The sequence below is a fragment of the Seriola aureovittata genome, chromosome 8, assembly GCF_021018895.1.
Source record: "Seriola aureovittata isolate HTS-2021-v1 ecotype China chromosome 8, ASM2101889v1, whole genome shotgun sequence".
NCBI classification, from domain to species: Eukaryota; Metazoa; Chordata; class Actinopteri; order Carangiformes; family Carangidae; genus Seriola; species Seriola aureovittata.
This window is the reverse complement of record NC_079371.1, coordinates 13,736,216-14,024,573: the sequence shown is the minus strand read 5'-3', so window position 1 is coordinate 14,024,573 and position 288,358 is coordinate 13,736,216. Positions and strand designations below refer to the sequence as shown.

General features: G+C 39.6%; 1 protein-coding gene across 3 annotated transcripts; it reads right to left on the bottom strand.

Annotated features, from left to right (window-relative positions):
* Positions 1-47,264: 47,264 nt before the first annotated feature.
* On the bottom strand, positions 47,265-173,222 carry pcdh11 (protocadherin 11). Of its 3 annotated transcripts, XM_056382675.1 has the most exons (7): positions 172,260-173,222; positions 165,967-166,547; positions 157,076-159,583; positions 119,929-119,988; positions 99,032-99,067; positions 93,491-93,689; positions 47,265-51,774 (listed from the first exon to the last, which is right to left on the bottom strand). In XM_056382675.1, exons 2-7 carry the CDS (start codon positions 166,504-166,506, stop codon positions 51,311-51,313), a joined length of 3,807 nt encoding a protein of 1,268 aa, XP_056238650.1. In that variant the 5' UTR covers positions 166,507-166,547; positions 172,260-173,222; the 3' UTR covers positions 47,265-51,310. The 3 variants fall into 3 exon arrangements, with proteins under 3 accessions (XP_056238650.1, XP_056238651.1, XP_056238652.1); XM_056382676.1 differs by lacking the exon at positions 119,929-119,988 and having other exon boundaries at positions 172,260-173,217; XM_056382677.1 differs by lacking the exons at positions 47,265-51,774; positions 93,491-93,689; positions 99,032-99,067; positions 119,929-119,988 and adding an exon at positions 150,298-152,429 and having other exon boundaries at positions 172,260-173,203.
* Between the last annotated feature and the right edge of the window lie 115,136 nt (positions 173,223-288,358).

Sequence of the window (288,358 nt, the reverse complement as noted above, 5' to 3'; positions counted from 1 at the left end):
CCTATATTTTAATGACAGAACTTTTAACCCAGAAGACACACACTTGTTCCAAAAAGAGAACTAACACAGCCTTTTCTCAAATCACGTGATACATTTCATGTTTAAGAGATGAATCACTCCAATTGACAGAAACATATTCACAGCTAATTAAAAACGTAATTGCGTGCACTTTAGCCATTTAGAGGAAGATGAATGTGAAATCATTAGGCATCCTCTGAAAACCAGATGTTCATTAAATTATGTCTATACAAATGCCATTGTTCAATAGATTGCCAGAATATATGCTTACAGTAAAATGCTGGCTAATTCATCCCTTAAAGCGCTGTAATTGATTTAAGCTTGCAAAAATAGCCCATCACTGCATTAAAAACCAGAACCGGAATGACAGTTAACGGTTATTTTCTCCCTTTCTTTCTGTTGTTCTACAGCTCATCTATTATTAAGATCCATTTTATAATCTGAAATGAATTCTGAATGAATAAGGAGTCTGATTAATCTTAAGAGAGTAATTCAGTTGCCAGGCAATGTTGCTTTTTAATAAATAATATCTATAACCTAGTAATACTTATGAGTGTAATCTGCTTTTGACGCACATGGTAATCACAGCAGAGATAAGGCGACATTCCCCTTCGCCTGGCCTCAGACAAAAGCATCTCTAGAGAATTCAACAATCGTGCCTCTTTCTCTCTCTCTCAATTAGCCCCTGCTGTGCAATTTATTGGGTTTGCTGTAACAGTCCCTTAACAATACTTACCCAGGCTAGTCATTACTCAGTTCTACAAGACAGGGACCTCCATCTGCATATTTGGGGGACATAATGTACAGTTTGATAAAAATTGATCCAAATCTGATGGCTCCTGATGATGAATAAGAGACACGAAATCATCCAAACTCCTCAAAACTAACTGCAAATGGGTTTTCGTTTCTTGTTAAAGCCACCTACATATTATTTCTTTCTTTCAGTCCTCGTCAAGTTAAGCTCAAATGTTGGCCACAAAATCTATGCTTGGACTGCCAAGTGGCAGTGACAAGCTGGAAACAAAAATCCTCACAATGTCTCGCTCATATTTCCTTTGCTTTTTGATTTCCTGGCTTTTGCAGATACAAAAAAGTTAACTAACTATCCAAGTTTGTACAAACTGTATATGTATTTTCTGCTCTGAGACATGATCAAAAGGCTGCGCTTCAGTGGAGAGGTAACAGTTGATTTACTGGTAGACAAAGGGTCCTTGACCTTTCTGTTATTATTCCTCTGTCCTGCTACTGTTCGTTTGCTTCTTTTCTATACCCAGTGAATCCCTCCTTTTTATGTTATGACAATTATTATGAGTCTCTGTCAGACACACCAGGAAGCCAACTCACTGTGGTTTATGTACCTAATAAAAGCTATGCTGAGTAATTTCAATTTCTCTGAAGGCTTAACAACAGCCACTGCCTCTGCTTTTTACATTAGACAGCTCTTCCACTGGCTGTGGATTGGACTAATGGAAAGTGTGCTTTTGCCTTTTCCTTGAAAGGATGAAGAAAGAGTAAAAAAGGAAGAGAGGGTTGAGGATGACAGATGGGTAGACTGCAGTTGTAACTGCTGTTGATACAGCATCCTGTTTATTTAATACACATTTCTGCATCTTTAGTTTATGTTTTGATGAGTTAGACAGATCCACTTTATCAGTTTCCAGTATTAAATTTCCCGTTTTTTTTTTTTTTTTTGCCTCATAAAAATCTGAAATGCTTAACAGAGCAGCCAAATTAAACCTTTTTGGATTCCTTAGTGAATTTTACAAACTTACAATTCATTCTCTGTGTTACTGCTGGCAAGAGCATGAATATGTTGCCATCAAAAATGTCTGAGCGAGACGAGCTCAGACACCTTGCTCAAAGCAGCTGTATCTATCTATCAGTCGTTTCTCATGTGGAAACCAGATGGGGATCTTTTATAAGCATTCACTAGGTGGCAGTCTAGTAACATAAAACCTGTCGGCTGATATAAGCCCGCATGCATACATCAAGATGTTGAGAGATGAGCCGATAATATGGATTAAGAAGATTTGGGTGTTTTACAGCTGTATCAGAATACATAATTTGATGTTGGGTTTGAAAAATAAACTTAAAAAAAGAAGTGTATATACATTCAGGTGCTACAGACTATGGTAATTACTCTTTTTTCCCCTCTATCAGTAGATCACTGTGTTTGTCAATGCAATTGAAACCGATGGAGTCTGGGCTGTGCTGGGTGGTGGGGGGATGAGGTGGTCTTTTTACTTTAAGGATCTGTAAATTGTCCAAGCTGTGTTCTTTCCTCTGATACCTACCCACCTGAAACTGCTGTTCCTACACTTCACTGAAGCAATTATAGAGAAGGACTTTGGCAGATCAATGAAATCCCCTTTAGATGAGAGAGCCGTACGAGCGTTTTGATCAATTTCAGATCAATTCCTCTGTTTTGCCCAAACCTTGGCCAAATAAAAGTGGGACTTCTAGTTGAGAAGTAGCACTCGCCAATAATGACAGCAACGTCTCCGTCGATGGCTGCCTGTATCCGTGTTCTGGCTTGTGTCTGGCTACAGTATATTGTCTCCACTGCTAGGCTTAGCACACACCTGCTGGTCTCTCTCTCTGTATGTCTCCCCATCTCCCCTCTTTCGAATGAGGAAAAGTGACAGGTGCTTGAATGCAATCTGAGTTGGCAACTCACATCAAAGCTCTCAGTAAATTCTAAAGAGGAGCTGAAAGTCGTCATTAAAGAGACTCTGCATGGCTAAATCTGACAAGACTAAGTACTGAGTGTAATTGAGATGGCAGGAGATTGAGTGATAGAATAGCTGTAATTTCTCCTAAAATTGACTGTCATTGTACAGTATGTTCATTGTCAGGAATACTGCCAGTATAATTTTTTTATGGATTGCTGTGATGCATCCCATTGGTCTTGATTTATAGTCACATATTTCCATTTTAAGAGTAGAAGCTACACTGTGTTTCAAGGTGGCTCCTACTTGCAGCGAGACATAAATGTTAAAATTATAACTTAATTTAGAAAATAGTCAGATGATGTTTTTTTCAGGGAGTGAGGGTAGGATTGCAGCATTACTTTGCGATGAGTCTGATAAAATGGGTGTCTTTTTACATAAAAATACCTTATGCAGCTTAAAAAATATCGACTATTACTGCAGGACATTTTTTTCTGCTTTGTTAGCTGATGAAATGTATTTATTGAATTCTCATTTTACTACTCCAGTTAGATGAAGATTTCCTTTCCCTTACATTTTAACCCTCTGGTCATATGAAGCGCCGTACTCTTAACAGAGCTAACATAACAAGTGAGAATGACGATTTCATACACTTGAAATATAAACTCTGCTCTTATCACCACACTGACACATAAGCTCTGCCTCTTCTCCTGTACACACGTGGAGCACAGGCAATATTTGTAGAGTCAAGCATACTCATCCTGTACTTTGCACCAGAGCAAGTCAGGAAGTGTTAATACATTTCTGTGCTGCTACAACTCTCCACAGCTTCATGATAATATATTTCCATCAGTTGAAAACAAGAAAAACACATCTGAGGCCTTTAATAATGTAGACAAGGGAGCCACTTTGCCCCACCCGCACAATGGATCCAAAAATTAGTGTCAACTGCATGCATCTTCTGAAACAGCTTGGCCGCCAAAGCAGACTGAAAAATAAATATGTCAAACGTATTGGCATTCTGTATGAATAATGGATGTTTTAATACATCAGCGTGTTGTATTGTATTGCAAAAGAGCCATATGAAATATACATCATCTAATTAGATGTCATTCTCGGACGTGGCGCAGCCCGTTTTTGATCAATATGTAATAAGATCTAGTATCAATTAGTGATGGTTTGGGGTACAGATTTAGCAGCAGCAAATGGCAACTCTAAAAGTAAGTAAAATAGCAGTAAAATAACTGCAGCCCCAGGAATAAACAAATCACACTATAAAGATTTAGAAGGACCATTTTGAAAGTAGAATATTGAAATCTGTAGCTTTACTGCATCATTATGCTGCGGCTCAGCTATAACCACTGTATTGATCAAAGGAATTATGTCTGCTTGGTTTTCTGTTCACATCTACAGAACATGAAGACTTCCATCTGCAAAAAACATAACTACTGAAAAGGTGACACAGAAATAACAAAGTGATTGCTAGCATAGCTGTAAATCCAGTAATTAAAATAACTGAGTTTAATCACAATCACAGGGGTTTTGTATCCACAATGATTATTCTTTTTTATACTAAATCCAAATACTAAATCTACAGACCAAACTTTCTTTCAACAGCAAAAACAGCAAGAATATATATAATATAATAATAATAATAATAATATAATATATAAATATATATATATTTTTTTTTTATTTCTAAGAAAACAACACAGTGTTAAACACAGGATGATGTAGAATTTGGATGATACTAAATGCACAGTGTTATTGTATGGGCTATAAATACAATCCATACACTGAAGTCAATACTCTGCCTTGTTAATCAAACTAGGAGATTAATCCTGATTTATATGCACATCTATCAACTTACTCATAACTACAGGTTGGCCCATCACAAGCATCTCAAACAGTGAAGGACAGTAAAGGAAGATTGTGATCTGACCCGTTCTGCCGCTGGTGGTGGCGGCAAGCAGCCTATCTGTAACACACGAGTAGTGTGTGTGGCTGCGGGTGCCTGCGAGTGTGTGTTGAAGGAAGTCACTGAAGCAAAGACAGAGCGTGCACTTGAATGATTGAGGTTACCCGGGTGACCTCATAAACCAAAACTCGTGGCAGTCTCCCAAGGTGAACGCTGAATTATGCCGTCATTAAAGGACAGGCCCAGTTGCCAAGGTTAGTATGTAAAGTATAATCATCTTCCTCCCCCTTCTTCCAGTCACTCATTAGTCCCCCTCATGGGCCAACAGAGATTATACCTTGAACTTGCTTGACTATCGCTATCTGCCCGCTGGGAATGGTTCCGCCATGGGCCATTTATATCCCCTCCCACTATCTGCAGCAAGCTATGCCTACAAGTCTGCAGGTGTAGAGTCTGTATGTGCCCGCGAGAGTCTGAGTGTACTTGTGTGTGTTTGTGTTTTCTAGCCCACACTCGGCACACAGATCATCGAGTTTGTCCCATAAAAAAATGAGGGATGCTATGACTTACCGCCGCATTATGTCCCAATTTATAAAAGAACCACTGGGAAGAAGCCCACTGGCGTTGCAACAATTTGTTAGATTTAGGACCATTTGTTTTGTTTCCCTGGGCACTCTGTGCTGATTCAAATCCTTTGCTTCCAAAATGGTCTCAGTACCGTTTTAAGTGCAACATTACGACCAAACACCACATAAATATGTGTCAAACGTAACTTCACCCTTCAATTGTAAAAGATTATCTTTTGAAAGTAATGGCAATCAAAGTACATATTGCAATCAAGCACGGACACTTTGGGGCAATTCATCACATTAGCATGCATACAGTGCAGCCAAGTTTAATCAAACCCTGGAGAGCGACTGAAGGTTTTGTTTTTAAAGGAAATCATGTGCTGCTAAAATCAACCTGACCATTCATCACATTCATTTCCCTTCGTTTACCCGTTGTTGGAGCCTATTGACTTAACTTAAATATTGGTTTAACATGATAATTGTTTTTGGATTATTTGTAAATTAAGTTGAAAATTAATTTCTATGGATAAAATAAGAAAAGGAATTAAGAAAGAATTAATATTTATTATTATTATTGTAATGGATTGTTGATTAGGATCCTCCTCCTCCTGGCCGCCCGTGATTACAGAGGGACCATAGCTGGTTTCTTTGTGGTTTTTTTTGCTTCATGGATTGAGTGAGGCATGGGAGGAACTGATACAGTTTTTCGACCGCTAAATATGCTAACAATAACAGTAAAGACTCTAAACTCTAAGTCAACCTTAGTTTCTTTATCTGTTTATTTATTTATTTGTTTATATACTGAAAGTTAACCGGAGATCGTTTTTTGTTTATGGAAATAAAAACCAAGTTTTTAGTTGAAGCCATCTCCGTGCGTGCTTATTTTGTTTTAGTGAGTCGTAGCCCTCCTCCTCACAGACTGCTCCTTTATTTTTTGAACTTTTTGAATCATTTTTGGGGTTTGTTGGAATACAAGAGCAGCCATTACACCCATCATTGACCATTCAGAAACAAATGCCATTCATAGCCACAGCAATAGGTGAAATTAATACTTAGATTTCAATTATGAAATGCTGTTTTGTCTAGTGTTGCCTCTTTTGAATATTCAAGGTATTATTATGAGGTGAGTCGTAATCTTGTTAAATATTGTAGCAGTAATGTGAACTGAGTGTTTATGTTTGCATAACGTGATAGATAATGTTTATCCACATTCCCATTTACTCCAGCCAATTGCCTGCTAATGCTGGTTTCGGACGCTAAGCGAGGGTATTCATTTCAAAATTGGCAGCAACACCAAGCACACTTCAAGCTATGAGTGCTTCTGGTCGGATGTACAGCTGCTAAAAAGTAACACGTTCTGACTCAATTGATGTGTCTCTTTTGAGTTAGTCAAATATTGCCATTTCATTTAGTAAGTATCATTTTCCCTGCTTTGTGGGAATGGTTTTATAACAATAGATAGTTTGTGTGTCAGGTAACTATTATAATGTATGTTTATAATATTGGTGTGTCTGACAGCACATCTTAATCCCCTTAAGAGAATAAAGAACTGCTTTGTTCCTGTAAAGTCAAGAAATAGAGAGTATGATCAAGATAACAGAGGTTTTGCTGGACAATGAGTGAGAACTAAAGGAAAGAACTGGAAAGGTCTGCCACACACTCTAAAGTTACAAAGCTATTATAAGTAGACTTTGTATTGGCAACTAAAGCTTTCTTAATGTCTTTTTGAAAATACTGTCTTGTGATGTACCATTCTTTCAAATGGATTAAAGTCAGCTGACATGTGCTGTAAAGCAAAGACATCCTTTTTATGGTTCCAACAGGCTCTGATGCAGGGGTGTTTGAATTTAATGCACAGTGATTGACAATATATAGGGCATTACAATATGTGGTACTGAAGAGTGACCCTCAAATTGCAAAACCTAACTTATGCTTTATCAGCTTCCCCACTTTTATTTAACCACAGAAGCACAACACATTTGTGGTTCCATGATCACTGGCGGGGTCCTCCCCCTGCAAAAAGGACTGCTGACAATTTCAGGGTATGTTTACATTAAATTGTAGCTGGTCCTGTGTGTGTGTCTTTTTGCAACAGCTCAACCGTAGACTGATATCAAACCTTAGCAGAAACTGCAGATCTTTGTTATTGTTCTCCAAGAAAATTTTATTAGCTTCCTATCTACATACATTTATGAACTAGAGTCATAAAACCTTGAAACAAGTGTTATTTTTCACCAATGTTAAAACTTTACCCAGTGCACCCATTTGTGTTCTTTTGCATCAACTTTATATCAAAATGTGCTCTAAAATTCACTTTGAGCTCTGTCTGAACACATCTTCAGAACTGCAGTTATAGTTTATAATAGCCTATTTTTTTTCAGTTTTGCACAGGCTTCAGCCTCTAATGGAACCATACTTGTTTAAGAGACCTTGTTCAAAGACCATTGGCTCCATACCATACTGCCTTTATACTGTACAAAGTCTGAGATTTATCTATCAATTCCTGCTATTCCTATGGGGTTTGCCCAACACAAAATCCTGTTTGACACAGTACAACAGGTCAGACAGTAATGATCTGCCACACCTCTCCCATTCTTAGCAGATGGCCTAGAACAAGTTGTGCTGAACGTACAAGCCCCATTGTACTGGCTGGCACTTTGAGTGCATTAGCACTGTAAGACTCTCACACTACAAGTTTCTCACTCACAGTCTTTAATGCTAAGCACAGCCCTGAAGAAAAACCCAGACACATCCAGCAGGTAAAGCTGCTGATGAATGGACAGGGGAATCAACCACAAATCTCCACGCAAGCTGTACTGAACAGGGCTTGATAACCGAACATTTTTCGAGGAATGCGCACAAACAGCTGTAGCAGGATCCCATTTTGATATGCCATCTTCTCAGGAGAAATTATGCAACCTCTCAGTCACTGTCCCTGTCATCCTTATGGGCGGGAGGATTGAGTGCATTGTGCTGATGTGTTTGAGCTAAATGCTCTTAGGCGAGAGGGATGGATTATGTTTGAGGCACTACTGAGACCCATTCTTTTAAATATGCAGCTCAGGTTTACTGAAAGGTAAACAAATCACTCACTCTCTTTGTTGGGGTCAAAGCAAGTAGTTACACCATCTTAATTGCCAGTGACTTGAGAAATGTGCCAAATGTGCTTGAAAGGCTCTTTTGAAAGGACCTCAAGAACCAAAGGCAATTCCCACTGAGGGACAGAGAAACTGATCAGTGGACAATTCCTCAACACCCAGTATCAAATGCTTCAAGACAGACTGCCCTTTCTCCCAGCTCCTCATGCCAACAGAGGATCACTGAAGCATACATTTTCACTTGAACAGGAATGCAATAATCTGGTTAGAATGTATCAGTCCATCTCCCAGCAGGGGCCGCATAGAGACAGTACAGCAACACAGAGTACTGGACTACTTGCAGTAGTTTAGCCATTTTGTGGACTTTATGTAGTCAAATAAAAAAAAATGCTACCTACTAAAAAGCATGCAATACACAGTTTAATGTGCCAAACATTGGGTGAGCATTCCTAAGGAAGTCCAGCCAGGCCCGCTCAACCACATCAACAACCATCACTGTATAATTCCATTAATCCCACCAACAGTCACTACTTAGCAACCTCTCTGAATCATTTATGGCCATTGACCTGTCGTACCAAATAAAGTGACATGGTGTCGGAACTAATCTGCGTTTCAGTGTTTCACTGAGTAATATGCTAAATTGACTCCGCAGCATCACCAGTCACCAGCATGATTATCATCTACAACCAGCTAATTTCATGTCAAGCTAGACAGCATGCTTCTTCCATTGGCAGCCTGCTGCTCAACCCACCGAGCAACTGATTAGCATGCTAACCGTGTGCTAAGCTAACCAGCGTGCTGCCTAAGCCACCATTTAAACCAAACAATATTCACCAAATCTTGGTAATCCACCAAACAAAGCACCCTATAGCCTCTTCAGCTACCAACACAATATACACTTTAGTTAAGGCATCATAAATTCTCACAAGTCCTGCACTTACCTCTATTTGCCCCAGTCACTCACCTTTCCTCTAACCCACAGCCATTCACTGGAACTGGCTGCAGTGTCTGCCATGTTTTTCACTGCCTGCTTTAGACTCTGCCCTCTCACACCCAGTTCACTTAACAGGGACAAGACTGATCTGCCAACAAAATGCCTACAGCCAACCACCACTGGGTGGACCTTAGGTTTCCAACCACACTCCCCTGCCTCTGCCAACTCTTTATATCTAAGTGTTTTCCTCTGATAGGCGATTTCTGCTGCATCCTCCCATGGTACTGTCAACACCACAAAGTACATAACCCGCTGTGGTCCTGACCACAGCACGAGATCTGGTCTTAGATTAGTAGTAGCTATCTCCAGAATGACTATGGACTGTTTTCTTAAATCTACTCTCATTTTCCAGTCACTGCTTGCCCTCAGCTGACAGGCATCATACCTGTATCGTACCATAACTTTTTCACCCTCACAAACAAACAAATCTTGTTTCTTGTCTCTGTCATGCATTCAGTGAGTTTACCTCTAAGCACGTACTCTTATTGGCTGCTGCTAGACACTAAGTGACATAAATTTATACCTCTTTATCTATCCAAAGACACCAACCAGTCTTTGTCAGCACAGTAAAAACCATCTATACAACCAAAATGTTAATCCACACCAGCCAGGTTTCTAGAGGCATTTTCATCTCTTGTTCTTCTCAGTTAAACACTTGTAAATGTTACAATCAATCTGTGAACCCCATTGTGTTTTTTTTTTATCTCTCTGGCTCTGTTCTGTTTTTTATAGTGGTACCAAGCAGTGAATCCAGACACCTCTGCACTCCCAGTACAACCCAGTGGCATCTTACATTGACATGGTTCTGGACATGACCATAAGAACTGTGACAGTTCTTCCCTGTTGCACGCTTAAAAAATTCCCTTGCTTATGCACAAAGAAGAACAGTTGGCCTTATTGATAAGGTCAGTGTAGACAGAGGTCTCTGCCTCTGCCATCCTTGTCAAGATCCTAACCCCCTCTGCACGGGCACTCTGTGACCAAGGTAAAGGTTCCTATCTCGACTAATCTATATGCCTGTTTTGATACTGTATCAATGAGCCAATGAACAATTTGTGGAACTTACTGTGAATCAGAGAAAGCAGATTAAATGCACATAACTGCCATTGCCCTCAGAAGATCGTAGGCAGTCAGTCAGCTGAAAAGAAGGGGCTTCATACAGCCTACAAACAGCTGTGGTTGACAGATATTGCAGCCATCATTAGATAAAAGTTGTATTTTCTCTGTGGACTGCATCTGGATATGTCTGTTGGATATGTCTGAAGTATAAAATATGAAACATGATGAAAGATGAACAAAAGTTAAATAATAAATAATGACACCCACTACTGTACTCTTCTTTCACTTTAGCACAATAATACTCTGTAATGGTATTTACAGAAGTGGGTGATTAGCTTCACGCTAATGTTCTACATTTACATTATACATAAAACAAACAGGTTTATTTCAGTTCAATCACAACACCAAATTAACAACAGGTGAACGTCTTGAGTGCCTTTGCCCATAATATCAATAAGTAGCAACTGACAGTAAGTCATTTGACAATTTGGATTTCTTCATTGCAAACAATAAAATTATCTTTTGTAATAAGAAGTGCTGCTAACACTCCAGGGTGCAAAAAATGCATTGCAAGCCATGGTTCAGTACAGCTGGGTCTGAATTTTCTTGAGAAGCAGCGCAGCTAGCCGGGCCAAGGGCCAAGCCTAGTAGCCTGCTCTTTCCCGTTCAGCAGCTTAACCATAAGAGCAAAGAGAATAGATTTATTGTGAAAGGTCACTGCACTGTATGCCAATGGAGCGGAAGCTCAGAAGGGCAGTTAACCCACTGCACATAATTGGACACAAGAAACAGGTAACATGTGCTAAATTCTCAGTGTTATTGTAGCTGCAGCCCTGAAAGTGTCCGAGTGTTTCCAGTGATATGATCGTCTCACCATCAACACGATCTGGCATTCAGTGTAATGCCATAGCTGAACTTGTGCTCATCTGATGAAGTTTGGCTGCGAACACCGAGGTGTGGAATATGCTGAGAGTAAGAGAAGTGGCTAAAGAGCCATGTCACTACTGGAGCAGCCCCTACAGGTTCCTCCCAACTGGCTCAGCACTGATATTTAAGCATGTAGAGATGAGAGGATATGTCTATCAAAGCCTTGTCAGAAGGTGAAGTCAGGAGCATACTTTACATTAATTGGTGGTCCCAAACATTTTTTATAAATGGTGATGACACACCTTCCAATAACACGTTTAACAACAAAGCTAAACATATGCATGTAATACTGACAGAGGAAAAAGGTGAAGAAAAGCATGAATTCTAAATTCTAAAGGTTACATAAAAAAAACTTTCAACTTCTCAAATTTTCAGCATGAAATTTTGGGCATGTTCGTGTGTGCAGTTTTGAGGCTGTGCTGATGTTCTTTATGCAGTTGATGTGTGGTTGAAAACATATTCTATGCAGCAGAATTGTAGCCCTGTGAAAGGCTCATTTTCTGATGCAATGCATGCATTAGTCAATACGCTGTAGTTTCATGTTAAGAGGGTTAGGGTTAACCCTAAAGATAAAAAGCATCATATGCTGTCTACCCCTGTCAGATACTGACTCATCCAAACATCTAATGGCAATGTTTGTTGACATATACATTCTTTAATTAATCTGCTCTAATGAGCTGTTTTAATTACACCTTTACTAAAGGTGGGCGGTCTTTCTTTGTGGTTATTAAAGTACAGTATATTATACGTATAAATAATTACGTATATTTAATTCAAGTTATGTAAGTCTTGTTTTTAACTGTGTATCAGAATACATGCTTTTGTAAACTGAATTGACACGTCCCTCTCTCTCCACACTGCTGTGTCCCAGAGTTCAAGCACTGACCACAAAAGGTATTAGAACATTTTACGTTGACTGTTGGCTGACTGATGGCATTATTTTATTAATGATTTAGCACTGAACTTTGCATTGTGCTGACACCAGAGATGGGGTAGCTAAGCTGTGAATTAAGCCCCAAATCCCTTCGATTCCCCCTGGCTGGCAGTCTGCTCATCACCATTACTTATTCACCAGAAATAAAAAAGGGACTTCCAGTGTGGTAGCGGCCGTCTATATACATACACTGTATCCTCCAAGTCCTACCTACCTGCTATAATCCTGCATAATGGAAAAGTGGAATGTCACCTTGTGTGAGAGGCAGCTGATATCTCTCAGCGAGCAGAAAAAAGTCATTTAGCACAAGTGCAGATCACATTTAATTAGACGAGAGGATTTAAATTGCCATGCATCAAACACTGCAGATGACCAAAACGGATAGAACTTGGGCCACGGGCCAGATTCCTTGAGCTCTTCCATAACCCATCAAAATCCCTTGAGCTACGGGGGTCAATAAGTCAGAACACAGCCGCCTTAATTAACGATGACCATAGCTGGGAGGTGCCCAGAATTTCAATGCCTGCCACCTGCATTCCAATGAAATATGGAGGAAATTTACAAATGAGCAACTTCTGTAACAAAATCGCCATTATTGTTTTATTCAGTGCAGGGTTTAATTTGGAATGTCTGTCCAGGAATGTGCCATTAAAAATCCTTCTGCATGGCCAAGACCATCAGAGGATTATACAGCAGTAACTCATTACATGTACAAGATAGATATCTCCATAAGGCGTCTCAGATAAAATGAGTTTGATGTTTCTAGTTCACTAATGACTGCGGTCTAGGTATGACGGGGTAATTTTTTGATACATGTTAACCTGTCAGAGTGGGCGAATATTTTCACCATTTAGCTGCCACCTATTGTTGAGGAGTGATTTCACTTTCATTATGCTTTGCAGAGACATCGATAATAGCCACACAGCTGTCAGAGTCCATTAAGACACATCTACATAAGGATGGGAGAAAATATTCAGAGGCATATCAGCTTTCTGGGAGCCGTTCGGTGAGATGGATTGGAATGACACAAAGATGAACTCCCTTTTGAATGCATTGTGAGACAGGAGCTGCCACATTGGCTCATGGTAAAATATCATCCAAACGTGTACACACATATTGAACAGCACACACACATGTAGGCACACACCACACACATAGAAACTTATTTATATATTTCTCAGTCATGTGACAGCTTTTCTTCGACAGAGGTGGTATTGTCTGAGAGCTTTCACATCTTTCAAATGTGCCATTGTGGGGAAGCTGTAGAGGCTGGACATACAGTATGGAATCACTGATTCTCTGGATATTTTTCTGTGGCTGACTAACTAACTTTTGCAATATTTAAAGAAAAGCACATCTTGCTGATACTGTACACCTATATAAGTCCAAACCGATTACAAAATAATTAATTATATGAATAATTTCAGAAAGCTCTTTTTCAAAAAGTATTTTTCACAAGGGAGTTTCTTTTTGCTAGAACTTTTATGTCAAGCAGTTTATTTTTAACCTTTATTTTATTTCATGGTAACGTTGCTGTAACCAGTCCCAGCTTCATCACCCTTCAACCAATTGTATGCCAGCAACAGCTAGCTAGCCAGGTAGGTTGTCTGTGCACTTGAGCACCACAACAGAGGGACATACCAATATTTTTTCTCAGGTAAGTTGATAAACTGTTTTGTTTCCTTGGTGAACACCTTTCAGAATCTCAACACCAATGTAATTCTGAATTAACAGAACACAACTAGTTGTGACGATTAGCCACAATCTGATACAAAAAGTAGCTAAGTAATACCTTCGTGAGCTAAATAAAATGTTTGACTTCATTAGCTTGACAAATTTTGTTTGTGCAATACTGACATCACCGCTGTTTAGACATAAATTATGACATAAACTAAAACTGTCACGGGGAACAATACCAATATACCAATATATATGAAAACAACAACGATAACAAAACAAAACCAATATACTGCACAGAAATAGTAATGGTAAAATAAATAAGCAAACAAACTCTCATGCAAGTGTACCTCAAGCACAAAGCAAGGCTTTTCCATTAGAAACATAATGCTTTGTACAATTAACAAGCACTCGCCTCATTGTTCTTGATTCACATCTGTAACATACAGAGCAAAGTGGCCAAACTGAGCTAGCATGCACTGACATTATTGCCTTGATACCTCCGTAGCCCCCAGCAGTCTCTGCATAATGAGAACAATGTGTGCTTGATGGTCTCATGATTGCTGCATTGTGCTGTGCACACAGAAGGCCTCAATTGCACTGTAAGCCTAAGTGTAGGTTTACATGCACTGTACTTACATTAATATTCAAAGGCCTATTGCCTTTACTGTCTTAGCTCAGCAAAAAGGAAAAAAAAAAAAAGAAGAAAAATAAGGAGAGGAAGAAATGAATACCCTGCTCACGGATTACGCTGGATCAAATCCCTGATGGAGTAGTATCGTTACAATGACCGAATATCCCAGCTCACATCCAGGTGTCCCTGGAAGCACCGGTATTGACCATCACAACAGTGCCGGAGTGAGAACAAGCTTCCCTGTGGGGCCAAGATGAGTAAGGAGCTGTCAAGCTTGGCTCCCCTAAGCGTTAATAGACCCCCTGCCTCCAAATATCTCCAGGTCTGCATCTAGCCTCCAGCTGGGTTCTCCAAAGTTTTAGCTGTAGCACCTTGTTTCTATATTCATCCTCAACTCATTCCATCTCCTAGATGAAGAAACAGATACTTTACAGAAGATTTCGGTAGAGACAACAGAGGCACTTTATTGTTATTAAAACAGTTATGGCCATTAAGTTATGAAAAAAAATCATATTATGTAATTTTATGAAGCATACAGTATGTCTACATTGGCAATGCATATGCAAACAATGATTTGGTTCATGTATGTTATTTAACACTGTTACTGTTACTTTTGTGACTCAATATTACATGATCCGCAAAATCTTTCACATGGTATTATATAGTTTTTGGTGTTAACTCTATTAAATTGAAAAATCTTTTTGATTGAAGATCATTTTGGCCTTCAACACTGCATAATAAAGAACTTGTGTTGAAGGAGATTTGTTTTGAATCTGCAGAGTGAAAAGTCTGAAGTTGCAATAACTGAATACAAAGTGTCTGCCAACGGTCACAGACCCATGGTTACACAGGCACAAACTTTGCTTTAAACCTGCTGCTTTGTTCAAAATGAATCATCTGTCTAGAGATATAACTAGGCAAGGTCAGACAAATCTCAAAATGTTTTTAAATTACATAAAAAATTAAGTATTCAATTTTATTTCAAGAGATGCCTGGAATAAAAGTACTAAACAAGGAAGCATGGTGATAAAAAAGTATTACATGAGTATAGTTATAGTTAAGTATTCAACTGAAGCTTTCTGTTAACCATCGTGAACAAAATAGAATTAAATCTTATTTGTTATTGCTCACTTATTTTCTTATTTAAATATTTATATATTTGTTCTGGCTTTAAATAAGTATGCATACGGATTTCCAAGAAACGATGCATGTAATCCAGTCTGTACTTTTAAAGGTTCTCTAAAAGATCGTCACTGCCACTAGATGTCGCACTAGACCAACTGCATCTCAGACCTAAACAAACGCTCCACCGACCACACAACCCCCCTGGTTGTGGCCGAATGGAGGCCGGAGGTGTGGTCATTGTTCTCACTCAACAAGGTGTTAAGAAACCCAGTGAATGGGCCACTAAACACACAACAAGAAGCACAAGTGAATAAAGTTACCCTGTGTACACAAGAGTAAAAAAAAACAAAAAAACAATCAAGCCACAAAGATTAGCCCATGCTAGCATTGCCGTGATATGCTCCACAGCAATGCTGACGGCTAGCCAGGTAACAGCAAGTTAGGTAATGTTATCATGCCTTCTGTAACCTGTCAGTAATGAAAACAGACACGTAACATTATCCATCTTGATAAAGCCAAACCAGTAATGGCTCCATGGTAAGACTGGGAAGGAAATTCCGCCTTGGACTTTTCTGCTGGGACTGGCAGAACGAATGACACTGATGAAGCTGGTAAAAACTTTATATCAACTTTATGGATGTTTTGACGGTCCATTGGAAAACCAGGATTTGATCCAGCAGTTTTCCTTGCCAGTCCGCCTCTGCTCTGGTCTCATCTTTTTCAGAGGCCTTTTTAGACAAACATAGTTTCTTCAGTGGAGGAAATTCAGGAAGGTCCCTTTCATCTGAAAGCTGGTCACTGTGTTTTAATAAACATGGGGAGGGCCAATGGTTTAAGAGGAGGGACTCACATGCACTAACATGCATGCGCTGCCAGACTAGCTACTAAGAACAGAGAAGCTCAGATTACAACATGTACATGGAGCATATGACTTCCTTCTCTGCTCAGGATGCCATTATTCCACTATATTTGTACATAGAAAATAGTTGTTTGCTGCTATTTTAATGTTTAAAATCTGGTTTACAGAGCCTTTAAATTATTGCTAATTATTATATTGAGTATTGAATTACTGCTACTCAAACAAGGCGGTTCTGAAATGTTTGTAGCTTGGTCCTGTAGCTGTAGTCAGCTTTAAAACCACTCCTGAAGTATGACTCTCTTCTCTGCTGTCCATTTATATGGTCAGACACAATTTGACTTAAACAGTCATTTGCACTAGCAGCAAATGAAAGCTGTCAATTTTAGAATACTTTCGGCCGTTTCATCAGTCCATTGCAACCACCTGTTAACAGCAGGTGTCTCTTTTGCAGGGACCATGTATAAATCAGCATAGTTGAGAGAGAGCAAAGAGTCCCTCATATGGTTTGTCTTGCACTGCTGTTCTGAGGAAGCTACAATGATGATACCTCTTTTGCTGCCAGCAGTGCAGTACCAGGTGTTTTTGTGTAGAAACCCATGTAAGCATTGTTGGCATTTACGAAATAAAAATACTTCATAAATGATTTGCTGGTAATGTTTACAGGCTCTGTATCCTCCTAATAAAAGTCCACAGATTTCAATTTGAAGTCCATCTGATTTTTTTGGTCTTTAAAGAAAAAAGTGACATTTTGACTATGGTTTTGTTGTTACACAGCAATAGATAATTTCCTCGAATTAAATTTGTGAACAGCAGAATAGCTAAACAGAAAAAAAATCCTAAAAAAAAGGAAAAAGGAAAGAAAAGAATAATAACTACAAAAACAACTGTTATGTCCTGGAGACAGCACATACACAACTATTAGAGATTGTGTGCTGCTTAAGATTTTGCCAAAAAATGCACCGAAGCAATTATTTACACATTCATTTATTCAACTTAATTACTTTTATTAGTTTCATAAAACATTTATCAAAGCCTTTGAAAGAGTTTTTGAAAGAAAAGCTTTAAAAAGAGTTCAGTTGTGGGGGAAATTTATATAGAGCTACTGTGACTGGACAAAGGAGTACTTTGTAAAATATGGTCGATGTCCAGGTGAGGGTAAGCATTTTAACTTTTAAGTGAGTCTGGAGAGTCTTGGTTTCTCATCCAGAGACTTAGATCCTTCATTATTTAATTCTTGGCTTTAACTTGAACCAAATTCTCTTCCTGCCATATCTTCATTAAAGCCGTCTTATTTTCCATTTCTCTCACCTAAATCCAGATACTGATTTAAACAAGGGATTGTACCTCTAATTGGAAGAACAGTGATTGTGGGGGCTTCAAGACTGTGGGCATCTTACAGTTCCACTGAATATATTTCAGCAAACATCCACATTTGACATCCACATATAAGGGCACACCGAAATGACGGGGGCACACCGAGATTAGGTGACGGGTCCGACAAAGTCTGTATGGAACATTGATGAGCTATATAGCTGCATTGACCAGCAATAGAAGCAAATACACAGGCTGCATGCATGGGTCTTTAGCTTCTCAGGTTATCTTTCTGGCTATCTGTCAGTGTAAGTCCGGTATCACAGTCACTGGTCTGACAATTGAGGAGAAGAATCTTTGACTTGCCATTTTTTATTTTTAAATATATATATATATATATAAATATACATATATAGCTCTTCTATAGCATACAGCAGTACCTGTGTGAGCGTTTAGGCTTGTGTCACTGCTGATTGTTTTATATTAGATGCCAAACAATGAGTTGAAAGGTGCCACGTCCAAATGTAGTGTTGATTCTCAATGGAATAAGCAGTAGTTACAACTCTTTCACATTACTGCCAGTAATTTGATTCAGTGTTCAGTGACATGTTGTCTCAATGCAGCTTAAAATCAAAATGGAATGATAGATGTGATCACTGGAACCTTTGGCAAAATAAATTCATGACCAGCAAGTGTGTAGATATTAGCTGGATGTAGCAGACTTCCAAATGCCTGACTCTGCCAACAGGGTATATCAGGACCACTCTGTCTGTCATTGTGTCATTTCTCAATCAAAGTCAACAAAGTTGATGATGTCTGTGGTTTACACAGTTGTATTTGGTTTTTATTTAATCTGTGATTTACCAAACTAGTAAAGTAGCACCATCCAATCAGCATGAGACTTGCCTCAGGACATGTCATAAATTTGGATATTAGCTTCTGACTAAAGGCAAAAAAAATATTTCATCATTGTTATATTTAACTGTGGGTCATGTTGTTGTGATTATTTTTCCAAATGTGATCTACGGGATATTTATATTTTAGCTTAATTCAATCATTTTTTCAGCTGTGAAAGTTTGCAGTAACATATTGTTAAACTGAAAATATATCAGCTCCAGGTTTTTTTTTTACTTAGAAAGATAGACAAATACATATAGACACATACACAGATGTGATACACACTCTGATGGCCAATTTTCAACAAAATGATGAGTCACTCAGTAACAACAAGAAATCAACAAGAAAAGCTCTGCCGAATGGGGCCAAATGATACCCTTCCCTTCTAGGAGCCTTTTTGATTGAAAGTTATGTCACCATGATGTTATATTCACAAAGGCTGTCATTTAACAGCCAGAAAAATAGATAAATAGATGGAGAGATACATGTATTTCTTAACAGTATTGTATCCTTTATTTTACACATTATTCATGACAACATTTAACCAACATGCTCTGATTTCCATCTAAATGTACTGTATATTTCTTTATCACATTATTTCCCTTTGAATTGAGATTTAGTTCCCAAAGCCAAGGTCCAAGAATGGTCTATTTGACACATGCCTTCCAGTTCATCAGCTCTTAAAACCATGTTGTAAGTGTCTCATCTTGGATATCATCAAAACTCTGCCTTATTGAGATAGACAAGCACCAGAAAAAAAAAAAAAAAAACACAAGTGAAAATAGGAAATGTAAAGGGTAAAATGTTTCCATGGCAACAAAGAGAAAGGCTTTGATACCTCTGGGCATGGAATGATGAAGATAGAGAAAGACTGCACGGATTTGCGTCTCAGTCCTGCAGTGTGTGAAGAGGCCATCCATTAGAATACTTGTCGTCCATGATGAAACCTTCAAACCTATCGGAACTTAAACATTCCTTTTTTTTTTCATCTGCTCAGTTATGTCTATGTTTATGTTGGAGAATGGAGTGGCATTGAGGTATAATCACATTTCACAAAGAGTTGTGTATTTACTGTAATAACACAATGCCACACCAAGGCCTTTGCCACTGGCTTTATCTGTTAGTGTAACCAATGAACCTTTGTAGTACGGCAAATAATCACAAATAATTCAAATTCTTATATATTGGATGACTTGAGTGTCTGGCAACATTTCTTTACTTTCCTATACCTCACACTAAATACCTATTGATATCTTCTTTCTTTGACAAAAATGACAATTATTACCTGACAATTATTGATTTAAAATGCATGTCTTGTCTAACTCATGTCATCTGAAGTCATGTCAACTGCTGAATTGATGTTTCTTTCTTGGAAAACCCTTTGCTATGCCATGCTGAGATGTAAGAGTGTCTGCCCTGTTTTATAGCCAGCCTGTCAGAGTATATTATTACAAGCCTTATTGGTTCCCTGATTTTCATTTAATCTGCCTCTGAGATGCATTATTGCTCACCCTTTATGATCTCATATTGTTTTACTGAACATGCATTGTGCTTCTCTGCTAGTGCTTGCTTTTATGGCAATGCAGTAAATTCCACTCTTTTAAGATGAAATCTCGAATTACTTTGAAAAGTTGGTGCTGAGCAGCACAGGGGGCACAGGCTAAATTTGGAAGATGTGTTGAGGTGTGGTTTAATGACAGGTTCACACAATGTAACAGCCAACTCTGGAGGAGTGGGATTTATCTAACTGATATCTGCTGCACAGCAAACCAGTTGAGCTTCACAACAAGATTCAGGTGTTTTCACCACGGCAGTTTAATAATGACACTGATAAAACTTTAGCACTTGGTTGTCTTGCTCTGGCTTGAAACATCCAATAGCACATACATATAAAATATGTATATATACTGTATATACTATAATGTGCCTTATATTTAATTGACTGATGAGGGCTGATGACATTTCATCTTCTCATTAATGGACAAATTCAAAATCCGATGATACTAATAAAGGACAGCAGTTATTAAGGGGGCATTCTTGACACTGATTATGGGTTTCTATTGGCTGCATCCCATGCCTACGGCATCATCAAAGTACACATAATTATGAGTTTTATATTATTCATTAGACACGTAAGATCAGAACAGAAATATTACCACCTCTGTCGCCTCTGCAAGGGTCCATACAGAAGAGTTTAGCAGACTGAATTTATTAACAGCAGAGAAATATATATTTTATAAATTAGATTATTTGAATGAAAGCATTGGCTCTGATCAGATGTCATTGGGAAAGTGTTCCCAAAAACTGGTTTTATAGTAATACTATTGCACTGAAAACCCTGGCTGTTTTGGACCATTATTATTCTGGAGATGTTGTACAACAGAAACAGACATTCTAGGAAGCAAATGTGCTCATTTGAAAATCAAACAAAAAAAAAAATTACTGTTGTTTAATTTGTAGCGTGCCTCTAATTCTTTATTTTGTTGTATTTTGGTATGCTCTTGGATCTAATTGTCCCTGTAAGTGTCAGCCAGGCACTGTGCATCCAAAAATGTATGTTATTATGTCTGGACCTACAAACTAACAATTGTTGCCTGTGAGGTCCAGATATCAAATTTAACAAGATAGCTGATTAGTCATGAGCTAATTAATTTCCCAACTTCGCACTGGGTCCCACAACTCCCATGTCAATTTACACTATAGCCTGCTGTCTTATAATCATTACTGTTTTATTGTTTTATTGGGTTTATTTCTGTTTGCACATATGCACACGTTCTTTCTTTCTTTCTTTCTTTCTTTCTTTCTTTCTGAACTACTAACTGTGGCTTTTTCTTGCCTGCAGCTCTACTGTAACCATCAATGTTATTGCTTGCAATGGCAAGATCAAGGCTGCCTCTCATGAATAACTGACAGCTAGCAAAATTAAAGACTCACCGTATATTTAAGAAGTCATGAACTATAGGAAGTTTCTTATTAAATGTGTGATCATTATTGCATTACAGAGTCTTATGTGCACTGAACTACACTGACACAGCTCGGGTTAGAATTCATATGCATTTTATTGAATCTGCCGTCCAATTTGAAAGACTGTGGCATTTTCACCAGTTTCCAAAATGAAAGCAGCTATAAAAACCCACCTCTACATACAGCCATAGGCAACACCAGAGTGATACAAGTCCAGAAAGGATTGTCCTTCCCTGGAAATGCAAGCATATTGACTTTAAATATATAGGAAGTGACTATTCTTCAATCAATAATTGTATAGCTTTGATGCAGTGGTACCAAACACACGTTCTGAGTGGAAGGTGTTCTTTGATGTAACATATAAGCAGTGGGGTCCAAAAGTCTGAGACCACAAGATACTTCTATTTTGCATTGGTTTTGAATGTAATATTATTTTTTTCAATACACATCTTTGAAAGATGTACGTGAATTTCAGAATAACTTAGTATTTGGTGTGTGTCCCTTTTGCTTTAATGACAGCGTGTGCTCGAGCTGGCATGGACTCTACAAGTTTGTGCAAAACCTGATGACCCATGTTCAACCCAGTATGATTTGACTATGTTCCAAAGAGCTTCTTGTAATGTCATAGAATGCTCGCCTTTCTCCGTCTTCAAGTGCCCCCATAAATGTTCAATGGGGTTGAGGTCAGGTTACTGTGGAGGAACGTCCACAACACTCAGGACTGCTTGCTCCTTTTTTCGGTCTTCAAGTAGTTCTTGCAAAGGTTTGAGGTGTGTTTGGGGTCGTCATCCTGTTGCAGCATGAATGAATCTCCACAAAAATGCAAACCAGAGGGTACAGCATGTCTCTGAAGAATGGAGTGGTACTTTTGGTTGCGGTGTCAATGTAGTCAAATTTGCTGCAGGTGTCCATCTCCAGAGTAGGCAAAGCACCGCCAGACTTGAATATTCCCATCAATATGTTTCACTTTTGGTCTGATACATTGTGGTCTGTATCTTTACATACATCCTTTTGTTACTGCCATATATCTTAAACTAGGATTAAGCAGTAGACAGGACTTCCTCAGAAGTGGCTTAGAAACTGCTTTTCGCCCTCTGAGACCACTACAATATAGCTTTCTTTTGACAGTACTTTTTCTGATTAGAGTCTTGCGTTCTTTATTTTGCAAATGATGTAACTGTGATTAAGCTGCTTTTCTATCTCTCTGGGAACTCAGTTTGATGTATTGATCTTCTGATGGTGTGGTCACTTTTGGCCTGCCTGATCGTGCTTTGGATGCTACAGATCCAGTTTCTGCAAAGCGTTTTCGAGTTCCATGCACTGTCCCCTTGGACACCTTTAGTTTAGCCATGATTTGACGATGAGAAAGCCCCTCTTTGCTTAGAATAACAATTCTTTGACTTCTGACACTTTCTCTTGCTTTTGGTGCCATTTTCCCATTGTTACTTAGTAATCAATGATCTGCTGGAAACTTGAGGTATCGCCTTATTTATACTAGGTCAACACTAGGGAAATCTGAATCTGACCTTTTGTACAAAGGAGTTAAGTTTGTCAGTGCCCTACATTTGTTTAAATTTAATTGCTGACCAAGAAATAGTGCAGAATCTTAAACATTTCTTCTTCATTTTACATGAAATAACTTCTTGCGTTTTTAAATGATTCAGAATCTTCAAATTTTCTGATGACTTCCAGGTTCATGTGAAAATATGAGAGATTTTCAATGTGGCCCCAGACTTTTGGACCCCATTGTACATAATATAAAAAGGGGGCACACAACAAAAAAAAAAAAATTACTAACAAACTCCCTGGTTTCCACAAGAATTGTCATGGCACCCAATAAAACATGGCTAGTTGTGCTTTATGGGAATTATCGGCTCAGTTGGAGCACATCTTTGACCAAATTGCTTGGCTGAAGCTACACATTATATAACAGTGTATTAACCACGAATTGTGAGTCAGCAGAATTTGGGATGCATTAATATCTCTTTTATTATATCAGTGGTGAAAGGTATTGCTTTATTTAACTGAGTGTGCAGTGAAATGAGTAAAGATGCTGTGGTGCATTCAGGCAAACAGGATATTCACACAATTTTGCGGAGTAAAACTAGGACTTATAATCTTAAACATCTTGGAGTGCATCCACATTACACCTACAACTAGTATGTGGTTCTGAAACTCATTTACTACTAGTACTGTGTACTATTATGGTGCTATACTGCAAACCTCTCCTGACCTTGAAATACCTTGTCTAAATGCAAATCTAAGTTATATGTATATGTTTCAATTTCAGAGCATATAAAACACCTTATTTTTTCACAGAATACAATCATCCATATCTTAATCACTTGTGGTAAAGTCTGGAAGAACTGCTGAGGTGATGCTATTTACATGTGTTTTGCAGAGACCTCCTGTTGATATTTACTCGATGTCAGTAAGACATATTCATTGCAACTATTTCTCATGCTCAGGAGCTCTGGCCCCTGCGCTGCATGTAGGGGAATTCTTCACAGTGAGAAGAATCGTATGGACGTATAAATCAAAAAGTGCATTCTCAACTGATAAAGAGGAAGATAAATAGGCTCAATCCAATAGTGCCTCTGGAAGGAGCTGTGGGCTTGAGGCATTCAAAAGCAACCCACCCTCTTCAATAAGCCATGAGCAGATGAATGGACTGTTCTCCCATTCCAGGGCTGATTGGCGCTGACAAACTATAGATCACCTGTGTGAGGGAGCAGCACCCTATTTCACCAGGACTTGTCTCACTCTATTCCTCAGCTACTGAAATCACTCTACCCAAGACAAAACGACAACTCAGGCTTTTTGTGTGACTTTTGTGTGATTTCTTTTCACTCTCACGTCCACTTTAGTTCTAATAAAAGCCACTTTTTTTAAGGGTGCACTACATGTATTGTCATCATGAGTTTGTAAAATCTTTCCCCCTTCTATTTATTTTCTGGGCATGCAGTTATACTATTTTTTTTTTAAGAAACAATTGCAATGTTTTCCTTTGTGTTCACTTGTAAAGTTCTGCTCTATCCTTACATGTGCACTTTCTTGGGAAGGCAAATTTGGATTTGTCGATGCTTCTGTGTTGGTATGAGCGTGTGCTAATTGGAGAGAAGACTTGTTACAAAAGTGAGAAATTCACCATTGAGCTCAGCTGGTTTATGTCTGACATCACTCTTTGTCTGCGTAGGTGATGAAAGCCCTCAGATTAAAAAATCACCACATGCAGAGACTGTAGCCAAATTATGCTGATATAGTTTATATATGTATCCTGCACATATCATCAAGTTGAGAACATGTGACGGATGATGAAATGAGCCCACGCCCACAGTGACTCTTACTTTGAAAAACAGCTCATTAGAGACAGAGAAAAGTGTGTGTTCCTAGCCATAACGAAGAACAGTTGGTTCAGTAGTTATGGGAGCAGTTTTATTTGTGAATGATGAAAATTGCCTGTGAACTACAGGCAATGCCGAACTTATCAATTGAATAAATTGCGTGATTTTTATCCTGTTAATATATCCTTCAAACTCATTTTTAATACATCTTTTATTGCCGGGGGCAAAACTCTGTTTCTTTGATCCTCTGCAAGTCTGTGCATAAAGGATCATAAGGAATTGTGCCATTAGGATTAGGGGGAATAGCTTCTTTTATCAATTACATCAAAGTTTCAGCTGGTGCCCATTAAATACACGCTCACACAGACACACAAACATACAAAATACACATGCACACCATTTATTTCTCTGGACATCCAAAAGATTGTTGGTAAAAATAAGGCGCACATTTTTGTACTCGACTTGACTCAGTGTCTGCATAGTAATCAGCTTGTAAATTTGGGTTGAATCACAAGTCAATCCTCAAAGCATCATGCTTGTTAGACCCATAGGCTTGAGGCTAGGAGCTTGGAAGAAAGCCAGGGGCATTTAAAAACAGTCTTCTATCCAAAGAAGGGATGAAAGCTTACTTTTAACTCCTGCTATGCTGCCAGTGTTGAAAGTGCACTGCTGACACTGAAACTGTGTTCTGTGCAAACATGCTGACATGTACATCAACTGTAGATGACACTAATGATAATAAGCAGCGGGGAATATTTCGTTGTTACCAAATACTGCTGAAACTCTCTTATTAGCAAAAGAAAATGTAGTTACTGTTCACTGTTGTAAAACCTTACAACAAGAGAAGTGACATGTTTCTGACAGAAACAGACAGAAAATATACTTTGTTATTTACAGTAATTACTGGAAATTAACCAATTAAATTAATACTCTGCCGTAGGAAATAAAAAGAACAACCTCCACAATGCCCTTGTGAGATGGTAAATTTTATGATGGAGCCCTCTGTGCTGGGCATTCATTGAACAAAATCCCTCATGACTTGTTATATGGCAGCTAAGAGGAGACGGATCACCCGCTCAAAGCAGATGTTGCCGCCACACACAGGGCCCTCTGAAAACAATGCGATCCTCCAGGACCAACTAAAGCACACACATAGGCAGACACAAACAAAACACACACTGATCTTAATATATTACATGGACATGCCCCCTGCTTGTAGGCTATACTGACACACACAGAGGAATATACTCCTTTTATATACGTTTACAGTACACAGATTCACAAATGCAGCCGCAGACAGATGCACAAAGGGATTTTGCTGGCACACAAAATGCACATCACCCAAGCTTTATTTGTTTGTGTTTTATCCTCAGAGCCGCTATGGCAGAGAGGACATCACGCAGCGAAGAGCTGTCGATAAAACCTGCTCAGCGTGCCCTGTAGTGTTTATTTTCGTATGAAAGGTAAGGTCACACCATGTTACAGACAGCAACTTCCTATAGAGAAAATACATCCTGAACACTGATGTCATATGTAATCTTCGAGGATAAATTCTCAACTCATATTCCCGGAGAGGTAATGTTTAATAGCTGGTGCTGCTCTCCACTTTTGTCTGTGCTGTTGCTTTTCAAAGTAAGAACACCAGATAGAGCCAGAAATTTACCACCAGGCATCCTCTAAAACATATTTACTTTTGATTGATGAAGAGGCAGCTCATGGGGTACCCTTTTTTATTCCTTTTTCATATCCCTTTTTACTTTAGAAATTCAGATGCATGCATGTTTTGTAAAATCACCATTGTCATGGGAATAGAGCTAAATGTCAACCTGCTTCCCCTGGGTAAATGACTCATACAGCGTTTGGGGACTGGAGGAGAAAGGTGTGGTATAACTGGCCTATTAAAGAAGAATCACACCTACATTTTGTCCAAGTGTTATTTTCATAATTCATCCAGTATCCTTGGTGTCTTCGCTGCAGTGTAGACTATTAAACTGGGATCAAGTGAGAGGTGTTGATTCAGTACAAAGACAGATGCAACATGAGCGCACATGATGTAAGCCTACAGACAACTTTAATCCTGCGATCTTGGGTGAAAGTCCATCTCTCCTCAGCAGGAAGGACAGTACTGCAAGCTCTGTGTGCAAACTTCCCTCATTGTCTCTTTTGTGTGATCTGTAAATGAGAGACAATTTGCATTACGTGGCATTGGTAAAGGGATTAGGAGACATGATTTATGCTCGAAAGACATTTATCGTTCAAAGCAAATGAGTTTCTTTTCTCAGAGGAACAATGGAGGGCTGCCTGACTCCTCCCTTAATCTTTGTGAACAAAAAGGGCTCACTAAACTGGAACTGAGGGTCCATGTAATTCAGACCCTGATTAAGGCACTTCTCCTAATTTTACATTAGCCTGGCTCTCCATTCCCCCAGTTATGAGCATTATTCACAGTTACACAAGCCAGTCAGAGGTCAAAACAATCTGATGGGTTACTTTTTTATTGGTTATTGTGGAGACGGAAAACCAAAGGTTTAAATCAAAGGTTTTCTTCATCTTTGAAATAGGAAGAAAATTTGGAGAAGCCAAAGTAAAGAGAAAAATGGGTTTGTTTCTTTTGTTCTTTCTTTTCCTTTTTGTCCAGTGAGCCATTTGTAGACGATGAGCTGAAGGTGCCTTTCATTTCTCTGAAATAGGCAGTAGCAAAAAAAAAAAAAAAAAACCTTCTACTGTTTACTACTGTCCCTTTTGAAAATGATTTGTTGGAATTGGTCCCTGACACAGCTCCAGGATATTTTGTCGTTAACATCCGAGATCGGAAAATGTTTTTGACCTCCTCCTCCTCCTCCTCCTCCTCCAATCCCTTCCCCAGCACAGCACACCTGCACCACGGTAAAAACACACACTGTAACTCCTGTTTGAACCTCGGTCTTGAAATACCAGGCTGACAGTGTTGAAAAGAGTGTTTCCTGTACACTGTACATTATGTATTCTCCACAGTCATCAGAGGTTTGTCCACAATTGCAGTGAACCCAAGGGGACATCAGAGTCAAAGGAGTCAATATGATTGGCACGACTTTCAACCTCAATGGTGGGGTTTGGCGGTTAAGGCGGGGGTCTTGGCTGTTAACACATGGCATAGTACTCAGCCAGGGAGATTAATGGTTCTGACTGCATCAGCCCAGTGACTGGGGATCAGAGGATGTAATTGGGTTAGGCATTCTAGACAGCTGCTCATAGCAGGAGCCAATCACACGCTCACATCCCTGCCATGCTTCCAGTTGTTCACCACCTCAGGTAAAGACATTTGAATCTCTTGTGTACTAGAGTAGTTGCTTTGAGATTTTGTTCTTGATTGCTTGTCTTTTGTTTGAAGAGATTCTTTCCAAATCAAACATGCATCATTTCAGATACTTAACAACTCTGCAAATAAAAGAAAAATCACTGCTGGGTTTATTAGCTCTCTGAAGAACTACTTGCAATAATAGTACAATTTTAGAGAATAGCTTTTATTTTAACATTGATTGACATTTTTTGAAAATGAATTACAATTTCAAGTACATCTACACATAGCACAGCCGCCTAATATTCAATACAGAGACTTTATAAGATAGATAAATAGATAGATAGATAGAAGGTAGTGTAGGATATTATTTGAAATGTATCAAAAAGTTTGAGTACGGGTGATCGAGTGGTATAAGATGGATGCAATGTAACAGCAATCTTCCGGGTTTGTTGCACATCATCTCCTCTTTTCCTCCCAATGTATTTTCTATCCTTCCATATTGTAGTACTGTAAAATAAATACCTTCAAAAAAGCTCTGTAAATGCATTTTTCAGTAGAGAGGTATGTACAAACAGACATATGGCATTCTTATGTTAACACATTGATGATTAGAGGATTTTTTTTGATGTGGAAAAATTCTACGTAACTGTACCTAAATGAAGTAATAATCTTTATCTGAAAACTGGCCAACTTGAAATGGGCTGGTCTTGCTCTTTTGACATTGTCAAACTCTCCTAATTCCAGCAAAGTCTCTGCTCTGATCCCAGCTGTAGCAGGAAAGAAATCATGTAAATTTATTGGTGACATTGAGATGGTTCTTTGCTATTCAAATGAGGCCTGCCTCGTCAGACGCTAAACGGTACCGCGTATTGGCTCGTAGCAGTAACCTCCCCGCAAACAGCTGTGACCCCATGCAGGAAGTCAGACATCCCACTTCCTGTGGCAAGCTGTGCCGCTGGCTCTCTTGGCCGAGGATGGCTTTCTAATTGGTGTCCTCTCACCCCTTTACTCTGAGATGCTCCTGCCTGACAGGTCTTGGCAGCGGGAGGAGATGTCCTTGGGGGGAAGAAAAAGTCAGATCTGAGAAAATGCCAGAGTACAACATTTTAGAAAACGTCCCTCAAAGTCCTCTCAGAAAGTAAACTAAGGGTGAGGTCTAATAGATATAAAGAATAGCAAAGAAAAGAATCCACGTGAGCCTTTCATGGGCTACCTGATATTGATGCAAGCAAGATGCTTTGAGAGCAAACAGAACTTCTTCATTGTATCAGCCAAGAGAGAGTATTCAGTCAATCAAATTTATCTTTGTATCATATCTTTGTCGAGACAGGCTGAATAGCTGCGTATATACTGTGAAGTGTTGATTGATAAAACTCATCCAAGGTTTTACCAAGGTGCACTGTATATTTAATAGAACTGTGGAAATTTTTTTATTTTCTTTCATCCTGTTTTTGTTTGAAAGTACAGCATTCAGTGGTGTCTAAGTAATGTATTTTTTTCCTAACAAATGCAAAGTTGAATGTGGAACAAATTGTGTGAAAAAGAAATTAAAAGGTAAATAGTGCAAAAAGATAAACAGGTGATGCTCTTTGATTAGTGGTGATTCTGTGCTTGCAGTGCAATATAATGACTTACAGTATGCTAACAATATAAAATGTTTGTAATTTGGCTGTCAGTAAGTGCATTTAGCTGTACGGACCATCAAAGAAACAAATACTACCCACTTAAATAAACAAGGGTCACTTTCCTTCATGATTCCCTCACTGCATTTTTGACTACAAGTTCAGTTCTGGATCATGCACCCTCCAGCAGTTCTTTGATGATTTCGTTATAGTGGGTGTCTGGTGGAGTAAAGGAGAACCATCTGCAGCTAAATGTCAGTAAGATCAAGGGGCCGTTGGTGGATTTCCGACAGAGCGAGCAGCTACTGACACCTGTCATCATTCAGGGTGAAGAGGTGGAGATGGTGCAGACCTACAAGTACCTGTGCGTGTACATCAACAAACTGGCAAGACGAACTGACAAAAGAGAGACACTGTATGAGAGACGCTACTATTCTTGAGGAGGCTCAGGTCTATGAACCAGACTACTTTTCATGTTTAATCCAACAGCTGAGCCCAGGGCACTGTGCTCCATGTCTATATATTAGGGGCGAAGGTTTAAAGACAGGATATATGAAAGACTTCTACAGCACCTCCTTCCCTCACTCAGCTCTGTTGCAACTACTGCTGCTATTTTGCTCTTATCACTGTATTTTATATATTATAATTCACATTCATGTAATTTACAGATACCACAGTGGAGCTCAACCTGCTCTAGAGGTGAAACTCTCTATTTTGTGTATGTTTATGTGACTTTCTTTTTCCCCGTTTTCATTTTTGTTAATATTCTTCTCTGATGTATCCTGTTGCTATTTTCCCCTGTAACAGTGTCCCCATGGTGATTATTAAATTCCCATCTTATCTTATCTCTCTATTGACAGAACACAATATTTTCAAATCAAATATCTACAACCTATATAAAATACAATTGTATGGGTAGAGATTCTGCAGTAAGAGTTAATAGAATAGAGGAATCCGATCTGTGGAACATACAGCATCCCTGATATCCATGGTTTTGATATCGAGTGCACTAGCTGTGCTTTCAGACTTTATCTGATGATGCACAGAGGAAAGGAGCACTATCTATATTGTTAAAGCCAAAGCCTGTGGGCATCAAACATCGAAATGTCAGGGTTGGGCTAAATTCAAAGGATAAATTATTCATATGGGCCCGGTAAAGGCTGTGCATGAGGTCACCAGCAGGCCTCACAAGCAAAGGAGAGCTTGACAGGGAGCAGCACACAAGTAGTCTTCCAACCCCTGTTAGGGAGAGGGGGGTCATCACTGAAGCAGCTGTTCAAGCAAGCAGGGGAAGTGACCTGCTCAGTAAACCATAAACAAGTGTGAAGAATATGCAAAAAAGGCTTCTGCACTGTACACTGAGTTGGATTTGGCAAGATAGCGTGCTCACCTTGGGGATGTGATGAATTGAGATGAGGCACGCCAAGTCAACACAATGATGTAACTGCAGACTTAAGAAAGCATTTGATCCAGCTGATGGACCTAAAATCACGACAGGAATCTGTGCCACCACCTATCAGATGACTCTTGGGTCCACTGTAACATGATGTTGTTGATTTGATTGCATTGTGGATATGAACTTTCGCTTGTTGCACACCAGAGATTTTCAGATCTTTACTGATTTTAAAAAACGTGGGAGATCACAGACTTAATGACAGATGTAAAAGAATTTTAATATTTATTTATAAGGACGTACACACCAGGTGATTCAGCCAAGATGCAGGAACAAGGAACTTGGGACGTCACAGAAACATGCCTGATCAAACGTGACTTCAGAGCAAAACAAACATTTGAGTTAAATTGTGTCATAATTAGTGGATGAATTCCTGAGTTATGGCCAAAAACATGTTGTATGAGGTCACAGTGACCTTGACCTTTGATCTTTGACCACCAAATTCTAATCAGTTCATCCTCGAGTCCAAATGAATGTTTGTCCCCGATGCAATAACATTTCCCCTTCAGCTGAGACTATGAAGTCACCATGAAATTGACCTTTGATCCCCAAAATCTAACCAGTTCATCCTTGAGTCCATATGGACATTTGTGCCAAATTTGAAGAAATTCCCTCAATGTGTTTCTGAGATTTCGCTAAAGGCTAAAGCCGTGTTTAGTGAGGTCATCATCAACATGACCTTTGACCTTTGACCACAAAAATCAATCAGTTCATCCTTGAGTCTAAAGGAATGTTTGTGCCAAATTTGAAGAAGTTTCCTCAAGGCGTTACTGAGATATCACGTTCACAAGAAGGGGACATACATACGTAAGTAGGTACGTTGTACATACGTGCGAACGAAAACATTATGCCTCCAGCCCTGGCTGTCGCCGGCGCAGAGGCATAAAAACTAGACGAAGTCATGGATTAGGAGACAGAATCAGCATAGCTTTTACATTTTGAGGTGCGAACTGGAGGTGAGTTGGAAATAGTTTTATTTTTTGTCTCAAACGGGCGTAGTGCAAGCTCCTGCTACAAACTAACGTTATTGTCATTTGTGCACAGGTGAATAGGAAAGAGTGAGCTGTATTGAGTTAATATTACTGTGGTCTGAGCTTGAACGAAGGTTTCTGTCAATTGCTGTGTAGAAAAACATATGCTCTGACGTTTCCCGGTCGGTTCACTCCCATTGCATGTTTCTGTTCAATATTCCATCACTGTTGCTTTCACACTACAGAATTTCAAGTCGCAAATATAAATCATAATTGATGTTTATGATATGAAATCGGGGAGAGTCCGATCCAGTCTGCAAAATCAAGATTATGTCTGTAAACCCCTCACACAACAGGATCATTTGTCCAGATAATGGGTTCAGAACTGGGAATGCCCCTGCGATTGTTGGGAGCAGTGAATCGGATCCGAAATCTCCCCAATTCTCCTCTAGAGTGGCAAGAAAGCTCATGAGATTAGAGGCACACTGGGGAAAAAGACTTATACAGGTAACAAACAAACAAACTTACAATCTAATGTAAATGTAGAGGCTTATCCTAAGGGGAAAGTCAGAGTTTCAGCTCTTATCTTACAACATTTCAGTTTCTCACAGAGCTAGAGAGAGGACAGAAAAGCTCCTAATCTGTGAAGTAGTAGAGCATGAGTTGACCGTTTGATCATACTGAACTTACCTGGTTTTAAAACAAGAAGTTGCCAAAATCAATGCCACTTTCATTGCTATAGGCATAGGTCAATGCTCTGTATATCTTTGTTTTCAAACATTAGTTTAGATCCCTTTTCTTTTCGTCTAAAGAAACATGACAATACTCCATTAAGTGTCAAAAATCAAACCAAAATTGTGTTATCGACTTGTGTTTTTCTTTTCTATACAACAAATTATTTTTCTCAGTGTATGTGTGTACATGTGTTGCTCATGTTCTCATACAATGTGTGTGCTCATCCAACACATTGAACTGAACTGTGTTGCTTTAGAGAGAAAAGTTTTATTGAGCCAATTAATCCCTTAAGACAAAAGCAACCTCTCTCTGTCTTGCAAGACCTTTTCTTTCAAAAACACAGATTGCTATATTTCTACTGTGAATCTCTGTGGCAGTGACAAGGAAACCAATGCTGACCTTCATTTAGACTATGGAATGACAATACCAGAGGGGAATAAGAAAGTGAGGGGGAAAAAGAAAAACGGAAAATCAATAGCTCATTTTCTGCTTTTTTGTATAGGGATTCTGATGTTTGCTGAGATAAAGGTCGACAAGCCTGAGAGATCTCTTGCACCGTCTCAACTTGAACAACCCTGAAATTGCTATTGTGTCCACAGCAATTTAAAACTGAGAAATCAGATTTTGCCCTGTAGCCTTTTATGTGACTTATGGAAAGTTGCACAGATTTGTTTGTATTAAGGTGCATTGTCTTAATTCCCCTTCAAAATATATAATTGCTAAACTTTATTTTTGTTCATATGTGAGAAAAAACAGCCTTACTCCATAATCCAATCAAGAAATCTAAGACCTGCAGTGTATACTACTTTATATAAACATTAAATAATTACACTAACTAAAATCTAAATTAAAACATTAATTGGAACAAAATGTGTTTACACCATTCAATTGTATTATGTTACCAAATATGAATCACAGCAGAAAAGAAAATAATGCATGGATTCCCAGAAAAGCATCCACACAGATGGTCAGGTGTGTCTATGATGTATGGCAAACATTAGATACATGATACAAGATACTTAGAGCGAAACATCAAAGACGATGTAAACAGCTTGGACGGGACGACCAGCCAGATGTTTAATTCTGATACCACACATTACGATTGATGAGGGGGATTTCCATGATGTAGAGGTATGGACTATAAAGTGAAACAATTTGCTTCTTGACTGACATGGGTTAACAATTATAAACAAATACAAATCAAATTAAGATTGCATAAAACTAAGTGCATCTGATTGAACAACATGAAAGTGAAGCAAAGAATGCCACACACACAAAAAACAAAAAAACAAACAGACGTTTATCATCACATTAAAAAAAAATGAAGTGAGCAGATTATTCCAAAATTACATGTAAGGAAAAGTAAACTTTATTTTCTGATTTTTTTTTTTAATTTTTTTAATTGAACCAATTTCAGAAGTTACAAAGAAATGCCTTCCTTTGTCTAATTCATCTGAGAAAATAGCTAAAAGTCTGTAATGTGGGTCATCCACCTAATGTCAAAATGGGTTCCCGCCTCCCTGATGGGAGCCCTGTTGGAGCTGGACAGCAGGGAGAATGGCAGATGCCCCCTGTTGTGTGTTCTCACAATAATTTGTAGGATTGTAGGATTTGAGGATGGATGTGGAAGTCTCCTGTGGACATAATCACACCATCCTCACTTCCATCATTTCCCCCATTCAAAGAAGTGTCAAGTTCACAGCCTCTGGTAATTATGATGTCTTTCTCAGCAGGAGGGGTGTGTCGAGATGGGTCAGAAACCCTCCAACTCTGAGTTGGAGGGTTACTTTAGAGAGGGAAGAAAGTGGACAGCATCTCTCACAGGATGACACCGTAGGCGATAAATTTTCAGCAGACAGTTGAAAAATAAAAATCTGTATGTGTGACAGCTTCATTTCTACCTTGTGACCAAACTTTCCAATCCTTTAAACATACCATCAGTACTGCTGAATCATAAGTGTTTGTAATGAAGAATGAACAGCAGTGATGGGAAAGATCTTATATGATCAGCCAACCCACATAAACGTTAAATAAATAACATCATATACTGCTCTGCTAGGTCAGATGGGTATTCAATGTATTGTGCCATGAGGTTGTGCCGTGCAGAATTAAACATTACACCATCAATAAACACAACCAAGAGTGGCCACTGAATAATGCTGTCTAGTGAGTGTTATATCCTGTGTTCCATGTTTTTGAGGCCATGTTGGTGTGGTGTTTTACTACATAAAAAAAAAAAAAAAAAATGAATGAACATATGAACATTACCTGTTTCATTGAGGTAGGCTACTATTTGCCAACCCTTGTATTATGTGGTATTTATGAAGATTTTGTCTTCAAAGAATACGGTAGGAAATATTTTTCATATCGTTGTTCTTGTCAAGAAACCCTATGAAAAGAGCAAAACCAACAACAGTTTGGCTGTCTCCCAGCACTTCTTCCTGACTCACCACCAATCCAACTGCGTTCTACTCTGAAGGTCACAAATATAGTTCTGTATAAAAAAAAAACGCTAGGCACCATAGGTTTTAGTAGATGTTACTCAAACAGGGATAAATAGTATATTTTTTGGGAACTATGTTCAGCTGCGGATTAATACACGTTTCTGCAGTGAGTATTTTGGGAAGCAAAATGCTGTCAGTGACTGATTCAAAATAAATTACAGTATCTATGTTGATTGTAATGAAGAAATGTCATTCAAAACAGCACTGCAGCTCATTGATATGTTTTTAAAAGGTGTCGCTTTGCCATCAATCAGGAACGTCCGTGTTGTGGCACTCGCCTTCATCCCCCTAAGTGCAGATGAATTAAGTATCATCAGTTTGTTGTCGTTTTTTTTCTTTTCATGTGTCATATTGAGAAGAAAAATAGTGAAAATCACACGGTTTCTATTTTTGAGGCCTCAAGTGTAGCTATAGCACATGATGGATTGTCATATTCTCCTATAATGATACATCAGTCACTTGTTTGCACAACTGATGACAAAAACTTTGTCTGTCAATAAAGTTCTGGTTGCAAGCTGCAGGAAAAATGCAAGCAAAAAACTATATATTCGATCAGAAGACAAATTCATCTCAAATGATAAAGCTAAACTATTATAAAATAATACACTGATAATAAAAGGTAGAAGGAATCTCAATGATCTCAAAAAAAGACACCAACTTTATGAACAAACAGTGCAGAATAATGGCAGGTATAATGGAGCAGAGTGGATGTTAAAGTACCTGTAGCTGTAAAACCACCTGTTGTATGTGATTATTTGTGACATTGATGGCATAAGGACTGAAACCAGAAAACAGATGCTTCCATCTAACCAGTCTGCTAGGTTACTAATGAATCACGAAGCCCTTGAATGCTAAGTGACATTTGAGAACTCTCAGGGTGTGCTTGTTTTTTTTAGTCAGAATGGTTTTCCCTGTGCACCTGCACTGTGACAGCTAAATGCCTCACTCGCAGCGCCTCATATGGGCAGCCTGTCGAGAGCCTGGTAAGGTATTTTAAGCCCTAATGGGAAGATGGAATTTTTAACCAGACGGAAATAAGTTTAAGTTTTAGCAATCTACCGTATGCACGGTCATATTTGACCAACATGTTAATGTATTTCCTAAGAGGTAACCTCCTGCTAGGTTGATTTCAAGTTAAGTATGGTGCCAACGTATCAATGAAAGTGACTGGAGGGATGCAAGAGATCTTTTATCTGAATAAGCAGCATCCCTTTGCCCCCTACAATTGACTTGCACACATCAGCTGTTGTCTGCTGTGATCAATTACCTCAGATGAAAGTGACAAGGCTACTGCACCTTTACAGTGTAGCGTTTCCTGTGCGAGCCTCAGTCCAAGGAGTGATGGGATGTCTCTGTCAGCAAATCTATCTCTTGAAATTCAGGCCTCTCAGCTGTGACACATGCTCAAACAGCAACAGAGATGTGACTACGGTATGGAAGAGAGGTGTCAGTTATTGAATGACCCCCCTCATATATTGGTGGAAAAGAATGAGGTGTCAGAACAAAAGTGGTAATAGACTGGAATACATTAAATGATGTGGAGTGTCCACCGGACTGGAACCAATTCTGCCTGTGTCTTTAAAGCTCAGTTGCCCGAGAATCACTAGTGGCGAGCTCGTACCCGCGTGTGGTTTTAGGGGATTAAAAAGGGATGAAAAGGGAAATGTAAACAAAGCTGTGTGTGCTCAAAATCATCTTTGATTTCATCTGTATTTGGGAGTCAAATTGAAGGAAGTTTCAAATTCAGTGCTTTTGTTTTTTTTTTTGTTTTTTTTTCGTATTAAAGTTTAGTTTTCACAGAGTATATGTATATACAGCATTTTCCTTTCTTATGGAATTAGAATTCAGGAAATTACCAGAGCAAACAATTTCAATTATTACATCAAAAAAAGGCCTTTTAAACCAAATAAATGTAGACATGAATTAATTAAATCAAATGCGTTCAAAATATTTACATGGTTATTTACCTTTTGAACTTTATTTTAAAATATTAGCTGTTTGCTTTGAGTAAAAAAGTGTCAGTAATTTGCAACAACTGATTAGCTTGACACTCCAAAGTGCTCATGGTAAAGGGGAAAAAAAGGCTTTCATCCGTTTCCTAAGCCTTTTAAAAGAAAGGCTTAAGCTTCAGCGCATCATCATTATGGAAACATAATGCCTCTTGTGACTCTTGTTTGTCTGACATTTCAAAAGATTTCAAAGTACATCTATGCCCCTCCCAGTCTTACACACGCACACACACACACACACACACACACACACACACACACACACACACACACACATGCACACACACACACACTTCCACACCCTTCTCTCTAGTCTAGTAAATCTCATAGCATTGGCTGTGAAAGCTGCTGGGATCTGCTATTTTGTTCTCTTTGGGATTGCTGCCTCTTCCCACTTGATCCAAACAGTCAGCTTAGGGAGCTTGTGGCACACAGGCGTACAAGTTGCCAAGGAGCTGTCACAGAGATGTCCGCACAAAGGATTTCTGCTGCAGACTAGTGGAGTTTGATATACAGAACAGCACTTTCCCTCGGTATTTGAATGTACATAGTGGTAGGGGGTGATCCAATTGCAGTCTCAGGAAATGCTGAATTTTATACCACAAACCCAGTTTAGTAACAAAATGACAGCTTGAGGAATACATGGGTGTCGATGAGGTACAAGATACAGCTTGACAACACTGGCAACAGGGTTTATTTAGAAGAAAACAGTCAATACCTGATACCATGCAAATGAAAATCAGGAAAGACTAGGAGAAGTAATTTGGGGACGGTAATGTGGTTATCACGTATGTGTCAAACCCAGCACTCTAGACAGGGTGATAAAAAGTATATAAAAGCAAAAAGACAACAACACAGTAGCTTTGAAATACACAGAGGTACATAATATTGTGGCGAATTCTGAACTACAGCCACATCTGTACTCTTATCTAATCCCATTTTAAAAACAACCCCCCCCCCATCACTGATTATCAATGAAAACACAGTCTTGATGATTGTTGTTTATATTGTTTCCGTCACTATACCGCGATGATTACTGACACACCAATGTCATTCAGTTTGGACAGGTTTGGTTCAAGTGTTGAAAAACTCCAGAGTGAATCTTCAGCCGCTGTCCATCTAATGGCATCAGAGACTCGAGCGAGCCCCCGACCACAGACAGCACTCAATCAGTCTGAGCCTTCAAACTGACCTTGCTCTGCAATCATCTAGCTACAGGGGATTAGGCAATCACTCAAACCACCTGGAAAGGACTGTTTGTTCACATCCCACAGCCTCCATCGTATCACAGATATACATCAAACCTCTTTTTTTTTTTTTTTCTTAAGCTCCTGGATTCATCAATAACTCTCTGATTAGGGAGCAGCCCCAGTGTTTCATGCAAACAAATTTGCAGTGTCAATTGTTCATTTATCCCTTTTTATTTAAGCAAGAGGCATGCATATGCACTCCTAATTGGACATTGTTGCTTGATTATATCTATTATACAATCAGGATAATGAGAGACTTCACAAGAGACATTCAGCATCGCCTTTTAGTGATACAACATACAGAATATCAAATTTGCTCATTACTGTACATCTCCCTTTTCTCTTAGTTTTTCATAATTGTTTGTCTTTGTAATTGCTCCAGTCTTCAAAAAGCAGCTCTGCTTTTTGACACTTACCCCCACCAGTGGGATGATGACATGCAAGTGCCCCCCCCCCCCCCCCCCCCCCCCCCGACAGCATCACCAGGTCGCTTTATGACAGTCAACCCCCCTTCTCCTCCTCCCAGTGGATTTCATAGTTTACAGTTTGCTCTTTAATTACAAACGAAACAATCACAGACAAATCATCACTAAAGATAACACTCATATTGTTCTGTCTTTTCTTGCATTTATGCTTTTGTGGGTGTCTTTTTTTTTTTTTTTGCTGAACAGCATTTGAATAATAAAGCCTCTCAGAATGTTGTTAACACAGACTTTAGAACGGACACAATGTGAGATGTCTGACAAATGGACTCCTTGAATTTTTTTGAAAACCTCAATTCTAGGCTTTTTTTTTTCTAAATGTAAATGTTATTTGGAGAGTGAAACAACATCCATAATCATACTCAGCGTCAGAATGGTCATTTGTCTTTCAGTGGAAGCCTTCGAAGCGATCAGCATTAAATGACAAATGTGGCTTTCAGTTCAGTCCTTTCATTAAAGCACTTGCTCATTTGATGTACCATTCAGCGAGGCATCGCTAAATGGAACCATACAAGGGCAAAGGGAATAGCAACACTGCAGCTACCAAAGCAGCTAGAACAACTGTCATGTTTTAGCACTGAGGGATGTTGAAAATATATTCTGCGCTTCCGTAGAAACCAAATATAGTAAATAGTAAGATTATAGTCATGCTAAACTTTCTTTTGTCTAGCAAAGCCATTGCTTCGAGACTCAGTGCCCTTGAGAAGATTAAGTGAACTTCCAGTTCCAGTCAAAACACGCAATGACAAATGTCAGTGCATGATATCCGCTATGCATATTCATTAAAATCTGATGCCAGCTGTTTGCAAGGAGCACCTAGAGCACCTACTCAATGTCAAGCTTAATAAATCAGGTACATGTAGAGTTAATATTCAAAATGTATTGACACGGCTGCCCTCGCTGTGGTACAATGCGTGGTGTAAAACTGCTGCCCCAACTCGGTAACATTTGACCAAACAGCAAAATAAAAAATGATTAGTGCATGAAGTGAGGCAGCCAGCCAAGGAGTGACTTTTCAACTCAAGACGCCAAACATCAACTCTTCTCATCCCTGGACTCGCTGCTAAATGTCAGTGTGTTGCTACAAATGAGAAGGATTTGCTGGCGGTCATTTTCAATCATGCTGCGGCATCTCTCTCATCATCTCTGTAGTGTTCTCTATAATAAAGCCTTGTTTCAGGAACAAGAAGCCCCATTGCGTTCTTGCTTTACGTGATACTTCCTGCATCCAATTACGGGCCACATTAGGGTAATTTTCTCCCAGCGCAGCATTTGCATTCTGTATGAGACAGGCGACAGGGATGTCAGTCATTAATCATGGCCCAATGAGGGCTGTCAGAGCATTGTCATGCTTGTCAAATGTCTGCTCTCTAAACTCCCTCCAGTTATCAAATCCAGATCTCTGACCCACCTGCAAAGCTCGACAGAGCTGGAGGTGACCTCTTTGAGCAGGTAAAAGCATGGAGGGGGGTGAGGGGAGGAATGTGTGCGTGCGTGTGCATTTATCTGTCCTTCTTCCTCTTGCACTTGCCCCATGTCTCTCTCTCTCTTTGTGTGTGTGCCTCTGTGTGTGTGTGTGTGTGTGTGTGTGTGTGTGTGTGTGTGTGTTGAAGGGGATTTTGTTGTCTAAGATCTCAATTAGCTAATCGCTGTTTGTTGCCTCTGTTTTCTGGGTTTCTACCGATAAAGACATAATAGCAAACTGAATTTTAACAGAGGCTGGTGATTGTGTGCAAACATAAAGAAGAGCTCAATGATTAGATTGTGCTAAACAATGCTAATTCAGCTGTGGCAATGCAGGAAAACAACAAAAAACACAGTTGGTTTTCTAGAGCCTGGTGACACTAAATCCATGCCAGAAGCGCCAGATGTGAGACAATGAAATGTTTGCACTATTTGAATTGGCTTTATGTCACCTCTTCTTTTCGGTCCCTCCAAAATAACACCTTGGTGTCCATTATCTGCACACATAATTGCTATATTGATTTTCCCTGTTGCTTCTTTCTTTTCATCCCACCATGCTTTCGCTTGCCATTGTTCAATGGATGTTCTTGAAAGTAAAGGTTGATTGCCTTGAATAATACTACTTTTGAAAGTGATTAAATGACCATACCAGTGCTTTCACATATTTTGGGCAAGTTACAAAAGTATATGTGTACACACACACACACACACACACAAACACACACACATATGTATATATATATATACATATTTATATATATTTATATATATACACTTTTCCCATTTTGGGTTGCTCTTTCAAAATGATTTGGGTGCAAACATTTTCTAGTACGTCATCAGGGGGCATTTGCAGCGGATCCATAACAGTTTTCAACAACTGTATTTCCTCAGATAATAACTGGCGCCTTTATTTAGCTCAACTGCTGTAGGTAACAGGCCTTTACTTAAGGCAGGCTTGTATTATAGGCAGACCTTGGGGGAAGGGGCAGTGGCTCTGGTCACATCGCTGAGGGATTGCGAGCCCAGTCCCGGAGCACAGAGAGGGCCGGCAAAAACTTTATGGATTTTTTGACCAGCCCACCAATGTGGCGGCCTACAGGGATTGCTAAAGTGTTCCCCATCGCCAGTCCTACTATAACAGTGCAAACAACAATTTATTTTTATGATGATAGATAGATAGATAGTTAATCAAAGTCAACATATAGTGTAGTAGGGTATATTACCACATTCATTATCCATTTAGTAATTTAGCAACAATACAACAACAAATAAAAACCTCTAACCATGGAAATTGATTATATATTCAAACCACAAACACAACACACCCTGCGTCAACACTGTTGTTTTGTTTGATCTTCCGGATTTCAAAGAGGAGGGAGAGGCGTCCTACCATCGGAGAGACTCTGACAATAAACTCCACGGAGGAAGAGCTTCGGGGACTTGCTGCCTTAACTGCAGGAAAGCTGTGTGTGTGCTGAACGTGAACAGGCTTGTCAGGCACAGTGGCTGCCCTGTGATACTGTCTTTAGATACGCACAAAGAACTCGCAGTAAAAGCAGTTTCTCTGATGTACTTCCTTACTGCGAAAGGGGCATGATTTGAACTTGGTTTCTCTTTATTACCTATCAGGCAAGCCAACATGTATCATCTTTTTTTTATTTAGGCAGGAAAACCCTGGGAGAATTAAACAACAAAAGTGGTCCTTGTTATTAATGATTAGAACGACACAGAAACATTTTTGTATATTTTCTTCTCCTTTAGCCCTCTTAGCAGCAACTATAACAATGATGGTCTGTCTGTCAGTCCACCACTTAGATAGATTGATGTTCATGGTCAACAGGAAATGAATCCTACAGACTTTGTTGATTCCTGACATCAAGCACAACCATGAGGTTGACATCTTTGGTTTTAAGTGACATATCTTAAATGTCTAAACATCAGCATGTTAAAAGTGTCATTATCAGACTATGAGCATGCTGTTGTTAGCTCGAAGCAGAGTTGTGCCCTACTGTAGCAGCTAGCGTGTAGACTCAGGTTATGAAAGTTGTTCTCAGTAAGAAAAATCGTCACAGGCTCATATGAGTTGTGGTGTTTTTCTGTATAACAAGTTTTTTTTGTGAAAAAACAAAACAAACAAAAAGAAAAAACTCCATTTAAAAAAGGCCAAGGACAGGCCAATCAATTACAGCACAAAACTGTTGTGACTGGGAACGACAGTGTAGGAACTTTATGACTACCCACTTAGCAACAACAATATCACTAGACGAAAAAAAAATCTTTCATTAATGTCTTTCAAGTACATGATACATAAATGAGATCTATCTTTTGTATACTGAACATCTTTTCAGTGCAAAAAACATTTGAATGAAATAAAGACACACAGCTGCATAGAACTAATTTTGCTGTATGGTCTCCTATCAGTAATTGCTCTCTAATGGCAGAGGGAGATTTTCTGGCATGGCTTGGGTTCTCTAATGTCCAAGAGGACAAGGTCAAAGTTAATTACTACCAATTACCCCAAATTTTGACTAATCATTTGGGTCCTCTATGATGGCAGTGAAGAGCGTTGTGTCTGACCCTCTTTTGAAACCTTCCCATAAATACTCAATTGAGATCATACTGAATGTGGTTATTCAGACGGCCTGGCCATATGGTTAACATCATTGTCATGGTGCTCAGCCTACTGGGTCACCACTTATGTGTACTTCAGTAATAGAGACAGTGTCAACCTGGAAGAAGCCAGCGTAGGCAAAAAAAACAAAACAAAAAAAAAACTTTTATGTTTTACTCCTAAATTGTTATTGATTTAGCCACCCATCACCCAGATTTTTCATTCACTTAGATTCATCTGCTGTCAACAGAGTTCCACGCGTTGGTGTAGATTTGAGGACTAGTTTTCCAACTCTATATGTATTTATGTCGCGCAGTGATGTGGAGGACAGTTTTGTGCATTGTCCCGGGAGCAATTTCTGCAAAGTGTCCCTAAAGGTTAAGCAGTGATGGAAAAAAAAAAAAAAAAAAAAACTCTTCAGGACCTTTACCCTCTCTGTGCAGAACACTCCACAGAAACATTTAAAGCGTGAGGGAATAGATGCTGTTAGTGGATTTGAAAGTCACTGCAGGATGACGAGTCTGTTGTCTTTAATATTATAGCCTCTTTTTTAAGTAACACTATGCATTTCTTTCACTTTCATTATCTGTCTTATATTCTCCTGTTTTTTTTCTTCATTGGGCTATGAAATAAATAAAACAGGTTTATCTAGTCAGCTGTTTTCAGCGTTTTTAACATCCTCATGCATGCCATGAGGTCTATCTTGAATTAAAATAGTGTTTATTTTTTTGTTTAATCATGATTTAAGAACCATCATTTACAAGGTTTTATTTGACAGCCAGCTGAGTCCATACACATGTGTCAACTTGCACAGCAGGATAATGTTGGTTCTTAAGCCACCCTGAGACAGGCTGTCTCCTCTCTCCAAAATCTTTTACATTAACTTTACATGAGTCAGTCTGTATTTTTGGTCCACGACATTTCTCTTTGTGGAGGAAAAATTTTCATTTTGTCTTCCAGAGCTTATCGCAACCATCTCATTTTCCCGTTGAAAAAAAGGAGCTACAGTTTCATCCATCTGCTGACCTCATTTTCATGGCCGGGCTGAAATCTTTGAGTGGAATTTTCTTTGTGTGTACACTCAGCCGTCCCTTGGATGTCGTTGGCATGTCTCCGAAGCAATTTTCTCAACTATGAATTATTCACCAGATATTATTCCAAAGGTCATCTTATAGTAATTAGTACCCTGCTGTTGACTAAACAGCCTCAAGGTACCTGATGGCCAGTTTAATTACAATTTGAAATGAGTGTACTGTTTGACAATCTCTATATGTTCTCCTGACACTTGAACAGATGACACCTTGAGAACTAAGTAGGCTTACAATAAGTTGGCTTGTTAGCAGATGGGGAGGGAGGGTGTGGGGCTGTGTAAGAAGGGGGGGGTTCTGTGTGTGCCCTGTTAAGATCACAAAATCCTTACTGTTCAAATATGCAGTAATTACTGAAAATGCAGATTGGTGTAGTTGGATATGCATGTGTTTTGACAGTGCGGACATCCTCGGCACTGTCACCGTCTCATTATTAGCCAATTACCATGGAAAACTAATGGGGCAGGTCACAGCCGGCTCTCTTAAGGAGACTGGGGACTGAACATATGCTGAAGATGTGGCAAGATGACAGAGTCCAGCAAACCTTTGGCGCTTTACGAGGTACATGACGTGGCTCTTTGTGTCGTGCAAATTAGGAGTCAGTGCCGAGAGATCCTGTCATGTCCTGTTGTTGTGAACATGAACCCCTGCACTATATTGTATGCTTTAGGTTTCCTCTCAGAGGGGCTGTATGTATTCATAAGAGAAGGGTGAGTAAAGCATGAAGTCAAAAGGGCCTCAGGTTGGATACATAGCCCAGGGGGATTGTCAAGGCTGTTGCAGAGTTTGTCTTCGAGGCATCATAGTTCTCATAGATGGATGGATGGGTGAATAGATATATAGATACACAGTCCAGATGTATTACAAGCAATGGGCAAAAAAGCTCAAAATAAAATAAAATACATTTTTTTTAATATATTTACAATATTTCTTCTCTGTATCTTCACTGCCTATGAGGCCAAATGGCCACAGGTATTGTAGACAGCCTGAGGGTATCACTGAAGATGCTGGGAGATGATGATGCGCAGTGAGTCTAAAGTAAATCAAGGCTGTCATTCTGAGCAGCCACAGTAGGCTACAAGAAGGAACAAATATTCTTTTTTTCTACTCCTGGCTTAAACTTAGATTTACTTCTTGGCCCTAGAACCAAAAGGCTAAAATTAAAGGTTTATTGTGTTCTATTGATTTTCCTCTGAAATTTATAGGCATCTTCCTAGAGTCTATGGCCTATGCTGATATGATAATGGCTGGACAGTCTAATGAGTGGAGGAGCGACCTGGTGACGGGAAGCACATTGATTTGTATTGTTGGAACAAATCAAAATTGTAGGAATTGATCGGGGAGCGTTCTGCCCTTCCTAAACAGAGAACATAAAAGTGCCCTTTAGACTCGCGTGCTACATTCAATCAGTAGTTTAATTGACCACATAAACTTTAGGTATAGCCTTCTGACATACATAATTTAAGAGTTTGACTTACTATGCAGATGACAAATCAGCAGTTTGTTTCTCTCTACTACTACTACATCTGATACAATGTTTAAAACACCACTGATTTGTCTGAGTTAATAACTTTCCTCAATGAAACATGGATCACCCGGAAATCCAGTGAATGATTTAAGGCTTGATTTATATCATTTATATTGTATGTTCTGCACTTTACCCTGCAAAGTCATAGCCAGATGCTATATTCAAAATATGTGGGATGGAAGGAAGCATTAGGAACAGTTTCGGTGGTTAAATTTGAAAAGTTGAAATTAAATAAAATTTTATGAAGCATAAATCAATATTTTTATGTCAGCAATGGATCACGTGACTAATGTCAGGTGACAGGGATCACTCTAAGAGCCTGAGGAAATTATTATTTCCCATCGGCTCTACTGAGCTTAAGAGCGTCTTTCAGCGCTCACTGTTTTAGTTTTCCAGCCCACAATTGTTTTGGTTCAGTCTCAATTCGCTCTCACCTTTATCAGCATCATTTTTGGCTGTATGTTTTTAGTGAAACACTATCTGTCAAAATTAGTGACTAACTAATGATCCGATGATTTTGATCAGGTGATCATAAACACAACACAACTCCAAATAAATGCTAATGTTGCTGGATGTGTAAACCATTTTCCATAGTACGCCATTATATTATTATTTAGATTTGTTTGCTAATGACGGACTTTAAGCATCCACGTTTCTTTGCATTTCAGCCCCTTACATTTGTACTCACTATTAAGTGCAAAGTGGGGGAAATTTTAGTTTTCAGGAAAATTTGAAAGACCTATTTATTTTAATATAAATGTAACAATATCCAGAGCCTAATCATTAAATATAAAGAAAAACAATGGGGTATTTCCTATGTATGACATAGTGGCTATCTGCTTTAATGTTTAGTATTACATGTGATTTGTCAATTAATGTGTTGGTGTTAAAAATAGAAAATAAAACAAATACAAAGCATCTTTAACCTTTAGCATGCTTCTGAGGAGACATGCAGTGATGGTGTGCAAAACAGCTTATAATTCTTTGTTCCCTTCCGTGCTTAATAATGGTTACGTTTTTTCTTTTGCCATAAATATACACATATATGTCATAGGCTGAATCGTATCCCCGGCGGCATTAATTTCCTGAATTTATGAAGGTGAAATGCCATGTCCAGTTAGATGGGTCTTATATCATTAGCATGTAATTGCAATAATTGGAATACAGTGACAGTATGCTCTCATGTCACATCTATCACTGACATGACAATACTCTCAGAAAAATCTAATCAAACAGCAGTGTAAAGTGAAGGACAAGCATGATCCAAATATACTTTGAGGACTCAATATTTAATGGCTCAAGTAAAATTCAATGACAAGAAAAATCATTTCACCATATGGAAGTTCATTTTTTTTCATAGATTTAAATGGAATATCTTACAAAGGCATGACAACACAGACTGTATAGCTTTAACTGACCAATACAGATTCGCTGGCAAGCATTGAAGCCTTCTATCAAAGCAAACTTGACCTGACTCACTGATGACTAATTTACAAGCATATACTTAAGTCTTATATCATATTTTGATATAGTTTTTTTGTACAAGATACATTTGTGTACATAAAATATTCTGGCAAGGTGCATGCCAGTATACACATATGTGCACACACGCACACACACACACATTCATACATGCAAGGAGACGCACATATTCCCCCTCACACACATACAACATCACCTATAAACACATTCAAACACACTCTCATCAATATTATGCATATGTATCCATTTACATTACAACAGAGATTGTCATCTCATCACTTCTTATGCTTTCCTTTTTTCCTTTTTTATCAACATAGTGAATTCCAGTATTCAACCTGTAGCTTTCAGTCTTCACTGTATGTGTCTTTCCAGTTTGTAACCATTATTACTGGTTCTTAGGGGTACTGCTATGTACAGTTTAAAATCCAGGTTACCTGACAGTATAGATATTTGTGTGTACGTGGAGGCATAAATGGTACGCACATTTCACAAAGTTTGAATGTGTACACTGTGTAACATTTACTTTGTTCCATAAGACAGACAAACAGGTAGAGCAGTAAACATCAATACTGACACTGAATGTGATGATGGATGCATGACCTACATAGGCAAGTGTCAAAAACGCCTCGTGGAAGTCCGAACAGTTCATGCAAAACATGACACAGGTTGGCAATGGTAATCATGACACACATTTGAATAGAAAAATTCAGAAAATTAAAAAAAAGCAAATTGTCAGTGTTGAGTATAGGATTTTTACTATATCTATCATCAGGGCAGAGGGAATTAGAAAACTATGAAAATAGCAGTGAGAGCAGAATCATGCAAAGTGATAACCTGTGATCACTCTTAACATTTTGTCTTTTTCACTCTGTGTTTTGTAAAAGATGAAAACCTTTGATACAGAACTTACTCAGAGCAGCCTTGTCCAAAAAAAAAAAAAGCCCAAAACAAATGAACATTCATATGATATGCTCTTTGTTTTTTTAAGATGAATAATAATTAAAACACCACTACTTTTACCTCTAAAAGGGCATATGGTAAAACACAATGGTACTGCAGTAGACGAAAAATAACTTGTGTTAGTATCAAAAGCAACATCGTACAGATGTACATTCATGCAGTTATTATACTGTTCCCTCTAGATTTTCTCTTTCGATTATGCTGCTGCAACATTACAGTACGTATGGGTTATGTAGGCAGAGTAAGCTAAAACACAGTGTGAGTTACAGATACGTAATATTGTGCTTCCTGTACACATGTGATTGGGTAAATTATTTCAAACAATCACATTTTTGTTACAGTGTGACAGTGTATTATCCCTTACTTAGTCCATGGATATTCTCTCCCTCTGTGATATGAGGAAGGGCACAATTTCCTTTGTCATATTTATAAATACTCCAACAGCAGATAGTGTCTGTATTTCTCATTGTTAATGAATAGGGCGGGGGGTGGGGGGGTGGGGGGGTGGGGGGGGGGGGTGGGGGGGCGGGTGGGTGTTCTTAAAAAGCTAACAATTATTTGTCAGTTTTAGTTTTGTTGAAAAGATCCAACCAGGAACGTATTTGCCCTACTTATTCACATGATTGTAAACAGAGACTGAAAAGATTTGCGAGGATTTTGACGCAACTTTTTGATCAAATATCACAAGTGCTGGATTTGCATTTGTCAGTGATAAAATTCCAATTTTCTGTGACATCATGATGTATGTTCCCTTTGATATGTGCTCCTTTTGATTAAATATGCATTGTTTATACCATTTGGCGATACATGTCTGTCCTAAGACATGAGATGAAAAGTGATGGAGAAAAAAAAAAAAAATTCTGAGTATTAGTAAATGAGCTGGAATTGGATTCCAAAACAGGGACATTTTCATCAACGAATGTTTGTAGGAGGATTTATTTAAGTTGCTTGTTTTGTATTAGATTCATTTTCGTAATTGACTCGGGTGAAATTGAATTGCCCCTTCCTGTGTCCTTGACACACTGTTCCTTTAAGTGATCATTTCACTGAGTCTCAGATATATCCTCTTTATAATGATAAGAGTCCTGACCCCAAGTATCTGAGAGAATAGGTGTGGTAGCTAAGAGCATGCAAACACAATTTGCTTTGCACCCTCCCTCAAGAATGCCACATTGCATTATAGATTTAGGCCTGTTCCCAATTTGCAAGATGGTACAACAAAATGAATCGCATGAATCATATACCTGATGATGTAGACACCTGGCTTGGATGTTACTGGAAAGAAAAATGGATATCAGCAAAGTCACTTATTGCTGTAGCAATAGATTATGCTGCACCCAATCTGTTACAGCAGAGTTAGTCTGAAGTACTTATCATCATCAGTAAAATTCACACACATAGGCAGTGATGCAGTGTGTGTATGATGAGACCATGGTGAGGGGCAGCCTGCAGGAAGGTCTTTTCAAATAGTGCCAATGCCTATTCTTATGATAACTACAAAAATAACATTAACATCAATAATTCAGTTAGACTCAGGACCCTGAAGAAATTCATGCACCCTGGTCTATTATTCCGGTGTCAACACAGTAAAAACTGATAATACAGCCAAACAGAGCTGTATGAAAACACCAAATACTAATTAATAGCAAGAACATAGATGTTATTAATGATATGATGGGAAGAGAGGGAGTGTGTAAAGCTGCTTATTCAGAGCACTTGTCACCTTTTCATTACCTCTACACATGCAAAGTACATGTTTCTGGTTAGCCAAGAGAGCCATTCCAGACCTTCTAACCACAATGAGGGTCGCCACTGAGATCACACATCAAAGTAATTAGACTGAGAATTTCATAATTGGCTCCATAGCTGTTATTATGTGAGAGTTTCTAAGCAGCAAAATGTGAGAAATAGAAACAAAGGGAAGGAAACAAAGAGTACGTCTCCGAAGCGCATCTGTCTGCGCTTTCCAAGGCTAAGCTACTGAGATAATGCTAGGAGTGAACATTGTCTTAATAGAGTTGGCAGAGATGGACCCACCACCATATTATGGAAAACATCCTGGGCACATGTGCGTGTATGTGCAAGAGTTTGTGTGGCTTCCTCTGTTATATTTTGTGTACTGGTCCACGGTGAAAATGTAGAATGCAAAAGATTACCGGTGCTGTCTACCATTGGCCTAGTTATGTTTTGTAGACTTCTTTTTTTTTTTATTATCCTTCTGCAGTCCCCTGACCAAAATAGACTTCTGAAACACGTTCAGGCAAGACAAAAGAAACATCTTCCACCACCAAAGGAGTTTGTGCTGCGTGTTATACAGAGCAATACTTCACTAGAACTTGAACAGAAACACCATCCACCCAGAGCTCATAATTAACATTTAGCCAAATTTAGCTCACTCCACACAAAGTACTGTATTTGCATTTGTTTCTGTGCATGGAAATGGTCTTTTAGGGCACAGTTCCACTAAGCTGGGCCCAAGGAGCTAAAGCGTACATTGCCCGTTCTTATCACTAAGCAAACATCACCAAACTGAAAGCAAAAATTATCTTTTTTTTTTTCTGTGATGGAACTACTTTGGTATAGAACTACCTTTAATTTATTCTACATGGGTCTGCTATGTTAAGACTTACATTTCCTTTAAAATGCTTAATGCTTCAGACTGATCCCATATGATTTTGTCTGAACAACATCATCATGATCGAATCCATTCTCAGATGTCTTCATTAGTAAAACTGAGCTGGAGCTGGTCAAAGTTATTCAAATTATGCATACCTCCACTCGTACGCATACATACTAATCACAAGTCACCGACGAAAAGCCATCAGTGGATGGAGTCACATGTATGACAGGCCAATGAAGATCTGTCTTTTACTCTTACAACTGGTGCTCATGTAAGAAAGAGCTGCTGCCCACGCTGGTGGGCGTCTGCTGCATGGGAGAGGAAAAGCTCGCCAGGGGGATGACCTTGACGGGGTCCTCCTTCTTACTACCGCAGTGTCTATCCAGGGTGTTGTAGAACTGCGGTCGGTTGATCCCTTTGTCCAGTTCATCCTTTTTGGGCACAGACCTGCCCAGGGTATGGCGGCCATCCATGACCCCCATGCTGCCCATGTTAGCTTTGGCTCCCCGGGCACAGCTCTGCTGGAAGCCAAAGGTGGGGAGTGTACCGGTGATGGCGGTGGCGGTAGGGGTGGAGGTGGGGCTGTTGCTGCCAGGACTCTGGAACTGGGCCAGGGCTGGGGGCATCCAGCAGCTGTCGGAGTGGCCCAGTATCAGACACTCCTGGGTGCAGGTCTCAGAGGCCTCGGCCAAGGCTTTCTGCAGGTTCACCTCGATGGCTGGAAAAAACGCAGAGAAAGAGAAAAAGAAAAAGAAGAAAACAACATAGTTAATCCATCAGGTCAGAACATACGGAGAGTGCAGCTGCAATGCAAGGATTTTACCAGGGTGTTGTAGAAAGCACTGAATGAACTCATGAATCATTATGTAAACAGAAGACAGTTGTCGTCTTATCAGTGGTTGACCCACAAAATGTCAGCCTTTTAGTGAAATGAAAGTCAGTGATAAATGTTTCATTTCATCTTGTAATGAGAAAAACACCAGCAGAGCATTTAATTTCCATTGGTATTCCCGTGACTCTGTCTGTTTACCTACAATATGCAATGAATTCCCTGTAGCTTAATTAGAGTTAGAAAAAAAATGTCTTGCTGTTTGTGTCTCGGATTGGCTTTATCGTATTAAATATTTAATGAACATCTTAACAAAGCATTGTTTATTTTAATCACTGTCAATGTGGCACACCTTAAATCCTTTTGATCTTTCAGAATCCAAAATAAATCTGGTCAAATAAGAAAACTCAAATAGTGAGAGCTGGAAAAAAAAAAAAAAAAAGAGATCACACTATGCCAGGATCCTGTGAGCACCTTTGGCATATTTAGGTATAATTAATATACACAGTTAATTGTGCCAGCATTTAGGTTTGCATGCATGGAACGGAATAAGAAAAAAAAAAAGGAAAAGAAAACTGAATGAGGAGGCGACTGGGCAAGGCTAAACACTCAAACTATCTTATCTCATTATCCCGCCACTGACATCACATGTGGAACGAGTCTGGGATGAGGCCTCAGCATTGAGCCTCAGCAATAAAGGCTGTCAAGCCAGATAATTAGAATGTAAAACAGTATGCACCAAGGCAACCAGGAGCCCGCGGTGTTATGTTTCCTAGGCCATACAAAGGAAAGAGGGGTCCTCATTCAAACATCACATCGCTCCTCTAGGCCTCAGCTTCAAGCTGTCATGTAGAAATTATTTAGCATATTTGCATAAGTAAGAATGCTATAAATAATTAAGTGGTCTTAGACCCTAGTGCACTGGGACGACTATTTCCTTCATGCACACAAGTTCTGCATGCTCTGTGTAATTCTATTCCACAGACATTGGCAGATCTTCTCGCCACCTTGTTTATTGTTGTATGGCAAAATGAAAATGAATATTCTTATAACTCTACATTAGCGATACCAGTCCGGCCCCCCCAAAACTATCTAGATTGGTGCATAACGGCCCAGTGCACTCACTTGTTTTTTTGTTTTTTGTTTTTTTTTATTTCTGTGCTACCGCAGATTGAATAGCATAGCGTCAACTTTAATTATGAGAGCAGTGTCTGAAAGTGAAACGCCTGATATAAATTGTGAGGATATATTTGGAGTGCCCACGTGGAGTCAAATCTGTCCTCTCCATATTGAACTGGAGCCTTGGAGCAGGAGTGTATAAATCCCCCAGGCGGTAAATGTGTCACCTTTCAGAGGGTCACTAACTTCATTAAGGCAAAAATGGATGCTGCTTTCTCATTCTCTGAGCTAGCACAAAAGGGCCAAGCCAAGTCTCGGCCGTGCCCTGACTCAATCTCTCTCTGAGTGTTTTCTGCTGGTGGTGATGTCTTTTCAGGGTATTGCCGTTTTTGATGAGGTAATGCTATTAGCATAAATGTCTTATTCCTCAAGCATGCACCAATAAATGCTTCTGGGTCTCAACTCGAACAGACACATTCCGACGTGTAGCTTTGCCAGACTTATTCCCTCCTCCTCAACTTTAAATGATCAGTTCAGTTGTACAGCTGTCTTTAACGTAGCGTATTTTACGACTGAAAGGTAGTCTGAGGCTCCGTGACTTCACACGGCTTGAACTCACAGCAGTTCTGTGTCAACAGCCTTCAGTGCCTCCAAATTTTGTATGCAATATTTCACATCCAGCCTCTCCAAAAGACATGCGCCTGTACTATTTTCTATTCCAGTGGGATAGTTTGGAAAGGTGGTGGCGGGTTTGGGAGGGTGAAAGCACGGCGTGAGTGATGTCGCTGACAGCTCCGGCTGCTTTCGTCAGCTAGAGGTATGCCGCAGCCTGCTTGTGATGCCGCTGTCTTTTGTATTCAGGGGAAACAACTGTACCCCGCAGAGCTTTCGGGAGGAATCACACATCACTGATGCTGTGAACATTCTTTTCTACGTTCCCTTCAAGGAAATTTGAATGGCAGACAAGTGGGGATAATGGCAAACAATGGGGCGTAATAGACAGCGCGACTGAGATCAGACCAACTGTTCTCATTTGAGATGATTCATCTTCACTGAGAAGTGGCGATGTGATTGAAACAAAACTGCAAGACCAGTTTAGTTGTTCTTTAGAGTTGACTGAACATCTAATAACAAGTTCAGCTCCAGTCACCCAATAAGACTGACTTCTGTTGACTCCAGAAGTGAAGCGGTATTCTATTCATGTTCTGATTCAAAACAGCCTGCGGGTTAATTTGGCTGCTCTGTCGTAAGGTAATCTATTATCCGTGCTCTTGTTGTGTATTTCTTAGACAACCCGCTGTGCCACGGTTCTAGGTTTCTAGTCGATGTTATGGTCATACACAAGGTCAATACCGGCGGTAGCCTACAGCAGTCCTGTTCTGCAACATCAACACATCCTTTGGCCAGCCACTGATCGAACACCGCTGCATCCACCTTCAGCTGACCTTCCATTCATGCGGTCAAACATTACAGCTTGTATAAACATTGAACACATGTAAGAGGGAGGCATGAGAGTGCTGGATGGCATGAAAAGCATTCAGAACAAATGTTGTCTTGAACTAAATGAAAATACTGTAATTCCAGTGAACACAAGGTGGGGTTGATGCAGTGCAGATGCTTCTCTGTACAGCAAAATCTTTTAATTTAGAAATATAAAGCGGTCACACATGATAACATGAATGCCTGCAATATTTCCCAATCCAATTCAGTTCAGTAGTCCTTATAAAACTTTTTAAGACGTACAGAACTTTTTTTTTTTTTTTTTTTTTTTTTACGTTCAGTCTTTTAAGTATTTTACGACTTTAGTATGTGAGTATCAGATAAACATCTTTCAATCCAATGCAGTCCAGTACATCAACACAGGCTTGAGCCTAAAAGCTGGATAAAAGCCTTTCTGAGCCAGTCTTAAGATTAACTCCATCAAAAACGGCGAGTGTATTGTATTGGATTGTGTTATAGTGTACAGTTGCTCAACTTATTTTCAAACGCATTTTGTAATATTCCAGTCAGCTGGTGAGCAGGTAATTCATCGATAATCATGTCTTTTTTTAAGAACAGCTTTTATACTCAACCATCACAGAAAACAAATTCATGTTCTAATTTCAAACAATCAGCCCCCCCATGCATGACGAGCAAGTGTTTCTAGTACAATTTTCTATAACAGTGGTGAACGAGGGATTATACATTTTGTGTTTACACATTCTATTTTGCCTCTTTTATTATACTGGTACGCATTCAATCCAATCTCCCTTATTTTTTTCTCTGATGGCCATGAAATCCACTAATGCAAATATAGGTTCTGACAGGCGGAAACACACACACACACACACAGACCCGCACACACACAGAGAGGATGCATAATAGCCAGCTGATCGGGGGTTTTCAGTACAACAGTATGAGATATTTAACATGACAGTTGATGATATTTACTGACAGAGCTAGTTACATCTTGATGAGCTTCACATTAAGGTCTGCACACATATCACGATTCAACTCATTATTTCAGCATGCATAAACTCATTATTGCTAATTAAAAGGATAATTGCATGCATCTAGGACATTAAATTCCTCGAACAGCCATCAGGAAGGTGGACGAGGTCCCTGACTCATCCTACACGGTTAATTGGTGCAGTCTTTTCAATTTTTTAGCCTGAAACCTACATGCATCAAACTCATGTATTGTCCAGTGAAAGCTTTATCATGCTGTGCGCACTGCCTCCATGTGAGTACGCATGATCATAGCTATAACTGAATTGTACTTGTTTGTTGTTTGTTATTTTTTTCTTTACATGGTGATCTACTGACTGACGGGTTATCTTGTCTAAGGTTGTGATACATGGACTGTCACTATGCAAAATAGTCGTTTTCTGACTTAGAAAGCTCAAAGTTGTTTTTTTGTTTTCTAGTTCTTTTTTTTTTTTCTTTTTACACAACATTCTCAAAAGGTTCATACATAATCCAGAGCGTAACTATGCCAAGAAAATAAACCTTTCAGCAGCGCTCAGCCCCTCGCAGTGTCAGTTCATCTCTGGGTTCAACAGGTTTAACAGTGCAAGAAAAATAAAACAGTAAAATGCAAAGACGCTGTACGAGATGTTTAAAATGGAGACCTCGTCTGTCATCAGCCATCTTGGAGTACTACAAGTACTGCGACAAGTGCAAAAATGTTATCATCTTCATATTATATGTTCTCGTGTGATAAGAGATGAGATGAGGTTGAGAGTGAGAGAAGAAGAGTCACAGAGGAGTGGTGAGTATATGTCTCTGTGTCTGGAGGGGAACCAAAAGACCGTAACACAGGAATACAGAGGATTCTTTCAAACAAATAGAATCTCAGTAGAAATAATTGGGTGTGTAATAACCAAGACTTTATCTCTTCGCTTGGCCTATACCCACTCCAAATGTACAATCTGGATAAGAAGATGAATGGTCATTAATAATAATAGCGCTATTAAAACCCCTTGGTTTTGCACTGAAAAGAGAGATGCCATTACTTTCATCACAGCTCTGGCAGTCGTCAATTGAAGGCGACACTAATGTCTCACTTTCACAGAATTAGAAATACGAGACAGCCCAGTCGAGGGCAGTCTCACTCCCAAGTCGTCACATATGGACGCTTCTCGTTTTAACGTAGTGGGTAAAACTTTAGCGCCACTTTTCAGCGTGCAGGTTTGTGTGATAGACTTCCAATGTTGATGCATGAGTCTAGCGTGCCGAAGCTCATCGTCTGCTGATCTACATGGGGCGAGATTGCATTGTGGTTTTCAAGTCACGTTGAACTTTTTCTTTATTAAACCACACTGTGATCTCTCCCTCGTCCTTTCAATTTGCATTCATCCAAAAAAGACATTGTTTCTGCATGTTGAAAAATTATGCTAAAGTGCCATGGACCAAGTGTCTGTATGTAACACGTTGGGAGTGAGAATGTATTGCCCACTTATGTGCTTGATGCCTTTCACCATTCATCCTGCATTCTCTGGAATTATACATGTTTCACAATTGTGACGGATTCATAGTTCTGATGATATGTATTCGTGTGAATTCATGTTCTATTCAAGATATCACAAAGCTCACGAGAGGCTGAGTGAAGGAAAAAGTATATCCCATAGTTATAATTCCTGCATATACATGAAATAAGAATATGCTGGCTCGGAGACAAGGTCTATGACTTCTCAGCGAAAAAACTGTCTCTATGGCAATGACTCTGAAAATTAACTTTTCTCTGCACGTCAGACTCAAATGCTATTTGGTTTTCTTTACTTTTATCAGGAGGAGGTACAGTATAATCCCTGGCGAAGGCAATAAGAGCTGTCATTGTCACTGCTGACAAGGGCGTGGAGGAGGAAGTAAATATTCCATTGTAGCAATAAAAACTTGGCATGCTCTTTGGAAGGCAGAGACCAGCTATGCCGTAGAGGTCAGCGGTGCCATGTAGGAGGCTGACATGTATTAAGATCTATAAGGACCTGAGCTGGGGTTGACGGCTTGTCAAGGACTACTGTAGAATTTTATTAACACGATTTTATCATAGAATGAGGAATGAAACAATAGCAATATCTCCATAGAGCCTGTTCTGTACTCCTGGCCAACCTATTGAGTGATCACATAAAAAACTGCATGCCAGTGAATGGTAATGAATTACTTACAATAATGACATAGTGGATTTTTCCACTCAAACATAAATTTTAGAGCAATTCTGTGTAGCGGTGATAAAGAGCGAGATGTAAGAAACAGCAGAGCCGTTGCTCCTCTTTTTTTTTACTTTTTAAAACAAATAGTGCCAGATGTAATGAATGGCCCTTTTTAAAGGAGACAATGTGACGCAGATAAGAGGGGAGTGAGGTTGTCCATATATACTCTAGACTAATTACTTTTGATGCATTTACTGAGACGATGCTGACAACAGTGAGTCTCCGAGCCACATACGTATTTATCAGCACTTGTGGGACCTATACAGTTTCTCTCCTGTAATCCATCTAGCCTTGTCTGCTCTCGACCCCTTTTGCTTTCCTAGTGTTTGACCCATTGTAACTGAAAGTAATTGCAGGCAGAAAACAACATCTAATGATTACTTTATCTGGGAGACTGAGAGAGTGAAAAGTCACAGACAGGTACTTTCAACAAAAGGAGGAGGCCTTTTTGTTCCCGACACACAATTTCAGACAACAAAGAATATTATTGACTTGGCTGAGATTAGAACACCAAAACAAATAACAAAGCACAGAGAGAGGACAAAGTGCACAAAGAGAGAAAGGATCTCCTGAACAGCCCAGTGCCAAGCACTTGCTTCTTTCTTTTTGTTGCCATTGATTAAAAGTATGTTGTAGGTTGAAGCACCTGTTTCTCCACTGGGAATATACAACACCAACATAATGTCAAGACTTAATTTAATGTAAATTCCTTTATCTCCAAGTCACCTTTGTTGTCCGGAAGAGAAGGAGAGAAAAAACATTAAAAAAAATAAACACACACCTCAATTACATATCTCCTCAGCATAAAATGTTTACAAAAAAAAGCGGGACCTTACATCAACAACAACCACAATTGTGTGATTTCCATCAACAGAGAGTGCAGTTGGGAAGGTAGAACACAGAAAAAAGCTTCCGTCTTGACACTTGACTTTTTGTGTGTGACATTGGTTGATTACATCTCCTTCATTATGTCTAGGCTACTATTGGGCCTTCCCACCCGAGGACGAGGTGCCGGTGTCACCATCAACACAATCAGGCCCGGCCAAATACCCAGCATGGGCCAGATAGATGAGAGGTGCAAACACCATAACAATCTGCAATCAGCGCTCATCACCACAATGACACACTGAGGCGGAGGCACAGAACTTCTACAGGGGGGGGGGGGGTGTAGAAACTCAAGACATGCTCGTGTAGATGCACACACACACACACACACAGAGAAACCAACACACACACACACACTGATGCTCTAATTTTTAAAACCTCACGCGAGGGCAGCCACCGAGTCTCCTCTTTGTGAGTCTGCACTTGTGCAGGCGCTGGACGGTACTGTAGATATACTGTAGGTGTGCTGTCACTGACAAGGAAGCAATACATAAATGTATATTTATGAGATTAAAAAAAAAAAAAGTGAATCCACCTTAAAATTCATTGCACATGGATGGATGTCTGAAAATTTCCATACTGCGTAGATAATGTGAGGCCTGGGAAATGAAAATAAAGAGCGTGGAATAAAATAAAGAAGTGAAAGTATTTTAAAAGGATTAAGAAAGAAAGGAAAATCGGCTGATTAAGTGGGACCTGGCGAAGCTGTTTGATATTTGCAAGAAGATTGGATTGTTCCAGCGGGAATACTATCTAAACAATCATGATTTTTAGGGAATGAATTTGATCTCAAAATGTAAATGTCACCTATAACTCTCTTAGCTTTCCTTCCAATCAAATTAGAGGGCGATTTGAAGCATAAGGAAGTCCTCAAAGATTTAAACCTGTTGCATTAGGAGACAGTAACGCCGAGATGTTTTCTGATTATAGCTAATAAAAAAATGAGGCCCCTGCTTCACATGATGGAGGAGAGACCAGAGAGAGACAAACTGTTCGGCAGCCTCCACTGTGCTGCATCCTGTGTCATGTAACAAGCAAATTCATCACGCTGACCCATTGCCCCCAATTATTATGGAAAACAAGAATGAATCAAATTAACATTGAAGACGCTCCCAGATCTGGCAGCCTGTCTGTAGGCTATGGCCGATGGATTCAGCAGGAGGAGAGGAGAGGGTAATAAACAAGGTGCCACTGCATATGCTATATATCTTGCAGTCATTGATGATTAGCTCTGTTTTCCCTTAGCCATACATTACTGTTATTGCCTCCATGGCCAGGCAGATAGGAAGTGGATACAAAGGCATCATGAAGCCCATCTTTCAACGGATAACTGGCAGGCTGAAAACCACTCAGCACCCGCCGCAGCATGATTTCAGTGCATGAGTGAATGGTGGGCATGGTGAAAATTGTAATCTCTTATATGAAAGAGCTGAGAGAGGTGGGGGTGGGGGTGGGGGTGGGGGTTGGGGAGGGGGGGGGGCCCGGTGTACACTTTTTTTTGTTGTTGTGTTTTCCCAAGGTTTGTGTTTATTGTACAGTGAAGGAAATCATACGGTGTAGTCACTAAAAAAAGGAGTTTCTTTTCAGATGTCAACAGCTCAAGGCGTGGTGTTTTGTCCTGCTTGACAATCCTGAAAATGTGTAACGTGTATCCCATTTCTCTTACTTTTCTTTCTCCGTTTTCAAAATATTTTGAGGACAGCTTAGGAATTGAATGCAGACTGTACGCGGTATTAGTCACAGTCATTAGTGCTGAGCAAACTTATACTTGAAATATCAGTGTGTAGTGTAGCATGGTAAAGGTTTTAATATGAGGGGCAGCCTCTCTGCAGATCCCCATGTGCATGTACACTTTAAAGGTTTTCCTTTTCCGAAGTGCCACAGACCCTCCTCCGGGGACAACTATTAATTTTTCACTGAAACCTCCCCTGAATAATGAATTCTGTCCTATTTATACGCTGTGATAAGTCCACTGAATGTCTAAAAAGGGGTTATCATGAAAAGGGTAAGGCTTTCAGAGAAAGACCTGTTCCTGCTTAACATGTTTAATTCATCCGCATCGCCATGTTCTTGAAAGCAGAAGAAAAGTCATATAATGTATCACTGGCAAACATGAAAGCAGGAACAAGCAGCACATTCAATAAATCACAGCTTTACTTTCACTGTTTTGATGTTGACTGTCACAATCCTCCACCCAAACACCCGTCGTTGAAAGTTCAGATATATGCTGTTTTACTCCCCCAGGCCCCGGCTGACAGATATGCTCTCACTAAAATCACAGAGGTACTCAGTGGCTTGTGTTAATGTTTCTGTCACTACGCACTTTATTTGGGGTGCGTCGAGCGCAAGCATTGTCAACTAACATTCGCAACAGAGGGAGCGACAGATACAGATAGACACACGGAGGGAGGAAGACTGTGAGAGAGTATGGCAGGTAGTACTGAACGATATATATAAAAAAATAAAAATAAATAAAAAAGGCGTGAAGTTTAGTCCATAAATAATGCAATAAAAACTAGAACATATTTCAAAATCTGTGAAAAAAAAAAGAAAAAAAAAAACTGGCATTGATAAACAATCTTAATACTTAAAATAACTGCTGCTGTAGCAACTTCACTTTACTCCAGGATAGAAGAAGCTTCACTTTGCTGCTGTTGGTACTGGCACTCTTAAGTGAACCAAACCATTCATTACAGTTTCTCCCTCTGACCAAATAACCACAAGGCTGTCTCGTCAGAAAAACTTACATAAACACGTTTAATTGATGTTACACACCATCTCTCAGTGTCACTGACACAGATTAGCACATAATAAGAATGTGTGTGGTTTTATTCAATACTGTAACGCAATCATTTTTATATATAAGTACGAATGTAATTATAACTCAGTGTAATTGCAATTTAGTTTATATTCTGTCTGATTATATACTGAGATATTGCATCCATATTTGATAATGAATTTCTGGCTATGATAATAATTATATATGTCTCCTAAAAATAACTATCTTTAGTTTTCTTAATTGTATATTTGTCTTAGTTAAGTGTCATTGTTTTTAGTTTTAATCTAATTATATTATTACCAGTTTTCATCACTATTTTGAGTTGATAATGTGTTTCATTGTCTTCAACACTGCTTTCATTTCTTGGACGGTAAGTCTAACAGCTCCTCTTTGGCTTCTAAACAGTCTCAGTAGAAAAAAAAAAAAAAAAATTATAATAAAATAAAAGGGCAAAAGCAGAAAGTAGGTTCGCTGATTGTATTCTGCCTGTGATGATGAAGAGAATGCTCCAGTGGCTACAACAGTCCACAGAGGAAGAGGCGGTGAAAATAGCCACGCAACTGCTTTGCTCTAGAGACTGCCAGCAACCCATTGACCTCAATGTCTTTTATGCTGTTTAGCCCAGAGCGCTAACTATCAGATATTAACACCCCACGTCTTTGATTCTGCACGCCTGTCAGGTCCTGAGGACACTTGTATATATTGTTTGTCCCGGGGATCCATCCTCTTTGTGTCAGTTGTTTCGTCCTCGTCTAACACGACAAACACCCACAAAGAGGCAAGGGTATGTCACAATGTCACATTTCTTCTGCCTGGCATCGAGTATCAGCTCTAATGTTGACATGTCTTAGCAGAGCCTGGGGAAGGCATGGAGAGACAGGAACTTAGCAAAAAAAAAAAAGAATGTCACTAACATGTCCGGATGTTTGTAGAATTGTGGGAGAAAATTGCAAGGGTTTCCTGGCTCATCACCACCACCGCCACAGCTACGATGACATCACTATAGCCAATTTCATCCCTGCAGTTTATTTCAAGCGACTATGTCTGTGTGTGCACGTGCACGCCTTTGTGCATGTGTATGAGTGAGTGTGTGAATGTGTGACAGAGAGAAAAACAGGCTCGCTCTCAATGTAATTCAGTGTGTGAAGGCACCAATACCCATCTCTATGATAATTTCCTATTCACTATGAGCAAAGACAGCAACACTGATACAATTCATTTCCCCTTTATTAACTGGTGCGGAAATGTTGGGCCTGGCAGAAGTGACTTCTGAAGTCTTTCAGGGCTGAGGGGTGGCACAGTTTGTTTTACGGGTGGGAAGAGAAAGCTACTCGTACAGGGTAGATGATTTTGGGAGCAATGCCTCCATAATAGTGCATTTGCCAGAGACAAGAGGCTCAGTTTCCATCAACATTTAGTGGCCTATTGAATGTCTTATTTTGCATGAGACCCTCGGTCAAAGCATTTCAGTCAAAAAAAAAAAAAACAAAGAAAAAAAAACTTCTTTTCTAAGAAAAGAAAATGGACTTCTCCTCTCTTTGCTAAAGTTTCAGTATCAAATGTCTGATTTGCATAACTTGTTTGAGTTTCACATGTGACATCCAGTCAAGTCCAGTCAATCACAGTGACATTCAATTCACTAGAGTTGATGACTTGCCACCAGTCTGCCGTTTTTATCTCAGCATGATGTCCTTATTTTTCTTCATCCCCGACTCTTCCTCTCTCCACTCTGATATTGCTAATTATTTCAAACTATCAGGTAGACAGTTTCAATTTCAATTAAATCGTGTCTTCTGCGCTGACCTTGGGGTGGAGAACAGGGTTGCCTTCTCTGCCCTGAACAGTTCCCCTGGCAGTTACGGGTGCCATTTAAGAAGACATTTAAACTCAATTTGAGCCTGACTTCAGTGAATACACGCTGAGTTCACCCTTGTCAAGACAGAAGTGTGCTTGGTATATGTATTCCAGTAAAATGCTTAATGTGATAATTGAAAAGAACCTAATTAAAGCTTCAAGTCATAACTGGCTACTCTGGTAGCTGTGAAGGACAGATTTACAGCCATATGCAGCTAATCTAGCCTGTCTAGTATGGCTTGTGAATCTTAATACACTGATGTTGCAGTGTGACATATTGGGTGATAGTTTACAAATACTATTTTGTGCTATATCACCAAGAAGGCAAATGTATTCATGCCCCGTAGGTGCGGCAAAAGTCAGGTCTTCATAATAGTTGAGCAAAATGAAAATAAGTTTTGGAGAAGAAAAAAAAAAAAGAAAAGAAATCTACAAAGTAGCTACCATACAGGCAAATGGAACAGTAGACCCTGCTGCAAAAAACCAGAGGGCACCATGTATGTAAGAAAAACAATTACGTGATATTGACAGCTAGTGCAATCAAAGGCTCCCCTGCCAGACTCAATGAGGTGCCAATCAACTGAGTGTCTCTGCCTCGTGTTGCCGCTGCTGCCGCTGCTGCCTTTCATTTTGGAGTCAGAGGAGATTCTGCCGTGGTGAATCATCAGTCAATAGCTCAGAGCTGATGGTTAATGCTGATTGATGACATTCACCACCCTCCCCACCTCCACCCCACAAACCCACCACCACCACCACCATCACCACCACCACCCCTCACCGCAACAATACCTATCATCTGCAATAAAAAGTCAGGGTGCAGGCTGAAATCAGGAAGGGAAATCGAGAGGAAATAAGCAAAATCATTATTATTGGTGTTGTTATTATCATCAGTTTAGTAGTAGTAGTAATAGTAGTACTACTAGTAAAAGTTAGTAAAAGTCTTGTTTTGATTAATGTTTGTTCCAAACTAGCTTTAAAGCCTGTCACCATGTTTTGATGGCTTTATTGTTTTACTTTGCAAGAAACTGGTTTCTCATTGAATGTTACTAAAGGTCGTCCATGATTGATTTAAGCTGTAATTAAAATGATTATTAAAATAAATGATAAAGCACCACATGCTTTCTCTTCATTGTCCCATGAAATAATGTGAATTAGAATGTCATTCAAAGCATGGCATTAGGCAACACAATGTGAAGGCACCGAAGAACAATTTAGCGCATGCATGTAATTAAAGTGATTCTATCAAATGTGACATTTCTTTCACCACAATATTCTGCCTTGCTCCTCCTCCGCTTCACCTGTGGTGGCTCGCTCATGACCAGAATAACAGAGCGAGATCGCTCGGCAACAGTGAAAAAGATCATTTCCGTGGAAATATCTTAATGTGAATTTATGTGAAACAACGCAGTGGTGAGCTGCAGGACGCACTGTCTAACACAGAAATGTCAAGCAGGAGGAGGAACACTGCAACAAAACATCGGTACGGTATTGAATTGGCTAGAAGTGTCACCCTTCAAAGAAAATAAAATTATTTTCTTTCCCTACTTCTGTCTCTGCTGGTGCTCTCTCCCACTCTCTCTCTCTCTCTCTCTCTCTCTCTCTCTCTCTCTCTCTCTCTCTCTCTCTCTCTGTCCCCATCTCTTGTTTTTCTCTCTCTTATTCTTCCCACTTCTGTTTATTTGTTTATTTTTCTGGATTTCATTCTCATCTTGAGAGGACAATTTCAGGGATTCTACTTTATTATTAAAGCATGTGTTGGATCAGGCAACTTCCTCTGCAGGTTGCCCACACAACACGGAAAAAACATTAAGGGATAGAGGCTAAGAAAAACTGCACTTATGTTAGACCTCATCAAGTGATGGTTTCATTCAGCAGTAGCGTTCCTTTCATTATCTCTCCTCTATTCCTCACCCACACATCAGCTCTTATTTACAATGGCTCTCAAGGAGCCAACATATTGAAGTCAGACGTCAGGAAGGCTGGATGTTAACCATCCATCTCTTTGACATAGACGCAGAATAAACTAATTTACTAATTTGCAAGCACGGGGACGCCAGTCATTTCTATTCATAATTCATTATGGAAATATAATCAGACATCATACCTCACCTTAAGACAACATTGAGCTGCTGGAAAAAAAAAGAAAAAGATAAAACACTGTGTGCTACAACTTTGTACAAGAGACCTTTAAACAAACTATCTGCTCTGGTGAAACAATCTCAACAATGTGTTCAGTGCTTAGAGACTACAAGCAATACGTCTGTCTCCCACCTCCTTCATTTCAATTGCTCTTTCATTCATATAGGTCTTTAAAGAGCAAGGTGGAATAATTACCATTTAAAGTGGTTAACATGCCCCAGCTGTATTTCTTTCCATTTCCAACTGAAAATATTATTCATTGTCATTATTAAGCAAGTTGAGAGCACTTCTCTGGGTTTTGTCGGGCTATATTGTGCATCGTAGCCACAAGTATTGATAAACAGATTGAACCCTTCCAAAACCGAGTGGCAAGAGGGGAATAATCATTAAGAAACAGCCTCCCAGAGATACCTCTCGTCAAAAACAATTATCAAGAATTGAAAAAGCTATAAGGAAGAAATCACAATGATATTCCATATATGACACTCAACTCTCCTTCTAGTCCTCGTTCAGTCTGCACTTCACAGAGCACACAGCAAAGAATTGTAAACTCTACTGGCAGAAGAAGAAAGGGTATTAATTTTCCAACCTGGAAACTGCAAACTGAAAATACCTGTGAAGTGGATAATTCTGTCTGGGGGAGACATGTATTTTCCCCTTCCTTGTGTCAACACAACTTCTTTTGAGGTGTGCAGCGATGTCTGTATGGACCTGATAAGTCTCTTATTCTCAGCAAAGAGTAATTTGCAAAATGCAGACGGCTGTACACAGACTCTCCACATTGTTAATTAAATCATTCTGCCTTTGATGTTTTCTCAGGTTTTAATGGGAAAATAACAGAATTAAATAGGATGCTGTCTTCCCTCCTTGTGAAAAGAATGATCCATGGATGGTGCAGCACTTATTGAAGCTGAAATACTGTAAATAAATTAAATTAACCGTAAATAAACTGAAAGCAAAGTATTGTTTGTTTTTGTTTTTTTTCTTTTTTTAAACTGCCAAGGCACTGACATGCGAAAACAAGCATGTATTATTCACAGTGATTTGCACTTTATACCTGTTGCCAAGCGATCATGGGCCATATGGTCAGGCAACAACCAAAAGGTGTGTGTGATATAAACAGAATGCTGTTTTCCCCTTGTAACCTTGTTATTTAAAATCTATGTGAGACATTAATCAACAAGGGCTGGAACACGTTTCACAGGCTTCCCCAAGACTTCAGTTACCAGCCTCATTCAACATTAACATGTGGTAGTAAGATAAACCTCTCCTTTGGAGGTAATTCAGAATGAAAATGACAAAATGAGAGGTCACAGAGATGACATGGTGGTTTGGAGCCCCGATGATTGTGATTATATTCAGCAGAATACACCTTTCAGTCTCCTGCAACCTGCCTCTTAATTTGATCAATAAAGATGAGTTTCTCTCCATAATGAAATTCACACTCAATCACAAGTTTATCAGCGGCCACCATGAAAGGTCAAGCAATAAAATGAGATTTTGTATCAAGGAAAAAAAACAAAAAAAGACAGACACTACTTAATTAGTTTACTTTGCTCAACATGGGGCTGCTAAACAACAAGTATGATGCCATCTACTCTGTTTAGTCAATAACTTCCTGGACCACAAATATGCTGGGAGTATTACATGGTGACCTTTGCGCTAATCAATCAACAAACACTTTGTGTCTAAAGAGTAAAGTCTGCAAATCAGGTGAGGCTTGGAGCCTTCTTCAAGCAGGGTCAAGCTGATGACAGAATACAGCCCCGAAGGTATTAATGGCAGGCTGATTATCTGACTGGTTAGTGTTTTTACTCCAACCTCTAATTACTTCCAAGGCTAGTCTTTGAAAAAGCAATTATGAGCTGAGCAAAACTGTACATCTCACTTTAATGGTTCAGTGCTTTTATAATTCATTTGTTCTACTTTGCAAAAAAAATATCAGCAACAAGTAGATCGAAATTAAATAGATAAATAAACTTCTCTTTCTATATCTCCTATATCCTCTATCTCTACATTCTCCTTAGAATTCAACTTAACATAATTAAATGTACTTAACGCATAACACACCTGTTACTACAGTGAATACATACCTTAAAAAAGGCTGCACACACAAGATGCCTGATTATTTACCTCTATGTACTTGATCCTGTACATACGATATTTTTTTCATATACAATGTGTAAATTCATAATACCAAGCACATTATGTGAAGTCTCAGCCAAACTCTTCTGAATTATTTGCATTTCTCCACCAGTAGAGGGAGCGCAGTTTCCCCTCAGTGTCTCTGTTCAATGTCCTGCAGTACTGAAAAGTTACTTAAGACCTCAGTAATGCTGCAGCTAAGCCCCTTGATGTGCTATTCAGTCTGAGGCACCTCCACAGTGCTCTCTGTTACCAGCAATACATCCACCCAACAACATATGTAGCACTGCACAAGGGGGAGCAACAGACATACATATACCCCACCATCAAGAAATGGGCAATGCCTTCCTTTAGTGCTCATTTGACAGAATGAGGATTTTTTTTTTTTTTTTCTGGTAGTCCTCCTTGAACAGTCAATTTCTAACAAGCTATATATTGTGCTGTATATTATTCAGAGTTTTTATGCTTTAACATATATTAGAATTTTTTCTATTGAGGGACATGCACTGAGTGGCACAGAACAGGTTTCGCATTTATCAGCCTCACACTAACAAAGACGTTCAATGACATTTAATTAACACACCTCGGTGCAACAAAGCAAAAGCTGCAGGTGAGGTCAGATTATTCTAAGCTATCTTGTAAGACTGCGAAGGTGTGAAGGCGCCTGCTTAAATGATGTGTCCTACTTCTGTCTGGCCACACATGTCCAAAAACAACTTGACAGCGTGGCCCCACAGACAGGCCCAAGATTAATGATTTGTGACAGCTTCAACGAGCCAGGATATGAACAGTCATCCCGCAGCCATTACATAAGTAGAAACAGCTGTTGTTTCGGCGCAGGCTTTCATTCCTTACTGTACCCGCTCCTCATAGAAGCGTGGCAGCAGAGAGGACCTCCCGTCACATACAGAATAGGCTGAACAATATCATGGAGGCAGCAGGTTTTTTGCAGAGAGCGAGCGGGTGGCTGCAGCACTGGCTGCAATTTCAACAGGGCTGGATAAAGTAACTTTCTAATGTCCACTTCTCCTTGTGCTACAGCCCTCAAATATTGAGATGTCAGAGAAAACAACAAACTGCATCTCTGTAGTTTATATTGATGACTTTGGAGACTTCTGCCAATGCCTGCTGTGTAATTATAACAGCCTGATTTATGTTTGGCGGTAATTCTGCTGCACAGACTATGTTGTGATTAGCATGGGCATGAATGGAGCTAGATTAAACCCAGTTGGAAAATATAGTGAAGGAACTGCAATTAGATACAACATTATTCCTTTTCTATTTGATTCTGAGAACATTGCCTTGTTCTGTCACAATAGGATTTAGATAGTCCCATTGTGATGAAAGCCTATTTTGAAACCTGGTGAATGTACAGAACATGACGAGCCACTTTGTTTCAACAGGACAAAAGGCTGGCTTGGCATGTGTTTTATGACTATTGCCTTTGCTTGCTGTTTCTAAGTCTTTTCTTTCTAGATCACCCCAAAGAGCCATACAGAAGGGCTTTGAATAAACGTTCCTCAAAACAGCCCGGAGATTGCTTTGTATTGAAGGTACAAATGCCAGACTGAATCCTTTTTCAATGACCATCTTATTTAGTTCTTCATGTCACCACTACTCACTTTTATTCAGTTATTATGATTCTGAAATTATTATTTTTCAAAATTACCATTTAACAACTATTTAATTTAGTGTGTAACTATTAACAACATATGACAAAAATTGCAACAAAAAGACGATAATTTCTGCCAAATTTTTAATATTGTGTTGGTACATTTGATGTACAGCGCTGCTTAAACTACATGTATATTTTCCAGGAAACCTACAGAGCAGCACCCTGAAAACAATTAATAATTCTTACCCATTCACCTTTTGTACAATTCTACATTAGGCTTGCAAGATGTCAGGGTCTGGCTTTGCATGTCTGCATGCACTGTCCTTGCTTAGGATTCAGCAGATGGAACCATGGGATGGAGGTTATCAGCCATCCCATTCCCCTCTGGACTGTAATTCGTTGTCGACAATGTGCTATGGACCCTAAAGGCCTGCCATCTGCTTACTTTCACTCCTTCCAAAGGTGAGAAATTCCAAACCACCACCTGGTTGATGTTTTAGCCACGCATGCCACCTACTCACCAGTGCCCATGTCCATATTGTGCAAAAATAGAATAGTTACAAGAGATAAAAAGTCAATTGGTAAATATAATTAGCTGTTTATTTGGCCAGCCAAAAATGTGTATTCTAAGTGGTGACAGGGTACTCTTAAAGATTAAATTTGACAACAATAAATTGAGATCTTTGTACTTGATTTTAATATGAAAAATTCAAACTGTATAAAGAAGAAAAAGAACATTTTACATGCCGACTCAGCTGTGGAATAAGATTAAAAGTTTAGGGAAACTCTTCTGAGTTCAGCTGAGAGTTAATAAATTACCCACATTGATAGTGAAATCCCAGAGTCATTTATGGATTTTGGCACTAATCAGAAAGCTGTGCATGAGGTCTTGCACAGTCTCCGTTAAGACTGGAAATGTTGGTAATATACAGAAAACTGAAAAATGTCTGTGGGCAATGAAACATATGCGCAGAAAAACACTTTTGCATAAAGTGTCTCATGTCGTTACACTTTTTTAATACCAGTTTAATATATAACTTTGGATGGTCCACAACAAAATGACTATTTATATGTTTGCAAGAGCAAGACAGGATTGTAATTAAGTGTGAAGCCCATATGAAACTTGCTCACTCATACTGTGACTGCTTATTCATAATGTGTCCAGTCATTCATGTGTTTACTCTTCCTCTGTGGTCACAGACTTGCTCATAGAGAGGAAGAAAAATAAAATAAAATCAGGCCTTGAACGGATGTCTTGTTGCTTTTGGATCATCACTGTGTTCAGAGATTGTGTTTTGACGAGCAAGCCATCCTTAATCCTTGGTCACATCCAGTTGCCAAGTCGATGACCAAATTTCTTCTCTTTGTGCGAGAGAGAGGACATTTGAGGGTGGGAAGTGGTGTTTACACACAATATAATAAAATAATCTGTCTGGAAAATGCTGGATCTTGTACATGATGATTCCTTGTAAAAAAAAGAAAAAAGTTTCAGGATTACTAAAAAAGTATGGTGCAGTCAATTTAGTGATGAAGATTTTCACAATTAACTGGGTGGGAACTTTCTTGTGTGACATCAGCATGCAAAAACAACATCCAAATACTTTAGGAATACATGTATATCACAGTTATGTATTCAGCTGGTGGACTCAAACACTACATGGATGTTTCTGTAATCTCAGAGGTATGGACTAGACACAGAAAATTTTAATTAATCTGAATTTGCTGCACAACTCTGTGCGTTAAGCAATAAGGACTTTTGAAGCAGATGTAATGTCACATCTTTTGAGTTAACTTTTGAATTAAAGCAGCTGGTTCAAGCTGCCAATTCTGAATATGGCTCACTAAGCAAATTATATATGAGGATGCACTCATCACGACTGCTGTAAATGCACAGCCAAAAAAAAAATATACAGGAGCTCTTCCTCAGTGAAACGTATCATGTCTTTTTTGCTGAATTAAGCAGATTTAAAATGTGTACAAAACAGGGAGGTGACTTAACAGATACACTGTGTCCCATGTGTGTCTTTATACTTAGATATTGAGCTCTGATGCCAAGCTTCCGGCCTAATCCTCTATACATCATCAAATTGATCTAGTGAGGAAGATTTAAGCCTGAGCTCGCAGACAGAAATTTCGTTCCAAGGTCAGGCAGCGGGAGGCAAAGGTCATGGGTCACTTGTCTCCTCACACCTGCCCTTGATCTATCCCCGGCCCAACTCTCTGGGGACCCCAAGAGATTCCTATTCTGCTGATGAGTTAAACCTGCTTGAGCCACAGAAATCCACAGGATTTCTATCGGCCTTTTTCTGCAGCTGTGTAGGACAGCGATCGTACTACTCAGCTACATCAATCAATATCCACGCAACATGGACGCAGCATGTAGCGGCCGATGTAGCCAATGCGTGATGTTCAAAGTTTGTCCAGCGAACCAAAGTTCATCTTGCAAAAACTCCAGGTAATTCATCACGAGATGGATTACTCCAAGAAACTTTGACTCTGCATGGGCACATGGATTCCTCAGGAGGCATAATCTCATTACACTAAATCACTCACTCCCTTGATGCATAGATAGAGGGAGCGGTGAGCTGTGTTGCCAGTAAGATTCAGGGTTGCTAAGTATAGTGCATGAAGCCGATAGAAGCTGTGGACAGAAGGTATCCTCTGGGCGCTCAGAGAAATGCTACGTATTAAATGGAGCGGCAAACTTTCTCCTCCTTTTTGAAATGGGGCATTATGTATGCATGTGGGGTTGTTTGTTAAAAACCCTTGTCTGCTGTCAGGCTTCACCTCCTTTCCCCTAAGCTCGGAGAAGGAAATGTAAGCTGTTTACAAATACAGTATGACAGGTTGGATACTGCTAACTTAAGTTTTCATGTCAAAACCTGTCAGTGACATTTAACAAGAAGAAAAAGCATGTCAGATCTAAAATGCTCCCAGAAAAAAAAAAGACCAAACCAGCTGACAAGTGAATGAAAATAGCACTTAACCTGGGATGCACCAAAGTACATTTGTTGAGAGCGCACACATCTTAATTCTTTGAAAATTATGACATATTGTGATCGGATATGTATTTATACTTGTTTTATGTGGTACTGTAATCTTATAATCACTTCCTGCTAAAGCAGATCACCTCACTCCATTACAACTGATTTATTTTATGAACAACATTTTCTTTGTGCGTAGGCGGATCGAGCACTATACTGTATATGTTCTACAAATACTAGTGTTTCTTTTCGTTTATGTTTCTTGTCCACCTATAGCAGAATGTATACAGGAAAAATATTGAGTTTGGTCGAAAGGCTTCAGGCTGTTTTGAGTTCAACTGGGAATAGATTTTTTTTCAAGGGCAGTGTGCAATCATGGAGCTGTGTTATTCCCTATGATTGCCAGACCACTGGCAAAATGCACACACACTCTCACGCGCCTGCACACACGCACACACACACACACACAAACCACACATGTGCACGTGGCATAGCTGTGTGAGAATGTGACTTCACAACATCAACAAAATATTCAGAGGGAAGATCAGAGTGAAGAGACATCAGACACTCAAGTCCAGGTGATGTAACCATTTTTTATGCTTCAGTCTGCCCTTTTCTACGGCCCAGCAGTTGTGCCTCTTGCACTATGAATTAGCCAACTCTGTTGTCAAGGACACGCGATGGACATATAAAAATAAAAAGAATTAAGAGGCTTTTACAGTTACAAGAACTTCGCAATATGTTGCTTTAGAAAGAACAGGTCTCTGTAAAAGCAAAGAAAAAGAGCCACCGGAGAAAAGGGACAGAAATAAGGATTCAGTGTGCAGTTTCAAAATAAGCTAGATGGACTGCAGCTGCACTGTTTAATTCTAAATGGATCGGTGGAGATTTGATGCAAAATATGCCGTACTGTGAATATGATTGTGAGGTTAAGCCTCATTCACATTATGATTTTTTTTTTTTTTTATTGTGTAATAAAAAAAAAAAAAAACTGAACATGATCTGAAAAAAGTAGCATAATGTAACCCACTCTATCCTGTCGGTTACATATAGCCTAGCTTAAAAAACCAAAGCATTAGTCGTCCGTATACAGGGATGATTTATGTTCTTAGATAAAGGCACAGTTACTTTTGCTAATACTGAAGAACAATATCGCCAAGTATTAATTGTCGCTGGAAAATATGATGTACAAGAGTCCATTTTTCATTTGTTATCTCACTACTACGTTACGCTCAGTTGTGCTCATCAGATTAAATCCTTTTATTAAGTCACCATTTTTCGGATTTTTAATTTTCCCAACTTTCTGATTTGTGTGTGTATATATTTTGCTTGCCTGCAGTGCCTTTGGGGCTTTCGTAATGAAAGGGAAACAACTTCAAAGAGATTAAATCATCAGCTTTGGATAATAATGAAACAATGAGATAGTGCGTCATTTTCTCCTCCTGTTGCAGCCCCTGTGTTAGAGATCGGGAAAAAATATGTTGAGTAATTTGATCATATTTTCTTTCTCTGCCTCCATTTCTCACTCTCGTTTATTTATTTATTTATTTTAGTTGGCTTTTATTAGAAGGAGGAATTCAGGGCAAGGGCAGCGTAATAGTTACCAGCCAATGATCTAAACTGTAGTAATAGGAAAACCCACAATAAGTGAGCCTGGGATCAGAGGCTATTGTTTTTCCATCACTTTATGCAGCAGTGAAAAGTCAGGGAGCAAGGCAAGGCAGATCATGAGCTCAACTGCAGGGTGAAATATTTGTTTTCCGCTGTAACTTATAGTAGCAGCCAAGTTTGTTATTCAGGAACTCAGTAAGCAGCTTATCAGGGCAATGTATATTAGAGAATGATAAAAAAGTGCAGCCTAGACTGTGGGTGTAGAATGACTTCGAGCTTGTTAAAAGGGTCTGGTCAAGTTATGTCAGATTTTAACAGCCATTCACACAGATTGGCCTCTCCGGCATTCTGAAGGCCCATAAAGCCTGATTCATCACCCCTCTCGCTCGCAGAGGGCACACAGAAGGCAGGGAAAGAGCAGCGCTCAGGTATGCTAAAGTCATCCATGATGGAATCTGTCAACTCTGCAAATGGCTCCCTTTCGCCCTGCTGCCTTGTGCGTTTTATCAGCTGAAGGAGTCGATGACAGAAAGTCTATTGAACTCTGACTGTCTCTCCATACAAATGATTTCATTCCATTGAGCAACGTTTGTGTTAGCACAGAGCTTGATTATCAGTCAAATTTGGGCCTGACTTGACTTTAAGAGCAATAACTAAAGGAGATGATACTTGTCAAAAGGCTCAGCCCCCTTTGTTGGGAGCACGCCTATTTACCTCATGTCAAGTTTTCTTTTTCACCTTCCCTCTAGTAATCATAAATATATTGGGAAATTCTATTTGTTGCAAGGCTGCTGACAACCCCTGAGAGTGAAAAATACAATTTAATAATTTTGCTGCTGCAGACACATCTCCAAGCACAGCAGGATTTGGGGGCAGAAAACAACGGGTGGGCTTTAGCAGCATTATGAATGCTATTGGATCATTGTTTGAATGACAGATAACAAGCTCAGAGTCCCAATGAAGTTTCCCCCAGATGGATATAGAATTCTTTATGCTAGTTAACAAACCTGTTTATTCTTGTCATTAAAAACATTATCTCCTGACTGTAAATGTGGAAATGAGATTGACTGACATGGTGAGATTCAGAAATTGTTTTTTGGTCAATCAATAACTGTGCTTTGCAAATATATTTTTTAATATGAATGAAATATTCATCATTCATTTTGCCTCTTAAAAACCATTCTGTTTTTGTACCAGATTTCCCCTGCAGATGCTCTGGTATGTTTTGCAAGTATTTATACCGTCAATATCAAGGAAAGCCCTCAGAGGGTAGAGTGGCCAAAGGATTAAAGTCTGTCCCTGTGTTTCTGTGGTGGAAAATGGAGTGTTGGATTTGGGCATAGAGAGTGGTAGGCTGCCTCCTTACATTTTGTTTCCCTCCACTAGTCCAATTTCATATTGATGAGCTCTGCAGCAATTCAAATTGCATGTCTTCTTTAAACATTTAACTAGCAAAGAGAGCAATCACACTCTTTGCTCAAGCCCTGCCTCTGTTGAAAAATGCAAATGCTATTGCTGTGACAGGAAAATCAGGAGGAAGTTGAGATTACCTGAAGAAGTTCAAGATTTTCCAGCTAATAAGAACTTTGTCTTAAAAAGGGATGACCTGGACGCAGAATAGACTGAAAATGCCCACCACTCTGCATGATGAATCCTTTGTAGTTCAGCTTCTACTGAGGATCAATAGTCATACTGAATTTTAATTTCACCATCTGTTCCAATATAAATTGCAACTTGCTCTCAAGGATTTGCCATGCTGCATATGCATCGCTCAATGGATGTCAACTGCATAAAACAATAAAGTGGGACGCTTCTGTGATATTTGCTATGAAGTCCAAGGAGAGATCGTTGTCATTCTTCTCCAAAACAGAAAAAAAAAAAAAAAAAAAAACTCTCTGTACCCACATGAGTTCAGTTCTGGGTTTCTTTTTCCAAAAGGAAGTTTACATGAATTCTTTAAGATGAAAACACATTTATTTGCATCAGCACTGGGTGTGATATCTCTATGTTATTCCCTCGTCATTCTGAAGACTGCGTGTGCTCTGTCCTTCAGAAATACGTACACACAACAGTAAGCTGGCTGGATGTGTGAGGCGGGGGAAAATTGAGCAAGTCGGACTTTCAGTAGCAGCTGGCACAACAGAGTGAAGCTCACAAAGCTTTTGCTTTTTGGGACAAATGAGCCAGAACTTGCTCAGATGAGGGTGAGCAGTAAATTTTTGCAAATCATATGAAAGGAAGTAAATTGGTGAAATAACTAAATTGGTAAGGTCTATTTTTTTTTTTTTTTCTCAACCCTGGCTTCTATAACGCTCATTCTGGATGCTCCCAAGGAAGCTGCTTAAAAATGATAATCCAGGAGAGGAAGGGAGAATCTCCACAGACCTGCCTGGAGCCTGCTTTCAACCCTATTAAGAAATATTATGCAGCCTTCCAAAGAAACCTAAACTCTAGCCTTAAACTCTGCTGCCTGCATGCTCTCCCCTGGCCTTATCCTTTCTGGCTGAGCAAGTATCAAAATGAAAATCTCGGAGCACCTATCAAATAACCAATTGATAAAAGAAAAAATATTTCTCTTTGGCAGATTTGCATACCGCATGATACAATATCAAACATTGCACTTTAACATTCTTTTTCTGTTTTAAATTTTCTTGATATTATTTAAGTAAAAAACAATAATTAGACTTTAATGCAACAGTGAGGCACCCAAAAGCCCCTTTTTCTGATGTTTTTGGGAACATATTCAACCCATAGCTCGCTAGGCAAAATTCACATCCCTCAAACAGATTTTTAGGTTTCTCACACTACCAGACCAAAACCCAGAAACAGTGCCATGCAGAAGAGATAGCTCTACCTGGCTGCAAGCTATGAACGTGAGGCTGCCTCAGGCTAACTGTGGGACTCTGCTTCATTACATGCAGCAAACACTTCATACAGGGTCACACTGGGTGGCAGATCTGTGCTTCATTGTATCAGCAAGCTTAATTCAGAACTTAACATCACTCCTGAGTGATGAAAGCACATGGCCTGAGTTAGCTTTTATATAATATATAATATGATACAATTTAGAGAATCTACTGTTCATCTTACTCTGTAATCTTGAGAAATGAAAGCTGATATGTGACACTGAAGGTCTCTCACTGCTAATATGTTTTCTTTTAAGCAACAGTATCCTGTGAAGACTCTTTTAGATTCTTTATACATGATAAATTATGTACAGATTAAATCAGAAATGAATAGATGTTATGAGATAACATCCCTGCCCATCAGGTGGCCTTGTTTACCCAGCATGTATCGCATCTGACAGAGTGAAGGCAGACAGGAAGACCCTGAGAGTTCAAACCTCGGGTATCCAATCTTCTGTGAAACCTGAGGGCTTGTTATGCAGATTCTACAATGGGAAATAAAGACTTTAAATTGAAATATATTTGATTCGGTTTGAGTTACACTCTATGAGCAAGGACAGCGAGCGCTCCCCGAACAAGTACAAAAGGCCAAGGCCCCATCCAGTTCCATGTTGTCTGTGTGATATTTTGCTGAATTAGTGGACCAGTGTGGGCCCTTGCTTAAGTTTAAACTCAGTGCTTTGTCAATAGCCATCATGGCTGAAATCCTTATAGTACACGCGGTGTTCAATGACTCCTTTAAAAACTGCCTCTCTTGTGGCATACATGTCAATTTGTCTGGTGATTTATTTGTTGGCTAACTGAGCTGGTATCACCTAACTCACTCAGGTAGACAGTGTGAGTGTGTGTGGGTTTGTGTGAGTCACAGAGGGAGAGAGGAGTGAGCGAGAAAGAGAGAGAGAGAGAGAGACAGACAGACTATGCGATGCAATCATACTTGGCCTGCATCCACTCACACTGTAATGGGAAAAGCAGCGTGCAAGCATAACTCTCATGAGAAAACAGGGAAAGATGAGAAAATAAGTGGGTCAAGCGCCAGGCATGAGGGGCAGGACTGGCGAAGAGGACCCCACTGAAATCAATGCACTTCTCAAGGCTTGCTTTGGTGGGATATCGAACACCAGAAAAGTGTGCTGCGGTGGTAAATGACGGGCTAAAAGCTGGAGGTGCCCTATTTGAGTTTGATTATATCATTCTCTAGGCATTCTCCGTCATCAGATATTGTGAGATGAGTATCATAATAGTTGTGTACTTTTGCTGTTACAGTAAATGCTAGCCAAATTGTTGGGCCATTATAGCGCTTGTCTCCCAAGACAGAAGCAATGATACATCAGTGGTGTTCTGGTCAGATAGAAGCTAATTGTTCTGTCAGTCCCTGGGCAAATTCAAGCTGGCCTTCACAGCAATTACCAAAGACAGTACACCAGCGACACTTACAAAAAGCAATGCCATTTTAACTCAGTAAACAGTCTGACCTCCATTAATTGTCACAGATGTATTATTCCGACTTGAAAGAGTGAAGACTGTTTGGCAGAGAGCCTTTATCTTTCAGAGAATATAATTGGTTTTAATTGGATGAATGTGGAACCACCCGTCCAACCAGGAAAAGGTGGCATCATAGCTGAATCATCAATTGTTATTATAAGTCGCATTTTCACTTTCAAACATTCAAATGCAGCCAAGTTCAGGAAATGAAGCCGCTCATTCATCTACATGAAATGAATCGTGAAGGAGGAACACAAATTTGTTTACCAGGCAATCAAAAGTCTTCCTTAACCAACAATGATTTATCTGACTGATTCGGTAATATTCTGCTAGCTCGCACTCATCTCATTTTATTTCTAATGCCACATATCCCCTTAAGTGGGTAGAAAAAGAAAAGAGTGTTACCAAAGCTTTAACTTGGTGAATTATATAGGCCTACTGTAATTTAGACCAAGCAGCAGTCTCACTCTGCCATTCTCATATCTTAGCAACAACAACAATCTTGATTTATAATTCTAAAGAAAGCTTTATTGGACTTTTGAAACAGTTTAGGTTCAGATCACATGTATATAAAGCCAGCACTGTGTGCGTAAGTGACAAAAACAAATTCATCCTGTCTAGAGAGCAAAACAAGAATCTCCCAGTGCTTTTTCCTTACACTGTTTTAAATAAGAATGTGTGTGAGTCACGTCAGGTCTCTGGATGTATGCAGATGAGACTGTTAGAAGTGTGTCGGCAGGACCAACACCTCAAGCTTTCACACCTCTGGCAGAGTATCCACACTACTCTACAGTTCCATATATATCACCTATGCTCTTTTTTGGTCCAGGGGAAGGTATTCAAAGGATGGAGTAAATGATTTCAAAGTTTTAAATTGTACCCACAGGAGTTAAATTAAAACTAAATATGTTTCAAATCTAAATGAATACACATTTAAATTAATTATAGTCTATATATTGTAATGCTGTTTATTTTCCAAATTACAGTGAAGGTCTGGTGATTGGTTTAAATTTGCCAACAATGCACTCATCCATAAATGTTTATGTAACCTGGCTGCTGAGGTTCTCAGTGACATGCTGAAACCTTTTTGGGCTTTTGGCTCAATTACCAGCAGTGTTGCTGTGGGAAATTGCAAAGTGCACTGTCACAAAACCTCCTTCAGACGGACAGCTTTTTTCTATAAAGGGGATCAACATATGGAATCCCTTACACTTATAACCCAAAATTGGCCATAATTGGGACCACTTTAAATACAAAATGGAACACTTTCTGAGGAGCGACCAGCCATGTTGGAATCATGGCTGACCCCGACTCTGTCTCTGTCTATTGTCTTTCTCTCCTTCTCTTCTCCATTTCTTTCAAAATTTTCAATGCAAATTTTTTAAATTAATTAATCAACATTGCAATGTTGCTTATTATATATGCCTTATATTAAATATATAATTGTGATTTTAAAATGTGCATTATACATAAAATATATATATACATATAATATGGGCATGTGGGGAATCAGACTACCCAACAGAGTACAAGTTCATGTAGAGTTAAATCACTTCAAATAAATGGCTTATTCACAATTTTCTACCACCAGGCACAAAATTTAGCCATCAACACTCCGTGGCGTTTTTTACACTTGAGCTTCCTCAAAACTGAAACAAATGATAAAATAACAGAAAGATAATAGAACTTTTCCGGAGTCCTCAGGGGAGAAGCCAACATTTCAACGCCACATCGTCTTTATATAGTGTATCGATATGATTTTAGTACGCACTTTAATGTGATATAAATCGCCATTGCTCTAGATCAGGGGGGGAAGAAAATCCCATTTACAAATTGTGTCCTCGTTTGTTAGTGGCACGGCACCTCAATTACCCAGTGAGCAGGTTTTATTTATTCATGCAGACAAAGTCACGTATTCATGAGGATTAACCCAAAACTCGCTCATAGACTGGCAGGCACAGATTGCATATTTTACCATAAGAGGAATAGCTGACGCGTTTACCCTCAGAAGATTGAGAGAAAGCGAGATGAGCAAAGGAGGAATGGCTGACTGAGCTTTTGGGTCACTGCATGGTCAGTTTCACTAACTTTATTCTGATTTGTGTTTTCAAGAATATATAAGAGGGTATTATGAATAAAATGTGTGCAGTGGAGGGTGTTCTTGTTCGGAAGAAGTGAAAGACCATATGGCGCTGTAACAGAAACGCTGTGCAATGCTTTGTGTTTGTAACATTACTTTGTTTACCCCATGGAATATGGGTTTTGTAGCTGAAACTGCAAGAACTATTTGATAGGAAATATTGCCTGAACAAATCCAAATACAACACCCACATTCAAAAACGAGCTTAGAAACAAAACAGACAATATATGCATCAATTCCCGTAACTAAAAAAGTCAGACAGTGTCACACTGAATGCCAACAAAATATATTCCCTTCAGATCAAATATACTCTCTCCGGAAAATATCAAATCATCCTAATAGCCAAACTTCTCTTCAGAAATTGTTAGGGAAATCCTCTGTCCCCTGTCATATTACCCACATTTATCAGGATGCAGCATAGCCATTACGTCTGGGGGTTTATCAAATTATCTGCTTGCAGAATGGCCGAAAAGGGACACATTACAACCAGCCGACTTTGTCTGAGCTGCTGCAAAGCAATATTCCGGGATGCTGCAGCAACCAAAAGCAAATTATGGTGAACATAACACAGAGTTCAGTGGAGCGTTAACAGAATGGATGGCCCTATCCTGATTTTCTATCTGTTGGGACAGATGTCCCTAAGTCCCTGTGACTCGTGAGGTGGACGGCCCTGTAAGCGATGGCAGATGCTCCAAAGGTAAGACAGATGGAATTTGCCTGGGTTCTGTGAAAGTGTGCACATTTTTCACTTTGGAAAAATGAATATTAATCATTTACAACACAGCAATGGTAATTGTGGTGGCGAGCTAGAGATGATGAAAGAAGAACAAAAAACTTAAGGTCCCCCATGAGAGATGTTATATGTGAGGACAAACAAGATGTACCCTTACAAAAGTATACAACTGTTAATATTACAAATCCTGGATATGCATTATATTTTCAAGGCATTTTAAAGGAGCACAAATCTTTACAACAACCGGAGGCTAGAATTTCTTTGCCTTTTGACCTTGAAGATAAAACATGTTATTCAACACTGAAAACACTCCGAGGCTGTAGTTTGAACCCAATGTATGATTTCTCTAGTCTTGAACCATGGAGACACAGTGCAGTAAACATTGTGCTCTGTGCAATCAATGAACGAAATGATATAACTTAAAAAGAGGCCTCCATTCAATGCTTCTGATGTGTGTGATTGTCTGTCTGTCTGCATCCGTCTGCAGTGTGAGTGCTGGACGTGCGGGTGTATAAGTAGGCCTATATTAAAGTAAATGAGTGCCTGCTTGAGAGGCCCGCAGGCGTGTGTCTGCTTCACATGTGAATATGAATTCATGTACGCCTGTTCTATCCAAATGCTGGCAGCTGCAGAGAAGTAGTCCAAACCCAGTATTTCATAAACACCATGCCTTCTAATACACTGTGATATTGAGCTCTCATTGTTGGGTAATTGCCACTGATGGAGAAAAAAAAAAAAAGAACAATATTTCATTCAACACAATCTGTGGTAAACTGAAATCAATGAGGCTGAATAGTGTGATTAAAATTTGATCGGATCACTGACAACCAACAATGACAACAAACACGGAACAGAGCTCCTTTTTTTTTGAGCAGACAAAGCCGCTCAGTGGTTTAAATGTTGTTCAGTGTGGCCAGGATAATGGCAGCCAATTGATCCTTTTGGAATTTATTCTGAAACCCGAACTTTTTTCACTGCTTCACATTCATTTCAAAAAGAGGCACTGAAACTATGCGAGGCCAGGTTATTGGGAAACACTGGGAGACTTCTCTCTGTTTGGAATTTTCTTGTGTTGGGCCGCGGTGTTTACGTTTGATCTCTTGCAGCAGGAGAACCACACTAAAGAAGGATCAGCGAGTGGAGGCTTTCAAAGACCCTTAGGTTGTCAGTGGTTTTGTGCTCGAGATGTCTGTTCTTAACTGTAGTTGTACAACGTAGGAGGTTTGTTCAGCTCTGATGCAGATCAAGGTGTATGTATGTGTTTGTGTGTGTGTGTGTGAGTGTGTGTGTGTGTGTGTGTTTTCTTTGTATACCTGGTGTGGGGAGGTTCTGCATGCACCATGCAGCTGTGAAAATAATGGTGATTAATCAAGTAACCAAATATCACAAATTAAATAGGATTTTCTTTTTTTTCTTCTTTTTTATAAAACAAGAGCAAATATAGAAAAATGGGTCAGGTTTTAAGCTTACAGCATGATGTCGGACTTTTAAAATGAACATTTCTTGCAACCCTTTTCGCCTTTATTCCCTAAAGATTCATTAAAATGAACATTTAAGACAATTAGTCTCTTTTTACAGAACACAAATACTGCATGTGTGGTGCCTGAGTTCTGTTTTTGCAACATACTGTTTATACTAAACTCCATTTTCTGTCACTTTAGGACTAAAATGCGCCCAAAATTACTTTTTCTGGCATTTTTAGTGGCTGCCTCTTCCTTTTAATCTTTATTGCTACTTTTCTTCAAAAAAGAAAATGGAAAATGTATTGTTTGTGCTTTTGCGCTCCATTATATGTTTATACAGGCATAATGAAAATAAAAGGCTTAACAAAGCTTCAAGGAAAGAAAAATTTGAAAAGAGAGCTTTCAGTAATCAAATTTATTGAGTCTCTTCGGGGATGATTTCAGCCATGCATTCAACATGTGGAGTTACGGTGTAAGAGATGGCTTTCTATAATGTGTTACATGGACCTGTATTCCCTGAATCATCCTTTATACGACATGAAATAGAAGCCAGCATGAGACCCCATGTCACCTCTGTCCACACCACCATGTGTTGCATTAAGGCTGTATTATAGCACGGACCAGTGACTCCCAGATGCGACAGCAGGGCTGATCATCAATTATTATACCTCAGTGGATCAAAATGAGCATATCTGCTCATTCCAACATCCCCAGTGCTGGCCTGTGGCGGCTGAGCAACGGGCTTAGTGCACCTCCACCACCCCCCGCTCCCTGTCCACCATCCCCTCTGCACCTGTAAGCTCAGCGACACCAGCCGGAGCCCTCGCAGAGGCAGTGGGACATGCCTCGAGACAACATCTGCCTCCCCTTGGTGACCCGCCGAGTTAAGCCAACTGCAGAATCAAGGGCATGCTCGCAGAGGTCCCTGATTTTATCATAACAAAGACTTTGCTGCCGCCGCTGCCTGTAACTGGCTTCAGGAGACGTTCCAGTCTATTTTCTGCGAACACTGTGAACTCACTCTGTAGAACACGCTCTGTCTTTCTTTCACTCTATTTTTTCTTTCCCTCTCGCGCCATTCTATCTAAAATGAACAGAGAGGGATACTTTCAAAGAATTCATCTATGTCTGTAAAGATGTCAGCAAAACAAAACAAAACAAAACAAAACAAAACAAAACAAAACAAAACAAAAAGAAAACGAAAAGAAAACATATTTTAAACACACATTTTTGTTATGTTATGTTATGTTATCCAATATTCAATAACATAATTTTTTTTTTTTAATTTTGTATTGGAAATATGGCATTTCCTTTTGCTCATCCAATTCCTGTCACATATTCACAATCAGTTCTGTGAAGATTAAGCTGTGGAGATTTAGCGTGCTGAATTAGTCAGCATGAGGAGGCCTCTGTATGGCAGATGTTTGACACTCGAAATCCAGCGGGACCCCTGGCTGAATGGATTCAGGACAAATCAATGCAATCATGCAGGTGTCAGGGGGAAACAGGGACAAAGGGACACAGTCTGTCTGCCCGCTCGCCCAGAGCTTCTGGCGTAGCTTCAGCTCCAGGTCTGCTTCTGCATGCATGGAATGGCAGACAGATGAGTGACCTCACGAGTGCTGCATTGCCTTGAGGTCCCCACAGATGCCTCACAAAGCACCCGGGCAGCAGCGCCTCGCGAACTTGACCACGATGAATGTGATGAATGCCTCGGCTCACTTGCTGAGGAGGGTTCACAGCAACCAGGTTTATGTGTTCAGTGTCAAGCCTCTCAAAAGCCCCCTGTCACTTTCTGTTAAGCCAAACATGTCCTGTAGGGCCCACCTGAAAATCTACTTCCTCAGCATGTCCTATCTGAAAACCCCATCCTGTTTCTTCCCTCGTTCTTCCTGCGCTCATTCAGCAGAACTCCTTCTTCCCTTCCTAGCCACACTCTCGCTCCATTTGTCAGCGTTACCAGCCCGTGAGTGGTTTCTGAAGTGATCCATTTGTCCGCGAATACCAATTTATCAGCCAGTCAGTGCATACATTGATCAGGTGGGGAGAGGGTCCCATACTGTACAGTGGGGGAGTAATCCCATTCATGCGTGTGCATTCAACACCTGGATTAAATCACAGCAGTAAGAAACTCAAGATGCAGATTAAAAACATACTGTAACCTGCATGCTTTATTATATTTCCGCCAATAGAATTAACTGCCAGTAACGTCACCGGAATTAGAGAGTGTGTGTATTTGTGTGTGTGTGTTTGTGTGTGTGTGTGTGTGTGTGTGTGTGAACTGTTATGCATGAGATTTATTGCGATTTTACGCTCGTGCTTGTGAAATTAATGATTTCACAGGAAAATATTGCATTTCTTGTGAATGACACATTTTAGTTGATATATGCTAATACGTGAAATACAGACAGATGGCATCATAGTTGTAGCCGTCTGTCATCATATCATTGATGTCATCGCGGCAAAACCACAGCTATCACTGTAAATTGAATCCCATCAAAACTGCAGTTTATCTCATAGTGATTTCTTATTGAAAAATAAGCCAGAGAAAAGCAGCAATATAATTTTACATTGGTCACAGCATGCTGTTCTCCAAGTAAATTTCTCTGGTTTTTGTTCCTCTTTCCTGTCTGTCAGCATATATTTGTATAATTCATTTTGCCCTGATATCAAGAAATGTGCTCTTTTTTTTTTTCTTTTTTTTTTTAGTACAATGAAGCTTAAAGATGACTTCTTCCATATGTTTCTAGCCTGCCATGCCATTCTGCAGCATATCAGACCAACTCAGGTCAATAGCATTAAAGGCTGAGAGAGTTGGTGAAAATACAACCCCTGTGATGCTGTGGTCTGCTCAGCCTTCAGGAGACATATTGATGCGCAGTTATTTTGGTCAATAAGTCCTTCTGAGCAGAGGCCATCCTTATCCTTGAGACCGACTGCATGTGAAAAATGAGAAAGGGATGGGACCATGCATTTTAATCTGTCTATGGCGTTATACCTTAAAAGGAAGGGGGGTGGGGTGGGAAGAGAGAAAAAAGGAGAAAGAGAGAGATGCACTTCCTCTAACCCCATCTCAGCTTCGCTAATGTGCTTGTTAACAATAAACCATGCCATTGGTTATGCTGAAACTCAACACCTCCAAGCCAGAGCATAATGGCTTTATTGAAATATGAAGCAGGCTGACCTCTGATCTTGTGAGAAGAATCTGCAAACATAAACATGCAAACATAAAAGCTCAAATGAGGAGGTTTTGCAGTCACACTTTTTCGTATGCGCAGATGTTCACATTTTACCCTAATTTGAGCGCCAAAGAAAGTCCATCCCCATTTCAGGGATGTAAATATAATGTCAAGACATTGGAAATGAGACAGGACATATTCATAATGCAATGCTTTGGGTTTAAGTTTGAACTGGGAAGTGGCAATTCGTGTGTACGGTGTGTTAATGTACATCTCGTGTAAGCGGGGAGGGGTTGGTGGGAGGGACAGGTGCGGCTAATTTGCGGGCAAAAATGTTCACGCCAACACAAGCTCTCAAACTAAAAATGAAAAGGAGTGGGATTTTTGTAAAAAGCTATCTATAACAAATGGCCTTGAATAAAACATCAGCCCATCTATATTTTATAGCTTCCCATGTTTTCCTCCTGCTTCTGAAGGGAAGGCTTCGGCTCTTTCAGGCAGGTGTAACCTCGGCTCATCGCACTGAAAGGACAGCGTGATTCTTAAAAAATATTGGAGGGGTTTGTGGCGTCCAGATCCGTGGCGAAAGTTTAAAACCTGAAGTAAGTTTATTATCTGAAGAGCTCTGACTTCGAGGTTTCAGGCAATGTTTACTGGATGCTTGATTTCAACACGCACTGCTACATAGCCTTTTAACCCAAGTGCCAAAGACGCCATTGGCACCCAATAAATAGCTTGCCCATTTTTGATTTCATCTGTGTTGTTGTTTATAATGATTCATGTTTGGTGTTACTGAGATCATATCAGCAAGATGGAATCATGCAGCAAAGCAGCTCACCTCTCTCGAACCCAACATTTCACAGGTTTAATATGCAGCCTGAGCCATATTCCAGTTTAGGAATCACAGAGTCAGTGAAATGGAACAAAGTGAATTGCTGGCTCGGGCCTTTGAGCCTCCATCCTTGTTTGAAGTCTCTCTCTACCCCTGCCGAGTTCAGAATACATTGTCCAGAGACACGATCAAACTTGGCAGCTATTGATCCCTTCCCAAACCAGACACAAGACTTACAGAACATGTTAACAACTTTGGAATGGGTATTTTAATTGTACAGGTCTTTGAAAAGCCAACTGAACTCACAGTGTTGCTGAGTGAATTTGAAGCAGCAACTTTTGGACAGTCAAACATGGTGTGTTCAGCCAACTTTCCTGTTTTTCTCCTAAAGATAGCACAACTCTCCGAGCATTCAAATCACATCTCTCAGGGCAAATTAGAGCATTAAGAGACGTTGGAATAAAAGTATTAAATGATGCGTTGATAATCCCCTAAAATAGTAGAACGAAATGACTAAATATATACAAGTTAATTAATTGAAAAAAGGCAAATTTGTAGATTTCTGGTCAAAGCTAAAACAGTTTACAGCAATCCTCTCTTGCAACAAAACCAAGTCAAAAAATAAATATGTGTCACTCATGATGTGCTGTAGACTTAAGGGGCTGTTGGTTTTATGTATTCAGTCTAAACACTGCCTATCTGTTGCAGTTAGTTTGTAAGTCAGCTCTCAACATTGTGACAATTTGTTCAGCTTCCATCATGTGTGTTATTTTCTTCTGGTCCTGGCAGTGAAGCATTTCCACTGGTATGAAAACTGTAAATGCCATGCGCTGATTGTCCTGAAATCTTTTAATATCTTCCCCGTCTTGTCCCGCTAAGATCTGGATGATTGCACCAGAAAGCTCCCGTCTCAACTTCACAGAAGACTTTGGCAGGGCAACAAAGAAGGGGCCTAATACTCTGGAAAAGGAGGTTTCTAACATGACACTTTTCAGTCGTTTGAAGGAGGGCGGAGAGAGATTTCTGTGAGCTGAGTTGACTCCTCCAGATCAATAGCTCGTCTCTCTCTCCGAGACAACTGGTGTGGCATTTGAACCAGATAAAACAAAGGTTCCCCTCCACCTCACCTCTGAGTGCTGAGCACTCCCACCAAATCCCAACCGGTTGAGAAGGATACAGATGAGTCCATCTAAATCCCCCTCTGACTCAGCTCTAGACCCCCGGCGGTCAAAAAAAAAAGAAGAGAGAAAAAAAAAAAAAAAAATCTAAAATCATCTTAAAAGGAAAGGTCCAATCTATGTAGGTTAATACTCACTGTTGCTTCATTTAGCTCTGTTGCAAGCCCACTGGGGCAGCTGTAAAAAGTTCTAGGAGCCAGAAGGCACAAAGGCTTTTATTTATTTATATGAAGGAGAATATAAAGCGGGAAGCAAACTGGTGCAAATGATGTGAAAAAAAAAAGCGGTTTGAAGAAGTTATCTTGTAGATTGTGGGATAACTGCAAGAAAAGGAAGAGGCTGCATTACCATTTTATGTCCGGAATGAATTAAATATACACACCGCAGCCAGAATATCTCTGATAACATGACAATATGTAAGCTCATGTTGTGAAATTAATGAGACATGCTTTCTCCTGTCTTTCAATAACTACCAGGGATGTACCCTTAAGCAAGGCACTTCATTCTTAATCACCTCAGTGAACCTGCTCATTTGTCAGCGGTCCATGGCGAGACGGGCTGGCTCCTAAGTGTGAAAATGTGGAGAAGGCCATCGCTATCAAAGAGAATGCCTGCTCAGCCAACTTTACATGAATAAAAAGTTGAAAAAAAAGAAAAAAAAGAATCAAGCCCAACAGTCTTACAGCAGTTCATCATCTTTCTAACCTGTGGTCAGCCAATTATCTGGATCTTACTACAATGATGGACTTTTTAACTCTCCGAACAAGGGTCTTCTTCTCCGTTGCATGTCAGCTTAGTCTTTCCCCCTGGTCGCTGATGACATTGTAACACTAATTACAGCTAATTGTTCTATGCTGAATGGATTTAGTCACATTGCAAATGATATGCCATTGGTCAGTGTCACAATGTTTCCACAGAAATATTCAATGGGGAATGGAAATTTGCACAAATGAATGTAATTAAGAAGCACATTCATTACTTCTAATTGCATATGAGAACCCTCAAAGTGAAACTGAGATTGGACTCATATGAATAATTAATGCGGCTAACTGTACTGAACACTATGGCGTTGTTGCTGTCACATAATAATGTGTTAAAGTCTTGGTATGAATGACAAAATGTAGTCTTACAGTTTTGTACTGAAGTCGTAGCGTTTCAATCACAACCATCTAACTGTTTTTTTTTTGTTGTTTTTTTCACTTCCTAATGAAATCCCTTTATTCAACGGCAGATTGTGTCTAGACAGTTGAATTCCAATCTTAGTGCAAGCTTGCCATTGGCGAGCCAGACATACTTGGATAGAGTCAGAGGTTTGAGAAGTATTAAAAATTCAAGTGGTACCAACGTGTTTGGCACACTAGATCAAGTCAAGTGGCCTTTTCCAAAGACACAGAAAAGGGCAGCTGTAAATCAGTCAACTGGAAACTCAGTCTGAGAGTTATTATGAAAATTTTTGGACCTACAGAAATCAAAGAGTTGAGAACGTAACCCCCACAAAGTAAGAACTCCGCAAGCCTTTAATCAGATTATTTGTCTCCTTGAATCAGGAATTATGTAATCTGTTTTAAAAGCTTGAGACATACAATTGCATGAAGTGAAAAATAATTTAAATATCAAACAAAATCATTGATTGAAATCTGTTATTTGATGAAGCAATTCCCTTTAGTAAAAAAGTCTCCGCTTTTATAATACACTGTGCAGCATATTTAAAACTATAATCTTATTATAGTTGCAGTGTTTAAAAGGGATTGGCTTATTTTAATAGCAGATTTAGATCTTAGACAGACAAGGTGTAAGCTGGTCATTTGAAAGCCATATGCCACAGATTAAGATACGGCACTACAGTATACAGCGTTTTCATGTTTCTTTCCAGAGACTAATGCACTGCTTCAAAACTGCCGTTGCTGAGCGGCTTGTAAGTGGGCAAAAGCACAAGCTCCTAAATCCCTCAACTCCAACAACAGGAGAAAGAAATAAGAATATTACAAATCGTCCAGAGAACAAATTTGTGTATTGTTTGAAAAATGTGAAGGATTTAGACGCAGGGATTTGCTCCCACTTTGCTGCACTTTGTCTGAGGGCTTAGCACTGTTCCCTGTTTGTGACATGATGAGTCCCATCCTTCAACAAAAACCTTTCAGGACATCATTAAGCCAACATCAACTTTACAGCATGGGCGGTCCGAAAATTAATAAATGCATGAAAATAAAAAAAAATACGGGATTGAATTATTCAATGTCAACAAAGCCGGAATGATCACAAGTGCTGTAACATCTCTCAGAAGAAGGTCGGTGGTCATTACCATTTAAAAAAAAAAAAAAAAAAAAAAAATGACAACAACATCCACAGGACACAATGTCTGAGCCAATATGGGTCAAGAATGACATTTTCATCAACTGGATTCTTCTAGTATCAAATGTAAAACAACAGTGCTCTTAGTGATGCCATGAAAAGTCAGTCACTGAGGATGCAGCAGCACCGCGTCTCAATACGAGAGACTGAAACAGCACTGTGCATCCGTCTTATTCAAGGGAAGAGATGCATCGCATATCATTATGTGTTCCTGTTTTTGATGTTTTGATGAAGTGTTGCAATTTGGCCAAAAGGGACAGGTACGATTCATCATGCCTAATTGTTCTGGATGTGTAGTTCTGTACCAGCCAGCAGTCAGATGTACGGGGGGTTGGCCCTAAAAACACACATGCTAATGATATTAATTTGCCGCTTTTATCTATTTGTCGAGACAAAGGAGGAAATATCAAAACCTTTGGAACAATGTGTGACAAAAGAGGCGACAGCATAAGACTGATGGTGGGGTGGTGAAGTAAGCCTGGAGGGGGAAGCAAGAGCCCATAAAATGAACAGCCGCCTAACTCATAAATAATAGAAACATAAAATGTCATATGAACTTTATTTCAAGAGTGGGTGGTCTAATAAAGATGCAGGTTTAAAGAGGAGTTGAGAAATTCATTGTCATAAGAAGGCCACATGGCTTGCCTTTGGCACAGACAATTATTCAGTGGAAGTTGACATTCAGGCCCAAGCTGAAGCACATTTACGAAACAATTCCGCTTCTGACTCTTGAAATTCTCTCTCTTTTTTTTCTTTTTTCTTTTACCGTTGCTTTGGTCTCGTTGCTTCCGTCTCTCGGCTCTATTTCTCCTTCTTCACTTGGAGTCATTCCATCTCCTCTCCCCTCTTTCCACTTCCCCTTGTTCTTTTTGCTTTACAAATTGAGACGACATGATAAGAGATTGCCACCGCCATGCCAGCCTGGTGCTCATTGATAAAACCATATCTAATCCATCTTAGGCCCCCCTCTGTCACCAGCGCACTCATCTCTGAGACAGTCGCCATGTACAGGATCCATCCATCTCTTTTTCAACTGAGTAGCACAGAGTCAGAGTTTATCTGACTTAACTTCTGGAAGGAGAAAATGGAGCCAGATGAGTCAGACCACTTTCACTCTGTCTTCAAATGATGTGCGAGTTTATATGTGTGTGTGTGTGTGTGTATGTGTGTGTGTGTGTGTGTGTGTGTGTGTGCGTGCAAGCGCGTGTGTGTTAAATCAGCGGGATCTAAAAGCAAATGAAAGGACTCTTGTGACTTAGGTGAGAATGTATGCTCTTTTAAAGATGTATTTATTGAAATTATACAAGTATAAAATGTGAATTTCCTGCCTGGAAAGGTAAAATATAAATACCTGAACACTGCACAGTCCTACATAAATTTCATAATGACTTATATATGAGCACATACAATTTATGAAATGACTTGTCATATGGTGTTTACACAGCCATTGAACATGATCAGGTCCCGTCTGCTTTAACCGGTTTTTACATTAACATCAGTGAAAATTACATTGACTTTAATACCATTTGGCCTGATAAGGTTACAGAGCATTACAGAGGGGTTTTGGTCAAATAACTAGTGACTTTCATAATATCTAACTACTCCAATATTACACTCTCACTTATTCCGTTATCACTCACTCTCTGCTGTGATTTTTAATGCAGCAATTTATATAAGTACACATGCATTTACTACATTAGCATGGTCCTCTAAAACTAATGCACTTCAACAAATATTACCCCAGAGGGAAAGTGGGTAAGTGCAGTATTTGAGTAAGTTTATGAAGTATGTGATGTTTATGTCACTGAATATTAATGAGACGATGAGCAATTGCCTCTGTGTATGAATGAATCACATATGTGAATCACTGCTGTCACCATGGTGAGTATATTAAAGAGAACAGCTGGGGAGCTAGAGGTTTGATCATTAGATGTGTGTGTGTGTGCATGTATGTGTGTGTGTGTGTGTGTGTGTGTTCATACACAGGCCTGCGTGTATACAGGTGTGTGTACTGTTGTGAGGGAATATGGAGGTCAGCTGGATGCGTAAAAAGGACTATCTTGTAAAAGAAACGGATTTCTTGTTCGAGCTTGCAACATCCTCTCATCAAAAACAGAAAAATCACAAATGGGACGGACCCTCGCATGTAAATGAACAAGTCCTCATCGCCAGGATGTCAGCCATCTTGTCTAATGTCTAACAAATGTATTCACAATCACACTCACACTGACACCCCAGCCCCGGACCTGTCAGTGCAGCTGCTGGGGAGGCAGATGCACCAAGGATGAGACTGTTGTCTCACTTACAGCTATGACACAATGGCTATACTGCATGTAGGTGTATGCAAAGCAATCTATTTCTGCCTGTCCTGTAGGTTTTCTTTTCTGCTGTATAGAAGAAAAAAAAGATAGTTTTTTTGACAGGTAACTCCATGCAATGGCTCAACCATTCCTGGCAATGACACACGGGCCACACGAGCAGTGAAGGTCTGCTCCAATCTGAGCCTGGTGCCCCTCTGCAATACACGAGGCAGGGTTACCTCCAGATAATACAATCTGATTCATCAGGACTAGAATATACAGCTTGAAGTGAGGGGGGAGGTTGGTATGTGACAAGGACACATTGATGGGGAACTCAGAATAGCCTTGTTCGTGTTAAGGTGGAGCAAAATCACTTCAGCAGCATCACTGGCATGCTCTCTTTGGATCTCATCTAGCACTGGTAGAAAAAAAAAAACCCAGAGTCCTCTGTGGTATGTCCTAAGCACTCTTCTTTTTCCCCTCAGCCAGTTATTTGAGCAATGATTTTTAAAAAATCTGTTGTATATGTATGAGGAAGGAGTTGTGCATCCTTGCGTTCAATGGAGTTTTTTATGGAGAACATCATTGGGCAGTAAGCCATGCAGTGACAGCTGTCTTGTGAATCATTTGAATAAATTCAGGAACAGAGTTTCCGACTTCAGAGGTAGAATTCCCCTCACATTGTACAGCTTAACCCTGGACAACATTTACAATATTCAGGCTTACAAAATTAATTGTCAATAATACAAGTTACAACCTTAATGTCATTCTGCACTCCCATAACAACAGACTTACTTTCAATTTTGATAACATCCAATTTATTTGCATCTGTAATATGACTGAGATTTCATCTTAAAAGGAAAAGCTGAATAATACAGCACATGGATCAACTCTTCCTCTCCCTCTCAGTGACTCAATGCTCGTTCTCCTGCAACAAAATTATCGTCCTGACAAAATCGTTAATGTGTAACCAACTTATTACTAGTCATCCGACAGAAAATGGTTGCTTGTTAAGCATCTGCAAGGCTGTGTTGTTACTATGAAAATCACAGCTGTAATCTCAGTAAATAATTTTACTGTCTAAAAACACAGATGGCCTCCTGTAAATTGCGCTTGCAGACACTCAGCGTCAAAAATCACAAAAAAAACAATAAAAATGAGACACAACAGATTTGCCTGCTGCCTGAAAATACACACAAAACTCAGTATACTCACTGGATTCCGGGTCTGAGTTTCCGTCTCCCTCGGTGCGGCTGTTGGGTGATGTTTGCTCGTAGTACTCCTCCTGGGGGAAGCTGAGGGGAAGAGGCTGGGTGGTGCTGGCCGTGCTGCTAGGCTCCGGGTCTCCCAGCCCGCTATCACTGCAACTCTCCTGGGAACCGTCTGGAAGATGGAATGTCACACGGCGCTGGGTCTGGAGCACATGGACAAAGAAGAAATGTTTTATTAGAAAACTCTTCCATGCAGTTTAAAGTAACAGAGAAAGTGAAAATAAATAAACAAATAAATAAATGATCACAAACAAGAAACTGCAAGTAGTGCTGTGTGCATGGATAGTGAATACACTATTCAATTTATCTGTTGTGCTCACAGCATTGAGAAAAAAAAAAAAAAACATTGAAAGAAATCAAAAGAAATGCTTCTTTTTTTTCTGTAAACAGTCTCTAGTTCCTCTGAAAAATCCATAGAACACAATGAGAACAGTCTTTATATTTTTTACAGTAGAAAATAGTTCCAATGAAAACTGTTTACAGTCAGGTCTGTCCACAGGAACAAGGACATCCCTTCTGAAGAGTCAGTTTGTTGTTGATTTTTCAAAAATGTAATATTTCAATGCTTTTGAAATGCACCACAATTGAAATTCCATTCACCATTGTATAGAGGTGAGGACAGAAATCTCAGATAAGACTCTCTCTGCCACAACCTAAAACCAAAACTATGTGTGTGCCTTTGAGGCTATAACACAACAACTTCATGAGAAAAATATATATAAATATTTTTTTTTCATTCTTTTGTATTTGACTGAACTGAGCTGGTAAAGCCTGAGTGAGTCACTAAACGGATGTAATAATCAACACAAAGTTTCCCCTTGACCTCAGACACATTTCAGAAACATTTAAACCATGTCCTTAAAACCTCTGTCGTTCCAGGGATGCGTGCACTTTGGTATTAAAGAACCTATCCTTTCTGTTATCCTCCTTGCTCCTGGAGAGAGTCTTGGCACACAAACACTGACAAACAAAGATTATTAATATCATCATGAGCGATGACAACAACGCTTTGTTTATGGGTGAATGAGTACTGTAGGACGGCATTTACAAGGGAAATCCTTGCTTAATTGTATCAAGTGTTTTTGTTTCACGCCCAGCACTGCATCCATCATCTTTACCTGCTTTTAATAGGAACATATGCCAAAACTGCATCTTGTCACCAAGGGGACTAATTGAAACAGTGACCTCGTAACCCAAAAATGATTTCTGGTCTGTTGAGTCCGGTGAATTACTTTTCAGATAATAAACTGACTTTAAGATTTATAATTGAGACTTCCCGTCCTGATAATAGGTGGGATGCGTATTACCACGTTGAACTATGTCCTAGTTTTCCCTCTCACCCATCTCAGACACAAAAGGAGGTGGATACGGGTGTGGAGGCTGAGACTTTGATTTGTAAAGTCTTGGGGATCACAGGCGTGTGGGCATTTTCTTCTGAGATGTGCAGGTCTCTTTGATTTCTCTCGAGGTTTACAGAAGTTCACGTTGCGACCTTTCTTTGGAGCTAAAAAGAAAACACACCCCGCATACGCTGTTGTCTGCTAACATGTTAGCAATTCCTCCAGAAAACAAACCACACAGTTACAATCACTCCTATTGTGAAGCTCGCTGGGTAACCTGTAGACACCACTGATTTCATTTTACTTTATTTAATATCTTTTCGTCAGAGTTTAACACTAAGAAAAATAAGGAATGAGGAGATCTGACATGGCTTTGAGGTAAAACTGGTAAAAACCGAGCATTGTCGCAGTGATATACTACATGATTCCCTGTGTAACATCATACTGCATCACACTGTATAGCGGCATAAAACACATAAAATATAATTACGCCCTCAGCTTCGGTTATTGCTGTGAATTTTATTCGTCCCATTATTCAAACTGATGAGAGGATTTTTTTTTTTTTTTTTTCAACTGAAGCCCAAATGACTGTCTTGATTTTCTTCATCGCTATAGCAACAAAAGCAATATGCAAGTCCTGAATTAAGAACATCATTAACACATGTTCCTTCAAGCTCAGGAGGAGGTGATGTCTCTGTGCAAACATATTTTTCCTTAGCTACTATAGTGCGTAGATAAAGCAATTATTGTTCTTTGATAAGATTAAATAATGCCAGGAAAATCGAGGAGCGAGGGAGAGTGAAATAAAGTCTGGCACTAATGAAGGACAAACTGCCAAAAACCAAGTGCACAAAAAGCTTCATTTGAAAACTATCAGAGAGGGTTGACTAACCTAAATCCACACAATTAGCACCCTGAAAGCACAACTGAGTGGTTTTCAATGCTGTGATGTTGAAACAGCTAGCTAAATATTCTATTTACTTGATTCATCTAGATCCCGGGGCCACAAATCAGTGTGTGGTGAGTGTGTGTGTGTGTGTGTGTGTGTGTGTGTGCATGTGTGTGTATGCCAGTTAGTAAAAGTCGGATGAGAGATACGCATAAAAAGGGAGGAAAAAGGGCAGATAAAAAAACAAACAGAAAAACACACACAACCTTCAACTCTTCTGTTATTTAACTCAGAAACTGAAGCTCTTTGTCGTTGTTTCTTTTCTACCGACAACAATAAGAAAGAAAAATAGGATCTGTTCACATGCGTTGCACTAATTTCTGAACCAAAAAAAAAAAAATATATATATATGTATATATGAAGCAGGATTAAAATGAATCTGGCTTTGACTGCATGTGGCGTGAGGTTCCGCTGCCAAATGATGAGGTGTATTTGTAAAGTCCTGTACAGAGAGAAACGCTTTCCCCCCACTCCGCTCACGATTTTATTCTTTTTCTAAGACAGAGAAGAGATGAATACCTTGTTGGCAAAATCATATAGTTCTGTGTGCCATGTTTTCCCACGCTTTCAAGTAGTCTAAATATCTACTTGTTCTCAAACAGTGTTGGCAGCTGTTTCTCAAATTACTGGAGGATGTGCGCGAAAAGTAAAGTCCAGGTTCCAGCAAAGAAAAGAGCCCACTTACGGAAGGTTGGCAGCTCTACAGAAAGCATGCTTCCTCTCCACATGATTCTAATTATTGGAAACTTGCTCCAACAATGGCATCCAGAATCTATTAGAACAAACAGCTGTCCGCGACAATTAGGACATAATCATGTTGCATAAGGGAGTGTCTTACTTTTTAGGGTTCTGTTTATTCAAGCCCATTCAAGTTGGTGCCAGATGTTAAGAAAGGCCTAATCTGATTTCATGATAAATCTCAATGCTAAGTGGTTTAGCTACAATATTAATTACAATTAAATACCATTAATGAGTCTTCAATAAATAAAAGTTTTGCTCCCAGTGATAATGACTAACGTGAATGAAACATTAATGTTGAAAGACAAACGTGACAAACAAAAACAAACATTCGCAGAGGAGTCAAGGTGAGTGTTTTGCTAAGCATTATCACTTATTTAAAGAAGCTGCCAGAAATCCATAAAGCAAAGACAAGCTGCGGTAAGAGATATCAAGACCAAACAAAGCCCGTTCAGCCAGATAAAACACTGCCTTGAGAAGTATGTACACAGAGATAAAATGAACAGGAGCGATGCATGCCAAGTTCTACCATATAACAGGCCAGCCGATCCAAAACCCTCCCTCTGGTAACCACCCAAACAATAGGCAGATGGGGCTGGATTCACGGGTTACCGGATTAGAAGTCCGTTATATTTAGATATAGAAGAGGGGAGGCCAAGTGGCTGACACCTTGTCCTTTGCTAGACCTCGGCTCTTTGAGTTTTTATTATCATACATACTTTTTTTCCCCCCCGTCTACCACCCTCTAGAAATAGCAAAGAAGACTGTGCTGCGTGGAGAAGGACTTGGCTGACAACCACCCCACTTTGAGTGATAAACAGGGACCACTTAGGAGTGAATCAGGGGAGATTGGCTCTGCCATTTCAGATAAGGATCAGCTCGCGGGCACACCTAGACCTGCATAAATCTGTTCAGAGGAGATGCTGATTTGTCATGTCTCACATGTCTTATATGGAGAAAAAAAACAACAAAAAAACAAGAACAAAAAAAAAAAACAGCAATGGCACAATCCACAAAAACAAAAAAAAAACCAATCAAAAAACACTGCCCCAGTTGTCGCTATTCTGTTTGGTGTCAAGACTGTGCAACATCCACAAAACCCTTGTTTTTTTTATTGTTCTACAGCAGAATGTGAGGTGAATATGCCACAGGGTGTGAGATGGTGAGTTAGCGTGAATAAGCAAGGGGGAGGTGATTCTAGCAAGTGGGTTGAGAGATTACTGGGTGATTTTTGACAAATCAAATGATAATTTATCTGTTATTGAGTCATCAGCTATGATGATCTTCTCTATGCAACATGAACTATGACGGTATTAGGAACACTCTCTGGTCCTGGCTAATCGGGATCTTACGAAAAACTTTAATAATTGTAAAATGTTACCAATATAATGACTTAGATATAAATCATAGCAAACATAAAGTGACAGATATATAGCAGTTGGATGGTAAATCTATACCAAACAACAAAAATAGCCAACAATTGTGGACTGTGGAAAGACTGCTCTCCCAAAACTTAGAACTACACACACAGGCCATGTTGGGCAGTGTTTTACAGGAGCAGTATCGTCTGCTGAAACTGAAACTGTTGTGCAAAGTGTTAGAGTGACTATGACAGTCCTGCTCCCATGGACCAAAGACAGCTGACCTGTGTGTACGTCTGCACACAGGCATATTCAGACGAAACAAGACAGAATTGGATTTAATGTTAATGGTGTCTTAAGAGGAGTGAAATGCCCTTGATCTCTTTTGAATGTTTCAGTTAAATATGCAACAATAAAGACAATTCAAAAGTAAAGATGCTTTCATTTCACTCTGAGCAAAACTTTTCAGTACATGTACCTTTTCTAAAGCATAAAATAAAACATTTTAAATGATGAGAAAAAGCTTTCGATGTCTTCTCTGTGTGATCATGGAGAAATACGCAGTTTGAGAACTCTCTTAAGTTAAGACACTGTTTGAAGAAAACAAATCCCTGGTGTCTTAAAACATTTACCCATGATTTTTTAGTCATATTCATACGAGAATAACAACGCAATTTTACAGACACATAAAAGAATAGTAAAGTAAAAAAAAATAGAACACCGGTCAGGTCATGGACAAGATAAATAGATCAATCATTGCCGTTGGATTAAAACCTTCCATCCCCAAAATGATTTTACAAGGATTCAAAAAAAAAAAATTTTTAGAATCCTGATGGTGGCAGAATTTACTTAATATTTAACCCACGGAACCTTTTCACTGGAAGTTATAAAACATTTACATCAGTAGGTGGTTTTCAAATAGTAGCAACAATATGTATATTTCTAGCAACAAAGATTATAGTGGTGACATGCAGATTTATTGTTGGTGTGATGTATGTGAAATATACTGTAGTAACCCACCAAGCCCCTGTACAGTATCATGCTGTAATGATGCTCATGCACTTGCAGGAAAGAGTAGAGAACAGAGTGAGACTTACATTCACAGAAGTTATCTTGCCAAGTTGACAGGCCTCCTGCAAGGACAGAAGAACAGTCATTTCACATCGCTGTCTGACTCTAACTTCTTAAAGCCCGTCAGAGTTCACAATTGACAACCTCATAGGTTTTCAGAGTTTTAATGTCTTTTTTTTTTTAAGTTGAAATAGAGATTCTGGATACATATTGATTTTTTACTCAGACACGGAGTTTGTACAGCACATTTCCATGCTCGGTTGGCACACCAACAAACCCGGCTGCAGAGTACACACCCTCTCCTCAGAAATGTAAAGAATAGGGCAAACCTGACATCCTGACAACACGAGCCATACAACTGACACTTTGATAAAGATGTTTTCTCTGCATGTCAGGGAGGAAAGTGAACAGAATATCAAATGAAGCATCAAAAATTAACAATAAACAGCGACAAGCTTCTAAATTGGGAACAAAAGACACCCGCAAGCCTGCAAAATAGCATCCTCTCTCTGGGGACTGAGATAACTCACAGAGAGATAAGAGTATTTAATTTTTAATCACTAATTTTGTTTTCTTTGTACTGTGTATAATAATCTGAGTACATGACTTGATTTGCAAAGAAAATAGAAGGAATCTGGCAACGAGGAGCCACTTAGACAGGGGAAAAGCAGAGAGGACTGCTGAGGTGGAACGGTAAAACAATGAACAGGAAACAAGTTCATGTCAACAGATTATCCCGCCATAATTGTTCACCAAGGGACGCAGCTACTGACTGAGCGATAGAGCAGTACGCCCAGCGCTATTCATCAAACACAAAGTGGAGCTTCATGGTGGACAACTCAACTGGATTTAAAAGAAACGTCTCTAAACTTCTGACAAATAACTGCACAGGAGAGCAACTGTTTTGTATATTATTTATAATAAGCAATGTTTGTGTGGAGACAGGCATATTTAAGACCTTTGTGTGGGTAACCATTAAATCATCTCATTGTCATGAAGTATCTCAGCGCACAAATTATGCATACTGTATATTTCTGACTACGCCGGCAAAGTTTTCTAAGAAGAAAATCAACATGTCACCGACTGTTTGGCTCGTCTTCAGCTGTTTGAAGCTTCAATTTTTCAAAAATATATCATTTTTAGCAGTTATGGCCATTATGGCACCGCGCTGCTCGATGCCAACATCGATTTTTCAGTGTTGTGCTGAAAAAAAACATTTAGGTACTGGATGTAATTTTTAAATTTTTTTTTTTTTTCTGGCACCAAATGGCAGACAGTTGGTTAACCCTGTGGAGCATTCAGTAGAGAGCCACATATTTCACTCAGAAGTAGGTGGAGACCCAAACAGACCTAATAAAGAGTAAATGTAGGGCTTCCATTCACCAGGTACCCAGGAACATGATTTCTAATGAATGAAAGTCTTGTTCTGTGCCTGCTTGATTTATGGCACAAAAACTGAACTGTCCCGCTGCAGTATATGGCCCCGGCATACAGCTGGTAGTCCACTCATAAAATAAACAATAAATCTAAGAATGATGTTGTCAAAAGCCTAGTAACAATTCCATAAGAACTGAAAACATTCAAAGTAATTATGACAAGTGGAATGCATGAGGGACTGATTTACAAAATTAATGCTGTGTAGATTATTCCCATTTAAAAACAAGAAACAAGTTAGATATGCAAAAACTGCATATAAGCACAACCAAACCCATGACTGTTCTGCCAGTGGAGACATATATAGCTTATTTATAAATAGATCTTATAAACTCAACATAAGCTATCACCACACTAAACTGACATTATGGCATGTGCTGCTATAGCACTAACACCATATCTGTATTTCCCCCCCTTTTTTTGCATTTTTGAGCGCACCAACATTTGTCAGGTCTGTTTGAGGCGCTGCTCATTTGCATCCACTCACTGGTCATTTAAAGCAGGATTTTACTTGAGGCAGTTGTTTCTTCTCCCAGTAATGTTTTATTCAACATCTCGTGACACATACTTCAAGTTAGAGACCTTGCCAACCAATTAAATATATGATAATGTACATGAGGGATCTGAGAAGGTGACCTATGGTTGTCTCATATTTAGATGACATTCACTAAAGTAGTTGTACATTTGATTGCTGGAGACCACAACTGTGTGAGTTTTGTCTTTTTTTCCTCCTCTGTATGGATTGGTCAGTGACCTTCTCTCTGTACGTACGCCTCTCAAACTAGCAGTTTCAAAGCACCCACATGCAAGCCTGGGAGAGAGTTATGCTTAAGATAAGTGCATTTGTTGGTGAACCACATCAAAGTACAGAGGGATGTCTTAGCGAGCAAAGGCAGTGGAGCTCGAACCAAGCCTTTGATCACCCCAGGCACTCTGATCATTAAAATATTGGATAAATAATTGATTAAAAACACCAGACCTTATTGTGCTCTGTTTCTGTATCCAAATGTATCCAATTTTTTTAGAGACAGTGGCTGCACAATGAATAAATACAGAATGTAGTTAGGAGTGAAATGACCATATAGAACACTTTGTACCATTGTATGGCATTTTTTGGAACAATGCATGCAAATAATTATATATATATATATATATATATATATATATATATACTATTGTTCTAATTCTCTGTAAAGTGAGCTGCAGTGCAGTCTCAGAGTTCCCTAGAACTGAGTTCCAGTATGTACTGGAGGCAGGTTGAAGTGCTGCAGCAACCTTTCTTCTCCAGTGAGGGTCAGAGCAATGGTGTGGCAGGTTGGCAGAGAGGTAGAAGGACTGGGTAATAATCAAGAGGCATAGTCAGAAGGTAGGTAGGTATGGGTGCTTTCCAGCTGTGCGTAGGTGACTGGAAAGCAGCTAATATTACATCTACAGCCGAAACTAAGCCTGCAGTGTGCAGGAGAAAGACAATAAGCCGACTGTGGGTATATCAGGGATATTAAAACAATTTTCCATCAGCTTTTGTACATAGGGCAGTTAATCAATCTCCCTCAGTACATATACATTTACATTTAGAGTATAAAAATAAATGTATATTATTCAAGACTGTTCATATCGCTCAGCATGAAAAAGGTCTATTACACTGCACAGAGTTTATTGTCTATACATTTGATGAAACTATTGAGTTTTCTAACATAAGCGGAGATTATTTGTGATTAGTGATTTTGTGTATTTTTTGTCATTTTAGAGGTTGACCATACATTCAGACCAATATGTAGCAACAAAAGTCCAACTCTATCACGAACAGTAGGTGAAATAAAATACTGAACAAACAGAAACCGTGGAGGTGCAGTATGTGTCACGGGTGATGGAAAAGCAAGGACAAATATGGCAAACTTATTACTTAATGGCAATTGACAATATTTGGTGTACTGCCTCAACAAAGGTTCAGCTAATATTTGAAAGCCAAGACTTAAATTCATTACATCAAATTCAAATTTTCAAATTCAAGCATGTTAAAAAACATAAAAACACTTTTGGCAACCTTTATTCTTAAAACTAGTATCCAGAGAGCCTATTTTTACACAAGCAGGAAAATAACCAGTGGTTCAGGCACCTTTAAACACATAGCCAGTATAATACCTCGGGATTTCCAAGGTCTTGCTATTCCATTTTTTTCTTTTTCCTTTTATTGATGAGATTTTCTCCTGACCTCTGTGAACTTGATGACACTGAAATCTGTCTACATGAGTTTACCAAGGAATAACAATCCATTTAATATTCCTTGTTCTCATTTTCAGCAATTACTACCACTGGTGGCAAAATAACTGTTGGCTTCCCATGGACCTATTCCACTATATTATAATCATACAGAAAATTAAACCCAGTATTTAACCATTTATCCTTATCTTTCAAACATATCCTTGCTGAATTGGCCGACCCCTGCACTCCGTCAGCAGTAGCGCAGTATCACAATACAAAGCTTTGTTGAATCTTCTCCATTAATACTAAGTTCAAAGTTTTAAAAGAAAAAATGGTGCATCAAGGCGCCTCGCTGCAGTTACTGAAAACAGTTTTTAGAATGTATGATGTGATAACTTCAAGCTACACTGAAAGCCTTAAAACCGCTCATCCCCGGGGTCCTGATGCTCCTAATAGTTTAAAGCTAATGAGATCTGCTGCTCCCGTCTCTGTAGCCTCCCACATAACAGTTTATTTCGTAGTGTAAACACCTTTGAAGGTGGGGAGAAGCACAGAGCAAGGTAAAGAGATAGGAACCATGCTAGCTAGCCACAGTCTCTGGAGCTGCCAAAGCCTACCCTTGCCTATTTCACATTCCTTGTGACTCAGACACAGAGTTCATTGGTGAGTCTCACTATAGTTTGCGGCTGTTCAATTCAACTGGTCTCTCTGCAAGAAGTTGGTAAAAAATAATGGTCAAGGAGGACTGTCAGGGCTGCTCTGTATTCCGGAAATGTCAGTACGGCACAGTCCATGACTTAAGCTGCTCTGGAGAGGGTCGGGGGAAAAAGCATGTGGCCTGCTATCAAGTGGTTATCCCCACGGATGAGATGGATGTGTCTGAATTTATCAATAGGAAGAAAATGACAGATTTGTCAGGTGGCCGTGTCACAATCACACACATCCAGACATATGCACGCATAATACAAATATTCACAGTGGAAAACTTAGACGTGAGTGCCATCTGCTCGTGTGTGCATGCACAAGAGACGTGACTGTCTCAGCCAAGAAACAGTGGGCAGAGTTCAAATTTACATCCCTTATATTTCTGGCAAACGCAGCATGTCTTAGACAGTGTGATAAAACTGCTGCAAACAAAACACCTCCTCATCAAAAGGGGCTAATAAAGTCTTCAATATACTTAAGTGTAGCCTTAGATAAATAGAATCCCCATTTCCCTCTGCATTGGTGTTCAGTTGTCCAAAGTGTATTGATGTACTTATTGACATTCAATAAAGGGAAACCCTCTCAGCAAACCACACAGAGTGGTGTAAATCCTGTACACTTCTTGAGTGTGCACAAGGAGCAACTTTCCTCTAACGCAATTACTAGACAGCAATAATGTCACAGTGTGTTCGAACCAATTTTGATTTACAAGTGGACAACATGTTGCCGTTTCATCAGCTTATTATTATTAAGTGGTTCGTATATGTGTGTTTCCCCTGGACAATCCCCCCATCTTGCTTCACTCTTAGTGCGGTATTGATCCTCCCAGTGTACCGGCCCCTCCTGATTTCATTAGACTAGCTGCTGTTAATTACTCCACACTCTAACCTTTTGCTGTTTCATTTGGACCGACAAATTGGATGAATTAAAAAAAAAAAAAAAAAAGGGGAGGTAGAGAGAGGAAAAGAGAGAAAGGGAAAAAAAAAAAAAAAGCTCCCTTGCAGCTGTAGTGGTGGACCCCCCTCCCTCTCTGTGGCGCTTGTGTCAGAATCCCAAGCGGCATAATAATTAAAAAAGTTCATCAATGTTCTCTTTGCTCATCAAATTATGCAGAAGGAGGCTACTCCAGTAATTGTTGCAGAGGATTCATTTATGAAAACCATACCAGCTAGATCTAGTATGGTTGTCTGGGGAGTTGGAGAATTATGCCTTTTTCCACTTCTTTATGTATTTGTAAAAGGTTGCTCAGCTTCAAGCAGGCTGATCATTAAAACACATTTTATTCATGTATGCATATTTATTTACAAGGATCACGTGACAGTCTTAACTAACTTCTAAATTTTGTTTGAATCAAAATGCAGCACCCGTCCTGACTGACACACCAATTTGTCTTCTTAGTGAAGGTATTAAAAGAGTATGATGTGACACATAGCTACAAAGTTATAATTAGACTTCATTTAATACCTTATGTCATGAGATTACATGCGCAGTGCATGGCATCTAAAGCATATTTAAATCGCAGGGGATGTAATTGATTAACCATATGAGACTGGAAACCAGATGATGAGGATGATGCTCTAAATCCATGTTAAATCAATATAGCCACTTCCTACACATCGAGGGATTATTGACAGAAATTACTACCAGCTGTAATTACTGAGGTACAACACATCAGATAATTTCTGGCATGGTGCATCAATGTGTTTATGCGCACAAGTGAGTCAAAAACATTCGACTGCTGTGACTGCTTTAAGTAATCACCTGCTTTAAAGTGGGACATTGTTTCAACGTGGATACATTACCAACCGAGCGAGTGACATTTATAAGATCTTGTGGATCCTTAATATGAGAGATGCCCTTTCCTCAAGGTTGAGTACATTCTAGTTGAAAAGATTCTACATGATGCAGAAGGAGCCATTCAGAGTACTCCCTTTGGCTGAGATAATAACTTCATCATAATTAGCTTGTGGTGCTCAGGAGTGTTGAATTGTCGGTTGCAGTGGGATCTGGGCTGATTTATTGCTTGATTTAATTACGTATCAAAATTCAATTAGACATGCTTTCAACCAAATTCAAAGTGAGTTTTGTCAAGCTGTCCCTTGAAATCAGGTGCGGCTTGAAGGACATCCTTCATAATGCTGTGACATCTAACTTAATAATTATCGCTTAACAAAAATCATCCATGTGCTAAAAGACGAAGACAGAAAAAAAGAAAACAAGAAAAAAATTGCTATGGCAGTTTTAGGGGAAATGTGCTTTTCTTTTTTTCCTTCCATTACTTGTCTCACATAACAGCTGACATCAAACAGCATCAAATACAGTGAAACAGACCTTGATTCAGTAGTGATGCGAAGAAGGTTGCAGGTACTTTACCAAGTGAAGATACATGACAAAATGCTCTTTGAGGTTGACTACAGCTGAGGAAGTGTCTGACTTTCTTTACCCACATCACTCACTGCCTGCTCAACCCCTTTTGCTCTAGACTACACTGGGGGAAAAAAAGGGAAGCTGTTTTGAATGAGTGTCACACCAGCCTCCAAGAGCTACATTACTCTTTACTACTATGCAAATTCAGGATGTCATGGTGTCTGTGCTAAGAAGTCGAGGAAGGGAAGGATATTTGAGCCCGAGGTCTCTGACTGAAGTGTAGTCCTTTCCAGTTCTGTAAATACTCTCATTGACAATTTTATTAGGTACACCTTGGTAATACTGTGTGGGGCCCTGTTCGACCCTCTGAACTGCCAGATCTTCTTTTTCTTTTCTTTTTTTTTTGAAACATTGATTCAGCAAGGTGCCAGAAGTGTTCCATAGGGATTCTGATCTATACTCACTTGACAGCGTAGTTTTTGCAGTTTTTCAGTGGCGCGAATGCTGTGAAGACCCCACTTTCCCCCATCCCAGAAGTGTTTTATTAGGCTGTGATCTGGGGACTGCGCAGACCATTGGAGTAAAGTAATTTCCTGGAAACATCTTGAGACAGTGACACATTATCTTGCCAGAAAAAAAAAAAATCCTTTGAAGTAGGCTACACTGTCAATATGAAGGGTTGCAGCCGGTCAGCAATAATGTTAGCAAAAATATAAATACACAAAGTACTGGTGGACATGAGACACATATCTGAGATTTGTTTCTTGCAATATAAAGCATAATTTGCATCACAGACATCAACCCAGTGCCCTTCCTTACCACCAACTTAAAGAGTTACTTAATCTGCATATGGCTAATGTTTTAGCATGCTAGTTTTTTTTTTTCCTTTATGTTTATCTTTCACACATGCAAAGATATTGAATTGACGGTAACAATATACAACAACTAAACAGCTACCTTTTGTGCCACTGTGATTAGCTAAAACAATAAACTTTCCCATATTTGTTCAAAACTTTTTTTCAACTTATCCATTCATCCATCCATCCACCCTAACCCTACCTCCTAACGCAGACTTAACGTCACCTTACTTCCTCTTTTCCTCCCGTGGGCTGTAATAAGCTGATCGCACAGATGATCTGGGGGCTCTTTTTATTATTTTTTTAGAGGACAGTCTCGCTGGGTGATAGAACGTCAGCTGTAGCTGCCTCAACTGAAGACGATAATCTTATTGATGCATAACAATATCCAGACCTTTACAACCGACGGCTTCTGCTTTATGAATATGATATTAAAAACACATTTCCTGTTTAGCCAGGACATAGCAGAGGAATTATGTCATGGTTCATGTGTTTGCTATTTGGTTCTGTGCAGATACAAGGGATGAGGATTAGATGTTGCTGCTGGCTCAAAGATAAACCAAAAAGATGGTCAGGAAGAAAGCAAGTGATTCAGAAACCGCATGTTCACTTGGCCGTAAAACATAAAAATATTGAAATATTATCCATAATGTTTCAATTACTAGTTGCTGGAAAAAAACACTAAAACAAAAAAAACAGCTACACCCACAACAAGGTTGCTGCTCAGTGGGAGAAGGGAGCATTGTTGTAGCGTCCATGCTATTACATCACCTTACATGTGATTAGACATGGGTTACATCTTCTTCTTTTTTTTTTTACACAATGTGTTATACTACCAGTAGGTTTAAAAAAAGCACTAGAGTAATCTGTTAAGTAGGCTGTGGCTTAAAGAATACAACACCCTCTGATGTTGGTACCAGCTGGGATAGATCCATGAATCATCTGCATGTGGCAATAGAAACAAGGATTTATAAGACTAGTAAAGATTTCTCTTTGTAGATTCAATTTTAATGATCATATGCCTACTGAAGCTTCAACAATATGTTAAAGTCTTGTCCAGTGGTCTCCGTTCATGTGCCATACAACATAGTAATATGTTGATTTTCAACATCAACAAAAGTCCACATTACAGCAATCTGATTAGGATACCTTGGATCAGAATCAGTAAAGAAAAAAGAAAAAAAAAAAGTTGGTGTAGCATTTGAATGAAAGCAGACACTGTAGATGCTGGTGACACATGCTAGGAGCCCACAGGCTCAGCTGGACAGTGAGTGAACCTCTCAACTCTGTCTGCCTGAATAATGAGTCACAAAGGCTTGACTCACTGTCTGAAGAAGGGAGCTGCATTAACAGGGAGGTGTGTATAATAAAGTGGCCACTAAGTGCACTGTCAAAGAGGAAACACGGTGGAAAGGAGAATGGAAATCCCCTTGATGTGTCAAAACTTCAGTTTATCAAGATTTCCCAGTAATGTGAATTGTTCATCCGTTTGATCTTTCTCCCATTGAAATGCCTGACAGTTTCCTTCATTGAGACTGGCAGAGGCATTGTCCATAGATTGTGATGTGCGGTGACATACTGTATCGCAGGCTGGCGTTTGAAGCAAAGCGCCCGAATCATTGTCATTCACTGACAAACACGGAGCACAATGATGATACTGATTAATGATTCTCAGAACGTTTATGGAAATGATCTCCTGAAAACTGGGAGTTGCTTCTGACTTAAATTTAAACCCACAACTGATAACCAAATGGTTAGCAGTAATATCATTCAGCTAATTTCATCTCAGTTTCAAAGTGCATTCACTGTCACTCTTCACATATCACCACGAGCATGAGGATTTCACAAAGAAGCCTGTGAAACATGAACACTCCAAACGACTGTGGCATGGTTATAAATTTCAATGAAAGCCCCAGAACAAGAAGTGATAATACTATTATTATTACATTATATATCACATTAATGTTTCTAATAATAACAATCGTCTTTCTACTGTTGAGGGGTCTCGCTTCAAAAAGATTGCATTTGTTACAATTCCCGTTATGGGCAATCTGATCACTATGCAGAGATCAATTTATATTAAGAGATCAAATTTATCATCGAGATAACTGGAATGTGTGTACAACCATTTCCTGTCAGTTGTAAGTCGAACAGTTCTATCATTTCTGTTACCTACGTGGTAGATCACAACCTTAACCACTGAAGATGTAACTGCATCTCAGAATAGAGAAAGCTTTCTTTTAAATTTCCAGTTAGATGAATAAATCTTGTATCTGTTTCTAGGTTATTCCACTTAACAAGACAGACATCATAACAGCCATGAAAGAAATGTGTCTTCAGCACAAAGGAGTTAAAACTTTTAATATAGTTGTTATAGTACTGTATATTATCCCAGCTGGGTTAATTTTTTTAGCATTTCAGCAATTTCAGAGTTAGCAACACATTGTTCTTTTTCACACCTCATATGCATATTTGGAGTGTTGAATGATGCTGTCAAGTGAGTGTGAATAGATATTTCCAAGTTGTAAATGAGCAGTATCTTTGTATTAGCTCTCTACTATGGAAAAACCAAGTAAGGGTGGTGCAGGTCGTGAGGACACCCAGCCAAGGTCAGGTCTTCACTCCTCTCACTGAAATGGTAACAAAAGCCAAAGGACAGACAGTAAAGTAAGTCATGATTTTTTGAAGAAGACAAACAATAAGATGCTGCTTAATTACAGTAATATTTGATGGACACAGCAAACAAGAACTACTTTGACCATCGCTGCTACCGATGAAATATTAGCCGTCAACATGCTCAATATTCAGGAAGAGACGCTACTTCCTCCACCGACTCCAGTGAGACCAAAGCCAAGTTCATGAATATTTTCTCAGGTAATCCATATGAATGGGAAAGCCAAGCAAGACGCGTTCTCACTGTCTTTGGTTGCAGAAAATCCTTTTCTACATAAACTCTCATCTACATATTGCCGGCTGCATTTGGAAGGTAAATAGTATTTCCTAACACACAGTATGGAAAATGGAAAATTAAATACTGGGTCGGGGTATCATTTTTCAACCATGTTCATAAATGGTAACTTCTATCCATAGCATACTTTTTTTTTTTTTTTTTTTAAATATCTTCCTCAACTGACAACTTGTTACTGTAACTGTCAACTCTTGAGAAGGAACACAGACAATCCTTCTTGCAAAGCCAGTGACACAGTCTTGGTAAAACATTGATTAAGCACAGAGACCAGGCTCACAGTCATATCCCCATTTGCTCCACGCATATCTTCCTCAAGTATGTTGATGTCAGTTTTTCTGGCAGCGCAGTCAGTTAAAAGTGCGCCATTGATGTAATTCAAAAGCCACAGAGTACAGAGCTGTCCCTCTTCCCCCAGCCTGCCTCACCCAATTGGGGTCCATCACCATCACCAAAACAAACTTCTCCTCACTGCCAGGGTAATTTTTCTTTCTCCTCCACCACTGAGCACCAGTCATATTAATATCTTTGTAGAAGGCAAATATGTGCTCCAGGAGGCCGGTCCCATGTGTTTTTTTTTTGTTTTTTTTTTTTTCCAAAACCTCTTGCTGTTTCTCTGGCCACAGCCAAGAACATTAACATATGTTCTCACAGTGCAAAGTGCTACTCTGCATTGGTAAATGCCTTATTACAGCAGGACCCCTGCTCTTCCACTGAATATCCATAAGTAGTAAAGCACAGCCATATCTGCCCACTCATAACAGTGGGGATGTGTCTCACATGACAGGGGGCTCCTTAACATTTAGTCAGAAGCCCTCTTTTTGAAATTGATATTCCTCCTACTCGCAGTAATGGCGGGTGGTAATAATGACAAATAAAGGCAATATTGCAACTGCATGGTACACACTGAGCGTAATAAGGTCATCCGCTGGTTATGTTTTTTTTTTTTTTTTTCTCTACACGTATTTATGCCTTTTTAGCATGCAGAGTCAAATTCTCTCAGTATGACTTACATCTCCAAAGACGACACCAGTGTGAAATATGCAAAGGCAGAGGGTGAGAAAAATATCCTGAGCAATGCAGCATGTTCTTGCTTAGAGAGCTCACACACTTGTAATCATCTCCAAACTCCAATTTCCTCTTATTAATATATTTTTTTCTTGTTTTTGTTGTTGTTGTTTTTATGTTTGTTTGTTTTTCCTTTCTGTCTGAGGTAATACAAGATATTTCAGAGATCTTGAAATCTGTGTCACAAAACTGTGTCCTTTTATAACTGGAGCAAAATTAGGAGATGACACTTACTACTGTCTAAACAGTTTTTTGACAACGACGCACAATCTACAGTGTACTGAATAAAGCAAACTAGCAGGAGGAAAACTAATGAGGCACACTGAGACACCTCTCATAGTATCACAGGATATTCTTGACAAGACATCACATGTTTGTAGTTAATTTAACTGATGAGCGGGTACGTCGTGAGGTATGCTTAAAACCTAAATAACAGCTTCTCTCCATAAAATAAAGATGTGATGGCAGTGGAGAAAACAGTAAGAATTTTAATAGGAAATAGAAATGTAGTTTGATTAGCTACACCTACAGTGGAAGCGCTTCTTGTATGATGACTATAAATTGTGAAACTGGAGAACAGAAGACACATCCACTAGGCTATCTGCAAATGCAGCTTGGTGATTATTATGGTGATTGCTGCTAAAATACGGCTTCGGTTAAAGTATGTTTGCAGATACCGACTGGCCACTGAGGTCGTTTGAGTTAGTATGCTTGCGGTCATTGGCTCCTTGGGTTTTTTTTTTTTTTTTTTAAGATTTATTTTTCATTTCTAATTTGGGCGATCTTTGTTCTGTCTGCCAGAGACACAGTTGTGCTGTGTTGATCTGAAGACAGACTCTAAAAGAATGTGTATCAAACACCACAGAGAACTTGTCTTATTGTTGCACAAAGAACCGAGGGCTGGTATCCATGTCATCCCACAGCACTGCACTGATTTATAATGGTTGGGAGGAAAAAATAAGAGGCCAGGATACATCACTGAAAGATGAAGGCATTGAATAATACTTTGCTCATGAATAAAATCATTAAAAGAAGCTCTTTTATAACTTAGGCCATAACAATGAATCTTGAACATTTTATGATTAATGCTTTATCTATAAATTAAAGGTTTTGGATTTCAAAGGTTTTATATTTATATATTTATTTATGTTTTCAGTTATTCATTATTTCATTCTGCTTTTGACAGGCCGGATCACCTGAGGACACAAGTTCTGTTTGTTTTAACTTCTATTTCTTAGACAATCTCTTTTGGGCTGCACCATTGTGCAAACTAATGAAGCCTCAAAGGCTTTGTTTAAGTCATTAAACATGGAAATCTAACTACACAGTTTTCTTCTAATGGCAAACAATTACATGACAACAACTTTGCCAGGAAAATCAATGACAGTGAAAAATAATTTAGTTGCATAATTTAGTTGCATTGTTTATGTTTCAGCAGGGGGAATTTCACACCTGTCCAGGTATTAGAAATGCTTGACTGGTCATACACAAAATTATTGAAAAAAAAAAAAATATATATATATATATGTATATAAAAATTCTAAAAAAGCCTCTATAACCCTGGCATACTGATATAATCCCAACTGCATTTATTATGTAGCTGTAGCTAAAAACATGAATGACTTTTATTATGTTTCTGTTGAATAATTGTTAAGCCTCTCCACCCTCCTGTGTCTTGGCACATAAATCCCAAACCTCAAAATTTACTTTTTAAATTAGAAGTTATTTAGGCATAATTTAGACAACGCACTATTCTCTGTCAACAAGTTATTGTCTTCTCTTTACATCACAGATCAATACTGCATTTTATCTTTGCCTATGCAATAGTCAAATTTATTACCTTACAAGGACAAATACAATGTAATAATATTATATTCAATATATCCAGTATTTTCCAACCTACAGCTCTGCTGAACTTTTTAGAAGAGGCAGATGGATGGACCGCTATGACTCATCCTGTACTAGAAAAGCATAATTTCCAAAATACACAAAATTCTGAGAAGTCACATAAGTCAATTTTATATATATAATCCAATGTGATAAATTACAGATTTGCCTCAAGGGGCTTTGCAGTCTGTACAGCATATCACAGCCTCTATCCATATCCGTATACGACATATACATATACATACACAGTGTAGACTTGGTAAGATATATTGACAAGATACTGGATGATTTATGTAGTATAATATTAATCTTATCCATAATTTATCATTAGGAGACATTTCTTTATTCAGTTTGAATTCTTTCTACACTTGAATAGTGGGCTAGCCATAATAGTCTCACATTCAGACATTAAGTATCTAAAATGCCACTAATATCCAGCATTACTTCACTGATTATGTTGTTTGTTCTCTGGTTTTCCAATGCACTTCAGTACGTACATGGGAATCTGTCATGGTTTGCTATGGCAGACACTTTTTGTTAGTTTTGTTTTGGACTTTTGCACTTCCTGTTTTATTTTGTAATTGGTTTTGCTTCCTGTCTTGGTCCTGTGTCTGTGGTGATTGTCTGCCCCGCCCTAATGTGTTTCACCTGTGTTCAATCACCCTTGCCTCCCTTGTCTATATAGTCCTTGTGCTCCCCTTTGTCTTTTTAGTTCTGGGTTTGTTCACGTCCTGTTGTTCTCTGGGTATGTCCTCGATCTGTTCATGTCTGTTTAATCCTCAATCAGTTCACGTCGTCTGTTCATGTCTGCGGTTAATAAACCTGTGTGCACCGTTCCCCAAGTTTTGGCTGCATTTGGGTCCTACTTACCCCTCAAACCTGTGACAAATCATCTCAGTCCTATTGCTGTTCACAATGCTGTGACATTCAGCTCTACTTCTGACTCTCCTCAGTTCAGTATCAAGTTCTGTCTATTGGAGGTTTAAACTGTTAGGTTCAATTCACAACAAAACTAAGCCCACACATGCACTGTTTATAAGGTCAATAGCTCAGTGGGCACCTATTTGCAACAGAGTTACCGCATTATGATTTGTTTTCTGCAGCTTTTGCAGTCTTTCAGGGAGATTTTAACCAGGAAGTAACCATGGCTGAGCTGAAAACCATGCTTTCAGTCACCAGGGACGGGTGTTAAACTACTATTTTGGGTAATTGGTAAAGATTGCTGCATTTATGAAGCACACATTAAGATGACAAGATTTTCAAGTGCTTTTTAAATGGTGTTCTTTTACAACTTAATGTTTGACCCCAAGCAGTGCACAGCTGCTCTGATGTTCTTCCCTTTTGGTTGTGAACTTACAGTACAACCAACCAGGAGAAACACACCATCACTCTTTTGATGGAAATCACCTGTCAACATTATTCAGTGGATCAAGACAGTGTTAAAGTGCCAGAAACAGAAACTATTTCTCCAAAAACTAACTTTGCACTGTTTGCATCATATGAAGTTTCAAAACGTGAAATCATAAAGTTAAGTCAAGCGTAGTTTCAGCCAAGAAGTCTACCATGCAGCGTAAATAATGCAACCGATTTTGTTGTGGGTGATAGGTGACAAGGTCTGGCTCATGTGGACAGCAGATCGATAATGATGTGCAGAAGAATCTCACAGCAGAGTTGTATATGTTTTAGTCCGAGCAGCAATACCTAAGCAAAAATATAATGTTGAACCGGCCTTGACACGTTGACTTAAAAAAGTAACTGAACTGTAAGTTTATTTATTGAAGTGTGGGTAGCTGACACAGCATCAGTTCATGTGAGAAATGTGACCGACTGTGTGTTATATGAATCAAAAAAGAAAAATCCACCATATAACCCCTAATGAATTGCATTACAAAGCCTATATGTCATGGATGTATAAGTGTATTTAGTCAGTAAGAGAGATGGAAGAGTTACTTAATACGCATTACTGAAGTGCAAACTACAAATCGTTTTTTTTTCTTCTTTCATTTAGATGAAATTGCTTGGAATTTTTATGCTAAAAAGTCACAACCACATGGACAGACTTTACGTCTTATATTCCTCCCACTACTCAGCACTACATCAGCAGTGGCAAATTGCTTTTCTCCCAAGCCTGTTTAATGAATGAACCAATCATGCATTAATGGCACAATCTATGGAGGAATAGACCATGTTTGGAAACTTTCCCCATTCGAGACACAGTTTGCAACTGCTCGGGATGGCGCGTTGACATTGTGAAAAAGAAGTGAGCAGCAGGGAAGAGGAGTTATTGATGCCTTTTCTGCCAGTTAATAGTATAGCTTGCAACACGTGCTGTACTGATGCAACTTCCTGCAGCCTTTAACTACTCTGTGGAGAGCTGGGTTTTTTCACAGAACTCTCTTCTCAATATAGATACATATGACCTAAATGTGCAGTTAATTGTGCAGAGAAAAAAATGTTTTTTTGTGGATTTTTAAAATGGTTTTGTATCTTTTTCATGTCATGGTACACAGTTGTTGACAATATCACCTACATTCCCTTCATTTATGTTACATCTGTCACTCTGCTATCATTATTTGCACTCTAATCTTTCATTAAATATGTCCCCTTCCTTGATATGATGATGATTTTATTTTAATGAAGGTCTATTTATTCAGATCTCTGCAATGGCATTTCATTAATTATACTGTGAATAACTGAATTCACACATCGTTACTATGCTGTTCCTCTGGTCTTACTGTCAGAACTTTTAGTTGTAACCATCACTTTTGATTTTTTACCCTGGTGTCGCGACATGACGTTGTGTACGTTTCTACTCGGGGTTTGGTCTCGGTTTCAGAATTGTTACACCTCTGGTACTAAAGTATATTTTGTTACAGCAGGTCGCATTTTAAAAGCACTTTGAGTGCACTTCCTGCAGCCTTTGTGCAATCCATATGAACACCTCAAGTAAGATTTTGCCTGCCTTAAAAATAGTCCAAATCATTATGGTAGACTCTGGGACTTGGTATTATCCACCGGTCAGGCTAAGATGCTTATACATTAGCAATCTAGGGGACCAGGCAGCTGGACTGCAGTCCTGGAGCACACAATGAATTCACATTAATAGGTTGGGGAGCGTCAGGAGAGCCCACCCTGAGCAGAGATTTCCACGTGGATATGGCCTATGGCACAGGGGTACCTGCCCCTAGCCATCTGCACTGATTTGACAAATGATTCTATATCAAAGGCCTCTGCACTGATTTGGGTGGTAATTGATTGGAAGTGAGGCCTTCAAATCCCTGATTGGTTTAGCTGGATGAAGGGGGGAGATAGGCTGTGGCAAGAGAGAGGGAAGGACAGCCGGCACGAGAGAGGGAGCGAGAGAGCGTGAGCGAGAGAGAGAATACATTCAGGAGATCTGGGAAATACACTGAACTCTGCCTCATTTGCAATTTGAGAGAATTCATAGAGACTTTGAGAGAATTCATTCAATATGCAATTTCTACACACCTCTCTGTGTTTCTGTTTCTGTTTCTAATGCAGCTGTCACTATATCCAATTTGTTAGTGTGTCCATGAAGATTGGATTTCACCATTCAAAAAGAGGAATTTGGTTAGAAATGGAATATTATTGATTTGTTCCACATGGAGGTGTGGTCTGCTGCAGACATATGAGCATGGCAAGTTGGTTGAGAGGGAGCATGGGTTATATATTCCTTCATCAATTTCCCCTGAATTTTTTATGCCATTAACCCTTATTGTGGAAATCGTGTGACAAGGGAGATAACATCAAACATGAAGGTTGCCGATTGTTGGTGATTCCCGTGAGGATTACCTCAACCTCATAAACCATTAGAGGAAGAGCACTGCATGAGAAAGCACATTGATATGAATGAATGGATATGATGAATGCTTACTACATCTGAGAAATGTAATGTCTTTAATCACTGATGTCAGTCATAAATCTGAAGGTCTGATTATGTCATCCAAAGGTACTTTGTGAAGCAGTTAGACATACTCCTCAATGAGATTAAATACAATGGGGATAAATGTGAATCCAATCATATTTATACATACAGCATTCCACGTGTGACCTAAAAAAAGTGTTCATATTTAAAGAGCAGATATAACGTTAGCCATGCTGTGACCAGCCCCTCAAGTCATCCAGCCACTCATGTATATAATATGGCACGTTCTGCAGATAAGCCAGCACACTGCGGAGCCTGTCAATGCCACGGTGACAGTGATGCTACGTATATATAGGCCTACTGCCTTTATTACACGGCAGGCTGGCTGCATCGCATACCTTTTGCCATTTGACACAGACATGTGCTGCTTGCTAGTGACAGATGCTGCACAGTACTGGTCCCAGAGGTCACAAATGACCTTTTGGATTGTCTTTTTTTCAGTCACAAAGCATTATTTGTTTGACGATGGCCACCAATGCAACCTCAGGCACCCTGATGGAGCCGTGGGTTGTTGCTGCTTGTCTTCTGAGATCACATTTACCTCAAATAAATTGTGTGTGTGTGTATGTGAGAGGGGTTGAGTGAGTGAATGTGTGCGTCTGTGCGCTTGCGTGTGCAAGGACGTGCATGTGGATGTACATGTTGAGGAAGATGCCTCACCAACCACCCATAGTCTGCTTGATGCCTTTAACTAAGCTTAATTGCTGCATGACTAGCCTCTTGTTTGGATGCCAGAGGGATTTTCTTTTATTATACAGAGTGAATCATCATTAAGATGTGCTTATTCAGTGGCCTTTCCTTGGCTTAAAAAATGCTGCTGCACACAGGATCTCTTAAGCGTTTTATCTGTGGCAATCAGTGTGTTTACATTTGTATTCTAGTGGAAACTTCGCAGGATAAAGTCTGCTTCAAGAAGCAAGGTGCCTGTCTAGCATTTTCATCACTCAACTTTTACATTGTTAGTGTAACATTTCACTGGAGAGGTTCTCATTTTCAGTGGAAAATAAAGTTGTGAAATGGCATCCCGCAGTTGCACGGTTTTAGTTTACCTTAGCAATTTCAGACCTAGCAGGAACAGGGTGCAGTGCAGGCCCCATACTGTCAGAGGTGCTTGATCCCCACCCCCATCCCTTGCCCTCTCCATCTGTCACCTAACTAGATTGCACTGTTCACACAGACACATACATGCATGCATGCACACACATTCTTACACACATACAGACACAATCGTAATAGCCAGAAGGCCATCAGCTTGCTCCAGTTGAAAAGAGCTCACGACCAACTATTTAACATTTTTGTTTTCTACATAGAACACAGGAGAAAAAAAGAAATGTGCTTACCAATGATATCTAAGAAATTTCTGTTTACCACCTGTGTTACAAATGTGATTCTACAGTTTATGTACAGAAACATGTATGTACATGCACATCCCTGGTCACATTTTATTCCTATCCCGTCGTGCTATAATGAGATACTGTTATTCATGCTGTATATGCAGATGAAATCCTTGTGAAAAACTGACACAATTTTCTACCGCCTGAAGCCTAGTGTCAGAAATATGATCTTACCCTCACCTCTTACCCTGACTGCCGTACTGTAATGATGCTCTGAGGTGAGCACACTCATCAATTATTCACAGAATGCAAGATTTTCACCCTTTATCTTCTTGCCAGCTAGAGGAGACCATTTAAGAAAAAAAATAGATGAGAAATAAGGGAAAAGAGAGAAAAGCTGCTTGTCGGATGAATAAGAGAGTTCGCGGTGGACAGACAATGCTCTCGATGTGAGTTATAATTGTAGTTTAACAATGTGTGGACCTCTGGGATTTTTCAGTATGCAATATATGGCCTTTAGACTAGGATCGCTATGGAAACCAAAGGCCCCGGAACGACCTGCAGTGCCCACCCACTCGGACAGCCGTTAATCATCTTCGCTCAGATCCTGGCACTGCAGAATTTGGCCAATGTGTCAAGAAGCAATTATATATACTTAGTGCTTGGGCACCCGATCTCCTCCCTCCCCTCTCTTTCCTCGCTCTCACACTCTTAATATAATCACAGAGCAGTCAGTTTAAAAGCCCTCTGTTCATTTCACTATCTGTCTGGGGGATGCACACAATGCAGATGAAGAGAAGTGTAAAAAGACAGAGGATATTCTATTCTGAGAGCCATAATCAGAATATTCTTTTCATACAAATCATATCCAGTCATTTACTCATTTTACCAGCCTCCTGAGCTGACTGACATACCAAATTACCCCAGCTGGCCCATTGCATTCGCTGCACATACTGGGCTAGTGCGGATCATGGAGACTAATGTGAGCTGACTAGAGGGAGATTATGTTCCGCTGCTAACAGCTAAAACGTGAATAACACTATCCGCAAACCCACGGTGTTCCCCCATTACATCAGCCTCGATCAGCTGTGTAAAAATGGAAAGAGAGCAAATCAGAAAGAGAGAGAGAGACAGAGAGAGAGGAAATGTGGCGGCCAGAAATTACAAGACATAGACAGGTGTAATCGGTAGCGCTACAGGAAGAGAGGTGTACCTGTACTAAAACTTCTGCAACATCCTATCCTTCACGAGACTGTGTCAGACTGTAATTTCTCAGCAAGAGCCTCCAAAATATGAAAGGTTCATTGAAGGACATTCAGTGTTATTTTTGCATTGACAAACTTCCAAAGAAAAGTCGATTGCCTTCCTTGTGATTTCCCTGTGATAGACATGGGTGGAAGGGGTATCATATTTTATTATTATTTACCGTTCTACCACCGTCTGCAGCTTTCAATGCCACCAAAGTCATTGTAGACAGCTAGCGGTGCATTAGCGATGTAGAGCGGTGTTATGCTTTGAACATGTTGATGACAGGCTGTCAGACAGCTTGCCTCCATTGGGCTCCTTTTTTTTTTTTTTTTACCAAGGTCCACTCTTGCAATAAGCCACTCTCCACCATACCGGCCATTCATCCAGAAAAGGACACAGGCAATTTTGACACGTTTGGTGCTAAGTGAACTGAAATTGTGTGAATTTCACTACATAGCACATTATCACATTTGTAAAAGGCATGCACCAGAGGAGGAGTTGAAGGGGAAAGTAACTTCAGTCAGTGTGTGGCGGTGACTTGAGACCATCACAGTGAATGTGATGACTTTTGCTGTGCATGTGCAGGACTAATTAGCATTGAATAAATCTGCCCTTCTCGCCTCATGTCAAATGAATGTTGAATCATAATGGAATGCAGACAGAAAGAAACATTCATAAATTAATAAATTCATTTGCACGTTCTCTGGCAAAACGTCTTGTCAAAGGCGTATGGTGAGCAGATCATCAGATATGTAAAAAGATAAGAAGGGTCTTATAGAGCTGATTTACAAATGATCGATGTAAACAGACATGCAAACCAAAACTAATAAGACCAATAAAAGCTTGAAATATCTGCAATTATTTCCCACAGTGTTGTTTGTCCCTTGCCTGAGAGCCAGCTGGAGCTTACCTTATGAGGACAAATGGGGGGCGGCGAGTTAAAAGACTTCTCCGGTGTCTGGCTCAGATTCTACAAGGAAAACACATTATCAGGGACATGTTTTCAGTAGAGGGCATCTCCCAGCAAATCTTCAGTGACAGAAGTTGCAGCTTATTTCCTGGTCCTTGCCATTAGCATTTTTGCAATATATTTCAGATGGGTTAAGCGACTCTCAATCAACAAGCATGTCTTTGCTGCCCACTAATCCAAGACCGCAGCTTTTGTTGACAGTCCATATTTTAAATCTTTATCTTGACAATATCATCTTTTCCTACATCATGTGAGTGGGCACAGTGATGTATTTTGTTTTGTTTTCCAGTTTTTTTTTCTTTCTTTCTATCCCTCCACAAAGATTATAAATCCTTCTTTGTCAGAAAATTTCACTGAACATATGTTCAGACTTTTGCATACACGCCCGGATGCATTTTTTGAGGTTAAATGATTATCACATTGTTAATACACCAATACATCACTCAGACACAAGAAAACACCATTAAAAAGCAGACACAAGGTAAGTCAACAAGCCAACAACAGATGGTCCCGCTGCTTGTGATTATGCAAAGATCCAAAGTATTTGCATACTCACAATGCCACCGTAAAAAAAAAGAAAACAAGAAGCCATCTTGAGTTGACCTCAGTGAGAAATGAAAAGAGCAATGGGTGAGGTAAACCCAGCGGGGAAGTGGCTAGGCTCTGCAAAAATCTTTAGGAATCTACCAAGGGCCTGCCTCCTGGGAAGGCCCTGTTGATTTCCAAGCAGGTGCTTTCAGTTATGTCCTCATATCCAATTATGTGCCTGTGGTATGTCTGATGCTCCCTGACACTATTAATGGCTGCCTTATGGTATCACCAGGACAGATGAGACACTCAACTCTCCAGACTCTTAACATCTATATTTCATTGCAACACAGAAGGAGGACACCTCACTGGCCAAGGCAACTGAGAGGAAAAAAAAAAAAACAGTCATGGGGCTTTCAGTGCAGCATAAACACCACGTCATGAAATATAAATGAATAAATGGGTCTTTCTGGGACGATGGAATTAGTAGATAAAATTTTCCCTACAGATTGAGAATGTTATATGACCATGATATCTTAATTGATGTGACAAATAAACATGAGTTATTTTCTCTGGGGATGGGAGCGGAATTCTTTTTTTTTTTCTTTTTTTTTTCACAAAAATGCATGCATGTTGATGGTTGAACAGCGTGACCTTGATTCCAAACCATGCCTCCAAAATTGTCACTAGTCACGATATCAGATTTTCACTGCACGATTATGGTGGCCAAAATAATTCAATAACAATAACGATATAATTGCGATATCTATAGAAAATTAGCATTTTTTTGTTTTGCCAGAATACCAACAGCACTGTGTTCCTATTTAAATTGCAGAAAGATGGTGGAGGCAGGAAGAGGTGGATTGATTTTGTAAAGAACCAAGATAGGAATGAAGATCACCACCAAAAGTCATCTCTGAAGTCACCATTTTCCAGCAGATTGCTTTTTAAACGGTTGACAAAAACAACTGGGATTCACTGATAATAGAGGTTGGAAAAGAGATATTCTGTTTATTAGAGAAACTAATAAACAGAATTTTCATCCATCCAAGATGCCATCCTGATAACATCATATGTGTACTATTAACAATATCATTATGTGTATATATATATATATATATATATATATATATATATATATATATATATATTATGCAGATGATTCTGTCCTAATCAAGTAGCAATAATCCAGTGCAAACTTAAGTTAACATTATAGCTTCCAGCCACTCTAGAATAGTTTGAGGAGATATTAGAAAAAAAAAGAAAAGGTCAAAACCTTGTGAGTAATCATTGAACAAAATCAGATGCCAAATATGATGAAATTACTAAGAAAATGTGTTGTTTTCTTAAGAGATTTATTTAAAGTCTGTTTAAAATTGCGAATAAACAACAGAGTGTGTATTCCATAATCAACAACCGCTTTAATTTGAAAAAACAAACAATGTGGAAGAAGCAATATTCTCAAACACAAATATAATGTGTTGCTAAAAAGCTGCTTGGATTCAGTGCTTTAGCTCATATAAATAAAGGGGCCTGTTCAAGCTTGATACCAACCATAGATAATCTAAATCTCCTTCCCTTTCTTGGACACACACACACACACACACACACACAAACACAAACACATAGCAAGATCTCCTCTGGCTATAATCACTGCTGTTTTTTTTTTTTTTTGCTGTTGCTGTTGCTGTTTTGTTTTTTTTCCATTACAATCTAATTTTATTCTTTGAGCAGAACAAAACATCACATTTCATTTATGTCATGTCTCTTTGTCACACAGCTCCAGTGTAAGTCACACATGTAAAAGGTAATTATTAATCATACATTTTTCATCAGAACGGAAACAATGCAGCTTTATGAGCAATAACTCACGCTCAGTGCTTTTACAGGAGACACGAATGTGATGATGACGGTGTAAGCAGGAGAGAAATCATAAATAGGAAAACATGGGAGGAAAAAAAATCTGTCATTTTTCAACTCACCTTTGGTCTGGGACATTTTGCATCTGATAGGGAAACACTATTGACAAGGCTTGCAACAGAGGGACTTGGATTACACTACATATTGATGGTTTTGCCTTTTCAGAGTGCTTGGGGTGGTTATTGTAATTTGATGAGGCCCGGAGAGCACAATGGTATGATGTATAAATAAATTTATTTTCTGAAGAAACGGAAAGATAACTGAAACATCATGTTTCTTTGTCTGATTTCTTGGAGACATGCTGATTTAGCAAGGGTCATTTCTGCTGCGTCTCAGGTTTGTATTCCTTCAGAGTAACTCTTACCCTCACTTGAGACCAATTCAAACCTATAAATTGTCCAAGTCTTAATTATAAGTCTTAATGCATATTTAGGTGAGGCAGCTCAAGACAAAGAAATATTAGCCCTAAACCCTGTGTAACTCACCCTCTGTTTCTATGTGCCAGATGTAGTATATAGCAGTCTGGTCACATTCAACAAGCCAACTTCCCCAACAAGCCCCATGAAAAGAACAAGAGCACTATTCAGTGCTGAGTGGACAGGGACTTGTGGCACATTTGTGTTTCTAGTCCCATCAGCTCAGCCTCCATTCTCACCGCACATAAGGAGGCTTTATGCTGTCGTCGTTCTGCGGCTCCCTCAAAACTGCCATGCTACATTTAGTAAACTGCATTTCCAGCAGCTAGTTATCGCTTTTCTAGCCATGTTCGCCACCCTGACATTGTTGCCCCCCACCCCTACCCCCGCCCCACCCCCACGGCCCCTCCCAATAAAATATAGTTCTCTCACTAGGATTAAAGGAGCAATGTAGTTCAAGGATTATCAAATGCCTTTGATCATGTGACTGCCATGTTTTTGATCTGCAGCACATAACACCAAATATATTCTCTTTTTCTTTCCTTCTGTCTCTATCCCTCTCCATGGATTTCCCCTTGGTTGATGGTTCTCTGCAGTGTGAGAAGAGCTCTTGACAGGCAGTGAAAGAAGAGAGTGTAACAAGCGTAAAACACATATATTTGTAATCTTGTGATGAGGGAGATCATGCTCACACTGCTTATCAGAGGTAATCCTGCACAAGCAAGTGCTGTGAAAGATAAAGCTGCCTTGTGTTGAAGTTTGATTAGCACGTTTATGACATGTAAGAATACGAAGAGTATTTATGTTTGCCCAAAATTGTTTTCATGAAGTCCTGCATACTTCCTCTCACCACACTCTGAACCACTCGTGCGTTTAATGTTTTACTCCTTTGGAGGCAATGACACATATGTTTTGAGTATAAAGAGAGCGACCATAGATTATTTGCCTTTGAAACAGGAAGTAAGGTTTCAGATGCTTCAACCCCCTACCGCACCCCCAACTGCACCCCGCTGCTGTTCATTAGCAATTTCTGAGCCTTGGGCTATTTTGCAGTGTTTCAATCCCCACATTATTATTATTTAGTGGATGACTTGGACATGCAATCAAAGGGACACGCAATATGTGCAACACTTGTATCGGAAAGCAATGCCTTTTCTATGATGCCCAGACTAAAACCCTGTAATTGTGTGCCAGGGGAGCTGTGGCTCAAATTTAGTCAATATACCTCAAAAAATTTTCTTTATCCTCATTGTGCGATCACCCCCTATTATTGTCATTGCCAAGACAAAAACGGGACATATCAAAACAATTATTTTGATGTGGCTTCAACCAACATTTCAATGTGAATGGCACTCAAACCTCGCATCATAATAAGGCGTGGTTTCAAGCAAGAAAAGCCCATCAAAAAATGATTGAATATCATTTTAATGGGTAGAAACCTACAAGGCTTTCATACTGTCTACCTGCCATGTTATTAGATAGACCACGTCAGTCAAGCTGAGGAACACAGAAACAACATACAGACAAGCTGACAAGACATAAGCATGCTGCCTTCCATCTTACTTCCATTTTGGCATGTTTATCTAGACTTCCATGTGAGCTTAGTGCAGTACTGTGCATATGCATACAGAGTGATGAAGGTTCAGAAACTAGTGCCTGAAGGAAGCTGCACATATAGCATGAGCGCTTTGAAACACTGCCAGGATGGGCCTCATTTGCAAAGCAATTTGACAACAAAAGTAAAATACTCTACAACTTCAAACCAAATTCTAGAGATGCCAACTGGTACGGCTCTGCAGTTTGCTGAGAGAGAGAATTCAAGAGGGTTACATCCGGTGTCTTGTGTGTGTATGTGTGTGTGTGTGTGTGTGTGTGTGTGTGTGCTTCTGACATGGCTTATTTGCAGACCTAGCATTGCACCAGTGCAATGTCATGATTGCTTTGGCAAGGAAAGAGGGCCTAATTTACATGAGAGGGAGTCCTAGAGGCACACAGGAGCTTGCCTTTGACCAAGGTGCCAACAGCCTGCAGAAAAAACATTGTAATTACAACTTACAAAGCTGCTGTGTTTACAACAAACTGACTCTTAATACAGTAGGACCACATACTAGTAAGTCAGTTTTCCAAATAAGCATGACAGAAAAAAATGTGGCAATGCTTTTTATAGTTGTTGGACTTTAATATTCTACACTCAAATCAAAAGTGTAGATGCTACTTTGGTATTTTTTGATTATTTCATGTTTAAATGAATGTTTTATGAAAACTGTCCCATATATCTTTTTTTTTTTCTCTCCTCTGGTAGAGTTGAATCCAATGTGGCTCCAACACTAAGCAGCCAGTCACTATCCGCTATCCAAATATCCTCATTCACTGGAGATTTGGTGTTTCCTTTTCTTTCTTTCCCTGTGATTCTGAGCAGTCTCTGGTAGCACGGATTGTTTTGACAAGTGCAATATTATTGTGGATTAACTACAACAGGATTTCATACGATGTGGGTTTATGGTAATCTAAAATATGTCGAGAAAGCCTAATATTGTTTTTATTGCCTATACAACTACTATGACTTTGCATTAGGAGATTTTGTTTTCTGAAACCCAATACCTACAGAAAAGGGGAGACAAGAACAACATTTCACAGGCTGATGCTGTTTAAAATTGAGCAATAGAGCTGCTGTGTACCACACTATACATGCCCCGCATATTTAGTGGCTCGACAAAGGTTTACGCATCAACGGCATGCCCGTGACGTCTTTAAAAAAAATACTGAAACGCAGAGTATTACTCTTTTCCTCTAGTTTCCTTCTTTTCTCTTTCAACCCAGTGCTAGTGCTGTCAGCTGCAGTGCATGACCTTCAGGAGAGAAAGGGTGTGACTTGATTTTTTTTATTTTTTATTTTTTTTCATATTTGACCCCTGACAAAATGTCTACACCTTGTATAAACTCTTACTGAAGTTCAAAGTCTGCCTCAATTCTAAACAAAACCAGCATTTCTTTGGTAGTTTAATTTGAAAAGACTGTTCCTGCCAAACTGTAAACAGATAGCATTATTATCTGGCTGTAATCGCAGGTGGTGGTTCGGTTTGCTGAGAAAGTGAATTTAGTTAATACATTCTGAATCAATGATTCATCAGTAAGAATCATGGTATTAGTTTAGCATTATAAAACTACATGAATTTTTCCTGGTTATTTCTGTAATTGCCTTAAATGAGTTATGTAAATTTCCTGATTTACAAGAAGCGAGGTCTCCTTGGATTAAGTTGGATATAATTACATGTGTGATTAGAAATTAGTGAATATTACAACTGTCGGTGTCAAAAACACGAGTTAGTAGGCAAACACGGCAAAATCACTGTCACTCAGATAGTTTGAGAGGAGGGGCAGTTTGATACAAATTGAGGCCACGAGACGAGAGACTGTGTGCTGAAAAGCTCTCTAATCCAGTAATATTTTGGGTGACTTTCTAAGATAAATACTTTGGCATTGTCTTGATGAGAGAGCCTCGCCTCATTTAAGTGTCTTTGGGATCCGGATCAATCCACATGGCGGGAGTCAGACTTGTACACTTGACCATATAATGTGGCGCGCTTGTCACAACCCGGAATGCATTTCTCTCTTCAAAGTATATTTCTTGGCCTGCTCTCGTCACTCACTCCCTCTAACCAATTTGTCTTTCTAAGCCTAGCTTCGCTGCTGCCAGCGCCTGGATGATAGCAGTGGGCCTCTCTGATCCAGGCAGTGGCTAGGGAGCAGGCCAAGTGTTACGCGAGCCACCCTGGGACACCAAGCAGGCGCTTCTGCCGGCTGATGCACGCCTCCACGGCCGAGAGGAACTGGCTTTGCAGATGCTTTCAATTCGACACAGAATGGAGCTCATCTACTTTGTGAGGACATTTGCTTTGTGTTTGTGCACTGCATTTGTGCTTGTTTGTGTATTTTGCGCGCGAGCATGCACATGTGTGCCTTAGAAAGATTAAGAGAGGTCTGCGTGTGTGTGTGTGTGTGTGTGCATTCAAATCTTTGTGTATGTGCATGACTGAATATCGGCGTGTGCATGCATGAGAGTGTGTGAAGCTGCTTTTTTATATAAAGACACAATTATCCTGAAATGAGGCTAAGCTTTTTTTCTTTTTTTTTTTTTCTTTTCTTTTTCTGGTTCACGATTATAGTAATGGCTAAGTTCAGATGACCTACAGTACCACTTCACTGCTGATGTCCTTTAGAAGTCAGTCTAGTCACCATTCTCCTCCACTGGCAGAAGTTCCTCTCAAGAGCAAGAGGGAACACAAGCTTGTCGTCGTCACTTCATTATTCCTGTTTTAAACAACCATTAATGCCCTCATTCCATTGCTTGGATGCCACTTAGCTGTTGAGCTTATCAGCAACCGTCAACTAATTTACTACTGCAGTTCTCGCTCTCTCTCTCTCTCTCTCTCTACTCGGCTGAGCAGAGCATTAAGTGTATTCAAAATTACATTAGCTGCATATTGTTCCTGACTGCTTCTCACGGTCAGGCAAAACTTTACTTTGATAAATGAAAATAAATACCATCTTATGAAGTTAAATTACCCGCCGCATGTGCTATGCGTTAGCAAATCCACTCTGTGACTTGACATTTCACTGCCTTTTTGATGAAAGGAGTCAAGATGATAAATATCTTAGTAGCTGCAGTTTAGGTGATGCTAAACAGGACTTCTGAGGAACGAGAGAGCGCAACGCTGTTCGGAAGTAAATCTGGCAAATGTATGCTAATCATCTTCTGTTTGTCAAATTACAGGGAGTACGCTCTGTATTGATGAGCGGTCTATCCTCCTCTCAGCAGAGGTGCTCGGCATCGACCTTTCGGACCCCTCTGTTTGTATGTTGCAGCCTTTTGTAACCGTGTTTAGGATTAAACTACGCGTGGCTAATGCATTCGCACAGGAGTAGATGTATTTATCTTTAGCACATTGACTGTCAGCCGCCATCCTGCACCTAACAATCAGCCCTCTGAAAACAGACCCCTTCATTTGTTTGAGAATTGAGACTTGAAGTAGCTTGTTGAATGCCTAGCCCGAGCGTTCTCGTTAGACATTGATACCCATCTCACAAAGCAACATCAGCCTTTTATCTGTCTGAGCGTGATTCGGTATTTGATTGGGAATGAATTTGGAAGGCTCCAATCAGTTTCCCTTGTACGAGCACAGTTAACATGTATGTGACTACTCCTTGAGCGCTGATGGCACAGACATAGGCGATTAAGGCCAGAGCCCAATCAAACCAGCTGTGTGCCATTCCCCCCATGGCACTGGCTGTACCAGGCATGTGTTCCACACTACTAGCAGGCAGAGAGACCTCGACCAAACTCCCAGTCTGGGGAGTTACGGCCACACATGAACCAGGACGTGTAGGCAGATTGGGGTTTTAGCAATACAAACATTTTTCAGAGACAGAGCTGCTATGCAAGCAGAAATAATCTCATTGGTTGCGTTAAACCTCAGCGGAGAGTAATTCTGGCCAAGCGGCAGTAGGCAGCCGAAGCCCAATGTAAAAGGCAGGGGGTAAGACGGGGGGTAACTAATATTATGAATCCCAATGCTCTTCCTGTGCAAAAGGATGCAATTAAGGCATACTTAAGCCAAGTTTTCTGGGTTAGATTGATGGCCTTGAATACTAGAAAGTCAGAATTTATATTTTGCATTCATTTATCTTGCTCTTTCTTGCTTTTTTTAAATGCCTTGATGATAATCAGATGTACCTTATTTAATCTAGCTCAAATCACATCATCACATCTCATCAAACAAAAATCAAATAAACCAATAAAAAAATAATCATCAGAAATAATGAAATGATAAAGCTGTGAACATGTTTAGTCCACATGTCTTTTTAAATTCCATTTCACCATTTTGAGGAAGCATTAACCAGTGGATAGTGGATTAATTGGTTTGGTGATGGATACTCTCTTTCTGAAATGTAATTTCTGCAAAAAATATCATCTTCTGTTCAGTCCAATATGTTTTCTAGACATTGATATCTAAAGTAGAACAGTTTATCCATGTACCAATCATTTAAACTCAGGTGTTGCTTTCTCTACAGCCAAACCAAGACTGAACCTCATATTCCCTGAGTCAACTTCCCATTTCTCAGTCAGGAGTAATGATCATACACCAGCTAACTCAAAGTATATCACTCACATAAATGGCTTTCCTGTTTCTTTTTAAAGCAGTCACCATACAATTAAACAGTGCACACGCATACACAAACATATATTACAAATGTGTTCATAATTTATGGCCATAATCCTTTAAATAAATGGAATATTATACTCACAGCTCAACCATGATGGAAATAACTACACTTTTGACTCTGCACACACAGCTTATTCTACAGTAGCACACTTGCCAGTGATATTTTTTCTATTTTCATTTAAGTCTTTGGATCCCAATTTGCCACTGGGGGGTACCAAAGTCAGAAAATAGTTTAATTCCATAAAATAGTGGTTTTAAACAAAATAATATTCAGTAAGTTAAACTCTCTTTTTTTCAACTTTTATTCAATGCAGCTAAAGGTTATGCATGAAAAAAGGGGCTTTTTATTTATTTATTTTTGACAACAGCAGCGTGGTCTGACCACAATATGTCTTTGTATTGCACAACTCGGGTTGGAAAATGTTGTAAGAGAAGTAAGGTCAAAGTGAAGGAGAGGTATTAGGCTTGTAAAAAAACAATCTCGGCAGTCATTTAGAATGAAATACTGTCTTTCAGACATTGTCAATAACTTGTGTTAAACAGGGATCAATCTGTCACCGCTAGCTCCTCAGGCTGCCCTGTCAACCCCCACTTGGTTCTGACATAGAAATCGGGCTGTTATGATCACAGATGGATTTGCAGATCTATTTTTTCTTCTGCTTCTGTTTCGACATGAATTATGCAGATATACAGTGCTACAGATTTAAAAGAGATTATTCTGCATGCCGGACCTCACTAAAAACTGCCCCCTCAACACAAACTATTCTCCCAGAATGACATGCCAAACCATCAGCAGGCTATTAAACAGAGGCACATACAAGGCCTTCTAAACACCTATTAGAGCTATTGATAGCAGAGGCAGAAGTTATGACCATGGAATGGGGAGGATATTTGTGTCTCTCACTCCGCATTACCAGCATCTTTGGAAAAAGCTTTATAGATTTGGACAGAGGCGAAGGAAGGCTTTATCAGCACCAACACAGAGAAACACATTAAGGGATCAGAACCCCAAAGGTCAATTGTTGCTGTGGGCTGTGCTTTGTTATGGTGTCCTCTCTGTTTATATTGCAGTGAAGCCAAGTGACACATGTGAAAACAAGTAATGATAATTTTAGAACAGAAACCGAACATTGTTCCTCATGCTCGGTCGACAGCGTGCTAACATTTATACATATTCCTCCTTCTGTGAGAGATGGGGCGAGTGCTCGGTTATCTGTGTCTCTTTTCACATGTTCATAATGGTGGGATAACAGGTACTAGTGTAACATGCAATAATAAAGGAGGGTGGCAGAAACAAAATTTCAGAAAGCTTCTTGGTAGCCAGCTTGCGTCGTTCTGAATTCATTTATCTGTTCTATGTGATAGATGAACTCATATGTGACACAAGTAAAGAAAAACTGAGCCCAAATGCAGTTTTGAATTTCAATATCTTCTTCACAAAACGGTTACTGGAGCTGGAGCTGAACTCTGCTGCCAGACGTCATTCTAACACACAGGTTTTTCAGACGTTAATTGTATGACATGCAGTCATTAGAGCCGGACATTGGCCTTGTACAGAGGATGTAGACCTTTCCTTTTCAGGATTCCATGTCGGTTTCTTTTTTTTAAAAATATATTTTCAGGATCTGAACAATAGACTTTGTGACACCGTGTTGTGATTTACTTGTATTTTGCAGGGCAACACTCACTGGTTGAGACAAATCCTTAATCCCTCACAAGATAATAATAATAATAATAATGTAATCCTTATTCCCAGATGGAGCCATTTTCTGAAAAGACAGTTTTTGGCCCCGCGGAGGTTCTATTCAAGAAGAAGAGCAATGGGAAGTTATTTAAAATACACGGCAGCAATTAAAATAAGACACACTGCCCAATCCTAACCACCATGCTAATCCTCTCTGACACAGATGTAGCTATTGTAGGCTAGTGCAAAAAGTTTCTCATTTTACTGTATCTATTGTGTATAAGTATAAATGTCGCACTCTCACTCTATCCCCAAGTGTTTTTCTTCAAAAAATGAAAATGTATTCTTTTCAGATGCCAATAGGTGCAACCAGTGATCTGACTACCTGCCATTGAAGAAGCACAAGATTTCAGTTTCAAAATGCCAAGTTTACAACAGTTTGGAGAAAACAAAAAAAAAAAAGAAGAAAATATGGCAGCAGCAGCTGCTCCAGAGCTGGTGTAGAATAAATGCAGCACAGATGAAAGATGATGAGTGCCTTTTTACCCGTGGACTTCACAAGAGTTTAAGAACACACACATGCGCAGGCGTTCATACAAACAAACCCATCCACGAATGCGAAATGCAGGCAAACATGCTACTGAAGACATGCTGCTTAATGTTTTCCCTTTCTAATGCAAAAGACAACCAATTTGGGAAACAGATGGAATCATTCCTAACCATGGAAATTGTTCATGACCACAATTAATGATGGTGAATAATCCTAATGAATGCTACACCATGTTCATGATTGCCATCTTGCTATCTGCTTAAAGGCTCGTGGAAAAATGTTAATTGTTATGCTAATCTTTCAAACAGCGATAAATATAGATGAGAAAAGGCTCATGTATGAGAAATGTCAAGTTTATGTATGCCTTCTTTTTGATTTTTTTTTCTTCTTTGAATTTCTGTTTTCTGTTTCTTTTTGTCTTTCATTCTCTGTCTTTCTCTAACCATTTTTTCCTTTTGAAAGGCAGTCTTTCTAAATCCAATACAGTTTCTCTCAGCATGAGGCAGCTTCAAAGCCCTGCTCCGTGGTCAGGCCCGTCGATCCTCTCACCCACCTCCTGGTTGTTTAAGAGAGCAAAAGCACAGCAGTGCAGTTTCTTAAACACACAGATCCACCCCAGCACCAACAGAGGGACCGCTGTTTGGCAAAAGAGTGTCTCTCCCTCTCTCTCTCTCTATTTTTCCTCACCTTGGACTCTGACACCCCCCCCCCACCCATTACCCACACTCCTCCATAGACCTCATTATACCTGGATACTCCTCTCTCTCTCTTTCCCTTTACCTCCCTCTCTCTCTCTTTCTCTCTCTCTCTCCCCCATCCAACTGTACAGCTCCCTCATTGTGCAATTTATCTTTCCTTCCTTCTCCCACACTCACTCCATCTGTCAGTTACCTCACCCTCTCCATCCCTCTACCATCATTTACCTTTTTTCATCCATTTTTCGCCGGCTACTTCATCTGTCCTCGCTCTTCACCCAGCACTCCATCCCTGTGTCCCGTGCCTCCCCTCTATCTTTGCTGCAACTCAATCCCTATCGCCGCCTCTGCCTTTCGTCTCACTCTCAATGTAAAGTGATTGATGCCAAGCTCGGGCTCTGGGCCATCCCTCCTACCACATGGGCAGAGACGCCGAACCCAAAGGGGGATGCCGTTACCTCAAAAAGGGGATATCAAGTACGGTGGTGGTTGTGGAGGGTCTGGCGAACAACCTGCGCCCACCCATGTCTGAGGGGCGGCAGGCTTGGGGGACTCCTTGGTGGGGAGCACGAATTGGTACACTGGAGTGCTCATTATGTCTCTGTAGGGACTGTCCTGCGGGGCATCCACTGTTTGGCTGTGGCGCTCATTACGGCAGGCAGCCACGGAGCTCGAGGCACCCAGAGGCGGCAGGGCTCGTTGCAGAGATAAGAAAGGGGAGGGCTGCCCAGATTACCCTTAATCAGAGGCACCTGTAGACATTCAGCGCCTCCCTCCTCATTGCCTTCCGTTAAGCTCCCACCCCTCCCCACGCGCACGCACAGTCTTCCTTGCCGCTGTAATTATTGCAATTGCTTCATTTGACTTTCGTTCCTGAGCACGGAGTTGCACAGCTTGCCTTCTAATGAGAAACCCAAGCTATGATCCGGAGGTGTTATTTATTTATTTAATTATTTATTCAACACAGCATGAATAATGTCAATTATTTAAATTAGTGTGATTTTAGCATGGTGTGCTCTGCGGAGCTCTCCCTACTGTGAGTTTTCGGGATTCGACTCACATCACGCTCCTCATAGCGGTGGATGGATAGTTAATTAAGTTTTAATGTGACATGTGCACCAAACTGAAGGGATATGATTCACATCAACTATTATTGAAACAGGAGGTGGCACATATTTAAATCACATAATAATTCACCTCTGCTATATCTTGTAGAATCACAAGGTAAGTGGTTCAGACAGTTCCTTAAACAATATATACAGTGTAGCTAAACAAACGTGAATGGATGAGAAAAGGCCTGGTTCAGTTATCATTCAGATGCAATCATGGTTCAGCTGTTTTAATTCAGTTGTACTGGAGCTGGAGGAAGTCAGATCTCAACAGCTCGACTACTTTGAATTACATCATTTTAGCTTTAGGTCAGTGGAAATAAAAAAAAATAAAAAATGGAAATGATAATCTCATGCACTGACTCCATCACTTCCCCTCCACCTGTAACCTGATGGGAAACCAGTAGTACCCTACGCTAAGAACAATGCAGACTCCTACCTGCCTATTTCCATAATAAGAACTGTTACTGTCATTTGTTTGGGCAAGTGTCTATTTCTAAAGTTGACACAACAAACAAGTGTTGACTTTGATGTGAGTTAGAGGGTGCTAGCAAAAGTCTGTTTTAAGTGCCGCAGAGATATACAGTAGGGATTAATAAAAACAAGAACGATGTGATGTGCATGACTGAACCACTTTTGTGATTCTCTCCTTCCTTGCACACCTCCCTTCAGGTGCTGAGACGTTCTTTGAAACCGACTGTCAAGCTGTTGTCTGTGCAGGCAGCATACAAAGAGTTCATCCAAAAGCTTTTCCTTTATTTTTTTTTTGAAGCACTTGAATGGATGTGTGCCTTGGCTTTTCTTATCACACTGTTATGTTACATGTTGGCGACAACACCGACCGAAATGCATCAGTGTTTGCGCTCAATCTAACTCTTAACATCCTAATGTGAACCATAATTATGCTTTATGGCATGGTGTCATATTTACACTATATATAAACCATAATTACAGTGTAGTGGGAAAGTAAGATTGATATTGGAATACTTAAATTGTTATTTCTCTGTCAAATTACATTTCATGTCACTTAATGGGTATTAGGAATTATAAAACCAAAAAGCATAAACATTTAAACTCATTACCAGCTAAAACTCTCCACCCACATCCCTCTATCATGTCACCCAACAGATTCTGCCTCAATTAAATTAGCTCGCCCACTTATGAACTGGTTTGCTGAATTCATCGTTTCAAGCTTTATCATATGCATAAAGGTTTTTTAGTGTAAATTCACTGCTAAGAGCCTATGTTGGTGCCAGAGGGTAGAATTCTGTAAGTATACAGCTATGTTTCACTGTGCAGTCTAATTGTAAACAGTACAGAGAAATGGTGATAGGATCTTTGGTGAATTAATAACATAAAAAATAAGTATTTGAGAAAACTAGCAGTTTATCATCACATAAATATCTAAAGACTTTTGTCACTAATCACAGAACATGGCCTCATTATTTCAGCTTGATGAGCTGCCACACCTGACAGAAATATGACATGAACAACAAAAACAAAAGATTTGTGTTGAGAGGCTGATCAGCCTCATTCCCTCGGTGCCCAGTAAGAAGACTTAACTTCATGGGCTACACGGTAGCTGCACCATGAGGGGGGGAGGGGGGGAATCAAGTTCAAAGAAGTTGTTGTCTCACAAACTGGAATAAAGTGGTAAAACATCCACAAAACATCCCGTTTTATGTGTTTTATCTCCGAGTTTAGTTGATGAAATGGAACCGCCACACATTTTGTTTTGCCTGCAGTGGAAAGGCAAAAGGTGAAACAAAGAAACAAAAAGCAGGAAATAATAAAAAAAGGCACTTAGAACAACACAGAAAGACAATGCGTTTTCAATCTCTGTCATGGTCACAAATCAAAATCCCCCAAGTTTCATGAAACATGCCGCCCCACGAGCCTTCGTTTGTACTTCCTCATTCTGTTTGTAGTTGTGCAACTCTGAAAACTAAAAGCTAAGGGCTTATGACAGAGTTAGTGAAACTAGATTGTCATAAATTTCTGCTGCTTACAAGATGATGGATTACATTCATCAGTGTGAGGCCTCTAATCTAATCTGGAGCTGCACTCATCAAACTCCTCTCAGAGGAGGTGTGCTGATCTGGGATCACTAAATATGTCCCTGTTTTTCTTCCATTTTAGGCATGATCTAAAGCTAAAACTGATGTTAGATCAGCATGGGCACTTTGGAAATAATAGTCCTAATGTCATTTGTGCTCTGATGAAAGAGCTCTAAAAGATAGTAGCACTGAAACATTTCAATGTGATATTCAGAATTTTTAATGCTTCAATAAACGAGAATTCTGGAATTCAGACAGATAGCTAGATAGCTAGATAGCTAGATAGATAGATAGATAGATAGATAGATAGATAGATAGATAGATAGATAGATAGATAAACTTGTGCTGTACCGCATTTTACATGTCTATGAAATTACTGCAATCTGATTTTCAGTTTCAGCAGAAGTCTGTTCTCAGGACACGTTTTGGCTTTCCCTCTCCCTGCCCACACATAATGACACACTTGAGTTGTTAAGCCTTGCTTTTCTGCATAGACCAGGGCCACAGTACTCATAGCAAATGACACTGGGACGTGAACTGGTGTGTAGTGTATTTCTTTTCTTCAGCCTGCCAGTACATTTGTTTTCATTAGATGAGATTGGTCAGCAGTCTAGACCCTTGTGTCCAGTAATGGAGCATACAATTGCAGGCCCATTATAGACTCCCAGTGAAATGAAGGATATATTGATCCTAAATATTCCACACTTCTTGTGTCTCTGAACAGCTGTTACTGCCACCACACAAAAACCTCATTGAGCATCTTCTTTAGGGAATATCCAATGTACTTCATGCATCTCACTCATTGCGTGTAACTCGAACAAATGAGATTCCACAGGTACATGTGGCATACTACACACAACATTCCTTCCTATATTAAGAGCTTGGACAATAAGGCGACAAACTTGGCAAAGCAATCACAGCTAATGTAAAGCTGTGATGAAAACAAACTATACACAGAGGTGCGACACTGAGCATTAATGAAATTACAGAGCTGGAACTCAGTAGACTCCTCTCTGTATTGTGCAATGAGACAGAACAGGACAGGAAAGCAAGTGATGCATGCAAGTCACAGTCACAATTACTATTTCATTAAGGAGCTGCTGCCATTGGCAGGCGTGCTGTGGCATTGTTGTGGGGAGGCTGGCACGGCATCAAAAAGGGGGTGGGGTGGGGTGTATGGGTTTGGGGAGGGGGAGTGTCTGAGGAAGTAGAGGACGTGTGTGTGTGTGTGTGTGTGGGGGGGGGTGATGGGTGGTGAGGAAACATGCTTTAATTTGGGTCATCTCCCAGTCTGCACGGGGTCGGGTGACAGAGCTTCCTCTGCGCCTAATCTGAAAACACATATGTTGTACTGGGTATCCACCTGAATTAATTGCCCTAATTATTCCTGATACAAGGAGGAGTTGGAGTTAGAGATGGAAAAACATTTTTAAAAGATGGTATGGCGTGTTAGTCCCACAAAGACTTATGGCAGTTGCACGAAGGCATTTAAGAAGATGGAGGCAACCTGTCAAGATGACAGGGGAGCTCTTAATTGCTTTAAGAGAGGGAACATGCACATGCTTTACGCTGAAGAGTGGAGTGCGGTTGTTGGGGGAGGAGGTCTGGGTGGGAGGTGGGGGGTGGGGTCTTTGTTACCACAGACACACACAGGCACACATTGAAGCAGACAGGCGCCATGAGTCAACATGCTGCCTTGGAGGCCACATTGCGCTGCGCTAAACAGCTCTTATCTGTCTCTCATAGCAACTCTTCATACTTCGCCAAGAGGACAAACAATAACTAATCAACTACGAAAACAAAAAGTTACGAATTTCTAGTTAGACAGAAAGCAAAAAGTATTAAATTAACACAATAGTTACAACGAGAGGCTAAGGATCACAGAGGCCTTGAGGGTGTTTGATATACAAATGTACAGTATGTGAAAACATTTCTAACCCTCACAAATATTTGTTGTTGTAAAAAAAAAAGAAGGGCTAGTAAAATGCCAGTGGAGAGACAACAAAAGGGTAAGCTGGGAACAACTCACTGCACAAATAGCTGGAATTATAGTTCATTACTGTTTATTTCTAAATTGCCTTCAGTTAGCCTGACCACTTCAACCATCACAAAACCGTGGCTGATGGCAGCTATTTTTTGCAGGTGTTATACTGCACTTTATTCATCTCACTTTATGTGTAACTGGTTATGTTAATAGGATTTCAACTCAATTTATTCAAGTGCTGATCAATGGCATGCAATCTCGGCACTTCATGCATTATGTATTTTAATGGAACTCACTTGCTTTATAGCTGAACGGCTAAAGGTTAACAGTCCCAATAGGTGGGACTCCCTGAAGACTAATCTGAACTTCAAACACTGACTTTTTTCACTTCACAAGGCAAAAGCGCACAACAACAGAAAAGTTGTTTTTATCACCCCTTCTTATGGCTCATTGGGAGAAAGAAAGCGATTTATTACCCCACATCCTTTGCTCATATTAATGTGACTATAAATGCCCATAGACATTTTACTCTCTGTAGGAAGTGAGGCAGAAAAAAGGAGGAGTTAGAGGTTGGGGAATTAGTAAGAAGGATACTGGTGCGAGGGAGCGGGTAGGGGGGAAATAGGGAGGGTAGAAGAGGAAGAGAGGAATGCGTAGGTGGGGTGGAAGTGAAAGGAGGAGAGGGGAGGGAGTGGGATAGCAAAAGCGGAATAAAAAATCTCAGACCAAAAACAGAGATAGATATGTCAAGTTTCCATAATTATACTACGTTATCTGGCATTTTGATATTGAAAAATGAAAGTCATTTCACCAGTGAGCTCTTAAGCCTCTCTCTCTGCAGTTTAATATGGAAAACATCCAGGCGTCTCTGAGGGCCCTCGTCTCTTTCCACTGCCACTCCCTGCTCAATAAAACTGGCATGCTATTCCCAGGATGAGAGTCCCACTGGAGTACACGAGGACTGTGAGGTAAAAACCCCTCCAGTGCCTACTAAATCTAGAAGTGGAAGACAGAAGGTGCTACAGACACATCCTGTGAGGGTCACTTGGCAGTTTTCACCTTATTGTCTTCTCAGCCATCAAGATTTGCCTGTGGCTCTCGCCCATGAGATGACTTTTCTTATTCTTATGGACACTGTACGTTTGCAAGTGGCATTTTTGAGACCTTAGCAAATATATGAGCTATATAGAGATTTCTGTCCATTACGCAGAAAAAGTTAGCCATGTAATGGATTGTTGAAGCGAAGTAAAGATTTGATCAGTGGTTATTTAGGAGCAATCAAATGATGAAAGACTAAAAATGAAATCTGGCTTTTTCAGGGTTTAAAGTGCCGCGGCGAGCCTCACAGCTGGCCTGCTTGAATATGGATTACACTGCTGGGACATTTTACACTATTGCTACGTAAACAAGCATGAATGCATGAATCAATTCAGAACAAGTTAATGGGAGCAAATCTGACTTGTGCAATCAAAATTTGGCTGCATTAGCTGCCATTATCAGTCTGTCATTGTTTTAGTTTCCCATGGATGAAAGTGGATTAATGGTAAGATGTACGATTGCTTAGGGGATAGGGGTATTTGGTTAGGCGAGTGGAAGCTTAAAGCTGTCAGAAAATCACTTAGTCGACAAAAGATTCCAGTCAGAAACATGACGTATAACCTGTAAAGAAGCACTTGCCTTCAACACAGCCTGAACTGGGGCCAGCCGTTTTAACTGGCGCCATCAGTCTCCTCCAGGTAATGCAATTAGATGCCACTAATATCTTGGGATGCTCTTCAAACTGCAAATGCACTTTTGCTAAATAGCACACAATGTAATAACTAGTGACAGCACTCAAGGAGCCGCACTGAAAAAGCTTTTGCATGTGATTGGTTCAAGTAATTGCACATACAGAATGTTCCCACTGATAGAATTTATGAACTGAAAACAGATGTTATCCAAATATATGCTGGTTTGTTTGCTTTGTTGCCACGCAACACACCTCACCTTGGCTGAAAACATGCATAGTTATATTGTAAGACGGGGCTTGAGCAATCCTAAGGTACAATTACACGTCTGTGGACTATTTGTTGGAGTCCTGCCTATAGATCAAGTCAGCAGGTTCACGACCCAGACCACAGAAGAACTAATCCACTCACAACTCCCTGTTTGTTCTTTGGCTCAGGCCTGAACCTGCAATTAGGGCTCCAATTTATCTAAACAGGGATCAGGTGTCACGGTACAAATTTGAGTGCAGATGTGTTTTGTTTTTGTTTAACTTACATTATGGAAAATGAATCTCTCTGGGATTGTGTCTATGCTCTGTCATTCATGTTTAGGATGCAGGCCGCCTACAGTAGCTCGTGAGTAGCTTGAGGGAAGCTGTGGGGCTGTCAGACCATCGATGGCAATGCTCTCACTATCTTGTAACAGTCAAAGTCGCCCACACAGGAGATGAAGACAGCCACCTTACTTAACGCACACAAACAAACAATCACACATACAGTAAACACAAATGCACATAAAGTGCATGAAAAAAAAACAAAAAATGCCTCAGGGCTACAGACACGAGTAGTGTATCATCAAAAGTTCACTGAATCACTCTAATCTTGGGCTAAATCTCTTCACTTGACGGATTAACTGGAATATCAAAGAACACAATGCAATATAACTAAACAGGGCTGATCAGGAGCTGCGATAGTGACTATGTATCCTGAGAAAGATAGATAGAGAGACAGAGAGGGAGCGAATGGGATCTGCTTCTTGCTCCCACTATTCCCCTCAAGGCAACGTCAGGATTCTAGGGGATTATCCCAGCTACACAATGTTCTCTGTTCTGCCCATTGTATGCCTCTTTAAGCACAATTGATAAATTAGTTATTTATATTGTGGATGGATAAAAGTCAAACACAGGATTTTCTTGTGATTCGTCTGGTTTGGGAAGCATTACGAACAATGGGCTGCGTGTGTTCTTCCCCCGCCAGACTCCGCTGCGTAGACATTCATGAATCTGTATAAGATTACAAATTGGAGTATAGAAATTTTAGCATGCCAAAGAAATTTGGCTTTTTTTATTACCTAATTGTACCTCATGGATATGGTTTTCAAGTGCATAAACATCAGCTGTGTTTCCAAGCTAAAGGAAGGGCACAGAGCCAGCAGGAGTTAGACAATACCATGCAGTCGAGATGCTCTGCTACCCTAATGCTAGTTCGCCTGCCAGCTCAATGGGGGCCCAAATCAGTCTTAAATGAGTTACACATGGGATCAGATATCTCTGTGGGAGCCCTTCTGCTTTTAATTTAAGGTAAACTAATAGCTTCATTTATTTGTAATTAGAAAAAAATAATATCCTGCTTTAAAACTGTATCATGCTCTGTATGTTCTACTGGCAGCTCACTCTTCAATAGTTCATGAATTTTAATTCATTTTGGTGGTTAGGCCAATCCCCCAGTTGTACGAAGCGACAGAGAGTTTTAGTCAAATTGAATTACCCTCTCTGTGTTTCACTGGTCTCACCCCCTACCGTCCTCATTTCTCACATTCTCCTCCTCCTTCTCCTCCTCCTCCTCCTCCTCCCTTCCTTTTTCTCTTTCCCTTCATTTTACTCTTCCTCTGTTTCCTTATTTCACCCATCCCTTACAACTTCCTCATTTTCTGCACTAGACTGCCTCTAGACAGTAGTAAGTTGTATGTCTGTGTTTTAACTCTGGTTGCCCCTAGCACATGTAAATGACTTTGGCACTTGATGTTTGAAGAGAAAAGATGAAGACAAAAATCCCTAAGTGCAAAATCAAAAAGATAAGAGGCAGGAATTTTCACTTTGCTGGGGAATGTGTGTCTTGACATGCACTGCCTTTTATGTTTTCCTTTTAAAGTAGTCAAGGACAGTTAGTTTTGGAGGCGTTCTAATTCTGAATGCTAAGGATACATTTGTGGGTTTCCATCTCTGTGACATATTTTTAATGGCAAATCTTATAGAAGGATAACACTCGTCGCTATAACTTTCACACTAGACCAACCTGATGTGTACAGGTAGGTCCTTGTGTTATCGCCCAGCTCCATATGTGTGGCCCTGCACTCTGGAAATAGTCCACAGAGTGATCATCCATACATAAGCAACCAGCCACAGCCATATAATAAAAACCTGCTAGAGAGGAAATATCTCACACGCCAGGAAGTTGGTTGCTCGGTGCGTTTGAGGCTGCACGGCCCTATGACCCACATTACACCAAGTCATTCAAATGACCTCTGAGGTGTTATCTCCAAACGGCAAACATGGCAGCATTACTGCCCCCTCTTTCTTGCCAAGGATACCAGAAAATATCTGACTTTGCAAAGATCCAGTCTCGCTGCATCTGCAAATTCACATTTTCAAGGTCAAATGTTGTATCGAGTATATGGGAGATAATGCTGTTACAATAAATTATGGGAATACATCTCTAAAAGAGCTCCAGCTGAATAAATCAATGGTTGAACAGTCCTCAGTGAAAAAAAAAAAAAGTAGGGACAACCTAGCATTTGGTATGGTTCGCACAGCAGCAACTTTGACGAGATTTAGAGAGAGCATCAGAGATAAGATTTTAAGAGTTAAGGTTAAAGATACAATGAGAATTACATTCACATTTAGACTGTGGACTCTAGAAGGTCAAGAGGTTAGGCCCCGTCTTGTGATCCCTCCTAAGAATCCGGTCTTAGCTTCTGGTGTGGAGCATTTTGTCCTTCTCTGACCTGGATCATCAGCAGTAAACCCATTAGAAAGAGAACACCAGATGACAAATACCCCAGGTTCATGCTGAGTATTCATCTGCCACATTTGTCTGAGTGACAAAGCATTTCCTGCTGGCAGGGAGGGTCATCTTACAGGGTTACCATGGATGTGGCCGACGGGTACGTACTATACATAAGTCATAATCAACTCCCTTGATCGCGTTGAAGACATCCTTCATCTATTACGACCATCCATGAACACATCCATCCACTGAATTCCACAGAGGCTTAATTGACGTTGTCTGGAGGGAGACACCGGCCTCAATTTCATCCCAGCGTGTGTATAAGCCCTGAGACAAGCGGTTGTACATTGACAAGTGGATAAAACTCCATAACTTAACCAGGGAGACTGGACACCCCTGGCAATCTCTTTGTTGTGTCTAAAAATAGTGGGTCCCAATGGTCTCTCTTGGAAAAAAGCAGAGGCACATTTCATTATTTCATTATATCCCTCCACTCTGATTTACATGCACACCAGAGGAAGAGTAATTTTTATCTGAGCGTCATGGCTGTGGCAAGGAGCTGTGTGCTGATCCCCAGCAGAATAGGGAGACACAAAAACAAGCCAGATATCCACTCAGTGCTTCCTGCCCTCGAGAGGCAGACATGATCTCATGTTATCCATGTTTCCCCCAAAGCATCAAGGCATGTATGCATCATGTCAATGAGACCTGGACTAGGAAATCCAGCCTTCTCAGTCACCATGTTAAATAATGTATCAAGCTAGGACCCGAATAGAGTTTAATTTGAGACGAATCCAGGATTCAGTGTTCCATCATCTTTTCTGATGAACTCAGCTTCATTCACTTGATGTTTTATTTTCCCTACATGTGATGCATACTTAAGCACTTGGATAAATTTACATATTCCCTTAGAAACTGTGTATGCATAATTCTTTATTCATCTTATTGCACTGAATCACTGCCATTGCACTGCATTACTGTGCACTTGCATTGATAGTTGCCATTGAACTGTTTGCGACCTCAGTGACTCTCCCTTTGTGCAGTCAGCACCCACGGCGAGTACATAGCAATACTGGACACACGAGTACGAGCATACTGTGCGCCACTCATTAATTACATTGTAGATCATATTGTTGTCCAGTCAAAAACAAATCAGGGCAACCGAAGCGTAAATGTATGTATCTTCTGGCACACATCAACAGGAGCTGGTTGAATTCAGAAAATTATGCGTTAGAAGAAACACACTTGGCTATTTGTGGAGAGGAGCTTTGACTGGTTACCAGAAATCTCCCAGAGAGACCTTACGTCCTGTGAGGAGGGAACGACATGTTTTCTTGCATCTCCCAGGACAATAGGTTTCCAAAAATCAGGGCCTGTTCTCATAGGTGTATTTAATCATCCTGACACTCTTCTCAAACATATTATCAATGGTGAATGTTTGCATTGAGGAGGAATCCCACAAAAGACTCCCAAAGGATTCGGAGACATCGGTCGATGTGAGTCATCGGGGGGGGGTCAAACAAATGCGGTGTGTCTGGGTGACCTTAATCACTTCCAGGTTCATCCAGGCTCGGATTTCACTTGTGTGCCTTATTTCAGGTCACTGCCTCAAAGTCAAAGTAGGGCACAGTCATTATCTGAGGGAGCATAACACAATCATCCACACAATACAATAAGGTCGGCGCAATTCACTGAAGTGTTGTCCATTACCTCTGGGCTTGAACACATGTGTGCTCCATCACAAGCAGCGCCTGTCTATATGCGTGGAGCATAGGTAATATATTGAATGCATTTGTCTGTAATACATGTGCAATTCTCCCAGATGCTTGGCTCTTTCTCTTGTGTTGAAAACAGAGAATGTAACCCCAATCACCGCAAAACACAGGCAGAGGAAAAGTGATTTGGAGAGAACACTGGAAATTCTATAGTTGGCTACAGTCTGTATACACAGGCTCTAACAAATACAAGGAAGGAATAAAAGTCAGTATGAAAGCGGTGAAATTCCTGTCTCATTGGTTTCATTTGTAAAAGCTTGCTGGAGAAACTACAATATTCTAACAGGAGAAATTGTAAAATAAGTCAGTACTTTTTTTTTTTTTTTTTGCCGGAAAAAGTTACTATTATAACCAAGTCGTAACTGCAAAGGGGTGTTAAAAGGAGCATCTCAAGGGGTGTGTGAAAAGCACCAATTTCCCTCAAAATTCATGGCGCAGCATGTCGTGAAGCCATATCACTTCATAATGACTGTCTGACCAGTCAAGCAACACAGACCTCTGCCACAAAAAACTGTCAGAATGACATGTAATAATCTGTCTGACTGATCTTGGGAATGAGTTGCTGCTCTTTTTGAAGACTGCATGCACATGAATTCTTTATGACCATCAGTGAATATCACACGCATTATTTAAGAAGACTCTTCAAAATAACCCTGATTCTATTATACTTTCATGTTTCAAGCTCTAGCTATCCTTCCACTTCATTACAGAATATGATCTCAGACATTGCAACTATATATTTTACATTACTACCTACAGTATATTAAAAGTAACATGTTATTCAGGTGAAGATATTAAAGATAGTGGAGCTGTCTCTGGTGGACAAAAGTGATTAAAAAAAAAAAGGCCTTAGAAATGTTTGCTTCTGTTTTTTTTTTTGTGGAAGTCAGTCCTGCAGTTTCGATTCAAAGAGTCGACAGTGTCCTAAAACTGGTCCAGGTGAAGATGTGAGCAATTAGAATGAGCTGTACGACGTGTGTTACCGCTGACTGGCATTAGCTTTTTAGTGGTTCACCATCTATTATTCCCTGCTAATGGCTCCATGCATACCTCCTTGCTGATACGCAACCAGTATTCATACACATCTCGAGCACATGACGTGCAGTAAATTTTCATTATGAGGAAACACTTGAAAAGCGCAGCACTAATGATAAGAAAAAAATGTAATTACTGCATTAATCGTAGAAAGTATGACACAAAGATATTAAGCTGTGGATGTAGGTGCAGTTATAACGTATAGCATTCGTGGGTCTCATACAAACTGCTTTGAATATAATCAGATATTCACGTTTTCCTCAAATCAATTTTTTTTCTTTCGAGCATTCACTTTGAACCATTTCGCTGCTCACTGGATGAACTGAGAGCACACAAAGAAAATCAGCATGTTATTGTGTATGTGTGGATTAACTTTGCACTGTGTGCATGTTTGAGCGGGATGCATTTGGGGCCTCTGCTTGTCTTTTGTGTTCCTGCCCCAGATTGAGCCTGACAGCTACGTACAATATCCTGTTACAGAACACAACTGCACAAGGAAAGAAGACGAAGCATCAAATGCTTCGGTTCAACAGTCCTCCCGTAACGCGCAAACCCTTCGCAGTCATCCAGCTTATGCCACGCAAAACTCTAATTAGTCAATGGGCTGATCTCATTAGTCAAATGCTTTTGTTGCAGGTGTCCAGTCCGAGTTGAGAAGATTGCCAGAGGCATAAGGTTAGAGAGGTGGGCTTAGGAAACCAATATAAACGACTTAATGGCTTATATGCAGCCATGCTTACACGCTGAAAGTAATCAGAGGTATTGCATTGCCACAGTTACTAAACAGACATCTAATTGATAAATTGCAATGATGAGCATTCAAATTTAGCGAACGAGAGCGAACGTCTCTTACAGAAGGTACGACGCCACGTGCAAATGAGCAACTGTTTCTTTATTTGCCAATCATACAACATAAGACAGAAGAGAAGGGGCTCGCCTCTATTCTGTAGTCAGAAGAGGTCAGCACACTCGCCGTGCAGTGCTGAAGTGTTACATTTACCCCAGAGTAGATTTCCGGGTTCATAGTGTGTGTGTCATCACACTGAGGAACAGGCAGATTCAAACACAAGTACTTATGGAGATATCCCTCATGGGATGCCTTCTCACGGCTGGATATGGTATGTCCACTGCGCCAGAACAAGGGGTGTTTAAAATTCAGTGATTAGCGCAGTGTCCAGTTAATTTTAACAGGGTTTGCCTTGGGACTAATCAGGAATTAAGAGTCGGCATCTACTTTTAATCGCTTTCTTTACGCATTCATGGGGGATACTGTCAGGATAGAAAAAGGCAATTGTCTGCGGTCTCCCGATTATCCCCTGCAAAAGCCCATAATCTGGCTGAAAGTACTTAAAGAGTCAAGCAGCAAAATAAACAACATTGATTATCATCCCACTGTTCTTTTTTTTTTTTTTTTTTTCTCCCCAAACTGGACCCTGCAGAGAGGGAGGGAGTTTAAGGCTAAGGTTGCGCCTTCCCCCATCAGCGCCATCTGCTTGGGCAAATGTTAAGGCAGGGTAAATACCCCCTGAGTCCTCTGTTCAAACCAGATTATCAGCTATTCTAAGGAGACGGACGAGCATCTTATCATCTCCCAATCTCTTTTACAAAAGCAAATCAAGAATTCTGTACGAGGATTACCAGGATTAAGGAGGACACAGACGTGGCTCTCCTTGGACAATGTCTTAAGTTGATGCCTTTCAGTCTGGCCACCTTCAGCTTGCAAACATGCAACGTCTGCATCCTGTCGTGGCATCGTCCCTATCGCGCGTTTATTTGCTTAAGATAAAACATCACATCCAGGAATGATTATTCTTATCGTTAACATGTTGCCACACAATACATCCAGAACAGGTCAACAGTATTCAAATCCATTCATTTTTGACCCGTTGGAAACTGAAGTCATTAGACCAACAGCTCAGTCACACTTCAGAAAAGAGCCTCTGCTTTACACAACATTGACAGGATCACATAGTGTTGAACAATGACCCACAGTGGGACGTGGCTAGGTTTGAAAACTGCATTTATTAGCCACAGCAGCATGATAGATTGCTAGAGTTTTTCCACTGTATGCTTCAAAGAGGGTAAAATGAGGGACGAATTTCAACGCAAACAACCTCAGTGTGGCTGCAGATGTCTGCTGAATGCAGATGCACCACCAGTGACCTGGGAGCTCAAAAAACAAACAAACAAAAAAAAACTTAGCTAAATTCAATTTTGCCCTCTCTTTACTTGTCTTTGTGTTCAGGGAGGATTAGTGTTAAATCTAGATGGGCAAAACTAAGGTCGAAACCATGTGATTAGTTGAAAGAGGGTGGGGTGAGGGTGACGGGGAGGGCGGGTGTCTCCTAAAGAATGCTTGTAAAGCTCACTTATCCCTGCTGTAATAACTGGAGTAACACACATTCAACAAAACAATCAAGCACTGACAAAAGCACATGCCAAAGCACCAGCAACTACATCTGCAAACATTCTGTCATGAAGACGTTATTAATCCTACGCCACAGATCACCGTAGATTTCTCTACCTGAGATATTTTAAGGAACGCAGAGACAACACTGTCTTGCAGGGCACACCGACAAACCATATGCTCCTTGCACACGATCAGCAACTACTGCTTTAGATCACACTTTTAACAAGGAACAAACAATTGTACAAGCAATCGATGTTCCTCAGATCCCCGCTCCACAGTCACACCTCGTTTAATCAACAGAATTGTTTTCAATGAAAACAATCTCCGGGCTGTAGAGCTACTCAGTGTCTCAGAAAGAACCACTCGGCGGGCTTCCACACTGATTTGATTGTTGCACACACAAAGGTAGCTAGACCACCGCAGCTATGGGGGATGATTGAATTATTCAGTTTGGCAGAGATTTGGCAGCAATTGTGTGGAGTGTTGCCTTGAGTGGAGTGCAGCAGAAAGACAGCATCTTCTTGTTTCCTGCACCACTGCACAGCACATGCATAAATAGCCCCTGTTTAAACAGTCAGCATCGCTTCAGGACAACTTCACATCATACCCCTGAACATGCTTGCTGCTTGGCTAATTGACCTACACCTCCCCATAGACGGTCTTAACATTAAATGCCTCAAATTCAAGCATTTGTCATATTTACATATATATATATATATATATATATATATATATATATATATATTAAAAAAAAAGAAGCTCATTTTTTAGTAGGAGTCTAAAACCGCCAAATACAAGTTCAGTGTTTGAGGCACCTTTATGTATTTAATATCACCACTAAAAACATACAGATGTGTTAACATTTTTATGAGGGTACGAGTCGCTGCCAAAATCACCATTCTCAAATTTGCAACTCATAAAAAGGGGAAGAGAAACGAATCCGTACGGACTTTCCATCGCTGATTTCAAACAAGTCTAGAGAAGTAAAATACCCACAGTGGTGCTCATATTACTCAGTGCACGTTGCATTTGAAAAGTTAGCTGAGACAGCACCTTCAGCGCTCGTTTAGTTCAAACAATCTGTAATCTCGACTTGCTATTCTATACTGCCTGAAGTGGATGACGTTGATCTCAGCATAGAACGTGAGTGACGTGTAAAATCAATGTAAAGTGAAGAGGGAAAAAAAATGGTTTTGCCATATTGATAGCTCCTTTGCAACATTATCCACATGAATAAGGAATATGTTCTAGCTTTGTGTTACATTTATCAGAGGGACATAACAGATAACAGGGTGAGGTACTGATTGCACTGATTGAATTCTCAAGGTTGTGGGAAGTCACTGGAGCAGCCATGTCCACTTTTTTTTTTTCCAGAATGGTGAACTTTATAGGCGGTTCTTGATCCATCTTACAGCTTATTATATGTAATTGATAATAAACATGTACGCTTGATAACTGCAGTGCATCCATAGGTTGCAAATGCTGCATGTAGCAAGCTTTACTGAAGATGTGTAGGCATACTATGAATGGTAAAATAAAGAAACTGGAAAAAAATAAATAAAAAAATACAATTAATGAACACCATATGGATAGCCTCAACCCCCACAGCAAAATGAATTGCTACGCGTGTCTGTGCGAGCCCTTGTGTGTGGGTCTATATATTTCTCCATCTGCAGACATATCATTGCATTATATGTAATCAAACTTACTACATATGACTAGCTTCCTGGCCTGTTAGTTGAAATTGAATACTGTGTTCTCATAAATCATGAATCAATCTGTCAGCAAAGAAACTCTGGAAACACTTCCCTCAGTGACATACTGTAATACAACCACGGGACAACCTTTAAAAGTCATTTTATAGACGATAAAAATCGCAGGGAATGCACTTAATGTGCGCTGACCAAGATCACAAGCGCACGCTGAGACCCGTAACAACTGCGCATTTCTGTGGGAACAGAGGAGCAACAATGAAACAGTCCAAAGACATACCGAAGACATTTTCTGTTATAAACCGGACTCCTGCTTTGACTAAATCTTTTTCCTTTCCTCCCAGCCCTCCTCTCTCATCTTTGCACTGCGAAGCAGAAGAAAAATCCATTTATCGCCTATTCTATCTTCATGCACAAATGTTAAGACTCATTAATGCTGTGGCTTTGTTGGAGTTTTTTATTTATTTATTTATTTATGGCTCATTTGAAAACATTTCATTTCCTAATTATGCATAACATGAAAAATCAAACCATAATTTATCTAGCTCAAAGAGATACAACTACCTTATGATCTACTCCAGATCTCTGTTTTTAAGTAAGAACGAGGCATTTAGCAGGTTTACATTTGTCTATTATTAGAAAGCTGACATTTATGCACTCTCTATACGAGAATGCTCTACTTGAGCGTGCACCATTTTCTCAAATCACCAAGGACACTTTCCCCGAGGGAACTGATTAGCTCTCTCTCAGTTTTAAAATATGAAGTAACTTTGATAAGCAATTAAACATTTTCTGTTGTCTCTACTCTGGCTTTGTTTTATGCCTTTCAAGTCTGTATTTTTGGATCAAATCCACAAAAACACTGAATAACACAATGTTAGAGCGACGGTTATTGTACCTTCTAGCATCAATCTTCCTTTCAGATGTGTAACACCCTGTGTTTGTGCACTACTGTACATCATAATAGCAGGGTTATCGTTATCAAATGATCATTATCAGCTCTCATGGAGGAGAAAAAAAAGAAAAAAAGAAAAGTTGTGTTGTTCCAAAAAAAGCTTCCGTTATGCTGTTTTCTGTCTGTGCACTTCAAAGGATGTGCTCCCACCAAATTTCCATAACTTTTTATCTGTAATCTGTTCCTAATGAGCAATGTACATCTACACCATTTCTTCATTTATTTCTCCCAGTCAAGTGCTATATTGTTGCAAAATGTAGAAGAAAAGGAGGTATGGGCAGTTTTTCTATGGCTGAAATGAGCCAATTAATGGTGTCCAAACCAACACAGCCACACACACTTCTGCAGGCCACAGCCTGTTTGACCCATACTATATACTCCTGGCTATCTGTATATGAGAAAAACAAATTATTATTCTACAACATGTGTTTTTGCCTCATTTTAGTCTCACTGTTCTCACCAAGTGCAGAAAACTGAGCGGACTGAGTGATGCAGACTAATGTTGAAAGCTCAAAACAATGAATAAGAAGAGTCGTCAAAATATGCAATACAATGCAAAAGACTTTAATAAATTTCAGAAGCGCACACATACATAAACAAAACATTTACAGTTTTCTCCACACTTGGCAAATCAAAGTCAATTACAAAGATCATGTAAGGTGCATATTGTACTTCACATTGAATAAAAGTGAGGTTGTCTGTCTCTCTTACAAGGACAAAAGCTCTCCCCCATGTATGAGTTTTTTTTTTTTCTTTTCCCCAAAGATCAGGCAAATCTAATCATTACACAGTGCTAGGATGCTATGTATATTTCATACTGTGGCTCCTACGCAGTATTGAATACATTTGATACCATAATTACATGAATATACCTCCTTCAATAATAACAACCTGTCTCACAAAGAGGCGACACACATAAAATTAAAAGCTTTAAAATAGACATAGTCTGTGGAACCATGGCATATTAAGACTGGAGCAAAATCAAAAAGGCTTCTGGCCGGCGCAGTAATTTCATTTAAGTATACACAGTCTCTCACAAAAGAGGGGAAACAGCCCTGGTCCAGTCCATCAGTACATTTCCAACTGACTACACAGGCTATGTCCATTTTAATGACTCTAATTCTATGGTTATATGTATGTACTGTAGGTGCCTTTTAGGCCTTACCTATCAAAGCAGTCAGTAGCTTACCAATTAACAGGACTATTGAACAACGACGCTGCTAACCCATCAAGCCAGTTACTGGTGTATACTGTAGAAATTATTCTAGTCAGGACATACTGTACCATAATGATTCTATTGGTGTAGAAATAGCAGAGACAAAATGATGCTCTGAACAAAAGGCCTACGAAGTAGTAAGTGCACCATAGTGGAATTTCTGTCAAATGCTCACTTATTGCTGTTTTCAAACTGGAGCCTGGATTACCTTTTCATTTTGGTGTTCCGTGTTTTTATCATCAGAAAATTTCTTTTGTCAGTGTAAATAAGTGCGCAAAGTCAAGTCATTTTTGCTTAAGCCCACCAAGTCATATTAAAGACTGTCTGAGGATTATTACTATTTTTTTTTTTTTTTTTTTTTTTTTTTACCATCTGGAGTCGTTTTAATATGGATCTCACAGGTTAAATCACTTCCGACTTAGGAATTGAAAGCGACACACAAAAGGTTAGGCTTAGTGCTCTTCAAATCTGCCCTACATAAACAGCTTTTGATTATAACCCCAGGAGTTAGTCCCTTGTGATTGTGGCTTAGCTCAAAGTATTAAACTTGTCCTACCATTCCTCCCAGTCTAATAACAGCATGGTGATCAGTAGCACAGTTGTAAAGCTCTACAAATGTGGTCGTATTGTGGGGGCCATGCATATTTCTGTAACATTAGCCACACTCTTCACTAACAATGCTATCAGTGGCATCAAAAAGTGGGACAGAAAGAGGCGAAAGTAGACAGAAAAAGGTACACTGTGATGTGGGCTCAATACTAATGTAAGCCTACGGGGTTGTAGACCTTGCAGCATAAATACATTAGAAGTCATTAGTTCCATGAGCAAGCCCAGATAGAGCAACGTCAAATTATAAAAAAGTCAGAAAGTAAGAAAATAAATTGGCCACCAGGCAGTTTTGAAAACAAGGCAAAGAAATGGAATCAATAAATATAAACACCATCAACTCTGTGATAGATATACATACATACATATAAACATACTTTACAGATCTACTGACTGTATTTGACACCTATTTTACAGAGTGGGTGCTGGAGTGGGACATTTTTCGAGGAGGGTTCAGGGCATACAGTATCATCCTCACTGACACAGGTAAGTAATAGCATAGGACTCAAAGCATTTCAAACTTCCAACAGATTCACAGGAGGAGCTTTGTCAAGTTTCAGGCAGGCAACATGAAGCGTCTCTCTTTTTCTGAGATTTTTTTCCCCCCTCCAAGTTCATCTTTTCTCTCGATTGTATGAAGAGGTGGGGTTTGAGGCTGTAGAGACAGTAAAGTACTTGTTTCACCTCTTCAGTTCTCGCCTTCCTTCTTTCCTCCCTCTGCCCTCTCTCTCTCTCTTTTCTCTCTTTTTCTCTCTTTAGGTAGTGGGAGCTAGAGATTGATTTTAATCCTGTGGGAGCGAGCTGTACCTGTGCCACAGAGTGTGCCATAGTGTGGTGGTTTCAGTGCCGTCTCCTGAAATATAGAGAGACAGACAGATATAGGGAGATTGTAGTTACAATATCATCGAGCTCTGAGCAGCCTAAGCTGTAGCCTTATCAGTGTGAGGCTACGCTGAACACTGAATAAAAAAATCTCTGAAGAGAGTGTAGAAAGATAAAAAAAAAAAAAAAAAAGCATTCTTCAAGGCACGGCTGGCAATCAAGTCATTATCTTGTCAGGTTTCCTTGAAGAATGCTACAGGTGTCATAAGTTTGTGCATTTTTCCTGTACTTATCAGAGCATGCAATCTTATCCAATTATCACTCCCGATTTGTCTTTTTGTCTCCCACCACACTAGTGCAGCACTCTTCATTTCCCCTCAAAAAGCCATTTGGATCAATTTAGGCCCACTCTTTCTTTCGGACCCTTGCCAGTGGGTCCTCTGATATGTACAGAATATGACATTTTGCTGTTCCTCAGGAAGTTAGCAACACATCTGCCAGTGTCTGAATCAGAAAGAAGCTGACCTAACAGTGCTCACATTAGCAAGGCACAGTGATTACAGATGCAATGATGCAACAGAAATAAAATTCAAAAAAAAAAGACAAACAAAACCAAAAAGAACTAAAACAACACAATGAGAATAGAATAAAAAAGATCAAATCATAATCAGTTGCTAGGATTTAATACTAGCATCAGACTTGATTAACAACCCTAGTTAGCCTTTTAACATCATGGCTTCTACCCCTGGCTATGCACCCACTATGAGTCAGCACAAGCGCTTTATCATCAGACCATGGGTGGCTAGTGTGAAAGGCCCATTCCTTCACCCACACAAATAAATCACAATATGCAAAAATTTTGTTCACAGCTGCTCTCGTTATCCAACGCAATCACATTATGATCTTTTTTTATGAAGATAATACCTTAAATTGCCTTTTAAATAAGGAAAAACAACACTTATGGTCTAAAGGTTATTTAATTGAACTATAATGCATGCATACGTGATACTACAAAGCCACTAACAGCAGTTTCTCCAATACTAAGTCATAGGAGGTTAGTTTTGTTAAGCAGTGACCCTTTGTGCTCCGTGGCCCCAGAATTATGGGCCAAACAAAAGAATGTATTAGCCTTTTTACTCCTTGCATATTCATGGTGATGTCTGAGATCACTCAAGCAGGGTGATCCTCGTTTGATCTGCCTCCGCTAAAGCATATACTCTCACAAGAGCTCCTCATCACTGGAGGCACACTGACCTCTAATATCATGGGGGTAGGGGTTAAAAGAAAATGATGAGATGCGTAAAAACTGAGGATAGAAGGGAGGAGAGGGAGGAGGTTTGCATTTGCAAGTACAGCTCTCGCTGTATAATGAAGCCATATGGTGGCACAAATCTGTAGTCTCTGAAGTATTTTTACAAGCTTTACTCTTTATCGGCTACATCTGTAAAGTCCCCTGAAAACATTTTGGTGACCTTCAACCATAATCATCTCTTCTTGTTATTCCATGGGTAGGTTTTTTGTCTTTGTTTTATTTTCAGCTGCCTTACTCGTGTGGGAGGGTGCGGGGCAGCGAGAGATCACTGTAAAGGCACTAAAGCACTGTCTGTCACTTTGATGAATCAAAAAGGAAAACACGACAACCTGCCTATGATCTTTGCTTTTGGACTTCTGGTATTAGGTCCAGGCTCAAGAGAGACCGAATAGCTGGCAGTGACAGACCGAATGCAGCTTTTGTTTTAACAGGAACACTTGAAAATGATCTCTACAAATTCTAGAGTGCTCAAATATTCTCTTGTCACCTCCTCTGATAAAAGCAACAACACTTTTTTTTTTCTTTTTTTTTTAAGAAGTGCTGTTTATAAGTGTTTTTCCTTAGACTTTGAAAATAGACTTTCTTTAAAGAAGCATAAAGATGAAATCAAGCAGAGAGGAGATTATAAACGAATCTCAACAAACAGGACTGCTGGTCAACTATTGTCATCACCACGTCAGATCCTGAGAACGTGACTCACCCAATGGATAGTACGTGGCATCACTGATAATCTTTAAGGATGGCTGCCTTTTTTCTCCTTTCTTATCAGCCTCATTCGAAACCTAATTACAGTGATTTTAATCATACTGTATTATGAGTGATTAACCCTTTAGTGCATTTAATTAACCTTTGCAGCCACCAACTCTCATCAGGCAGAGCTTCATGCTACTTTTTTTTTTCCACGACACAGGCTTTAAATAAGCACACTTAAAACTTGTGGGAAATCTAATGTCTAAAGTGGGAGGCATCACTTGTCAATTGCTCAAGGGGACAGAAAATTTTGGTGTATTATCAGCTTAACATCACTGAAGATATGGTTGGTGAGTAGAACCAATGACGGCAATTTTCTTTCTTGATAATATTCAAATGCTGAGAGTGTGTATGACCGTGTTAATCCTGACCTCTCTCAGAGCAAAGACCAACTGTACCTAGAAAATAATCAGATACACACATAGCCTCTGATATAGCGAAACATACGATTTGGGAGGATGTTTGCTAATCATGTATTCATTGATTTTAAATTATTCGCACAAAAATACTCCACTCTGATCAGCAGCATAAGTGAAAATCAGTTTAAATCCTTGATACATGAAATTCATGACAGATAATAATTCAGAATTGTAGAACACAGACTGAATATTTCTGCATATTTCAGAGCAGACGCCACCAGTAAGAGGGGAAAATCACTCTGACAACTCGTCAGAGTGTCGTATAAACACATTATGAATTAAATCTTTGGTACCAAGGGCATGTAGTAGGCTTATGTATAATGTACTATGGCAGAGCATAGCTTTTAACCAGGGTTTCAAATAAAAGGTGGATGAAGGGAATGACTATCAACCCTGTGTGGGTGTCTTCATAAATTATCCGAAGCACAATACTTCATGGGATCAACAGTCATTTACCAAAACTATGCCACGGGGAATTTTAACGCTTGCTCGATGTCACACAGAAGCGTATTGGGAGCAAAAAAAGCCAGAAATGAGCCAAAGATCTGAAAACTGTCTGCAATATGAGGCTAGACGCAAACAAAAGCAAGCACCTCATCAAACAAAATCAATTATTGATGCAATATCATGAAACTGACCCAGAATTGGATGAATGGCAGTTGTGATAATTATGATCAAAACAGTAACACAAATGAAAGCCACTGAAACCAAGCAACAACCAAAAGCCCCCAAAAATCGTAAAAGAAACAAAATAAAAATAAATAAAAAAATAAAAAAATAAATTAAAAGGAATTTGTTGCAAAAGCCAGCAAAATCAACAGGATGTTTGACACTGGGTGAAAACTATGGCAACACACATCTCGCTATGAGTAAATTAATCAGCCTTGATTCATTCCACTGTGCTGGTGATAGCAGATTAAATATCAACATGTATGTACTCTGTCATGCACTAGTGATACAATGATTGCGTTCTTCTGTCCTCTCTAACACAAACTACAACAGATCACAGATGCAATCTCTTGTTGTGATGTCATTGCATCCTCTCGTATGTGAGCTAATTTGAAGAATGTAAAGGATGTGTATCTACGTATGTCGTTTATTACAATAATTGGGGTCATTAAAGTGGAGCATTTATGGGCTAAATGCAACGTCGGCCTGGCAGGCTTTTTTATGGACTACTGCTCCCTTGGTGTTTAAGTATATTGGTCTCAAGACTCTGCATCACCTTGATCCCTGTGACCCCCTCCCCCGCCCAAAGCAGTACTCAGTCTTCCCCACGGCGCTCTGCTCTGGCTGTCAGCACTGAGCAAGGCCACCTCTCCTTACCTCTGATTTACATTTATTTCCCTCGCCAGCTCTTATTTATTGGGGCACTTCGCATTTGGCACATATCTCTTAGGGAATCATAAGCCCTTTGCTGTACCTTGGCATTCAAATGAGCTTCTCTCCCACAAAGCCTCACTGGCACAGTTGAGGCAGCACTTAATATTTTCAGGACAGAAGCCACAAAAAGTGGGATTATTTATCAAGCTGTTTTTACATGTCAAAAGCACTTTTTTTTTGTTTTGTGCTATTACCTGTACACTTTTTGCCAAAATGAATACCTGATCAAGTAAGTAGCCCTTGTCACTCTGACTGCCATATTTACTTATTTTCATGGCTTGTTTGAATGTGTCGATCAAATATATTAGCACACAGCTTCATTCGCCCTTGACCTCAAACGCATCAGTAGAGAGTTCAATCATCGCCGCCTATCCCAGGCTCTTCTAAATCAGGCTACATTGCCACCAACCACTCACGCTGAAGTTTAAAATAGCTAGCCATCATAATTTCACTGCTGCCACTACTCAAGCTTTTGAATATGAAATTAACCTGCACATGTAATTTTGTAAATGATTATGTAATTATGGTTGCTTATGAAGGAGGATGAATACATGAATTAATAACAATCAGTACAGTGAAAGGTTTTGCTGCATTAATTGCGACAAATTATGTTTCCTCTCTGTCATTTTTTCATTTCCTTTTCAAGTCTTAAGTGCAAATGACATTCATGTAGACATGGTCATGTTCTGTGTGGGAAAATCCCCTGGCTCCATGCTGCCACCCTCCCCCTTTCACATCACCTACCATGGGACAGCAAAGGGAGTGTGAGTGGGGACTAGTGTGGGTGGGTTTAAAAAGGAAGTCATGAATTACCTGTCGGGTGGTGATTTGCCCTGCAGTCTTGAATCCCCCCTGACAGCTGCACTCTGAGACACTGTATGGGTCGGAGCTAGTCGATGAGCACTTGGAGAGTGAGTCACAGCCCACCACGAACGTGTTGTCCAAGGGGAGCTCCTGGATCACATGGTGTTTCTTTGGGGCCACTGGGGTCTCTGGTTTGATTTGAAATGTAGGTTGAGGGGACGCGGACTTGTAATGCTTGGCTAAGTCTGGGCTATCGGGTTTGAAGGTGGTGGGCGTGGTGGCCCAGTTGTACTTCCCCATGGTTTGCTCCTCTAGCTCCACAGGGAGATCCAGTGTGCCATTAACATGCTCATGGGTGGGGTCGTCAGGCTTAGATTCATCTATGGTCACAAAGTTCAGGAGGAGGCTCTTGGGGGATCGCTTCTTCCTCTTCTTCTTTTTCTTGATCTGACGGTTCTCTTGGTTGGGTGACACCCACTCGCCACTCTGCTTGCCCTTTTGCACCACTTTGTGTCTGGGTGTCTGCCGGCAGCGCACCAAGGCGGTCACAAATATCACCAATATGACAGTCATGGTCCCTGCTATGATAGCTATGACAACAATCACATATCCGTTGGCTTGAGGTGTTACCTCACTGTCCCCTATGTTACGGTCCAGGGGTGTCTCCATGCTTTTTCGCAGCTGCTCTTGGATAAAAGTAGCATTTGACACAGTGTCATTGACAAACAAGTGAATCAGTGCTATAGCATGTAATGACTCAGGTTGGCCTAGATCTTTGACCTTGACTACAAGCCTATGCAGCCCCTGATCAGCTGCCACTATCTTCTCCTGCAGGGTTATGTTACCCGTTGTTTTGTCGATGGAAAAGAGACCTCGAGGGGAGACCCTAGATGTGATGATGATGCTGCTGATTATACTGTACTGCAGCTCAGCATTCATACCTGTGTCATTGTCAATGGCAAACACTCTGGTGACCACAGCGCCAGGGGTGGTGGTGGTTCGCACTAGGTCATATGAGTAATTGGAGGAGGGGATGACGAACACGGGGCGATTGTCATTTACGTCGACTACATTGATAGTGACCTTCGCATAGGAGGAGCTTGGGGGTTGCCCTCCGTCAACTGCCTTGACCATAAATGTGTAGGAGCTTTGCTGCTCCCTATCAAAGGTGATATTGGGTTTGATCACCCCAGTTTGAGGGTCGATGATGAAATTATCTTTCCCGTTCAAAATGGACAGCGTTATAACAGCATTATCTCCCGCATCTGCGTCCGTCACTGTGATTAAGCCCACAGTTCCGTAGAGAGGCAGGTTCTCAGGCACATAGAAGTTGTACTCAGGGTGTGTGAAAGCTGGGCTGTTGTCATTAAGGTCCTGGACGATTAGCCTGACGGTGACATTGCTCTGTAGGGATGTGGAGCCGTTGTCCCTCGCTATGACAGTGAATGAGTACCTCTCCTGCTTCTCTCTGTCCAGTCGTTTGCCAACAGAGAGGATTCCTGACCGTCTGTCTATGTTAAACCCATCAGGTGCATCAGGGCCAAGAGTATAAATAATCTCAGCATTATGTCCGCTGTCTGCGTCAGTGGCACTGATTTTTATTAACTGTGTAGAGGGGTCATTGTTCTCCGGTATGGAAAGTTGGATTTCCGGCTGGGGGAAGATTGGTGCATTGTCATTCTCATCCTTGATTTTAATTAAAACCATAGCTGAAGTGTTCAAAGGAGGCGTCCCCCTATCCGAGGCCACTATCTTAATTGCATATTCTCGAGTCGTCTCATAATCTAGGGGGGCGGCTGTCTCTAGTAAGAACTGATCATCAAAGACAGGCTTCAACCGGAAAGGAACATCATGGTCAGTGTAGCAAGCTACTTTGCCATAAAGATCTGCATCCTTGTCAGTAACAGTAATTAGGGCTATTTTGGTGTTGAGGGGCGCATTCTCAGACAGCAGAACAGTCCCATTAACCAGGTTGATAATGTAGCGAGTGTCTATGGAGGGAACATTGTCATTAACGTCTGTTACATTAACAATCACTGTTGCTCTGGAAGGGGTGGAGCTGCCGTCGCTGGCCAGGACGATGAGTTTATGAACAGGAGTTACTTCCCTGTCCAGTGGCTGCTTCACAGTGATCATTCCTGTAGAGCTGTCAATGGCAAAGTGACGTTTGGTCGAGGCAGAGATCTGGTTGCTGAAGGCAAAGTGGATCTGTGCGTTGGATCCCAGGTCGGCGTCCGTGGCGTGAAGCTGAGCAACCGATGTCCCCATGGGGGCGTTCTCTGGCACGGTGACCTCCAGCTCACTGTCCTTGAAGATGGGACGATTGTCATTGACATCAGAGATGGTGACTTGCAGAATGGCAGTGCTGGACTTGGGAGGGTTGCCACCATCTTCCACCTTTATCTTCATGACGAAGGTGTCCTTCTGCTCGCGATCCAGGTTCTGCTGAACGATAAGCTGTGGCCACTTGTCACCTTCGGGAGTCTCAATGATGTCTAAGCCAAACTCGCTGACACTCTGCAAAGAGAAAACATATTTCCAGTTAGTTTGAATCCTTTTTCTCCAAAAACTTATGATTATTACATAAACTATGAAAGAGTTGTTTTTCCTCATATACCCAGAGTCTCAGGAGAGAGAGTTTCATAAATTGGGCAAATAGAAAAGCCCTCTCTTTATAAACAGACTTGACAGACATATTAATTTCATAAGTAGGAATATCACATTTTCACTTAGGTAATAACAAAGAAAGGTGCAGTGATATGGCACTAGATTATGTGGTCTTGGTCATGTTTTTGTTCTTAGAGTGTAGATTTTTCAGTTGTCTTAGAAAGCCAAACAGCCTGTCGAGATATTTCCTCAGGCTACTCAGGTTCATTTGTAGTCTTTCTTAGGATCAGGCTTTTAGGCAGTGATGAATGTCAAGAGCAAATTAAACAGCCCGGTACATTCTTAAACAAGGCAGCTGGTTCTTGGCTCTGCTCAGCTCATCTCAGTTGGGTACCCGTAAATCAAAAGCACTTTCAAACATGCTAATCATCAGCTTGTTTCAAAGTTTCAGTCACTTCTTACATACACTGCACAATACACGCCCTAAAAAGACTGCAAATTCCAGTTAAGTGATCCTTTTTATAAATGTGACTAATAAGTGTATATTGTGCATATTGTATATTGCATGTACAACTACAGCTTGAGGGGATTCATTTGGCTCCTCATCAGTTTTCTTCTGCCTTCACTAAAATAAGATTTCACTCCACCTTCCTATCTTGTGACAAGTTAGAATAGAGCCAGCAGCCTCGTAATGTGTCGACGACATTACAGGAGAGAGAGACAGCTGGAAAAGGAGACACACCAATAAGCTCCCATTTATATACACTACAAGACCAGATCACCACAGATTAAGAGGAGGAGAGTGAAAAATCCTGCCTATTAGAGTGTTTTTTGCTCAAGAAGGGCTAAGTCTAGGCAAAAGTAAAGCCGGAGGAAAATGAAAACAAATGCATAAGTAATCCCCACGAGAAACCAGAGGAACTGGCACTGGCTGTTACGAGTAATTGCCTTCCACCCCCAAAAAACTAGCACTAATATTTACAGTGTCAGATGCAGTATGGTATGGATCCGCACACGTTTTCAAATTATAAGAGAGAGGAAGGAAATTAAGGAAGAGGGAGAGACAGATAGAGAGGGAGAGAGAGAGAGAGAGAGAGAAAGAGGGAGACAAGTGGCAGAAAAGGAGAGAAGGAGAGAGTAGGGGGAGGAAAAAAAGAAGATCAAGCCCATGAATGAGCTGCATGCACATTATGAAACAAAGAAGCCCTTTGAAGCTCTTTCAGTCAGAAGCAGTTTCATGGTAAAACAAGAAAAAGCATCCTACTTAAAGAGATAAGCTTCATGCTGCACATAATGTTGGAAGAGATTACTCTGTCTAGGCACAGCTATCAAATGAGATTAAGATATATACATTCTCCCCCTTCAAGGGAGGAACATTTCAACCAAATTGTGAGCACAAGAGTCCTCAGTAGGTTTCAGAATCTAGACCCGTTCTTGTGCCAACGCAGTGTTGTAGTCGAATCAAGAAAACGTGCAGCTGCAGCATGTAAATTATTGTGTACTCTGAAAAATTGCTTGCCGAGGGAATGTTGTCAACATGTCAAGTGATTGACAGAACTACTTAAAACAGCCAACACTGCAGCAATGATCTTTCAGACCTTATTTTGTGATCCTTCTGGCAAGCAGAAGTCATATAGGGGTAAGCAGACATGGCATATAAAAGTATGTGTGGAAATGTAGAGGAAAAATGCCTTATGGATGAACTGTGCTGAATCTTTATGCACATTGCTGAACTATTTCTGTCATGACTGAAAGGTCCAAGACATTATTCTGGGGGATCTTTTGCTAAGCACTACTCCATCCGCACAGAGCTCCACAATCCTCAGTTGTTTGAATAGTTCACAGATTCCGCACAGTAGCTGAATATCTGCACACTGATATTTGGCAAAGCCTGATGTTAATAGTTGGATGTTGAGTTAGGGATGTGTCAAAGGGAATGCTGCACGATGATTTATGAGCTAGCATTTCCTCTATGCTTTTGTCTTGGTTTCACACAATTTTACAACTGACAAGACAACGCTCAGCGCATTTCAATAAGTTGAAGAGAGCTATCTCTCAGGCTGTGCATCCTCCTGAATGCAGAATGAGTCTGGTGGATTGTGATAAGATCTAGGGCAGGCTAAGAAAAGGCCAAATACTAGCATGAATCACTCACTGGAGAACCTAAGGCTGAGTGAGAAGGACAAAGTTCTCTAAACAGCTAAATGTGCAAATAATACCATGCCTCACTCCTCCATCACACATATACTGTACAGGTAAACGTCTTCTTGAACTATGATGACTCACCATTCATTCCCACATTACAGGGTCACAGGTACCCTCAGTCATCAGAGAGGGAACAGGGTACTATATATGTGGAAAGAGTACGGTACAAAATCTAATCAGAGCTTGCTAATTTAAATGAAAATGACTGAGGGACACTGACAGAAGCAGAGGTGGCTGATGATGAGGGATGGATGACTGTGAACCCCGTCCGGCAGACAGTGCCTCAGATTATCAGTGGATGCATCTTTCAGTCAAGTTGATGACCTTATTAAAACTCAGAGGAGACTGAGATTGGGCTGTGAATATGTCAGGAGGACTATAGTTACAGTGATGCCCATGGATAGGGCTAACTGGGGAGGGCTATTCATCACAAGCTATAGCACCTCTTTATAATGCTGATAGAAACTCACTCTCTCTGTCTCTCTCTCTCTCTCATTCCTCCCACATTTTTTCTCTCCATCCCTCATTCCCCTTTGCCCCTGGCCATGATCTCATGCATATAATTAAGACAAAAGAAGCTGGGAATTGTTTGTCGTTTTTTTTTTTTTTTTTGTCAACCACTAGAAGAGGATAATGTGTCAAAATCGGATGCTAATGAAAACTGGAAATGCTTGACAGGGAGCTCTCTACCCAGAAATCCTATTCACTGCCTATAGGCAGCATGCAATGCATTAATCAAATTTCTCTTGCTACTTGGGAATGGATCTTGAATAAATTTTGCATCCTCAAAATGCAAAGTTAGAATCAGTTTAGGGAGCAAAATTATTCAAGCTCAGACTTGAAGTACCAGCAAAAAGACCACTCCATCCACTCAAGAATTTTAGGTATATTTCAGATAGACACGTAGCAACCAAGTTGATTGCAAAATACCAGAGGAAAAACCTCGGAAGGTGGTAAAAGGTTAAGTTCAACAGTCCTCCAGATTGCCCAACCAAAATGCAGACATCCACTTCATCATGTAGTTTATCAGTGAGGAATAGCCCAGCCAGCAGCAGAACATTGATCTACACGAAATGACTTGGACAAGACGCCCACTTCAAATGTGTCTGAAGATGCTCACACAGATGCATTTTGGATTAATGTAGTGTGTGAGGCTGCAAACTCATACATCACTGGAATAAGAAAGGTTGCCAGTATTTGTGAACAATGAAGATCCAAAGCGAAACCATCAATGGACTCTCCTTTAGTCCTACGCATGTTTCCGTGTTAGCCTCTGAGTGTTATCCTGTGAATATGTAACATGATCAGATCTGCTTTCACAGGAGATCATCCTCCACCCATGCATGTGATTGCTTTCTCTGACCTTGACCATTTCTTAGGACGCCTTCTCTGCAGTTCAGGTGACGTAACACGCCACTGCACAACACTGATGGCAGAATTTCACTCAAACTGTAATTGCCAGCCATTATGTGTGGTGCAGGAGCACTGTGTAGGATGAAATTACCTGTTGTCCCCCTAAGTGTTAGAAAAGGACAAAGTTGTAAGAAAAAAAGAAAAGGCTACCATGTTTCTTTTATTTGTTCTGTATGTTGACAACTCAGGCATGGCTACATGTGGAGTGGCAGACCATTGAGTGTGGCTCACTGTGCTACACAATGGTAGCAATTTCAGCACCGTGCCCCGTACAACACAAGAAAACTGGGCAAACTATCATTCTGAGGGAGCTTCTGAGACAAATCTCACAGGACCATACAAAGATAGTCTAAGGGTGGCTTAGCGGCCAAGAGCTATTCTAGGAAATGCTTGCACATTCCCTCCCCACTAAACCCCTTGGCTTTCTACTGCACCTCGGAAATAAAAGATACCAAAGGTTGAAAATGTTGCTGGCTCTTTTAATGCTTCTCGCTGTTTTACTCGTATGGAACCTGGAACACAAGGAAATTAATCTCGAGTACAATGAGAATATAATGAGAAGAAGTGAATCAGGGATGCATTGCCAAGGATGCTCTAAGAGGAATTTCCTGCAAAAGATAATACAACCACAGCCTAGGCAAGGATTTTAGAAAGCTTTATATTGTGAAAAGGGCAAAGAAAATGATTGCAGATGATCACCATAATGAGCAGAACATTTGGCTGGTGATTTTCCAGGCATGAACAATTCAGGACATTGCGCTGGAGAGGCCTTGGCAGTGGGGAGACTCTTTAAAAATGCAAATTGGTATTCAAGGCAGACACGGACAGCAACGATTCTGTTCATTCCAACCCAATGTTAACGTCATCCGAGAAGCCAAGATGGACTTGTCATTTCTGTCTTGCACCGTGCTCTCAATTCCAGTAACCTTTCTTTCTTTATTTTGTTTAGGATTTCCTCCAGAGTGCTTGCATCTCCCTCTTTAATTACAGTTCATTTGTAAGGGCTCATGTCATCTCCAATATTCGTCTATCCACAAAGCGTAGAGTGTTGTGTAGACTATAAACGAAGACTGTATGATATTATCCTACATATCTGGATTTAGGGCCGACTCCATTAGGCAACAGAGAATATTGCACTGCAGTTTAATAGTGAATCAATTAGATGATGAAGAAAAGCTTCTCCCTGTTCTGCATGAGGCACCTATTAGCATAATACAGTGCATTTCTTCTCACTTGCTTTAATCTACTATGTTCAGCACATGTAACCTGTTGCTGGAAATTGGACATGCAGTATACGCTGTGTCTGCACTTTCTACTGCGTGTTCTCCGATATTACTGCACATGGTGAAAACTTGCCCTTCTTTACGGCGTTCTTCATAATGAAATAAAGCATATGAAAATATTAATGGCTGGTATAAAACACTGTAGGCTTCATGACATATTCCACTTTATGAAAAAAAAAGTAGGTCATATTTTCAAAGCAGAGTCAAAATTAATTTCCTATATGGGTGTACTACAGCACTATAGCACGAGAGCAGGTTCACAGACGAGGCTTTAATGCAGAATCTAGACCAAATTACATGAAAAACACATGGGGGGGAAAAACTGGCAAATGAAAATAACGTAAGGCCTCAGTGATTAAAAACCGTTAACTATTCAGACCTGATGTAGACAGGTGGGATGCTGCAGGCATAGCAATGTGCTGGAGCTTCATCAATAATATGTGCACTGACTAAAATTCTGCTTGCGTTGCAGACATCCATTGGTTTAGTTATGTTTGATACAATTGTAATTGATTGGCAGATAGCTACAACAGCCTTTGGTTTGTTTTGTATTGTTCTGTACGTGGATTCCCACAAAGCCTATTTATTCTTTAAAGCTATTTATTCTATTAAGTCCATAAGAAAAAAGACGAGGCTTGTTCCAGTATCACAAAAGGCTTCAGGCGCATATCTTTCACGATCAAAATCTTTCACTCATTCACTATTCAACTCAATTAATTTGTACAAGATGGCTTTTAGTTTAGACATGGGATTGCAGACGTAGAGTAATAGCCTCTTATCAACTTCAGTTTCAGTGGAGTGAGTCTTTAGGAATCTCTACTTAGAAATTCAGCTTCAGATATTTGGATGTTTCTAGTTATTTATTATTTAATGACAGCTGACAAAAACAGGGATATATGGGAGTTATTATTGGCATGTAGTCAGAGACAGCAGCAGGCCTGATGTTAGATAAACCACATCAACATTCATTAAGGAACTAAATGGACATTCAGAGATGGGCTGACAAAAGTGTTTTGTCAGAGTGATTTAGAAAAATGCGTTTTTATGTATTTTTATAGGGCTTATCTATTGAAAAGTCGCTGCTAATGACAAACCACTCCACTTTGAACAAGAGCTCCAACACTGTGGTTCCAACCACACACTTTTACAGTGGTGATTGTGAATGTTCCTCCAAGTAGTTGCAGTTTTCTTGTATGAGAGCACTGAAAACAGTAGTTTTTCCAATGAACTTGCTACCTTATTAAAGGCACTGTAGAGAGGCACTTGGGAAATGGCCTGAATAAAATTAATTGTATTAAAATCAAGACAAGTGAGGCTACTATTAAAAAATAAGAAAAGTACCTAAGCATTTCATTTGATACATGATAGAGATGAAACAGGAGTGATCCTCACCTTGACCAGTTCATAATGTTGGATCCCATTGATCCCTACATCAGGGTCAAATGCTGAGGGCACCGGGTATCGGGTGTTGATTGCCGTGTTCTCCGGGATGGAGATGTTTATTACAGTGGACTGGAAGAGAGGGGCGTTGTCATTCACGTCCTCGATCAGGAAGCGGATCTTGACCAGTCGGAAGATCTCGTCAGGCAGCACGGCCACCTCGATCTCATAGTAGCAACGTTTCTCAGCGAAGACCCCTGAGCACAGCTTCTCCCGGTCAATTCTGTGATTGGTGGTAAAGATCTCCCCCGTGTTGGCCTCCACTCTCACCAAAGGCACGTCACCTGTCTTATACACAGGCTTGAACTGCAGCGGCGAGGAAAGCCTGATGTTGGGGTCTAGGTTGAGGTCCAGGTCCTTCCGCAGGTTGCCGATGCGGACGTTCTCTGGCTGCTCCTCCTTCACCGTATAGTCCCTCTCCTGGGCCCAGCATAGCAAGACCACACCGGTGAGCAAGACCACCAGCACATGAGCCTGACTTGCTAAGTCCATACTCAAGGGTGGATGGGAGCCTCACTTTTACAGCAGCAATTCTGTCACAAGAGAGAGGAGAGACAGAGAGAGAAGAGAAAAAAAAAGAAGAAGAAGAGAGAAAGACAGAACACACAATGTCAGTGCACAGAATTACATGGCATTCAAGTTCTGCTGTAATTAGTACTACTTTCCCTCACGGAGAGTTTTCAACTTGACCTATTCATCCTAACTAGTTATGAGCCCACATCATTCCCATGTCTTTGAGAGCAAATTAACGTCAGTTTTACACAATTAACCTTTGATGACATCCACTGAGCAAGCAGACACGTAAAGGTTAGTAGTTCGCGTATTCCATCACTCCATTTCATCGCTGTAATGAACCATTTCATATTTTTATTGAGAGGTATGAAAGCAGTTGGGTTCACTGTTAAGACTAAATAGTTTGCTTTCAAGACTTGTTCACAAACTACGGTGCATGGGGGGGGGGGGGGGGGGGGTAAGACTGGGAGGTAGAGAAAAACTGTTTTCATATCTGAGTCAGTGTGAGTCAATATGGTGCGGTGGTGTCTTCATCAACTGCACCTCGCATCCAGACTTCAACTGATTTGGAGGCAGCTTAACTGAGCCCTGAGCATTGGTGCTTGAGCACACACAGTCAGACACACACTTGCAGTCGTGCCGCTTGACAGCAACTATTAATGGAGAGCCTCATTTGCTCTGAATGTAAACAATTGAGCTCTCAAATATTTCATGAACGCCCATGTGTGTAAACATACGCAGTATGATAAGAGTACTGTTTAGAGAAGCCGCGGTGGAAGGAGACAACAATGCGAAATTATTTATTGTGAAAGCCGTCATCACTCAAATGAGTGGAATTCAATCATAACTTCATTACATCCTGACGAATGTGTTTTCTCCAACATCAAATTTAAACAGCACCCAGTTCCGTTGTTTGTGCTGAACGATGCCTATGGTAACTGAAAATGTAGTGCAGATGGGTTTACCATCACTGAACATTATTCATTAATAAGTTGCGTTGGGTGCCAATTCATTTGATGCTGTTGTTCTACAAAATCTTTAACTGTATTATATGTGCAAAAGCTTGCCAAAGGGCAAGAACCCCAATTGCCAAAACCCAAGTAGGTCATTGGAAGATGATGAAGGAGTCATACTCATTGTCAGTATATGCTAGCATGAAATATTGACTGCTCTCCACCGGCTGATTGGTAGGTTAGTTAGTCAGTTATTAAGAGAGTTACTTCATGCGGTTTGCTAGCTCACATTTTGATTTACGTCTTCATTCAAATTCAATTCCATCATTCCCACCACAATCACGGTGCTTTTAACATCGCTGTGTTGGTAAAGCAGGGAAATGATGAAAGTGTATCTGTGTTCAGTTGATTTTTTTTGCAGTTAAACAATAGAATCACATTACTGCTCTTTAGATTGATTTGAGTGCGACGTTATGTGTCAGGGTAAAGCCACCGAAGCACAGCTATGTTTACTTCTCATAATAATACTGGCTCCCCCATGTGTATACCGGTGCAATATATTTAACGACTAATATAATTTCATTGCTCATATCCCACTGTGTGTTTAGGTTCTCCAACCCCCCTGAGTGTTTATTAACCTCATATGATTTTCCTCAAGATATTGGTTCGTATTCATAAGGCAGCCGCCTCCATATCAAACGTCCATTTCCTACCAAGTATGGCAAAAGTGTGTGACAGGCATCACACAAACAGCGCACAGCTGGTCCTGAAAATACATACATACCTGCAGTAACAAGGGACTGCAAATAGCTCTTTGGGAACCGTAATATTTTCCAAGTTTATGAAATTTCCATCCATTTGCATGAGTCAAACAATATCCTGTAGAAAAGGTATGACTACCTAAACTGCACTACAGGGGTCCCCTAAACTGGCAAGGCAACAACATTCATAGCCACAGAAGCTCTCGGCCTACTGACAAAGGGGAATTGATTAAAAATAAGAATTTAATTAAGCTGGTTTTGAATCAGCAACAATTGCAAGGCATCCGTGCAGCCGGTACAGACAGATTTTTTTTTTTTTTTCCCACACATTTCATAAAGCAGTCACACGAGACTCATTAAAGACAGTTGGACAGAAAAAAAAAAAAAGAAAAAAAAAACATAGCTGACATTGATCACTGTGAGGGTTATTCATTCTAAACATATAGCACAGGCAGTGCTGCACTATCATGCCAAAATATTGATGAGATATATCCCATTAGTAACTGTGACACACTTTACTTTGAAGTGTGCATCTTTCTGAGAGTGAGCGGCAATTGCTTTACTGTGATGATCGCCAGGCAGTCCAAGGCTGAGCTCACACGGCGCATAATGAAGTTTAAATTACATCCTTAAATGGGATGTGATTCGCTGAAGTAAAAAACAGAAAAGATCAAAGCATGATCTACATTTTCTCTCCCTTGTAAGTGACAATAATGTTTCGCAGGATGAAGGGGTGGAGTGTGTTTTTGACTCAAAGTACATGCAGGAGTACAAATGTAGTAACTAGAAGGACACCTTAGAAATTCTAATGCGATGTTGTGGAACAACATTTTACAAATATAAGAGATATACATACATGCAGATAGAGAGATTAAATAGATATATGGAGCTATTTCTCTTGCATGAAGCTAAAATGCTAAAATTCTGACGTAAGTTGTTTTTAAAGGGAAGAGAAGCATGATGACCTTCTACATGTTATGGCCGAACTTGTTAACCTGATGTGTGTTCTTTTCTCTCAACTGTGATTTTCCCAACATTTGCGCGGCTTTTCACTTGTCAAAACTCTTTATAAACCTGTCCATGAGGGATAAGCTAGGTGAGAGAAGGAATTGTGCTGGAGGGGGAAAAAAAGTAAGAGGGAGGGAGAAAGAAATCCTAGGTGTCAGTCAGAGTGTCTCCTTTGCTTACATTTCACTAGTCTCCTGAAATGCTATTTTGAGCCCCAGACAGCAGGTTGAATCCAGTAGGCAAACTCAAGCCTCCCTCTTGGGAGACACAGAGTGAAGAGGAGCAGGCTGGCCCTGGATCACTTTACACGACAGCGTGATGGACAGGCCTTCCTGGTGTTTGCATCCGCTTAAGGGTAGCAGTGAGAGGGGGGGAGACATACAGCAATCATCATCCCCGCCTACCCCCCACCCTCCCACCCCCCACCCCTCTACCTTCACCCCTGAAGATACCCTCAACTGGAAACTTTCAGTGTAGTTACTCTCCGGCTGGGACCCAGGACATTTGGAGTCCTTTAACTGTCAAAGCCAGGTTTTCACCACTGTTGTATCTATCAAGACTGCCTGTGGATCGAAAGAGATTTTCAAAAGAGGGCATCGGCAGATGTAATACTTTTGATTGTCTTGGGCTTTCTCTCTTTTAACAGCTCTAAGGATCGCTGACAGGCTGACAGACCAGGTTTCTGTCAAGATCAGTCAGTTCTTTTTCAGTCCACACAGCCGGAACAATTTTCCTTACACGGTGGTGGAATAAAAGTTGTTTTCCCATGGGAAAATTCAACAATGACTTTATTACCTAAGTCGAGCTGGAGAGTGAGAAAGAGCGAGAGAATGATGCTCGACATAAATGGCTGCATTGACAATGTTAATAATAGATTTAATATACTGCCAGAAAATGCATGAACTTCAATTGCATTGAAGTTCAAATGTCACTGGGACATGAACGTAACACTATCTTCTACAAGTGAAAAAAGAATTAAATGATATATCAATCTTCTGACATAATGTTTGCATAAAGTCTGTCAGTGCTGTTTGGCTGAATAACCCAGCGGCTATTGTCATTCTTTGATAAACCTGGATTATAAAAAAGTTGTACAGTAAAATGGTCGCTGGGTAATACTTTTTTATCCTGCTGTATTAGCAAAATGACAAATTAATTTAGAACGTTGTAATCATGGACCTCAAGAGGGCAGTCCATACATGCAAATGTAATCCTAATGCTAAATATAAGTGATCAAATTGGTGTAGCTTTTTGTCATCTGGTATGTTAACGATGACTTTAAAAATCTTCACTTTTAATGAAAATGTAACAAAATCGAATTATAGAGGAGTAGATGAACTGTCAGAGAATCTGTGCAATTAATTAAAACAAAGTCAGAAAAGTTAAAACTGTAGTCTGAAACCATAAATATTAAGAATAACTGCTGAACTAGAATTTTATATTTGAATAATACTTGAGAAAAACTGATTTGAGAGCATTTTTATATATGTCACAGTAAGTGAAAACTGTGCTGTAGACACCACCATATTCAATATAACATCGTATTATGGGAAATGAAAAGGAGAATTCAGCTATGATGGACAAGCTCTTAACTCGTTTAATATAAACTGTGTGTGACTTTGGAGGCAGAAATTTTTAAAAAAGCAACTTGAACGTCTTCAAGTGGAACAAACACAGTGAGACGAAAAGTGAAAGCAAAGCAAAGAGACAAACATCTCTGACACCTGGAAGGCACCTCTGATTCTACAGGTTAGCTGCACCGTGAACTCTTCAGCATACAACTTTTGATTCCCAGACTCATTTCTCTGCAGACAGTATTTACTTCAGTTTATCACAGGCAGAAAAAAATAACGGGATATATTATTATAACACCTACAGTATGTGAGGATATCACAGACTGTGATCAACTGCTCTATACCTGCTGGTGAATTTGAAATGTGGATGTGCATGAGCAAATGATTTTATTGCTATTTTCAAATCTAACAAATATGCTACTCAGCGTGCTCCCATTTACTCACTCACTCTTTCTTTTCATATAAATGTATCAGCCTACAGACAAAATGTGTTGCTCACCTTGGGGAAGGTTCATATTACCCATTTGATTTAATTCTCCAGCAAATACAGAGTTGAATAGGCCTCGTGGGAGTCTTTATAAAACGGGCCCAATGATAATCTCTTGCATATTGAGCAGGTATAACATATTAGGAGCCCATACAACTAACTGTGGCGGTTAGAATCTTCGGGCCAAATGGGTTTTAACATCTGAGTATTTGAAGTGATATTCCTGATCGGAAACTAATGGATACCTCTTTGTTTTTTTTTGTTTTTTTTTTTGTTTTTTTTTTCCCGGAGTCTGAGATTGAACAGGCTGATAGCCCCTGAGGTTGTGGTCAGTGACAGCTGTACCGCTTGACCAGGAGCGCGCTGTTGCCGCGCACCCAAGCACCGAGATTAGCGGCCAAGCTGCACTGAAAAGTCCCCGCAGTTGGATGCTCTTGGAAAGTAGGCCTATCTATCTAGCGATCAGTGTTGAGCAAGACTAATGAATGCCCGAAGTCGTGACCAACCGCGCGGTACACATTCGTAATGCGACAACTCGGCTTAGATTCTCCACGATTCACCGTGTCCGTGGATAATTTCTATTTACGTCAGGTGCACGGGGACGCCTGTTATATCTTTGGAACAGCTCTAGGAAAACCCAGGGAACATCAAAAATGACCCACTATCGCAACACACAGATTCATCCAAGTGCCTTGGCGGACCACCACTAAATTTTCGCCCAGCTTATGTTGCTTTCAATGATTGTAAATATAGCGCAGGTCCTCGCCGGCACTGGGACATCAAGTTGATTTTATACGAACCACATAAATTAGGCTGCTGGGCGCTCTCCAGCGTCTCTGACTGCGCTCAGGAGACAGACCAGTCATGTGAATACGAATGCTCAGAGGGCTCTAAAGTAAAAACACATTTTGATCTCAATAGTTAAGTCGTGATTAAGAGCAGAGCTTACCTTTTCCGCTTGGATAGGATGAAAAATCAACCGCGAGTACCGTCGCGTAGGGACATCACTGATTTACAAAAAAGAAGTGCCATGAATGAAACTGAAGTAGGGGAAAGGGGGAGAAAGGATCCTCATCAGAAGCAGCAAAATGCAGTGCAAGCAGAGGAGAAAAAAAAATGTTATCCACTACAAAAACTTATCCATGCGCTAAAAAATTGTGGTCCTCATGTGCAAGAGACAGAAAAATCATGTACAGCGATCAACTTTGAGAAGGAGACGCTGTAATTCCTCTTCGGATGTCTTGGGTTCGCAATCCCACGGGCGGAGATACGCATTGATCCAAGCTTGTTTTTCATAAACTTTGTATCCCTAGCCTACGTTTGCCTTGAAATTCCTACTTTATTTTGCCTCCTGAAAATCGGTGGCACCAAACTTACACGTGTGCGTTAAACGCTTCTTGACCCGCGCGTAAAACTTCAATCCAAGAGCGCAAAAAAAAAAGGACTTCTGATGAAAAACTGAAAGCATACAGCTAATTTATTTAAAAAAAAACAAAAAAAGACTTGTTTAGACTGATTCGAGGTTGAGTACGCTCCCCCAAAAAAACTCTTAATGGAGGGATGCAGAAAGCGCATCGCCCCCCCAGTGGATTTGGATCAAAGTGTGCCTCAGTGCAGCATCACTTACAGGAGCCGGGATAGGCGGTTCACCGTATCTGTCTGCTAAGCTGTAGATGTCTCAGTAGTATTGTATGAACTCAGTTCCTCAATACTGCCCACCTCTCTCCCTCTCGCTCTCCCTCCGACTGACATCATGGCGGAAGGAGGAGCCAAGCACAGATTTAAGAGCCCCGGTCCTCTTAAAGCCGCACTGCGTTGGAGAGATGCTCGCGCCAAGATGTAGGTGGATGGCGGGGTATGTGTGGACCACAGATGCCTCTGCTGTTTTGCAGTAGCCACACTGCTCCAGTAAACCCGCCTGAAAGCAAGAGGGGGGCACTGTTCACTTTTATACCGAGCCTTGTGTTTCTGCTCTTCATTTCCAACCGAGGTGTACTGTAGCCTATCATCGGCACCTCTGAATAATGATGAGGCTCAAATTCCTTTCAGACATTCCCGAGAGTGTCAACAGGCCATGGCAGAGCTCCTCTCAGGGATGAGAAGAGAAATTAGCCTGATAATGGCTTTGTTCACAGTTTCCATAGTTGCCACGTATAAAATGGTGTCAAATAATTTCTGCGCTGTACGAGCCAATCACAGTTCAGCTTATCATGAGCACATTGAGCACTTAATTGCAAGAAATGATAGAATGCCAACAATAAATAACCAAGAAAATTGAGAGAACATGTCATTGTATGAAGATTGACAAGGTAACTCAAATGCCTCATTGAGATGACAATGAAGTGTGAATCAGATTAACAGATGAAAGTTGTTTAACGGTTTGTATCTGCGACTATAAAAAGCATTCAAGTGAAACAGCCAATATGTTTACAGCTGTTAGGCACAATGTCAAACAGGCGTCACAGCAACATATTGATTGGCTCAAAAATCACTGATCACAAATCATCAATTTGTCACTTTCCTGCCCTCAAATACCCTAAAGTAGATTGTAACAGTTGCTTTTATGGGGGTCATAAAGGGTTATAGTCACACAAAGGTCAAATCGTCACCCCGGCCATGTTCCAGTTAATTACTCCTGTCCCTCCGCCATCACCTCATACAACAAATGGCTGCAACTGCATTCTAACAAGTTTAGCCCCTGGCAAGGTTTAATAAACAACATCCTTCACCTGTTCACCAATTCAATCCACACTATTTAATGTCACACTACTCATCCCTGAAGATAAAGAGGCAGGGATTTGGTCAGATGATTGTCTCTGTTTAAGCCCAATGATTCTTCAGTCTAAAGGGAACTTCTTCTTGGAAATTTTCGGTAAATCTTGAAGTCAACTAGTGTACTAAAGCATTTGTTTTCTTGATTTCACTGTTATTCTCTGAGGTTTCTTTAAGGACTTAACTGACAGCCAAAAAGCAATATTATTTTTCAGGAGGCAGGCGATTCCTCGTGCATGATGCACATGGCTATTTTGATATTTTCAAAATTAACTGTCAGAGGAAACTTTTGGCATTTCTAACAAACTGGAAGAATCTAATACCTGCACTGTGTCAAATTTTAAAGGATGCATCAATAGAAATATAGCTATTTATGTGTGTAAAACCTAACACTGGTGGGGATTAATATTTTGCCCTTGATTGATTATTCATTGCAGAAATAATAAAAAAAAAGTTATAATGTTGCAGCAGCTTAACCAAAGCATAAGATGAGCTTAAAAGTCCACTCTGATTTTTTTTCTTTCGTAGATTTTCGTTCTAGTGAACAACACCAACGCAAAATTTCCCCCAGCTCATTGTTACTTTTCTGGAAGTCAGCACAGTTCGGGGTCGTGTTTCAAAACATTAACAAGTTAGTTGGGAAACTGAAGGATGTGGATGTGCTATCACATCTCAACTGTATCTCATGCTATATCAAAATCAGGGAATGTACAATTATCTATGTTTCCCCTTACAGGACCTCAAAATTATGTAAGATAATGAGCATTAACATGAAATGCTAACTTTTGTTATATAACTTTTGACTGGGTCTTGTGTCTGAACTGTCAAATACAACTGTTTCCCACATTGTTAAAACAAAACTGTGCCCCACTAAGGGAATCAGTTGCATATACAGTAAGCTCAGCTTACTTTTGTTTTTTTTTCTTTTAAAGATATGATCAAATAGACCTTTTCCTCAACATTCCCTTTAATCATCCTTGCTGTTGGCCTCCCACTGAATCCATGACTTGTTATTCACACATGTAAAAGAAATAATTGGTAGGAAGAGCACACTCACTAATATACCTTATCAGTCAGGCACAGCTGGGCAAGGGGATGGGTGAAGGAAGGGGTTGCAGAGCTAAATTGCAAGGTCGCCATGTATTAACACTCAGAGGTTTTGAGAAAGATTCTTCGCAGGCCATACTCAATTCAATACCATTCTGTGGTTTCTATATTATCCTTTCAGCTTAAGAGCATAACTTGTCCAAAGAGACCACAGTGCAGTAGCTGCTGCACCATCACCTTTGTTCATCACTCAGTTAAATGTTGCCATGGAACTTTTTTTTTTAATCTTTTACATTTGAACCTAAATCGTTCATATTAGATCTTTACAGCAGTAAAAAAGAAAAAAAGAAAAAAAGAGGGACAAAGTTCCCCACTGCACGTCACTCCTAAAGAGAGCAGTGCAAATATGTCCAGTGCATATTTTGTAGAAATACAGCAGACATTTCTGAAGAGTTGGAGACATCCTGACAAAACTTTTTTTTTCTTATCCATACAGGCTGGGTTTGTATCCATGGCAACTTTCACGAACCGCTGAGATTTACCACAATGAGTTGAAACTATCTCTATTGCCTCATTTCTTTCTGTCTGTTTCTTTCTCTCCCACTTTCTCAAGGATCTCTGGAGAAAGAAAAAGATTTGAGAAAGATGGAGTGGACCCAGTGAGGACAATTCAATATTTGCTTTTACCTTATTGACAACAGAGGTTGAATTTCATACAAATGGTGTAGAAACCCAAGGCAGACAAAAAGACACCCTGAGTGAAATAATATTTGAACTTTTTTTTCTGTACTGTATGAATATGCAGCATGCATGACTATAGTTTCTTCCGGAGCAGTAGATAGCAAAGAAGAAAAAGCCTTTAGGCAAGCAGATTACAGTCTGTCATGTCTGGGGCAAAATGGCTTAAAACAGAGAGACACATCACAAGGCATCAGAGGCTCTTTAATATTAGACTATTGCTTTGAGATTTCTGAAGATTATCAAATATGTACAATATGTGAGGTCTCCACATTAGAAGAGAAGGCATTTGCTTGTGTTGCTTTAGCTTTTCATACCTTGTGCTTTTGCTCCTGGTACCTGAACCAACAGAGTGCTAAAAGGCATCACTGTGAGAAATATGATTTATTTATCTACTTTGTATTCATGTATATTTCGCAAAAAGTAGTCTTGAATTGCAAATCACATCCTAGTGGTGATTTGATTTACGAAGTGACCCAGAGTTAGTAAATTGGATTTTGTTATACTATGACTATTGACGGTGCTATTACATAACTTTTTTTTTTTTTTTTTTCTAGAAACCGCACTATGGGGGGTGGGGTGGAGGGGGGTGGGGGGTGGTAACTAAGACACCTTGGACCTCATTTGATTCCTGATATCGCCATCCAAAAAAAAAGGAATTTAAATCATGGCTGAAGCAGGATGAGGAAAAGTTCATAAAACAAACCGCACAGAACTCTTGAGACTAATGAAGGGTCTAACACTGACTGACATGCATTTACAACACTCCAATTAGACATACAGGAAGTAATGTGAATTACCATTATTATCAATTGACATGTCGTCATCTAATGTTCCACCCGGAAATTCAAATGTGTGTGTGTGTGTGAGAGAGAGAAAGAGAGGGAGAAAGGTGCAGCTTATTGTTCCACGAGGGCTGATCCATGCGTGTGTTAATGCCCCATAGAAAACTACTAATTGCATACACAAGCATTTTAGAGAACTGGTTGACTTCTCTGTGGTTTCGCCATGTCACGTTTTGTCCTTGACAGGTGTTAGACTGCTAATTGCTTTTGGCAAGCTAACAAGTAAGGCTACTCGTGTTAGAATGTAGCAGTGTCTGAGAGAATAAACTTTAAACTTTCCATTTTGGAGTTAATTGCAAAACATGCCTATGACAGGAGTTGGCTATAAAAAAAATCATAAAAAAAAAAAAAGATAGAAAAAGTGTTTGTCCTGTTTATTTTTCTTTTCTTTCTTTTTGTTTTTCCTAATAAGGTCATGTCTTTAAATGTGAAATCAGTCCTGTCAATTAATAGCTTAATAGGGTCTGTGTGCTAAGACTCGTTCCATGTCTTGATACAAACAGTGCAAGCTAAAAGTCATAATTGTATGATAAATTCTAGGTGGGAATGTATCAGCTAATGACAACATACATTGGCATGACTTCGCTTTGTGTGTAAATGAATAATAAAACAGTCGTGGTGTGTTGCTGTTCTGCTCTGTTTCATGTACATCACACATCTGCCTTCTGTAACCGCACAGTGCAAGATCAATTTGTGGCACAGAGGAAGAACAAATGTTTCACCTACTCACTTTTATCTGTCACTTTTTTTGCTCAAAATAAACACAAATACTACAAATGCTCAAAAATACATGCAGAACATCAACCGATATCAACGTGACAGTGTTTCCTTTTTTAAGATGGATACCTAAACCATCTCAATTCTGCCATCTTGGACAGCTCTCTCTTTCTCAAGAAGTAACTGACTGTTAAAACAGCCTTTGTGAGTTGTTTGATGAAGGCGATTGTACATGCTGTGGTGATGTTTCCTTCCATCTGTCTACTGTGAAACAGAGCCTGGGGCAACTCTGTGAGATGAGAATGGCTTGTTTGGCTGTATATTGTACATTCAGTTGAATAAAGTCACACCCAGTATTCATGTGCAGTTGTGAATTCATTCATTTTGTACAATAGTTAAAAATTAAAAGTAAAAAAAAAAAAAAGATAGAAAAAGTGTTTGTCCTGTTTATTTTTCTTTTCTTTCTTTTTGTTTTTCCTAATAAGGTCATGTCTTTAAATGTGAAATCAGTCCTGTCAATTAATAGCTTAATAGGGTCTGTGTGCTAAGACTCGTTCCATGTCTTGATACAAACAGTGCAAGCTAAAAGTCATAATTGTATGATAAATTCTAGGTGGGAATGTATCAGCTAATGACAACATACATTGGCATGACTTCGCTTTGTGTGTAAATGAATAATAAAACAGTCGTGGTGTGTTGCTGTTCTGCTCTGTTTCATGTACATCACACATCTGCCTTCTGTAACCGCACAGTGCAAGATCAATTTGTGGCACAGAGGAAGAACAAATGTTTCACCTACTCACTTTTATCTGTCACTTTTTTTGCTCAAAATAAACACAAATACTACAAATGCTCAAAAATACATGCAGAACATCAACCGATATCAACGTGACAGTGTTTCCTTTTTTAAGATGGATACCTAAACCATCTCAATTCTGCCATCTTGGACAGCTCTCTCTTTCTCAAGAAGTAACTGACTGTTAAAACAGCCTTTGTGAGTTGTTTGATGAAGGCGATTGTACATGCTGTGGTGATGTTTCCTTCCATCTGTCTACTGTGAAACAGAGCCTGGGGCAACTCTGTGAGATGAGAATGGCTTGTTTGGCTGTATATTGTACATTCAGTTGAATAAAGTCACACCCAGTATTCATGTGCAGTTGTGAATTCATTCATTTTGTACAATAGTTAAAAATTAAAAGTAAAAAAAAAAAAACAAAGCATAAAAATCCTTTAATAGTTTAAAATCATCTCTTTTGCAAAGGTTGCTATGTGTCCTTAAAAGGGAAAAAAACGAACATGATGAAGTTTGAACCTCCTTAATACTGCAGAGCTCTGATAAATAAAGATATGCAACACTTGTTTAACACAGTGCCTCAAATCACAAAGGGCTTGACAATGTGTTTTGCTTTGCATGGTGAAGGTCACTGAATTGATTTCAAATAAAATTTTATGTGGTGAAGATTTCAATCTTAATGACGAGCCTTTGTGAGGTCAGGAAGTAGAGCGGTCCTTGTGGCAACAAAAGCATGTGGAAAATAAATCGCATGGAAGTGAGTTAAGGGCGGGAGGAGGAATTTTAAATCATTCAGCGTCTTTGAATTGGCAGCCTTATTTTCCTCCATTTTAAAATGTTCAAGTCACTGTTTCTTTTTCACACAGGAACGGAGACTCTGAACAATGTCACAGGAACACAAGGTAAGATCAATGCTCACACGTATTTCTCCTTCATCCACTATTTTTTGGGGTGTGACAGGAGATAAAAAGAATAGTGCTTCCATAATCACCAAGGAGTCATTATTTGGCACTGTTCCTCCCCAGATGGCCGAATGCTTGATGTTCTTGTCACGTTGTGTTGCATTTTCCCTGCCTTGAATGGGCTGTGTACACAACCAGTGTTTGATGAGTAAAATTGAAGGCAAGCCTTGTAAACTGTGGATGCCCCCTTGCCAAAGACATGGCACTGAAAAGACAATGTGTGCAGACATCTCTTTTGCACTCTTGAGACTTCATGCTCCTTTAGCTTCAGGCTTGAGAGAGGACAGCCTGGTATCACCGAATACTATATGAATAACATGACAGTTTCATATGTCATCACGTTGCATTTTTCTGTTGTGGTTAATATATTGTGCAGCACACATAAAAAGTCGAAAAGAAAACACTGAAAAGCAGCTGGAAGCACATCTACACTTGCTTCCTCACTGAGAAATTATCGTTCAGGCCTCATCCCCCTGTCCTGGCTTGTGCTGGGTTGCGGCGAAAGAGCAGTGCGTATCAAGATGATCAGTGGAGGAAACATCGGGGAGACTCAGCCACACCTGTTTGAGCCTCAGTCAGAGAAGTTAGCGTCTTTTATTTGTAACTGGCTGGAGACGTGTTAGTGGTTAGTGGTAATGCAAACTCTTATCGAAATGTCCTTAGAAGTAATGATATCAGGAGGTAGGAGAGGAAGCAGACTGTTTTATGTGGAACTAACCTGACAACTTCTAAAGCTTGAAAACTGAAAGAAAAATAACCACAATGAGAACAGATCTGCTCGGCTGTCACTCCTACCTCTGTCAGTGCCACAAAGAGAAAATCTTCTACAAATTGCCTCCATGTTATTTATTTTATACTTGATTTATTTAGCAGTCATTTTACTGAGATAAGTGCTTTTAGGAGCAGCAGATAAGCATAAGGCATACCCACCATCGATCAACTTCCAACAATTGAATTTAAAAATCCCCTCGCCCTATCATCTGTTATCCATCTATCTATCCATTCATGCATTTGTTTTGTTGGCAGGGTCAATGGGAGCACAGCAAGCAGTGCAATCCACACATGACTTTCCAAATTATCCTCCCCTAGGTGGCAGATACTGTCCCTCTAGCCTGTCCCGGGTCTGCCCTAAAGTGAAGAAAGTGCACCTCCACTCAGATGATGGAGGAGAAGCCACCCGTTTCCACACTGGGGTGCCTGTCCATATACTCTCCATTGCTTTCTGTCTGGTTCGGTGTTTTACGCTGTCTTGGCTATAGGCCCATTGGCTCCTGCATATTAATACAGTTTGATCATCACATATGGGTGTAATGTTCCGGTGTTCACATTACTGCTTTGCGGGTCCACATACATTTATACCCATGTAGTGTACTTTGTTTCTGCCACTCACTCCGAATGCAGCACCAAACTGCTACAGTGCAAATTCCGGAGAAGACTGAAAGACGGCATCATCTGCAAAAAACAGACGTATTGATCCAAACTGTACTCGGCCTGGATCAGTTGATCCTCAGTTGTATTTTGATATTCTGTCCATAATATCCCACACTGAAGCGGCAAGAGGATTCCTGTCGAAGAGCTTCAGAAAATATCTGTACAACTGTAACTTTGAATAACTAAAACACTGAAATAAAAGTAAAAGAATGAAGTAAATGTGCCAAAATAGTTTGTTTGACATCCTACTGAGTCATCGGTGACAACTTATCTAGTAGGACTAAATCTTTGCGGTTAAAAAGCTGTTTAGTAGTTACTCTTTATGCCATAGTGTCATGCCACGAAAAGTGTATGCTGGTTTAAGTTAATTTTGCCCACCTCATGCTGTTACAGCCTTTCAAATGCCTGACTTTGATCATCTGCATAATACAGTGTAGTAATTTGTAGACACCAACTATACAGAACTTCTGAAGCACGTTTGGATGGATGCTTTCAGGCCACTTCAGCTAATGGTGGAGCTCGTAGCTAGCTCTCTCTCTCTCTCCACAAGATGTTTTCTTGAAAACTCTGAAGATCTGCATGAGTACTGTGTATGTTATCGGAGGCCTTTTTTTAATCTAATGGTATAAATGTTATTGATGCAAAGCACGGCTGATGATAACCCAAATGGTGATTCAGTGGTTTCTCTTCCCATTCCCACCGTCACTCACAAGGATGTTAGATCAGTGCTATGTGGTGCAGTTTAAGGTGCCTGGTTTTTATCTTACTGGAAGAATCACCCCACTATTTCTGAGACAGTTCACATAGACAAGATACAATACACAGATTTTTCTCACAGAGGACTGGTGGAGCAGAAAGGCCAAGTGACAGCAAAGCGGGGCTGAAGAAGTGTAGCTTGACAGGCAGAGTGGTTAAGAGGGAATCATAAAGTTTAATCATCAGTCATACTCGCTTTTCAACATTTCTTTGGGTTGGGTAGGGAAGGAGGGGTGTCATTTTTTTACTCCAGGGCACCCAGTTTCCTTTGACACTTTTCTTATTGTTTCACTTGCAACAGTGGAATCGGCAAAGCCGCTTGGGTAAAGCAGGGGAATCGCTTAAATGTGCACAATGACTATTCAATTAGTCTTGAATTGAAGGTGGAGTGTAATGCTGAGAGAAAATGTAGCTTCAGTTCTTGCATTGTGAAGGTATGTATGAGCAATCTGACAGGAATAGAGATTGTAAAATGATCCAAATTGTCCATAAAATTTCCATGTAAGCTCTCATAAAAGACAACATAAAATGTACTTATCTGTCCCTTATGCGAGGAGGAAATTTATTTACTCATTGAGCTTGTGAGAGAATGAAAACACACCTCTGTACTCATCTAAATGAACAGTGCGAGGTGAAATATAGACTAAAGCAATATATGTGGAAATAGTTTATTTCCTCCTGAACTCTTTTCTCATCCACACAAGCTGTGATCGCCCCTTCAACTTTGTACCTCTAAATCTACCTGGTCCTCTCTCATGACACCAGTCCTGTGCTGTATATGGGGGTGGTGCATGAGCTCTTAGGCTGCGTTACAATGAGTAATCTTCATTTGGTTTCACTCTTTTTTTTGCTTTTTAAAGGACTCAGTAAAGTCTGGTTGAAAACGACTGACATTTGGCACCTCCAGCTCTGACATCAAACTCTGCCCTAAATAACCAACATGGCCATTTCAAAGTAAACACTGCTCCACAATGGTCTACCGCCTCCACACTTGACCAGTCCTACTAATAAAGAAGCAGATGGTCTTGCACAGCTATGTCAGTTGACCTGTGCTGGCCTAGAGTAAAACACTGACGCCCATTACTTAGCATTCAACAACGACAGATCCTGTGAGTTTTAGATACAAGAGCACAGTTAAATACTCGCCTGGAAGCCGTACTTGTTGGATGCATCTTTGTTAAAGTTACAAGGTTAAAATTTTCTGAGGGGTTATGATAGATACCCATTCAGCTTAGAATATTTAGACATTTTGTTCCAAAAAGAAGGAAAACCTATGTAAAAAAAAAAAATAGACGGTGGAGCTGAGGCAAGTGGAAAACTGGCTTGTTTTGACAGGCCAAGATAGTCTTCCCATGGCAGTAGAGCCATGATCATATCATCGATGACAGTCAGTCAGATTTGTTTCTCTCAGTCTTTCATGACATGACATTATGTGGCATTACGTAAGGGAGCCTCTACACAAAGTCACTATTCAAGAGAAAGGAGAAGTTTGCAGAAGACATGAGTTTATCAGCAGAATCAAATTTAAGAAGTAAACAGTCGAGATACTTGACTGACAAACACATCCTAGCTAAGGAGGTGCAAGAGAGGGTTACAGAGAGCCTAAACAGGATTTAACAGAGTGAACAATGAAGCTACTCACTACAAGGAAAACTTTCCAAGCATGAGAAAGACTGAGCCAGAAAAAGTTGCCAAACAAAGCTGAAGCCTATTACAGAGTGGGGACACACACATTACCACGTTTCTGTTCTGACTACTGATGGCCGCAAATGGGTATAGATGCCTGTGCTGCAAAAAAAAAGAAAAAACAAAAAAAAAAAAAAAACCTCTGGAACCAAGTAGCTTCCCTTTGTGAGACAGCCAGTAGGGTGTCGCTCTGCAGCCACAGAGATTCTCCTGGGAAGAGTAAGAGCATGTTTGTTTCACTGTGTCTGTGCATGAACACTGCGCCTCGGCTGGGGAAAATGTGTCAGAGGAAGGGGGTTCCAACAAAATGGCTGGGTTCGACTTCTCCTGCTCAGGCTGATGCTGGCACAGACTGGAGAGAGGAGCGGCATGGGGCACAAAATAGCAAGGTACAGGCAGACAATGCGAATGCGAATGGAAGGACCTGTAGACTCCCAGCTGCAAGAGCAAAAACATATTCTTTTAAGATGGCAGCTTGTCTGGTGGAGGGAGGGAGAGCATCCTTCTTCCTTCACCCAGGTATTCTGCCTCCAATAACAGCTACACTGTGAGCTGGTGTTTTAAGTGTAAAGATGCTTCTGCAGATTTCACCAACCAGCATGGATCCTAAGTTGAGGTTGCAGGTAAAGTCCCAGGCCAGCAGCAGCAGCTGAGGCAGATGTTGCCGCCCAGATAAAGATCACCTGCCACTGTGAGACCTGGACAGGACGGGCGGCTTCAAATAGCGTAAGGGTGAGACAAGGTCATAAATGACTGGCAGTAAGTCATCTGAAGTTGCTGCTGCTATTTCAGTTGTTAAATCAAAGATGCTGCTCATTGGTTCATGGTAGTATTTATATAGAAATGAGACACGATTAGCCAAGTTGGTTATAAGTTACTCATAGATTGCATTGCACAGCCTCACAGAGGAGAGTGGACAAGGCCACAGAGCCTAATAGATGTCTTGGTGAAAAAGAACCTAGATGAAAGTCTGTCATTCTTGTGTTTGTGTCTTTGTAATTGCATTTTTGTGTTTCATAACATATACATTATGTGACAGCATTTAACTTTCATGTCAAATATTGATGTTTTCCTTGAAATATCTGTCTTTTATAATGTAGCTGTGGGTAAAATAATAATGGTTTGTGTTCGGTCATAAAATGCTACCTATACTAACAAAGGCAAACGGTAATTCCTGAGCTCCCGTGTTGGAACAAATTGTCATTGTATAATGCTAACTTAGTACACAGCCAAGGCCAAAACACTGAGAAAAACTGAAAATATATATATTCAAAACTGCCCACATTAGTGTGACATGGTCTAATAGCAGGAGTGTGACAGAAGAGAAGTGGGAGAGGAATGGTAACGGACTGGAGGGAGGGCAGTGGGCCGACTGCCACTGCCAGGACATTGATGACCAAATGAATAAAATGTGCCCGCACTAAAGACATTTGCAGATTGTTGCTGCGGTGTTGCAGCAACTCGCTTCAGGGGCCACTGCTGCCATCTGTGTTGCTTTACTTCATTGGAATTGATGATATGCACTGTAATTAAAGTGTAACAGCCAACTAAAAGAGTGATCTCTGTAAGCTGTGAAACGGCTCTGAGTAACAAAAAAAAATATTTTTATGAGTGTAATACACTCTCTGAATGAAATTAATGAATGCAAGCACAGTAGAAGAACGGTGGAATTCAAACACACATGAATACAAGGTAGGCATTAATCTAAACAAACTAAAGACAAGCCTGCTGCCTTGAACCTTAAGACTGTTTCTTTGTACCAGTTAAAATACTTTATGTTCTTTGCTTTACACTAATACGTAATAAAGTAATATGAAGACAGCCTCAACAACAATCTTGCAACAGTTTATGTTGAATGATATTTCACAGCATGCTGTAGCAAGACAATATACTCTAAACCAAATAAGCAACATCTATTTACATTGAATCTATTTAATTTGGAATAAACCAAAATCTTGGCTTCATTGTGAGGAAGCCAAGATGCTGGGAATTTAATCTGTAAGAACAACAATCTGATCACACAGTCACATTATGGGGATTCTCTTCCCATTACTGGACAAAAACCTGGTCACACTATGTAAACATTTAAAGTTCCCCTCCAGACACATTTTTTAGAGTATGTAAAAAATTAAAGACAGCGGTAGCACATTTATGCTTACTTCCTCCATTTACGCTTACTTCTCATTGAGAAATTCTGGAACAGGCCTTGTGCACCACCCACCACCACTGCTTATGCTGGGTTGACCGGTGAGAGAGCAGTGCGCATCAAGTTGGTTAGCATTAGAGGAAGCATCAGAGAGACTGGGCCTCAGTCAGACCCAGACTCAGATGAGGACTGTACCAAAATGGGCGATGAGCAGACATATTAGAATGGTAGATGCATATTTTATTGTTGTTAGCTTGTTAGCTTGTAACCAGCAGTGGCTGACACAGCATTAGTGGCTGTGCTAAAGCAAACTCTCGCTCTCTATACTGACAAGTCCATAGTGTACTGGAGGTTTCAGGTTTCTTTTGTCCCACTCTGCAAATTCATAGGATTGGTTCATTGGGTTTGTGATGTCTATCTGTAATCTGTAGATTACAGGAGTTTAGGGGAGGGGCTGGGGTTAAGATCTGGGGTCATCGTTTGGTGGGATTCAACCTCACACCATATCACATACATGTAAAGAATATTCTCTTTTTGAACCCAAACAAGTAATTACACTTAAACCGCCATAGTCCAGTCTGAGCACAACTTAATGTTGTCATTGTAATAAAATGTTCTGCACTTTCCATTTGAGGATAACCTATAAAATAATTAGACAAGTTAGAACAACCACTGTTTGTTTTTGTCTCGGAGAGGAGTCTGAAGTTTTTATTGCTCTCTTAATAAAGTGTCCAAAAAGGTGCGAAATGTGATGGCAACCGCACTGTAAGCATCCAAAGATAATTTCTTAGACTGTATTTCCTCTGCTGTTGTGTGGCATTGCATAAAAACAAATATCACATTACCTGGCTAAAAAAATACTTAACAATGCCTTTCAAAACTTTTTCTTCTATTGCTTTTAGTTGACACATATTTGTAAGAAGTAACACATTTATTGCAAAATCCAGCACAATCACCAGATTAGCACACTCACAAAGACAACAGCTAATTGCTAAATTTATCATTTAAAAAAAAAAAAAAAAAAAAAAAAACAGTGCAATGTATTTGCATGTCAGTGAGACCTGCAAACAACTTAAAGACACGATCATGGTCTCATCCCACGCTGCCAGATGCTGTGATTAATTAATGCCTCAAACAAAAGATTATTAATCTATAATTCATAGTCTTCATTTGAGATGAATACCTGTATTGAGACAAGATGCTGTCTGCAGTTACTTCATTGTTGGACTCAGACAAGGCTAAAACGGCCCCTTGTTAGAGCACTTTGCTCTTTCAAGTCTTTTGTTTTAATGTTAAAGTCTATAAAACAGAAGCAAAGGTAAAAACACGAACAGGGTATTGGATGTTTTTCTCAGATTCTGAACCGAATCATCTGTCATGGCATGATGTGGACCTTTGAAAAGGAAGTAACGGGAAGCACGAAGGCAAAGAGCATTTAACAGTCGGAGACAACAGCACAATCTCGTTCGAATACACTTCCTTGCTGTCAGCGAGAGATTGTCACAATAGATCACACAGTAACTTCCTGTAGAGCTGTCTGTGTCAGTCCATCAGTCACATTAGCAATCTAAGTGGGGCTCAATCAAGTGCAGTCTTGGTAAGGGGAATCTGTCTGTCCCCAGTATGTGTCCATCAGAAGGAAAATGTTGAGTATTGATTTCATGTCTGGAAAACCCGCAGACTGCAGCTGGAAGTGACAGTCAGTGACTCAGCTCTGTTCTGGTGACAGACAAAAGCTGAAAGAGAAACAGCTTTGAAGGTGCACTGAGAAACTATCAAGCAGATGTTTATTGTAAAGACAGAAAATAATTTCTTCTTGACAATGTCATACGCGAACACTGTGTGCCAGCTAGTTAACGTAGCATCACTGAACTCATAACTATGCTCCAGCTTATTTTTGATAAGAAGAATGACAGTATTATGCCAGGTTTATGGCAGTCTGCCAATTACGGATGCCAAGACAACAGCTCTGTGTAAATTCACATTAATCCTCTTGCCAAGAAATAACAAAAACATGCTAAGAATAATGAAAATGATGGTATCAGTTTTGTCCTCTTTTCATGTTTGGTATGCTGCCATCTCCCGTTGCTTATTGACTGTTGATGTTTACTTTTTATTGTTTTCTATGTGTTGGCAGGTCAGACCTTTATAATGAGGGCAAATAGAGAGGCCAGGATGGATAAACACACAGCCAAGTTTGTGTTCCAGAGTTAAATGCTAAATATTGGCTGCCAAAAAGAAGTGATGAATGAAGCTTACTGTGAAGTGTAGAATTAATTTGAGCCATTATGGTGTGATTTCTCTTCGGTACACGATAAATGTGCCGGTTTATTTTTTATAATCACACATACTGTACATTTCACATTTCAGTTTAGGATTACTACTGACTCAACGTCAGCATCCATCAGCCTCTGTTCACATGGACATGGACATCCCGTCTTTTCACACAAGAAAAGTAACACATGACATCTCCCCACCAGCCGAAGTGCAGCGTTGTTGACTAACTTCATCAACTGTGAGAAGATCCTTCCCTGAAGAGCAGCTTGGATGAGACAGACACATCCCCCTTGTTGTCTTCTCTCTGGATTGTTTTCTTTATCATCGAGAAGCAATTCTTTAAGGAGAGTATTTTCACACTCGCCCACTGAGAGCGATTTTTGTTTGGGGGGATATCAAAGGGCCTAAAACAGAAATAAAGAGTAGTATAAAAGCGCATGGCAAAACTTGCCTCGTACTCAAACTCTTCAAACGTGTGAATGAGTGAAAAAATAACAGAACATTTTTGTTCTTCTTGGGAGCAGACCGAAAACATTTTTTATTCGGGCAACAAAAAAAAGAAAAAGCAGCTTGTATTCCATGTTTATTAACAAGCTCTTGAAGTCCCTCCTTCTATTTTGTGAAAGCAACAATACAATCCCTCTTCAATTTTGTTATTTGGAGACTTAAACAATTCTGTTTGAAGTGTCTCTTTTTTTTTTTTTTTTTTTAAGGATGCGGATTTGGCTTGTAACTATGGCTTCACGTTTTTTTGTGCCACAAGATTTACATAAAAAGCCCGCAGTCTGGAAAGTTTCAAACACATTCTGGCAAAAAAGTAGAATAAGGATGAGCGACAAAATGAAAGCCTCAAGGACTGGCGGGTGGGTGGGGGTGTTGCGTGTGTGTGTATTATGTGAGTGTGTGTGCGTGTGTGTGTGTATGTGTATATATGTGGGGGTGTTGGTGACGAGGGCAGGGGGAGGGACACTGGAGGGGGTTGCTGGGTAGCTGAGCTTTAGCCTGGCTGCGTTTGAGAGCAGCAAATCCGACTTGGTTGGTAAACAGAGGCTCCAGGGACACTTCTTTTGCATGCAGGCTGCTGCGGACTAGATGGAAGCCCTCTGTGATTCTAATAGAGTAAGCTCATAGAAATCACCGTAGAAAATGCCAATAAGGCTGTCAGCCAGCACTACAGTCCAACACAGACACAAACTCAAACGCACAAGCAGAGAAATTATGCATTTATTTGTGATCTCTCCGGCTTTCACATATGGGTATACGCATCCCCCTCTGAAGAATAACTCAGTCTGAGCTTAAAGTATCATAAGGGCATCATCTCTCTTTAATTTAACCCCCATTGGCTTGGACTGGGGTTAGTTTAAAGGCAGCTTAGCGCTTTTCAACCGCACACAACAGCTAACAAACTAATTTTTTGGTTGTGATTTTTCAAAGGGGAGTGCCACACATTTTAGAAAATTCCCAGACTGTGCGTTATTCGTTCGTCCTTGAATCAAAAGCTGACTTTATTTTGGAGTTTGACACCCATATGAGGTTTACATTCTGCTTCACAGAGCTAGAATTTTAATTTAATTTTGGTGTGAAGTTAATATGGCTGAACATAGTCAGGCCCCACGAATCAGCAGCTCCCGATTTTACACCCCAGTGACATCACAAATTCAAGGGTTCTGCCTCTGATGTCTAGCTTTAGGAAAGACTGATGCAAGTTCGCAGACATCGACCGAACTCTCCCGGGACAGTGAAATAATCTATGAATACTTAAAATGTCTGAGATTAACCTTTAATAACCCCTTTTTTTCTGATCTATTCTGCCATATTAGACTAATGCTCTGTGTACAGTATGGATAGTCTCCTGTGAATGTATAAGAAGATGAGACAGACCTCCCCTGAGATCCGGTTTCTCTTCCTTTCCTTTCCTATCTTTTCCTTTAGAGGGAAGCACCTGTAATTTGTCTTCATCAGCTATTATGGACATCCTCAGGAACAAAACCCGGACCCGAAAAGTATCAAATCAACAGCACATTTTTCAGAAAATGGCAGATCCAATTTTATACATGTCCCTGAGGCTTCCCTCTAACTGTTGGTGTGCTGACCCTTCACTCATTTGACGCCGCTTCTCGCAGCCTAGGAGGAGCTTTTCAAGATTGTTTCTGTCTCTTGCAACCTGTGAGATGGGCCTCAATTGAAGGCATGCTAACAAGATGTCCCAATGATGTTCAATATAGCGTCTTGAAGACATGCAAAGCTGGCCGGCCAAATTGCAAATAATCTACATGAGACAGAAGAGATGGAGTTTCGTCTCATTTTGACATCTGGTGAGATAGCGTTGTCTTGTTTGTCACTTAATGTGATGTGTGGTAGCGGAAAATCACCGAAAGTGTTGATTTGAATCTCCACAGAACTTACTAAGTACGTTCTCTTCACAGCTTCCATTTCCATGCTCATGTTGACAACTTGCCTGAAAGGAGAAGCAGTGAACAGAGTCTGTCCTGAAAATGAGTTAGACGGATTACATAACACCATGATATACCTGACTTACTGACCCTAAATCAGTACACTTAATGTGGAAAACTATTTCAATTTGACATTTTTATTCTGCCCAACCACTGCAGCTTTTCTTTTGCTGCCGTTCCACCTGCTGTGTCCCATGAAATATATAATTCCAAGGCCCAATTTAGTCTTTCAAATGTCAAAGTGAAATATATCCTCGTCCTTCTGCAATCACTCCTATTGCAATTTTATATCCTTTTGCCGTGGAAACATTCTCATTTCTTTAACCAACAACTTGGAGAACTGCTTATAAACTGTGAACTCTTTCGCTGTTTAAAATTCTCCACCATTAGGTTTTGTTATTACGTTGGTGGGCCCTTCCACAGCCCATTACAAATGTATAATTTATGAATAATGAGCGATGAACACGTCACAAGGGATTGATTTAATATCAGAAATAAATAACCGGAGAATCAGTAAAACCACCTGGATCTTGGGATTTCAGGATATATCATCTAATACCGTGCCTCGCCACACAAATAAATCAGCAGTTTGTATGATTTTCTCAATTTGTTAAGTGATGCTGTGTCCCTTTACAAACATCACATTGATGCCTATAGATGAAAGTCAAAAATCTGTAAACCAGCAGAGCTCTACTTGTGAAATGTGACCTAAATTGCTGCTCTTAAAGTAAAGTCATAGACTGGATGATTAGAAAAATCATCAAGAATAGCCACTGGATGATTAGAAAAATCATCCAGTGGCTATTCTTGTAGGTTCCTTAATCAAGGAGAGATAATTCTACAGATAATTCTCATTTCTGTGTCATTGCTTTATGTCTTGTCAGTAATTAAATAATAACATTAAGAATGTAATCATATTCCCTGTCATTAAATAGGCCACCGTAATATTTTCACGTTGGTAGAAATTGATTGGTACTTGCTCAATTGCCTCCCACATTGATATTCTATGTGGAAGTCTTATAGCCGCATAAACAAACGAGGTTTCCCTCTGACACTAAAATCACATTCCAGCAACTTTGATTGGAATACTTTATGGGTGTGGGCCAAGAGTGGTATCAAACAATATGGATCGGGTCCACTCAACGTACTGCAAACTGTCAGGTTCAAATGATAAAACCAGGCTGAAATTGGCCCGCGTGCGAAGAATTGCTGAGGGCAAGGATTATAAAGGTTTTTCACCCACCACCTTGCCCCCTATATTGATTTAAGCATAACTAGGAGATTTATCAACACACAATGTTTGACAGGGAGTTCAGTAACACTTAGAATTAAGTTGCAACTACCAGGGTGGAATAAAGATGCCACCGCAGCAGAGATTTAGGAAAAGGACAGGTGGGTCATGTGGCCTTTATCCACACCGTACATGCTATACATATTTAATACATGGCCTCTTTTAACCTGTGTTAGCCTGTATGGGATGAGATTAAATTTCTAAAGCAGTGGATCATAGTACAGGACCCATCTGGATGTGGGCATGCAAAACAAAAGTCCTGCTTAAAACATAATCCACACAGGACCACAATGACAATCTTATGTGCACATCTGGCCTATATCTAATCTAATGTGCACATTTACATTAGGTACACTGATTTTTCTTACTCTTTCTTTTGTTCAATGTGAATCCACTGTCATGCTAACATGTGTTTTAAAATCTTAACACCTGGGATTTGTTTTTTTATACAAATTCGACAAGGTACAAGCAACTGCATGTTTTTTTTTTTATTTCTTGTCCAGCATGTGTCAGATGTATTCTTTACCTCAGTATTTTGTGTGATGTAAAATGCATAACATTCATTGTAAGAAATTTCACTCATTAATCTGATGCCAAACTGATGTGCAGCTCCACAAATGCACTAGTAAAACGTCCCAAATTGCAGCTTCAGAAACATTCATGACGATAAACACATTTCAGAGAGAGAATGTGTTCCCCAATTAGGAATATAGGCTCTTACATGTATTGTGCACATGTCAAATCCCCCAACTGCACTCAAGATTTCATTTTTGTTTTTTTTTGTTTTTGTTGAAAATTCAAGACACTATCAATAATCTTCTCTATCTGTTGGTGTATCTAAGCAAATACTTATCACTGAGAGAACATTTATACCCCATCTGTTTAACTCAGCAATGTTATCTTTATGGAAAGCAGGCTGTGAGCCCTGGGTTGCCTGGAAGCACATGTGGGATGAGATAGGAGACGGATACAAGAAGATGGGAGACAACACAGTGCACGGAGCATTGAAGCAAAAAAGCAGCAAGGGAATATGTCAAGAAATCAAAGCCCAGACAAGTTGAAGGGGAGAGGATTCAGATGCACAAACATACACTGTGTTTTTCTCAGACATGGAGGTGGAAGAGCGCAGCTCAAATCAAATTCCACTTAGCTATTTTCAAACTTGGGTCTGCTGCCAATGTAAAATAGTTTTTCACGACACCTTGTTCAACCTTAAAGTGGGGCGGTGTGTAACTGACCCACTTGTTTAAACCTGTGATGTCAACTCTAAAGGCACATCATACATATGTGTGTCCCTCCAAAGACAAAAAAAAATCATATCAGAGCCTCAATAATTTGAAGCACGAGCTGCAGTTTGATGCTATTTAGATAACTGTGTCATTTAAAAATCGAAGTGTGCAGCATTTTAAGATATCAGAACTGGCAGGACAAACTTTTCATAGGAGACTTTTTTTTTTCTCTCTTTCTGCAATCAGAACAGCCCAAACCTCTTAACATTGTTTTCTATTCAAATACGATCACTATGTTTTGTCGTCTTTTTCACAACTGTTCTATTTTTATTTTATAATAGGATAACAAACTGCACTTAGTTCTGTGGTTTGGACAGGATATGGCAGTTCGATGATTTTTCTTTAGGCATTTCCCTCTTAATTAATGATGTTTGAATAACTATAAGAGATCTGAATTATTTTCCAAGAGATAAATAAATGCTTTTTATAGCCATTTCCTCAATTATAACATTAATAAAATATTTAGTGTTGTCAAGGAAGATCACAAATCTGACTGTAATTTTCGTTTCTTTTCACTTTGTCTTTCAGTTACTATCCAATGAGCATGTTCTTCCAGGCTAATCTGGCAACCAGTGATCATCTCAAACTTACCTGTTACTCTTTTGCTGCTGGTTTGCCCCATTGTTCAAGTTAAGCATCTGCATTATTGTTTACTTGTTTTTTTGTTGTTGTTGTTTTTTTATCTCTCCTGATTAAAAGCTCATCTGCCAGATGTGCATGTTCTCCTCTTGTTATGTTTGGACGTTCTGTTTTTTTTTTTTGTTAGCTTTTCCTCTTATTGATTTTGGACTGTTTTTGAGAATTCACCAATGTCAGTGGAGTTCTTACATAAAACTATTAATGTGCTGACAGACATGTTGAGGGGATGATAAGTGTGCTGAACTTGAGACATATTCTTTGTGTGTATAAAGTCTTGAGCGAAATTGTCATAAATACATACTTTATATCTTAAAAGGCAACAAGTTGGAAGTTCTGGCTGTGCATTTGTCTATGTCTGTGTGATGATTGAAATGGTCTAAAATGTTTCTGATGTGCCATATGATGAATTTATCTTTTGCATTTGATATATTTTAAACATTATTTCATGGCTCAAAGATCCTTACATACATACATTAAACTCTTACACTTACTGTAGATGAAAACAACAATATCAGCATTATAAAAACACACTGAAACACTTTAAAATGTGTAACAGGCACTGTCATCTGTCCAGGTTTTAAGGTGTGATTGTCAGTAAGCAAAAATAACTGAAACTGACACAAGCAAATTTATTTTTTATAAGACTTAGCTAATTAACACATTTGGGGGATGTGTTATACATATGTATTGTTCACTGCAGTAGCGAATCTTGCATATCACCCAGCGACATGTTCCTTTTAACTTATATTTATGGAAAGTAATTAGAGTCTGTGACTCCCGAGTCAATCATTTATCACTGCTGCTCATAGATATCGTCAAACATCAGTTTGATGGTTTTGCTGATAAACAAAAGGGGACCCGAAGGTCAGCGACATTCTGCAGAGAACGTCTACAATTAAGAACCACAGACAAGTATTAGAGCTTCCTTAAATGAAAGTTATCTTTGCAATTACTCTGCACTTGCTTATCTCTGATGATATTGACACATGGCAGCACAGAATAATGATGAGACAGGATGACAATGACATTTGGCTATCCTTGTTTCGTCCTTTCCCCACTTCAATAAAAATGTAAACAATGTTTACAGTTTGTCCTTAAAGGACAAAAACTCCTGACACAACAGTATCATAATTTACATAGATGGATGGTAGGGGACAGCATGCCACATTTGATTATTTAATTGTAAAAAAAAAAAAAGAAGAAAAATAGAAAAAGGAAGAGAGAGAGAAAAAAAGCACCGTGATAAAAAGCAATTGTTAGAAGAGTGATATTTGGCCTTCAAACATCCTCACGACAATCAGTAACAACATCCAAAATCACTTTTATATTATCATCACCAAAGTTGTTTTTCCTTCTTTCATAATAAATTCCCTGCTGTTACAGTAGAAACATTTATGCACAGCAGTCCTACTTATTTTTTTTCTCTTATTCCAGAAAATTGAAGTGTAATCCAAGCTGAATGTAGAGCTTCATGGTGAAACACAAGGACATCAGTCCAAAGGTTTATCTGGCAAACGGCAAATCTATCATGGGACTGCTGAGCACCTGCTGGGACCCAGATGTGCTCTGGCACTTTTCAACAGGGTGGCTGGTGGAGCGCTCCCTAAGGGACTCAGCCTACAGCTGTGACAGTGGCTATAGTGCATCTGCCTGATCTACACATCCAAGCCCTTCCCTGCTGGTTTACATACAGATGTGCGAAAGCCAGACGTGGTGCACTCATGCATGTGCCTCAGCTTTATGAATATAATATGCACGTAGGAGGATAGAAATCTGAAGAGCGCGGCAAATAGAGAGGGCACATCATCCACACTGCAAGACTGGAGTGTGTCAGACGCTGAGTAGCAGCTGGCTGCTGATAGTTGATTCTCCAACTAGCTAAGGCAGGGTATATACAGCTACAATAGTGTGGAAATGAATGAGCTGACTAATCTCACCTATCACACTCACTCTGCTGCCACTCATCAACCACTGTGCTGCTACTGATGAGGCAGTTTTTCAGACTTGTATATACATTTAAAGCTTGAGGTGAGTCTTTTACATATAAATGAATATCCATAAATTCATGCCCCAGTGAAACAAGCTCACACAATGCTGATTAAGCCTGTCAGTGCCAGGTAAATCTTTGTATTTCACAATATATAGCAGAGTTTTAAATCTGGTGCCTTTGGCGAAATTCCGATGCAGGTGGTGATGACTTTTTCGTCAGCCAGGAATGATTGGTGTGCTGTAGAGATGAGCAACCGTGGCGACAGAGACTATAGGAGTATGGTGGAGTCTCTGGTGGAAAAAAAACCTCGAAAGCACCAAGAGAAGTTCCCGATGCGATGACAAACCAAGCGGCAACCTCAAAAATGAAGCCAACAAGGAGCTGTAGTTCTTCGAATGACCACTTGATGCTGGTTACAAAAGTAAGTCTGGTATAAAAAGCGGTTTTGGTCCTTATAGGTAATTGCCCCCTTCGTGGCAACTGTACAGGGGGTGAATTTTTTCATAACTGTCATTACATTTTATTAAGGCTTAAAGTTCTACATAACTGAGGGCGTTGCTGCTTTAAGTGACAGGTGGGAGAGCGTATGCTTGCCACACACACCCCACCAATTTGCCCGTTTTTTGACGAGCCGGGCGTTCGGTAGAGTCATACACTGCCAAGATGGTGACAGTGAAGCAGCCCTCTTCTTACTTGAAGACCACTCTTCAGAAACCTATGGGTATCGTCACGGAAGCTATGTCCATCTTAATATACAGTCTACGGGACAAATGTGGATTAACATTGGTGCGGCTTTCCCCTGTTGAAGGGCGCTGAAGAGTAGTGACTGAGGGCAAACATGGATGCCACCTTCTTGCTCTTGGGCAGGTTGGCATTTGTAAAGTATTTGGAATAGCCTATGCAACTATTACATTTACTGCACTTAAATCAAGAGTTATAGTGTTCGAACTGGAGAAATTTCTATGTGTTGTTGTCATCATTTCGGAACAAGCCCATGTAATTACTCTCACTGCCGGAAGAGGGAGACATACATAAGTTCTACACTGCAGGTTTAAAACAACATTTCATTTGTATTTTGAGAAAAAAATCTAAACAGGTCTTTTTTAGAAATATTTTCGTTGTGAGTTGTAAGTATGTTGTGAAATGTTAAGAATTAACATCTGAAGTTTCAAAAACATCAATTTTTTGAAAAATAAAAAATATTGAAGTGACACCTTCACTTACATTTGTTTAATAGAATTTGCAGCAATTTCTTCTCAAAATAAGTGAGCTATCAAATAGGCTAGAGTGCCTAATCATTGTTACCCTATGTATGTATTCACATTTTTTATGATTACAGCCAATTACCACAAATCAAAGACTATGCTGTTGCAAATACTACCATGCTACAGGATGTTGTTTATCCTGTTTATTGCAGACAGCATGGGTGTAAGTGAGTCACTGGAGGGGAGGTATTTGCAGAACCTTTGCCAGGTCATAAAATCTAGTGTTTGTCCCCAGAAAGACAGAAGCACAGGAGCAGAAAGAGTTTCTCTGAGGAACAATGCCTCACTGATTCCATTTTTCTGCTGGTGGATGGCCACTGCTGTTGCCTACAGTGTCCCATTTAGCAGCTACTATTGGCTTTCTATGGAGTTTTCAAGTGTTTGGCTGTTTGTGCATGCGGCTTGATGCATCTTTTGTGGTTCTTCACGGCACCATATGTGTCGTGTTTATGTTGCACTGGATTTTGTTATGTTTGAAGAACTGACTGAATTGTGCAATTTGATGTTTTATCTGATGGTCTAATACATGGACATCTGTTCCACTCTTTGTTCAATTGGTGATTAAAAATAGCCCTCAAGGGTGTATTATTCAAGGATAAATTAATTGTTCTCTTTGGTCAACCAGAATCATTATTCAAAAATTTTCAGTTTTCAGACTTTTACCAGATGGAAAGTTTGAGCGTCTTGTTTTTTGAAATGTGATCCTTGTAGGAGGAAGATATTGATATTGAACTTTATGACCTGAAGACAGGCAAATGCATCTAAAAATGTACAATATTCAAAACAGATCTGCTCAAGTACCATCCCCCCCCCACTGACTGTGGTCAAAAAAACAACTTATAGCGACTTATAGCCAGCCGATTCTTGAGAACGCTAGGATACACGAAAGATACACAACCTGTCACATGAAGGCAAATGGCCTCAAAGCCTCGAAACAACCAACCAAGTGCTGTCATTTGTCGAGTATCTTGCCAGCAGCGACCCAGAGGCTCAGCCTGTGTAAAACAGACATTTGCCCAGAGGCCTTTTTCTTTTTCTTTTTCTTTTTTTTTTTTGATATTTCGCTTGTATGTTATGCTCTGGAACTTACCACTACCTTACCATACCACACCTGGTATCTTGCTGCAGATTCTGAAGACATCTGCTTTCGTTAGAAACCAGGGCAGGATGAATATAAAGAAAGATGACCTGAAATTCTGTGAGGCTGAGGACGCTACGTCTGGCTACAGTTTTTCTAGCTCCCTGCATTTTGCAAAGAAGTTGAAACGTCTAAAAAAAGAATGAAAATACAGAAAAAAACACAATAAATAAAAAGTATCAACTGACCTGCATATTCAACAAAAACAGACTGGAGTCCAAAAATGTTCTTCTGACTATGAAGCGTGTCACATCTTTACCGGCGTCCTAGTTAGGGAAAGAGAGTAACCTGTGCCTCAAAATTTGTGTAGCAATAACAAATCCTCAAGCCAGTTCAGACTGTACAGTATGGATACAATGTTGCTATAGTTTGTGTCTAACATATGTATCTACACTCTTTCCCGACTGTTTCACCAGTACAACTAATTGTCATGTTTTTCAATGGCAGACACCTTTTGTTAGTTTGGTTTTGGACTTTTCGCACGTTTTATTTTGTAATTTGGTTCCTTGTGTGTCTCAGTGTTTTTGCTTCTTGTCGTGGTCTTGTTTCTGTGTAGTGATTGTCTGCCCCGCCCTAATGTGTTTCACCTGTGTGCAATCACCTTGCCTCCTGTGTCTATATAGTCTTTGTGCTCCCCTTTGTCTGTGTTGGTTCGTCTGTTTAGTTCAGGGTTTTTTCGCGTCTGTTCATGTCTGGATTTTTGGTTAAATAAACCTGCCTGCACCGTCTCCCATTTGTTGGCTGCATTTGGGTCCAACTTACCTCGCAAATCCTGACACTAATGTACTTCATCACATTACATTGAGGTATTTCCTGTCTAGAACACACTGAGCATTTAAAAAATGCTTTAAATTTAAAAGTCCATCTGAACAGCCTCTAGTGTGACCCTTCAAGCAAATCATCAGTTTTCACTCTTCTAAATTTATAGACCTTAAATGATTTAGACTATTTCTACTACATTTAAAAGACAGGCAATCCCCCAGAAAAGATTTTCCAATTTTAGCGCACATTATCTCTTAATATCTTAATCTCTAACATATCTTAAATGGCTCTTTCACCAGTACGTTTACCAGGTGAACTGAAATTACATATAATCTGATGGTATCAAAATTTATATCTATTTTCAAAGTATTCTTGGTAATTTCCTGACTAAAGTTTTTTTTAACAAAAGATCATATATTCTGCTGCTATTTCAGTTATCTTAGTGCTGTTTTAGAAAATTGCGCGAGTGAAAGTGCACTGAAATGTGCTGTAATGCCAGGCTTAATGTTTAACCCTTGAGCATAATTACAAGTAGTTTTAACTGGATTAACAAACCAAGGTTTGGGGATTATCCATTTTTATCTGTTCATCTGAACATTATTTAATTTTTAGTGTTATATATATATATATATATATATATATATGTGTGTGTGTGTGTGTGTGTGTGTGTATGTGTGTGTATGTATGTATATCATATCATTATCTCAAGTTTGGGCAACTGAAACTGACAGTTGTTATCCGTCCACCACAACCTCCTCCCTGAGACTAACATTCTATGAAAAATAATTACAGTAGGACAAATAGGCTATACGAGTGTTTTACTATGCTTAAGTAACTGTCAGTGTTGGTGTAACTGTTTGCGTACCTTATACCTCTCTGTGAACTGCTAGTCATTTCAGCACTTATTTCTGCCCTGGTGACACCTAATCTGGCTGGATGGGTGCACATGCTCACACAAGCAATAATAACAGCTAAAAGGGTGCTTTGGTTTCGGCGACTGGTGTTAATTATGTGTTGTCTTGTACTACAGGAGAGCCAGACAGAGCTCAAGTGTTACTGGAGGATGATCTATTTATTGCTGATTTTTTTTTTTTTTTTTTTTTGCACAGTGTGTCGCGAGCTATTCTTTTCATTACATTGAAAACTAATATTTTAACTTTATTTATGAATGTATGTACTGTATGTGCATTTATTTTTAATGGCTGTTACTGTGGTTGCTATTTTGTATGTTGTATATACTTGGAAAAGAAGTGCATTGAATAATAATTCTAATGGAAGGGAGGGAAAGAGAAAGCACGCAAACAAATGCAGTATATGGATATCGTTGAATTCTAATGTAATTGGCAGTGGGTTGCAGGGAACTACTGGCTAAACAATGCCCGCATTTATGCAGGACTCTTCTGTCAAAACCTCAAAAACGGCTTCAGGAAGCGCTTCTCTTACTTCAAGCCCTGAAACACACCTCCGTGTCCCATATGTTCCCTCATTTCCCTCACAGGCTCATTCTTATTCAGGGTCTGGCTGGTGAAGGGGTAGAGAGTGGCTTCAAGCATGCACTGGGCAGAAGGTAAGCACACATCTCTGACATACAGTGAACAGGTTGCCAGTCCATCACTGCGCTTGTACATGGACAGACACATATAGACAATTAGGAGTGAACCTGGGCTGCATGGGCATAAACGCAAAATCCTTAACACAGGGAGAAACAAATCACAAAGTCTGAACCCAGGTATCTCAGCCATGCTTGTTGTCATTGTTATGCTGAAGGTGCTTAACACTGACGCCTCATCAAGTGTTCAACAAGAGAAAAAGACAATCATTTAAAAATTCTCCATAGCGCTTATTACATGATAATATTTTTTACATTTGATATCAGGGCAGCGGTTTCAGGTCCCTGCACAAATTGCTCGTAATGTTAATGAGCTGCTGAGCTATTCTGCTTTCTGTGAATGTAAACCTAAATACTTACTTAGTAAATAACTTCTTGCTTTCATGTCCATGTGTCCCACATGGTAATCTTGAATTGTACAGTGCACGTGATAACGATGACTTTTGGTAAAATATACAGGCAACCAGTTTCCCCCTCAGTTCGTCATCACTGTATCTGAAACATTAAAACAGGTATACTTGGCTTGTTGGTAGTAAATAAAGACAAGGGCAATAAATACTCAATGCACTTTTATGATCCGCATCTAACAGATCTCAAAACCTAAATACACATGAGCCATAATAGAAGGATGAGGTTAATGATAATGGCATTAGATGACCTCGCCAAGATACAGTTTCCAAAATGAACTTCCAGGCTCACCTGCCAAGACATGGTAAACTGGACACTTTGTGCCAGGAACACTGTCCACAAAAGATTCAGTGTTAATTTAATATTTGCACTTTTGCTTTCACAATGTATTAACTCTGTTATTCATAATGAGGCCCAATACGAGTCGATAAAACCAAGGTATTCAAACATTCCTGTCTCACTTCACGGCCAGACTGGCAGCTGACTCTCATTGATTTTTTTTTTTCTTTTTACTTCCAGCCATATTTTAACTGCACTTAGCATTTTGTGTTTCAGACCAATTACTGCTCCTCCGCTGATCTTAATCTCACCATAGCCATCTTCAGTGCCAGTACGATACAGTGCATACGGCGTAACTGCTGCTTAAAAGCAAATGGTCTTGAGTTTCCTCCTGCAAGCATCTATTTGGAAAAATAAATAACAATAAAGAGCTGAATATGTATTACTACAATATTTTATGATTTTGACTGTACGATATTCCTTCCCTCTCACTAATTGGACCCTCGGCAAGGAAGTGACTGCAGAATCAGATTTAGAGGGAAGTTGCCAAAATCTTTGATATGATGGCTCAAAGTCAGCTAACCATACAGCTGAAGAGTGCTTTAATAAGGTCTCCTTGAAGACTATTACATGAAAAAAAAGAGTGTTGATTTCCTTCTCTGTGTTTGAAAAGACAAACTTACTGTTACCTCCCTACTGTCAGTACATGACTAATAGTAAGGCAAGATGGCAGATGTTTTAATTTAGTATGTGACAATGTGTTATTTGATTACATAACTTAGAAAAATACTAGATTAGGTGTCAAAAAAAGTTTGGGCATTCCTAACAAAAGCATGCAAACAATACATCAACATCAAAAGGTGTTTCATGATGTGTCATCAAAATGAGTATGTCAAACATAAAGTGGGCAGGCATATTATATATATCATTTTTAGCAGTGTTGTCACCATGACCTCATCGAGTTTAATCACAATAAAACAATGATGGCTTTGAAGAGGAAGCAAGCTGTGGAATACAACATGTTTTTTTTTTTATGTATAAATAACGCGAGAAAAATAGACTTTTAAAGGAAAGAAATAAATAATGTTCTAAAAACGCAGTACTTTCATCCATCCTTGAGCAACAACATTGCATATAAATGGCCTAATATTCCTACCATTATACACCAGCTAGAATTCTTCAAATGGATAGAGAAGCTCAAAAACTAAGGTTCTTGCTGCCATTTTAATGGCAAATTTACTTGCAACTTTACCAACAACCACAGAGAGAGAGAGAAAAAAAAACAAAAAAAAAGCAAGGACATAAAAGTGAAGGCTGCTTTGTTTCACAGGCTGCTGCTCTCGTGGGTTTACCGAGACATACGGTTACTGCTTTTTTGTCTGCTGGAATATTCTGTGTGGGCCTCCATCATTAGAGCTGACATGTGATATAAAACAAGCAAAATGATTTGTACTAGTTCTGTCTAGTGCGTAGTGAATGTAAGATTAAAACTGTATTCAGATACAACTGATGGCAGGGACCCTGCGTTCATCATTGTTGTTTGCTCTGAGCAGTCTCTGTGAAGACATGCGACTGTTTATAGGACATTAGAATATACTGTATCATTGTATCAGACTGAGACTCTTGTGAAATCTTGTGTCTACAGTCTGAGTTGGGAACTCACCCCTCCAAAGGCTTTGCTTGCTCTGCTTATTTTAGGACTGGAAAAGAAAAACAAAGCTAGGGAAAGAATAATACCGACAGAACAATTAATCTTCTTTTCATTTCTTCAAATGCAGTACAGATGCTTTATCGCTTGCCTCAGAATACACCTTGTTGCCACACCTGACCTTAAGACTAACTTTTCACTTACAAATTAAATTGAAATCTATCAGACAGTAGCATCAGAAACCAAGGGAAATATGATCACTGGACCCAGTTATTCTTATAATGCTCAGGATAAAATGTCAATGGGCATTAGCTAATTTCATCAGTGATGCTTTTTATTAAATTCTTTTAAAAGCCATTCTGGTTTCCTTGCCAAAGATGTCATATTAATTTAAGGCTGGAGACCTTGAAAGAAGGATAACCCAATTTGTACATTAATATGGTCGGTCTATGGTACATTTTGTGGGAATTAAAAGCACACACAGCAAAATATTTCCTCTGATACAGAGATACTCAGGTGCAGTGCAATACTTGTAAAGTTACAGTTATCAAAAGGCATACCTATCTTATTTTAGACCACTTAGTTCTCTAGAATAGCAACTGAACAATATACTATTCATTGCTTCTCTTTGTTAGGTAATGAAACAATGTGCTCCCTATAGGAAACTGACTATTACAATATAGGTTATACCTGGCTGCAGAAAATGACATAAGTACATGTGTGTTCTTATTACTCTGTAGCTCTCATGACTTTTTAATTATTACCTGTTGTTTCGCACCATGTTGTTAGCTGTGGAATTGTCAGTTATCCAGATGTTAGGTTAAAACATGCCTCCCGTATGGGTTGACATGCCTCGCCAACACAGAAAAAGCCTCAGCATCAGTCAAATGCCCTGTAACCTTGAGAAAAAGCTTATGATGTACTGTGTATGCGCGCCCTTTTACATACAGTAGGTTTCTATTAAAAAGGGAAAATGAGATAAAATAAAAAAGGCTCTCTTGTTCCCACTCACTTCCTCAGTGCTGCTCTGTTTGCATGATTTCCATAGTAACAAGTGTGGTGCTTTGCTCATCCTGATTCCACTGTCTGAACTGATGCACTAGATTTCAAAGAGAATTATGATGTTAGGATTCAAAGCAGTGTGCTGTTGGATTACACAGATTTATTGTTACATCCTCTTCCAGCAAACTTTATATTGTGGCAACTGGTAACTAGTAACTGGAACAACCTTAACCCTAAGCCAAGCCAATAGCCACATGTTCGCACATGCACAGAAAAAACTGAATTTCCGGTACAGATCGGAAAGCCACAAGCAATAGCGATAGACACATTATGTAAACACCTCTTGTAGAAGGACTAATGCTGAAGTAGGCTATTAATGTCTTTCGACCATGAGATGCATTGGCTTTACCATAAGGACCAATCACAGCACATACAAGTTAATTCTATTCTACATTAACTTATGTGTTTGAGTAGCATAGTCAAATATGGCATAACCTAGCATTCTGGCTTATAAGTAGCTATATGGCTATTTACAAATATATGTAATTTCATTATTCTTTGATTAGACTCTGATCAGTAATGTAATATTTAGTTCTCAAAATGCAGTTATCAAAAGAGTGGACTAAAAAGGTATCATATTATCATCAGAATAAGTTTTACTATAAAAGTGGAGTGATGTTATGACTTCCCTGTAGACCTGCTGTCCCGCTGCGCTGTGAATCATGTCAGTGTACTGTAGGTCACACTGTGTGGATGAATAAGGGCTTAAAGGGCATGAACAGATCACTGACAAAACTTGTGATCTGTAACCCAACCTGAAGTCAAACAAGCTTGTGCTGGACAGTGCAGGATAATATTGCAGAAAGCTAGCAGGTAGTAGTGTGACATTGAAAAACTGCAGGGATTGTATCAAGCATTGTGGACACAAACACAGGAGCCAGTCTGCATCTGGGAATGAGTGAGGATGTGTTTTGTGATCCACCAAATTCAGACTACAGTCTAATTAATGCAAAGTGATATTGGCAGACAATTGCCATTTAAAACGCACAAAGCACCGACACCGGGAAGAGGATGCATCTTCACTTAAAATAGTTCATGACTTTATTGCCATGAGGCAGAAACAATTGCTTGACACCCAGATTGTGACTTTTAATTTAAAAGAACTGCCAGTAAACAGAGAAGGCTGTGTGATACACTAGTGAAATTATGGACCTTGCTGGAGCTGGAGGGTATGAAGACAGCGACAAAAAAGAACAGACAAAAGAGGAATGAAAAAAAATCCTTTACTCTTCATTTCCTTGGGTTGAGAAATTAAACAAGGAGGGCAATAAGGAAGCTGGTTTCAACAGAAAGTCTCCAAAGATTTCTTAAAATGCCTCCAAGCGATGCATGAGAGTGACTAGTAATATGAATGCTCCTCTATATTTTTAGCTGCTTTTCATTGTCTGAATTTATAAAAAGAAGCATAATATAATAAAATACAGAGCCCAGCAGATATCAGTGGTAAACTTTTAGATAAATTTGTGCATAGGTGATAATATGTACCCAGAAAATTACTTCATTTGCTCCTTTGAATTAATAGTTTGTGTGATTCACCTGACAGAAATTATGTTATATAAATGTTATGTAAATATAGTTACTAGATTTCAAATGCAAAACTGTGTTTTGTTTAACCGCCAGAACCTGGATTAAATCTGTGCAAAATCCAAATTACTATAAACCCCAAGTGGCTACTTGAAATTGTCCATGCCGTGACCCAAACATGGCAGCAAAGGCAAAGTGCTGAAACACAAACCTGTAGCTGATATGAATTTTGAGAGAATGACAGAAAAATTAGAGAAAAAAACTGTGAATGAACAAAGGCAGTGATAGGAAGAAGAAGGACCCTCTATGTTCTTAGAGCATTGCGTTAGCTTGTGTTTCTGATAACTTCTAATCACAAATTACAGCTTTTTGGCATTAACACATGCTCAGACGTCTCCACACTTAGAAAACCTTTCAGTTATGTCGGCTTTTGCCTCTCTCACTTTGATATGATCTAACTCTCACCAAAATACAGATTGAAATGCCTTTAAGGCATACACCACACTGTGTGCTGGTAACACTTTGGGGGGTCCTCACTATCTACAAAAAATAGCTAGCAAAGCAGATGTTTTCACAAAAGGTTTGGAATTGATTATGGTCTACAAAACAGTTCTTTCTCTACTCTCTCTTTCACTGCATATTGAGTACTGGCCACCCGGTCTTCATACCTTTGACGGTAAAAACTGCAGTTGCAAATCTAAATGACAAAAACCTTTTTGCAGTCTTGTTCATGCATATAATTCATTCATTTTGTACTAATCTATCTAAATAATCTGGTTAGCAGATTCCTACATCTTGATAAAAGGAGTAGTCATGCTTCCTCTTTTGAAGAAGTTGTATTTTATATTTTTCCAGTATTTTTACTGTTGTAATATTTATCATTTACATTTGGATTTATATCGCTGGTCTATAAAAAACAACCCAACTCTTAACAATTAGTGTTTCCGACACAAGGTCTGAAGGTCGCCTTGGCCTGCCGCAAACAGTCAACTTGACCAGTCATAATATAACAGGCAGGAATGAGTTGGTGAACCTCTGCACAATGTTCAGGAGGGTTACTGCACCATTCTTCCAGAACTGCTTCAGCTCAGTTCTTCGGAAATCCCGGTGGAAGGTGGATTTTCTTTGTTTGAAGTCATTATGTATATTTACTCCAATGCTTTTGGTTATTATCCTTTACATCACCCAACCTCCAATGAGCTTCAGCAGGTGGACAGCCACCCTGATATTATCTTCTATGATGCCTTGATAAACTTCAACTTCAAACTTCAAATTCAACCCCCCCCCCCCCCAATGATGTCGAGCTGTCCAGGCCCTGAGACAGCAAAGCCCCAAATCATGATGCTCCCTCCACCCTGCTTCACCTTTGGGATGATGTTTTCATTCTGGTATGCAGTGCCCTATTTACACCACCCCAATTTGAGTCTATAAAACATTTTCTCATTAGTGTTGTGGAGTGTCGTTACGCATTCATGTGATGTTTGACATGTTATGTCTTCCTCCCTAATGTCCTACTATGGACATCATGCTCCATGCAATCATGTCCATATGGTCAACAAATGAACAGAGACGCCTTTATCTGTTGCTCTGAGGCTCTTTGTTGCCTCACTGATGATTCTGCATTGTGCTTTTGGAGTCATCTCAGCTGGGCGTCCACCTCTTGAGAGTAGCCACAGAACTAAGTCATTTCCATTTGTAGACAGTTTTGTCAAACTCTGATGATTATATAAACTCTTTGAGATGGCTTTGTAAACCTTTCCAGTTTTATGCAAATAAACAATTCTTGATAGTAAGTCTTCTGAGATTTCTTTTGGTATGGTTTTATTTCAGTTGTTCCTTCTTGTGAATTGAAAACTCAAAATATTTGAATGTTTTTTTTCATTTAAAAAAAAAAATCAAAGTACTGTAGCTCTATCCCGCACCTTCAGTCTTTTATTGATTGGTCTCAAGGTTTGATAACTCCTGACTCCAATTAGCTTTTGTTCATGTCATAAGCCGAGGGGTTCACATACTTCTTTCCAGCCTACAGTGTGAACATTTTAAAGGTGTTTTCAGTATGGACCAGAACAATGCAACGACTTGAGAGTGTTAGTTAAAATAGATTGTGTTTATTCATTATTGTAAATTAGATGAAGATCTTACCATATTTGGATACAAATTCATAAACAACTGAAGATTCCAGAGGGTTCACTTACTTTTTCTTGCCACGGTATTTAAATGAAATTATGCACATCTTTACCAAATAAAAAAAATAAATAAATCTACCTTTACTGCTTAAATTATAATTTTATTAACTGTTTTGATCAAACAATTTCTGCGAGTTTCCATGCAGTTATAACATATTCTGCTCTGCGGCACTGAATTCAAGATGTTATGCTTAGGATGGTGATGGATTCTGCCTACACACACCTGGATATTGCCTAAAAGTCATCTCCAGTATGCTTAATGACCTCGTTTAGCTGAGGGGAGGTGAAGGTGCTCTTAGCCTGCCATATTTTCCTAATTGTTTTTTAATTACACCTCAGACTGTATCATCTGCAGTAATTTGAGACAGCAGGTCAGTTTCCTGATGGAGTGATAAAACATTAATGGAATGATTCGGTATAGTTCTTTAAAGGCTTCCGATATTTTCTGCCTAACTAAAAAAAAAAAAAAAGAAAAAAAGAGTTGGTTCACATTTCATCCTGGATTTCAAATATGGACTCACCTGGTGATTACAGAATTCTAGGTGTAAAGCTATCACAATTTTGTTGAGACAATTAAAACATAAAATGGTCTGCTTTGATTCTGGTGCAATTATCACTGAGTCCACATATGCTGTACATCGCTGGTGTCAATCAAATAGATGGTTATTCAAGCTCGATTTCACAAAGGCTTCACCCTCCAACAGTCTTCTCTGTAAAGGCTGTCTGTCTGGACTGCAGGGTGTTTCTGTAAATTCATCAGCTCCAGCAGTGGAAACAGTCTGAAGCTGAAAATCTTATAGCATAGCGATGACGACACCGAGTACCCTGCCTCTCCACAAGCCGTGCTTGCTGGCAACATCCACCTGTCTCTCCAGTCGACTTAAGAAGATGATGACCTTGAAGTGGCAAGTAGCAAGGCACCCTTCCTCTCCTGTACCCATTGAAGATTTCAGAGAAATCCCCCCACTGTCCTTGCAAAAAGACTCTTCCAGTTAATATCTCAGCAACGGCAGAAGGCGTTCACCTCCCCATGCCGGCACAGAGATCTCTGCCCGAGCTTGGCCCCATGTTTCTGGGTGCATGAGACTTCAGACAGACTTTGGAAATGTTGGTGTTTCATGCTCCTTTCATAGGCAACCTTTGGCAGTTGGTCAAGCAAGCCCTGCAGGAGACCTTGCTGCAGAAGCCCGAGGTTCCAATTTTTGCGGCTTCAATAAACTGTCAGGCAAATCTGAGAAATCCCACCCTTGTGCTGGTTATTTGGATGAAGGCATGGTGGTGTATGTTGTCCAAACTACATCTAGCTGCTCAGGCAGTGTTAAGCTCTGCAGATGTGAGCTGTGACCTGCAGATGTGTGACAAAGAAAGGGTAAAATATCTGGATAAAATCTACCTCATCACAGTTATGGCCAGCAGCAACATTATCCTGCTCAATGTATCTAAGTTGATAGCAGATAAAATGAAATAAAACAGTCTCTAATAGATAAAAAAAGACAAAAAAAGAAGAAAAGAAAGGTTTCCTTTTTCTCCTTGTCAACATGATTGGTGGCCTTTGCTGGCCATCCTTAGAATCCACCACTCCGAGATGGTAGTATTTCTAGGTTCCCCAGATTCTGGTGTATACCCATGTTGCCTAGTGGGCAGCTCATCTTGTCTGTATTTTCCAGGTGCCACCAAAGATGAAGCCCTGACCGAGCCTTGTCCCATTTTAACAACAGTGGTGATTCTTGTTAGCGTTACCCCACCGTGTTGTACCTACAAGGGAGAGGTTTGTTTGAAAGTGAATAGAAGTGTCACACCGTGGTGAGGTTGTCTTGTCTTGGGTTTGTTTTGTCCTGTCATTTCCTGTTTGCCCTCCGGCTCGACCTCCGGAGAGACCCGTCTTTGCCGCCGTTCTCCTGCTTGCCCTCCAGAGGGGCGACGCCACCCTCCGGCTCGACCTCCGGAGAGACCCCGTCTTCGCCACCGGCCTCCAGAACGGCTTCGTCCGTTTGCCCGACCTCCGGGTCGCCCCACTGAACTGCCAAGCCTGTCCATAAGGCCTCCGCCTCGACCCCCTGATTTGCCCTGTTTTCCACTGAGCATCAGAAGATGCTGGCCCCTGGATCCCTCCTCTCACCCGAGTTGTGTTTTGGACTTTTTGCACTTCCTGTTTTATTTTGTAATTGGTTTCCATGTGTCTCAGTGTTTTTGCTTCCTGTCTTGGTCCTGTGTCTGTGGTGATTGTCTGCCCCGCCCTAATGTGTTTCACCTGTGTTCAATCACCTCTGCCTCCTGTGTCTATATAGTCTTTGTGCTTCCCTTTGTCTGTGTTGGTTTGTCTTTTTAGTTCAGGGTTTGTTCACGTCTGATTTTGGTTAAATAAACCTGCCTGCACCGTGTCCCATGTGTTGGCTGCATTTGGGTCCAACTTACCTCGCAAACCTTGACAAGAAGTTGGTGATTTTAATCCTGTTTCGCTAAGATCCTTGTACTTGAGGCCTGATTCTTGATGGTGTGCCGTTTAAAATGGGCATTTATACAACAGATACTGGTCTGCGTTGGTGGGTCCCTCCTGGCAAGAATGTGCAAAATCAGTGTTTTACTCCACAGGAGTCAGTGAGTGCGCTTGCTAGAGGGCTCTATCTATGCTCATGTTACTAAAGGTCTTAATCCTAAACTGTAATTTATTTACACTAAAATGAATGGTAAAGAAATCTGATTTTTTGAAAGCCCACAGAAAGCATGTATGCTTTTCTCCTCGCTTTCTCCTCCCCACTGTGCTTTCATTATGTGTCAATTTCGACTAACTCCACTGAAGTGGAAGCAGTCAATATCACCCTGTTCTGTACCACGTGAAGGGTGAACTTTAATCGTGGACTGCATTGGGTGCATCGGTCCTCTAAGGGATGGCTCATCTTCCAGATAAAATGTGTTGAAGCAGAAACAACAAGACCCCTGATTGCTTTTAAAATACTCGAGAAGCTATTCTCACTTCATGTTTAGACTCAAGAGCTTGAGACAATTTCTTAACAGTGATTTCAGTGTTATTTGGGATTCTGCCAGGTGATTGTTTGGTCAAACATCCTGCAACAACATTTAAGACAAAACCCATGAGTCTCCACAAAGAGCTTAACATGTAGTCCTAACAGTAGCTCCAGTTGGCTACCAAATGGTTCTTTTTTTTTTTTTTTATGTTGTCCCACAAACTGAGTGTTTTTTTAACAAGCTGACAGTTAACCAGCTGTTTAGAGTTCCATTAGTATATTATATTATTTCCATAATATGATATATGATTGATATAAGATTATATTTTATTTCAGTGCCTTCATATCATTAATTCACTTGGTATTCAGTATAGAGAAACAAAGTTGTCAGCAATTGCCTACCCCAGTAAGGCAGCATATTGTAGCACAGCTACAATTGCATACCCATTAGACTACTTTGTTGAATGTAATAAGCAAATGATGGTTGCTGCTGGTGGTAATACTGCCTTAAGGTTATAGCTGTCAGTGATCATCTCCAGCAATGAGCATTACAGGCTAAGCCCTCCCCACACCCATCCTCCAGGACCCATAAAGGCCACCCTGCGCTTTTGTTCAGGCAATCTAGATACGCATGGACATTAGTTTCGAAAGCCAAATGGTGCAATTCAACCCTGACCTGCCTTCAGCACAAAATGAATTGAGACTGAATTATTCTCCCCCAGTTACTTTCCTATGCAGCACCATCATAAAGAGCAGTCGCTCTAATTTCCTTTGACAAATCGTTAAAGAGCCCCGGCACTAATGTGTCAATTCATCTCCACTCAGGCTACTTTAGTAGAGCATCCATCCACACACACACACACACACACACACACACACACCACACACACACACACACACACACACGCACACGCAAGCACACTTTATTTAAAGAAAACATGATAGTATTTTGTGTTCAATATAATAATAATCAATAAAACAATTTCTGTATATTTTGTAGAGTTTGCTTTTGAAAAACACAAGAACTTCTTTCAAGTCCTCAGTCATTTACAGTTTTTTCGATGTGTTGCTTCATTATGTGCAGTACTAGTCAATTGTATATGTGCTGCCTTAGTACCAATATGTAACTCAACACCTTCAACTGTCAATAACATATTGATTTAAAAAAGAAAGGACTAAGTCCCTGCCTTTAGAAATGTAGATGTTGCTCTGGGATTGATGCTGTGTGACACATAAAAAAGATTTGTTCAATAAACATATGTAGTGAAAATTATTAACAATTAAGTGTGAACGGTTCTCGGCCCTTGATGTTTTCCTCTGTTGTAGAGCTGGCTTACATTATAAAGAGCAGCACCTGTGAATTTGTATTGATCAAATGGAGAGACAGAGACGAGCTGCAGCCAGTTGAAAGCTGACAAAGAAACCTTAATTTCCTCAGGCTGTACAGATATACACTAAAATGACATTTTAGCAATAAAAGGACTGACACGGTCCTTTTGATGCAGCCCCTTGTTAATTGTGTGCTTGACAAAACAACCTTTTACGGAAAAAAAAAAACCTCCCATTGATGACCTAAATGAATTTTCAAATGAAAACCTGTTTGTGCCTGTCTCCTAAATCTATGTCCTCAAATTCATTTCAGGGTAGTAATCATCAAAATCCTACCCCCGACACCGTCAAGCTTCAGATTTATTTATTTGCTGAGCAAGCCAGGCAAAACTCACAAAATCAATATTTCAGTTAATTACTAATTGCCTACTTCTAGCTTGTACAATTAAAACGAATTCCCTCACTTGGTCTCAGCATCAGTTTCTTTGTAGGTCTTATGATTTTTTTTAAATCACGTTTTGTATTAGAAATCAACAGAAGGCAGAGCTAATTATATCAGAGAAGCTGTTGTATGTGATCGGGACTAAAGCCTGTAAACCCAATCTTCCCATGATACTGTCCCTAAAATTCAGCAAACGACATGCAAGGACGTAATGCTCCTCACTGATCCCTGCAGAGTTCTGCTTTGAATCAGTGGTAATGTAAATGACACGTGACAGCTATGCATGCAGGGTGTGTTCGGTCTACAGGTTGCACCCTTTGCTTGTTTTCTGGATGCACAATAAAATGTGAACAAGCTCTGAACACACTAAACTGATCAGAAAACTGCACTTCTCCCATGTTTCAAACTCATACCTCATGTGTGTTTAAGACAAAGCACCATTGTGTTCACACATGCTTAGTGCACTTTAGTATCCCCTGTTTCCCTGGTGATGAAGACGCATTGAGCATTAAATCATTTCTTCAACTGTCTTTGTTAGAGTTTGTCACGATCCCCATTTGGTTAAGTCAAAAAGCTGCTGATTATTAAACACCAGTGAAAAGTGTATAATTAAAACACATGCTTTGCAATTTTTCAAATGCACATAAAATCAGAATACAGAATAGTGACATCTCTCTCAGAGGAAATGTCAACATTATGTTGGTGTGAAGTTCCTCAGTTCAGTAAAGCAGGCACACTCAGCATGCCTCACCTGTAGTAAACATGCAGTGGATTTGTGGCGTGCCCCTAATCTTTTTTTAATTGTGGGGGTGGGAAGAGTGATCTTCCTTTTGTGGCTGTTCTAAGTCTAATGCTGCTAAGACTATTAGGATTGAACCATGGCAAATGCTTTGGGGAAGTCTTTTGTTAAGTAGATGTTGGTGCATAAGCGATAACAAGATTGAGTTGCTTTCATGTTCAACAACAAAGTTTTGGATAATCCATGGGCAGAGTAGGGGTAAATGTGGTGTGGTGTGAAACAGGAAGGGCTCCGAGTGCATCCCACTGGTTGGTTGAACTGATTCCGAAATGAAAATCGTACCCCAGTCTTTAGTTAAACTGACAGAATAAATTATAAGTAGACACAAATGACTCAGTTACCTCTAATCTGTTCATGAAAGTCCTCTTCACTTTCAGGAAATTAAACTAGTACAGCCATCCTTAAAGAGGTCTGTCCTGAGATGACAAAACATACAGATACAGTATAGTAACTATATGATATCACTGGAAGCATGATATCCAATATTGTTATTATTATTCAGCTATATTACAAACAAGGATTAATGAAAAAAAAGTATGAAATCATGATTTATTTCTCTGGTCATGTCTGAAAATCATCTACAGTCAACCTCGAACATATCAAGGAGGGGTGACATTAATATACAGAAAAGGCAATTATTGCCCTGGTAGAGGTTTTGTTACGAATGTGACCAGAGATACAAAGAAAACTAATATGCTCCATTACAGTTGTGTTTTTGTCAATGTTGAATTTCTTCATTTGGCTATATCTACTGTCAGTGTGTGGCAAATTGTCACTGCCACATTCCTCTGACAACTGCAGCAGCTATAGGACCACTTCACACGGCACCTTTTCCCAGATGACCTATGCTTTTCGGCACTGAGTATTTGAGACAGCATATTTCAACAAAAGATTGCTGGCACACAGGGCAACAAGGGTTTCAGGAATGCTCCAATGCAGTCTGCAAGTATTTGGACGGTAGCGAATGATACAGTGTGTAGCCTCTGCTGACAATGTCTGCAATGCAGTCTCTACAGTGTTGATGGCTAATATGATATGATGAGAACGTATAGGTGTTTTAGCCAAAACAGTGACAACATGATAGTTAGACCCAGGCTGTTAAACATAAAATGATCTTAAGGCTAAGGTTCAGCAGACCTAGAAAATAGGTCAATCATTACCATGTGCTAATGTGTATGCTATACTTAAAGCTAAAATATGCAACCTTGTGACTCAAGGCAGCAAAAGCAACATTATTAGTGCCACCCTTCTCACCTCAGTGAGTTAGCAGTTGTCACTCATCACCTTGCAAGTGCTTGTGATAAGTGGCTCTTGGAAAGTCACAGCAGGCTCTGAAGAATCCAGTGGTAGAGACATTAAGCATAAAATAAATGCTTGGATTCACATGTGGCTTTGACTACAGCTTGTCTGCAACACATTTAGCATGCTGTTGTCATTTACCGCCACCGTTGCTCTTCCTTTGCTTTCTGTGTCACCTCACTCTACACGTTTTTTTAGAAAAGTTCATGAACATAGCGAGAGCTGAGTGGACCTGTCTGCACACACTGGCAGAAGAAGATTTGTTTAAAGGCAATTAACAAGGCCCATGCTCAGGTTCACAGTCAGCCGAGTCGGCAGGAAACTGGGAAAACAAATCAGAAAATTAGCAGGAAGATGGGGCAGCAGCAACAGGTATTCCGAACAGGGAAGAAAGTAACTGGCAGGCAACAGGAAAACAGGAATAGCTTGAACACTTTAACAGCATGCTGACAGGTAATCTGGCAAAGGACACAACACTGCCTCTACATATACACACAGACACTAATTGGAGATTAGGATCCGCTATGAAGGCAGGTGGCCGATCAACGCTGACAAGGATGAGCAACATGTGTGAGGGACTTTGGGTGAAAACACGAAAGGCTGCCTGGACAGGTGAGGAACGGTGATAGGAAAGCACAGCATGGAAAAGAGGGGTGAGGGCAGAGAACGGAGGAGAGGATAACTTTTTATCTTTGGTATCAAATAGTTCCTAATGAAGTGATGCTCTACGCATTTATCTGTGTAGCTGGGGCTTTATTTCTGGAGAGTGCACATTGCTTTTGAATTTCTCAAGTGTAATTTCTCCATACTTTGAACAACATCAACACATTTTTATAGTGATATCAGACCAGCTGCCTTCACCTCCTTCTAAATGATTATAAGTTGAAAAACTATGAGGGCAGGGACGTGAAAGAGAACCAAGAACGCTCTTAACCCTTGCCGCAGTTTGATTACAGATCAAACAGAGGAATTGAAGATGCCACCTTTTACTCTTCTTCATACCTTGTATAAACATCTGAAAATAGCACTCAAGCATAACTTCATAGACTTTTGATCTGCATTTCAATCTATCCAGCCGCACAGCATTGGAGCAAGATTCCACAGTGGATCTTCATAATGTAGGTGTTGATTTGCTGATGAAACCTTTACCAGCTTTTGTGCTTTCACTTTTTCTTTATACAAAAACCTCACCTAAAGGATGATCTTCAAGGAAGTCACATGAGTTCACAACCATGAAGGCCATAGTAATGACCAGGTGAATAACCACAAAACCTAAGTAGCAACAGCTACTGACTCCATCTCTAACCAATATGGAAAAAGGAACAGCATAACCCACTGGCAGTAATTATGTTCATCCTCCCATAAACAGACCCTCTGGCCACCCTAGGGTGAGTGCTTACCATAAGGTGGGACTGGCTCCTGTCTTGTTTCAGAGGTTTAGTCAAAATACACGTCGGTGGGTCTCATCACCACCCTGCAGCGAAAAGTCTATAATGTCCTGCTGTTTGCGAGTGTGCAACCACGCCTGGAAGTTTTGTTGGTATCAGTCTCTCTCGATTTTTGTGACACTGTTATCATTATATCACTCCAAACAATGCGATTTAAGAAATGTAGTACATTATATCTGAATGTGAATGACACGTTTTATCTTTATTTTTTCTTTTTATAGTTCAGCAAGAAATAGAATGTGGATCAAGTAAAAACAGTTTTTGTTTAGTTTTGATTTCACGCTTCCATGATCTGTGTTCTCCAAGTTTCTCTTTCTGCTTTTCAGATTATTATACTCAATCCTTAAGCAAACCCACACACACACATTACATCCGTGTGTCCTTAACTTAGCTGTGTCCTTTCTGCGTGGCTATACTGTTCTAGTTTGACGAGACATCCAGGGTGAAGAGAAGCGCATGAAGATGTTACAAATATTCCGAAGGTCAGACCTGAGCAGAAAAAAATGTATTGGTAAAGTTACCCCCCTCAGGACGACCTTCAGTTCAGGTGTCAAATCAAAGAAGGTAACGGCACAAAATTACACAGAGTAGAAGTATGAGCAGATGATCCCTTTTGATGCCTCTTGATCTTTTGCTCTGTATGATCAAATCAGGTAAACTTTGCTGTACTTTCTTCAGCAGTGCTTTAAAAAAAAAAAAAAAAAGTTAGATCGAGAACCCAAGTACAAGAAGAGAGCAGATCCAGTTGACAAGCCCTGGAAAGTTGTCAAAACACTAAGTTAAGTAAAGTAATGTTGCATTCAGTCCATGCACACTGAACCAAGGGAAATCTGATTCGGTCCACTGCTGAGATTGATCCAGAGCCTGAGTTTGCTCTCCTCCAGACAACACTGAAATTCTCCTCCAGCTTATAGACTGGGACTGAGGCTAGAATCACCTCCCCCAAGCCCTGGAATCTCTGTACTCCCAAAGCAACGCCTCTGTCCTAATTGGCTTTTGTGATTGGCTTGTTAGATAGCCGGGGTCCTATCCTGAAATTCCCACTCAAGTGCAGGGGGCCCACTCATTTTCACCGTGAGCTACTGAGCCCTAACAAGATGTCCGGTCCCGCAGGCAGGCCGCTGTGATCCTCCTGAGGGCAATCAGTAGACTCTCTCACCTCCTGTGTCTTACAGAGAGTGTCCCTCAGGTGATGACCGGGGCCAGGGATCAAGGAGGTTGTCGCTATAACACTCTGACTCTTAAACACAAGTTTATTCTTCAACTCCAGTCCATCCAACTAATTAAACTTGATGCTCAGGAAGAAGCCTGACTTCAGCAGTTATATGAACCTTAGTGATAATCATGGCCAGTGCTTGAGCCGCCACACAGACTCCGGAGAACCAAGTTGTGTTGTACTGTTCTGGTCACTCGTTTGGCCTTTTGGAAATGTCTATAGCTGTGCATGCAACAATGCATCCATAGAGACACGGTTAAGAATGTTATTAACAATATTGACAGAGTGGCATCTTATCTTTTTTTCTGTAATATCCTGTTTAGAATATCTTCTCCTTATTGATTGTGTAATTGACTTTTAAAATGCAATATTAGGAGGTATCTCACAGTAACAACCAGAGTGACTTTTAATGACACAAAATTGATTCACCGAGATGCCATACAGATCTTTACAGATAATGTTTTAACTGAAGAACTTTATTAAGGTAATAAATTCACCCGACACATTATTGGTCTTCTGGTGCGAGGCAGAGGATTCTGAGATAATTTGTATGGTGAGAGTATGACAGACGTCTTCTCTAGAGGGGTGATGGAAACTTGGAAGCTTTCTGCTCTGTAGGCTGTCCTTTGTACAGCATAGTTACCATGAGGAATTGTTTACAGAAGACTTGTTTCTAATTAACTTCATCTCAATAAAAAAAATTTCCTTCAGTGCACAATAGTAATTTCCCTGCATTCCAGACAGCGGCGTGCGTGAACAGCGGCTGCATATTTCTAAATGGTGTTTTTCTCAAAGTTTTTTTTTTGGAATGAATTAATCCAGCTACATAAGGATTGTCAGTGGCGCAAGACTAGACATGGACTTTGTGTTTATGCATCAAATGTTTTGGAAAATTGTGGCCTGTTCATAACTATGCCAATTCACTTTGTTTTTGTATTGGAAAACACTTTTGTCCTCTGAGGTAATTGCCTCAAATAGCAGGTTGTTCCGGAGGAGAGACAGATGACTACACACGAGTGATATGTGGCAAGGCTGAGGTCAATTAAGATCAGGAGTCTGGGGCTGCTGCCAAATTTCAATTTGAATTCAGGGATTTGGATTTGAATCAGTACACAAAAGAAACAGAATGGAGGGAAATCGTTTTATTGAATCTGGCTGAAATGTCGTTGATTGAGAATTCAAAGCACTGAATAGTGAAATATTTCATATGGACGTCCCCGTTCTTATAAAATCTGTTCTTTAAAGACACAGACCAAACATGCAAGATAGGTAGATAGATAGATAGATAGAACTGTCTCATCTTTTCCCACTCCAGCTGCGTGTTTTAGGAGGAACTGTTGCTCATTAGCACTTCTTCCACATTGTGCAGTCTCTGGCATCACTCCCTGCTCTGTCATTGGCACACTCTCCCATCTTGTGTTTTAAATTGTAGGACGCAAAGAATGGAGCTGTGTGGGGCTTGTTTGTTAATGACACAACACCCTCATGAGTTTGTGCTGGCAGCATGCCTAGCCACCAGAACTGTGGCGCACTACACTGGAAAACTGGAAGTGAACCCACTCTCGTTTTTAACCGTGCATATTTATTTAGTCATTTACCCAGCAGTCATTAGAGCTATGTGTGCAGCGTTTTTTTTTCCTGTGATCTACTCAGACTAATTATATCAAACTTGCTCTTTGGGTTTTAATTTGTTTACAATAGATGATGAAGCCTTCCCTCGGATGGCCTCGCAGATGATTGAAGTGTTGAACTGAAATACAGCTGCAGTGGGTTTAACACCTCGACCAGGGTGTCCCACACCACCAACCCAGTTATTGTCCTTTAACTGGAATTTTGCTGCAGCTTTACAAACACTGGCGCGCACCTTGTAAAGCAGTTATGTGTTGTATGATGGCCAAAATGAATCACACTAACAGACAACAAACACAGTCCCGCTATCCTGCTATCCCACACACCTTACACGCACACAAGCACGTAAATGGATGGTGATGATGGACGTCTGAACATTTACATCATAACCAGGAACCATCAGGAAAAGGATGCCATTATGGAGAGCTTTCTCTCAAACCATTTAGCCTGCAGATTTCACTTTTGCTGTTGACTCTCTCTTTGCCTTTAAAAAAAAATGTCCCCATTTCTACCTCAAATTGACTTAAAATGGAAGGAAGACATTTTCACATACTGTCTCGTCCTCGGTTTTCACAGCACTCAGACATAAAAGATGCACAGATTTCAGCTGGCTCTTGCTGAGGACTGCCATCAAGTCTATTATAAACTTAATTCAATATTTCACTTGTGAGGGGCATCAGATGGACACCATACAACCGTGTGGAGTGAAGTCGATAGGCTTGCTCCCTGGTACTGCTTAAATAATCCATGAAAGCTCTTAAGGTGGCTACAGACAAATGTAACAGACTTATAAACTTTTAATAATAAGCACAATGATAGTGTATTACTCTGGCTGGATGCTGGAATTATACATTAATGATTAGGTCTTGTTCAGAAACCATTTTCCAGCTAGCTGGGTGTGAGGCTTTCAGCGAGGCAGGTTCTGCCTACAGAACATCGGAGCTGAGAATGGATGAGTCTTGTCATGAATCTGCTAAACAAATTTATTATGCATTGCCCGAGACAACAGAAAGAAAACCTTGATTCATCTATTTATTAGGACTGTCAGCATACAGTACAGACTAAGCAAGTGTTTTCACTCTCATAAAGATGGATCAAGCCAAAGACAAAATGCATCAAATTATCAAGATACTGCCAAGGGTATTCATGTTTGTACAAGGTTTAGCAGTGGGGGTGGAAAACAGTTGTAGGTTGTCAGAAACCTTTGAGGATGAATAAATATGATGAAGGGCCTTAATTATGTGATTGCTGGCTTGGAAACCATATCACTGAAAATAGACAAGAGCTCGGCAGGGAGGGAGAGAACTCCCACACCCTGCACAGAGGGAGAATGACAGGTACTTTCTACTAGGTGTTTGAATGGTGCGTTTTCTGCTTTCTGTATCTTTGTGCACTTGAATGATATTTTGATCCGTTGCAGAGCTGCAAACACACGTCTATACACGCTGCAATGGGTAAAGCTAAAGCACAGAAGTGCACTTGATTTATCTCAACGTGTAAAGAAGGTTCCAGCCGGACGACAGCGCAGATCTCAGAGATGAGCTCGTTGCTGCTGCTGTTGCTGCTCTAACACATTTACAGAACACATGAACAGAGAGCTCTTAACCCAGCAACTCTTATATACTAGTTTTGGTCATAACTCAGAATAACTCAGAACAACCTTATTCCTCCCACTTTATTTTTGGTTTCTCTGTATAAAACCACATCTGCGCAGTATTATGGGTGAAGTTTAATGTCAACAAAACAAACAACTGCAGCAGCAATTCTCACTTTTACTGTTGGTTACTATATTAAATTATACATTTAATATAAGGACTAAGCTCCAGCTAAAAGACTCTAGCTTTCAGCTGAACCTTTTCACACTTTTCTGCTGAACTGTTGTAACCATGTAGGGGATACCTCAGGTAAGAAATGACTACTCTATTAATTGGTATAGTCATAGCAACAGTGCACTCCATCACCGGATATCAAAGGCACACGTGTGTAATTAAACTTGAATAAGACTCTAAAGCGAGGCCAGTAGCCGTCTCTAGCCATTGTAAATGCATCGCCTGCTGGTGTGTGCCCTACGTTATAATTTAGTAATGTCAAATAGACAGCAATCATTCAATTGACAAGAATAGAACATATTCAGCAAACTACGCACCGGTGACATGCCTGAGTGGTGGGTAAAAATTTCTACATGGCTCTGATAAACATCACAAGGCACAAACTGAATTGGCATGTTTATCTTCATGCAGGTGAGACTCGAAGATTACGTTATTATCGCTTCGGATCAATAATTTTCTGGACTATAATCACTCAGCAGATAGCATTTTCTTACCTGCGATGCTAGCATAGTTTAGTGCCTGATGAGATAATGGCTGAAAAACACTTGTGGAGCCATTTTCCTGTAGAAACAAATTTGCCGTTTCAAAAGTATGTTCACGCAGAGTTGACTTAACACGTAGCTCCCTATTGATTCTTTTTCCCTACAGCTCTTTCACACTCTAATCACACTAACAAAACAACGGGACAGGTGCTCCTTGAAGATACTGGCAGCACCATTAAGTATTTAACAACAATGGTGCACCGCAGAGGATGTATTCCTATTCTAGGGTAACCTACTTATCACCACAGTATGAATGCAAATGTTGATGTTTATTACAGTGTGCTTGCATGTTTAAAACATTAGTTGAAATTCACACGTCTGTTCCCAGCACATATGCCTCTGTTAGGGAGGGGTCTGATGAACAAAAAAAAGAAAAAAGAAAAAGGCTCAATTTTTAACAATTGGTTGTGTGTGTGCAAACCGCTAGCTGAGATATTTCATGTGGTAATTGTATGTTTTATGGTTTCCTCCTTCTGTGTCTGCATCACCCGGGATATTTACCCTATGCAATACAAACACAGCACAATAGTACAATCGGTGCATGTTTATTTCATGAATAAGCGGCGTCAGATCTGCAGATCATTCCATCTCCAGGCACCACAAAAGACGAGTGATGTCTTTAAAGCGAGATCCAGTTGTCGCATTGTTCAAATGTGTAACCTTGCTCTCTGTGGTCACACAGCAGCATGAGCCTTCCTCACACGGAACAAGCTCTATTACCAGTTTTTGTTGGACCACAATACCCCAGGGTAGGAGTTCGGTCTGGCCCAGTTGACCGTCAGTGATGCAGTTTGGCTTTTTTTTTGTCTCTTCCGAGCCTGAGGAGGAAGTATAATTGAGAAATCAGCAGGGCCCTCTCCTCCTCCTCAAAGTCATTTGCTTACATACTGTGTTCCCACACCAATCATCAGCTTAGCGGCTTAGCTGTATTTGTACTTGAAGATTGTATGGCTGTTGCCGTCAGCCGTCTTATCCTGCCAGCGACTGTGAAGGAGAGTAGAAACTTTCGCTTTGGCATGCACATAACATTGATCCATTTGTTGTATGAGTTTCTCAGCAAAAATTCAGTGATTAAAATCACTTGCATCAGAGAGAAACGTCTGTGGATGAACGACCTCAAAAATACAGACACAAAGACACAATAATCTTGTAGAAGTTGACACACTGAATGACAATGCCGTCTCTGGAATAATTGTTTTCACCAGAGCAGATTTTGTTAATGATTCTGAAAGAGTGATCACATGAAAAGCAGAAAATTGACGCTTTTTGTAAACCCATCCAACAGTCATGTCATCCCTGATCACAGAAAGATGGATTTATGTGATACAAAGCTCGGCTAATCATCTGTCAGAGAGCAGTCCTCTTCACATGCCCTTAGTCCTAACACACAATTGAAATACATCATGTGAGGATAAATAGATTGAAAACAGTATAAAGGGCGACTGGAATAGATATTTAAAGCACAGGAAGAGTCATTGTTTGCTGCTTTCAGAAGGCTTTATCATCAGTTGTCTTCATTAAAAAAAAAAGAAAAAGAAAAAAAAAAACACACAATCCACAACAGTTTGGAATCAAAGGTGTGCTACCATATCACAGAGATGCCATTTTCTTCCCCCCTTTACCTCCTATCTCCTTATCTTAAAGGACCCCTCCCTGCTGTATTGTCAGACTGTGAGAGGCTACCATCAAATTCAAGTTACACTGAGGAAAATGCTGAGGTGAGGGTTTTCCATAGATTACTGTGTCATCATTTTTGGGGGTTACGGTGAGGAGTCAAGCCCTTGGAGATGTGATCATTCTCCTCTTTTTAAGGCGAGCAAATTGTCTTCTGAAGTGGCAAGGCCTTGCCTGGCTGCATCTGAGTGTGAATAAATTCTGAAATCGTTGTACATTACTCCTTAAGTAATCTCCGCGCGCAGAGATGATACACCTCCTAGCTTCTGAAAAATCATGTCTACAAAAAATACATAATATACCACTAAAATGCTACATACTGAGTTTTTTTTAGTTTTTTTATTTCTCTTATTTTTGAGTCTGGCAGCACATCATCTCAGGTCTGCCGGTTGAATAATAAAGAAAAAAGGTATGTGGTCCAATGTGTATGAAATGCTGAATTAACATTACTTACCACTTGACAATATGAATGATATCCTTTTAATAACCTTCTGACTTATTCCCAACTGAAACATGACTCCCCTGTCAAGATTTTATATGCTGACATTACAGGAACCTATGTGAATTAATAAAAGAGACAGATGATAACATCAGAGCAGCTCACTCTAAAAGAGATGACTAATTAAAATCAGCAAAGGGAATCATGTCAGCAGTTGATGAATAAGTATCAAAGTACTCGCGTGTCTAATTGTTACTATGAATCTCACCTATTATGCAAACAGGTTCAGCACTTGCAGAATTTGCTAATGTGAAGCAGAGCCCGAGAAGCCGAACCTGACCTCCTTCCTGAGAAGTTTACAGATTTTACCTTGTGTGACAACATCGCTGGAAGTGTTTATTGTCTCCAGACTGTAAACATCATTTTAAGCATCAGTCTTAGCAGCTAATGCTGTTTTTTTTTAACTTTTCAGGATGAAGACGGTCTTGAAAATCACCTTCATTAAACTAACTTTTAAAAGAGACATTTCACCTCTCTAATGCTCTGCCATCATCATCATATTAGCCTGTGTTATGCAAATTAGATGGTTGATCCAGCTCATTATTGCATTCAATACAAAATATTTCTATCAACACTCTTGTCCTCACATAACACACGGTCAGTGTAAGGTAGAAGTGTGAAAGTTCCAAGGATGTTATTCCCTTTGTGAGATGGAGTTTTGTGTTCATGGAGGCCACCGTGAGAACACAGTGGACCATGGTGATGACTCTTAAATTGAATTCATGTGTATGTCGTTAAATTTTCATTTATCAGCTTCTCATCAGCTATGAAAATGAAATTGAATGAGTTATTGAGATATGCACAATGTCTTATCCTTGGATCCTTCCTATTCAATTAAGTAAACTCTTAAGCTGTCTCTCCCACTGGTGGATCATTAATACTTCAATGTGTCGCAGAGCATAGATCAGGGCCCATATTCACAAAGCATTTTCTCTTACCACTAAGAGTTAACCACTAAGTTTTAAACTAAAAGTTTTCTCCTAAGTCCTATTCACAAAGCTGCTGAGACCAACTTATAGTAAGGAAAAACTCCTAAGTTAAGAGTGTGACTCTGTTGCTATGGCCAACGTCAATTTTCATGGACGAGCTCCCTTGCAGGAACCAAAGCGATTGGTTGATGAAAGATCGTCTGTGCCGGTGAAAACACATGCACAACATTCTGCAGTTATAATTAAAAAAATAAAACACTGAGAAATAAACAGATGTAAATTAAATAATAACAGATTAACTGCTGTTTACAAAAGTAGTGCATTCTCCAAGAGAATCGAGAATTTAATTTTAATATAAAAACTTCGATCAATTCTCTCAATGGAAGAAAAAAAACAAAAAAAAACTAACCTGTCTTAGACTACCTAACCAAATCTAACTGGCAGCCTATTAGCCACAGTCTGTTGTACCTGTACCTGTTATGATATAGCTGAGGTCCCAGCTGTGGGTTAAGGTGTGTGAAGATTTCCCCTGGTCCCCCACCAGGTGAAATCCAGCTGGAATATGAATCCTATGATCCAGCTGCCTCAGGTCACTCTCCATTCAGATACATATGAATCGTGTGTAGATCCTGGACACTGTACAACAATGTCTACAACTGTATAGGTAGTATCGAATAGAACCTGTGTGTTGATGGTGTGATTTTGTTTTCCTGTTTACAAATAACTTCTCCTCCTGTGCTGGTGCAATAATTTGGAGTGTTCCATGTAGGGCCCCGATCACACCGGGTAGACTGGCAATTACCATGAAGCTGCTTTATTTCTCTGTAGTTGTTGAACATCCAAAAGAAATCGTATCAATTGTCCTATGATGTCGGGTTAGTGCGCATTTATTGTTTGGTGAATAGACATTTTTCTTTTTCTTTTTTTTTTCAGTTTTGGCTTCTCCTCAATCAGCAAGTTAGCAGCTACTTTTATCCTTCAGATGCTTTGTGAATACGTGCCCAGATGCACAGAAGTCGATTTTAAATTTGAATTCAAGCCATAAAGTTTCCTTATGCTGAATGACAGAGACAATAAAATCCTCCATCACATTATATACGACAATTTGATACAATTATTCATTGATAATACATATGTCTATAAGCATGAAATTGCTTCAAAGGAAATAATACTGCCATCCAAGAAAACATTTTCTTTAAATCTAACTTTAAATCGAGTTTTGGAAAAATATGAAGGAAAAATTCAAGGTTATTATGTTAAAACTGTTTTTTTTTTCCAAGCCTTAACTAACACTGAAGTGTTCATGATCATGATAATAATCTGGAACATATATAGTTTTGAAAGCAGTTGTTTTTACTGGTAAAATAATAGTGCTTCCTTTGTAAAGCTGTAAATCTCTTGTATAGATTCTTGTAGAAGAGAGGGACAATCATAGCATGCAGGTAAATGGCTATAGACAGAGAACTGCTGATGGAGCATTGACTGTAATCCTCAGGCGTTAACACACTAATCTTCACATCTGAAAGGTTTGAAACATGGCGGCGGTGTTTCCTGGAGTTGAAACACAGTAGCTTAAGGCACCAAACAACCAAGGTAGTCGTACATTAAAAAACAAGGTAACAGTAAAGGTGCTTTGCTTTACAGATTCATGGGGTGGATGATATAAGAAGCCTGAGCAGCCTAAAGGTTTGCTGGTTGTAAAGCTTTAGCTTGATTTTATCGACCTATCAGATTACGCTCTCTTGTGCTCTTCATTTTATTATAAAATCTATAAAGAATCTATCATTCAAACATATGCTCAGTATTGACATTATAATGCATTTTAACTACACTCAAGAAATGTGACATTTAGGTGAACATTTTCATCGCACATCCGTCTGAAAACCTTTTTCCTGTTGGTTTAGATTGATGTGTAGTTCCGTGGCATGTAAGACATTACCCCCCTTTTTAGCTGGGTTTCTACCTGAGTACTCCCATTTCCCTGAAAATGCTCAATCCAGCTATGTCTTTTTAGTTGTGTTTAGGGGTCATCGTGTGGGGTTATGACTGTCAAGGTTAGCAAAATGGTTGTGATCAAAGTGTACAGAAGTCACCGTGGCACTAATGGCAAAAAGCTCTTAGAAAATACCATAAGGTGAGCAGCTGGTGCCCATTCAGACACACAACATGAAGAAAGTTGTTCCTTTTCTATCCTTTTGTGTGATTATTGTCTTCAGAGCCTCAGGTGGATTTATGGATCCCGATTTAACCTCCACCTGAGGATCTTCATGATCAGTGACAACAGCTGAGGCAGGAGCTTGACCAAATGAAGAGGGAGGGCAGATGTAAAATCACCACCTCATGGCAAAAACATGCTTTTAGAGATGTGCATTTGTTCAGTTATACACCATTATAACATATAAATAAGGTGCTTGCAGTTCCCCTAAAAGAAGGCTAACTTTATGGTAACACGGATGCTGTACTGTTTAGTCTCTTGGTGTAAATCTACTTCTCAGATGAAGAACACGTTGCAACTGTGCACATGTTCTAGGTTTGATCAATTGATTTGCTGTTGTAGTTTATGTAGTCACAATTTCCAGGAGACAGAGAAGAGATCTACAATGATAAGTGTATGGTCACTTTTCAACATCTTACTCTGCTATTATTCCAGATGTGAAAGTATAATTTGGGGTTGAATGGATAAACTACCATTTTCAGTTTGAAAAAAAAAAAATCTGTATTTTTCTGTGGTCATCTTTTTGGCATCGCTTATCCACATTCATCTGACTCCACTTGTTTCTTAATTACTCTGGCAGAATGCTGAAAATTGTTCAATCCAGCTGTGAATCATCATGTCTGCAGCAGAGCTTCGAGATTAGAATATACTGTTAGGCAACAGCTGTTCTTTGGCCTCCTTTCTCCTGGACTCAACAGGGAAAAAATAACATTTTTTTTTTTTTTTCTTTCTGTTCTGCAAAATGTTCATTGAGGCACTCCTGAGGTGTAAGCTTGTCATGTAAAGATGGTGGGGGGGTTGGGGATCTGCTGGTGAGTGTAGCTCGCCCATTAAAGAGAAATTTTCATTGGCACAAAAGGGAGCCGCTAGTCTCCACACACATCGTGCCCCTCCAACACAACATTTATTTATTTATTTGCACATAATCTGCTTTAATCAGAAGTACTTCACAGGTTCTTTGATACTTTGACAGTTTAAAAAAAAAATCACTCCATCAATAGGAATGGTCCAAAAGAACATCTCTTTTCAGCAGCAGTTGAGCTACTGATGTTCTGTGCACTTGAAGCTACGCAATGTTTCTATGATGGTTCACGTGCAGCACAAAATTCAGTTGAACTTTAATAAGCCCAATAAGCCCTTTTCTGGCAAAATAAAAAATAAATAAATACAAATTCTTTGGAGAATATCTGCGTTCAGCTTTCTACCCTTCTGTTAGCTGTGGACTGAACACGAACCCGGCAGAGAAACTCAGAAGAATATTAAATAACCCTTAAATTATCCCAAACTCAATTAGAAACAAAACATCACAAAAAGACCCAGTGCACACTCCCATAGTTCTCAATAGTCATTCACCCATTCACTGAGAAGTAAGAGAAAAAAAAATTGTCAGACAAAAAAGAATATATAGCAGAAATAAACTTTTGCCATGCATTATTTACTCCGGGTTCACCTTGGCAGCTTGCTGTACGAGATTAAAAGAATAATTTCAAAGCTGTAAATAATCCGTGCAGGCACATATCACATCCTCTGAAGGGCAGTGAATTATTTATTGTAATCTGGCAATGCAAGGTTGTTTATCACATATTAATGTGATACATCAGGGGAGTAATTCTCCTCTGGCACACCACAAGCAGTTTCACTCACTCGGCATCAGGGTACATACTCTATCTATGAGGATTCATGAGGCTGTAATCTGAGTGGGAGCTAATCTACACCTGCAGCACACTGTCAGGGACTGATGCCGATTATTTGCAAAGACTTGTGCGACTATGTACTGATAAATCGCTCAGGTGTTGATATTCCCAATACAGACTGCGACGCTAAATTGTGCAGACGAGAAATGTTGTCTTTGTGTATTGTTCTGTAATGGGTTAGTATTGCCTTCAACAAAACAATGAGGAACAGGGCGATGCCACATTAAGACATTTTGACTTGGGAATTTCATTCCAAGTATGACATTATTAAGTGATTTTATGAACGCCTCAGAATTTTATTGGCTCTTGGGGGCTGTGTACCTATATATTTTCTGTCTCAGTTTGCTGAGATGGACTGTTACAGACTGTATACGAATCAACACATCATTAACTTTTCTCTCTCCTAAGTGATTTGGTGATTTTGGAACTATTTGTGCTGTAGAGTTGTTTCTAACTCCATAAGTATCATTGTGACTAAGAGCCAAACTGCATATACAAAGCTAATGCAAAATAATCAACAGAAGTGTTTCCAAATTCTTAAAGCAATGTTAAAAATTCCCAAGATGGCTTCTTTAATTTGAATACATTTGAATAAATCAACTGCACTTGTATAGTCAGTTTTAGGTAGTCCACCCAACTTCCTGCCGCGCTCCAGTAATACCCAAGACAAATGTGGGCAAACTGGTGATGACAACAAACTTCATTTTCTGGTGGCTGGTCCTCACTCTGTGGGCAGATGATATGTCACTAGTTGCACAAGAGACATGGCTATAAGTTGGAGAATGAGAGATTGCCTTTAGGCTCATTAGGAACAACAGCTGGTTGGGTAATGAAGAGGAAACAGCATGTCAAGAGGTTCCCTAAACATCCCAAGAGATGCATTTCCAGAGTATGCAATTGAAAAGAAAGATTAATGTTGATGCATCATCACTTTACTTCACTTAAATGACTCAGAGAGTACACTAGTCTCTGTTGTTGGATGTTATTATAATAAAAAATACAGCACTTATTGAGATAATGCAGCTGTTGCTGTTAAATGAGTAAATGTTCTTATTATACTTATGCTGTTGGTACATTACAGATGTTAAGTGCCCATTCTTATTCAAGAAATGCTTCTTTTAAAGTTGCTTTATGAGATGTTAAAGGAATAGTTGAGCATTATGAGAAATATGCATATTCATTTTCATGTGAGAGTAATGAGAAGACTAATGCCAAACATTGTCTTTACAATAAATGTTTAGCTGGAGCCACTTAGCTTAGCAGCACAAAGAGTAGCATTGGGGGAAATAGTCAGCATGGATTTGTCCAAAGGTAACAAAATACTCCTTCAAAAAAAAAAAAAAAAAATAGGTGTCAACATGTTGACGTTCCCACCCATGAATTCTCAGTAGTCATGACTACATGGGTGCTCAGTTTTTATGATCAGACCACACCCATCTTTGAACCCATCCTTCATTTTGAAGTCTCATGTTTTTATTTAATATTTTTATTTAATCTTCATTTAATCAGGCAGTCTCAGTGAGATTAAAATCTCTTTTTCAAGAGAGACCTAAAAACAAGGAGCAGTCACAAGCCACAATCAACAACAAAGACAACAGAACTACACAATGCATGAAACAAAGAATTAACAAAAATCATAACACATCAACTATAAAACACATCAAATAATACAGCTTTAAAATCTCCAAAGGAAATGTAAGACTCTAGTTTGAGGACAGTTTGCAGTTCATTCCGTTTAAATGGTGCATACCTGAAACAATTTCTGAGAACATATTGAGGGTTAAGTAGTTAGTGGATAGTGTGCTGTGGACACTTGATTTAAATGAGAGAAGAGATGTGTGGTGGTTTGGAAGCTTCAGTGTTATATCTTGCATAGTTGCAAGACATGTATATGTAATAGGTGTCTCCAGGACCACATTTTGCCACGATGACACACACACACACACACACACACACACATACACACATTCACAAGGTGAAAAGAATACCAGCCATGCTGTCGCGGCTGGTAAAGATGAATACATTTTTAAATGTATTCGTGGGAGTCTCTGCCAACTCCCTGGGAACTAGGTTATTTATGCTAAGCAAGAGAGAAAATTTCTCAAAATGATGAACTGCTCTTTTAACGTATATTAAATACTACACTGGTGATTACACACTAGTACAGTAAAAAACATAAAAATGTATACTTGTAAAACATTGCACGTTTTGTTCATATTTTTTTTTCTTTTGTTTTGCATCCTTCCACTTCTATTACATAAAACAAGTTTCCACCATTGGATAAATAGATGGTGCAAACACTTAGACGATGATGGCCTATTCATTTTCATTCACATCCCATCTTGTCTGCTACCCAGTGTCAGCTTGTTAGGTAATAACCTCCACATCTTGTCAAAGGGTTTCCATGGGGATGCTAGCCAATGTTGACTTCAGTGCCTCCCACAGTAGCATCAAGTTGACTGGAAGTAGATCCCTACTCCAAATGTTCAATCTCATCCTGCAGATGCTCAATTGGATTGAAATCTTGCGACTGGGCAGTCTAGTGCAGTAAACTGAATTTACTGTCATGTTCATGGAGCCGTTCCTGGACAATTCTGTTCATGTAGCATGGGGTATTACCCTGCTGAAAAAATCCTTCCGCAGCAGTGCTTTCATGCTGTTAGGGATGCGCCTGATTGGCAATAGCATTCTGCTATCCTGTGGCATTGAACCATCGTTTCTCTTTTATCAAGGATCCAAATATGTGCCACAGAGAAAAAAGACCACACATCACCGTGCCACGGCCTGATGTGTGGCATGATTGATGCATGTACTCATGTGGATTTTCCTCTGTACTCCAGTCTTTTCATCAGTCTGGAGCAGCAGGAACCAGGATTCATCTGTATTTCCAATCGTCTAGTACACTGTTTTTATTCCTTTGTCCAGTGAAACCGAAGCAAGCGAAGTAGAACTCAGTAAGTAGAAGTAGAACTCCGGAAGGTCACTGGCTGCATTGTGTTCATATGATTATGTCAAAGTCTGTTGTTTTTATGGAGAGCCAAATCAAAAGGAGATTCATTCGGTGCATACGTTTTTTATTGACTTCAGTTAATAAATTCTATCCTTAAATACCCATGCAAATAAAGAGACGTTGTGGTTGATGTTTTATATGACACAAGGTAAAACTTTCACACATTTTTACAAGGGACAGCTGGCAATACATGTTCACTTCACACTATTTATGTCACACAAAAAAACAGCTATCAATTCCAAAATAAATTATACTATCCTGTCTTTCATTCATGTGCCAGTTGGAATTTGCAGCCAGATATCAAAATTATTGCCTGAATGGTAAACTACACCACACTGCTGCATAAAATGGAGCATTTAATGGATGAATTGCAGCAGCAGGTTATCAGTGGGGTATTTGATAAGGCAGAATGAAATCTTACAATGTGTGAAGCAAAAGGTAACAGAAAATTCACAGACCAACTCTCATCTGTTGATGCATGTGGTGAGAAAAAGTGAGTCACTAGAAGAGAAATGAAGATTGGCAGAAAAGCTCAGCGTCATCCTTTAAGGTGATTACAGAAAAAAAGGAGGATGATTAATGCCATGCTTCCCTATATGTGGCTCTTTTTCATTGTTTTTTTTTCCTCAGCTGATCTTCTCTTCCAAGAATTCAGAAGTGTCAGTCAACAAAGTAGCTCCCGGTTGTAAGGATTCAGGCTAACTTCCTTTATGAACAAAACCATTAAGTGCTTCTTTCCATCTTTCTGGTTTAAAAAAAAAATGAACAAAAACAAAAAGTAATTTGCTTGTAAATGTTATGAGTTTCAAAATGTCGTAAGCTGAAATCCATCAACAACAGCGTTTGTGAGTGTTTGAGTGCTGGAGACATGTCCCATCAGCCTCACTTTAGATAAGTGAAAGGGTTGTGAAGGTTGAGATGTCTGATGTGATGGGATTTAGAAACATCCAGGCGCCCCTGGAGTCTATGTGTCAGGATGTATCACAAATTTTCGACAGATAAGAAGCAACTGCTTTCAAAGAAATTGTTTACCAATGGACTTGTTGTGCATTGATCATTGCCATACTACACATCAGAGTTCAGGGAGAGGCTCCAGGGCAAATGAAGGGCAGATGTATGTGCGCCTTTGCCGGGATTTGTCATGTTTTCCTTATGTTGACAGATGTGCTGCCATTTTGAAATTGTCCCATAATGCGGAACTAAATCGCTCCACGATTACATCCTTTTTACTTCATGCAGTGCGCTGAGGAGCCTTACTCAATCTAACGTTCAACACGGCCACAGTATATCTGCTACTTCATGCTGCACAAATTACTTAAGAGTGTCTATTTTCATGTCACACGCTCATGGAATTATGTCCTGTATATGGATCTGAATTTTTAAATTGTGACACTGTCAAGTATTAAATGGCATAAAAGTAGATGTGTTAATGGGTTCTCTGTCAGGAATAAATTATGTGTTCATGTATGGGTGGTCTGGCAGGTACAAATGTCTATACTAACCTTTCTCAGTGGCTGTGGCTGTTGGGTCCTCTATTGAATTTATAATTAACTTGTGGGGAAATGTGGGCATTTTTCTATTAAAAGAGACATTTTGTCAATTACAATCCTTGCAGAGATATTCACTGAACTTCCTGTTGGAAGAAAGGTCAATAGCTGTGTGTAATGAGTAATTGACTCAAGGCAGAGAGCAGCTCAGGCTCAGACTGTGGTTCTGATCAAGTAGCAAAATGTGATTTATTTCCATATCATTTTCTCTCTCATTTTCTAACATGTTATAGAAAATCAGGCCTGATTGAAGTGCCACTGTTGGGGCCAATTCATCACCAAAAAATGACTTAGGAAAATGGAGCTTAAATGGGCTGAATGATGAAAAGAACATGGGTTTTTGAATATGAACAATGGAACAGACGGGGACTAATGACCTGCTATGCTGAATATCAGACTTAAACAATGGGCTAACGTTTGTGGTCCACTGCTGATGGAGCACAGCACTAACAAGCAAACAAGAGTGAATAGTTTTCAAAGCACTGACATATTGCGGAAGGTATTTATAAGCCAAGCTAAATGACACATGAACCTTTTTTGTTTCTTTCTTTGTTTCGACTTTTCTGAAGCCGATAGGAAAGAAACTCATTAAGTAAACAGGAAAATATATTCATATTCCTTTTAAAGTTGCATATTTACGTCCATGTATGGTAAACCAGATGCGATAAGACATAAGACACAAAATCAAATAATAATTTTCTTCAGTTTTTGCGCATTCTTTTTGCACGTCAAATATTAATAGAAGAGCATTGTTTCTTGTGTCCCAGTAAACCAAACATCCCCCCGTGTACATGAGAAAGTTCATATAAACTTCAGGAGCATGCAGCATCCACATTCAAAGGCACACGGCATTTGAATTTATGACTGAATTCATGATCTGAAGCATGCTTTAGATTTGGCTTTCATTTTGCCGAGGCTTATAGTCAGGGAAGTAAAACATAAAAACGGACGGCATGATAGTCGAACAAGAAAAATAATTCATAAGAGGGCAAAGAAATAAATAATGTAACGGGTGGTGAGATTGTTTTTTGGAAACTTGGTGTTCGGCTGCTAGTCAACCTGATTGAATATTTATAGAAATGTATGACTAATGACAGAGACAATACAGTACACACAAAGAGTTTGATGATGGCTTTTGGGCATATGAGGCATAAGAGAATTGTGTTTGTAGGGGGATACGTGCACACACAGCCAAACATACACAAAAGCATGCACATTAAACACATATCCTGCTGACAGTTACAGTCTTTTATAGGTTTTAAACTTGATTACAGGGATATAAATTAACCTGTCCAAAACAAAATTATAACCCAGTGAAAAGTTTCAAAGTTCCATAAGAGTAAGATGTTGCCTCAAGGCAAGATCATTCACTTTGGCCACAAGTCCCCCAGATAACATGAAACGAGTGAGGGGAAAATTCAGACCCATGCATTTCTTGAGGAAAATGAAAGATTTGGCAGTTTTTCATCAACGGGCCGAGGAGTTCCCATGATGCTGAGCAATATCACACAGACATCACAAAGTCACACACTGAGACCTTAGCTTAGATGTTCCTCTCCCCGCCAAAGGCAAGATATGTAAACATATTTGGCAGTGTTAATCTTGACAGCTGTTTAACATGGATGTATTAGGTCTGTATGATGTTGAGCCTACACTGTTGAAAACCCCATGTATAATTCTCTGTGAAGTGTAAAAGCTAAAACTCTAAATGCTTCTGACAGATCCCAGCAGGTAAAAGTTTGGAGAGCTCTGGGATATGGATTTTAGCTGCTTTATTTAAGGTGGTGGCACGTCGCCAGAAACTATCATAATGCAAATATTCCCACCTTCATCAAAATCCTCCTCATACAGAACCAGCACAATCCTCTGATATTCTAAAATTATCATTAATGAAATACACGATCCCAAGTTTTTTTATCCATGGAGACCAGCCCTCTTCAATATTAAGACTTGTGCAAATTGCATGAGTTGTGGTTTTTGAATTTTAATATAGATCTAACACATTTATGCCTTACATGTTATCCATGATAGACTGGCAAAACATTGTTAATGGTAACATCAATCAAATGTCATCTACAGTGCTTTGATAGACTTTGCACCTAAACATTTCCCTCCATGAAACTATGAAATTAAACTAAATGAATAAATGGCTTTTATAAAATGAATTAAAAACCCATAATTGCGTTCATCACATGGGACTCATATCATTTGCTGCTCACATCTCATATTTGGATTTTAGCAGCAGGAACCACAACAAAAGCTGAATTTCAATGGATTTTGAGGTGTGGGAGTGTTGAAATACAGAACAGGGATGTGTGTGTGTAGGATGTGAGGGTCACCTGTGGGTGGCTGAGGGATCCAGGTCTTCCACTTTCAAAGGAATATGAGATGTGAGGGGCATAAGATATAATTTAGTCAGTAATAATTTTGATTATTTTCAAACCATTTTCATGAGATTGGTTCTTGGAAGCCACCGTCGTCTTCATGTCCGTCAATGTGTCGTTTGCTTGAGGAGATTTTGTCATAGAAAAATGACATTTCGCTTCAGATGTCATCTTACCTGTCAAACACTATAAAGTAAAGAACCTAAAGCCTCCTGTGGTTTGAACTGTGGGGTCGCACGCAGCCAGGAGTTCTGCACAGAGACATTGCTTTCCACAAATGGATTTGATGAAAAGCAAATGAATAGAAAAATGAAATCTCAAAGTCAATCAAAAAAAACAGTGAGGAATGATGGAGGATACATTATACCTTCGGAGCGGACCGCCTGACTGTCCACTTAACTTTTTCATCAAGAGGCGTTTTCTTCCAGACGCTGTTCATTTGTAATGTCACTCAGCGGCCTCACAATCCACCTCACAGATTTAAACACTTGTCAGCAGCAAATGTCACAACTGTTCGGCTGACCTGAGATGTCATCGCACTGCCTTCCGCGGGGACTTTAAAATTCCATCTCATGATCAAACGGAGCAAAGCTAACACAAACAAATGGGGGGATTTTCATAAATTATGATACCTGAAAGATTTTTCATATAAAGGTTTTCAGTTGCGTGAGAGAATGTACCACAAAACCAGGGTGACACCCACAGCAAATAGACACCCACTGACTGAGAGCAACCAGCAGTCAGAAAACATGAAAATCACTTGGATGAAAATTCTTTCTCTACTAAACCAGACCATTTCAAAATAGCTTTTCATGGTATGTAATGCTGCCCTGCAAATGACTCTGATCACTGCAGTGACTTTAGAATCAATACATCCATGTGCACTAAGAGCTCAAATAGAGCCTGCACGCTCCCTCTTCAACATGCAAATACACTTTGAGGCCGTTACACGTGCCAGGCGCGAGGTGATTTTTCATGGACTTTTTCGCCCTCTGGTTTCTGCAGTGCGATTCAATGGAAATGCTAAATGACCCTAATGATGGTACACAAGAATGTGGAGGTAGATGTTTGACATTCCTCCAGGAGCGCCCGTCTCCTCTGCAGAGCCATCAGCGCCGTATCAGTAAAGCCTCATTAGAGCCGGAATCCGACTGTAGAAAGGGAATTTTTGCAACATTAACTTTAACATTGCCAATCCAGTAAATAATATTCTAGTTATGGCCCTGATCACCTGCTGGAGAGAGTGAGGGAGTGACGAAGAGAGAGTGAGAGAGAGAAAGAGAGAGAGAGAGAGAGAGAGAGAGAGAGAGAGAGGTAGGAGGGAGTTGCTCAAAAGGGAACTCTCATATGTATTTTTGCTCAAAGCTTGTTTTGTTTGGCGAATTGAGAGGCAATCGAAGAGAAGTGTACATCCAATTGCCATGATACTAAAATAGACTTTTAGGTTGAATATTGTAACATTTTTGTCTGTTGGAGAAAATTCTGATGTATTGGAGGCCTGTGCCCTAAAATACAGTATGTGATTGCAATGGATGAATAATCCTCACTTTTTTTTTTCCTTTTCTTTTTCAGTTTTTTTCTTTTTTTTTTTGTTTGGAACAAGGTTTTCCATTTTTCATATGATTTTGCTTCTCTCTATCCTCAAGTAATAAAGCACAGAAGTAATACAGCTTGCAGTCAGTTCACGCTTTTAAGCTGTTCTGTATACCCAGTGTCAAGTGGGTCTGATGCAGCAATAGCAGCAATAATAATAATAATATCCTGTATGTGAATGCCTACATTGGCTGATAAATCACCATCAATGCATATGTGACTCTTAGCTATAGTAACTATAATACCAGTAATAGTCCCACGTCTAATGTAACTAAACAGTTATCACATTAAATGAATCATGTGCAAGTTTTCTCTATGTGTCATTCAGTAGACATGGTCGCTGGGCACATGGGCACCAGCTCCTATACTTTTCTGTTGGTACAGCAGCCCACGGATGTTTGTTTGGCGGTGCTGGAGCTGCTCGGTCCAGCAACATCAAAGTAACGACATCAAAGTGTTTTGATCTGTACTTCCCAAAGGTCACCTGGAAGTACACAGCAATGTCCATATTTCTGTTAAAACCACCATTTAAAAAAAAAAAGAAAATACATTTGTTTTTTTCACACATTATCTGTATGATATGCAACTAATCATATTCAGATTGGTGTAGATCGAAACACATTGATTTAGGATATTTTCAGCTATATGTTTTGGGAGGAACCAAATGCCTCATATATCATATTGTTTATCTGGAATATTAAAGAAAACATTCATATATGGACACTCAGAGCCAAGACTTTATCCCTTTGGTCATCTTCTCGGTATATAAAGCAGCTGGCAGCTTCAGAGGATTAGTCAACTAAAGCACTTGGTCAAGGTTAGGGAACAATAGGGGTCATGGATAAATAAGAAAAATGTCACTGCTGAGACAAAGCCAGGACACAGGTGTCAAAGGCAGATGCTTTATAGACCAACATCACCTTCCCTACCTTTACGTTCAGCTGCTCTATATGACCTTTTCACTGTTTCCTATATTCACACAAAATCTAATTAAGTCGGCAATGGACCCCCGAAAATATTATTGCTTGCGGAGAACAATTGCATATGAATGTAATTACTATATTGTTTTGCATCCATGCACTAAAACACATCTCCTATGCGGGACGTCGTGGATAGGGACAGAGACTGGACATATAGATGTCTGGTGTCACTTCATATCAATAGGTCATTCAGGTTGATGCGTGATTTGTCAAATCTGGTCGTGCAACAGCCCGCTGAGCTTTCACAGGACCTTAAATACTACAGTTAGTGCAACAGTTGCTGCTGATGTTGCCGCTGCTACTAGTGCTAATAAAAATGATAAATCAGCACAGCAGTTCATGTATTTGATTTAGAAAGGTGGCTTTACCGTAAAGTTATCATAGGGACAAGGTCAATGGGATTTCTAATGAGTTTTTAATTTCACCAGTCAACAAATTCTCATTATACATGCAGTACTCTTATTTTATCCTTGTCTGAATCAATATTGTGGAGAGGCAATTATAGATATTATTTCAAGACATCCTGCAACCAGACAGCAAATCCATGGGTCAGTTGTCAAAATACAGTAGGCTAAGGAATTACTTCCTGGGACAAAATACAGGCGAGCTGTGATCATACCTGGACCTAAAAGCTTAAAATAGTGCCAGAAGTTATTTATTTTATCTTCCAAAAGGTGCCCTCTTCTCTCTCTCTTCTTCTCTCCATTTGTCTCTTCCTCCTTTTTCCTTTCTATCTATCCTTCGATCTATGTGCTGAGTTGGCTAAAGTGGCGTTAACGAGGATAAGTGGACCACACATGGGCGAAATAGTTCAATAAAGAAAGCTAGATCAGATGTTAATGATTATGGATTTACAAGGATGGGGTAGAATACATAATCACTCCTCACCTGGACCTACAGCTGCACTGTGTACCTTTACTTTCACTGAGAAAGTTTGAAAGAGAGAAAAAAAACAATTTAATTCACTGTCTTAAAGTATTTTTTAGAAAAAAAAGAAAAAAAAAAGACTTGCAGAATATCATCAAACAGTTTAGAGTTTCTCTTATGGTGACTTCATAGCATATCCCGTTGTGCTATATGAAAAGGTTCCAAACAATCCACAAACTTTCATCACTTCATATTTGGTGACATTTTTTTTCTCCAATCTCTTTGCCAACACATTATAGAATACTATCAGTTCCACTACCTTGCCTCATATTAATTTTTCCCCTGGTTGGTTTTATATCCTTTCTCTCACCCCTAACTCTTAACTCTCCCACATTAAGGCTGCATACCAATCATTCCAGTTTTAATACCCCACTGAGATTAGCAGGTACAATATTATGGAAGACATCCACAGTTCTGTGGTACAATGGCCGGCAAGATACCCAAACTTGCTTAGGACAAGCTATAATAAGATTATACTTTATAACATGAAGAACTGCATCACATAACCTTAAAACACAACGTAGTGTATCTTCATGGATCATCGAAGGTTAGGTGTGCAGATATTATCAAAAAATATAAATAATGGAACTATATTCTTGATGCCACAGAGCAAAGTTTATACTTTAAGGGGTGGGGCATGGGAATCAGAGAGGTCCAACCTTTCCACAGTTGAGCTACCCATTAAGTAACAAAACAGGTCATTGATTTTACAGCTTTGTCCAGGGATTTTATGGGACATAAGTGACTCTCATAAGATTTCACTATGCATCATTAAATCAGAGATGTAGATGACCCCCCAAAACATTTTCCCCTCTGTAATGACAATGAGCCAAAGTCCTTAACATTGCCCTCAAAGCAGTGCAGGGTACAGAGAGCTGAAAGAGCTACTCAAGGTCAGTTTGGTGTTTTCTATTCCTCAGCACACCCGCCAAGTGTCATACGAGTGTATCATCACAGGAATGAAGCAAAATTTAAATTCTGAATAGTTTAATAAATGTATTATAATAATTGTTTCTTTTTCAGAGTAAAATAACTAAATGTGGTAATTCAGCTATAGCTAGTCCAGTGAAGAATGAGTCACACAGGCTACCTCCCTCCTCCTTTTTAGACTTAATTTCATAATACATGAAAAGGCTTTTAAAGCCTCGCATAACTTAATGGATGACCTTCTTATGAGACAGTTGCAGTGAAGTGCAAAATTGTTGCTTGATCCCAAAGAGTGCTGGTAGACATGCAAATGGTGCCATCTGTCCACTTTGGAATTAATATCCTAATATGGGAACAAAATTAGACTTCACAATATTGATGAGGTGCCCTATTTCCACCATCATGATTTCAGCATATCTTATTACATATGACAGCATTCATTTAACCTATTATGTGAAAATATTATTTAATGTTTGCCTTTCTCTTTAAATGCAAAGAATTAAATAAACAGATTATAATAATATCTTTGTTTTTGCAGTAATTAAGTATTTTGATTACTGAAAACAAATAAATGCTTATGTTAACCAGTTGACAGAGGTGCGGGTGATGTCGGTGAATATGAGTAAGTATGTCCTTTTCATAAGGGAAACCACAAGTGCTGCAACTACCCTTGCAAAAGTACTTTTAAGGGAAAAGGGGCTGAATTCCAGTGCTGCCTCTCTCTCTTGCTGATTTTAAACCATCAAGAGATACTTCTTAAACTGGGGCAGATGAGGCTACTGTACTACATGAGCCTTTTGCGAGGGAAATATATCAAACTTACTGTAGCAGTGCGTGCAGAGAGACAGATATGGGTTGATTGCTGGAGATGTTAGAGGACATTTACAGTAATGAGGTGAAACAGCCCACGAAAGCCACACTGAAACCAGGGAAACAAGTGAGACACCTCAACCCTTGTGATCTCGGCACTTGCTGACAGTGGAAACTTGGGTATGTCTTTCAAGGTTACTTTATTTCCTGTCATCTTTCCTCTCATTCTGCAAAAAAAAAGGTTCAACCTTCAGAATATCATTCAAGTTCTATTTTGCATGCCAGATATGCAAATAAAAATAAAAATATTTAGACATACGGTTAAAAGTGAGTATATGACCAAAGACAGAATATGATGAATATATATGATTCTATTCTAGTTTTATTCTCATACTGTAGAGTACCTCAATGATGTCTAGCTGTTATTTAAAACATAATCGCTGTAATTATACACAGTAATCCTACATAACACACTGATTGAGAGAAATGTTTTAATTACATTATGAAATGCTTTGCTCGATTTAACTTGTCAGAGGCAAACGTTTTAAATATGAATGTTATTTGATTTCCCTTGTAAAAAAAGCGGATAGGTATGTTGGACCACAGTTGTGTAGATTGTAGCTTTAAATTTTTATTTTATGGACTGTACTTGGTGGGACCATCTTTTATTGGTTTGTCTGTTGGCTTAACTGAATTGTGATTGAATGTGAGTGTCGGAGTGACTTTACAAGGTTCCCTGTGGAGCTTTTTAACCACTGTTGGTGCTGCAGAGGGATCTTTTCATGAGCAGGAAGAGCTATGTTTTGGGCTCTACTACGTACATGTGTGCATGGCCATGCATGAGCATGGGAATGATGTGAGACATTTCTGCTGACTAAAGAGGGCAGTAAACGTTGCTGGGGGCAACCTTTAACCCAACTTTTATCATGCTAATTGCTACAAGTATATAATTGGAATAGAAGCCTGAAGATAATATTTGACATTTTCAGAAGTTTTGTCTTAAATGGGTTAAAATAAAAGGTAATTAAGGCTGCTATATGTTCTACCAAAACATATTTTGGTGTTAAACAGCTGAAAATGAGCACTTTAACCAAAAGTTGTTTGATATACAGCACACCAGCCTGGAACTGGCTCATTCTACTGTATTGCCCTGGTGTTCAGCAAACACTGTAATTTTGGTATGAGCTGGGATTGAGAATGGGTTGATCTCTGCATGTCAAGACAACAAATTTAATTTCTCTAAGTGCTATGTGTTGTTTCCTTTCAAGTAATACACGTGAACGTATGATGTAACCACACAAATTCAAACTATTAGAGAGGTGCCAAAAAGAATTTCAGATTTTCAAGGCACAAATGGCTTCCCAATTAATGAACCACCAGGCTGCTGTGATGATTAGAACTTTTGCACAAAAAGCCAATTTTTGCAGGTTGACATGGACATAAAATATGCAAATCTATTGTAAAATTGCAGGAAATTGGTTTGAAATGGCCAAAAATGTCTCTAGGGTAGAACCCCCAGTATTCTTTTCTAACGCAATGCACTTTTTGACCTCATTAAAATTTAGGTTCAGTATTGCTGACACACGGAGGGGAGGGATGGGACACAAAGGCAGACATGAAAATGGATATGAAAACACGATCAAACAAGCAACGTAGAATTATCTTTGCAGCAGCTGGGATAAAATTGTATCTGTAAATAGGCTGTGTATGTGATGAAGTCTGTGCCCAGACACTGAGTGTGACCCAGAGGGGACATAAACGAGATGAGGAAATATTGTTTGGCTTACTATGCCTTACAACTGCTTGGCACAATAAGGGTAACAAGCAGACTAAAAGTAAAGAACGCCGCACCAAAGTCATTTCAGCCTGACTCGATTGTTTACATTTATCAAGACTGGAGTCAATGGAAAGATAGGCCTACCACTGTTATGAAAATATTGGATTTAATATGCAATTTTATCTCAACACTCATATAACTGGTCAGATTCATAAAACAGACTTGTAGTCTGGCAAATATGAATGGACAAACACATTTATATTTAGTTTTTTTTTTTTTACATTTCTATCCATGTTAACTTCCCAAAGCAGTGCCTTCATTGTTTTTGAATTGGATAGCATAGCACGCGCAGCTAAAGCCTTTATTCCAAAAAAAAAATGCTTTGTTATCCATTCGTGGCCTGTTCATTATTTCCCTGCTTTTGTCAATTACTTTGATTTGGGCCTGTGCTTGATGAGGTGCTCTCTTGTCCAAAGGGATTACATGTCTGGCTGGTGTTGCCAGTGGCTACACTGGTGCGTTAGGAGTGGCAGAGCAGTTATTCACTGTAACTGGGAGATAGCATCTAAATGTTTGTCAGATCCATTGCCCACTGTTTAGAGCTGCCATTACTTTTATTCTGTCAGGATTGTCACTTCAGATGGGGAACTGCATCAGCTCACTGTTGTCCCCTGGAGCAGAATGAGTACAGGAGGCTGTGCTCTCCTCAAAGACACAGCTTTCCGCCTCTGAAACAGCCAGGCCTTCAGCTGGGGACTCTGGGATATGTATCTTAAAGCTGGATTTGTTAAGAATTATGGATCCTATATCATAGTGAACGATTTATGATTTGTGAAATTAAATGCTTAAGATGACTTCATGGCTTTTTCTGGACAGCACACACTGAAGTATTACAAAGAAAGGGAAATAAACACTTGGGAGAGGCTGTTTCCTTTATTTAAACTGCTACAATTCATAAGGTTGACCATGATGCTTCTGTACATACTGAAGAATAACATGCGTCTCACCTGACAAACAAGTGTAGTCAATTAATAAAGTAGATAGCCTTTTGGTATGCCAATGCTTTCTCCTTCTGTTTATGGACTTGAAAGTTCAAGTCAATTAGATTTGTTTTTCTTGCTGTCAGACATCACTGTGCACTGGAAAAAATAATATATACACACATATGTATATATTTATATATATATATAAAAAATTTGTAGGATCTTATCTGAATGTGAAAAACATGCGATGGAGGTTGATCAAGGACAAATGTCCTCCCACACTGACGGTTATCAGATATGCTGCATACAGGTGTCAAGCCAAACGTGATACAATAAAGCAGTTAACACAAATGGCTTTACATCCCTCACACACACCGCCTCCCGGTCTGTCTTCAGTTAATGCTTGACCTGCAAGATACCAAAGCTAATGCAATGTTTACCATGTTGTCCCAAATTCACTCTCGTATTCTGCTACTGTACTGACAAAGTAGTGAAACAACCTCAAAGCTGAATATTTAAACAGATTTATAACTTTGGAAATTAATGAGAGGCCTTAAAGGAAATGTTAGCATGGTCATGAGCCAGCAATATCATGTTCTAAATGAACAAAATGAACAAACTGCAGTTATGAGTTGTCATGTTGTTAAGGTAGTTTTACGTACATTCATAGAAAAACCTACAGACTTCAAATGATAGATTTTAACTAAACTTTTTGTATACCTTTTTTAAAGTTGTGTTATTAGTCATGAAGTAGCAAATAGAACCGTAATAATTATGATGAGAAAGTGAAAAATATTACATATTTAGTTATATTCTAACATTTTACCATTGATAACACCATGCAGTGATTGGCTTGATATAAAACGACACAAAATGGCATAAAAAAATCTGTTTGTCTTTTTTATATTTCCATGTATTTATTCATTTTTAATTTTTTTGTTCACTCTACTGACATGATTTCCAGCACAGATATATTGAATTTTCACAAACGTAACCTTGGTGCCTGATATCTGGAGTGAGGTGTTTTCCAGCTCTAGCAACACAGTGATATTTCAGACCACATGATATCTCTCTGGGTTTTGAATTAATTCAATTATCTCAATTTTTTAGTTCCTACTTATTTATTCATTTATGTTGGCTCATTTTATGAACCAGATGCCAAATTCTCTTTTTTTTCATTTATTCTTCATAAAAAAATGTTTGAAAAAGAAGTAAATTTGAATTAATGACAATCATGTCCTCAACAGGCAGGTTTCAGGTGTGTTTTTTATCAACCCTCTGGTCATTTATGTAGCTTCTACTTGTCAGCCTACGTACTTGCATTACTAATGTCATCAAGAGCCCACTCATGAAAAACGATTTATCTTCAGAATCAACATAAAAAGCCATGGCAGTAAAATAATAACAGTGAACATTGTTTGAAATAAAGAGAAGGAGAGATGGAGAAACTGGGGGGCAAAAGACAGGAGAGTAAACACTAAAATATAAAGCTGAAAATTTCAGCATTTCAGAATAGTGTGTGTATGTAAATATGTGAAAGGATCCCTCTTATGTACGAATTCATTTCCATCTTCTTCAGCTAAATGAAGATGTCACCTATCGATATTTAAATCGATCGTTATTTAAATATTCATTGGTAAACATGTAGTATGTGCGTACTGCATAATGCATATAGCCTACTGTATTGGCTCTATGGCACGCTTTGTGGAGTGCTTAAAAAACGACGATGCCTACTGATCTTCCCATTCCAGACATTTGTCAATAAATGGATGCAGCAGGAATTCAAAGATGTATCACAACACTTAGAATGAAAAGAATTTACTGCGGGTACAGCGTCCCACTGGTTTGACAAATTCGCCGGCCCTTCACAATATTATGTACAAGTTGTATTTTACACAGGCTCGCCCGCTCACCCTCAACCCCACTGCATCATGAGATAAGGCCACTGCTTCAACAAGCACGGACCTTTTTATAGCGTGGACATTTGAAGAGGCAAAATGTTCCTTCACCTGTTTAACCTGCAGTTGACTGTGACATCACACCACCACTACTCTAATCTACTGGCGCCACAGTATATACATGTAGGCCTGGTGGGGAGATACATGACACCTGATAGCCGTCCTCAGTAACACACTGATACTTCACAGAGAAATGAAGGGAGTTAGTGGAGCACTAAACATGCACAAATCATTCAGATTATTTAAACCAGACATGAGGTCATCCTTGGCTGGAGGTACACATGTCAATAGCTCTTTCAGTTGTTGGATCAAAGTTGTATGCATGGTGGAGTCCTCACGAAAAGACTCATAGTAATTGACTAAGTACAGCAAGTTGCCAGGCTTATAGCGTGTATAGTCTGCAAGAAAACACATAGAAGCGCACACAGTCTCATTTACTGTGTGTTTCTCTTCAGTCAGAGACTTGATCACAAGCACTGCAGCCCAACATCTGCACTGGTCTTGTATTGCAGTGGGATGAAAGATTTATTTCAGTGAGAGCTGCCAGCAGCAAATGGGAGCCCAGATTACAATGAAGTGACCCAGAAATGTTAAGTCACAATTCTAATCATTGATCACATTAAAAAGGAGAACAATTTAGAAGCTCCCTCCCCTAAAACTATTAAACTACTAGTTTAACTGCAGCACTATTATGTCTGCTCCTCTATATTTCTACTGAAAAGAGGCCATTTCACTGTGTCTCTTCAGCCAAACATTTGCCCAGATTCCCATTTTTAAGTGGATAGTGATATATGCTCATTCATGTCGGATCATCTGGATTCCTGCATGATCAACAGTCACAGCTGAATTATCAACGACAGGTACAAGCAGCGACACCTCAGTTTCTGGCACGAGCACACTTAATACAAGACAAATCTCTGTGAAACCTGTCATCGTTTGTGATAACATGCATTTCAAAACTGGTTACCATTTAGAAGTCTTGTCATATACCTCTAACCTTAGGTGAGTCATATGATGCTGAAATGCAGATTATCTCAGTGGGAACAGAAGACACGCAGTACGCATGTGCACAGCAAGGCAGTAGAAGGGATCTCTCTGTGCCCTCCTTGCTCCACTGATCTGAGTCCAATTTGCCCTTTTTTGAATATTTGCTGTGGGAACGCTGCTGGTGCCGGTGGTCTCCCCCCACCTATATGGAGAGGTGAGTACACCTTTGATTGGCAGCAGCGATGCCTGAACTGCGAGTGAAATCCCTATCCTTAGAACCCACCTGCTGGCACGGCTTTCCTGATTGCCTGGTGGTAATTGACACATCCCTTTGTTAATTGTCAAGGTGATGTGACACATGTACTCATAGAGATCAGTGAATCTGCATTGCAGACACATTCCCTGCTCAGCATGTCAGCAAGGTGTCCTTTGGAAGCAAGCCTCTGTCTCAGGTGATTAAAGATCCTGTCATGTTACATCTTCCAGGGCCAATAATTAAAACAGAAACATAAAGCAGGGTCTAATGAACTGCAGCTTGATGATTATTTCATCAATAAATATGTAGCATTTGCATCTGTTTTTGTCCCTGAGTTAATGCCTTGCTTGCACTTTAGAGGTATGTCAATTATTGTTTCAGCAAATAAGTCATCAACAACAAGCATCTTAATTGTACTGGATATCTGCAACTGTGTTTACGTGTAATCAGATACATTATCACCTTAACTGCATTGAGTTTACAGTGGTGTAAATAACATGCATATAGGAAATAAGACTAGATCAAAAGCTAGTATATGCCTCTTATTTGCATTCTGCTTAGCGTTAGCCACTCTCAGCCCCTTATCTGTTTGCTTCTCTATTCACATATACAATAGTTCAGTACAGCAGAATTCCCAGTAAATCTGTTTTTGTTGTCAGACAACGGAACAAGTATAAATAGTGACTAAAACGCAGCCCATAGGTTAATCTATTGACAAGGACATTAAGTTGACAGTACTGTTTGTTCAGGTTGACTAAATTTGAAAGAGCAATGACCAATGGGGAAACTCCAAAACTGCTGACTAATGGTGTAACATTATCACTCAGGCAGTCAGTCAGCAATATTTGTGTTTATAGGGCAGGCTCCACAGTTGCACTCCAGCCACAAGATAACTTCGCTTTACTTAGGAGCTAAAATGCGTTGTTGACATGGTTGGTAAATTCACTTTCACTTCAGTTAAATTTTCATAAATTTGAGAGCTGAAATTTCTCCATTTAAGGTTTTATATTTTTACTTCAGTGAATTATAAGTTGTAATTGACCCAAACCCAGGGGGCCCCTAAAATTCAGTATTGAGTTCATTCATCCATAAAAATACTGATTAAAATATGACAAAAGGATAAGAATCATGGAGATGATGGCATCAAAATCTTTCATTTTTAAATTTTTGTTACATAACCTTGAAAATGCATTATATTATAGGGTTTAGTGCAAATTAACTTTAAATGTGATTCTAGGGTCCCACATGTGTCAGTGCAATAAAATGATTAAATTTGCTAAGCAGCCTCATTGTAGTAAAAAAAAAAACTTTTGGGGTCTCCATTTATTCGCTTGTGTGTCAAACATCAAAATGAAATTATATGCGTTTGAAAGTCGAGGCCACCCTCAGCAGTAATGACAATGTCACATTGAGGCTTGAGTGGCAGCACTTCCTGCCTGAAAATAACTGAAAATATAGATTTTCATGTTTTGGTAAGTGAGAAATGCTAATGATGTGGCCATGGACAAATATATGCAATTTGATGCTCAACATTTCATTCAGTGAGAGAGCATTATACAAAAACTGTTCATACCTAATAATTTTCAATCCCAGCTTCAGCATGAATGCAGTGTCACCAACCACTCTGTAATATACAGCATTGTCTCTCATTCTGCATTTAAAGTTAGGCTGACATGTTTAATTCAATGGAAGTCATTATGTGATAATAAGGTGCTGGAGAGTGGACTGGTAGACTGGTGACTCGGCTGGTGTCAGACAGAATGAGTTCCTTCCCTAATTAAGATCATTTTGTTCCCATGTTCCATCATATTGTTCTGGAGTATTAACGCTTCTGTATAAGAAGGTCACAGCCTGCTCTCCACACACTATGGCTCATATTTTAGGGCATCATCAAGCCTCAGGCACAAAGCTAAACGCCAACCTGGATGAGCGTGTCTGTTCCACTAATGATGGCAAGTCTCATGCATTTTCATCTAAGGCCTCATAGCTCCATGTGCTTCCATTTTAAAGGGACAGTCTGTGCAACTCAAACAAAAGCATCACCAGCCGAAACCACAATGGAGTTGATCACAAATTTTCAATGGCTGACAATATATGTTAGCTAATAGGAGTCTGATGCATTAATTAAATACTAAAATATAACACAGGAAAAACCTTTTATGATGATGTAAGACAAGTGACAAGCTTATATTTGAGTTAAAGCTCTTAAGGATATCAACAGGAATAGTGGCTTAGACACAGTCAAAGCAATGCATTTATTCATGAGTGACTGATTACAGTATTAAATTTACAAATTTTGTTGTAAAATTGGAAGGGATTAATGGCAATGGAGAGGGATAAATTTCCTTCTACGATATCTCTGCTTGTACCCACGATGATATATCCACCAATTCAAAACTCTGCAGAACAGTACTCTGCTTGCACAACTTAAAACACCACAAACAGAAAGCCAAATGGAGCAGGCAATTGCAGTGTTTGGAAAAAGAAAAAAAAAAAAAAAAAAAAAAAGGAGAAATTTTGGAACACAGGAGTCTGTAGCTGTGGCTCTAGTGTGTACGCTCTACAGCTAACATGGAAACGTGTTGGGGTGGGGGGGATAAGGGCTGTGGTGTTTTCACACGGCTGAGGGCTGTGAGAAGGCTCAGGAGTGATATGTGGTGACAGCACAGTGCCACGCTGTTGACACAGCCTGCATCTCCTGGTTACTGAGGGCGGGATCGCCCCGGGCTTGATTATTTACAGGCCTGCGTGCCTTCAAAAAATGTTCTGTGAGGACACCCTGAGAAACCATCCTTTGCAAGGCCTTTTAATTGGATCAGAGCTATCATTTATTAATGGGACTGACTATATGCAAGTCTAGTTTTTTTTTCATGCCCATGATTATTAATGGCTGCTGGATCAAAAGACTGATATGACCTGTATGATACTCCATGTCAGCCTGAAAGAGGAATACATTTCCATCATCAAATTGCACAAGGTGGAAGGGAGAATCTGCCGTTCGCGCAGGCAGGGAAAGCTCAGGGTTTTTGGAGTATGTTGACCCTGTAAGACATGCATAGTAATTTTGGTGAAATCCCGTAAAATATTGACTTGCATTGACTTGCATCATACAGTGAGTTTGAATGGAGGGTTAGACGGATGTTCATCTATATTGAAGGCTCAATACAGTCAGTCTACTCTCAAAATCTCTGGGAAAATGATTGTTTCAAAGCATGATTGTTGGAATTGTTCTGGGAAAGAAGCAGTGTTCAATTCATTTGCATCTGACAAGCTTTTAATTGCGTGTCAGCAACTTCAATCCTCAAACCTCATATAATAAGATTCTTGCAATTTCAGTTAATTATATCCTCTTGTTATTTGAGGTTAAATGTTGTTTTTGGGGGGGGGGGAAATCTAAACAGAATGAAGAATAATAATCATTAAGTAATTTTGATTATGTTCTTTTTATACTAAACTCCTAACTATGGCACATTAGACTACACACTTAATCAGTCAGACATGTATCTGCTTTATTCTTCAATCTCCCCTAAACTACTACTCTCTCCCTCTAGGATTCTCTGTGGCGTAGTCACTCATTGTCATTGATTTGGAAGCTCAAAAAGTGAGAGTGCACTTGAGACATTTAACAAATGCTTAATGTGAGCTAAGAGAATTAACAAAATAAAATCCCCGCTTTGAACATCACTTCTCTTACTGAGATTCACTAACACATCTGTGTCACTGTGAAACAGGATATCAGGAAGAGCCTTCCAATAGTATCCTGTAAGCTGCATGTTTCAGGCTCGTCATTGTCGCTCAGCACAACCAAATGAGACGTGACATTCTCTTGACTGCTTACTTCCCAAATTAATTATTTATAACCTGGGTAGAAAAGTGTGTCAGAGTGGAATTTAATTGTCAAAGTCTCATTATGCTAAAGGGCATTTTCTTGTCACTCACTGGACTAAATTGTCTGAGCATCCTCCTCAACATGAGAATAGTTTATATTGCAAAAAAACACAAGGGTGGCCTTTTTTTCTAATTGCACAACAGAAATCTGTGAGTTTGTGCTGCAGATATGACACTAAACACCACAGAGCACATTATCTCAAAGAGAATCTAAGGACAAATGCTTAATGCACAGTATACTGCGTATACTCAGGCTGGCTATTGACCAAGAATTTTCAGTAGGGATAGAAATGCATCAGTGTCAAACAGGGACCAACAAGGCGACAGCTTCCAGCCACGTGCTGTCCCTATTAGTTAAAAATGAAGAGCACATTGAGACTGCCACTAGCCTTCTTTCGAATGCCACCGAGGATGATAACACCATACGTCAATCACTTTTATGAAAGATGCATTAGGGTGACAGTTGCAACATAAAAAGGAAAATACAAGCATTCATCTTTGAAAAGCAAAGCCTTTTTGTAACCTGTGCTGTATCAAGGTATTACCATCTACACACCGCAGTGAGGATGCATCAGTATACTTTTGCACTTCTGTCCCGGAGCTAACCTTTTGTCACCAAATACAAGCCTGGCACGAACACATGTTTATGTGTCCCTTGCAGTTCCATACACCTTTTTTGTGGCAAGGCTTGAAAGATTTTTTGAACCCTAAAGTTCAACATGATTGTTTGATGTGACAGATGTGAGAATTGGAGTGGGTGGACTTGACTGATGTTGAGCTCTCAGCACTGTGTTATGATTGAGACTGGAATTACAGCTGTTGTGAAGAAAGAAACCGCTCTGACTTTTGACTGATGTGTTTTGTGTGTACGTGCGTGCACGTGTGATTTTGTTTATCTGGGCACAGACATATTTATGCATTTATGCAAATATACATGTTTATATTACTAATCTAAACTGCCTGTATTTGGTAAAGCTACTGTGTAGAAACAGAGAATAAAATCTGTTTTCTTTTTTTTTTTTTCAGACGAATAAATGATACGTTTGATTTAGAAGTGTCAGCGGATAACAACCTTTTTGAAGGCTTTTTAAAAATATGTTACAATTACAATTCCACACTCCCACAAGGGTGCTGTCTTGAGTGACACATTGAAAGAATCAGGAGTACAACATTAATAAAGAATGACTGGGTTTCCTCCATGTGGCAAAGCCTTAATGTGCTAATGAGTTCAAACATGCAGTTTAACACAAGACTGTCAATCAAGCTTTTGGCATTTTGGCATCTGACAGTTGGGTCATGTGTTCCTCTGAGGGACACAAGCAGTTTGCCCACATTACGCTTGGCTTTCTCACAGATTGCTTTGTTGAGCCCCATTAAGGAAAGCTTGTATTTTACGCTAAAATGAACAGCCACTGAAATCCATTCATTTCCACTGAGGGTAATCAATTTGGTTTCAGTGGTTTTGCGCAATCTGTTTACCACCATACTATATCACTGATATATCTAGTCCAATTGTGTTCGGCCATTATAACCATCATGTGAAGTGATGTGTTTATGTGGCTCTGATCTGTATTTATTGCCCTAACTAACACCAGCTAAGTTGTGGTAATTTTTTTTTTTTTTTTGGAACATTTTGAAATGATAAAGCTGAGTTTACTTTTCAAAATATACTGCTATTTTTAGCATCGACATGTTAAATTAATGAAGAGATCTCTATAAACTTTTCACATAGGATAAATATTTCAAATATTTTCCTCACATCAAACAATAATGATTTATGTGCAGACATTTCAGCAAGTTTCCTAGTGTGAGTTTTCATGATAAATATTTCACTTTCTGCTCAAGAGGAGATACAAAGGTGTGAGATGAGGAGCCTGGTGAAATTAGCTAAAAGTAAAAGTGAAATAGGCATACTTCCCTTTGAAGTATTGTTCAAAGTTTAATGCTTAATATTATGAAAATATCTGATCAAGAGAATATGGAGCAGCGGTATCTTTAGTAACAGACAACTGTGGTGTTCAGTGTGTCTCTGCCTTGTCCAATGACTTTGTGTGAAAAGGATCTCAAATGAAACAGAAGAACAGTGAAGCGGCCATATGACACACCAAACTTAAAATACACACGTGCTTTCACTATTGTAAACAACACTGTGCAGACGTATGCAAGAACTTATGTTCGGTAACATTGTATGTTGAACATGCGCGGTAAACACTTTGCAGGCTTATGGCACAGACACATGGCTTAGCTAGGCTTTTCATGTAAACATTTTCAGGATAAGTGATGCCAGTCGTTTAAACATGAAAGTATCTGTATATGATTAGGGGAGAATGTAAATGTTCCAAAGACATAAAACATAAATGTTACTGGATAATTATGTACCGGGGTAATGTAAAAAAAAATCTACTTTTTAATTTTGTCAATCTTGTTGAAATTGCTTGAAATGTGCATGTTCTGAGTTCCCTTTCCCATGGGTAATCTAAACAGCGACCAGGAATTACAGTGTTGCTATGGAGTCGCTAAATTGGCCACAAACTTTACCTAAGTTCTGCTTCATTACCTTCTGTGTTTCACATTTTGGCATACTGCCCCGTGGAAGCCATGCTGCATTAGCCGTTAGCAGTTCCTGTTTGAGCTGTAACCATGGATGTGCAGGCAGCAGTCACTTGTATTATTTTTAGTACTGAACAAAACATCTTAAGAGCATGATTATGAGGCAGGATTTGAAGACTCTTAATGGACATTTATCAACAAAGCAGATCTGCCACCAGAGACACTGCTATTATTGGAAAGGCTGCTAAATTCAGGAGTATGCACATGTTGTCTTTTTGGTCAGATCTCATTCAGTATTCATTGAGGTGCAAGTTTTGATCCAAAACGTCTGATATGGGTTCAAAGGTTAATCTTTTTCCAAAGGTATTTCCCAGACTGACCTTTAGAGTAGATTCCTAAAAAGCAATCTCTTTTAGTGCTACAATAACTGTTAATGTTTGGTGTAAAAAAAAAAACCTCAGGTGTCTTCTGCAGTAAAAGTACAATGGGGTCAGCTCAATAACTCAATATTGCAATTATACAACTGAAAAGTTCACACAACTTAAAACCTTGTGAATAGTGGAAACACTGTCATTTGGAAAGATGCATCCACGTATAACACTTTTTCTTTTAAACTGACTGTATTGAGAGTAAGATTTGATTCTACTTAGTCAATTTTCAACAACAGGCATTACTTTATCTTTGTCTTTTCCCTCAGTCGAGGAGAGAAATGAGAAGACCTCACAGGAAAATTGGCCAGAAGGCTATTTATCTTGAGCCAATGGAAACAAAGAGAAGGAGTGCGGCAGCACCTCAATACTTTGCCTTGTCACAGGGGTCTCAGGAAAGTGACTGAAATTTTATTTTTGGAGTCACTAACTTTTGGCTTGTCAGATTCTTGCAACCTGTCATCATTTCAAATGTGTCTGTGGGTCTCCACTGCTACCTTAAAACTCTGACTCGAGTCATGTATAATTTCCCCATCTTCCCGGCTCCTTCTGTGCTAAATTGCATTGGAAGATGGATTTTTGGCATCTGAGGCTGTCAGGTCTCAGCCATGGAAGACTTTATGCACTAGTACACCCGCTATGAAAGTGAATTCAGGAGGGATGGAGGGGTATAAGAGTGGCGAGTCAAGTACTGCTACTCCAGTAGGTCTTTGGGCATTTTTCTGGCTGTGATTTTATGTATTTAACAATAATGTCAATGCTGCAGATCCCCCCTCAACCTCTTCTCATCTTTCCTCTATCTTTTTCTCTGCCCCTCGAAATCTATTTCTCCCGCATTCTCTCAGTCTCTCTCTCTCGTAGGTTTCATAATGATGATGGGATCTGGTCTGGCAGAAATCTAAAGACCATCTTCATTTCAGACTGAACTATTATCTTCATTTTCATTACGGCTATTGCGGTGCGCATATGCATTGATTGTAGAACATATTTTATATTATAACATGACCTAAAGGAATGTGCTATTCTGATTGGCTCAAGGATGTTCATTCATTTTCGATAACAGGACCCCTCCAACCAAACGTAGCCATCTCCATGGATGGAAATTGTACTCGTCTGCTTGAAAAAAAAAAAAATATGTCTGGCGCGTTGAATTTAAGGGTGTCTGTGCTTGGAAGTAAAGATTTTCATTGTCTTCTCTGTGTCACAGTCACAGCAATGACACCGCCGTGATAACAATGTGCAAATCCAAGATGCTGTGTTTTTTTTTTGTTTTTGTTGTTGTTTTTTTTTTGTCTAAAGCCTCCTCCTTCCTCATCCCCCTCCCTCCTCTTGGTCATTGTTATTTGTGCAAACAAGACTCTTCCCTTCCCTGCATGTTCAAATCTTAAATTTCTTTCCCCCCACTACCTCATCTGGTAAACACACCTACACTACACATTTGAAAAGAGGTGAGAAAGCGCCACAGAAAAAAAAAAAAAACAAATGAAAAAAACAAAAGCAGAGCAAGAGGCTATCAGACCAATCAAGCTGCCAATATTTGCTGACAGTTACTTGGCAATATTAGCCCAACACTGTTTGAAGGAAAAAAGCCTGCTGTTCACGCTAACGAAGCAGAGAGACAACCAAGGGGTCTTTGAGAGGTCAGAGAGCTGTTGTGCTGTAAAGAGGCACATGCAATGCATCCATTTAGTGGCAATCACTAATTAGGCAAACAAACGTTAGTCTCATGAAATTTTTAAAATACCATACCGTGGGCAAAAGCATTCAGAGCAGACAATGCAGGAATAACGTGAAATATTTAGAGCTTATAATGACAGGCCAGTGAGTCTGTGTGGACAGCTGGTTCTGGCTACATGCACAAGGCTTGTAGCATTGATGGATTTGATTATATTTGAGCTTAAGTTGAGCTTATTGTATAAATGTGGTAAAACAACCATGTGCATAACCTGCGCTTTAACTCTAACTCTAACTAGAGTGTATAAAATGTACACCAAAAAAAAAATTAAATTAAATTAAAAGCAAGCATTTCTTGTGAGAAAGCAAAGAAGTGACTTCCAATTATGCGGGTTGTATAAACACCTGAAGTTGTTAGACCCCAACACCAGACTCATCACACTTGAAACGGTTAATGACTGGAGCTTCAAATTGTTCACATTATAATCTTTGTCTCAGTTACAGCAACACAAAGCTAACAAAAGTATAATATTTTAGATTCAAGGCCCTACTGACATTGCCTGAAGGAGCAGTGACTATAACAAAGAAAATGCTGCTAGTTGGAACGGTACATACAAAATGAATCATAAACAATAAATCAATATAGTAACGAGTTGTCTACATGGCGTTATATTTAACTAATATTTGACCCACAGGCAAATTTGTCTGGTGCAAATTCTTCACCTTTGGGTGATAAATTACTTATGTAAAGGAAGTTTCTTTGTTGATCTTTACAGTTGTGTTTCAGGAAAATGCAGTTCTTTTTTTAACAGTAAGTCTAAAACATGCTGCTGTGCATTTTAATTAGTGACCACCGAGTTGCCAATTTCAGGCAAAGTCAGGTGTATGTGTGTGTGCGCATACTCACACACATTAAACCCAGCATTTGTAGGCCCCCACCCCCCAACACTTAAAGGCCCCTGTTCCCCACTCCTGCTTGGTCTCCCTCAGCGCTCCGAGGTTTTTCTCTCCAAGACACACTCTAACAATGACTGATGGGTAACAAAGCTTGCTGGAAAATGTCACTTTCTCTTCCACTCATGTGTGTAAAAGCATGTGAGAGGGGAGTGGAAAAGGGACGGAGGGGGGGTCACTGAGGTCAAATGGGATTTAATATGTACATCCAAATGTAAAAAAAAAAAAAAAATGAAAACAATAAATAATGATATGATACAGACACACACACACACACACACACACACACACACACACACATAAGTGGGGGAAAAGGAGGCGTATAAATAGCAATTTTTCTGTTTGATGACTGGTCACAAAGGATTGGCTTTTGCAGAATTCACAGCAAAGTACATTACACTGTGTGAGCCTTCTCACACAGTAGCCAATCTGAGGTCGTTATACAGTGGAGTATGTTTGTGTCCATCAATCCATTAGCCCTAACTCCTTTCATGGCATTAAGCTAAAGTAGTCGTTTGGCAACAATTGGAAATCCAGAGGCGATGGACAATCCTTAACAAGATCAGTGGGATCAGCTACCAGCTACAACAACAAAGTGAAACTACTTTCATGTATTTGATTAACAGGGTTAATTAAATAAGGTTGCTGATCAGTACCAATGACTCATTGATTATTGAAGATGTTGGGATTTCTGGCATTGATGACTCACTTTTTACCATGTGCTCTATTTTGGAATACAAACAAATATCCTGAGTATTAATTGAATGTATATCGCTTTTGTGTGAGAAGGAGAAACAATATACTGTATACTCCCTTTGTCCACCTATAAAGGCAAGGAGGTAAAATACAGAAATCATCCTCAGTACTCTTGGGTGTATTCATTCTGTTTTTTAATGATCGCTCACTGTTTGATTGAAGGGATAAGGCAATAGTTTACAAAAATTTCCTTTAAAAATGATGGTTCTTGTAAGATGAGCTAAGGCTAATAATTTTTTTTTTTTTTTTCTCAAAACTTCCAGCTGCATGTTTTACATTTTGAATCCAACAATCATAACAACACAATTTTTTTTTTCTCTGTAGAAGCTTTGAGGCTTAATAAATCACATTTTTCACACTGTATAACGCAAACCATGCTGTAGAACTGACACACTGATGCATTCGGACCAGCTTTATTCAAACATACAGAAAGGAAAATGTTTTCCCAGCTCTGACAGAACCAGACCAACTCAAACTTCAACAGTCTACCCCACACAACTCCACAACCAAAAACATTTCTCTGATTACAGTTGAAGAATTCATATAGCTCTCAACCCCTTGACACAACTCCCCACATGGCCACAAAGCACACAGTTTGCTCAGGGTAATCTCTGGCTGATATCGACTTGAAAAATTAAAGGTTACAGTATGTTTATGTTTTCTTTTACAGCATTTCTTGGAATTTATACCCAGCAGAGTGTGTAAGACTCAAAACTTTACAATAATGCAAAAAAAGAAAAAATATATTTTCTTGAGTAGTTTGTCGTATTAATCCCCACAGCCTAACCTTGTCATGCTGTGAGGCTGTACAGGTGCGCCCAAGTTAGTAATGTGTCTCTGAAATCACTAATTTATGTGCAGACATTAGTAAATTGCTGTGTTGAATAAATAATTTGTGCACATAAATTACTTAATTTGTGCATTTTAATTAATGATATGCATCCTCAGATAACTCAATTCATTCATTTAAATTAAAAGGCACAAGTTGTTGTGTTTATTCTGGTCAGTTAGTGGAATGCGTCCAGGGTGCTAGCCAGCAAGCTAGCAGCTAATGGAGAATCTCATTTGGCCACCATGAAAGTCAAGTCACTTTGAGACTGGGTTTTAAACACAATATTCTGCTATTTTTAATATATTGTCAGATTGTTGTGTTAATTTGTGCAAATACATTATTTAGTGATTATTTTTCACCTTATTGTCAAATATTGTTTACCATTTTGCCCTAAGGCTAAGTGAGCATTACTGGCTGAAAAGGTTTAAGTTTAAAGGTCTTAAACACACACAGGGCACACACATCCCATTAGTGGTGATTTTCTACATAGTAAATTTAGAAGTCAATTAGTCACACAGTAATGGGTGAAGACAAAGCTTCCCTGTTACCTCAACAAATTTACTCTTGCACTATTACCCATCAGAGTGCATTTCAGTAGGCTACATTCTGTGGCATATAAACATGGCTGCCATTCATATAGTTCTGGTACATTCGAGCTGCACCTTAGAAAAACATGACACAAACAGCTGTGACCCTAAAATAACTAGATTCTATCCTTATTCCTTCACAAAAAAAGACTGCTGAAGTTCATATGTCTGTCTGTCTCTCTCTCTCTCTCCCTCCCTCCCCCACCCTCTTCCTCACCTTGTGTTTGTGCAACACACCAGGAGCTTGTCATTAATTTGCTGCAGGTGGATTCACCTGTGCTTTTTTTTTTTTTTTTGCTGCCCCTGTTTATATCTTAAGATCTTCTGGGCCATGTGGCATTGTTTAACAGCAAACAATTAATGAGAAAAAAGGATTAGCTTAGGATATTATCATTTAAACTAATATTAGAGACATTTATTTAACAGGAAATATAGCCGCATTGCTCACTTAAGATCTTCAAATTCATGGATATAGATGCTCTTAATCAAAGTTAAGTGTGTGACTGTGACTATTGCAATATTTAATTTCTTAATATGCATATAAACATAATATGCAGCATTGTAGCAAATTGTCAGACACATTACAAAATCATAATAGGGTTTCAGGACTGTGTTTTTCATTAAAAAAAGGGACTGGAGGCACAGTGACATTTGTCCCCAGTCAGCCTAGTTGAGGGCTGGCATCACTGGAACAAATATCAACAAAACAGCTTTGGAATTTATTAAATTTAGGTCCCAAACAACATTGTGCGTGTTCACCACTCTCATACTTAACCACTGGGGTCTGTTTTATGATTTTTCTTCTTTGAAGTGAGGGAAGTTATAAAACAAGAACAATTCAAGGAGCTCCTTTCACCTCATCCTCCGCTTGCTCATTTGCAGAGAAAAAATATTACTTTTTTATGCTGATTAGCAGCCTTGGCTTTGTCTGCAGCCACATTCAGCGAGGGTGGATCTACAATCGAGGTGTCCTAGTGTGCATCCAGGGGCCAGACATGTCGATGTGCCTCTGTATGTGCATAAGGAAAGTAGAAATTAATAAGGAAAAAAATGAATAAACTATATGAACAGAAGGTGTCTAGGGTTGTAGTGGATTTTGTATCTGTCCATACAGACAGATCTAAAGATAATGTTATGTTCTGTATAACTGCATGAAGGACATGGAGGTTTTATAGTTCTGTGAAAAGAAAAGAAAATGTTTTAAACCCAGTGACAGACAGCAGAAAACATCTCCCAACACAGTCACCACATCGGGCCCTTAAAACACCCATTGGCCCTATGCAGCTTCAATCCAGCCAGATTCAGCCAGTTACTTGACTGTAGAAAAAAATGAAACTAAAATAAATGATTTGGTTTACTACATGCCACTAGATCTGTGCAGCCAATCAGTGCTTCCCTCTGTGCAGCACAGTACAGAAGAGTAAAACGTGAAACTCCTGGGGATGACAGACTTTTGTCAGACATATCTTCTTTTTGCTTAACCTCCTAGGACCTGGCGTCCACATATGAGGACCTCACATTTTGGGTTCTCCAGACCACAATACTAACTTTTTCTCAACAAGGGCCTGGTGACCACATATGAGGATATTATACTGCCACTCAGTAATCGAAATTTAAAACTAATGTCCTCATATGTGGACATCATTTTTCTCAGGTCCCAATCAGCCTAAATAGCAAAGAGAAATAAAAAATGCACGCCATGCAAGAGTTCGGGTCTTAGGAGGTTAAGTATAGATGGCAACTAACACATCAAAAGAATTCAGGCATGTATGTTTATGTTCATTCGACCAATAAATAGCTGATGAGAACTTAAACTGGTTCCCGTTACTGCAGAGATGCACTGTCTGTTCCTGGCTCACTGAGAAGAGTGAGTCTTGGCTGTATTCACTCTGCCTGTCAGCTCTTAAATCAAGAGACTCCCCAGTATTGGTAGTCTTACAGGGCCACCAGGGTGATTTCAAAAGCATCGGTCTCGGCAATGGTTATCTTGAACCAGTGAAGCAGAGAAAGAGAGAAAGGTTTCAATTCTATCTTTTCTCACCTAGAACTCCAAAGAATGAGGCAATTTCAGTTCCCTATGGAAATATGCTGATGACGTACTATCTGGCTTTACCCTACATGTATTCGTCGCTGACACTGATTTACTTCCTCTAATAAAAGCCTTTGGTAAATTTATGTCACTAATGTATTATTCTGACAAAATGTTTGAGGTATATTTTCAATTACAAATTGCACCTGGCAAAAGAAAACTTCCCTGTTCCCCGAGGAAGCAAAATTGAGCTTTGAGATGATAGCAACTTTAATTATTTAAATACTTGGGCCATTACTTTGTCGTGAATGATGCACTTCTCACTCTGTACAACTACCTGCAAGAACTACCCATCAAATTTATATATCAGGCGGCTCAGCTGTGCTCGGGCTGAATTTATTCTATAATTCATATGAATAGGTTAGATGGGCAATATTTGCTTGGCCTCTGGCCTTGCCTGCTGTAATGCTCTGTGCTCAATGGAGAAGGCACCAGGAGCCAAGATTATTTGCCTAGTGGCATGTCCATGGCATGATGCCAACCCAAAAACAATATGCAGACATTTTGTTTTCCTGGAAAAGTTAACTAACCTTTTGGTAAGCAGAGTTTTAGGGCTTTTATAGACCCTTGTATATTAGGGATGCATTTGATTCATGGAGACACTTCAGTTCAATAATGGTTGGTTATGTCTGCACATTAGATTGTGAATAAAGTAATTTTAGAGGATATTGAAAAAGAGTTTTAAAGTGTGAAATTCCTTGGAATAGAAGGAGAACTCTTAACTGAGCCTCAAGAGTTGAGTTTAATCTGCTGAATGTGGGTTTCTCCTTCAAGACGCTCGCTGTCCTTAGAAAAACTCCAAATGCAAGGTGCAGTTATTAGTCAGAGTTTGTTAGACTTCTGCCAGGTTTTAAGCAAAATCCCAATGGGATTGGCTTAGCTTTCATGAGATGCTTCCGCCTCACTTTCTCTCTTCTGTTTCAAAGAGGATTACATGCCAAAGTCATTAATGCCATAAAATACATTTTTTGGCATAGGACGAGATTTACACCAAAGTTAGCCTTTTCTTTTTTTTTTCACAATGATTTCACAACAATTTCACATACATCACACACATCATCAAAATATCAAAATAAAACATGCAGGTATAAATGGGGACTAATAAGAAGATTAGAGGTGCAGGGTGGAATTTCTGTTGTTGTGGATTAAATTTCTAACTCTCACCCAAATTATCTGACTCTGACAAAGCTCTAACCCCTGGAGAAACTTTAGGACTACAGATGTGAATATTCCACTTTGCTATGTAGCTACAGAAGTATTGTAGTATTTGTTAAATAGAAAAAACATCTTTCTATTCACATTTGATTTTAATGTGAGGACACTTAAATTACCAAGGCTTCTTTTCTGGATAATAATGACTCTTTCTAATAATTAATAGCTCCAGCTTTTGTGGTGATCTTTGAATGTAAAGGCTGGTGACACTAGCAACACAGATCAGCAGGATGCTCCACAATTATGCCGGCATCTTATATATGGAACTGCAAAAAATAAGTAACTGATTTGTCTGAGCTATGTACATGTCATCTGTATTGTCATCAATAATTCTCATTAAAATCTAAGTGCAATGAGAGACACTGACCCATTCTCCTTCAAAAGACCGCGCAAATGACCTCAAATATAGCCAGATTTTAATGAATAGCTTGATTGGTCAACACTATACATAGTTAAAGAGGTTTCCTGTATTCTGTCAGACAATAGCAGAGAGCGAGCTGAGGAAAGAGTGAGGAAGGAAAATTGCCTTAGTGATTGGCAACAGCAAGGTATTCTGGGATAAGATGACAATGATGTGGTTTTTTTTGCCATTTCTCTCATATCTCTTGATCTCAAACATGCAAATTATTCTTTCACACTATTAAAGTTAAGTGGAGAAGATGAGCCAAGAGCGAGGGATTTGGTCTGTCATGGTTGAGCGAGTGAGTGAGCAAGGCAGACGCTGAGAAAGAGGGAGGGAATACAAACTAGATGCTTGTGTTTTGGACATGATGGCCAACAAGAAATGGGTGTTAGTACGCATGTTGACCGGGGGGCCACACTGCCTCAACCTAATGAAAATTGGCTGAGCATAGAGAAACAGTGACAAATTAAATGGGCCATCAAAAGCACCGCTTGCGTTAGAAAGAAAGGAGCAAGCATTTCATGATGGAATTAGAATCATTGCACTTAATCTTTAACTGCCACCTAAACCACATTTCTTGTTAGACAACAGCACTCTAACATGTTACAGGGATGGAATGAGAAATAACCTCATATGGGGGCAGTGAACAGGGAGGGGTGACCCTAAATTACTTGCTGCTAATTGTTAACAATATGTGTATCCTTTGCCGTTTTGAATTTCACGTGAATCACCATCAACATCATTTTGTACAATTAACAATGAATTTGTGACAGTTTTATCTGAGTTATTTGTAAGTTTTGCTATTGCTACATAGCTAACGTTAGCATTAACAGCTGTTTACTTACCAGTCTAGAAGAAATGTTACGAGTTCAGCATCAAATTTCATTCCTTTTCTCACCATGAGCTGTCCCTAGCAGTGGAAAGCAATGCCAATGTTAACTCTTGTTTTTCTTCTATTTGTACCACTTATTTTCTCCTACTTCAGTTAGCATGCTAACCATCAAGCCCCAGTCCAGCCAGACCACCTCGTCACTTTCCAATACCGAGTCACTGTAGTGTCCAGTCTGCCCTGAAGAAGTAGCGCTGCACAGTGGGCGTACTATAATCTCTTGTCTTGTAAACGCAACAGTGGTTGAACCTCTTGGCAAGAGTGGTAAATAAAACAACTGCTATCGTTGGCTCTGTAGCAAAACTTACAAATAGGCCCTTCAAGGTAAAACTTGATCTGTAACACTGGCTCAAAATTACCACTTATTTTGAGTAATATAAAAGATACAGATTAATATAATCAATTGGTCCTGGGTGAAGTAAAAACAAGTATTGTGCTGCCTCCAAATGAAAAGATGTAAATGTAAATATTTGAAAATCACATATTATATACAGGTAAAATACACTTAACTATACTAAAACAAATATTGCTACTTGTTTCACACCATATTTTATTAAACCATGCAACCTATGCAATATTTTAGCAATATTTGCCAAGGCATAAGGGGCATTCCAATTATTAACATAATTATCAAAAGGAAAAACAAATTGAAAATACTTAACATGAGCCAATATTTTTCTCACCAGAAATGACCTACGATGGGGGTTGCATGGCTGAAAACAAAACCTTTGAGAAAGGCTAGAAGAATAAGCACATATAAAACTCTTTTCTGTCCACTCTACAAACACATGCAGTAAAAATGCAGGAAATACAGAATATAATGTTATAATATAATATGTATATATAATAATGTACAGTATATAATATAATGTACAGAATAATGTTGACAGCAAGAGTCCATTAACAGAGCTTGAATCATTTTTTAAACTAATAGCTCTTTGTTGACACATTTAATCACACAGATCTGACTCCAGACCGTGTACAGAGTGAGATTTGTGATGTTCAAAAATGTTACTCAATTTGCTGTGATAGATAGATAGATAGATAGATAGATAGATAGATAGATAGATAGATAGATAGATAGATAGATAGATAGATAGATAGATAGATAGATAGATAATACTTTATTGCCATCCAGTGCTGGTCTATTTTCTTATTTCATGTTGTACAACGATTTGGTTTGACTTGTGTCTTAAAATGGGATTAGATAATACGGGACCACATAGCCTCACCTTTAACAACCATCTCGGTCGTCACACACTATAAATTTTCCATTTTAACAGAGTAACTGATGGTCGACATGTCATTGTCAGATGCTTCTCTTTTTTTTATTTTTTCGCACGACACATATTGTATGGCTGAACGGATGGATGGATGAGATGGATTGGTGGGTGGACTGGTGGGTGTGCGGTTAGGTTAGAGGAGCACACTTCACTGGTGACACTTACTTTGCTATTCTACGGAGTGACGCGGTGAGAAATAAGCAGGCAGTGTAAAAAGAAAGTGACAGCATCAAATGACCAATCCTCTCTCCCTATTCCAATATATGTGTTTCTGAGTGATGAGTGAAACCAGAGTGGAGTGCTGCTGACAGCCAAGAAATGATCTCTTAAATAGAATTCAAGGATGATGGTACATGTACATGAAGCAGTCGAGGATAAAGCTAAGCTGAGATACATATTTACACTTTGGTTTAAAGTATATATTATTGATTTCTATATAAACACTGGATCAGCGGTGAATACAATGATATGATTCTTAATAGGGGATAGGGCAATGACTGCACAGGATGAGTTACTAGAGGTCTCAATGCAAAGATATATGACGGAAGGCTCCAACTTAAGATGTTAGGCTTGTTGTCCACTGACAGCAGCTTTTAGCTTAATCAGACAGCATAAGCACCATAAAAATGGATTGCAAATAATTTTCTAGGTAGTAAAGTATTGATGTTTGTCAGGACTTGATGTGTAAACAGCACAGTATTTCATATGCTCTGCAAAGTGCTGACGGTAGCCCATAAGTCATGACTATGTGTCATTCACACAGCGTGTTAGTATCTTGTAGTTCAAAGCCTACTTATTGCTATTATTTTTTCATCTTTAGAGGAGCTTAATTTATCACCCTGGACCTCCCCGTATTTTTATACAAAGACAAAGAATTAAATGTTGAAGAAGAAAGTTAGGGATGAAAACAATAAAATAAAAATGCTAAATAAAAATCACCATCCACCTGTTACATCTGATAGATTGCCATTTTACATTGATTTGCTCTTAACAATAAAACATATTTAGAGAGCTTTGTTTATGAAGGATTCCAATCAAGTGCTGCTGCTGACTCCACTTCAGTACTAATTGTTAACATTAAAACATAATTAAAAAGTGACGATCAAGCAGAGACGCAAACAAGCTCTGCTTTGCTAATTTAAAAGTTAAACAATAATGTAATCCCTGTAGTATCACAGTGTGTATATGACTGTTTTAGGGGCAAAGTTGCTAATGAGCACAATAACAGCACATTTGTGTTTCTTTGTGTTCATATATGGATAAACTGCACAGCGCTAATTAAGAGCTAGCGGTGGTGGTGAGAGAGGACAAACTGTGTCGGCGCTGTCAGTGAAAATAACGTGGAACATTGCTTCTATGTCTAAACTTTAAACTCTTGCATAAGCAGTGCAGGGGCTTTGTGTGTAAATTCCCATGTTACGGAGGACAAGATTTTCATTTGTTCGTCCACCGAGGGAAGATGTCTCCCGCACATTAGCATGTGAGGTCGTCTGGCCCCTGTTGCATACCATCTTCACTCCATCAATACATATTCATCAGCATCAGAGAGCCATTCATTTGCCAGATTGGAAAATGGGCAGTGAAGAGAGCTTGACATTCACTTTGTGCTGAATTGTTCTCACTTGACACCTAACTTGCTGATTGATGAGAAATATTATGGCCTGGAGGAAAAGCAAAGTGAAAGATGAATGAGTGTAATGCTGGGGCTCTCCTCACATCTCAGAACCACAACTCTTTATTAATATTTTGTTTGGGCCTGCACCTATCCATCCCTGTTTGTGTTACACAAGTAGGATTGGATCTGTCATATCAGGTACTTACCTACATTTGTCTCATGGCTCTCCAGTGTGTGTGTGTGTGTGTGTGTGTGTGTGTGTGTGTGTGAGTGTGTGTGTGTGTGTGTGTGTGTGTGTATGTGTGTGTGTGTGTGTGTGTGTGCCTTTGCCTACACTAAACCAGTGTATTCAAATACTATTAACTGTTTCATGGTTATACTGTTAGCTAGGTATTATTTTCCATGTGCATTGTAAGAGATTTCAGAGATTCAATAGTAGCACGTGTCACATTCTACACTGCACTGAGAGAAACACAGAACAAGCAAAGGAAGCACTTACAGAGATTGTCCATCCATGTAATGAAAAAAACAATAAATGATCTTAAAAGGCCTTTTTGTCAACTCATGGTCAGACACGTGTTGGTTCCATGGACAAATCCAAGATCATGGCAATACCTGATGAATGCTGCTCAAATTCACGTGAGTCACATGTAATTTTGTCCACATCTTATTTATTTCTGTAACATCCTCTTTTGCCCTTACAAGGAAAACATCTGCCTCCATTTTTTTTTTTTTTTATGCACACTTGTTTAGCATTCAAGTGCACACTTATGATATAATTAAATTGTATTGAGAACTTATCTGTCAGCGGATGCACTAACTAAACCCTACCTGCCATGGCTGGATGCACCTCCCCATTTAGAGTAGCAATAATAGAATTTGCTTTAAAGCGTAGAATAATCAAAGCAGCCTGGTGTAAGTGACTGTCGTGAAAGCAATGGCTTGTGTGTCGAGGTAAAAATAAAAGTGATGGCCCAGTTTGTCTGACTAATGATAGTAAATCATTGCTATTCTTCTCAAGGCCTTATGTCGATTTAGGAGGGCTTTCTTTTCCCCCTCCCACATTTATGTGATCTGACTAACCCCTGTTCACACCATTAAGATCATTTCCAGGGGTAATTTGTATGTAACTATGAAATATTTCAATGACTGAACTGATTTTTTTTTTTTGAGGAAATGTCCTGATCCTTTCACACAATCACATGTCAATTGTTGTAAGTCTTTCCTAACTTGTCTGCTTCTTCTTAATCCCTATTCCCTCCTTTGAGCTGTGCTTAGCTTAAAAAAAAAAAAAAAAGAATCAATAAGAGACTATTAACTGGATTCACTTCACCAGTGTACTTTGTAAAAGATAAATCTACTGAATGTGTTGTATCTTCAGTTTTTGCAGGCTGCTTTGGTAATTAAACATTCAAATTTGCTCACTGCTAAGATTTACCATCACATCAAGAGTAAGAATCAAACATTTGCTGCAGACTCTGCGTGTGCTTGGTTGTTTTTTAATCAAAAACAGCTCCATTGTTCTTGCCCAAGGCGCACTGGAGAGAATCACATTGTCATAGGTTGCTACAAATCCCCCACAAACGACCCACTTGGCACATTAACCTGTGAATATTTGACAGCTCAATGAATATAATATGAAAGGGGTGAGGTACAAAAATGGGTATCCATTACTATCAGGGGGCATGTTGCTCCTTTTCATTTTTAATTTCATGGGCATTTTCTGAACTTTCAAGGGTATTTTTTCCCCCAGCGCCACTGTTAATTTCTGGCCCTGCCAATAAAATCCAAATTGTGATTCATCCCATCCTTCTCAGTGCCACTGTACTGTCAGACCCTCTCAAGCCCCCATGCCAAGTTTTAAGCCATGGAAAAGGTCAAGTGTCTGGATCATTGTCAGTATCAGCATATTGATAGACTTGTTCGCCCGAAGAGTGATTGACAGATTGACTATTGATCGGTTCGTGTCAAGATGAGGTTTTGCGTGATCATTTCAAGCACACATTTATTTGTACATGTCTGCATGCTTCTCATGACTAGGTCTGTTTTGTGGTCACGCTTTCTGTTTTTTTTTTTTATCCGATGCTGGGTTTTGTGAAAGTGCAGCCCATTATCTCACAGTGGTGGTGTTTGGGATATGACATTCCAAAAGGTCATTGTAAGCTTTATGGCCAGTAGGGTGGCATAGTGGTGAGGGATCGTCCTATAATCAGACTTGTAACCTGCCCCCACGTAAGTGTCTCACGTAAGACACTGAATCCCTCCCAGCTACATGGGCATGTCTTTATGTCTGACCCTGCACTCCGAACTCTGACTTCCCTGTGGAGGGGGGTCTAGAACAAATTTCACAAGACATCATAAAAAAAAAAAGAAAAAAAAAAGAAATCAGCAGAAAGGGAAGAGGTCACTTTCAAGAGCGACTGCGAGCACTGTTCTTGTTTCTCTCACGCTTAAATCAGGTCAAACCAAAGTTTCACTCAATAATTTTCCTCAGGGCACAAGTGAAGTGAGGACTCTGAAGTGGAACCCTGCATGTCAGCCACTTTTGCCAGTGTAGTATTATTTGCACTGTGGCTTTGTTGTTATGTGTCATGCCAGAAAAACTACAGTAGGCCTAGTGTTTAGTTCAGGTCCAAACAAGGACTGTAAAATCATATTTCACCACAGAGAAAAGATGTTGTTTTTGACTTCAACTCTGACTTTGTGGAGCTACTTTGATGTAGAGAGAGTTAGTAATGAGAAGACTGATTGCAAAACCTAGTTTTAGAACCACAGGTCATGCTGACATTGCTCGATGTGATTCATTCTGTTGAGCAAAGTGCAACACCAACAGCATTAAAAGATTCACCCACCAATTACTAACATAGTCTTTTAGCTTGGGATGAACAGGATCGATCGTATGATACAGGAAAGTTAATCTATTTTGCTTTGAGGTAAAGTAGAACATGTTTCGAAGAACCATTTTATTGCAGGCTGCAGTATGGATTTTGCAACAGCCAGCACAAGAGCTATGATTAGTAAAGGACAGATTGAATTATGTAAATACTGCCTTTTATCCTTGATTGGCCTATTATTAAAACACCAGCAACAACTCTGCTTTTAAATTCAGTGATGGCAATGCAGCGATAAAGTCAATGCAATTAAAAGCTGTAATTTTATTTTCTATGGTTTTGTTTTATTATTAATGTCCCTATAGTCAGACTTGTAGGAATGAAGCGAGTTAGGGGAACAGAAGTGGCTTAATGGGCTGAGCCCAGAGTACTGCGGTATGCTAATGTACTTACAGTATATCTTACACTGAAAATATATAAGCTCGCATTTGAATGTGAACTTTCTGTTAAACCCTACTTTTCCTCCAGCAATCTGTTTGAGACCCATAATGAAAGCACAGGCATGCTCCAATGAGTTTGTTGAATGTGTATAAGATAAGTTGATATGCTTGGCAAATCTGAGTTTGTATAGTCCTTCCACTGTGCAGAAAACAACTGAGATGGATCAGTGGCATGTTAACTACAACAATGCTGACTGAAATAGTATCAGTTGTTTAAATTATCATATCTCCGGGGCTCCGGGTCATATCTGCAGAAGCATGCTGGCACACTGTAGCATCACATTTCACAGGTCAAAAAAAGCTTGTATTTTCCTTTGTTTAGTTAACTTACAATATGCGATAAGCAAGGTAACACATTACTACCAAGGCAAAAAATTCCCCAAATTCAGAGGTGAATAACCCTGGGACTCCACAGCGTCTGAAAATCCTTGAAAGTTTGTAGGTTTGAGAAAAACAAACTACAACCTTAAAAGCTTTTGAAAATAAATGGATGACCGTGAAAGTCCTTGATTTTTTATTAAAGGCACTCACAGCCATCAATATGCCTCAGCTCTCTGGACCTCTCTCCATCCTAGGATCATCACTTCACATCCCGAGGAAACTCTGTGATGGATTTTTGATGTAGCAGCAGTTTTAAAATGAATGATTTCACCTACATTTGAAGCTGAGGAATAAAAAAAATGAGACCTCTTGTGTCTAATTTTGACCAGTGCTGTTCTACCCCAAAGCATGGTAACATTGAGTCCTTGAGCTCTGCCGGAGAAGACCATGAGTCACTGAAAAGTAAAATTGTTTTGTCCAGGTGATCACCACAATTATCCCTAACCTTTTGCAGCGCATTCAGAAAGTAGTTAGAACCCTTCACCTTTTTCACATTTCATTATGTTGCAGCATTGTGCCAAAATATTGCAAAAATATTAAAAAGGAAAAACAGAAATATCACATTGACATAAGTTTTCAGGTTTTTTCCCATTTCTCTTGATCATCTTTGAGATGTTTCTAGACCTTGACTGGAGTCCAGCTGCGGTATATTCAGTTGGTTGGACATGATTTGGAAAGGCACACACCTGTCTATATAAGATCTCACAGCTGACAATGTGCATCAGCAAATTCAAGCCCTGAGGAGGAAGTAGCTGCCCTCAGAGCTCAGAGACAGGACTGTGTTGAGACACAGATCTGGGGAAGGCTACGAAAACAAAAAAAAACCCAATAGACACTCTGAGCTCCAAAAATCCTGTGTGGAGATGAGAGATCACTGCAGCACTCCACCGATCTGGGCCTTATGGCAGAGTGGACAGACGGAAGCTTATCCTCAGTAAAAGACACATGAAAGCCGCTTGGAGTAAAGAACTATGAATTGATTGATTCTCTTGTCTAATGAAACCAAGACTGAACCGTTTGGCATCATTTCGAAGCGTTATGTCTGGAGAAAACCAGAAAGTACTTATCACCAGTCCAAAAGCATCCTAACATTGAAGCACACTGGTGGCAGCTGTTATGATTCAATAAAGTTTTTGGTCCCAAAAGCAGAACTCAGACACAGAGACATTTGCACAGAAAGGTTGTTTATTGTAGAATTTTCGTTAAGGTGGTTTGGGGAATGGGCTGGGGCGCCTGGAGAGCGGGGGCAGGCAGCAGAGCAGGTAGCTGAGCTGGGGTTGTCAGTTGTTCAAAAGAAAACACAAAATAACTTAGGCAAGGATACTATGAGTTGGCCAAAATATTGCACCACCTACAGTAGGGTCTAAACGTCTGAGATCATTTTCCTGTAATGGGAAAAAGCCTGGTCCAAAACTCTCAGGACTTCAGACTGGGCCGGAGGTTTACCTTCCAATAGGACAATGACCCTGAGCACACAGCCAAGACAATGCAGGATGGGCTTAAGGACAACTTTAGAATGTCTTTGAGTTGCCCAGCCAGAGCCCTGACTTGAACCCAATCGAACATCTCTGGAGAGACCGGGAAATGGCTGTCCACTCATGGTCCCCATCCACCCTGACAGAGCTTGAGAGGATCTGGCAGAAAACCCCCAAATCCAGGTGTGTAAAGCTTTTCACGTCAGAGGACTTGAGACTGTAATCGCTGCCAAAGGTGCTTCAACTAAGTACTGAGTAAAGGATCTGAATACTTATATCAATCTGATATTTCAGTTTTTCCTTTTTAATAAATTTAAAAAAAAAATGTCTAAAATTCTAGTTTCAGTTTGTCACTATGGGGTACTGAGAGTTGATAAATGAGGCAAAACATCAATTTCAATGATTTTAGCATGAGGATGTAACATTAAAAAATGTGAAAAGAGTGAAAGGTGTCTGAGCACTCTCTGAATTCACTGTATTTAGAACGCCAGGACTTTCATTACAACATGGCCAGAGGCACAAGAAACAAGCTACTAAACAGCTTGCTTATTTTATGTCCTTCAACCAAATGCCCAGAAAATGGTGGATTTTCCATTGCCTTCCATTTTATCACCAATAATAAATAATTTATCAATGCATTGGCTCGTTATCTCAAAAAATCATTACAGTGATGAATTACTTACCATGTGGCTTCAAGTGTGCAGGTGTAGCCTAGAGCTTTGACCTTGTAAGACACAGCTGACGCAGAGCTGATGGCAAACATTACCTTGGTAAAAAAAAAGGGAAAGTATGCAAATGATTACTGTAATAACAAGCTGTGAATATTAGGATTCAACAATATTGTTTTGGTTCTTGCAAAACAGTAACAAGATTATGCCCTGCTGTGTTTTGTAGGGTATTCTTCCAGGAATTAAGATAATTAGAATTTCCCCAAAACATTAACTATTTACATTTTTAATTACTCTGATATTTTGATTTATTTTGCATGGGTGAAATGCAGGGCCAGTGTCACATGTTGAATTTTTCTTTTTTTTCTTGTCCAGCAGCACATGCACTGCATCTCAGTGGTATCACACAACTTTGAGCTGTATGATTCTCTGTCATGTCCCTTCAGTTATTCATGTCTCCAAAGCAAAGGGACTCTCACTCAAATACATCAGAGAGAGAGAGAGAGAGAGAGAGAGAGAGAGACAATATTTCACAAAAGAACTGGTGACAGGCCGTGTTTGAGGTCAACGTAGTTTGGTTTTCTAAAGACGTATTTCAAGAAATCAAATTTAATTTTGAATGGCAGGATGTCAGTTCATGCTCACAGCTTTCAATATAACCCTGCTTGTATAGTGTATGATGAAATACAAACTGATGGAAAGAGCAGAAAGTAGTTAAAGTACTGTTAGTTCAGTTGGTGCATTGCCTCCTGAATTAATATATTCAGGTATACCGTCAACACCAAATATATCCTAGATGGAATTGTATACATATACATATACATAGACATAGACATATTCGCTAAATGTCACCAGAAGTTGTTCTCTCTAACAGAATTCATACTATTTAAGAGAAGACAGGAGGAAATAGCGCAAGCAACCTATTGTTAATGTATAATAATAAAACCGCACAACCTCTTCCCTATAAAAGTGTGAATCATGTACATCAGAAGGGCTTAACAGGCCCATTTTATTGTGGCACGTTCCTCTAGCATCTATTCTTTTGAAAGGGTAAATGAAGTTCAAAAGCACACGCTCACTGAATGGCTGATTTGTCCTGGATGAAAAGGATAGTGGAGAAATCTACAATGGCTCCCTGCACGGCAATCACGAATTGGCCTGAATGCGCAGGAAGCCATGCCACCATGAGTCTGGTCCAAGCAACTCTATTCAAATGACTACATCCATGTCTCCCTGTAGAAATGGCTCAAATGAGCCTGTTAGCCTTTGAACGAGTCGGAGAGGAAAACAGGACATGTCAACCAGGGAGAGATCAACAGGGAAACAAGAGGAGCATTCGTTTCCGCCTCAGGGAGTTGTACTAGCTAGTATCCTCTGCTCTCCCCTGCACTGATTTGACAGTCAGTGCTGATCCCCCAAAATACTGTTACGTTTAATGAATGAAAGGCAACTTCACATAGTTTTATGTCAAATTTGTCTCGAGGAGTGGAACTTTTTGACTACTTTGTTCCCCTTCTCTTTGCTGAATTCGTTTCAAGCTTCTCCTTTTTTTACCCTTAGTGATAAAGGATAACACAGGGAAGTGTTTGTTGCATGACAATCTGTTATTAATAGAAGCAAAATCACAGCAAAGGAGGTGTCATTGAAACAAACAAAGTCAAAATCTTAACAGTTCATTTTGTTTCCATCTGTGTTTTCTGAAAATATACCACTGTATGCATGATAAAACACACCACAAACTGAAAATAATTGCTGTTTCAGATTCATAGCAAGAATGTGATTCTGGTCCAAAGCCAGTTCCTTGGCAAACGTGTTGAAAAGAAGATAGTTTGCTGGCTCCCTACAGCTCCTCTCCTGGCAGCAACACTGTGTTTAACTATCAGCTTGACTGCTTTAAGCTCACTTGAATCAAGGTCTCTTGGTTTTGTTGTCACCCGGTCAACAACCAAATCTTATACCCCATGAAACTCGTTTCCTCTAGTGTGTTCTGCTCCCTCACAGCATAGATTAAATAAAAAATAAATAAATAAAATGAAATCTTTATCTAATTGTGAAGCAATGGCTTGCTTTGTTTGTGGAGGAAATCTTTGTTTAACACTTGAGATTAGAATTGGATACAGTGTTACTTTGTGCAGTGGAGGTGAGTGTGTTGGTGTGAAGAAAGAGACGCCTCTTCGTCCCCAAGGGATCAACAACATTCACAGTTACCGTGGTGACCGATGAGAGACTGCTCTCCCCTTGCCACATAAACCTTATTTACTATTGCAGCTGTTCAATTTTGCAACACCTACCCCACCTTTTCTCTTATTCGCTGTTCATGCCTGAAGAAGTGCAGCTTGTGCCTTGTCCTTACCCCTAAGATATATGCATCTGAAAAGACTGCTGCAGTAAGTCCCCACATTGTTAGAAAACAACCTCTAGGTTGTAGAAAATTCAAATTAAGCCTTTTAAAGCAATAATTAGAATTCAGTAGGTCAGCCCTCTTTATTAGAGCATTGTTTTGGAACTTGCCATTTAATGGATTTCATTGTTTGCTTTCTTTTGGTCCTCACAGGCTATTACTTTGCAAGGGCTTTGCGTCACCGTCTGTTCATTTTCTTGGAGAATCATGTCTTTCATAGAACGGGGCTTGACACAGGCAGACGCTCTCACACACACGCACACACACACACACACACACACACACACACGTACCCAGACAAACTCCTGCCCACACACACATGCAGAAGAATAAGCACATAGAACTGCATACAGTTGTACAGCAAGTACAAATTCTTTTGTTGCAAACACAAACAGACATACCAGCCGACAGAGCCACATGCTCGTAAGCCCACACACACATATCTGCACAGGCAAACAAAGCACTACTTCCCCTCCTCCTGCCACAGACGCACTCTCCAAGGAGAGAGAGGCTTGTGACGCTAAACTAATAAAGTCAGCATGGTGGCCACTGCAGGGGCTGGTGCACTGTTGTTAGTAGCCCCCCTCAGCCCCAACCGCACTTCATGCTTCTCTTTTTTTTTATTTTTGTTCTCAAGCACAGGCAGGATTATATCACACACTTGTGCCACCCTCATGGACAGCCAGTATCCTTGTAGCTTGTGGTTCACCATCAGTGCAATGACCTTAGAGACCCACTAAACTGGGTAAATGGTGTGTTAATGAATCACATGTTAATAGAGCAAATGAATGAAAAACAAGAGTGCTGTATTAAGTCATGCCGCCGTTTTTACAGATGCACGCACAGCATGCAATCGCTTAGGGGAAAGTTAGAAGAAAGCAGTTTGAAATGCCAAGGCACTAATGCAATCAAATTATGCAACTTGGCGCTGTTTCTAAGATAAGTCCCTCTTTTACGTGAGGCATGGAGGGACATTTCAGTAGGAGGGCAAGCCATAATGACAACAAGACTGCCATTGTTAAATAGTTTCATAGCTGTGAATAAATCTGAGTGTTAATGTGGAGTTTAGCCTTTGGCCAAAAAGAGCAGTCCACCTTGCAGACGCTCGCATTTGTGTCACCCCCACAGACAGGAGGCACACTTCAGGCACAGAACACTCTCAAGGTCTCAGACAGAATGGGAATTAAATTCCAGACCTTGTTTTCTTCTCATAACAAGCAGAGTCAAAGCTCAAATGCAAATCTGCATTATTAAAAGTGAACAAAGTTTGGAGGAGTTAGAATGAAAAGTTGATATCAATCAACATCAATTATTTTTGTTTTGCAGCATGTACACTCAAATTGTGCCCTCTGCACTGCTTGCTATTTCTTAATGACCTGGCTCACCATTGAGTTCAATGAAAAAAATGTGTTCAAAGGAACTACATGATTTTCAGAAAAAAAAACACAAAAAAAAAGAAAATAGAATTATGTGTCTTCACCAATTTATTTGTGAAAATCTGTCTAATCAAAGGCGAGAGTGGACAATTGCAGCTCTGGAGTCATCGTCTGTATTAATGATTTTGTTTGAGACAAATTGAACTCCTAAACCTGGCTTTTTGCATGTCAACTTGTCAGAGCTTGATGTCTATTAACATGAGCAGATAAAAAGTTGGAAAACTTCAGGCTCATCAGCAGGCAGATAAATTAAATAAAAGTAGAACTTAAACTTCTTCAACAAGTAGTGTGGGAGAAGAAGAGGCTAGAAATAGAAGCTTATTTACATGCAGTGTCATGTGCTGCTTAATCAAAATATGAGGCATGAAATGAAAGCCACCACATTTAGAAAGGTGGAAAGAAAAAGAAATGTTTCATTTTGAAGCTATAGGCCAGAACTTCTCGCTGGTATGTAGACAGGCTTTCTTCTTTACTGTGACTTTACTTTTTGCCTGAAAGGAAATAATAATAGGAATGCTTTATGTACAGGACACAAAAAACAACCTCAGTCCTACCAGTACTTCCTTTCCCTATTGCAAAGCAGTACGTAGGAGTAACTCATAACTATAAATACAAAAAGGACCAAAAATTTTATGAATCTAGATAAAAGCATTTGCTCTTTGTTGACCTGCTCTTCTCAAAATCACCTAAAATCGACCAGATAAATTAAACCCAGCAGTTTGCTTGTGTACTTCCACTGGTGTTCAGTGTTTATTTTGTTCGTCTGCCCAGCGTTAAATTGTGTTTGTAGAATTCCACAAATGAAAAATCGATATTTATGGAAGCATGTTTTCCGTTGTTGTGATACTGATTCAATTTGAAGTTTCGCTTCCTCCCCCGCGACAGGAAATCGCTTCACTATAGCATTATGAGAGCATCATCCCCCTGCCCGCCATGTCTATTAAAACACAGATGTTTACTGTAAGACAAGCATATGTGAAACTTGTAGTAATGTCACTGGAATTGCTCTGCCTGTGGCTGTCACGCTTGTTGATGTTGCATGTTTGAGTGTAATACACAGAAATATGTCTTTATCACAAATTCAATATCATGGTAAATTACTCGAGTCTTAGGAATTTATCTCTTTGTAATCTTTAAGTGTTGTTTTGTAAGCTTTTCATCACGTTTTCCATTAGGGACAAACACTGAAAATACCAAACATAAGATTTTCAAAATTTCTTCACCAAAATATTTCTGTCAAGTCAAATAAGATGACAAAAATCCCAACAGTGGATCTCATCATCAAGACATGGAATTTCCGCCCTGGTTCTTGTGAATTCATACATTCTGCACCTCACCATTTATGTCCAGTAAAGTGGGGGGCACTGCTGGTGTTTTTTCCCTGTTCTATATTCCCATGTAATTTTTTTCAAATGATAGGCTACCTTCAATGTCACTCAGACTGTCCCAAATAATATAGCAATCACAAAGGACCAAGTTGTGGACACCAGTTTTAATCATTTCAACTTCAGTTTTGAGAAACCCTGTTTTGTCTGTCAGTTGAGCATGTCAGATGTGTCTAAATACTACAATACTCATGAACCTCAACTAGTGTTGATATGGGAAAGAAGATTCATGAATAAGCAGTTCATTTATAGTTGACCCAGGTATGCAACTATGCAAAAACTTATTCTGATGGAAAGGTTAAATGAGTAGACAGAACAATGTTTGGCTGTTGCAGCAGAATCCCTACATGCTACTGTATGCAATACTATATGAATACATATAATTATCATCTCTTGAAGACAATAACAGTAATCAAACTACTGTCATAGTCATAGTCGGGCCTACTTCTGGCCCTCTTGTTTGGAACACTTCCATCTTCAAGCTCAGCCTTCATCTTGATTTCAAATACACACCCGTAAAGTTTTGTGGCTCTATCTTGAACGGTTGCAACGATATTGCAGTGACAAAATCTGTCCGGACATATAAACAGTGAAATTACTCAAAACCACCTCTGTGGTAGTTTCCTTCACAGTAGGTATCTCTAGGACCACATTTTTTCATGATGACACAACACACTCACAAACACACACACACACACACACACACACAAACAAGATGAAAATAAAACCAGCCCTGCTATCTTGGCTGGTAAGAATGTGACCACATGTTTTGTGTTTGTCACACTTAACAAAATGTTTTGGTTGTACTCTAACCTCAACCAAGTGTTTTTATTTAACATGGTTTTCCCGCATAAAAAGTACGAAAAAAGAAAAAAGAAAACTGGGGCTGGATCACATCTACGCCTACTTCCTCACTGAGAAATTCTGGATCAGGCCTTGCGCCGCACAGTGTGTATCAAGATGGTCAGTGGAGGACACATCAATCAGCCACACGTGTTTGAGCCTCAGTCAGACCCAGACTCAGGCGTTTTCGAGGAGTGAGGAGTTTATTGCGCACCAATATCAGCAACTACAAGACGTGTAAGAACAGTAAGCGTAGTTAATTGTTTATGTGGTTTGTTAGTTTGCTATCTTGTAACTGCAGTGGCTGTTATGGGCTGTGCTAGTGCGAACTCTCGCTCCGTACTGAAAAGGTTTCAGCAACTGATGAAAGAGCAGTGCGCATCAAGATGGTTCGCGTTACAGCAAACATTGGACAGACACAGCTACATCTCTGAGCCTCAGTCAGACCCAGACTCTGATGAGGAGTCGGTGGTGCATCAAAATTGGTGACTAGCAGACATATCAGAACAGTTGGTGCAGTTTGCATCTTTTGCTTATGTTGTTTGTTCCCTTGCAACAGACAGTGGCTGACACTGTTAGGGGTTGTGCTAATGCAAACTCTCGCCCTCTGTGGTGACAAGGTTTCAGAATTATTTTTGCCTGTCTCCTGTCCCAGTAAATTGTGGCATTCTTTATCGGATGTATGAAACCCTAGAAGTCTGAATTCCATTTTTAGGAGTCTGTCATTGCATATACGCAGTCATGGCATTGACTGCTTATTTTGTTCATGATATTTCAACAATATGTCATATAGACATGTTAACGATGTTAAAAACTCGATTGTCATCGGAGGGGGTCTTAAACCATTCTGTAATTACCACAGGCAGATGTCTTAGAGAGTGAGGGTTTCAAAAACATGGACTCTGGATATAAAGAACGTCGTTGAACATAATCCAGTGGCTTTACAAAATTTGCCTATATCAGCATTATTGTCTGGTGATAGTCGAGAATTCATGCCATCAGTGATCTTTTCCAATTACGAAAAGAATATGTAAACATTTGTTGCAAGCTACTGATATGTAACCTGTAGATAAAATAACCAAAATATATCATCATACTCCAGGCCCTACAAAAGCCATTTGCAAATTCATAGCAGTTGAATGAATCTCAAAATTGACAAAGGTTGCCGGACAGAAATGTTAAATCATTAAAAAAAAGAAAAAGAAAATTGAGTCCACTCTGCAGGATGTGGTATTGACTTTTACTCATTAATGACTTTAGGTGTTAGGTTTGCTTCTGGAAACACAATTTTTCCAGTAGCAAAATTTTTCATCCTGCTGATGTCTCTCTCGCTCTCTCTCTCTCTATACATATATACAGTACATATATATATATATATATAATATATATATATATACAGACACAAAGTATATATATATGGATGCTTTATTTATCCCTAAGGGGGAAATTCATATAATATATACATATATATGTATCTCATATATGAAAGAAAATGGTTTACCTTCCCAACAATAATACACTCAGTTACTTATAAACCTAAATACACTGCAAGTCTGCAGATTTAAATCAGGGGAGACGCATTGTTGCAGTCATCTTGGTGGGGAACCGAGAAAATAAGAGGATACCGCCCATTTTGTTCTCAATGAGGCATGATGTCGCCAAGCAATCATTCAATTCAGACCGATGATGAGTATTAGCACTCGCTCAATCACTGGGATAAAGGCGAGGGGTCACCTTTAATGTTGTGCAACAAAAGACCATCCTTAAAGGTGTGGTGAGCTATTGAAGTCAGTTCAGCACTATAGTCCCACCACTGCAATGAGAAATCCTTTTTATGTCAGGTAGCTTGGCCTGATTGAATTCCTTTGCGTATCAGTGAATGGATCAAGTAAGAAAGGGGAGCAGATTTGTGCTTGTGATAAACTGTAACCTCCTCTGAGCCAAGGATTTACAGCAAGCCATGTTGATGAAATCCACTCCTGCAGTGTGTATACTATGTGGCTGCAGAGGTATTTTTAACAGCCATGCATTATCCAGATGCGGAAACTCATAACACACAAATTACCAGCTCAGGTGTTACAAATAATTAATGCTTTCCATTGTGCCACCACTCAAGTCTTGTTAAGCAAATGAGTCATGTTAGCCACTTGAGATGCTTATTATGCTTATTCTGAATATTGTTATTTCATGTAATTTCATAAAGAGTTAAGTTTAGGCAGTACACACGACACACAGTTATACTACTATATAATGATGCAATTATCTCAGTGAAGCAACAGAACAATGAATTCTACCCAAAGGAGATTTTCATCATCTGCCTTAACCTTCAACCTGCTCATTGTTCAATTCAGATAGATAGATAGATAGATAGATAGATAGATAGATAGATAGATAGATAGAGGATAAAATGTTCAGTGATATTATCTTTCTTTCAAAACATTATCATACATTAGCACTTTGTGTCTGATAACCACCTTGTGTGCCGAAGTTTCTCCATTTGCCTGAATTGGCTTTTTAATAGTGCTGTGGATGTTTCTGGGTATGTTTTGGGCCATTTGCTGTGTGAGTATGTCATAGGGACACAGCCTGCAGTGAGCTGTGGCTATCAAGATGAGACTGCAGAAAAGTAATAGCAGCCACAATAGCTGAAACCAATAAGAATAGAAAGTACAGCGAGAGAAGGCTGTTTAAAACAGGCTGTGAACATGAGCATTGGTTTTCAATCTGAAGGAGACAATTAAGGGCTGAAAAGCAATGCAGCACAGGCCTGCAGCATATAGGCAACTTTTGTCTTAAACAGGTAGGATCACGTTTCAGTTGCTGTTCCAATACTTTTGATTAATAAATATAAAATGACAAGCAGTTTTATATGCAATAAAGTCTCTCCTTTTCAGTTTTTCATATTCTGCAGCCCAGTGTTGCTTCTGGCTGCTTTACTCGTACAGCAAATCACAATAATGACAACCAAGAGTTTCAAGGTTTGGGTTTGCAAAATCATTGCACACAGAGAGCCATGGGTTTGTATTGTATCTTTATTGCATTGTGTTTGTGTAAATATAAAGAATACAATAAACTGAATTCTTATTTGCCATTCAGGAAATAAACTGTGTGAGAAATCTACACCACAGTGGTCTGAGAGGACGCTGTGTCATTCCTCACCTGTTTTGAATGTGATTGGTCCAAGTAGCAGCCACCAGTAGACAGTAAATTCAAGGGGTGATGATAGTCTCAATCACTTGCAGTTTCCCACTTGTCCTCCCAGGGTTTGGAAAACATTTGATGTGCACTCTAATAAATACAACCCATCCAACGTTTCAGAATATATTTTTAGAATATCGTCAGAGCTCACTGTGAGAGCCAGTTTGACAGTTATTTCCACTAAGTCGTTTTTCCCCCGCTACATCATCCACCAATGGTTCTTATGTTCCCCAACCTTCCAAATCCCACTTAAACCCCCTGGGAATAATATTAGCTATTGTGTCACATTTAGCTAGCCGGGAGCACTAGCTTATCCTACAGAATTCACGATATAATACATTTAAAAAAGTGTTAAGACTAGCGACATGCCAGGCCGTAAAATATAGCGAAAAATACTATATACACAGAAACTGTGTCAGAAACTGCGAAGAGTATATCTATAGTATAAATGGTGAGAGACATTTTCTTCTGAAACAAATTGGTTGCCATAGACACAACCATAAAAAACCTCTAACCTTTATTGGGACCATTTATACCTCCATTGCCCCTGCTGATGGTATCGAGCAGTAACTGTCCTGGATTTACAATGGTCGTCCTGCACTCTGTTTCTGTCCTTCACTCCCTCCCCCCTCCCTCTCGCTCTCCCAGGAAAAATCTCGGAAATAGATTCATAAGAATTTTATTTGAAAAATAATAAAAAAAATGTAAGAAATTATTGACACCAGGCTGAAATATGCCTGATGAAAAGAAATGAATGAATTCCTGTCAAATGTTAATGTGGCTCTAAGAGAGAAACTACAATAAGATGACATTTTTAATTAACTATTAGTAAATTGAGTGTACTTTTAAAGAGTACATCCTTGAAATCCAAATATGTGAAAAAAAATATAGTTTTTTGTTGAAAATATCTACTGCTTATACACTCACAACGCCGAAGCAAGTAACTCATTCACATCTAACCATCAGCTCAAAACAAATGAAACAATCTTGGCAATTTGGAAAGTCTTGATGCAGATGTGTCAGACAGCTGTCTTTATTGAACCCTTTAGTTAATTTGCATTGTGGAAAATGTCATCCCATATGTACTCCAAAGCATCATTATGTGTAATCACTGTTGAGGTAATTGTGGAACGCACAAGAAAACACGAATGACCTACACTATGTTCTTCGTGGCATTTAAAGGCATCTTACACAAAAAGGATTAAATTGCTTTGAAATGTTATGGCTATGCCATTTTACTGTGTTCCTTTTAGTCCAAGACATTAATCATATTTATGTTGTCTGAGATGCATTGTCATTCAGAAAGCCACAAATAACTGTCTTTACCCTCGGCCAGCTGATTTCTGTGTTCCAGCGCTGCTTGTTTATTTATGACCAACATGAGAGCAATACACAAGAAAGCCCTGTCACATTTGGGTATTGTTTAATCATATTTTTATGATTTAACTTCTGAACATTCACAGGAATAGCCTGCATTTGAATATGGTTTGTTAAGGCCTCTGCTTCGTGTATTTTTTTTTTTTTTTTTTGCACTGTGCCTTGTTAGACAGAAAATGGAAACAGGAAATTAACAAAGAAAACCGTCTGGTGGTATTAAGAGAAAAAAGATCAGCAAATAAAATTCTTTTTAATGTTGAGACAGTAAATTAATTAATTGCTTAATGAATATATAAAGTAGACCGTCAGTCATTGTTGGTTGGGTTGACGCCTCCACTTATAGATTAAACTACAGGCTAATATATATATACAGTATATATATGCAGTTCACTAAACTGTTGCAGATCAGTTGATGAGGAGAGTAGCAACACAGACATCACTGGTCACATTTTTCAGCAACTCTTTAGTCATATTTTTTTAATAAAAAGCCAATTGAAAAAAAAATAATCCAACAACAAAAAGTTAGTTCTGTAATGGTTTACAATTCTTTTAATAAAAATGGTAGGAGGTAGAAGGGAATAATTGAAAACACAATGACAGGCGCATCACAGTAAGCCGATTATTGTTTTCCACTAACGATCTAGTTCTAGTTAAATTACACTCAAACACAAAGGCATAAGATTAAAATAAAATGTACATGTTCCAACACTGATATATAGAATATCAAGGCTGCCCTCCCCTTTCATGTGTGGTATATGTTACCTTCGTCTAATAAGTTGACAACACACTGCTGCTTTATAATTCATCATGTTCTCATTCATGTGCTAATAGAGATTTTCCGCCCAGTTCATGTTGAAAACACTAGTCTTTCTTTTATGGCGGAGATGAAAAACAACGCTTGAGAAAGTAAAGTTGAGAAAACATGCTACGTCCCTGGTGGCAGCTCAGTCCTCTTTCACACCATCACCGCAGGCTTCGTGAGCACTGAAACATCTGCATAGCCAGAAAACTGCTCAAAAGAACTACAGATTGTCTCAGGGCAATATACCAGAAAGCATAATCAGAAGCTGATGCTTTGTTCGTACCCAGAGTGTTGCTGTGCAGTGTGGGGCCTTGCCTCTGAGCTCATATGAAGCCATGTCACATCAGAGTAGGCTTTGGGATCCTCCAGGCCCTAATTGGGACACGCGGAAATGAATTTTTTCCAGCTATGACCTGTCTAGAATTTGCAGCCTGGGCAAAGTGACAACACTTCTCATTACATGTAAAGAAAGATTTCATCTCTTTGTAATCACAGTGAGGCTTCCCTACAATGAACCCATTTCCTTTCAAATTCAACAATCTATTATTTAATTGCTATCATTTATTCTGACAGAATAACTATGCAGAACATGCAATCTTTTTCTCTTCCTCAATTCACTTTTGATGATTCGCTACTATGAATTCTGTCTTATCAGAGAATATGAGATGCAGAATGGGAGATGAATATGACTATTGTAAACTACAGCCAAATGTTATCTGTTTTAACTTTTTTCTGTACTTTATCAAAGAGTAATTGAATAACCGTATAAATCAACAGATTCCAGCATTCTCACCAGTGTCCCTCACAGTATGAAACTTCCATTATACTCATCTTATACAATACCACTGGCAGAAAATGAGTCATTACATTGTAATTTCATGCTGCCAAGATGTCGTGCACCCTTCTGGAGTACATAGCCTTCTGTCTGCTTTATTCAGCAGGGTAAAAGCAACAGAGTAAGAAAACCCGACAGAGAAGCATTAAATTTATATCACCTTTCCATATTCTGGTGGATTTTGTTGTGATCCTTCTCTTTTCGCATTACATCTGTCCCATGTAGAGGTTTAACCAAGTGATATTATTTATGAAATGCAACCACACACCCTTTCCTGCAGCTGTGCGGGACTCCCTGTCATCAAATTAACAGGAGCATGAGACAGTGAACTAAAAAATGCTTGCTGCCAGGGACTATCATAGTCACTGGCTGCAAATGCACCCGGCTCTGTCATGCAGATAATCATCCCTCTGCTGCAGGGAATCACAGGCCTACATGGTGGTGGGTGTCAGGACACCAGCGGGCGATTGGACTCCCCTCCACGTCCTCCCCCTCCACCAAACCTGTCAGAGGCCCAGTCCGATCCTGGTCCTCCAGTGTGACAAGAGTGACCCGGAGCCTGTGATTGTCCCCCCCCCACCCCCCCACCCTTCATTTGCACCAGTGGCACTCGCAGGCCTAATCTAAGAGCAGCATCGCGATGGCAGGGTTCGGCGCCACTGGAGGCCACACAGTGAGGACAGGTCATTACTGCCGCACCCTTCAAAGAGAGTTCCTCGCAGTGCTGCTGCCTTTCCCCACTCCATCACACTTGGCACAGGGCGCTTCTTATGCCTGCTGAGCATTTTTACTGACACTTTACTCCTCTACAGGGGGCCGAGGGGCCTAGGTAGGGCCAGACTTCTGCTCCCCAGAAACCCAGCCCTCCTACTTTTAATAAATGTGTATTCACAGCGGCAGACACACTAATTACTGTATTCAAGAACAATCCGTTATACAGTGGGCGGTCCAAGGTACTGTCATTTAGGAGGAAAGAGTAAAAAAAAAAAACATCTTACAGTGTTGTCTTCATCGCCTTGGTGATGCCATCCTTGGATTGCACTGCCATTTGTATCTAATAATATATTTCAAAGAGCATGACAGCAAATGTGGGATATTTTTTTAATTCCCTCATACCCCACCCCCACCCCACCCTTCCTCCACGTCCCCCTGCTCTCGTCTTCTTTGCGTTTTAAGAGGCATGAAGTCGGCTGGGTTTGTCAGTAATGGTTGATAACTAATTCATTGGTCCTCTCTCTTTTTCAGAACCCAGTGGTTTTCATCTTATTTCCCCACTTTCAAAGTTTCACTTTTAATCTTTTACTTAGTCGGTCAGTGTGGATGGTGAATCCCATGCTGGGTGTTTTTATATATCCTGCCAACAATAAAATTGTCTTTATGAACTCATTGCATCTCTTCACTTATCATCACCCAGCGCCAGGGATGCAAATGCTCAGAAGCTCCAGTTTTAAATTTGTGTGTTTGTGTGTTTAGATTAGTATCTAATTAGTATGTAATCTTCAATAATTCGAACATGAGAAAGGCGAGTCACTTCCACGTTTCTAAGCAGAGCAACGTGGTGCATAATTTTTCATATCAGAGAACAATATCAGTCATGACTGGAGGCTAACTGACTGGAGAGCCACCCCAGGCCAGTGTTTTTGAGACTGCAGGCAGTATCTATCATAATCAAAGGCTTTTTTATGCAAATGTGTGCTGACTGACTCTTTTAGAAGTAAAAAGGCTTTTGTATTTCCTATCGAGAATCACTCTCATTAGGAAATGAAAATTCCTCCTTTAAATGAGCTGCAAAAAGCAACTTACAACTGCCTGGCTATGTACATCTTCACTGTGCCACATTTGCAAATTTCAAGCTACATGACAAGGAGGAGACTGGATTTGATCACTTTGAAACGGTAAAAACAGGTATGTGTGCAGTTTCACAGTACATCACTGTAGATGTGAATGGATTTGGGGGGGGGCGATGCCACTTTTTCTGATGTCTGATGTTTTTGTCGGTTGACACCCGTCACTAAAGATAAAACAGGAGAAATTAACAACAGGACAAAGGGCTACGCGCACGTTTTTGCTTTGACACGAGGCTCTGTTACCAGTGGCTCAGAAACGATGCTCCTGCTCATGTCACATCAGTGTACGTGTTGAAAGCATCTGCTATGTGTAGTGTGAAAGCAGTCGCTTCTTTGCTGCATTCAAAAGCCCAGATTCTTCAAGGCCAGTTTTTGTACTGTGGCAGCAACCTTTTGTAAACAGTGTAACATTAGAGTGCCTCTGCAGAAAATGTCACAGCTACCGCAAAAATGACCATTATGAGGGTGAAGATAAGAATTAGTACATTAAAGAGACATATAAATTTACAAATCTGTACAAGGGTGTGAAATGCATTATGCAATAAACTATTGCCCTCTGTTGGGCAACAGTGCTATCTGCATTTGTTCTGGCATGCAGTGAAGAGGTTATCAGAGGAGACAGCCTGTGAGCAGCGTCTCTCCTCCACCATTATTTGATGTGAAAAAAAAAGTAAATGGGTAATTTTTTTCACTATTTATCCAAATACACATATGACTTTGATGTGCAAGCACAACCCTGTGCTTTCTATTAGTATATTCTCTGTGTATTTTCAATCTAGGGCAACAATGTTGCCAGGACTCCACACCTTCCACTTTTTTTTTTTAATATAGTTTAGGTGGATAATTGGATAACACAGGTTTATCCTCAGCAAGCACTTTGTATGAGCAATCCAATTTCACATCCTCCTGAAGGGAAACCATTATTCTTAACCAGGGCTTGATACTCCAGTCACCCTTGCACAGAAATGCAGCACAAGGTTCTCCCCAAATCCTATCAGCTTCTAACCTTGTTACCAGCCAATCTGTATTATTGTGCTATAATTCCATATTTTGCCCTGTCCTCACCGTGGCACCAGCTTTTGAAAAGATAAAGCTTCTGCTGCCGTTTTGTTGACAACAATGCCTTGGTGGACTGTTTGTCTTCTATCTGTGAACATTGGCACGTTCCACCGCACTGTTCAAACCAACATCTCTGGTGAACATTTAACCATTTCATTCTCTGCTTCAGAAAAGGCCTGCATGCATAGTACTGCAGCCACATTTTTTTTTTTTTTTTTACTGCAGCCATATTTAAAAATATATTTAGATATTACACTGGATTATAAGACACTGCCAGTTGATTGGTGGTCGTGCAATTCCTCTTAAATCTCCCTACGGGCTGACCGAAGGCCTTGTTTCATCCCACCGATTCATTTAATGAATGCGTATCTATCAAATCTGAATTCTTTATATAGTCCATTGAAGAAGTGCAAAATGGAGAATTACTTGTGTAAGTAGTTTATAAATGACTGTACAATATGAAGTCTAACCAAAATGTTTCAATAATAATAATAATAATAATAAAAAAAACAATTAGTAATGTAAATTTAAATGAAAATCCTGAGCAGCAGCTCTACGTGAGTCTCAGATGTGCTGCCGAGGTTTGTAATTTGCAGAGAAAGTTGCCTCCAGCTATCAGCCCCATTTCTGGGCAAATGTTGTTCTGCTTGGTTGGATGATTGGTTTCAGGTTTGCCAGGTAGTAGGCCAGATAAGCCAAGGATTTCAGCTTGTAACTTGTGACACTGTACATATGCCACAGTAAAAGTTTTGCAAATCAATTCTTCCAACAAGGACCTTTCACACCCAGTGATAAACTCCAAACCAATTCCAAGTCATTGGTACATTTAAAATACATTTTAGCCTCCAGAGTGGAAGTGATTGAATTATTTGTTTATCTTTGCGCCTATGCGAGTGCTTTGGAATCAGATCCTTCACATCCTTTTTTGTGAATCATGGTGCAGTGCCAAACCAATATGCTGCCTATTAAAATTGGACCCACAACTGCTGTTAATGCAATTTTTTTTCCAGTTGTTATAGGAGACATAGGGTAGTTCTGGCAACTACCACACTACTTCTTTATTGCTGTTCTTCCTTGTTTACTAAAAATACAGTAGGTGTTTTTTCGGTATGATATCTCCTCATCTGGTGGGAGTATAAGGTGACAAAAATAAATAAAGAAATAAATAAAAAAATTGTCTATATGCCCAACACTCCAGGGATGTGAGATTGAAACATACAAGACGTGGTCTTAGTTGGGGATTTTCACAGATTCCCTGAGAACATATCTATATAAGCCATATTATTTGCTGCATACTGCTTTCAATATCTGCATTCATATCCGATGAAAAATTGATGTTTATGAAGTATCTACAGTGTCCTGGAATATGGGAGAGAAGGAAAATATCACAGTGGATATTGGAGAACCTGTGAGACAGATGAGTTTAATCGAAGATTGGTACAGTGGACGACGGTCAGAAAGATACACTATTTAAATAGTTCACCATTTTGGTAAATACACTTATTTGCCTTCTTTCTGAGGGGGAGATGAGAAGATCAATATCAATCTCATGTCTGTGCATGAAGTACAGACCAGGAGCTATATGTAGTTAGCCTTGCATAAAGACTGGACGCAGCAGGAATCAGCTATAGCTTTGTTCTCTGCAAAGTTTAGAACTACACTTATGAAAACTGAAAAGATCACAAATCATATCTTTTTTGTGAGTCCATAGATGAAGAAACACACAGAAATGTATGTAAGTTATCATCTGTGGTTTTAGGAAAAATAATTACCTTGTGACAAACAGTTTATCCATCCGCCCTCCACTTTTTTGCTGTGTCGCCAGCTATAGAGCAGGTTACCAGATACAGTAGGGGCACAGGTTACCACAGCATGCAGCCAATACTGCAACGGCTGTGGACAGCTCTCAACAGTCATGTGATGGGTCACTGTAGCCTGCCAAGAAAATAGTTACATGACATAAATCCAATTTTTAAACAATGTGTTAAAGAGGTGTTGATTTTTTTTATGCTAAGCTAAGCTAACCACATCCACATCTGTGCTACTTATTCATGCAAACAATGAGTTAATGAGCTAATGAGTGTACTGTATCTCAAAAAGTTGAACTATTCCTTTCAATAATTTTTATCGATGATGGACTCAGTCCTGTTTCTTTACATCACATTATACGACCAATTACAGCTACCGTATACTCAGCGGGTCCACTGTATCAGGGAATGTGAATTGCATATGAAACTGTGCAAACAAGCAGGTGTTTTTGCACTGGTTCACAAGGTCCCTGAGGCCCGTATCTCCAGCATTTTTCCGGGACTTCAGGAATCACAGCTCAGACATGCCATACAATAATGCGAGCAACATAGAATAAATACAGAAAATAACAACTTACACAACTTCAGAGGACGATGTAACAAGACCTGGTGCGGTTCAATAAAGACTGGAGACATCTGCGTCCCTCCGAGATTTAAATGTGTGTTGTTAGGCCTTTTAT

Coding starts and splice junctions, on each gene's coding strand:
- pcdh11 (XM_056382675.1), bottom strand. CDS start 166,506: ATGGACTTAGCAAGTCAGGCTCATGTGCTGGTGGTCTTGCTCACCGGT. Junction 119,989..157,075: donor GGCAAATCACCACCCGACAG/GTAATTCATGAC, acceptor TTTTCCTTGTAG/AATCTGAGCCAGACACCGGA. Junction 93,690..99,031: donor GCAAGATAACTTCTGTGAAT/GTAAGTCTCACT, acceptor CATGTGCTCCAG/ACCCAGCGCCGTGTGACATT.